Consider the following 288,358-nt stretch of genomic DNA (forward strand, 5'->3'; position numbering starts at 1 on the left):
AGATTAAATGCATGTTACAAATTGTTTTGTCTATAATATATGCATGTTTATGCATGGAGCTACAGTTGTCCAACACACTGTGATCCCTGATATGTATGTCACAGTGAATCACGCTGCCAAATGTTGAGACATAAAATGCATTATTAAAGTGTGCCATATCGTAGACGTTTTCTTCATTTTGTATCTGTGTAAAGCGTACTCCTGCTGTATATATCCCAGAATGCTTTGCAAGAGAGAGGTCTTCTGCCTTGGGCCTGGACTGATTGATTCAAGGCCAAATATTCATCATGAGAATACATGTTTTAAAGCCTCTGCCCTTATGTATGCTAGAGGAAAAAATAGTATATCCACACATGGAGACTTCACAAAGTAGGCTGCATTTTCTAGGGAGTTTTTAAAGACAATCATTCAAGTTAAGAAGGTGTTGCAGCATTGCTTCCCAACACATTTGATTGTGGAATAGATTCCCGTCGACCTTTTAACTTTACAGGCAACTCCTATTATAATAAATCCTCGGGACTGACAGCTTTCCTTTGTGAAATCGAAATTCCGTTATATAGCTAGACAAATTAAGTATACAAATATATATACGTAGTAAATAATTTTGGGACCAGCACTTTTGCTTCATTGTAACTATATTCAATTATAACTGTGTTCACTGTACTTAATTTTTTGTTCAGATGGACAGAAATTTTACTGCCTTTGATATTCCTGAATCATCTCTTGCCATTTGTAGCATGTGTCGAAAAGATGTAATTAATCACATTTGTTACCACTTGAAGAAGCAGTCCATGAATTTGATGTTGGGGGTTTTTATGCCTCTGCCACGAAGTGGTGCTGGAGGCATATTTTTTTTTTTTTTTGGGGGGGGGGGGGAGTGGGGGGGGAAACCCACTTTTCCTTGGCAGCTCACATGGAAGACAAGAGCCAGAATTTTGATTGTCTCTACATTACAAGAAATTATATCAACATAATACATACTCTTGTCATGGCAGAGTGTTATGCAATCTTGAAACTCTTTGTGTTGTAATGGTCATCATTGCCTTAAGCTCGGTTGCATGTGAACATCATTTTTACTCATGGGTGACCGTAACTTTGATTTCAAAAGTGTGCCACTTTCAGTTCTTTTACCACTGAATTCAATTTTGAAAGTACCTCGGCCAAGTAACATAATGAGATTTTGAGGTGTGTACATTAGGTTTTGCTATTAAAGGCATCATTGCGTCTTCATTGTGATGTGTGTAAAAGGAAATGATATTCTTTTACAAGATGCAGCTCTGCTTTGTCATAGTCTTTTTTTTTTTCCACAGACTTGAACAATCATTGATCATGGCAAATTGAGGTGTATGAGTAAAGAGCAACTCAATTTATTTTCTGCCAATGTACTGGGTTTTTTGGGGTTTTTTATACGGCAAAATAAAAATTATGCATATATAATTCAAGATCTTTGCTGTGCTCTCCTCCTTTGCCCAGCTATCATTGTATCCATGTGACATTGTGTGGCATAAAATTGACACATCTGCAACTACTGGTTGTGTGGATGAGTATTATATGCATTGATTTGGTACAGTGTACTCTGTGATTTGGGATCTGAATCAGGGGCCGATCCAGGAAATCCGTAAAGGGAAGGCCCCTTTACAAAATTAAGGGGGCGCATGCCCCCCCCCCCCCCCCCCGTTTTTTTTTTTTGCTGTTTATTTCTTTTGTTTTAACAAAAAGTTAGATGGGGGCCCCTCTGGATCTGCCACTATTATACTAGTAGTCGACCTCGCTTCAGTCAATTCCACAGGGACAGGAGAAAGTCTTTGAACTTACATGAATTTTTAATTGATGAATGATTGATACATGAATTTGTAATTGATGAATTGATTGATTAATTACTTAAGTGATTAATTGATTATTTACTTAATTGAGTAAGTTTAGTAGTTGTGGAATTAACTCATGTTCATATCTATCGGGGGTACACAACATTCTTTGACTTGTGAGGGGTCGACTTGGGCGAGTTTGAGTGTATAATTTGTTTTCATGATTGCATGATTTGGTGAGTGCTGTGTGTCATGTTGATGGTGAATGCTAGTATACTGTTCACATTAATTTATCACACTGAAGTCATTTGAGAAGATATTGATGTGGCTCAGCAGTTAAGACCACTGGCTGTCAATCATAAGGCCCCTGGTTCAAGTCCCCTGGCTACAGCGGTTGTGCCCCAAGGCTATTATGCACCTCACCTTCATTGGCCGAGTCCCACGCCATCCGTCCCATGGTTGCTTGCTTGCTTTAATAGAAACATCCATTCTTCTTCAGCGACCATGTACAGTACAACAATTCTCAATTCAGTTCAAGATTGCCAATGAATCACTGCACATTGTGATGTATCCAGGCTTGAGTAAGATCCGTGAGAATTTGATGCACAATGTAATTTGGAATGATTTGAACCCAGGAGGCAGAGCCGGGCTGTCTTCAAGGCTGTTTCCAAAGGTTATGGTAGGTAGCAACCAAATCCGCCTTCTAGTATTCACAATTTACACCCGTGCATCAGTGTGTTTCATTAAGAAAAAATACAGATTTTTAAAGATGAAACACAAACGTACTAAACGGGTGTAACCCCATTTACCTCTCGTCATGTGTCAAGTCAAATTGAGTTACGCATAAAGTGCAAAATTTTACAGGAAGAAATCAATGGGCTCATTGCCATTGTACAAATTCACTGACTTTTCTTTTGTTTGTGTTTTTTTTAACCAGAAGAATTCTCGGTAGGACTTTTACTGCTGGCTCAATGAATGGATGAATGCAGACATAAATACAGTATTACAGAAGTTGACTTTCATGGCAATCGACCAATAACATGACAGATTTTCAAACCCATTTAATGAAATGACAATGCTATGTTACGTTCATAATTCTGGCTGACGCTCCTGACACTTTTTACACAGTCAAAAGTTCCAAATAAAAAAAAAAAAAAAAGCAACACACACACACACACACACACACACACACACACTCCGCATACAAATTGTCGAAAATGACGTGAATCAAAAAAAAAAAAAAAAAAAGTACATTCCATGAGTTCTGCAACGGTGCTTCAAAGCACCGTTTACCGGGATAACACCGCGAGCTTTAGATCTGCGACGCAAACGCTAAGACAACGCTAATGAGGCCAAAAATGTTGTTCTGCACATGCGCAAGACAGCTGTTTCCATTGTCCAATCCGGGAGGCTCCTTCATCTTAGCGTTCTTGTCGCAGATCTAAAGCCCGCTAATATAGCACACAGACAACAATTCAGACATATTACCCACATCGTCGATAAATGATATTGATTTTTGACCTTTCTACCGTTCCCTCTCATATTTTCTGTTTCGTTGCGTTGTCAATTCCAACTTTTGTACGTAACCAAATAACGTGACCGAAATCGGAGAGAATGCATTGAAGGAAGGAAAAAAAAGAAAAGAAAAAAAGAAGAATGTATAACTTCGGTTCACGCTGTGTAAACAATAACGAAAGAATACACACAAACATACTGGTGAAGATTATTTATCTGCATAGCGGATGATGCAACATGCCCATTCCATTTGTTGGCATTTTATTTGAGTTTACCTGTGTAACAATATTACTTTTCCCGTTTCGAAGTCGTACAGAAGGGAATAAAAGAAAGGATCGCTGGAAAAGCTTCTCCAGTCAAGTCCGATAGGCCTATACATAAAGTTTCTGACACGTAAATTAGGTTATTCGTTTTAATCTGTTGGCAAATCGCCATGTATCAATTGGGATATCGACATGACCGATCTCCAAGTTTGGTATGAAAAGGAAATACTGGAGACGATGATCGAAACCTGTGGTGTTGGTGAAACAATGCCAACAGTGCCGTCAATTCAATAATGTGCCATCGAGCAGGAGTCTGGAGTTTGATTGAAAATGGCCGCTGTCTTCACTCAGAACACGGAACACTCAACGGCTCAGGTTAGTTCTCAAAAATCTTCAGTGGCGCAGAAGTTAGTTCACTTTATCAGGGGCCGCGGAACTTTTTTACAGTGTGTGTGTGTGGGGGGGGGGGGTGGGGGGGCCTGCGGGACCGGAGAAGGTGTCAACAAGGTCAAGACCGAAGAAGTTCATAATGTCCACTTATAACATCAAATTGATGCCGGGCATGTAGAATGTAATTCACTTTGCCCATAGCACCATAGAAATTGAGAGTACTGAAGGAGTATAGGGTCGACAAACGACGTTTCTAGTTATAGAGGAGTGACAGATTCAAAGTCAATACAAAATCAATCCTTCACGGTCCTTGTTTGATTATGATGTTATCAGCAAATAGGCCTATCTACTGCAAAATATCTCATGCGTGGGGAAATAATGTGCGGTCTTTCACGTTCTTCTTCATTTCCGCGCAATCTGCTTGTCACAAGAAGTAACCCCGTCACCTTTTTATGTTTGTTTGTTCTTTGTTCTTTTTTTTTTTTTTACGAAAAGTTGCTGAGAATCGCACAGAGCAAGGAACTGGGTACTCCAAGAGTTTCGGTCCAGAGGAAAGAAAATCGTTCCCGGAATCTTGTTCTCTCCGCCGTGCCGCGTACGACAGTGGCGCTGTCGGGATGGTATATCGGGAACATGGAATCCCGTGGTGTTCCCGCAACGGGATCGTAGCCGCACAAGTCCAATAGGACGACAACGTTGTCCATTTCGTCCAGTGATGCGTCTATTTTGTGAATGAAGAGCATAGAAGATGGCAGAAATGCAGATAAATCGATTTTTCGAAGAGTATTAATTTTATAGGGAGGAGAGCCAGAGGACACACAGAGAGGGAGAGGAGGATCAGGAAGGATAAAAATGAAGGTCAAAGAAATCGTCTTGACATTTCAAATCGTTATTTGAAACATTTTATAGTGGCAGAGTCGATATGACAAGTACAGTATTTCACCGGTCTGCACAACATCTGCAGTAGAAATGAATCTTAACCACAGGTGCACTCCCGTTATAACGAACACTGTTATAACGAAATTCCGGTTACAACGAAGCAATATTGAGGCCGCAACATCATCCGCTCTATGTATTTTTATTGTTTATTAAAATGTTCGGTTATAACGAAATTTTGATATATAACGAAGGGGGACTCTGCCGGTCCCGAAGACTTCGTTTTGGATAACGGGAGTCCACTGCATTTCGTTTCTGTTTTTAAAGCTTAAAATCACTTATCCTCTTCTGCACAATGGGAATGTTACCACTAATACCGATAGTCAGCATTATTTCAGGAGAATATGACGATAGTTACTACTACATTTGTACAAGGAGAATAATGCATGGAGTAATCATGACTTTGTCATTCACCTGTCGGTGTTTGAAGCCAAACAGCGTAGACAGTCAGAAGAATGAATATGCATAGGTTTCGCAAAAGTTTCCAACGTATAGAAGTGGTTGTCGTCAGCGTGCACGCTGGATCCAGTTCACCCTCGTTCGCTTTCACACTGACATTTGTTTTTCCGAATTCCATTTTGTTTCATTTCGCCAATTTAACTGGATTTAAAAACTGACTCCTTCATCGCGATCCTTGTCCAACTTTCAATGAAACAGATTATACAACAATGAAGAGCCGATCTACACGTCGAAGACTTGCGTGTTGTCAAGTTTGTTGTCGGCGCGGAGTTGACATGGAATCAATGCGCGTTTCTTTTTGTGACGACACAATAGCACTCTTCGCGTAGTTCTCTTGCAGTACAGCCTAGTACGTTGTTGTACCTGTCTACTACTAAAAGCACTTTGGTTGTTATGTTGCATACACTTTGGCTTTGACTCGGCTATGAAGTGTTGGGGAAAAAAAAGTTTAGTCGCAGCGTTTTCATGGTGTCGATTTGGGGGTATGGGAAATGGCTACAGCTTCCCTTCCCATTGTCGAAATCATTGAAGACCCTGACATGCAGGGAATATGAAAACAAAACAACAGAGAAACAAATTTCAGCAAGTATAGATAAACTTAGATTTGAAGGGCTGGTTATGGGATTTTAAAGTTTCATTTTTTTTTCATTTTTTAAACGGAGCAGTGATATAGCAACTACATCCAAATGGAAATCAGATTACATGATGATGTCACGGCAGCACCACATAGGCCTATCCTCATTGTTCAATACAAAGTATCTGCAACATGGAATCAAATAAGAATTAAAGGCTTGTATCCTTCACAAAATAAAATCTCTGCGTAATTGCGATTTAAGGCATAGCTAGCAATGTATACTTTTGTGGAGAAGGGCGAAATTTTATGAAAGTGTAACTATACACAGCCAGTCGCTGTAAAAACACGACAGGTTTTACAGCGACTGGGCTGTGTATAATTCATGAAAGTGCAGTCAGTTTGGTTTGTACGCTGTTACAGTTAATTGGATATAGTTGTGTGGAAATTCACCTTGGGAGCTCTTTTTCCACTCAAGATAATGCTCCGAGATTTTATCCACATGCAAAGTAGATAACGATGTCATTATAAATTCGTCCTTTCTAAACCAGTGAAATATTGAAACCATGCAGATTTCTTATTTTCTATAGTAAATGCTATTCTACTCATCCATCAGGGGGGAAAAATCTAAATAGAGAGTGCGTTTCGATTACTTTAGTATAGGTTATAAATTTCTGATACAGTTTCAGCATTCCCTGATTATGACCAGATTGTACAAATAATGTGAATGGTATCATGAGAATCGCTTTTTGACAACATTTTGTGTGTTTGTTGTTGTTCGTTTGGTACACTTTGTACTCTTGAATTTGGGCAACCACTGCATGACCTCATCACGACTCTCAGTCTGAATGACAATTATTTTATTTTTGTCAGGGACAGCTGCTGCACTTGGAGAATGCGGAATGCAGAATTCACATGCTCTGAACAGCAGAGGGCAGCATACTCACAAAAGCAAGTCATATCTGCCCACTATCCACTATTCACGCCCTTAGTTCTGGACTGTAAAATCATGGTAAGTAGAATGTAACCAATATCTATTACAGTTGTAACGCACTCCATGGTAAATATGTTCTCTGTTATTACGTTTAGTGTGTGTGAAAGACTTTCTTTAAATACAAGAAGAGCAACATTACCGATATCATTTTGGGGCAGGACGTTGAAAATCTTTGTGTAGTCCCACCCGTTTCATATCTTGTCAGAAATGATTTTGACTATTGTGACAAGGCCAGCAAAAGGCTTGTGCTTATTGCCTCGAGTTTGAAGAGTCATTCTGTACACCATTCGCACTAGTAATAGTTTTATATCTATTTTACGGGTAACCACCGTTATTAGATAAATAATGCATTTTTCATCTTTTCTTCGAATATAGATCGTCTAGACTCTAGAAATATAGTGGCTGATCGCTGCTAATATGATTCGTATAATTAATTTACGGTATATGAATTAGACCATGACAGACTAGCCATCCTATTCCTAGCATAGCGCGTAGCAAGTAAATTTTATCTAAATGTAAATTGTAGGTTTACCATTTCGCAGTGATCTACCTCTAGATAATTTTCTACTTCTACTCCTACGGGTCTTCTCATCAAAGCCTGTTCATCAACTGGATGATTTTCATATGAACAGGGATCTCGCCAGCGTGTCTTTATTATCTGGCTAGAAAAGAAGCTAGATGTTGAAAGGAGCAGCAGTTTACAAATACAAGCGCAAAAAGTTATCCGCACCGATCACAACAACGCGGCTCAACAGAGCGACATGCTAGCTGATACACACCGCATCACACACTTGCTCACTTACATGCGCTCTGATTTGGGATCCACACACACATGTATACACAAAGGAGGTTCACCTCCACCTCTTTGTTCACCTCCCTAGTTGCACCCAGCCGGCCAGACAGCCGCCTGCATGTACAACAGTACAGTGTATTGTGAGAGGGAGAGAGAGGACGGAAAGAGAGGGTCGGAGGCCGAAGGAGGCTGAGGAAGGCTGACACGTGCTCGCTTGTTGTCACGCTTGTTGTCGGGTTACGCAAAAACAAACGATATGAAATGCATGCCCCCCCTCCGCCAAAGGTTGTATATATATATATTTTTTTTTTTGGCTGCTTTGGTTTGTTTGTTAGTTTGTCTGCCTGTCTGTCTCTCTATTCGCAAAATAAGTCAAAATTTGGGAACAGACTAGGATGAAATTTTCAGGAACAGTTGGTTGGTAAAATGGTGCAAGAAACAGATGATTAAATTTTGATAGAGAGCAGGATTTATAATACCAACGGAATTCACCGTCAGGATCCAGGATTTTTAGACTTTGTTTCGTATATTTGAAAGGATTTGTATCAATTCTTTAGGAAGCTGGCCATCGGCAATGACGCAAAATTAGATGCGTTCAAAGCATTGCCGCAGAGAGAAAATTAACTCGATCTTTCGTTAAAAAAAAAAGAAAAAAGAAAAAAAGAACGTATGATGGAGTAAGCAAATGCAAATTGTTATTTTGGTTTTGGTAGTTTCAGTGGTTTTTTGTTTTTTTGTTTTTTGTTTTTAACTAAAAAGCCATGCGTTCCATTTTATTCTTTTCAATTTCCATGGATTTGTAAACGTCATTCGTGAATATTCCATTTTCCTTTTCCGGGCTGAAATTTATAGTAATTCTGTCATGATGGTCTTTCAAGTTCAACGTACGTAATGCTCCACGTGCTTCTGGCTTGGTTTGTTAAAAGGTGGGTTAGGGGGCCTTCATGGGCAGAAAATAAATGATGATCATTCATCAATGTTCCCAGTTGGTTTACATGCTATGTACACGCTGTTTACGACCACTGAAGCAAGGTGGCAGTACGCGCGGCATTCCTCTATCTGACACCTGGCTTTCGTGGAAATTTCGGGGAAATTTCCACAAGCCATGATATCAAGTTTCCCCACTGCTTGTGGTCGTGTTTTTTTTTTTTCATTCTTCATTACGAACAACAATTTGTTAAACTTGAAAAGTGTAGATAATTTGCGTTGAAGATGTGTTTCTTTTTTTTTTTTCATTGCAACATCGGTAACATTTTGTTTTGTTCATCGTCCGTGCATGGCAGGGGTTCATGGGAGAACAATAGGAATGACTGGGGAGAAAATAAACTGAAAGAAGGAAGCATCTTTCGATCGAGCTGTCTTTGTTTTTCTCTACACCAGCATCAATTATCACCACCAAGGTTCATTTTTTTGTTCGTTACTCCGACAGATTAATGATAAAATGATGCTAGATTCTTTATTCTGAAGGTTCGTTAATCCAAAAATGATTAAGAAAAAATGTCCGTTCATTTCACAACGAAATCAGTTTTGTTATTTCGATTGTTCTGCCAGTGAAATTTCGGAATAAAACGACGGCACAAACAGCATGTTTTCGTTCTCTAAGGGTCTGTTATTCCGACAGAAATAGTAATGATAAAATAATAAATTGTAGATTCTTTATTCTGAAGGTTCGTTAACCGAAAATCAAATAAAGAAATATGTCCGTAAATTTCAAAACGGAATCAGTGCGTCATTTCGAACGTTTTGCCAGTGAAATTTTGGAATAAAACGACTGCCCAAAAACAGTTGCAGTTTTCTTACTCTGAGGGTTCGTTGCTCCGACAGATTAATGATAAAATAATGCTAGATTCCTTATTCTGAAGATTCGTTAATCAAAAAATGATTAAAAAAAAAAATGTCCGTTCATTTCACAACGAAATTAGTTTTGTTATTTCGAAAGTTTATGTCAGTGAAATTTCGGAATAAAACGACGGCACAAAAAAGCGTGTTTTCGTACTCTAAGGGTCTGTTATTCCGACAGAAGTAGCAATGATAAAATGATAAATTGTAGATTCTTTATTCTGAAGGTTCGTTATCCGAAGATTGAATAAAGAAAGATGTCCGTAAATTTCAAAACGAAATCAGTGCGTCATTTCGAACGTTTTGCCAGTGAAATTTGGAATAAAACAATCACTGCCCAAAAACAGTTGCAGTTTTCTTACTCTGAGGGTTCGTTACTCCGACAGATTAATGATAAGATGATCGCTAGATTCCTTATTCTGAAGGTTCGTTAATCCAAAAATGATTAAAAAAAAAATGTCCGTTCATTTCACAACGAAATTAGTTTTGTTATTTCGAAAGTTTATGTCAGTGAAATTCCAGAACAAAACGACGGCCCCAAAACGGTTACAGTTTTCTTTTACTCTGAAGGTTCGTTACTGCGAAAGAATAACGATAAAATACTGAAGATTCTTTATTCTGAACGATCGTTAATCGGAAAACGATAAAGAAGAAATGAAAACGGTTACAGTTTTCTTACCCTGAGGGTTCGTTACTCCGAAAGAATAATGGCAAAATGATACTCTACATTTTGAATGATCGTTAATAGAAAAATGATAAAGGAGAAAATATTCGTTTATATCCAAACGAAATCAATTTTGTTATTTCGAATGTTCTGCCAGTATTATTTCGGAATACAACGGCCCCAAAATGGTGTTTTCTTATTCTGAAGGTTTGTTATTCTGAAACAGTAACGATGATAGATGATAGATTCCTTTCTGAAGGTTCGTTGATCGGAAAATAATAAAGAAAAAATGCTTGTTAATCTTCGAACGAAATCAGTTTTATTTTGAACATTCATCTGTAGTACCAACCTTTGGTGTTGTTGTTGTTTTCGATTACAAACCTTTGAAGTACTCAGTAATGAATCGTATCATTTTATGATATGGGGGTATGGGGAGTCAACTGATCCAGGTAAATAAGCGTCATACTGAATTGAATATACTGTATGATTTTTTTGCTACTGTAATTGTAAAAGTGGAATTTTTTTTTTACTCAATGTATGGCATAGGTATTGCTGTTGATTGAGGTGTCACACTCACCTATTAATATACTTTAATCTCTTCACAGGGTACACCAATGAAAGATGTCACTCTGAAACCAGATGCCCCAAAGGACCTCTTGCTGGACAAACATGTGGAATATATCGCAAAATATGGATCCAAGAAGGATGATTATGTAATCAAAATGGAGTGATTATTACCTGAACTCAATTTTTTCCTATGTAAAATGGCAGGTGTAGATTTTGTTGTTGTTTTGTAATTAGTTCTTCAGGCTTTTGCCTCATGCACTGATTCAGACAAATTAATGAAGCAATGCCATGTGGAAATCTGCAAGATTATGGTGAAGCTGATGTTTTCATTCCTGACTTTGGAATAGATTTGTTGTGTTAAGGAACAATTTTCTTTAATATTGCCTGTTATTCCTTATTGCAGTATGTTGAATCTAATTAACTTTCTTGTAACATTTTAACCCTTTAAAATTCACAGTGTCATTACAAATTTAAAATGATGCATTCACTTTCACTTGTTCCAAGATCTTAACAGCTTAAAGGGGAAGGCTAGTAACTGATCAGTGGGAATCAGTGGAAATGCTGGGAGATGATTGTTCCAATCCTTATGGGATTCATTCAAGAGTTCATTGTATATCTATTGTTATGTAAAAATGATTTGCTTCAGAATGGTCTCATATTCAAGTAATGTGCAGATTAATGCTCCGTCACTGACCAGGGACGCTAACCTGGAAGCATTAAATTGCACATTACTTGAATATGAGACCGTTCTGAAGCAAATCAATTTTACATAACAATAGATATACAATGAACTCTTGAATGAATCCCATAAGGATTGGAACAATCATCTCCCAGCATTTCCACTGATTTCCACTGATCAGTTACTAGCCTTCCCCTTTAACAGGATGTCTTCTTAAGCATTTCATATTCAGCTTATGAATACTGCATATATGCAATGATTTCATATTCAACTCCATTATAAAATATTAATTAAAATTTATTAAAATTATAAAATTCATAGACAATGTGTGTTAGTGCACTGTACCAGTTTATTACATATTGCGAGTGCATGGGGGGGGGGGGGGGGGGCTGGTGTTGGGAATGAGGAGTAGTGCTTTGCATGATGAATGCTGTACTTGCCATCACTGTATTACAGCAGATAATCAATGGGAAAAAAAAGAATGTCACAGAGAACGCCTGCTGGTCCTTGATGTGTCTGACTGTGATCTCTCACCTCTCCATCTTTCAACCCAGGAGTACGTCATGACTGAGTACTTGCGGATGAGCGGCATGTATTGGGGCATCACCGTCATGGACCTCATGGGTCAGCTTGACCACATGGACAGGCAGGAAATCGTGGACTTTGTCGTCGCCTGCCAGCACGACTGCGGCGGCTTTGGGGCCAGTATTGGGCATGACCCCCATCTCCTGTACACCCTGAGTGCTGTCCAGGTATGAAGAGGCGGCCATTAGAGTTTAAGAGGGGAATTTTCTACAGCATATTCAGCATTTTTCAGTATTGCAAGCAAGCAACTGTTATCTTGTGTGTAATTAAACATTGCATCACTCAAAAGTATGAATTGCATTATGATTATCCATGCATAGTGATCTAATGGTGCTTGAGAAATATTACTGTTTTGGGAGGATACATTGTATGTTATTTATTCGTGGTAGTCAGATCAATGCATATTTTTTGTGTGTAAATACCTGTAAAGTTTGCATCTTTTGCATATTCATTAAAAAAAAAAAAAGATTCCATTGCAATGAACTCTGTACTCTGATATCAATCCTTTCTTTATATTTCTGAGAAAAAGCAAAAGTGATAAGATCTTCATGGCAATAAAATAAAAAAGAATATACATGTATAAGAAAACAAACAAAACTATATGAAGGTGCTGTATTAATCCTATGTTGTGTTTTTGTTCACAATGTCACATACTAATGCCCTATCCATAGCGTATGTACATAAAATAATTTCATTGTAACCTTTTCCCCTTGTATCTGTATATTTGTTCTTTTCTCTCATCAGATTCTGGCTATCCATGATGCATTTGATGCTGTGGATACAGCAACGATTGTAGAATATGTGCAAGGACTACAGCAGGAAGATGGCTCATTTGTTGGAGACAAATGGGGTATTCTAGCTCATGTTTACTTCTGACATAATGCATGTGACCCTGCATCACAAGACCATCAAAAAGTCACCAGACATGGATTTTTAGTTTGAAAGAGCAGACTCTTAAGCCTGAAAATGACATATAACTCAACACAAATGGATTTTCCTAACCTATCTTAATAATGAAAAGACAGTTCAACTTCTGGAAAAGTGTTTTCTGAGAAAGGAGGCTTTGATATTTTAGGTCTATTCAAATGCTTAATGCTGAAAATATGAAGGATTATACACTTTTTGTGAGCATGAAAATTTCATGCTATTTTGAGAAATATCCTAATGCCAAAGAGTGCAAGTTTGTATTTTGCACAGTTTTCCAAGGACTGGTCCACCCTATCATGTACAAAGGAATGGTTATATCAGTTCCTGTCATGCATTGTTTGTTTTTTCTTTTCAATATGGAGTGTTAGTGCCCCAGAGTCTCATTGTAGAGTCAGTCACCGAAAAACAAAACAAAACAGAATGTAAAAAATTGGAGATGTACGAGATTTTGGGTCGTCAAATTGTTGGAGCTGTTGCCGGACTGTTTTTTGGTGGCAGGAAACGTGATTTTGCCAAATGATGATTGACTGTGATGCTATTAGGACTATACATGTTTTGATGCAGTAAATGTAAAAGAAAAATCATGATTGGTCTTTTTTTTCTGTGTGTATGTATAGATTTGTAGCATTCACCTGTGAAATCAAGTTATTTTTCTGTACTGCAGGGGGTACAGGGTGGGATTTTATAAAAACAGTGCATTTTTAACCCACTATTGAGGAAGAATTTTGTGTGACAAAGTGCTGCATGTCTGTAAAGTCTCTTTTTTCCCTTCCATTTTGCAGGTGAGATAGACACCAGATTCTCCTTCTGTGCAGTTGCAACACTAGCATTACTTGTGAGTAGTCCACAATCTGGATTTTACATTATTTCAGAGAAATCCTTTGCTACTGGTGTTGTATATGCGGGTAATTTGTCTGGCAGTATTACCTGACTTATGTCGCATCTCTGATAAAGAGAACTTTCCACAAATTTGATTTTATTATTATTTAATAAGCGAAATACTGTAAGTCAGGACTTTGAATCTTTGTTTGTTTGTTTGTTGTTGTTCTTTTTTTTTTTGGAGGCGAAGGGAAATGATGAAAAATAACAGATACTGCATTATATTGTGTTGTACACGGTGCCTGTTGACTTTCTTTCAATAATCAACCAAGATTTGGCATTGTTTATATCAAATCTTACTAGTGAATGGTGTGTGATGTTCTCTTCAATTTGAAATTACTTTACTGTAAAACATGATATATTCGCGGCATTAAATTTTTGCAAATTGGAGCCGATGGCCTTTTTCGTGGCATGAAATTTTCGCGAATTGCCACTGGCAATCAATGCATATAGTGTATACAAGAACTTTCGCATGCATTTTAATTTCGCGAATCTTGGCGCTCGCGAAATTCGCTAAATTAAAATGCACACGAACATTCCTCGTTTTACAGTATATCTCCTATTGGCTAGTGTCAATTCACTTCTCACAGTTGTGATGTTGTCATTTCACTTCCTCTGTGCAAATGAATGAAAATATTCTCTCTATTCTTTTGTGTGATACGCCGACTCCACAGAAGAGACTAGATGCTGTACCGTACATGGACAAAGCTGTAGATTATGTGGTGTCCTGCATGAACTTTGATGGAGGCTTTGGGGTTCGTCCTGGGTCCGAGTCACATTCTGGCCAGGTGAGGGCTGCTTGGCTAGATTTTTTTTTCCCACTGTTCTATGTCTCAAGCAAAGGAAAAAGAATGAGTTCATGCGTTTGGTTGAGACGAATGGTTCAGAGGTGCTTCTTTCATTTTCTGTTTGATAATGCTGCAAGTGTTGGCCTGTGAGATTGTTACAAGAAAACATTTCATGCACAGATCAACAGGTCTGTATTTTTTTTTTTTTTTTTTTTTACTTAAGTCTCCTTTTACTACAAGCAGCCTGTCTGCTTGCAGTTTCAATGGCATATTGACATAGAGTGTCCCTTTATTAAGTGAACTGAAGTTTATGTTTGTGTCTGAAATGTATTGTTTTGTTTTGAAGTCTTATAATGCAACCGAATAAATATAATTCTGTAATGTATTTTCTTTCATTATAGGCAGCATTCTCTTGAGGCATCGACCATTTTTTACCGCGTTTAGTATTTTTGTATTCTTCACGTGCCCTCACGGTTGCAGTCTGTTCCGCTGGAAAGCAGCTCAACACTGTTTCACTCTCGAAAACGCGTGGCTATTTGTCTCTGTGGGCTTCGCCCCTTGGTGTATGCATCAAAATAATTTAGGTTTTTTCTCTCTCTTTCTCTCTCTTCTCCCCATTTTCTGTTCCCTATTTTCACACTTTTGCTTTCTTTTTCTTCTTTCTTTCTTTCTTTTTTTTTTTTCTATTCCCGACTTTCCCAGTTTCCCGCAATCTTTGTAGTTGTAAGTTTTTCACCCCCTTTACTTCCCCTCTTTCCCACTTTTCCCTCAGAGGTGCCCACATGTTACAAGCATAGTCTTTTGAGTGGGTACCTCCACTTTTTTTTTTCACAGAATGTATAAATAGAGTGTATGTTTCTTTTTGTACCAAACATAAGGACATGAGCATGTTGTTATCCCTGTCTGACTATGTATATATGTATGTATATAATCAACGACTCGCATGCCAAATGTATCATATTGTTTTTTTGTACATTCTGTTGGAAAAAGAGTGAAAAATAAAGTTTGAAGTTTGAAGTTGTGTTGCTGCTGCCTCTGCTGCTATTTTTGTTGTTATTGTCATTATCTCTTTTTAAGGCAGCAACTGCAAACTTAGCCAGTGAGAGTTGCTTTGCTTTCCATGGAGGGAAGATAGTGAAACTTGAGCAAATTTAAGAATTATTCTCACTGGGGCGAGGTTGTGGTACAGTAGTCATTTGCATGATTTTCCCTATTTTTTTTCACCAGATTTACTGCTGTGTGGGTTTCCTGTCTGTGACCAACAACCTGCACCACGTCAATGCAGACTTGCTAGGTTGGTGGCTGTGTGAGAGACAGCTGCCCTCTGGAGGACTCAACGGTGAGAACTTGTGCTCTTTCTATTACACCCAGGACCTCCTTTCTAAAGACCTGGTAACTGCATAGGTGGTAGTATTGGGATGCCATGTAGTGGGAAGGCTGGCCCGGCTTAGATATTTTTGAGAATCCCCTTAATGAATTGTGTACAGCTACGTAGTTAGGTACGTAGGAGGAGGTTAAGTGATCATTGGCGCCGGTTTGATTGTTTGAGTACGGATTGAAATGAAGCTTACATAATACGTCGATAGTGACACGAGGAACACCTCATTGAATTTTGGTAGTGGTCCGAGAATTTTTATGGATTTACGAACGATTTTTCATCTTGTGGCATGTAAGGTCAATGAACTTGGGGTTCAAACTGTGCTCTGCTCGAGCGTGCAAGGCGCCATGGAATAACGTAATGCAATAATGTTTCTACAATGTATTTTGGGAAACTGCATGCGTGTAAGGGTGGAAACGAGTTGCTGGCTTGGCGGAGGTTTGTTTGTCACTGATGTCTATGCAAGTATAGACACTGCTACAGAATCTTGACTGGAGTCGACCATTACCAATGAAAGAACGTTCGTATTTGCTGACCCGTGCTATTTGCAGTTTTGTAATGTACAATATGTCCCCCCCCCCCCCCCAAAAAAAAAAAAAAAAAAAAAAAATACATTTATCATGCACAACACTATTAATGTGGGTTTTCACAACAGAGTTGGTGATAAGATATGTTCATATTTTAAGACCCCCATCTAGTGAATGCTTCAGTAAAGTTCAAAGGGTGTGACTGTATTACTGTAAAGTGCACATCTTGAATGTTTTTTTTTTTTTTGGGGGGGGGGGGTGCTGGAGCAAGTGACATTGAACAGAATGAACGCAGTCACCCTGGTATTGGTTGATTAGCAGTTTGAGACATCAAAAGTGATTTAAGACACTATGAAAAGTGTACATTCGATATGAGGCGGTCATAATTTTGTCTATGATGGAAAAACAGCTCAGTTGTGATTTGTGGCACGACGCATTTCCAGGTCGGCCGGAGAAGCTGCCCGACGTGTGCTACTCCTGGTGGGTGCTAGCCTCACTGAAGATCATCAACAGGCTACACTGGATCGACAGCAAGAAGCTGGTGGGATTCATCCTTGCCTGTCAGGACGATGAAACGGGCGGCTTTGCCGACAGACCTGGCGACATGGTAAGGATGTAGAAAGTCCCTCTATGTCCCACTATGTGTCCCTCTATGTCCCTCTCGACCCAGGTGTATGAATGGGTACCTGGCAACGCTGGGGTAATAATAATAGCAGGGCCCTCTGGTAGAGCAGTGGCAACACTGAAGAGGCTACCCTGGGTAAATAAGACCTTATTATTATTATTACATTATTATCAAAGGAAAAACTAAGGGTGGCTAGTTTGAGGGGTTTTGTGTTTGTTTGTTTGGTTGGTTGATTTTGCATTTTGTTTTGTTTGTTTTGCTTTGTTGTTGTTTTTTGTTTTGTCTCACTGTGTAGACATGTCCATTGACTGGATAAGAGTGGATTATTTAATTTGAGGGTCTAGGGCAATTGCCCCCTGGGCAATTACCCCGTACCCTTCCCCTGACCCTAACCCTAATCCTAACCCTAAAATAAACTCTATACCCTTAACCTAACCCTAACCCAAATCTTCACTCTAACCAGTATTTAGCTGGGTGGTAATTGCCCTGATACATAATTTGAATGCATTGAGACCTATACTAACAGGCCCCGGGAAATGGTAGTAGGGATGTAGGAAGGAAAAACTAGAAGTGGTTTTTCTGAGAGGGTGCTTTTTGGGGGGAGGGGGGAGGGATGGGGTGGGGACTTGTGGTAGACTGGGATGTTTTTATCCTTTCTCTTACTGTATAGGCAATCATGCCTCCTGATTCAAATAAAGTGGCTTCTTGAATGCTACTGCTACGGAATCTTTGCTGACAGACCCCAGGACATGGTAGGGATGTAGGAATGAAAATCAAAATGTGGTTTATGTTAGATTTATTTTTGTATTTGTTTTTCTATTGACTGTACTGGGTATTGGCTTCTTTGTTTATTACCTCCGCCAAGGGAGGAGGTTATGTTTTTGTTACCGTTGGTTTGTTTGTTAGTTAGTTAGTTAGTTTGTTTGTTTGTCTGTGTGCAAAATAACTCAAAAAGTTGTGCACGGATTATCTGATCATTAATCCAAAAAAGTCATTTTCACCAAAATTGCAGATACAAGGTCTTATCACCCCAGTGACACTATGGCAAGCAAAATTATTTTAGTGCTTTTATTTTCATGCTAGTTATTTATTGCGCGAAAATGCACGAAAATTTCAACACCGCAAACATTTCCACTTTTACAGTAACACTGTACACACTGTCCAAAGTCACTGGCACAGACAGGGCTTAAAGGTTTTGTTTACCTTCTAGAGCAGAGATTTGAAAGAATATTCAAGATATCACATTTGATGCATATGTGTAGGTCAGTTGCATCGCAAAACATCCTACCATACAAAATTTTGCAGTAAAGCGTAATATCTAAGGAGATATCACTTTTTTGCTTAATAAACCATAACTGTATACAGTTTAGTCTGAAAACATTTTTATTATAACTGTTGTTCTTATTTTGTATATTTAACAATACTTAACATCGATTATACTGGTTCAGATTTTTACACTGGTTATTTCTATTTCTAACTCACATTTTAGAACTATTTTGAAGCACTAATGCTGGGATTTTGTTTCATCTGCAAATGGTAAGTTATGCCTGTAAGTTCTTTTCTTCGTCCCCTAGGTGGACCCCTTCCACACCCTCTTCGGCATCGCTGGTCTCTCACTGATGGGCAGCTTTGAGGGGAAGATCCAGAAGGTGAACCCGGTCTTCTGCATGCCCGAGTACGTGCTGCAGAGAATTGGAGTGCGCCCCCAACTGTTATGACGCAGAGAGGAGCGTGGAACAAAAAGGGATCATACCTGGACAATCAGTTCAAACTGAAGGACTTTTGTTAAGCACCTATGATAATGCAATGCCCTGTCGACACCCATGCACCAAACTTGACTCAGTTGGTCCATGCATACCGGTTGGAGCACAAGTCCTACCATGGTTGCCAGCTCTTTCGTCCTTGAGTGTACCCTAGGTTCGCCCAATTCTCGACCGTGTCAATACACATGGTTTGTGTTATGAAATTAATGCATGTTGTGTGAACAGTGACCATGCATCTATTCCTATGTGCTTAGCCCACGTGAATTGATAGCTGCCTAATGCAATGAAAGAGGACTGGAATATTAGTCTACCCTTTGTATTCCAACCTTGAACTGAGCAGAGAATTACGGGAAATCCGACACTTCATCTCTGTCAGTGAAATGTAAGTGTAAAAATTGGTGAAAATGGTACCAATGAGTACTGGAAAAACTTGCCAGGTAGCAAACCCAGTCCTCATCATTTGATTTGATTTTTTTTTTTTTTTTTTTATCTCATTTGATTTGATTTCCTGGATTCTACAGCATCTTTATTCGTACGTGAGCCAAATACAAATTACATGTACAGATGTACCATGTACATAGGCACAGGGCATGCAACTCTTACATGAACAATGTAAATGCGAGATTAGCTGACTTGATACATCAAGCAAATATAATGGGCTACAGTACAGCAGCTTAAAGGTGCATGGTCCCAGTGTTTTAGTCAAATGTGTACGCGGGCGCACGGCGCAAGTTTCCTATAGAGACGTACGCTATCGACTCCTCTTTAGCGCTTACGCTTTGGCCCACTTCCCCGAGTCCGAAGAAGTCCGATTCACTGTAGTCAGTGGTCGGATCACAGTTCCGCTCATGATTCGGCTGAGGGGGATGACAGCTCTAGCAAACTTTTTTTGTGATGTCATAATAACAAGCACATATGCACGCACCCTGGCATTACTACAGACTGCGCGATGCGCAGAGAAGACAAAGAAGGCAACGTTACTTAGCAACAGCTATGCACTTTACTCTTGATGACAGCTCAACTTCGGTAATCTTCGTATCAATGCTAACGGTGATCGACAGTATCATCAACAGCGCCCTCTACACTTCCGGGATTATGCCCCTTTAAAGCAAAGCTTGGTATGCTTGCAGCCGGGCAAAGATATAAATCTTATAGCATCAAGAGAAGATAGAGGAGGAAGGAAGAAGTATGAAGGGGTACTGCTTTCATAAAATCGGGATAGGATGAAGGGAAAGAGTTTCATCACACCTGCAGTATTCACCCTGGCGTTATACATTTTCTGTCCCTTTTAACAGAGGCACTTCTTGTGGACGAATTCAGCGGCAAGTCAGGACAAGTTTCACTTTGTCATGATGATTGTTAACATTTTGCAAGCTTGATCTTTTGAAAAAAAAAAAAAAGTTTCCTCATTTAAAAGGTTTAATGTTTACATTCCTTTTTTAAAGAGACTATAATACTCCATATTCTTTCTCCACTGATGTTGTCATACATTTCATTGAGAGCTCACATATTGTGCAGAAAAATTCTACTGTTATAATACATGTAATAAGAATATTTTGAATTTATATTGCACAAATCACCTCTGTAAGAATGTTCAAAGTGCATACTTACTACGTTATTATTACCATGGTCTCTGGATACATTATTTCTCGCTAGCACTGACAGTGTTTGCTCTCCACTCCCTGGGGAGCGTTCCAACTAGTCGCCATTTTACGTACACGCACATGCTGATCAACCAACATAAACATTCTCATCCTACCGGGTACCCATTTATACTCTTGGGTGGAGAGCAGCAATGTGGATAAAGTGTGCCTTGCTGAAGGGCAAACGTATTGAGCTTCGTGGGGCTCGAACCCACAGACCCAAACCACGCTCATGTGATTCAGAAACGTGCGCTCTTATTCGCGACACCTCCACACCTGTTGTAGTTTAGTTTTGTGTGTAAATTGTCATAGACTGTGTTTCTACATGTGCCAGTGATGTTTTCTTCATGTCAAAAGAGTGCGATTATCATGGTACAATTGTACAGGGGATAAGGGTCAAGTAGATTTCAAGTTGGAATCCTGCCCAGCGCATTCACCTCGGCTGTGCACAAGAAGTTTTGCCCACAATTTTCCTCTTGGGCTCATATGTAATTGAATGGGAAAATGGCAAGTTAAGGGTAACATAACAATGTCATGGCCCCCTGGACCAGCATTGTCAGCACTGAAGGGGCTAGCCTGGGGAAATTAAACAATATCATTGTTACTATCAGAAATATCATTATTAATTGTTCCTGTGAGGTGAAAAAAAAAGGGTTACGTGTACCATAATAGTCACACTCATATATTCCCATGTGAATGGCCATCATGCGGCTTAGTTACACACATGCATGATATGCTGTGTGTTGTGAACTAGGTTGGAGTTGTTTTTCTTTTTCTTTTTTGATAGAGAAATATTACTATATTATGTAACTTATTGTGATGAGTATGCTTATTGAGAGTATGCTTACTGAGAGTATGTGCTACATCATGTCAGTAAAACTTATTAAAGGGATCGTATAGTTTTGGTTGAGACCTAATTTCAGGTGTCTAACATTTTTTGGTGAGATAATAAGAAACCTCTTATAGAATATGAAAGAGCATGTAATTCCATGAGGAGTTCAACGTTTATTTGATGAAAATTGGTTTTGAAATGGCTGAGATATCCAAAACAGAGTGATTCTTAATAAAGTGTGGGACCCACCTTTTATTACGATCGCTTTGTTTTACTTTTGTTTTTGGATGTTTCAGTCATTCCAGACCCGATTTTCATCGAATAAACTTTGAATTCCTCATGGAATTACATGCTCTTTCATATTTTATATAAAAAATGTTAGATACATGCATGCATACAAACAAAATCATAAGTGTTACCCCTTCTTCGGTAGGACATGATTGCACTCAATGCTATTGTCCCAGTCCTTTAAATTGATACCTTCACGGAGTATGTTACGGTTGAATCCAGCTGGCGGATGACATGTCCGTTGAAATAATAGCGGATGGTTTTCTTTTCGACGACACTGGCAAGAACAGTGGTAGGCGCGGTCAGGGTCAAAGGTGTAGGTTCATCGTCAGTGTCACTGCCGCTTGCCGACTGGCTGGCCATGTTTTACAGGAGGAAAGCCAACGGCTTTCCACTGGGGCGGGATGGAGGCGTAGTCCCAAACTCCTGGTTGGGTGATGGGGCGAGGGAGATTACAGGGCTGGTGGGGGCAGTCCCTTGGGTGGATGGGATCTTCCGTCGTGGTGGTTCGGGAGTACAGGAATTGCGGGGTGTGAATGAGGTGCCTGGTAGAAGCGTAGTGGGGGCTTTGTTGCTAGGGGCCTTGATTTTGGGCAGAGGGGATCCATTCCACGGCGGGGATAGCCTTCCCTCCCTATGGCGAACAGTCCTCCTGTCCTTTCCATTGTGCATGAGCTCTGATTGCTGTTTGAGGTTGTACGACCTGTTAGTCGTGTACTCAAGGTCTCTGCACTTGTAAATATGTCCCCGATAAATGTTATGTTCATCCCACATCAGGTGGGAGCTTAGGTCTACCATGGTCATGAAAGTTTTTCCGCAGCGTCTGCAGGACTTGTCCTGATGGTCAGCCATCGTCAGACCTGGGGGAGCAACATAATAACACCATGTTGTTAAGAACAATAATCTTCAAAGTATTTTTGGCGTCTTCGAGTACGCATTGGGTATCGTGCATTCCTGGCACGTGTGTACCCACCGTTATTCTCACTAACTGGTGTTTCCTTCCCACTTTGTGGGCTAGTTTGTATTTTTGGCTCACTAGTGGATGACTTGTGAGAAACATGCTCATATTGATGAATGTTTTCTTCTGCGCTGATGGCATTATCCACTTGGTCTCCACCCCCCGATTCTTCCGATGACTCATGCTGTACATTGTACAATCGTGTACTTCTATTTCATGGCTTTCGTTAACATCCTCATTTACCCCATCCACCTTGGGATCGGATGGTCTTCTCCATTCCCATTTCTGTTGTGATGCCCCATGGCATGGTTTGAGCCTATCTACATGGACGACCTTGGGTTTAGCATGAGGACTCAGTTGGATGCGCAGTTTTACATCGGAGAGTTTGCTAACTACCAGATATGGGCCTGTCCAGCGTAACTGGAGCTTTGGGGAAACGCCTTTCTTCTTCGCTGGATCATGTAACCACACGAAATCGCCTACTTGAAGCTGGTGATCCTTTGACTTCCGGTCATAGGCTGTTTTCTGCCTGACCGCACTCTTGTCCAAGCATTCATTGGCTCGTTTGTGGGCATCTCTGATCTTGCTCCTTAGTTGTTGGGCGTAGTCGTCAGCAACAACTTCTTTGGTCAGGTCAGTGGGCATCCTCGTTTCTCTCCCAAGCATCATCATATTCGGAGTTTCTCCTGTGGACTCCTGGGGTATTGCCCCATAGGCACTAGTCGCGAAAGCGAGGTTCTCATCCCAGTTTTTCTGTCCTTCAGTTTCGTGGAGCAGCATAGCAACAATGTTCATTAGGGTTCTGTTATAGCGTTCAACCAGACCATCTGATTTGGGGTTGTGGGGAGTGGTTCGGGTTTTATGAATCTTGAGGAGGGTGCAGACTTCGGAGAATATTTGGGATTCAAAGTTTGAGCCTTGGTCCGAGTGAAGTTCCAGAGGAATGCCAAAGCGGCAGATCAACTCATCAACAAGTTTCTTGGCCACTGTAACTGCCTTGGCAGCCGGGAGAGCATAAGCCTCCATCCATTTTGTATGATAGTCACCTACCACCAAAATCCACTGATTCCCTGAATCAGTTTTTGGCAAGGGCCCCATTAAGTCTATTGCAACCCTTTCCATGGGTGCTCCAACACGACTTTGCTGTAACGGTGCTTGCCGTCTCCTCGGAGGTGATTTCCGTATCTGGCACAGAGAACACGTCCTTATGAAGGACCTCCCATCAGCCGTCGATCCGTTCCAGTAAAACCTTGCCTTTACTTTCGCAAGCGTTTTCCGGGAGCCAAGGTGTCCACCTAAGGGATTTCCATGAATCTCTGCAACTACATCTTTGCGGAGTTTCTCAGGTAAGAGTACATACTTGTCTCCTTACCAACTTCCCATCATCCGACTCCCATCGTCGGAAAAGGACACCTTCATGGGTCTCAATTTGATCCCATTGAGCCCAGTATGTTTTTATGGCTGATGATTTTTGAGCTACTGAACACCACTCTGGTCTTGGATCACCATTTTCTTTCCTCCTCATCATCCATCTGAAGTCTTCATCGGATAGTTAGGCGTCTCGTATGTCTGACAGTGCTAAGGCAGATTGTGAAGTAATACCTCTGACGTTTCCATCTAAAATGTCATCTTTTGGAAAAGTGACTTGGAACGTAGTCAAGACTTCAGTATCTACCTCTTCTACCTTTCCTCCACACTGTTTACATTGGATGCGTGAAAGCCCATCTGCATTTGCATGTTTGTGACCTGGTGTGCCATGTGTTCAATATTGATTTGGTATTCGGACAACTGCTCGCGCCATCGTGCCATCTGCCCTTCAGGATTTTTAAAGTGTACCAACCAGCGTATGGACACATGGTCCGTCCGGACCTTGACGTTCCTGCCATACTGGTATTGCCGGAAATGTTTCAGTGATGCTATTACTGCAAGCAGTTCCTGTCGGGTGATGCAGTAATTCCTCTCCGCCTTACTAAGCTTCCTGCTGAAGTAGGCAAACACCCGTTCTTCTCCATCCTGAACCTGCGACAACACAGCTCTAATGGCTTCCGAGCTGGCATCCGTATCCAGCACAAAGTTGTCTTCCTTTGTTGGATACATCAGTATGGGTGCACTCTTCATCCTCTGTTTCAGTTCCAGGAAGGCTGTTTCATAGGCATCGTTCCACTGAAACCTAGCGGATTTTCCTGTCAGTGCATGGAGGGGAGCAGCAATTCCAGCAAATCTTCTTACAAAGCGCCTGTAGTAAGAAGTGAGGCCGAGGAAACTCCTCACGTCCTTCTTGCACTGAGGTCTGGGCCATTCATCTATGGCTTTCACTTTGTCTGGATCTGTCGACACACCTTCAGAAGAGACAACATGTCCAAGATAGACGACAGACGTTTGAAGGAGGTTACACTTGCTTGGCTTTAGCTTGAGGTTTGCATCTCGCAGTCTTGTGAAGCAAATTCGTAGTCGCTGGATTTCCTCTTCCACTGTTCTTCCGAAAACAATTATGTCATCCAAGTAGATCAGGAGGATATCCCATTGAAGTCCCCTCAGCACCTTCTCCATGAGGCGTTCATATGTCGCAGGCGCGTTGGTTAAACCATGTGGCATCACTTTCCATTTGTATAGGCCATTGCGCACTACGAACGTTGACTTCTCTTGTGCCTCCTTGTCAAGCGCCACCAGCCAATATCCTGATGACAAGTCCAAAATTGAAAACCATTTGGCTGACTCTAGAACATCCAATGTCCAATGCGAGGTACCGGTATGTTCTGTACTACGTTGTATTTCATAAGTGTTTTCTTGGTACAAATGTACATCGCAAAAAGTTAAAAGCCCAGTTCTCATCTTCACTAATGCTGTACCATCCCTTTAAATGCAAAGCTTGCTCTTTGTGGAAATATTTATGTACTGTTTACAGTATACATATATAATGTTGAAAAATATACACGTATATACAATGCATACATGTACCCTGGTCCTACGTCTGGCATGTAAGCTGAGTGACTGTGCTATGTGTTATGCCTTTTATGTTTTCCATTGACATTTGCCATCCAGGAATTCAGGATAGTTCACATACAAATGACACCTCTGTCATCAATAATCCAGTTTACTAGTGTACTCACATTTATGGATATCTTTCTGTTCGGACCTGTAGTAACCAGCTTTTTTTTTATCTACTGGACTTGTATACACTCAACAGATCCTGCTTAGTAGTTGTTGTGTTGCTGTTTTTCTTTTTTACACAAAAAGCTGCCATGCTGAAATATAAATGTGTGTGTGTGTGTGTGTCTGTGTGTGACTGTGTCTGTGTGTCTCTGTGTGTGTGCATTCTGGCACACGTTACATGTATAAGACCCCCAATTTGCTGAAAATGTGGGAGCAGTTGCAAAGATATAATGTAGCACATATCCAAGACCATCGTCACAAGAAATGACAGTTCTAATGGTGTTAGTGTGTACTGTGTGTACAGTGTGTTTGGGTTTTACAAGAAGTGCTATTAGAAGAATGTTTTTTTTTTTTTCTGTTTTCCCTCAGACAACATCCCTTTTGGCTATGATAAACCATTCTAGGTAAAAGGAAATGAAAAACAAAAGATTTATAAAGACCTCCAGAGCGTGAAAAATTCAGAATTTGGATAAAAATTCGCATATTTGCATAATTGATTAGAATTGTAAGTACATAACTGTATGAAACTTCAGTACATTTGACTAAGCTTTCATCAAGAATACATGACAAGCTTTAGCATGCCAAATTTGACTGCATTTTCGGCATAAAGGGGGGGGGGGGGCACCCTGAATGAGCATTCTTAAAAAAATACATATTGCATGATTAATTAGACAAATAAGAAATATTATAACACTTATCATAAATTTACCAATATATTCTTTTAAAACACATGAAATAGGCTGGCCTTATCAGAGACCAGAAGAGGAACAGTAATGATGTCCTTCCACATACAACGTACAGGTGTATTTTATTATACTGTATAGTTCAACATTGATATTAGTCTGGCTTCCAGACCACAGAACTCTACTTCTCTGGTCCTGCTTCAGCAAAGGCGGGCGGAGGGCGCATTTTGTAAAAGTAGTCCAGATGGCAAAGGGTCTGGAAACTACATTGATATAAAACTGTGCAACAATGTATACAATATCATTTCCTTCAAGGAAACTCGGGGGAAGTATTTCTTTTGGTTAAAAGAGTTATCTCCTGGAGGTATGCACAGAGTTCTAAAATTGGTCCTTAACCCTAAAAAGACTGGGGGGGGGGGGCTAAAAGCCCCCCCCCCCTTGACATTTTGTGCGATTACTCGGCAACGCGCATTGCTTTCACCGCGACACTCTATGACTTTTTTCTTTTGAGTTTTCCGCACATTTTGACACCAAATTTGCGACGCCCGGGGGTATGGTTCTGATGTTATGTAACTTTTTGTACGTGCACATTGGACTGAAAATGGCTCCAAAATGTGATTTTATGTACAAAGTGAATGCAAATTGATGTTTTTCACATGGTTCATATAAATTTGCTTAATTTTACTCTCAATGGCTGAAATCAATTTGTTTTAGCAGTATTGTTCTTCAAAAACGTCTGACATAAAATTTTGCTGAAAAAAGACAAAAACAAAAGGTAAAAAACAAAGAAATACATAAGAAATTCATAAAACAATAAAATACATAAGAAATTAATTTTGATACCGAATTTTTTTTTTCAAGTACATTTGCTAAGAATGCCACAAAGAGTACACCAAAAATTTGCACTTTTGGAACTTTATTTACTGATTTATAGCAAAAAGTCTGATTTTTGCATAAATTGGCATAATTAATTGATATAAAATAAAAGAAGTCTATTTTGAAAAATCTAATTATGAGATCTTGTAGACTACATCGCACACTGATTGTGCAAATTTTCGCGGTGATCGCGCGATCCATGGCCGAGATCTTAAGGGGGGCCCTTTAGGCCCCCCCCCCCCCAGTCTTTCCAGCTACCAAAATACCCAAGTCTTTTTAGGGTTAACGTCTACATCAGCTAGACTACGCATGTTCATCGATGCAGCACATACACACATACAGATACATACACTCACACACACACGCACACACACACACACACACAAACTAAAACAAAAATCCCCCTAAATTGCCTAATCTTCTATAGGTACACGTAAATAATAATTAAAAAAAAAACTATTTTAATACGTCTGATTGCTCTGCGCACTGACATTAGACTGTGAGTGTTCTCAATGATATAAGCTTACAATAATTATAAAGACAAAAACAAAGAAATGAAGCACACAGTTTACACGGTACACCTTTTTTTTTTTTAAATCCAGGGGGCAGAAAATTTCCAAGGCTTTTATTGATCACAAAATAAAAAATAAAGTTTTCACAAAATTATCCCTTTTTTCCTTTGCATTTCCAAGCTTTGACGAGAACATCCAGAGAGCCTTTCAATTTACATCAGGAACAAAATTTCACCTCATCCTATTGACAAAAAACATCCAAACTTCAGATCCAGTTCTCTTTCACCTTCCCTTAATATATGATAATTACGTGAAGACTGAGGTACACAAATTCGGACTCAAAATGCAATTCCCCAAAGAAAAAAAAAAAAGTCAAGAGAGTAGAAAATATCACACAGAATGGTTATTATTTGAAAGTCTTCAAAAAAAGAATAACGTAAAAAGTTATAACATAATGAATTAATGGGGATTACAGGGGACATTTCTCCGAGGGAAACTCACAAAGTTCCATTCACAAGGATTGCTACCGGTCACACAATGTTGGTTCTAATCTACAAAGCTTTTTTTCTCTCTTTCTATGTCATTGAACTTCGGAGGTAGAGCCTTTGAATAATATTGGCAAGACACTGTTTCACTACACTCAAGTTTAAAAAAAGAAAAATCCGATTGCCTAGGTAGTACTGCAGCTTGGAACGGTTGTGGTAAACGTGAAATACTGATAAGCGCGTGATGGCATGTGTCGAGAGAATTATACCTATGTCCATGAAAATGTATCATCAATCTTTCTGAATATCATCGACGATTTGGTTTGATTTCGCCCCAGTCTCGAGCAAACGCGTTAACACACAGTATAGCAGCAGCGGCGGCATCGAAGCTTTAGACACGGAATGATTTACAGCAGAAAACACGACTTAGTCTTTCAAATGAAGGCTGATATATAAACAAAAAGACGCTATACATCAAATACTGAATATTTGATATTTTATCACTTTTTAAGAAAAAATATAAATGACCTAGAAAACCTACATCAAACAACCGACATTCACCCAGAAAACATGTGTCTACTATGACTGTACAAAACACGATCATTATCTATTCTCCCCAATATTACTCGAAAAAATAATCATCTTACAAGTTTTAAAAATCACTCTATGTCTGTGTGTAGTGAACAACTCTTCTCCATATCTACTCAAATCAACTACTACAAGAAAATGAAAAAAAAAAGAACAATAAAATCTACGAAAAAATTCAAGACACAGTAATTGGCAGCGATAATAATGTACAACGCGAAAGAATTGTGTCATCTACAAATAAGCACAGAGAGAAGTCATCTACAACATAGAGAACTACGAGGAAAGATAATGCCTTTCTAAAATATGTTGTCTACTTCTAACACATCTAAGGTTAAAAGGAACTCTTCAAATTACTACCACAGTCCTACTTAAGTTCTTTTTCCTTCATAGATTTTTTTCTGTAAAAAAAAAAACAACAAAAGACAACTCTGTGTGTTATTAAAAAATATCAAAACTTTTTTTATTCACTTTTTTTTTCATAGTTAAAAAACACATCTGAAATAAAGTATAAAAAACAAACAGATGCAAAATGAAGTTGTATCTGTTTGATAAAGGAAGAAATAAGAAATAGCACCATCAAATACATGGATCTCAATTAGAAAGGCTGGATCCACACAGCTAGACGTCGGAGACAGTCACAGAGAAGGAAACGAGATACATCTATATAAAATAATACAACAAAATTACACACTTCCCCCAATCACGTGGGGCGAAAGGGTTTGCCAAATCGTAATTATCCTGGAGATGCCAGGCGCAGCTGCTGGTTTACCCAGGGGTCGAATGTTTGCAGAAACGTCTTTCTTTGTTTACGTTTTTATTATTCCTGCTCCTGTTCTCCCATCGCGAAACCATTTTTTTTCCCCCAAGGCCTGATTTTTTTCCTCCCTTTCCCTTGTCAAGTTTCACTATTGTCCCCTCCATCTTCATCTTTTTTTGTTTGTTTGTTTTTTGGTACAACTCTGGTTTATTCATCCGTCTTCTCCTCCTCCTCCTCCTCCTTTACCACTTCGTTGGTTCTTTTACACAAAAAGTTTGAACTGTCCCGTCTCGCGATCCTCTCCCTCTCACTAGTAATAATAATAATAATATTAAGGCACACATTGCTCGCTTAGTTGAAGCACACTGGCCCGACGGTGTAGCCGAATTTCTGGGTTCGCTTGCCGTAGTCCAAGGCGGCGAAGTCTGCGATGGGCAGCTGATGCAGCCTTGACGTCGAAACTTCGAGCGTGGTCTCGCCCAGGGAAGGCTTAGTCTGCAGAACGGGACACAAGAGGAGGAGGAAAAAACAGAAGGAAAATGTGAAAGGAAGCAGTCTTACAACTCTGTAGCAGAGCGGTCAAAGTACTACATTTATTTGTAAAACAATATTCAGTATGTTTTCTTCAGAAAAGAAGATGAAATTGTGCATGTTTTTAAAACGTGTTCTTTTCTGAAATTTGATTTTGTATGCTAGATGCACTCTTTTTTTTTTAACCAAAGAAGATTGCTGCTGTCGAATTAATGTGTGTGTGTGTGTGTGTGTGTGTGTGTGTGTGTGTGTGTGTGTGTGTGTGTTCCGACACCCCCCCCCCCCCCTTGTTCGGGTTAAAGAGTTTAGATTCTCCTCCTTATAAAGATTGGTAAGTACTTTCCTCCTGCTTTGAAGCAAGAAGGGTGGTGGCTTTGTTTTTCGTTTGGTTTTATTTCACGAAGACCCTGCGGGAAGTGGTATTGCTTTTATTTAGCTATCGACTGTAAATCTGTATACAGATACATTTTTTTTCTAAGAGGGGTAGCCATAACTGTTGTCCAGAGAGCAATGGACAAGAGGTCAAGTTCGGGACCGACCTTGCACTCGTCCTTGATGACCGTGGGTTCGTAAAGGCCATCTTTTGTGAACTCCTCGTCGTTAGCGGCCAGCAGTCGCAGGGCCTTGGCGTAGTTACCCGCCTCCTCATCGTACCACGCCACGCTGTTTCGGCACTCGTACGTGAAGGTCTGCGAGGCTTTCGAGCTCAGAAGACGTAGGAACGTCAACTGCACAACGCCTCCTTGATAGCCAATCTACGGAGGGCACAAGATTAACATTTAGGAAATAATGAGGGAAGGGAAAATGGAAACAGAGAAAATCTGTCAGAAATATTCATTTCGAGGAAAGAGAGAGACAGAACAGACCAGCTAAGATTTAGGCCTACATATACTTTCAGCAAACCTACCATGACACGAGTATCGATTGCACTGTGTATTCTTTTCATTGTGTATGTCAGGGAGGACGGTTTTAAGTTGTTTCTAACCACAAAAGCAACGAAAAAATTCAAATCATAACTGACTTGGTTCCTCTGGGGAATCATCTGGGCTCACAAATCTTGCATTAGTGTACCGGTATATAGTCTCGCATACCATCAAAACAAAATGTATTATCATTGAGGCACATGACATTAATTCCTGTAGGTCCTACTACCTATTAAACGAAAAACAATTTACATAATCAGAACACCTTAAAAATGGAAAACAATAGATCTCGCAGGGTTCATTACCATTATCATCTTAGAATCTTTTTTTTTTTTTTTTACACGCATTTTCCACGAAAATTGCATCCTGAGTAAGAATGATAAGCCACTTGGGGGAAAGCGAAGTAGCCTCCTTTCAAATCGTACTGTCTCAATGACTCTATAGCGACAAATCTCACAGACTAAATTGGCCACTACATTAATATAACATCTAGCAACTTCACAGGTGGTTTCATAATAATTATTGTCTTCAGACACCATAAACATCATGAACGCACCTCTCGGCCTTGAAAGGTATCTACGAACCAGCTACCCGGTGGCACCTTGCGATATCCCTTGGTCTGCGTCTGAAATATACCAGCAAAGATTTTAAAAAAAGAGAAAATGAAAGAAAAAAGAAGAGAGGTACGGGAAGAGATACAGAATTGCAATAAAGCAACTACACAGGCAGTAGTCCTCATACTGTTGTTGTTGTTTTTTCTAATTGGGGGTTATTCATTTTGTTTGTTTGTATTTTTTATTTTTATTTTTTATTTTTTTTTTTTTGGGGGGGGTCCAGGATTGCATTGATAAACGTTGACAGCAGATGCCGAGGTAAATGTAGATGTCTAAGGGTACACTCCAAACACATGACAAACAAACACGGTTTACAGGTTTATTTCATTTTTTTTTTCTCACGTATGGGGCAATTTTCGTTTTAGACTATGTACAGCTTCTGGTCGAGGGCGCCCCCATGTTGTGAGGACTACTGATGAGGACTACCACCGTTTCAGCATGTGTGAAACATTAAACATGCAGAAGGAGGAAACTTCGTCATGAGTTACCAATGTCCTTGCCGCATGCCGATTCTGAATAAAACGGTGATGATAACAAGAATGAAAATGGTATACGTGTATTAATGCATAAATGGAATGAATCGGCGTTTCAAAAGTTAGCAGACACGTTTTCACATACACAAACACACGAGAGACGAAACGGAACGGCGGGTTATCGAGACCTGAATAAGGTTGCCAGGGCACAGTTTAGTCTTCATCTTACAAACTGGTGACGTCACAATAAGAGGTCAAAAGAGATTTGTCAAAATCGGCGACAATACCGAGAGCATGGAAGTGCTATTATTCAAAAACTCCTGATGTGCTCCGATTTTTATGTTGGCTTCGAAAAAAACCACCAAGTGCATTTCAGTGCACGAAGGCTTTACTCTCTCTGACAATACAGATATTTCGGTGCCATATTTCTTAGAATAATGTTCACATCTGTTGTGACGTCAAGGAAGAACAAAATGCACTGGCCTGTAGTTTTACCAAATCAGATATCTTTTCTTCTTTTTTTTTTTCTTTTATGGTCTATGCATCTTTACTGGTCCAATATGACGATGTGACTTTTTGGGAAACCACCGTAACTTCACCGTAACTACATCTGTTGACATTTTTTTTTTTTTTTTTTTGTCTCTCATTTGACTATCCTGATGTAATTTAACACTCTTCATTTTTTTTGAAGAGTCGCGATAAAATTACGATTCACATGCCGGTATTGGCGAAAACCGACTAACCTGACTAAAGAATCGAAGCCCGACTTCATCAATGGGTCATACCACTTAGTTGTGAAATGCAAAGTTCCATTACACCATATATAATTTTGGCAAAAGTTCAACATTTCAAATAGCAATATAAGGATAAACCTCCCTACAATTGACTGCATGCTACACACTGCCGGCAAATAGCACCACAAAAAATGCATAACATTACCAAATAAAATCATATCATATACGATAAATTACACATATAAAAATACATATCAATTTTTGTACATCTTTGTTCTTGCGTACCTAAGAGGACCAAAACACGGCATGTCTAATTTATAACAAAATTGATCTCCGAGAATACCAGCTAAACTTCACAAAAATGGTAACTCTGACATCATGACTGAAACAAAACCACAACGAACAAGAACATGACCACGGACTGAACATGTTATCACATGACGTTGTGTTCATAATGTGGTGTGACGGGATAATGTTCTGCAAGATTCGCAAAAGGGTATCCGCGACCGTATGACTATCAACACCTTTTTACAGTACCGATAACGCCTGAAAAATCAATGTGCCTATCCGTTATGAGGAGCCTGAACCCATGCGACTCTCCAAGAAAACGACAAATAATAACGTTCTCCACACGCCATTACCAAGTAGCTAGCCATTTTCAAATGCTCATGGTTTGTCAAACATCATACCTTCATCATTACTGTGCTTTTAATGCACCAAATAATTTGCCTGTAAATATGATATATTTTTTCCACTTGATTCTGCCATAGACATTTCAAACTAATTTTTTAGGTATATTTTCTTTGAACGCTATTCCTCAATACAATGTATAGGAGTTGTCAGAAAATTTAATTAGGGTCATACCCTCTTTGCATTTCTCATACTTTGTTTACCCTTTACAAGTGTTTGCACTCTCGCAGATCTTGCAGAACACACCTAAACAAGAAACAACTATGGAAACGAAAGTATTGCACAAAGAACTTCCAACAGCCACCAACACACTTTCGTCAGTACATACGACAGATACCTTTTTTTCTGAAGAAAGGGACAAAAAAAAAAACACACAAAAACAGAACAAAACATTACAAAACACTTGCGCAAAGGTAAATCACAAGTGATAAATGATTACATGGTGAATCATTTCCTTAGAAGAATTCCCAGTTTGAAGTCATGCAAAAAAAAGGTTATAAAGTGAAGGCTATGACACTGGGAAACATTGAATGTTGGTATGAAATTGAACTGCAATGGTTTTATACGTGTGCACATCCACATAAAACAGAAACTCTTAAATAGGAATATAAAAAAAAACAACATTTAGAGTAAAGTCAGACATATTTCAGTCAGTTGGTGGATGTGGCAGTTGTGAAAAGAATATAGGCCTTACAACACATTCTTTTCTCTTTTTTTTTGGGCAACAAAACGAACTCAAGTGCTGCTGCGCACTAGACGCGTGTTTTGTCAATACAAACAGTTGGGTATTACGTAACTTCAAAGACCTCTCAGAGAGCACGGGACAATGGTTGTAAGAGTTACGGCATATCATTTTGAAAATGACATTATGTTTTTTACAATGCCATGAGAAAAATAAAAGAAATGGAGAAAAAAAAAACAACAACCAACGACAACACGAAACATTGATAACAAGGTTTGGAAGTACAAATACCGAATTTTCTTCCGTGTAATTGTAGAGGTGCTGTGGACAAACGAGACAATGCAGGGGGAAAGCAGAAAAATGCAGATATGGTAAGACGAGGTCTCTAACACAAACAAAAAAGTTTGACAACAGGGGTACGTAATAGTATGCAAGGGAACCAGCATTATACTCAAGGTATTATGGTTAGGTGAGTTCAAAAAAATCGAGTACATTAGTGTGCCTCAATACTGCAAAAGATGGATGCTGGGGAGTGACCAATAATCAGACTGGGATTTTAAAAAAGCAAAACAAAACAAACAAAAAATTACACTCAGGCCGTGTGCACAAAAGTATCAAGATATTCAAAGTGCAAAGCCTTATTTAAGCGAAAAACCTTTAGAATGACTATCGAGATGACTGTCGACACATACGCTGACAATTATGGACGAATTTGGGATTCACACATCTTGTGCGCACAGAAATAGTACTATTTAAGTGTTTATTTTTACATATTCAGTGTCATGTCATAGTGAAACCACAACCATGAATGTGACGTCCTCGACTGATGACCAACTCTACGCTCCAAAGATTAATCTGCATGCACACAGCATTTTAGTTTTCGAGTGATAACCTTATTTATAAATATAAACTATAAGACAACTCCGAACACCCATGGATATGACTGAAGACAAGAATTTACATCTCGTACTTTACATATTAGGATCAAGTGAAGAAGTGGAGTTGCATATTTTGTAAACTACCTAGTCATGGGATACAGTTTACTCGAATCGTTACGTGATGGGTGAAGCGTAATGGAGGAGAGCGGGGCAAGCATTTCTACAAGCAAAAATGAAAAAGAGAATAAAATCATACTAAAAACTAATTATAATCTAATGAAGCTGCTTTGGCTATGGATGACTTTTTTTTCCTTTTCTTTTTTTACATTTCGAGTTACATTTCACTTTCGCTCCATCGAGTCTTATTATGCTTTTTTAGGGGGCGTGGCTGGACCAACTAGGTCTGGAATGGAGAGGAGCGGGGGGCAGTAACTCACCTCTCTAGTGGTGTTGTCGGCTGAAATGCATGTCTCTCCGCCGGCTGTCATATTGCAGTAGGCGTAGAAGGCGTCATCGGGACACCCTTCGTTGGGGTCGATCCAGTAATAACCTGTAGGAGAGAGGAGGTGGAACAGAGAACCGATTATCAAACTACTAGTGTCACGTTAACCCTAATCCCACCGGGTTTTTTGAGGGACTTGAAACCACGGGGGGGGGGGGGGGGGGGGGGATCTCGGTCGTGGATCGCGCGATCCTCGCGAAAATTTGCACTAAGGTAGAGGCCAAGGTAATCTACAAGACTGTATAGTTAGATTTTTCAAATTTTAATCTATGTATTTTATATTAATTAATTTATGCTAATTTATGCAAAAATAAATTTTTGCCTATAAATAAAAAAATAAAGCTCCAAGACTTCTAATTTTTGGTGAAAATATTCTTTTCAGTATTCTTTTCAGTATCCTCAACAATAATGTTGAAGCGAAAATTCGGCTTCATAATTATTTCTTATGTATTTTATTGTTTATTGAATTTCTTATCTTTTTCTTTGTTTTTTCACTTTTTGGTTTTGTTTTTTTCATCAAAATTTGTCACAGAGACTTTTTAAAGCATAATCAGGCTAAAATAAATCATTATCAGCCATTGAAAGTAAAAATATGTATCTTTATATGAATTAATTGCAAAAACACAATTTACATTGGATTTGTACACAAAATCATGTTTTTGAGCAATTTTTAGGTCGACGAATTTTTTTCAAAGGGGTGTGGCTTCAAAACGGTATGCCCAGGAGTGACAAATTTGGTCTCAAAAGTTGCGGGATACTTGAAAGAAAAAAGTCATAAAATGTCGCGGTGAGAGCATCACGCGTTGCGGAATAATCACGCGAAACGTCGGGGGGGGGGGGGGGGGGGAATAGGGTTAATGGGGGGGTGGCTTTAACCCGTGCTTACGTCACCCTGGCATAAAGATGCCATTTCATTATCTAGTCTATCTAATTACTAGTTTCAATATCAATGAGGCAAAGAGTTAATTACAACAATGCATCAAGGAGCCAGTGTAAAAAAAGATGGGTGCCCCCCCCCCCACATTTTGAGATGTTGTGGTATAAAAATCGACAAGTTAAATCGTTACAAGAGTTCTTTCGAGTATTTATTACAATCATCAATGACTTTCAAACCCCATTCGGGTTCAACCTAACCCCTGAAAATTTCTGACTGGCGCGGGAAATCTCGGGACCATTTCTGGCTACTGAACATTTACAGTGTACAAACCCCGACCCCATGGTGTAACCCCGACCCGCGGTTTAACCGAACTATTGCACACCGACGGGCTGCCGTCGGTGCTCTCTCCCTGGAGAGTAACCGTGTCGCGGTTTACTGACCATCCTCGGTATTCGGGTGGCACATGTGTAGGTCTTTGCACGTGCGAGCCGGGTTCGCTTTCGTGCCGTTGGGCTTCTTGATGCCTTCCACATCAGTTTGCAGCTTGTCCAGGGACCGGAACAGTTCTTCCATGGCCATCACGTACGGCTGGGGCAGGTTCTCGAAGCCCGGCACGTAGGGCATAGGGATATCCTGGATGCTGGGCAGCCCGTTACCTGCCAGAATCTCTTCCAGGTCTGAGTAGAGGTTGTTATCTTCCGGCTGGACGATGGACCCCAGCGAACGCTTTCGCCGCTTGGTGCCGCCGAACGGGCTGCTACTGCTCTGCTCCGAGTAGCCGGATGTTATTCCCGTGGCCGTGTCAGCGCCGGCGCCGGAATCGGGGTATCCGCCACCGCCGCCGCCACCGCCGAAACCACCAGTGAAGTCGGGGTAGATATCCGGTCTGAGTGTGAGCATGCCGCGATCTAACATGGCTTGCAGGTACTATCAGATACATAGAAAATAATAACACTGATGTATCACTGAAAAGAAAACCATACCTGTATATGGATTTTATGAAATCTCTATCAAAGATAATGGAACGACAATATTCTACCAAGAACACCAACAATAACTGTAACTCATAGTGACACACTGGTGTTTGGTTTGACCGAAAGATCGGTCTGTATCTGGTCGTCGGGGATATGTTCCGCGGAGACCGCGTCTGGCTTCACGGATCCTCTCCTATACACGGAGGAGAGCGATAACGTCCAAAAAAAAAACAAAAACAAGAGACTCGCGGGTCTAGCGCTCACCCGAGTATCGCAAGTTCACCTTTCACGCAGTCACTAATCTAAATTATTCATAGCTCTACCAAAATTTGACCAGGCATTCTCAAGTAGAAGATGATGTACAATAAGGGCCCGAATCTTTTAAGATTCCTTAATTATTGGGGATTGGGGCCCCCTGGGGCCCTCTGGGTGGGGCATGGTGCCCATTTTGATAAATTTAGATCCTGACCCCCTAGGGATGCTACCTGCCAAGTTTGATGAAAATCCATCATGAGGTTTTCAAGAAGAAGATGAAAATGTACAATTCAGGCCCCCATTTGGACCTTCCCAACCACCCCCCACCCCTGCCCCCAAGAGGGGCACCCCTGGATCTCCTATGAACAAACTCAAAACTACAGTAATTAATGTACTCACTCATAGTATTATCTTAGCTCTATAACTTCTGATTCCAGAGAAGACTTTTAAAGATTCCTTCATTTTGGGGGTTTGGGCCCCCCTGGGGGCCCCCTGGGTGGGGCATGGTGCCCATTTTAACAAATTGAGATCCTAACCCCTTAGGGATGCTACCTGCCAAGTTTGGTGAAAATGGGTCATGGGGTTCTAAAGTAAGAAGATAAAAATGTACAATTTAGGCCCCATTAGGACCCGTCCTCACCCCCCTCCCCTAGGTCCCAAGGGGGGCACCCCTGATCCTGCCATGAACAAACTTGAAACTACAGTCATCAATGTACTAACTCATAGTATTAACTTAGCTCCATCACTTCTGGTTCTAGAGAAGAACATTTGTAAAGATTCCTTAAGTTTGGGGGGGGGGGGGGTTTGCCCCCCTGGGGGCCCCCTGAGTGGGGCATGGTGCCCATTTTAACAAACTGAGTTCCTAACCCCCTAGGGATGCTACCTGCCAAGTTTGGTGAAAATGGGTCATGGGGTTCTCAAGAAGAAGATGAAAATGTACAATTTAGGCCCCATTAGAACCCCTCCCCACCCCCTGCCCTGGGTCCCAAGGGGGGCACCCCTGATCCTGCCATGAACAAACTTGAAACTACAGTCTTCAATGTACTAACTCATAGTATTAACTTAGCTCTATCACTACTGGTTGTAGAGAAGAAGATTTTTACAGATTCCTTAATTTTGGGGGGTTGGGGCCCCCTTGGGGGCCCCCTGGGTGGGGCATGGTGCCCATTTTAACAAATGGAGTTCCTAACCCCCTAGGGATGCTACCTGCCAAGTTTGATGAAAATCGGTCCTGGGGTTTTCAAGAAGAAGATGAAAATGTAAAAAGTTTATGCACGACGCACGACGGACGCCGGACGAAGGGCGATCGCAATAGCTCACTTGAGCCTTTGGCTCAGGAGAGCTAAAAAGACTCCCCCGGACAGACGGATCTTTCAGTCTAGTGTTTGGTTTGCCACAACAACCAATGATTTTGAATCATTTTATTATCTCAGCAACAACACTGCGATTTCACTTACTACAGTATGATAATATTCATGAGTAGGAACAGAAACGTGGCTGAGAAAAAAAAATGCGTCTTCTTACCTCAGCCGTGGCCGGAGGACCCTGTGTATGCAAACAAATTGAGAGAAAAACAAATAAATAAAGTACGTGTTGGCTTCTTTCAAGCCCAAAATTGCTCCTTTGTTATTGCTTTACAGAAAATCACACACCACTTTGGATGTAAAGTGTCATTAATGGACTGGGCTTTGTGAGTCAAAGTGATATTCCAAAATGTTAAGTCCCTACTTCTGACATGCTGCTATGTAATGTTTCATTCATAAGAACTTCATTTTCAATGTCTTTTTGTCCCTGTACATTATTTTAGTAAACGAACTTCGTACTCCCGATGAACACACTATTTCATTTTTATGCTGTACCCTACTATACCTTTAAACTTGAGACTGCATCACCTTAGTGTGTAGAATGCATCTTATTTCCTAAGTATAATTTCGCGGGCATTCATCATTTTACCATGGCTTGTATACCGTAATACACTCGGAAGTACGTAACATTTGAAGACACGAATGACTCACCACAGCTATGCGCTGCAAACTGAACAACATACTCACATGATCACATCACAATCACACGTATAGTTTCCCAGAGCAGGATGACCAAACATTACAAACAACAACAACATTGAACAACAACATTACAACATCAACAACAACAGCAAATACAAACACAAATCCCAAAATATAGAAAAACACTGTATGGCTACAAAATTGTTTTAAAAATAAATTTGAAAATGAGCGAAATAAATGTGGTACAAACTTACAGGTGCACCGGCAAGTCCCTGTAAAATGTGAAGAAGAGAGAGAGAGAGAGAAAAGAAAAGAGATATAAAAGTGTATTAGGTGCCATGAAACTGAATTCAAAGCATAATATAACTATTAATTGGAAACTCAATTCTAGATATAGAATACTGAGGTATGCTTTCAACAGCAATTTTGCTCATATTGGACACAATATTATGACAGAATGAACCTACAGAAGAAGAGAAGGTGTTACAGCGAACACTCGGAGTCTACTAAGACACAATATTACGTGGAGCACTGTTGCAGCACAGCGCAGACAGTGTCTGCCTTCACATCCAGGGTTATGCAACTGTGTGGACGACTATGTCAGGATTACATGAAAGGAAGATTATCAAACAGAGAGGTGAAGATAATGGGGGATGAGTTTGTTGTTTCTTTGTCTGTCTCTGTACAGAAGGAAACAAAGTGAAGAAAATTTATGCTCCATATTTCAGGATTCTTGGAATGTCATAATGACCCTTGTTTTTCGTTCATCCTTTCCTTGGATTATCATAATAACCCTTGTTTTTCGTTCACCCTTTCCTTGGATTATCATAATAACCCTTGTTTTTCGTACATCCTTTGCTTGGATTATCATTACAACCCTTGTTTTTCGTTCACCCTTTCCTTGGATTATCATAATAACCCTTGTTTTTCGTTCACCCTTTCCTTGGATTATCATAATAACCCTTGTTTTTCGTTCACCCTTTCCTTGGATTATCATAATAACCCTTGTTTTTCGTTCACCCTTTCCTTGGATTATCATAATAACCCTTGTTTTTCATTCACCCTTTCCTTAGATTATCATAATAACCCTTGTTTTTTGTTCACCCTTTCCTTGGATTATCATAATAACTCTTGTTTTTCGTTCACCCTTTCCCACTTGCGAAACTGCTAGCCAGCTGTGACACAGGCAGGAAAAAAAAAAAGGAAGGAGGACAGAGGTTCGATACTCACCGGCGGTCCTCTTTCTCCCTTTATACCAGAATCTCCTCGCTCACCCGGAGGCCCAGGAAGACCGTCCCGACCCTGTCACACAACACATTGGAATATTCAGAGGCAGAACACAACAACAGAACAGAACAGAACAACAGAACACTTGACACTTACAAGACATACCAATCGGCGTCGCCAGAGGGGCAGGAAGGGGTTTGGAGAAATGCTGGCAAGCAAATTTATGAACTTATGCCTATTAAGCTATTATTGAAAGTAATATCAAAGTAATGCCTCCATCACCCATCGGGGAGCGGCGGAGGCATACAGATATAAACAAGGAAAGGAGCCACAAATTTCGGTTTAGCCTTTTCCATCTCTTTCTGCCAACTGACCCGGAGCCAGCGATATACATGTAATTTGATTCTGACATTGATCAACTGATTGTAAACGCCAAGAGGGGGTTATATTATAAAGACTTCGGAGCATGCTCCCGTGCTTTCGATCCACAGCAACTAGAAATATTCATCGCTTTTACTTCAAAGAAAAGAGTAGATACACGTTCTATAGGTTCTCGTTGGCGTCAAGGCTGTTATGATGGATTTCAACCGACAAGGCACAAAACGACACTAAATGCTCGACTTCTTGTTCATAGATCCAAGTCTTTTTATAATCTCATGGCATGATGGAGGAAGTCAGTAATAGACGAATAGCAGTCTGGTTATTTTTCCTCGTCTTCTCTTCATTTCTATTCTCTCCCAATAGCACCCTCAATTTACCTATGACCATACAGCAGGAAAATCCATTCACAAAATCATGCATTACAAGTCCGTTACAATGACAGCAATTACCACAGCAACGAGACATATAATAACATTGGACGCTTATTGGCAGTTGCCATGGTACTTTACCGGAAGTCCGGGCGGTCCTTCTGGTCCTATTACACCACGGGGGCCCTCTGATCCCTGTAGAGGGGGGATAACAACGCATAGACGTACTCACTTCAACTAATCAATCATAGAACATAGGATACGATGGCTGGATGAATAGTTTTTTGTTTTGTTTTGTTCTTTTTTTTCTAACGAATGAAGTGTTATTTTGAGTTGAGGCAAGCCATTACATTTCTTTTAAACCTGTCATGCCTGTTGTATATTCTTGTCAGACAACTTGACACTTCTCCCTGTAAAGTCCTGGAAATAATGTCTTGGAAGGCGACACTCATAAACCGTCATTGAATATTTTTGGTATATTTTTAGTAGCTATGCGTGACCCCTCATGATTAACTATTATTTGACTTGTCTTAGACAAGTCCTTGTAATGTCACTTACAATAATATTAGCACATAAATTATGTTTTACGTTCGCACGATTTTCTGTTTTAAATGGCTTGCGACGCAAACTTTTTTTTTCATTAACCAGCAGTATTACGATGGTGTTTTCATTTGCCTGCTGCGGTTTTATTATTTTATTCGTACTTGATGTAAGCCACTTCTCTCCTCACTCATTTATTTATGTTACGGGAAAACAATTATAATTTCATGCTTTCATCGTCCGCTTTCTTCTAAGGACGCGCAATCATTCTGTCTGTTCAAGATGTAGCGTTTGCGAGTTATATAAAGTATGCTATGAATATTCACGGATATTTCAAAGCCAAAGAGAGGTGTGATGAGAGAGACTTACCGGGTCTCCCTTGGGGCCTTGTGGACCACTTTCTCCCCTAGATCCCTTATCTCCTTTCTCTCCCGGTGGACCCTCCTCACCAGTTCGGCCGAGTAAACCACGGTCTCCCTAGATCAGGTGGAGAAAGAAGATGGGAGGTCAAGGGTCACAAACTTCAAGATGATTTCGCTTCAAGATAATCTCGCCAGGAAATGGAAATGTACAACATTACATCGCTGCTCAGAATTCGACACCTATACACATCCTACAGCCTTGAGATCCATTCAACCCAAGACTGGCAAGTCCAAGCCATTAAAAGCAAGAACAGGAAGCGCTTCCTCACGTAGATTAGAACAGCGACGAACATATAATAAAGATATTCAGAGACGTCAAACCCAAAAGTTTGACGCACTCACACGACAGAATGGGCACAGCGAATCACATCTACCGACAGTGAATCACTGAGCTCTTACACCCTGCCACGCATTAAATTCAACTGATAGACGGGACATCACTTCAGTTCCTTATGTTAGATTTAAACAGCTTCACACTTGTGTAGACCTAAATTACTGAATTCTATCAATATTGGCACATTTACACAAGAACCGCATGACATTACTTTTTCTAACTTTCATCTGCCGAGGATCAATTGTTGATGTAACATCGACAAGTTTTACATTCACCTAACACAGAACAGTCATTTACATATAGCTATAATGAGTGAACAGTGACAGCTAAACAGCCATACGGTTTATCAAGGACCTCAGACTTCGAGAAAGGAAGACAGAAAAATAGAAATATATGCATTTCTGTGCATTCTCGGTCGTCAAGCAAAGATTAAAGAAGTTTAAAACAAGAGGAGCACCAGACGAGTTATTCCAACCAAACCCCTGTAAACTCTCTTTGGTATCAACCTACCTTTGGTCCAATGGGACCATCATCTCCCTTTGGTCCCGGTGGTCCTGGCAATCCCTAGAATAAATATAAAGAGAGAACAATGATATTTCAATCCGCTGTTCTGTTGATAATCATGATGTTGCTGATGAATGTTGCTGCTGATGATGCGGATCATTGCAACAATATTACTATAAATAATAATTATTAACATCAGAGTAACTTCAAATGTCATTGGTATTGTTGGCAGTCAAATCACAATGTATATGTTAAAAATACAAATGAAAATAACAAAATGTAGAATGATAAGCCTGGCATTCCTGCTTCATAAACAAACAGCTAACAACATCTACTACCATGCATAACTGCTCATTAACAAGGCATGAGAGTGGCAAAAGTCTTTATTGTACCCTACACCGCTCTATCTCTCTCTAGAGAGAGTTCTGAAGATCTAAAGAGTTCTAACACCAGGTCCTCTATACTCACAACTTGACCTTGTCCGCCCGGTGCACCTGGCGGGCCTGGTTCGCCTGGATTACCCTGTTGGGAGATGGAGAGAGGATGAATGGTTATAAAAGCAACTTTTAAGAAAATGTTAACTATTTTGGTATGTAAGTGTTATATTTTTCTGAAATAATTTCCAATGCTTTATCAACTGTTTTTCCTGCGTTACTGCATTAAAATAGCTGAAAGATTACGTTTGGGGTTTTCAATTATACTACTAGGATCTGTCCCATTAACAAGTATCAATACTCCATCGGCATTGAACTATTCCCAAGACTCACTAATTAACTTTCTTTCCCAATTCTATTTTTGCATGTAGATCACATACACCTTTTCATTAAGGTCGAGAAAAGACCCTAAATAATTATTTATATCAACATTCCTTAGCTTGTCGACTATGACTTTGGAAAAGACTTAACCTAGGTAAACAAGGCGGATCCGTGAGCAGGTTAAGAAACCTGGATTTTTCGAAAATAAAATTTCGATATAAAATACAGTAACGCAATGTGCAGCACTATCATGGATGACTTCACATCAAATTGGAGGTTTGCGGCTAGCTAACACGCCCACTGATACTGCAACTTTCCCAATCAAGGTACAGTGGATTTCCATTCAAATAACGAAGTCCTCGTGATCGGCAGTTTTCTTTCTTTATATCGAAATTTCGTTGAAACCGAACAAATAAACAACAAAAATACATAGAGTGGATAACGTTGCGGCCTGAATTTTTACTTCATTGTAACCGGAATTTCATTATAACCGTGTTCGTTAAAATGGGAGTGAACTGTATGCAAAAAAGTATAACTGTGGGATAAAATTAATGCCCTACCTCTGGACCTGGTAGTCCCCTCAACCCTGGTGGTCCTTGTGGTCCATTAGGACCCTGTGAAAAGAGAATACAAAATATGACAAACTTATTAAAAAGTGTACTAACACTGGTACTTAGATAGACAGGTAGATATAGCTAGACATATAGATAGATAGATAAGTAGACAGGTAGATAGATAGACAGACAGACAGACAGACAGACAGAGATATGTACATGGACAAAAAATAGACAGGGAGATATATAAATCGATGTATTGATATATGGAAAGATGTACAAATAAAAATATTTTGATGTGCAGACAGATGAATCACATAAGGGACATAGATACATGATGGGAAGACCGTATCAGGGCAATTACCCTCTAAGTTTTACCCCCGGCTAAACACTGGATAGTGATAATCGGGGTTAGCGTTAGATTTATGGTAGAGCTTTGGGTTAGGATAAGGATTAGTTTCAGGATTATGTTCAGGATTAGGGTTAGGGCTATGTCAGGGGAAGGGTCTGGGGTAATTGCCCTAGAACTGGGAAGACTCACATATGAACAGACAATAAAGAGAGAAGAATATATTACAAAACATGAAGATATGAAGAGAGAGAAAGAAAGAGATAAAGGAGAAACAGAATGACAGACAACCAGAATGAGATAGACAGAGACAGACAGACAGACAGGAAGAAGGGGTATGGATGCTTACCGGTGATCCTGGGGGGCCAGGGTCGCCACGGAGACCAGCTGGACCATCTTCACCTGGGTCTCCCTTGGGCCCTTCGCGTCCGGAGGGTCCTTGAGCTCCAGGTGCTCCCTAGACACACGGGGGAAGCAAGACAGCAATAACAGCTTACAACACCAAGTTAACCTCATGAAATCTCACAAGCTGCATTTCCATGGTTTGTTGATGCATATCTCTATCAAAATTGTTATACTATCATCGTTGTTCATGTTTTCATGAAGTCAAGTAAATCATTGTCTTTCATTTGAGCTCCGGGTTTATACATAATCGTTCGTTTCAATTGCTTAACTTAAAAAAAAAAAAGATTCTGGCTACTGAACAAATGACTGATTCTATAATTGGTCTCTGACTTCAAAAAATGATTGGAGCTCCTGTTTCTCCCTGAATGTGGCAAACTCTTCATCTAACTTCGCACAGCTTAAATCAAATGTAAACAATTTAGTTTTCTTCGATATACGATATGTATACCGTATATTTTCAAAGGTACTATAATCAAAACGTTACGGGGTAAGATGATAATTTCTGCAGCAAAATCACCCCACGACTTGAAGCAAAATGAGTCAAGTGGTAACGAAGACAAGTCAGATCATGATATTAAACCAAGCACACAAGCTACGGAGAAAAAAAACAAGAGACCCATGGGTCTAGCACTCACCTAAGTATCGCAAGTTCACCTTTCATGCAGTCACTAATCTAAATTAGTCACAGCTCTACCAAAATTTGACCAGGCATTCTTATAGAAGATGAAAATGTACAATAAGGGCCCAAATTCTTAAAGGGAAGATAAACCCCAAGAACAATGTGGATTGAGTGAAAGCAGCAACATTAGTAGAACACATCAGTGAAAGTTTGAAGAAAATCGGACAATCGATGCAAAAGTTATGAATTTTTAAAGTTTTGGTGTTGGAACCGCTGGATGAGGAGACTACTAGAGGTTATGACGTATGAGTGGACTACAATATCAAGAAAATATAAAGAAAATACTAGAAAAAATCCATTTTTCATGAAAATTACAAATTCCATCAACTTGATATTGACATATGTTAAGGGTAGCAATTATTCCCCTGCTTTCTGAAAGCGGTTGGTCCACTGCTCTTTCATAATTCTAGAAAAGTGAATTTTTGTTGAATATCCTTTATATTTTCTTTGTATTGTTGTCCACTCATACGTCATATCCTCTAGTAGTCTCCTCATCCAGCGGTTCCAACACCAAAACTTTAAAAATTCATAACTTTTGCATCGATTGTCCGATTTTTCTCAAACTTTCACTGATGTGTTCTACTAATGTTGCTGCTTTCACTCAATCCACATTGCTCTTTGGGTTTACCTTCCCTTTAAAAATTCCTTACACCCCTGATTCCGCCATGAACAAACTTGAAACTACAGTCATCAATGTACTAACTCATAGTATTAACTTAGCTCTATCACTTCTGGTTCTAAAGAAGATTTTTAAAGATTCCTTCATTTTGGGGGGTTTGGGCCTCCTGGGGCCCCCTGGGTGGGGCATGGTGCCCATTTTTGTCAAATTGAGTTCCTAACCCCCTAGGGATGCTACCTGCCAAGTTTGGTGAAAATTGGTCATAGGGTTCTCAAGGAGAAGATGAAAATGTACAATTTAGGCCCCATAAGGACCCCTCCCCACCCCCTCCCCTAGGTCCCAAGGGGGGCACCCCTGATTCCGCCATGAATAAACTGAACAGTCATCAATGTACTAGCTCATAGTATTAGCTCTATCACTTCTGGTTCTAGAGAGGAAGATTTTTTTTTTAATTGCTTCATTTTGGGGGGTTTGGGACCCCTGGGGGCCCCTGGGTGGGGCATGGTGCCCATTTTAACAAACTGAGTTCCTAACCCCCTAGGGATGCTACCTGCCAAGTTTGGTGAAAATCGGTCTTGGGGTTTTTGAGAAGAAGATGAAAATGTAAAAAGTTTACGCACGACGGACGACGCACGACGCAAGACGCACGACGCACAACCACGACGGACGCCGGATGAAGGGCGATCGCAAAAGCTCACTTGAGCCTTCGGCTCAGGTGAGCTAAAAAAACACACATCTTGACATCTATTGACCCGGAAATACTTACTGCCCGCCCTCTTGGACCGGGTCGTCCGGGATCACCTGGTATTCCTTGGAGACCCTGAATAAAACAACGAAAGTACCGTAAATGTTAACGAACAATAAGATACCCTTTTAGCATTTAGAACTGAGAGGGGGAAAAAAATACTTCGCTTACTAACAAAGCACACAGTGCTGTATTTGCCGGGAATCAGAATCTGAAAACACCAAGAAATATCAAGCAATGAAAGTCACTCTACGATTTCATAACCTGTTACGATGGTTACAATTTGCTTCATAATCATATCCTGCTGAAACCTTACACTCCTTCTAGAATGTATCTATCAAAATCACCCATTTGATTGTTCACTCTGGAATATGAAATCGAAAGTTGCTTCCTTTTTTTTTTAAATCCCAAATTTATCGATTAATGTCCAATGTTCTTGGCTTAATATTCCCAGATATCCCATGAAAACCTAAAGCTTAAACGTTCAAAGAGAACCATATGTTGCTAATAAAAACATATCAAACACGATCAATGATATACTGTAAGTAGTGTCGGTGATTAGATACGTTGGACAAACTTTCCACCACGGCAACACCTTGAGTAAAATATTGATGTTATACTTACAATTGGTCCGGGATCTCCATCAGAGCCAGAAGCTCCGGGCTCACCAACTTCACCCTGTGACCGAAAAGAAGACGAATGAACATTGTCTTAGACATCTATGCCCAAGAAGCGGAAGTAAATGCATTTATAAGTGCACATACCGTAGATCTGTCGGGGTTCCTAAGAGCAGTCATGTTTATACTTGCACGTTCAGTTATGCATCTCATAATATCGGTTTAATAATTTTCATATTACGCAGGCTTTTCATAAGATTATTTTCTAATATAGTCAGGATTGATGAGATATTTTCAGGAAGTCTCCGGCGGGGTCAGGAATGCTTGAAAGCTCCGACATTGTCGGTAAAAAATTACCTCAATAATAAATATCACTCATGAAAAACAAATTTTTGTCCCACTGAAAATAACAGACAATAAATACTCGTATCAATATTGTATCACCTTGTACTTTATCCGTGAGATCTTAAGACGTACCACAGATTTTTTCTTATACTTTTTATGTAGACACATAACTACAGCTGCTTTCTATTCGCATGTCAGCGTAGAACAGGTCTAGAGAAATCGAAAGGTTAAGTTTCATGGTCCGTTTCATTTCTCCTTCTTGATTTCATTTAACCCTAAAAAGACTGGGGGGGGGGCCTAAAAGGCCCCCCTCGACATTTCGCGCGATTACTCTGCAACACGCAATGCTCTCGCCGCGATGCTCTATGACTTTTTTCTTTCGACTTTCCCGCACATTTTGACACCAAATTTGTGATGCCCGGGGGTACGGTTCTGAAGTTACATAAGTTTTTGTACATGCACGTGAGGCCGAAAATGGCTCAAAAATGTGATTTTGTGTAAAAAGTCAATGCAAATTGAGTTTTTTCACATGGTTCATATAAATATGCTTATTTTTACTCTCAATGGCTAAAATTAATTTGTTTTAGGAGTATTATGGTTCAAAAAGTGTCTGCCAGAAATTTTGTTACAGAAAACAAAAGGTCGAAAAAACAAAGAAATACATAAGAAATTCATAAAACAATAAAATAAATAAGAAATTGATTTTGATACCGAATTTTTTTCAAGTACATTTGCTAAGAATGCCACAAAGAATAATTAGACCAAAAATGAGCAATTTTGGAGCTTTATTTACTGATTTAGATCAAAGAGTCTGATTTCTCGCATAAATTAGCATAATTAATCAAAATAAAATAAAAGAAGACTATTTTGGAAAATTTAAATATACGATCTTGTATATTACATCGCACACTACCATTGTGCAAATTTCCGCGGCGATCGCGCGATCCACGGCCGAGATCTTAAGGGGGAGGGGGCCCTTTAGGCCCCCCCCCCCCCCCCCCCCCCCCGTCTTTCCAGCTACCAAAATAGCCCAGTCTTTTTAGGGTTAACATGAGCTGCATACGTTGGAAAGATGCAACATTCTGACTCAGAGAGATAACACGGGCAAACAACAACTGTAGGGTCTACATGATACACCTTTGGACAAAAAACTTCAAGGGAAGTCGTGAGCATTCATTTTACATCACAAAGCAACTTACGTTCATGCAACACAAATATTTTGACGCATTTAGTTCAGAAAGTGAATTCTTACCGGTGGTCCTTCTGGACCTGGTAGACCAATTTCTCCAGCGAATCCAATGGGACCCTAAAATGTATGAGAAAGAGAAGAAACAATGACAGAAACAGAAAATACATTGAATTTCAGGAGTTTTTTTGTACTGTAAAGGACGCCAAGACACCCGATACTCTTTTGAACACACAATGTCACAAGAATATGCAGAAGTTCAATGAGGAAGCAACAGTATTGAAAAGATAAAAACACTCCGCACATGTATATAGCTCCTGCATTACGCTCCTTTTCTGTAGTACTGTCGACATTCTTCAAAGATTCATGATCTCATTCTAAATAAAAACTTAACACCCACCGCATAATGTCAAAATCTCTAATTCTCGGACGTTAATTCAAATGAGGAGTTAATCATTTCCGTCTATACCACCTATTGTAATTCTTACGTAACTAGGCCGTAATCAATGAAAGACACGCACTGAGGAAGCCACGGTAAGTCAATTATTAAATCAACCTAAAAAACTATAATCTACAAGGAGCATGTCTTATTTTCCAACCAGCATTATTCATCAATGCCAATATAATCATCAAGAAAACATTCTCATCACAACGAGGCAAAGATAAGGAGGATGCATTGCTGAATTCAGAACGTACGTCCTCGTATGAATACTACAAGAGGGCAACAGCTATATCGACAAAACGAAGGAAAACATTCTCGACTTACCGGGTTTCCCTTGGGCCCCTGAGGTCCCTCTATACCACGTGGTCCAGCGTTGCCAGGGAGACCAGTTGACCCAGGCTCACCCTTCTGACCGGGATCTCCTTTGAAACCCTGCAGACAAAAATATTCCAAAAAAGGTTTAAATCTGTACATATTCGATTTGTAAATATTTGAAGATTATAAGCGCGTTCAGAGGGATAAACTTCATAAAGGATATCAACACCCGACAATGGAAACACGTAAAATGTACCTATCACAAACAGTCCGCCCAGTCCAAGATATGTGTTTACTATCACATTCGACTGATGGATTATACAGCAATGAGAGCTTTAATCGGAACATTGGAGAAATTATATCATAAGCACTAAAAGGAGAGACCGTACGACCTCAAGACCGACGCCAGAATATCGCGTCTATGATGAAATAGTTGAATTTTCATAACGTGATCAAGCACTTGAATATATACTGGCACGAGGAATGAAAAACGGAAGAAGATGGACAGAAACGAAGTGGAATACGCAGATTACACGAGTGGATAGAAAATTCAAAAAGAAATTGGATGATTGATAGATTAAATAGATAGATAGATAGATAGATAGATAGATAGATAGATAGATAGATAGATAGATAGATAGATAGATGGACAGATAGAGAGAGGAAAAAGAATTTCAAAGTCATGTCGTAGTTAATGAAAACTTTGGCACCTTTTCTGAAGAGCCCATGACATCTCAGGAAAACCTTTGGAAGCAAAACTTGGATCAGAAGAGAGAGGGAGAGGGGGAAAAACATCCCGTCAAGGAAAACAGATACATACCCTTGGACCATCGCGACCTGTTCTTCCTCTGGGTCCGGGGTCTCCTTTCTCTCCCTAAAAATGATGGTGAAGGAGGAATTTTAAAAAAAAGAGTTGTATTGCAAAATTTTGGGGGAGAATCGACGGAAAAAAATTAGCCTGAGGGGGACAAGGAGTGGGGTACAATACGAACAAAGAGACAAAGAATGGTTCAATATATAATAGCATGGTGTAATGTACAGTTTTTATGTTTCTCAAATCATCTTCCTTCTCCATTTTTCGTTATTCAAATGGATGTAAATTTCGGTTCGTGTGTACAAGTCATGTATTGAATCTTTACTGCACAAAACAACTTTGTTTATTCACGAAATCATTATTAGTCATTGCCAATCTTCAATGTTAACGAAATTATCGTAATCATCACGAGGTCTTCTGGTCATTGATATCATTCATAGCTCTATCAAGATTGTACCAAATCCAATATAAATAAAGAAATATGATCGCACATACTACTGACCATTGCTCCGGCCAATTATGCTGCAAGAAACTTACCTTCAGACCTGGTGCACCGTTATCTCCTCGGGGGCCAGGTAAACCTTGAGGACCCTAAAGTTGGATGAATGAAAAAGAAAAATCACCCATAAGATCAGATCCTATTCGCCGGAAGTTCACTTCTTTAGACCTTCGTAGAGTTAAGTAAATTATATCCCGTCATGTCAGCCTGTCTCAATACACATCATTTTTCCGAAGCACCATAGCAACCACAAGAATCGGATTATGTGCATATTACTACACTCTTAAAACATCCGAGTCAGAACTGACCCGGAACTGGGTCCGTTGGGGTCATACACCGTTCCGGGTCAGAAATGACAAGGAATGTGGTCAGATATGATCCATTCAGAGTCATGAATCGGGTCAGGATGACCCCATTCTGGGTCTTCATGACCAAATTCCAAGTCATTTCTGACCCGGAACGGTGTATGACCCCAACGGACCCAGTTCCGGGTCAGTTCTGACTCGGGTCTTTTTAGAGTGTATGAAGATTTCACTCTCTGTTATTTCATACCCTTTAAACAGGAAAAACATATGTTCGCCATGTGTTTCAAAAGCATCGAAAATGGATAACAATCAAACGTCTTTGTTGTTCCCTGTTATAGAATGGCAATATACATACACTGCCTATCCATGTTATAATGAAATAGCTATCCGAATTATGAAAAGCATTCTTTCGCAATAAGACATTATGTAGGCCTAATTGATGCATCACGTAAGGGCAACCTACGTACAATATGCAACAATACACACACAGCTTCGAAGAGTCGAATAAGTCATTCTGCTATACTGTAAAAGTCATTTCTCGCACGCAGTATCGCATTTAAACAGAGAGGGAACTCGAGGAGAGGGATAAAATTCTGATGACTTACCTCGGAACCCGGAGCGCCTCGTTTTCCCGGCAGACCACTTGGGCCTGGCGCTCCCTGTGGAGAGAAAGACAAAAAAGGAGGAAGAAAAAGATTAAAACGCAATCACAACTGAAGAAACAAAAAAACACTTCAGAGGCACAGAACGAGATTGTTAGAGAACTGTTCGATGGGAACATTATGGTATCCAGATTTAGCCACATGCCTTCGGGAACGGGGTGGGGGTTCCTGCACACGAATATGTGAGAAATTTTAGAGTCACACTCACAGGTAACTGGTTATGAAAAGCTCTCGAGTAAAACTCTCATCTCACTTTCTAATCGAAGTTATGATTCTATGATTGTATTCCTCAATTCTTTTGGATTTTATTTATTCAGCCGCCAAGTATTGGAGAATACAATACCTTCAATGCGATTCCAGCGAAAGCACGAACAATCAAAGCATAGTGTAAACATATACCTAATAGAATAAGATAAATCACGCAAATAATATCATTCAAGTACTCATCATTTCTTCGTTGAAAGGAAACGATACAACGACTCCGGCGTGGAATCTGCTTGTAAAACTGAGAGTTTCAGTCACTCACCGTTAAACCAGAATCGCCCGGTTCTCCTTTCATCCCTGGGGAGCCAGGCAAACCCTGGTTAATGGAAGAGAGAAAGAAGAGGGGGGGGGGGGGGAGTACAGAAATAGAAATAATATGAAAATAGAGTAAAGAATGCTCTGGATGGTTGTCACAACCACATAATGTATCTGTTGAATATACAATATTTCGTATATATAATTCTGGAGCATTTGTTACTGGATACGATAAACTTGTGGTCGAATCACATAGTGAAGAAAAGAATATTCAGTGTTTAGTTTAATGTACTTTTATAGTACAGTTACTTTAAAAGAGTAGACCTTGCAATAAGCAGCTTAAATATACATGTAGCTATAATGGGAGAACCATTTTCGACTAGCACTTGTGCTAACTTTTGGTTCCCCCTTTAACAACATTATCTTCTGTTTTTCTATTTATTTTCAGAACCTTTGTCTATGCGTATTTCTACATTACATACTTATTCATACTCTTTGCCTTTTCAGTGATAAATGTATCACAACGAAACTAAATCTATTACACCACATGTATTCTAATAAAAGATAAATATAAGTATGTAAAATATATGCTTGCATAGCTGTAAGAACCTTGTACAAAATAATTGTATTCTCATAAAAATTTTCATGTTATTGTATCTTATTGTATCTTACCCTATGGAATTTCATGTTATCATGTTATCATATTCACATGTATGTTGTTAATAAACTCAACTCAACTAAAAAATACAACCAACTTTATTCTACGACTCTGATGTTTTTTTTTTTTTTTTTACCAAGTAGAAAGATATTGATTTTTGGTGACTCTAAGATACTTCAAATGCCACCATAAATGATGTGCGTCCTTTCTAGCCACGTGACATGTATATCACACACACTAACATCTCGAGAGATCTTTACCTTCAAACTTTTGATTACTCGCAAAACCTGACGTGCTGTACAGCAGTAGTGCAAAGATGTGAAAGTGTTTCCACCCTGCCCAAGTGATGTGGGGCAAATTAAGTAAGGGTAATCCGCTTGAAAATTTCGGAATTTCCTTTTTACTGAAGTTAAAAATAAAACTACGGAAGTCATCAAATTTTGGGAATTCTCCAATTATGGAACAGAGTACATAAATCAAAAAATTCTTATTTCAGAAGAATTAAAAAGGAAAAAAAAATGCCCCAATGCGTAGGTGATTAGGGATGGGGCGAAGAAAGGCCATAAGATCCCACATGTGACTTACCTGCAGACCGATGGGTCCGGATGCGCCGGAGTTACCGGGCGCCCCTTCCTCTCCCTTCGGACCACGAGGTCCTGCCTGACCTGGGATACCTGGATCCCCGTTATCACCCTAGACATGGTCGACGGAAACAAAACAGAAAATATACTCGTGATAGAAAGATAGATAGATACAAAAGAATAGATAATTATATCATTCCACTTTTGTTTTAATTATGTTCATGCTATCTCAGGAATTCATCACACCACAATAAAGCCAAGGAAGGAATTTCTGCACTCCTAGACGGGTTCGAAAGGATAGGAGAGAAAGATTTTTGAACAGTGCCAGGGGCCAAACTTACCGATGGACCAGTCTCACCAAGGGGTCCACGCTCTCCGGCAGGACCAGGTGGTCCCTGCAAAGAACAGGAATCAAAATCAAAATATATAAAGATCAAGGTGAAAGGCAAAAATAAAGTTAAGGGCAGGTCAAATCAAAATATCATACCCAATAGTCGGCCGATAGTAAAGAGAAAAAGAAATCCCAAGCTTCTCATACAACATTATATCAGAACTGGGAAAAGTCAAATTTACGATAAGCTTAAAATGCGACTCACTGGCTCCAGCCAGCTACCACTGATATGGTGAATGGATTGAATTCTTGCAAAACACAGATGACTATCAACGCTCACAGACGTTGGTGCCATAAGAATCCAGAACTTTCTAATAATTATAACTCAAATGTTGCTCTTGTGACAATCCTATACATTGTATCTATAATTACAGTTTATTACTATAATCGCTAATATCATCGGCACCTTTCTTCGCTTCATAATTGCACCTCATTATACGTGTCAATGTGACATTATAGCTATCGACAAGATCCATTTCTACTAATTGTTAGCAGCTGTTCTTGACAAATTCATAAACTAATGAACGTAGTTCTACATGTTTAGATGTTTAGATTTTTGAAATATTTAGATGTTTGAGTAACAGAAGATCAGACATGCTTCAATGCGCGCGCAAACCGTGTAAATTGCTGACAGTACATGCGTAATCTAACGTTTGTACCTTAGTGACTGGTCACTGCAGATCATTCTGAGTGATAATTTGCTTTTGTGACAACAAAGAGCCGGTACTACTTACTCCTTCTCCGCGCTCTCCTTTGGTACCCTTGGGCCCAAGCGGGCCAGTGTCTCCCCTGTCTCCCCCAACTCCGGGCGGGCCAGGCTGACCAATAGGTCCCGGAGGTCCCTGCAAGACGAAAAGACACGTCACTGCTACGTCACTATTACCAGTGAACAAGGTTATGACATCACATTCACGTCAATGTCAAGTCATAACTTCGTCTCTGTAAAGGAGCTGTATGTTGTGATAGTTACATGAAATGATATTTAAACACAGCACACACGATCATAATGCCTATCTAAATTGGACTGGGTTGATAAATTGTTAAAATCACTCGGCACGAAGAAAACTTGCGGTAGATGTTCGTTCAACATGACGGCATTCGTATTTGAGGGTCATCGCAGAAATTTGCAGGTAAGTCTTAATACCTGTGGTGGCGAATCCACCAGTATATCAGTAACCAATCGATCATTAAACGACCATCACTTGTGAAGTCTGGGTCTTCCCAAAATGACGAACTTTGATAAAAGACAGGGAAAACACGGAAATAGTCAACGTCTATTCCATGTGCCACTCACCCTGGGTCCCGGCAAACCATCTCGACCAGCCGGTCCCATGGGACCTTCTTCACCCTGAAAAAGATAACAGCAAAAATGACAATAAATTAATCACAACAATCGAAACAGAAATGGAAGTATGAACTATTCCAGTCAAGTATAAAATATTTAATAATTGGAGACAATATCATTATGTTCCTTTATGTTCCCAAATAGTTTTCATTATTTTTCGCAGGAAAGTGTTGAATTCACGCATCCCAGTTCACCTACTTACGACATGATACGTACATATCAGGTTTTTAGGTGTGTATGTGTTTTCTTTTATATTTTTGTGTTTGTGTGTGTCATCCAATGTCGTACAGTATATTGGTGTGTTTTACAACGTTATGCTGTGCTACTTAGAGATAGGACTATAGGCTACAGAGAATGTACTGCATGGGGAGGACACAGTGAACGAATGGACTCGTTGACATTCTCCATGAGGACCTGGTCCAACTTACCGGATCTCCCCGCTCTCCTGACGGACCGATGGGGCCTTGGTCTCCTGGTCTTCCCTGTAATCCAAGGACAAAAGTAACAATAGAATGATTTATATTTTACAGACAGGGATGCAAGTTCGAATGAAGGATGTGACGTGACTATCTATTAGAAGCTGGGTTGTTGGTGCAGGAAAGGACCTGTCATGTGATACTGCCGGGGTTTGAACTCAGTCTTTGCCTGGAAAACTGGTTATCGCTGTACACAAAGTTGCACATTTTCACACGAGATGGGATGATCATTCCATTCAACTATAAGATGCTACTGTGTTTCGTGCGTATCTATTCCACTGCGTTCAGAGTTGTTCGAGAATTCAACAAGTAAAAGCATGAAGTCGTATAGGCCGTTCAGATATTATTCATCACTTTAAGTGAGTACAGATCATATAATCAGTTTTGTCCAGCCTCACATACATATAATAACGATTTCACCAAGTTCGTTATGGCGACTGTGAAATTCTACTCAATGTTATGAATAAACTTTGCTAGTCCAGAAATGGCATTTTCGTTTGTGACGCATACCACACAGTAATCACTTTACCCTCGGTTCCTCGGCCTGTGGACTCGAAAACCGTACCACGAGAACGTCAATTTGAACAGTTAACATTCCAACCGGTCGAGGTTCCCGTTCACTCATTCAAGAAGTCCTCACTAAGCAGGGTGCACTTCCACCCCCTCCTCCCCCCCCCCCCCACACACACACACATTTCCCAATTCTTGATATGTGATGTAGAGTGAGGAGATACTTACGGGGAGACCGGTTCCACCAACTGGACCAGGCGGTCCCAGCTGCCCTTGAACACCCTAAAATAGAAACGGGGGACAAAATACGACTCGTGATCATCATTCAGGGAGCTTTCTTCATCTCAAATTAGCTTGACCTTGTGAAAAGCAAGCATGAAATAGAAACAACCAAGTAAACGTCACGCTAACTTTAAACACATCTCCATAGAGACATTATACAGGCACTGTCGATTAAGCTATACTTATCCTCTGATGGATGGCGATATTTTGGAGTATTTTCCTAGATATTGTACAAAGAAATGTGCTGTATATTTTATCTCTGATCTACAGTGAAGTACTTTCACGGGAAGCAGATGCCTCCCGTTTGGTACCTTTTTTTAAATCCTATCACAATCCAGTCCTATCACTCAACAAAACGGGGAGGTTTCGTGGACCACTCCCAGAGAAGAAGAGAGACCGTTGGTAATTTTTCAGTATTTAGGGCAATAAGTGATATTGAATTAAGTTTGAAGGGGGTCTCCTGCAGAATCTTGGGAGTCTTGGTAACAACAGCACTGTGGGAGAAGTCAGGAAAACACGTAATTCGTTTTTGCAGATAAATCTTGGTCAGACACGCCACTACTGACATTCCTCGCTCACATCTATTCTGCTCTTTTTAAATTAAAATGATAAGGATGCACATTCTTCAGTTTAGCAGGGTACAATACGGGTTGATTGTTGTTTATTTTTGTTGTTTCTGCTTCTACACTTCTGCTGCTACTGATGCCAGTATATCGCTGCTTTGAAAGTCTTGTAATGGAAAAAAAGTGATCAATACAATATAACCGATTTATTTACAATTATTGATATCAAATTCATAATCAATCGCCCGGTCACCATGATACGAGCCTCTGGTTCCCCGTTGGCTGGTGGTACTTACCGCGGCCCCGGGTGGCCCAGGTGGGCCATCATTACCCTTCAAACCCTCGACACCCTGAGAGAAGGAGAGAAAAAGAAGGAAAGTGAAACGAATCAAAGCCACTCTTCATCGTCATCCACTGTACAGGTACAGCGCAATATAATCATACATCTGTGTACATCACTGATTTCAAAACACTCTATGTGAATGATATTAAGCAGTATAACTAGATAAGTTTCTGATATATTGCATCTATTATATAATAGAGACAAGGCACTGATCAGCAGGAAACCTGTTCTAACTTTGATAATAAGTAAGAGAGTAATTTTGGATAAAGCAATGCAGTTGAACTGCTCAATGGTACCGTTCATCCTTGCAGACTTGCAGTTCATAAACTGAAGTGAAATCTTTGTGTAAAGTGGCAAGAAAGAGATTCATGCCGACTGCATGCAGCCGCGGAAACGGCGTTTTTTGTTTTTTAATTTTGTTTTTGTTTTGATTTTGTTTGTTTGTTTGTTTATTTGTTTGTTTGTTTGTTTGTTTGTTTGTTTGTTTGTTTGTTTGTTCTAGTCCCCTCCAAAGGAATAAGCAATGCAGGATGAGGTCCTTTCCTCAGGGCAAAAATGCTGCTGCCATCTACCGGACTTGAACTAAGGACCTCAAGATTTAGCGCCAGTGTTGTTAATGATTATCAATGTTACAAGTCAAGCTTGTTATATAGCGCCACCTCTCGGTGACTGTAGGGTTACTGTCTGCTACACACTGCTGGGTATCTGGTCTGAAGCTGGGTTCCATTAAATGCCTTCAAGGTGACTGTTTACTCGGAAACTCGATTTGTGTCTGCTTCTCATTTACGTGGTGGCAGCTCTGGAAACGTTACCTACTCCTGAGGATTTGTTTTCACCTGCACAAGCAGACGTTAAGCTTGCTGAGCTCCAAATCGGCCAACGATCCAGAGTTGGTGTAAGTTCCTTGTTTTTCTCTTACATTACGGTCCCACCTATAGGCTTTAGTGATGGCCTCAGCTCCAAGAGCACCCAAGCAATGGTGTCTCACCAAACGTGAAACAGTCAATTCATTCGAAAATTGGCGACAAAACTTAGTGTACACTCTCACCCTAGACTCAAATTTTGCGCCGTTCCTAGATGATGATTGCTCATGGGCTCAAAAATCTAAATCTTGCCCACTCCGTGGCTTTGTTGATGACCCAGAAAGCGTCCCGACTGGGTCTCGAAAATCAGCACACCAGAAAGCCAGTATGCTTGAGCTTATGCTCGGACAGATTGCTAATTATTGTCCCATTATCTCACGCAATTCCATAGTCAAGACTTCCACCTCCCTCAACGATATTTGGGGGAAGATCAGGCTTCATTATGGGTTTCAAAGTACCGGCGCTCACTTTCTTGATTTCAGTGACATCAAACTAGAGCCGGATGAGCGTCCTGAGGACCTCTACCAAAGGGTGGTGGCCTTTATCGAAGACAACCTGCTCACATCCGCAGGTGGCATAACTCACCATGGTAAGCGTGTTAGCGAAGATGAGGAGCTTACTCCCACGTTGGAAAACCTTATCGTCCTCACTTGGCTCCAACTCATTCATTCAGATCTTCCTCGCCTGGTCAAGCAGCGCTACGGGACAGAATTGCGCTCTCGTACCCTAGCTTCACTGAAACCCGAAATCTCTCAGGCATTAGATAGTCTTTTGGATGAAATCCACACCACAGAGAGTTCTCGTGCTATGCGCACCCTGACCTCCCCTTCCCCGCGCCCTGTAGGCCTACGCCCCCAGCGTGCTCCAATGCCCCGCAGTCGCCGCAATCTGCAGACTCGCACCCCCCAGCGCAACAGTAAATACTGTCCTCTCTGTCGTGAAGCGCGCCGGCCAGACACTCATTATTTAAGTGAGTGTACGTACTTACCCGAAGCAGACAGGCGATTCATTGCTAAGGCCCGCCAGGTTGCACATATTTTAGAGTCTGATGATGAGATTGATGATTTGTGCCAAGTTGAACAGGTCCACCTGTCTGAGCCTGTCCCTCTGAAGGATGATACGGCTACCAGCGACTCTTCATCGGCCCTCAGAGTCCAGGTCCGTCAGTCTCCATATTTTGATGCGTTTTGCGGGCACCAGGTCGTTCGCATCACTGTCGACAGTGGTGCTACTGGTAACATGATCAGAGCTTCTACTGTCCAGTCCCTCCAGGGTGTCATAAAACCCAGCTCGCAGTCTGCTCATCAAGCCGATGGGTCTTCCCCCCTTGATGTTGTTGGGGAGACCACTCTGTCCTTCACTCGTGACGGCAAGTCATTCGTGTTTGAGGGTTTGGTCATTGATAATCTTGATGTAGAAGTACTCGCAGGTACCCCATTCATGGAGCACAATGATGTGTCGGTTCGTCCTGCTAAACGCCAGGTGTGTGTGGGTGATGACATGATCATTTCATATGGTTCTCGCAGGCCTTCGGACAATGTGACACATGCAGTTCGCCGTGCTCATGTCCTTCGTGCCCCATCTCAGTCTACTGTGCTTTTGCCTGGTGAATTCGTCGAGCTGTCAGTTCCTGATGAGCTACTGTCTCATGACACACTTGCCCTTGAGCCCAGGATTGTCCCTCAGAAAGGTGTTCCCCCAACTGATCCATCTTGGCCTGAACCGTGCATGGTCTCCAGTGTAGCAGGCAAAGTGCGTATCCCTAATCTTACGCCTCAACCCCGCCTGATCCGTAAACATGAACATTTCTGCCAGGTCCGTCCGGTCTACGTTCCTTCAGAGCCTCAGTCTGATGACCTCCCCCGTGTACCCGATAGGCCCGTGCCCAGTGGTGTCTCACGTGATACTGAGCATCGTTTTTCTGACCCAATATTGCTCGATCCTGATTGCATTATCCCCATTGGTACGAAACATGACTTTCAGTCTCTCCATGCGGAGTTCGATGATGTTTTTGACCCTGCCTTCACTGGGTATAATGGTGCTGTTGGCCCGTTTGAGGCCGTTGTCAACATGGGCCCGGTTCAGCCTCCCCAACGCAAGGGTCGCTTGCCACTTTACTCCCGTAACTCTTTGGTTGATCTCCAAGAGAAATTCGATGAACTAGAACAACAGGGTGTCTTTGCTCGCCCAGAAGATGTGGGCATCTCTGTTGAGTACCTGAATCCATCCTTCCTTGTGAAGAAGGCCAACGGCGGCTTCCGCCTTGTTACAGCTTTTGCCGATGTAGGCCGTTATGCCAAGCCTCAGCCCTCCCTTATGCCTGATGTTGATTCCACCCTCAGAAAAATTGGTCAATGGAAACATCTCATTGCCACAGATCTCACCAATGCTTTTTATCAAATTCCCCTGTCCAAGGCCTCGATGAAGTATTGTGGTGTTGCAACCCCCTATCGTGGAGTCCGTGTGTATACACGCTGTGCCATGGGCATGCCAGGCTCAGAAACTGCTCTTGAAGAGCTGATGTGTCGCGTGCTTGGGGATCTACTTGTGGAAGGTATTGTTGTGAAACTTGCAGACGACTTGTTCATTGGTGGTGATACCCCCGAGGAGCTCCTCCAGAATTGGTCACGTGTCCTGCATGCCCTCCGAAAGTCAGGCCTTCATCTTTCAGCCCGTAAGACTGTGATTTGCCCAAAGTCTACCACGGTCCTGGGCTGGATCTGGTCCCAAGGGACCCTACAAGCGAGCCCTCATCGCATTGCGGCGCTTGCCTCATGCCCCCCTCCTACTACTGTGAAAGGAATGCGTTCCTTCATTGGGGCATATAAGATGCTCGCCCGTGTTCTCCCACATTGCGCTATCTTCCTCACACCACTGGACGCCGCAATTGCTGGTGGTCAGTCGAGTGATCGCATTGATTGGTCCGATGACCTGCGTTCATTTTTCAAGACCGCTCAGGAAGCCTTAGCCTCCCCCCGTGCCATTACCCTTCCCCGACCATCCGACCAGCTTTGGATTGTTACTGATGGTGCTGTCAAAGATCATGGTATTGGTGCCACATTGTACATAACACGACAAGGAAAGCCACAGGTAGCTGGTTTCTTTAGCTCCAAACTTCGTGATCGGCAGGTTACTTGGCTCCCATGTGAGATAGAGGCCCTTTCTATTGCAGCATCCTGCAAGTATTTCAGCCCGTACATTGTGCAGTCCAAGCACCGGCCATGCATTCTCACAGATAGCAAGCCCTGTGTACAGGCTTTTGAAAAACTCTGTCGTGGTGAGTTCTCTGCCAGCCCACGTGTGTCAACCTTCCTGTCCACAGTTAGCCGGTTCCAATGTGCCGTGCTCCATCTGGCTGGATCCGCCAATGTTCCGTCAGATTTTGCTAGCAGGAATGCCCCCGAGTGCACTGATTCCTCTTGTCAGGTATGCCTCTTCATTCGTCAGACAGAGGATTCTGTTGTTCACAGAGTGTCCCCTACGGACGTGCTCACAGGGAAGCAGAAGTTACCCTTCACTTCCCGTCCAGCGTGGGTCAGCATACAATCTGAGTGCCCAGACTTGCGACGCACTCATGCTCACCTTCTCCAGGGCACCCGACCTTCTAAGAAACTGACCAATATCAAAGACGTCAAACGCTATCTCCGTGTTGCTACCATAGCTAGAGATGGGCTGTTGGTTGTCCGCCGTGAACAGGCTCTCCTGTCACCTCGCGAGTGCATCATCATCCCCCGTAGCGTTCTTGATGGCCTGCTTACTTCACTCCATCTCCAACTAGATCATCCCACCCACCACCAACTCAAGACTGTTGTCAACCGGCATTTTTTTGCCTTGGACATGGACTCTGCCATCACACGTGTCACCGACACTTGCCATCAGTGTGCATCCCTGCGGAATGCTCCACACACGGTTGTCCCTCAGACCACTGGCGATCCCCCCGCAGCCGTGGGTACATCGTTCGCCGCTGATGTCATCAAGCGCTCGAAACAACTGATTTTACTTCTCCGCGAATGTGTCACTTCCTACACCGCCACTTGTTTCCTTCCAGATGAGCGCAGAGATACTCTTCGCGATACCTTGATCCGTCTCTGTGTGGAACTTCGCCCGCTCGATGGGCCCCCTGCTGTCATCCGCACCGACCCCGCCCCTGGTTTCGCCTCCTTACAAGATGATGCCCTGCTCGCCCAGTTTCACCTTTCCATTGAAGTAGGTCATGCCAAAAATCCCAATAAGAACCCGGTTGCTGAGAAGGCCATTCGTGAACTCGAAGATGAAATCCTGCGGCATGAGCCCTCCGGAGGACCACTGACATCCTTGTCCCTGTCCCTCGCCACTGCCCGACTCAATAGCCGTCTTCGCTCGCGTGGCCTTTCTGCACGTGAAATGTGGACTCAGCGTGACCAATTCACGCACAGCCAAATTCCACTGTCGGATGCAGACCTCATCTCTTCACAACATGAACAGCGCCTTTCGAACCATCCCCACAGCGAGCGTTCCAAGGCTCCCTCCCGCATCCTCCCCAATGATGACCCTCTCGCAGTTGGGGACCTTGTTTATCTCCGGTCAGATCGCAGCAAGTCCTCCGCACGCCCTCGATACCTTGTAACATCAATAGATGGCAAGTGGTGTAACATTCGCAAATTCATTGGCTCTCAGCTCAGAAAATCGTCATATCGTGTAAAGACATCGCAATGCATGAGGGTCCCTGTTCCCCTTGTGGCTCCTCCCCAGCACCAGATGTCCGACGAAGATGAGACAGACTTGCTTTCCCCAGATGACGAGCGAGATTTGCTCCCCCCAGACACCTGCAGAGACATTCCACAGGAACTCTCATTGCCTCCTGGGCCAGATGTCCCGTGTGTCCCCCTGCAGGAGCCCCCTCCTGAAGCCCCCCTTCCCCCTCTGCCCCAGGAACCTGCCCCCACTGTTCCGACTATTAACGGTCCAGGTTGTCCCCCCACCCATGTGACCCCCACTGGGCGCCCTCAGCGCTCCCGACGCCTCCCACCTAGGTTTGATGATTATTTGATGTATTAATCAATGATATACAATGTACATGTATTTTGTTTTCTGTGCGAACTGTTGGCTACCTCAGATTAATGCCCCCCCCCCCCCCTCCTCACTCACTGTGTATCCTTACAATGTACCTCTCTTATAGCCATGTTATCCTGGTGCCACATATGTTATTTCATTTCCCCCATCTGGTTTATTACATTATGTCCCTTAACATAACCTTTTTTCTGAGGTGCCCCAAACGGGCGTTTTTTGTTTTTCTTTTAAGCTGTACTTGTATCATGTTTATTCTTCATTTCTACCAATACGTCTTTGTATGACATCCTTGTTTATCTTTATTGTCTCTCACCTAGCTGTCTTGGTATGTTCTGCGAATAATTTAGTTGTGGATATGTTCTATAGGTGTATTTTTTTTCAGTCACCCCGCTTATGTCTCAGTGATTTGCCCCTTTGTGCTGTGTATAACATATGATGCTTATATCCTTAGTGGGTGCATACGCCTTCTTGTTTCTGAGTGTATGTAATACCAGGTTTATTATCACATACCCTTATCTTCTTAATATTTCCCAGTTACCTTTATATATTTACTTCTCTGGTGTCTGTTTGGTGCCTGTCCCTAATTGCACCCTTACTCGTACATATCAATGTTTTCTGCTACGTGCATATGTAATTCTATTTTCATATACATTGTAGATATGTGTATTTCCTGTGTCCCCACATGAACATTTTGTACATCATTTCATATTTTTGTTTATACTGTGTAAGTCTATGCCTTTATAGGAGCTACTTATTTCATGCCATCCTAGCTTGCCCCATCAGGTCGTACATGATTGTCAAATTTGTTGTTTTTGCTGAACGGTATGTTTCATGTCAATCAGGACTGTATGACTCAGTGTCAGCACGTCTGAGAGAGGTATTGGTATGATGTGATGGTTATATACTTGTAACAATTCATGATTGTTTTTGTTTTCTTTAACGCTGACGAGAAGAATTGATGGTAGAATGCGTATCTGGTGTTATTGTTAAACGTACGGTACCCAATAAGTTTTTGTGATTACGCTCTTGGTGTCTAAGTCAGGTGTTAGTGTAATTGTTATTTTCAGGTGTTAGCTTAGTGTTTTTATAAGCCAGCTTGCCTATTATAGTTCATGGCAGTTTACTCTTGAAAGTATCATAGGTCATGAACAGTGCAACTACTTGTATGTTATAATAGTTTACACCCTTATTCATTTTAAAGGTAATTGTTTGTTAAGCTCAAGTAGAGCTTTTATATTTTCTTTATCATTCAGGTGAAAAATGAAAGAGTAAAAAAGAAAGGCAATCACGCCAGTGTTGTTAATGATTATCAATGTTACAAGTCAAGCTTGTTATATAGCGCCACCTCTCGGTGACTGTAGGGTTACTGTCTGCTACACACTGCTGGGTATCTGGTCTGAAGCTGGGTTCCATTAAATGCCTTCAAGGTGACTGTTTACTCGGAAACTCGATTTGTGTCTGCTTCTCATTTACGTAGAGATCATTGCGTTAACCACTGAGCCTCTCTTGTCTTTGTTGTTGTTGTTGTTGTTGTTGTTGCTGCTGCTGTTGTTCTTTCAGTCTCATTCTCACCTGTTCTCCGCGAAGACCCCGTTCACCGGGAAAACCACGGGGACCCTCCGGACCCTGGATGCCGGGTTGTCCAACTGGTCCGGGAATACCCTGGGTTGCAGGAGAAAATTTAAAAAAAATTGCAAGTGATTATGTGCACAATTATCTGCCTTTGGCAGATAAAGTTCTCGATGTGAAAAGCGTTTCACCACAAGGACTTTATCTGCCAAATGCAGAAAACGCACCTCACAACTAACAGCGGCAAGGTGAAGAGGTATCTTTTCTTACAGAGGTACTTTATCCACATAGGAAAAACAGAAACGAAGTGATTATCAACATATTTTGAAATCGTACATAAAAGAGCAATATACGTACATACTGTGATTTACTTCAATTAGTACTCAGTATATCGTACTGTAAAATATATGTCATATAAAGGTCTGTTCCCTCTAAGCCCAACGCAATCATCGCCCTGCGTACCTGTGGTCCTGTCTGGCCATCTGACCCTGGCAGTCCAGCCTCGCCCGGTGGACCTGGAGGTCCAGGGAATCCCGTTGGTCCCGCTTGACCCGGGTCTCCGGGAGTTCCCTAGTGGGAACGGAATAATGCAGATTCATTGGTTTGTACAACACTGAGTAGCTTCACATAACATGGGATGGCCAGGAATCGAATCTTACATAGTGTATGTCAGTAATGATGCAACAGGAATAAAGAGACAAGTCTATTAAAGATATCATACACACAAAATATTCGACGGATGATTGTTTATTAATCAATTTATTCATTGTTGTTAATCTAGTTCCCGAATGGGGGAGATATTCAACATTCACTTATCCATACATGAATAGATATTGAGGTTTTCAGGCAGCCTCTTAAAGAATCAGGGACTGCAGTTCTGCCGTATTTGAACCTTAGAAGGAAAGAGCATAAAATAAGAATACACCGGCAAAATGGTCTACTTCTCCAGGATGATGTTACTTACCTGAGGTCCAATAACACCAGCTGGTCCGGGTTGTCCAGACTCGCCATCATTACCCTACGGTGGAGATAAATAAAATACTGTAAATATGATTCAAGTCCTCACAGAGGAGAACGCTTTTCTTCTTCTTATTTTGAGGGGCGATTCTTTTTGTGATCTTATTCTATTGGTCCATTATGCAGCAGTTCAATGAGAAAGCGAGAAGAAAGAAGATACAAATTATGTTACACTTGAAAGTTGAGAACTGTTTAATAGAGCGTGTAATGGGAAGGTTGGCCCGATTTAATCGATCTCAATTTGCTACTCACTGGGGTATATTCGACAACCGCGACTAGCGCAGGTTTGCGAGAACGGAATTGCCGGTCAGCGAATATAAGCACCGAAGCGCTGGCTCATTGGTAACGTCCGACTCATGACGAAATTCTCTGACTGCGTGTGCGCTGCGTATAAAAACTGCACACAATCCGTTACGGGGATTTCCGAATACAGTGTATATCCGAGTCGGGCCAACTTTCGCAATACACACTCTTCGCACGATACCGGGTCTGTGAGGGCTCAGCGATAGTTGGAAGCTTCTCATCTTGGATCATGTTGATGGTGTTGGCAATGAAAGTGATGATGGAGGAGATGGTGTTGTTGGTGGTGATGGCGTTTGTAATGGTGTTGACGTCATGGTGATGGGATGGTAATGGTGATGGTAGTGGTGGCGGTGGTGGTAACGGTGATGGTAGTGGTGATGGTGGTGGTGGTGATGGCGTCGGTAATGGTGTTGGCGTAATGGGGATCGGAATGGTAATGGTGATGGTAGTGGTGGCGGTGGTGGTGGTGATGGTGTTGGTAATGGTGTTGACGTAATGGTGATGGGGATGGTAATGGTGATGAAAGTGGTGGTGGTAGTAGTGGTGGTGGTGAAGACATTGACAATTGTGTTGATGTAATGGTGCATGATGTGGATGGCAATGGTGATGGCAGTGGTTGATGATGAAGGGGGTGGTTAACTGATGGTTGCGGTGATGATAGCGGTGGAGATGATAATGGCGATAGTGGTGATGATGATGTTGAACGGAGTGGTAATGGCATTCATTGGATATCATACAGCAATGGTGGAGAATCTGTTCCGGATAACAACCTACCGACTCTCCCCGGGCTCCGGGGAATCCAGGCATGCCGTCCTGCCCGGGTGGGCCCTGAAAGATCAAGCAAAAGGAATCAGACAGTATTTCAGTGCAAGTATAATCCCTCAGCTTTTAGACCTCACTCACAGATAATTCGTAAGCAAGGCCTAAAAACGGCTCACCCAAAATACTCGTATGATAAAGAATTTTTTAAAATCAGCATGTAATTAGATTTTACATTCACACTTCTCTTGAAGATCGTCGAATTTTGTTTAACTTTGGATAACATATATACAAAAATTAAAACAATCTAGAAAAGATATTATACATACATATACCAATTTATATTTTTGAATGTGTATGTATCTCTCTCCCTCGTGGGAAACTGTGAATCGAATGGCCTTAACAAGGACAACCATGAACCAACTTGGAAAAAAAAGAAGACATTATTCTATCTTACAGGGGGTCCTCTTGTTCCGGCGAATCCACGCGGGCCCTGCTGGCCTGGTCCTCCCTAGAAAAGAAAAGAACAAGTAAACAAGAAAGTTGAAGCACAGTAAAGTAAAGTTAACAAGCTTTTAAAACGAAATCGAAGGTAAGATAGGGGGAACATTTGCGTTCAAAAGGAGAGATCGTGTAATGTTCCAGAGGTTATAATGCTAAGTAATGCGTTCATCTGACTGAAACAAATTTAAATAGCAGCGGAGTGCGTAATTCTCACTTTTATTAGCCATGGTCACAGTAACATTCCAAATATGCATATAAGAATGTCCATCTGTCTGTCGGTCTGTGTGCAAGAAAAAAAGTGAATATATATCATAATATTCACTTTTTTTTTCTCACTCAATAACTGAATTGAAGGAAAGTTTTACCATTCATCCTGTTGTTTGCCTCTACATGCATTTCTAAATTAAGTCAAATCTAGCAATTAGAGGCACTGCACTTCCAGCTTTATTGAAAGGTCAAAAAGAGCTCTGATCAATTAATTACGTTTAAAAAGGTTTAAAAAAATCATCAAATCAGATGAGAGAACGGTCTGAATTGTAAAACACACACACACACACACACGCACACACAAACACACACACACACACACACAACACAACAACAACCGAAAAAAATATACATATTAGCATCGGTGAGAGTTGATAATGCATCCCCTTTTCTCACCTGTTCACCGGCTGGTCCGGGTGGCCCACGCTCTCCTTGCTCACCCTGGAAAGGAATAAAAGATAACGCGGAAGAATCAACAGACGACAGGCTCACGACTGGAATGTGTTGGTGGTGGTGATGGTTAGGGTAGAGTGGAACGGATGGTCTACTATCCTATCATGTTTTTCAATGTTTGCCTATTATGATTTCAAGTCTTTAATAATCCCCTTGGCAAACACTTTCACTTTCTCAAAATTTCTCTAGTAAAAGTTGTTTGTAGACACAACAGGAACGAACCTGTTCTACACGATTGATTCACGCTGATTTCACTGTAACTGCGAGTTCACCAGAAGGTGATAACAAAGACATTGGAATTGATATTCTTTCCTGCCAGCAACACTTACCACTTCCCCCGGTATTCCTTGGATACCCTCGGGGCCCCTGACCCCAGGGCCCCCGACTGGACCAGGCTCACCAAGAGGGCCCCTCATGCCCGGTGGACCCTGGGAAGAGAGAAAACAAGAATTATCATTAATTCTTAACGATAATCACATATCAGTCGTTTCTTTGCGGAGCAATTTTACCGTAACACCTCTGTCAGTAACATGGTTTATCTGCATTATCAGTTGGGCTATATTCAGGGCCACAAACTTTCCCACATCAAAATCAGAAAGGTTAAAAAGGTTAAGAAAATCAGGGAGGTGTTTGATGGAGGTGCGAGAAAACGTTCTTTATGTTTTCTGAGATCTGATCCTGTATAGCAGGCCCGTATATTTCCATTGCTACCACCTGCTGATAGAGTTTGCAATTACGTCATGCCATGTAGCCATGGCATCTACTAAGTCATAGTATAAGCCATAGTATCTACTAAGACTAGCAAATTGTGAGCGGAAGTTGCCTTTAATATCATCACACCCGCAAGAGAAAGCTGGTCTTAACTTCAGGTGAGGGAAGACTACGGGACTTCCTTACATTTCTCTTTGCATAGGTTCAACTTAATCTTTTTTGATTGCAGAACCCGAGTAGGCACACAACTGAGAAAACAAGTCCATCGGTGTCTCATCTTCATTGCTGTTTTCTATAGTTGTCCATTCTTGAAACTAAGATTGCATCGCTAACGTGGGTCCAAGCGACGACAATGTAAATCAACTCTTGCGACTTGCATCATCGCACCTTACAAACCTTGAGCGGACAAATACAATCAACTCGATGCAATGGTGAATCGTAGTCTAACTCAAGTTATATCACATCATATGAGTAATGTCAGATCATAATTTATATTATCACATACGAATATCAAATCAAATCAAATCAAACTAAACTCACTCTTGACCCCTTCCTTCCAAGACGACCTCTCTTCCCACGTTTGCCATTCTCTCCCTGGGGAATAAACGCAAATAACAGACATTAACATTAGTTGGGGAAAAAAAAAATGTTGAAAGAGGTTACACTACAACACATTTTTTTTTCTCCCGTGCGCAAATGTCTATATATGAGTACATTACAGAACAGAGAATGATATTGAATTATCTCTTGAACTGAATACATATGTATTTTCCTAAAAGTGGCACTCGAATTCTGTCAAAGTTGGCTAAAAAAAAACCAAATGAGACGTCTTTCAAGGGGCGCAACCATGTTTCTTGTTCTGAACAAATATCACTAAACAGGAATACCTAATCGCTCCGCCTTTCAACTGGAAAACAACACAAGCGCAACCCACGATGATAATACACTTGTGAGAGTGCTCACTGTCATCGACATCGAAATCAATAGAAGATAAATTTACAATTTGTACAAATAGAACCACAACAACAATGAAGAGTGACGACAGAGTTATTGTTCGCTTGTTTGTTTTGTTGTTTCTGTTGTTCTTGTTGTTCTTGTTGTTCTTGTTCTTGTTCTTGTTTTTACCTTTTCTCCGACGTTTCCAGGGTAACCAGGCATACCGGGAGGACCCGGTGGACCCTGTGGAACAGAGAGGTAGAAGAATTATCAAGTTAGGAAATGAATTATCAAGTTAGGAAATACATTGCGACGGAACCAATCAAAACACGAAGTGATACAACACTTCATTAATTTCCTGCTTACACATTCACATTTGCCATAACGAGACACTAAGATTCAGTCAATTGCATGTATACACACTTTAATGCTGTTGTCTTTTCCCCGCACTATAAGATCACACTGACCATCAAGCACCTTCATTACCAGTTATATTTCAAACTACCTTGCTTAAGTTTATGTCAAAAGGGGCAATAACTATGTAGGAATCGAATAATTATTAGACAGACGCTTGTAATGATAATACCTGCTCTCATTTTATGAATGCCACAAATAGGTGTATTTCGTAAAATTCTGGGAGGCTGTGCAAATCAACGAAATTAACCGAATGAGGGACAAATTGTTTCGCGTCGAACAAACACACAAAAAGCTATTGCACATTCCATGATTACAGATTGACCATGTTGAGAGATACATGTAACTCTTGACAACCCCGTCAATCTTACATTACTTGAGTAGTGACGAGGACAAAATTTTAATTTATTGATATTTCTTCTTTGTCTTGTTTTGTTTTTCGGCACTGTATCTCTTAATCATCAGGCTGATTGGCAGATGTATATAGGTGCATAAATACCTAATTTGAAATGTTACGTCTTTTAATATAAATATGATAAAGAAATGTCCCTCCTAACCCACTTCACTTTCTGTAAGTCGAAAAGAAAGTGGACAGAGGCTACCATCATACTTTGTTCAAAGAGAGTAAAAATTTCGAATTGCTACGCTTAAAAACCAAAAATAAGTACGACAGCAAAAAAACAAAACAAAAACAAAAACAAAAACAAAAACGGCAGTCAAATAACACTCACTGGATCACCGTGCTGTCCAATAGGTCCAGATTCTCCGATGTTGCCTTGTTCTCCCTGCATAAAGAAGCACATACAAAGTATCCCATTGGTTACATTGCTTCTTGGCGCACTTTCACCAAAGTTTATCTTTCATGAAGTTTGGGATGCTTTACGGCTTCTCTCAGTCCACGTTTCTTTATTAAAAAAAAAACAAAACAAAAAACAAAACAAAAAACAAAACAAAAACAAAAACAAACTTTTCTGTTCAACTAATGAATATCCTTGATACTCATTTTTATTTATTTAGTTTTTATTAACATAGTGAACAGGTCGTTCATTCATTCATTCTTACATTAACTTGTATCACTTTTATTCCCATATCACTAGACATCTTTTTATTAAAAAGATGAAAAAAGAAAGCAAGCAAGAAACAGACACTCTTTCCTCATTTCAAACTTCAAAACGTTATTGAATTCACCATTTCTGTTGGATTGGTAAATGAAAATTCTGCTGCGAAAGATTTGTATTTCTTCGATAATAAACTCTGCATAGGGCACTGCCTCACTTTGTATCGATACCATAACTCGAGAAAATACGAGACTGAAAGACCATCACTTCAAAGTTTACCTTGGGGCCGACCACACCCTCAACACCACGTGGTCCTGGAACTCCCTGGGGCCCCTGTAAGAAAGAGGAGAGAAAAGAGATAGCTCGAAAGCAAAAGATGAAGTTATGAAGAGAGTTTAAGTTTGATGCACGTCAGTACTTCGTCTCCATCATCTGGTCTATTTCTTATCAACATTCTTCATTGCATCACGGACCTGTGGAATAATTTCCTGTCTTCGTTTAAAGTCCTTTTTTTCCGCAAGTGCATTTTATGCTGCGTTTACACCATGTTGCCGTCAACCACGGCAGCCCCGTTTCAGGTAACCGTGGACAAAACGGGATGGACGTGACACAACGCGGTGAGAAGGGATAGGCAAACATGACAGGCCGTGATTGCCAGAGATGCCGTGTCAGATTTTTAAACTGTCAAAAAAAAAATTGCCACGGCAGTCCTGGTGCTTATGAGGAATCTTGTATGCCATAATCAAACGGGGTGGACGCAACGAAACACGACGGCACCTAATAGGCCGTAACAAAACTTGGAGGGACGCGACTAAAAATATCGATAGTCTAGCCTGATCAGACGCCGTGAGAACAGCGTCTGATAGCTATACGTTCACTGGAGCGAGGACTGGAGCGAACGCGACTAGAATGCAAAGGGGAATTACCCACAGCGCACTACGTTTCGGGCAAGTGGGGCTGCCTGGGCCGCCGGGAACATGGTGTACAAGCAGAATTACTTCACTAACACGATCACCTGAGTATCGCAAGTTCACCTTTCACGCAGTCACTAATCTAAATTATTCACAGCTCTACTAAAATTTGACCAGGCATTCTCAAGTAGAAGATGAAAATGTACAATAAGGGCCCAAATTTTTTAAGATTCCTTAATTTGGGGGGGATTGGGGGGCCCCTGGGGCCCTCTGGGTGGGGCATGGTGCCCATTTTGATAAATTGAGATCCTGACCCCCTAGGGATGCTACCTGCCAAGTTTGACGAAAATCCATCATGAGGTTTTCAGGAAGAAGATGAAAATGTACAATTCAGGCCCCCATTTGGACCTTCCCAACCCCCCCCCCCCCCCTGCCCCCAAGAGGGGCACCCCTGGATTTGCTATGAACAAACTTGAAACTACAGTCATTAATGTACTCACTCATAGTATTATCTTAGCTCTATAACTTCTGATTCTAGAGAAGATTTTTAAAGATTCCTTCATTTTGGGGGGTTTGGCCCCCCCTGGGGCCCCTGGGTGGGGCATGGTGCCCATTTTAACAAATTGAGATCCTAACCCCCTAGGGATGCTACCTGCCAAGTTTGGTGAAAATTGGTCATGGGGTTCTCAAGAAGAAGATGAAAATGTATAATTTAGGCCCCATTAGGACCCCTCCCCACCCCCCTCCCCTGGGTCCCAAGGGAGGCACCCCTGATTCTGCCATGAACAAACTTGAAACTACAATCATCAATGTACTTACTCATAGTATCAACTTAGCTCTGTCACTTCTGGTTCTAGAGAAGAAGATTTTTACAGATTCCTTAATTTTGGGGGGTTTGGACGACGGACGACGCACGACGCACGACGGACGCCGGATGAAGGGCGATCGCAATAGCTCACTTGAGCCTTTGGCTCAGGTGAGCTAAAAATGTGATTATTCACAATTTTGCAGATACTCCCTTGCCATCCCGATGCCCCCGAATCTGTGGAGCTTTTACCCAAAGATACCAAAACGATCAAGTATGTGTGTGTCTATCATTTGTCCAATTGAAGTGAAATATAACGAAAGAAAAAATATAAGGAACTTTGATCTATGCGCTCAGGAGTACAATAGTTCTTCCCTAAGAAATCTCCGCAAACATGGCAAGAAATCCGATAGCCAATCGGCAAGATTTCGCCGGTAACCTAGCAACGGTGACCAGCTTTTGGGATCTAGAATCACTCATAGCTCATTATAATGCTCTTGAATGAAAATCTTCACGAATTCAAAAAGCTCATTCACAATCAATCATTTATAGACAAGTGTCATCAGAGACTCAAGGGTTAAAAGCTGCGCCAAACGTTGGATACGTCGGAGGGGGGGGGGGGGTAAAAGATCTTCATCATACCCTTTCTCCTTTCATCCCCATTTCTCCCTTGAAACCATTCAGTCCAGCATCTCCCTGGGAAGAAGAAGAGACCAAAAGAGTAAAAATAATTTTTGCAGGGATCTCATAACAACAAAAAACACGCAAGAAGCACACACATATACCAAAAATGCAAACACACAAAATAAAAACATTACTTTTAGGGGTATCTCTTTTCAAATAACAGAATGGTTTTGACCACATTGCTTCATGTTGGTTATGCACTTGTTCTTTTTCTCTTCCGCTTTCAAATGTTTGTTTATATATTTGGTAATATAATTTAATTGTTGCACCGGGAATAATTTGTGATATTGGAAATCAAATTTTGACTTGAATCAAAGGGAATTGAACAGAATATACCTTACAAAAGGCAACTCCTTAAGCAAACTTTAGAATTATTAAGTTCGTTCTCTGTATCAGTCTAAATACATTGGACAATATTTGTGAAAGCAAACTGATTCACAGTTCTCACAGCAAATCAAAGAAATGCTAGGAACTCATTGGCTTCATCTCTAGCCACAAGATGATAACGGCAAGTTTGACCTGACACTTGACATAATTATAGCAGTCGAACTCTTCATCTCATCTTTCCATTAAAAACAAAAGAATAATGATGGGATATGACTACGAGGTTTCGACTTTTCTGCGCATAAATCGGTTTAATTGATGGTGAGGATGCCGATGTTGCTCACTAATGGTTTTAAAAAAAAATACTATCTTACCGTGTTCCCCTTCGGCCCCGATGATCCCATTGATCCTCGCGCTCCCTTCACGCCAGGAGGTCCCCGGTACCCGGCAGGTCCCATAGGTCCTGGGCCTCCCTAAATAAAAGAGATTCCAATGAGGGAAGGCGTATAACGCAGATATAAACGTCTGCTGTAAGAAAGTACACTTGAAGGGATTTTTCTTCTTTTTCCTCCTCCTCCTCCCCGACCTACGTTTCTTCCTCATTCTTCTTTCCCATAATCAATATCATTATTAGCACAAATGTCTTTCATCAGGTTACAATTTCTGCTACTTCGTCCTTCATCAGTATCATCGACATTACTGTTATTTCTGTCTTTGCTATACTCTGAATACAACACCACCAGCATCCATACTAACCTTTTGACAAGGTCCTCTAGCTGGCTGGACTCGCTTCGTTCGCCCCCATTCGCTTACCACCAAGCAGAGAGAGGACCTTGACAAAAGGCTATATCCATACATACACGCATGCACAAAAGCTTATAAATATTATATATCTACATGATATGTGTGCATGAATATATCATGTATGTACAGTAAATATTGATATTCACACATAATAACCAGAGTTTTTCACATGACATAAAAGATAATCTTACCATGTTCCCTTTGGGACCGGCTTGTCCATCTTGTCCTGGGTGGCCCTGGAGGAAAAAAAAAAGGGGGGGTTCAAATGTAAAATATTGTGTCCTGATGCTTTGATAGCACTCAGTAATTAATAAATCAGACAGATTTGACTACCAAAGACTAAAATCATGCGGTTCCACTGACTTAAGATTCCATATTCCTACAACTCCGAATTACTTTTTACTTTTCAAATTCAGTGTGTTGAAACTATCTGCTACATTAATTAATTAATTAATTTATTTATCTTATTCTGTTTTATTATTATTATTAATTTTTTTAATTTTTTTTTTTTTTTTTTTTTTTTGGGGGGGGGGGGGGGGGGGGGGCTTCCTTCCGGATTTGCAAAAGTCACTAAACTTTCTGGTGTGGTCACTACACTGGCATTCAAAGATAGCAAGAGTTCCCACAAACAGGTGAAAAATGCCTCCAGAGGAAAAAAAACACACAAAAACAAAACGAAAAACACGTAGACCTAAGTTAACGCAATCCCATCGACACCAAAGAAATCAATAAAATAGTCATTGTACAGAGTCTTCATTTCATGTTCAACCTGGATACTTTGATACATGGTACTACACTTGCTACCAGATAATCAGTTTTGTGTGTGTGTGTGTGTGTGTGTGTGTGTGTGTGTGTGTGTGTGTAGTTTCAGTGCCTTTTTGGACGACGAACACAAAGATAACAATTTAATACTGTTAAGCATATAAACAATTTTTTTTAATCAATATTTAATATTGCATGGTATTGATTATATCAAAATTCATTTAGGCCTTTTGTGCTGTTCACAACTTTAGATTGATGGTCAATAATCTGCCTCCTATAATACATCGCTTCTTTCCCCCGCGAATATCATTAAGGACAATACTACAAGTATAAAAATAATGCCTTCGGCACCCTTCGGGCGGAGGCATTAAGAAGTACTTTCAATGACCAAAACTCCCTCCCATCTTTCTATGTCCAAGATATAAAGAATGGTTAGGAAAAGCAGAGAAAAAATTCATTTCTCATACTTTCACCAACCTAACACTATCACGGAATTAGGGAAACAAGGGACACGATACACGATAGCAGACTATCATAAACCCACTTACCCCCCAGGCAAGTCAACTGAATGGGCACTCTGCCTAAACTTTTTCATAGGTAAGTACAAAATTGCGCTGCGCGGGAAATTCAACTCACCGGTGGTCCATCAGACCCTGGAATTCCCGGAACTCCTGGCTTGCCGATGGGCCCCTGGACACCAGGAGGACCATTTGATCCCTGTGGGCCCATTGCCCCCTGGAGAGAAAAGAAGAAAGAAAGAAAGGTATGGTGTGAACCGAAAGCAAAACATCAATAATTAACATTTGTTATACAGAGTTTATATGTGAGTAATACATGTGAGTCAGTGTTGTTTACAAATTTTACCACTGGCTCTGGATGCGTTTTTGTTTTTGCTTTGTTATTTTGATGCTCTTTCAGATGCTGTTATCTTCATATGTTTCTTAATCGTCATTCATTTTTTGATCATTCCTTCGTATTGACGTAAGGTCAAAACTAAGCACTTTTATTGTACCTTATTTACATAATGTATAGATTATAATTCTCTCAAAAGAACATAAGGAGTACATGTAATTGTCCAGGGAGTCTCTCAAATAACTATCAGGAATGTTTGTAGGGCTGCTAACATTCACAAATTAAAATTGAAGGGATTAAAAAGACCAATATGGTATAGATACTCGTGTCTACGTGCATCTCAATGGGGGGAAAAAGGAAAAAAAGAAAGAAAAAGAATCTGGATCTGGAGACTTATGAATTCTCTTATCCACATACACACGAAGAGTAAATGTTTTCAGAGGGCCTCCTGCAGAATGAGGGACACTCAGTAGACCTGCGATAAAGAATTGCTCCAAATCAGGAAGATTTTTGTATCCTTTCATCATTTACGTGACGAAATGCTTGATATTTCAGGGATCATCCTGCAGAATCAGGAAGACTTAGTAGACCTGGACTTGGTCTAGCTTTGCAAGTCCTGGACTACAGTAGTTTGTGGAGTGAACTCACCGCCGGACCAGACTTGCCAGCTGGACCAGGACCTCCTGGGACACCTGGTAGACCGACAGGTCCCTTAGGACCAGGATTCCCGGGCTCGCCCTCGATTCCCTAGATTGAAAGACAGACGTCATCATTACGTCATAATTACGTCAGCTTCTGCATCAATTATGTGGCCTATTCGTGGGCACACCTAGTATCATCCCGTTTTAACGACTAAAGGTGATGTGAGACTTGTGTGATCACGTATATGTCTAACAGAATAATTCCATCTCATACTAGTATGTTACTAATAATTCTTACGTGTAATTGAAATTCAGTAAATGGAACATTTCCCGTAGACAATGTACACTTATGACGAGGGTCAATTTTTTAAAGTGGAAAAGCAACCCTAATTTCATGTTAGTTTGATGTGAAGTGTAAAACATGCAAATATATAAATTTAAAAAAAAAATGATATTTGAATCGGATAAGGTATGTCACATATTCACATATACAAATTAAAAAAAGTAATACAGAGTTTTTCTCTCAACAAAGTAGCGATCCCCTGATAACACTAAGTCGTTTGTGAAATTGAAGTCTCACTTGTTTTTTTTTTTAGTTTGTTTGTTTGTGTTTTCTTTACGAAACAGCAATACTTAGCCAAGAAAACATGTCCCATTCAAATTCCATCTGGAGGAACTGGTGACATAAGACACACTGATATTTCTGGTCCAAACCAGATCAGTTTGAAAAAGAAACATGCTTGGCAGCTTGCAAAGGCGTGATCCCGACTTCTGAACTTACCGGTATACCCTGAGGTCCTGATGAACCTCTCAGCCCTGGTGATCCCCGTGGACCCGGAGGCCCTGATGGACCGGGATCTCCGTACGGTCCTTCTTCTCCCTGATTGTGGACGGAACAAAAAACAGATATAGCCATCGAAATATCACGTCTGTCAAGATCAACACACTGGTCAAAGCTCAGGGAGGATCCAAGAAGAGTATTGAGGGTGCTACCCGTGTGTGAGATTCATTTCACTGGATGAAATTCATTCCAAAACTAGATGGGTTGGCTCCCATATTCTAATGTTAAGATTAAACGAAGAGATACTTAATTTTGTATTAAATACGTATTTTGCACGTGGTTAAAGTGGGGCGTCAATTAATGTCAACATTTGTCCAATCCGCTTGCTTCAGTGGTTCAAATAAACGAAAGCTAAGTCTTGAATAATACACCTTAGCATGCTTCCTTTTGGTTCTCGATAGGGAAATAAAGGTGGAGAAAAGAAAAATCATGCACAAAACGTATGTACAGTTGTCAATACCTTAATGAAAATTGATAATCACCGTATTCTGGATTCAGCCGAGAGGCTACTAGTGAGAAGGGCGATGTCTTACCTCTCGTCCCTTTGGTCCGGCGTCTCCCTGAAGACCTTGGTCTCCTGGTCTACCCTATAGAGCAACGAGAACAGGTACCAGAAACATGATGAAAGGACTCGTTCAAAAAATTTGGACTAACGTTACGTTATACATCACAGTTATGACGATACATTACACTCGCCCCATCCGCGTAACAACACACTCGACAATGAGAAACAGACCTATAGCTCCAAACGAAGTGTTGCTGCTCTTTAACCCTAACTAGGCCGGGCTATTTAGGTAGATCATAGAGCCGGGGGGGGGGGCCTCCCAGGCCCCCCCTCCAGATCTCGGCCGTCGACCGCGCGATCGCGACGAAAATTGGCACACACGTTGCCTATGATGTAATCTAAAGTACCATGAAGTTGAATTTTAAAGAAATTATCATTTATGCTAAATCATGCTAATTTATGCGTAATGATGCATGAAATCAGACAATTCGGTATAAATCACTAAATAAAGCTCAAAATGGGCACATTTTTTGTGGAAATATTCTTTTCAGTGTCCTGAGCAAATATAAGAGAAAAAATTACGCCATCAGAAAAGAATTTCTGAAGTATTTTATTGTTTTTTGAATTTCTTATGTATTTCCTTGTTTTTTCGACTTTATGTTTTTCATTGTTTTTTCGATGAAACTTGTCCGTGACATTGTTCCGAACAAGAAAATATGTTATTAATTGATTTTAATCCATAAAACTTCAAAATAATCATGCTTTTATGAAATTTGCCTGTAAGCACAGTTTGCATTGAAATTGTACACAAATTCACGTTTTTGAGCAATTTTTGGTCTGACATGCACGTACATATTTATGCGTAACTTCGGAACCGCGCGCCCGGGTAATGCAAATTTGGTGTCAAAAGATGCGGGAGACTCGAAAGAAAAAAGTCACGAAACGTCGCGGCGATAGCTTTTCGCGTTAGCGATACATCGCGCGGAACGTCGAGGGGGGGGGGCCTCGGAGGCCCCCCCCCCCCGGCCTAGTTAGGGTTAATAAAGTGAAATCCTATAAACTGTTTTAAAAAAATGTCAGGCGTGACAACGATCATTATACGCAATGTACTAATTGCAGTGGAGGCAAAACAACTGCAAACCTTTAATTTTGGGACATTGTGTTATTCTCATAGCTGGTGGAAATCATTTCACTCGTTGTAAACTTCAATCAAACGTTCTCCCTACTAATGTGTTCAGATCAACTTTTTACGTGAAACTAAGTGCCTTTCAGTTTCTAATCACTCACGTTAACAAGAGTTGGATGAAGCAGGCATGAAATTCGACTTTCAACAATGATGAAGTTTTTCAAAAAAAAAAGTGGGATAAAGCAACAGAGTGGCATATGCGGCATCTACTCTGCAATTGGACTGATGAGACACTTTTCTTTGAGGGGAATATATTATCATGCAGTTGTGTGCGTAGTCTTCTTTCAAGAGGTCTTTGTTGTTAGCACTGACCATCGTGAACAAAGAGCTGTTGGTTTGATTCATCACACGTAATGACCCTCTGGTCACTCCTTTGGCAATCACTACAAAGGGGGTATGGAGGGTTTTTTAAAAAGTCTATGCGTGTTTCATTACATGATGATCCAGACAACGGGGATATTCGGAGAGTATCTGCCATACCATATATACGTACCAGTGCCCCCTTCGGCCCGGGAAGGCCCGGAAGCCCGTCGAACCCGCGGTCTCCCTTGTCGCCACCGAGACCCCCTGGGCCTCGTAGGCCGTCGCTTCCTGGACGTCCCTGTAGACATACGAAAAACAAAAAATCAGCGGGTCATTGCACTTTCTCATCGGCAATCAATGTTTAGTGACTGAAGTAGTTACCATCATTTCGCGACCACAGGTTATCATAGTAATCATAATGCGATGTTGACAATCAAGTATACAGCCTCTTCTGTGTAAGTCTTCTTTTCCCACCACAAGGTAACTCGATATTATCACCCCAGCACTGCTACTGACCTATTTCTGAAGGTGGGCCATGCAGAAAACAGATGGTTAAATTATCTTGGCCACATCCAGCGGATGAACGCAACAAGCATTCATTCAGAGTCCCGACTTTTATACCCACTCGTGCACTGCCCTTACGTTGGAATGGGGAGGGAAGATGGATAATAACAGCAACTTGGATAGGGCTTTTGACAAGGAGAAATTCGGGCTCTGTTCTTAAACCTTATTCCGCCATGTTTAAGGTTTTACGTCGTACTTCTCCTCTTTCTTAGTAACGGAGGCAATGTTGTTGAAATTCTACGCGGGAGCCGGAACTTCATTAACTCTACCATTCTCGCTGACAATTATTGCACAAAATAGTGTGTCTGTGACGTTCTAAAATTAGAAGTCTTGAGTGAGATGAACCCAATGGTCCGCGACAGACGACAGGAATATTCGGCAATGCATGCCGTAACGATCGTCTCGTAATTTGGCATTCATTCCATGCAATATCTGACTTGCTTGGATATTTTCATATTATGTATAGACATTTATAAAAATATATGCCTTTAAACATTTCATATGTTTGCTTGGATATATTACATTCCAGCTTATCTTTTCTCCAAGATAGGACGTGGTGAATCACTTTGGCGTTCCTCGTGTATGTGCCTAATCCTGACTGTTTAAGCCAGTCTAGAAGTAAACTGGCGAGTATAGAGAGGCGAGGAGACCAATAAGAACACATACGATGTGATGTATTGCAAGTTGTGATTACGAGATATCTGCAACTTAACAGATAATATGGGTGTCGTGTTTGTTAATTTTTTGTTTGTCTGTTTGTTGTAGTTGTTGTCTTTGTTTTTGTTTTTGTTTTGTTTGGGTTTTTTCTTGTGTGTGTGTGTGTTTTTTTTTTTTTTTTTTGGGGGGGGGGGGTGTTGTGCGTGGTGTTTGTTTTAGTAGTGTTGTTGGAAATGATTTTCCCCATTTTTTCATAAACTTACCCGTTTGCCACGGCGTCCGGGTTGACCTGGAGTTCCCGGGGGACCACGGGGACCAAAGTCTCCGGGACTACCGGGATCTCCTTTTGGTCCATCGGGACCGGGTGGACCCTGGACAGGATATCAAAGAAAAAAAATGTTTAAGAAAACTGAGCAATTTCAATATTCAAAAGCCAAGCTCGCGTTCAGCACTCACCTTCGCATGGGAGTCTCATCCCAAGAGCAGTCGTTCAGGGACTGAGCAAACTTTAACAATATTGGGCATACCAAAACGACCAGTTGAGTTTAACTAATAGCAAATTGAAACACCGTTGTCCGTGCAGAAAAAGAAAAAAAAAAAGAAAAAAAGACATCGTTTCAAATCCGGAGAAAACATCAGACATCATCAATTCTTTTTCTATGGTTAGGAAAAAAACAACAGCAACAGGTGTCCCAATAACAGACACAATTCTACATCTGAAATCACAATTTTGTAAGCTCTGCTGCCATAATATAAAATAACAACATAATCTCATCATTGGGAAAAAAAAACCCGTCGACATCACCACTGTCCCCGCTAAATGCCATCCCAGTTGCAACAAGATTATTATGATATTCTTTACTTACCAAGGGACCCATGCTACCCTCACGACCGGGCGGGCCACGTTCCCCTCTCATGGCAATCTAGGAACAATAATAACCAGAGAAAACAAAACACACTTTAAATGAAAAATGAAACAAAATACACAATCGCTGAAAAACGCAAATTGATGGCTATCGTGTAGATTTTTTTAAGTTCCACTGTGAAATTTCACATCAGAGATTTACAAAGTCAGGGTGTATTAGTTTTCAAAAAAAAAGAGAGATAATGACAACGACGGAGAGATCAACAGTTGGAGAGAATGAAACACAGAAATACAAGGAGTACATGACAAAGAGAGATAGATAGATAGATGATAGATAGATAGATAACAAATAGATAGATAGGTATATAGCAGATAGATAGATGGATAGATCGGTTTGTCGCTAAATATGAAGAGAGATAAATAGAAAGGTAGATAGATAGATAGATAGACAGATTGATTGATTGATTGATTGATTGATTGATTGATTGATTGATTGGTACGTAGATAGGTAGAGATATATATAGATAGATAAATAGATAGATAGATAGATAGATAGGTATATAGTAGATAGATAGATAGATAGATAGATAGATAGATAGATAGATTGATTGATTGATTGATTGATTGATTGATTGATTGATTGATTGATTGATTGGTAGATAGGTAGATATAGTAAAATAGATAGATAGATAGATAGATAGATAGATAGATAGATAGATAGATAGATAGATAGATAAATAGATAGTTGATAGATTGATATCTAGGTAGATAAACAGAGACATTCTAGGTATATTCTAGGTAGAGAGACAAGGTGATAAATTCAGATGGAGATGGACGGGCAGAGAGCAACGGGAGAAGGAAGAGAGGGGTAAAAAAAAACTTACCCTTTGCTCCTCCAGCACCTGTCTAATGGCTGCCAAATTGGCCTGACTGCCTGGACCCTTGCTTGAAGACGCAGCATCCGTCATAGCTGACATCACCGCTTGCTGGTGGATCGGGGAGGGGGGTGGGGGGGGGGGGTAGACAAACGCGGAAAGGTTACATAAAATCCGTAGCCTCCCTTCCTCGCATTAGTCAGTTGTCTCTCATCGTCTTCCAAAGTGTGACTATTATGTAACCTGTCCCTCTGACTTCTTCCGTCTGTTTTCTCTTGATTTGGCTGAACCTACAATCTCTTGTTGGCCGACGTTCAAGCACAGTACTGGGCCACCATTTCGACGATTCGGAATATGAACGCTTAAAGACATATCTTCTGGCAGTGTGGAAACTGCTATGCGAGAAACTATGCAAATTCATATTTGTTCTTGTTCATGTGGACGAGCACAAATTTTAATTTCAGAGAAATAACTCGAAATGCCAACACACTACGCATGCCGTCATACGCACTACGATGGATATATGGCACAAACGAGTGTACGTAACATTACTTTGGGTACAAATAAAAAAAAAATCAATCTTGTCGTCAACAAGATTGTTCACATTTTTTTCGCAATATATTTGCCCATACTTTCACAGGCATACTGATTTCCTTGTCTTATATTTCCTCTTCATTCCCTTTCATTCAGTTCAATTAACATAACAACGAAAATACATTTTTAAACCTCGAAGTTCGGACCGAATGTGTCAGCCAAGCTGATTTTATGATCTTGAAAGTACGTCATTTATTCCTCACGTAAAAATATCTTCTTATGTAAAATGAATACATTCTTTATACTAAAAACATCATTTTTAGCTCACATCATTATTGTAAACAATTCTTTTATTCAACAAATAACAGCTTTATTTACCATAATGTTTTTCAGTAGAGTCTGAGCTGCCGATAAATAGTCCAAGCGAGTGCTAAAGTCATAATCGGAGACTGGCATCAATTTGATCATAATAATTATATACCGCTCAAGGCAGGCGACGATCAAAATTCAACAAGATACTCTTCCAAACGGAAAGACATTACATAACCGAGGTCTCGTTGGACACCGCAGAGTTCCTATGAATATTCGTGTCTCGAAATTAATTGATGTGGCAAAAGTCGTACCCAAATTGTGTCCAAGCTCGAAGCCTGCATGCCTTTCAAATACGGTTTAATGTGTAACCTGGGCTTATTCCATTATACTGCCTAGAAGACAAAAGCTACCAGCGACCTACTCATGAATTCACAAAGCTGTTCAAATGATACATTGTTATTTTGTGCTTATAATTCACATGGTTATGCGCAACGTACTGATACTATTACTATGTTGCCCACAAATTTAGGGTGACAAGTTTGTAATTCATATTAGAATCGATGCCCAGTATTTCTGCGTATTATGGAAATCTTGATTGTGTTATATACCACATCGAATCGGTTACAGCTCGTTATTCCGAAGGTTCGTTATTCCGAAGGCTCTTTAGTCCAAAGATTCGTTATACGAAGGTTCGTTGTTCCGAATTTCATTTTCGGATCAACGAATCTTCGGAATAATGAACCTTCGGAATGACGCCACAAATGTTCGGATTAACGAACCCTTTTTCATTTTCGGATTAACGAATCTCTAGGTATAGGGAATTTGCGTGTGTCGGATTAACGAACCTTCGGAATAATGAACCTTCGGAATAACGAACAGCACCCCATCGAATCAATAGTGCATTACAAGATTTGAATGTTATCTATTCTGAGTATATGCAAAATAACGATGATGATATAGAGGACAAATATGTCTGAAATGGACTAAACTGGTGTGTGTTAGATGCAAGGAATACATCGAAAATCTATGATGCCATAATGAAAACTTCTCAATTCCACAAATAACATTCTATTTAACAAAAAAAAAAAATACAAAAAATATTAATAGCAATCCATTCTGAGAGGGCAAAGCAATGATATCAAAGAGGACAATAATGTTTACAAAGAAGAGAAATGTCCCCATATGTTTTTTTTTCTTTTTATCAGCTTATTGTCAGCTATTCTATTGATCAATTGAATATCGATAGATCTATCAATATCGATATTTTACTGTCAGCTATCTAATTGCGTAATTTGTAATGATTTGTGTGGTATCAACATTTGGTGTCATCATTGTTTCGTTTTGCTTGTTACATGTTTATGTTTCTTTTTATTTTTTCTTGACTGATGGAAATAATCAACATTTGGTATCATCATTGGGATTTTTTCCTCCTTTTTACATGTTTATATGTTAATTTGCATTTTTTTTTTTGAATGATGGAAAATAAATGAAATGAAATGAAATGAAATGAGATGAAATGATTCTCACCGGAATGATGAAGCTAGGGCCCGGAGGTCCTCTTAATCCAGCGACACCGTCCGCTCCGTCCCGCCCCGGGCTGCCCTGACATGGGAACCAAGCAAAGCGTCAATTCTATTAATCATTCGAGCGCTATACATTATCTGTTTCAATTTATTCATATTGTACTTTTTATTTACCTTCATGGCATGGCTTGAAATGATCAATACATAAAAAAGTTATATTTCCTAGATCAGGTTTTCAGTTTAAGCGGCTGTGTTTCTATCTAACGTCGCAGCAAAGAGATGTGTTGCTCGTGTGCTCGCTTTGATTGCTCTTTTTACATTTTGAGATTTGACTCATACCAAGGTAAGTCTAGACTTAAAAAAGGGAAAAAAATATACAGACATGATTGCTGCAACTTCTCTTGAATATAAAACTTTTCATCAAATTCTAGGTGTCAAAATATAAAAAATAACTCTTACTTTTAAAGATTGAAATCAGTCCTAACGAATTAATCCTCCCCCTAAAAAAAAAAAGAAAAAAAAAGAAAAAAAAAAAGTTTGAACGAGCGTTCTCAAAACTAGTAATTAACTACGTATTTATGTCCCTATGATACCACCGTGAAGACACTCACCCGTTCTCCCTTCTCCCCCGGTGGTCCCCTGGATCCTTCCGGCCCTTGAGGTCCAGGGTATCCCTGTAAGATAACCACGGAGGAGGAAAAAAAAATTAGGAAGGAAAAAAAAAGCAATTCATGTTCTAGATACAGGTTTAAAGCTTTACACATAAAATCTATGGACAGGGCTGCCAACAAACATCTACACATCAAGCTCAAGGAGATTTCATTGGAGCAAGCAAGGAGATACAAATTATTTAACATGCCTATTGATAGGTTTGGGTAATTCGAAGATCTTGTATATTGTCATGGTATTTTGTCCTATCAAGACACGAACAGTCTACAGATCTTGTGATGGTACATCAGAGGGGTAGTCTCTTTCCACCACCCTGGTAGCATCTTGTTGTAGCAGCTTTGTATACTTGTAGTAAATCATATCTGGCACCTCCCAGGGAGATTGAGACGAAAGGCTCACCTCCCTGCACCGCTGGAACAATAGGTATTCATTCACTCAATTAGTCACAGAGCAGTTATTTGTCATCATATAAATTATCGTTCCCCTTCCCTTCTTTCCATGAGGCCGGGGGATTAATCATTCCCGAAACAAATCACGGGGCAACTCGTCAAGTCCATAAGCAGCATCAAACCCAGCTGAGAGCGAAATCAAACATTTAGTACCAGAAACGTCTCTATTTCGTCGACGATTCAATATGGTAGTGATGAGTTATTCTAACACAATCCACATTGTGTTTCATTTCGCTCAATGAGGTACATTTTCTACCTACAAAGAAAGGGACACGGAAGAGAAAGTCCCATAATACAAAGTGCAATGATGGTATATTGCTTAATTTACCAAGTATAGCATCTACTTCGTTTCTATAGTACCCTGCCGCTGTCATAACCTCGACACTGCCAGGACATGTACTTGCCTAGTAAATAATAGAACTGGTTCATTCAAGTTGACACTGGGTAGGATTCAAACCCATGATTTGTTGGTGAAGCGCCTATATACAGCCTAATGCACTCAACCACACATGCGAAGTGCGCCTAGTAGTAGTATTGTATATCCGTGATAAAAAGCCAAAAAGACTGACAACGTAACACTTACACGTGGTCCGGCAGGTCCAACAGGTCCAGGGTAGTACTCCTAGATTTAGACGGGGATAAAAGAGAACATCGGGGTAAGATTATCACGTATCATTCGTGGAGTTATAATGCAACTGTGATTCATATTTTCATATCGAATGATGCCGAGACATCCTCATCACCACACAGGGTGTCCTCCTCTGACGCACTCTTTTCAGTGGTCCTGTATTATCATGAGGAGGCGTCGGTCCCTGACCATGGATGACACAAAGATGCTAGCTTCAACATTTTAGCAATGGAATGCGAACGTTAATGTTCGGGGAAAGAGCTGCAATGCACTGAAAGACACTGAAACAATCCTTATCACCTAGCGGAATATCCTCCTCTTCTCATACCCTTTGAAAGATCCTCCATAACCAGGAGGAGGCGTTGGTTCCCTCTGACAGCGGATGACCCGAGATGCTATCTTCAAGATAGTAATGGAATGTGGACATTATATTCGGGACGGGAAAAAAAAAGGCACACCAGGGTAGGTACCTGTGGCCTATTTAAGAGGGCGTCTTCCTCACAGCGTTGAGTTTTGCAGACATATTTCTGAGAAGCATTTAAATCAAGTTCGTGCCATGAAGATTAGCACAACTAGCACATTAAAAGTTTACAAAAGACGAGCAACGAATTTATATGATACAAAACAAATATGGGGAAAATAATTGCTGCCCTCTATCGACATGTTAGTAAAGAATATAGCAAATAACCAATGTAACCATGAACAAATATTGCCGTAGATGTCTTACTGATTAAGTCAAATAACTAATGGGATATAACAAATGGGATCTCTATGTGGGACTGACAACATTCACAAATCATAAGCAAGGACATTCCAAAGAGCAACCAGGGAAAAAAAAGACTCTTAATGGAGAGATGTAATTCGTAAGTTAGGACGGTTTCTATAGTCCCTCCTCAGGACACGGGGAGTAGATATCGAACTCTTCGGGGTTCCTTGGAATGCAGAGCCAGAGGGACTTGGTAGTTCTGTTTATGTTCAGGGAAAAGTTAACCATTTCAAAACTTTGTCTGCTATCATTTAAAAACGAGGTAAAAAAAAACAGCACACGAATCCCCAGACATCCATCCAAAGACACGGACACAGACACAGACACAGACACAAAAAGAGACATTAAACGCAACTAACACTCAATGCAGCTGAAAGGTGTACATCCATTACTGCAATCTATATTTTATCGGTACAGGGGGAACAAGCAGACAATCAAACAAACAGACAAAAAAAAAACTTACGACTCGGCTTTCTCCTTTCTCTCCCTTCGATCCCTTCGTTCCTCTCTGTGAGTAAATAAAGAAAAGGACAAATACATCCAAATTCACGGAGGAATGGAAACAAATCAGGTACATAGTCCGATGCCAAGCAAAATGAAGCATTTTGAAATGTTTAACTTGCAAAGGTCAGTGTCGGCTCCCGAACTTAACATGCCGCCGACATTGCTTCTGCATTGAGTGATGATGTTATTATAGTCTTTTATGTACTTAACTTATAATTTATGTGTTACTTCACATTGTCATGGATGCATATTGCAAGTACAACACTGATGTGTGGACAACTTGATAAATGAAATGAAATGAAATGAGAGCATACCTTATCATTGTAATTAAAAGAGCGCTCACGCAGAGACAAACATGGATAAAATCTTACATTCTCATCAGAATTATCTGACAGCTCTAAAACACAACACAAAGCACACAAAAGCAAACTAGGAAAAAGGAGCTTTAGCGCTGCATGTTAGTACCTTCTTGGTGTAACTGGGATTACGTACAATTTTATATACTTGTATGAAACACATCTAAACTGTTAAGAATCACAAAATTCACTTCGACAAAGTTTGGTGTCTCTTGGCGAACCCTCCAGCCCCTCCAACGACCCGACCTAACCCCGCCGAGTGACCCTCGCTCGAGTGAGGCCACCGCAGTAAATATAACTCCACAAACGACAAAACACAAGCATACTGTTACATATGCTGAAGTTTTACGACTAGCTAAAACTAACTATTGTTGCTTGGTTAGTTTTGTCAGCTTGTATGTGTGTGTGTGTGTGTGTGTGTTTTGTGATCGCAAATAATTCGCGTCCCACCTATTATATGCCAAACCTTGTCACAAGGTGCCAAACTGACGATAAATTTGAAAACAGCTTTGCCCGTGACTTCTCCATGCTTCAGTTATACACTGTATAAACCTAAGTGAAGTATCATTTTTTTGATTCTCAGTCACAATTCTATACTCTGGTATCAACACCAATAGTACTGGGGAATTATAGCTATACTAATGCTGCTGTAACAATCAACTGTCCTCAACAATCTATCTAGCCCTGGTATGACTGTATCATAATTGTTATTTTTCTTTATTATTATCAACGTCATAATCATCGTCATTTGTTATTATCATTATCATCAAACATAGGCCCAAGGTTTTCAACGTCAGATATTCCACGAATATATCACAAGTTTGGATAATAAGTGTTAGCACTTTTTTATGCTCCTGAGAAACGGATTCCACATCCCTATTTCACTTTCTTTTCTTTCTTATCAATGCATCCATTCGTGCAGTACTTGTTAGGGTTTTGTGTGCGTGCGTGCGTGCGTGCGCGTTTTCTCTGTACAACTCACTTCACCAACTGCGCTGATTGGTCCGTTTTCACCGGCCACGACCACGTTGAGGGTTGCCGGATCGATGGACGCCTCGTAGCTCCATTCTAATCCGTCTCCCGAGCCGTAATACACGTTCGTCGGTCCGTTGACTTGCTCCCCACGCCTTTCAGGTAACTGAATCAAGCAGAGAAAAGGAATACCTACATTAAGGAAAGATGGAAACAGGAATCGAGTGCATTCGAGTTATCACTTCCTCATCCCCCCCCCCCCGCCCTTCACCACCCAACCCGCCAAAGTGCATGTCACTATTAACCCTAAAAAGACGGGGGGGGGGGGGGGCCTAAAAGGCCCCCCCCCCCCTCGACATTTCGCGCGATTACTCTGCAACACGCAATGCTCTCGCCGCGATGCTCTATGGCTTTTTTCTTTCGAGTTTCCCGCACATTTTGACACCAAATTTGTGATGCCCGGGGGTACGGTTCTGAAGTTACATAACTTTTTGTACATGCACGTGAGGCCGAAAATGGCTCAAAAATGTGATTTTGTGTACAAAGTCAATGCAAATTGAGTTTTTTCACATGGCTCATATAAATATGCTTATTTTTACTCTCAATGGCTAAAATTTATTTGTTTTAGGAGTATTATGCTTCAAAAAGTGTCTGCCACAAATTTTGTTAAAAAAAACAACAAAAACAAAAGGTCGAAAAAACAAAGAAATACATAAGAAATTCATAAAACAATAAAATAGATAAGAAATTAATTTTGATACCGAATTTTTTTTTCAAGTACATTTGCTAAGAATGCCACTAAGAATAATTAGACCAAAAATGAGCACTTTTGGAGCTTTCTTTACTGATTTAGATCAAAGAGTCTGATTTCTCGCATAAATTAGCATAATTAATCAAAATAATATAAAAGAAGACTATTTTGTAAAATTTGAATATACGATCTTGTAGATTACATCGCACACTACCATTGTGCAAAATTTCGCGGCGATCACGCGATCCACGGCCGAGATCTTAAGGGGGGGGGGGGGGCCTAAAGGCCCCCCCCCCCCCAGTCTTTCGAGCTACCAAAATAGCCCAGTCTTTTTAGGGTTAAAAAGGCAAACTACAGTCAAAAGTGCCTCAGATTATACCTACGGTATCGGCCACTGAAATCCCCCCCCCCCCCCCCCGGAAAGACCCTGTGTATAGCGGTCACTTATCTAACTCTGCCAACGGCCACCAATCTTGTCTCCTGCCACAGATTTTAACCTGTGTAGAAAGGCCGCAGACCCATATGGAGTCGCAACAGAGTCGATGATTAAGATGATTTCTACTTTGAGGCCAAACCAATCCTGCATGGCGATCAAGATCAGTTCGTCACTGCTGTTTTCTCCCGTCATTCAGGCATAGAAATTGACTGTGAAAAAAAAAAAAAAAATCTCTCTCATTGCATGCACCATTGAGCCAAAGTTTTGCTGGCTTCTTACAGTGGCCCGTTCTCACCTGTCGTTCTTCGATGAAGGTGTTTGCCGGTCGGCTACATTCTGGGTCGTAAACAAAGCACTGCTCCGCGGCGGCGGAAGGATCGGGGATGATCAATGCTTGCTGGATGAGGCCCTGCGGAGGAATGGACCAAGCAAAACACAATTAATCTTCAGGAAAAAAAAAAAACCCACCTCCAATACCGAGTCATTTCAACTTCCCAAGGAAGGTGCTTTAATCAACTTTATATAATTAATGGTTCAGCAATGTAATACATGAAATACATAACAAACAAATAAACAAACAAACAAACAAACAAACAAGCAGGTGACTATGAAATGTATTCATGATTTCAACTGATCCATTTCTCAACCGTTCGTCTGTTGTCATTCCGTCTTGGGAGCAAGAGACAGACTCTACATTCTAGACCCATCAGGATGCTGGTGTTTTGAGGACCGCTACGATGATTTGAAGTGGCAGGATTACGTCCATCGTGCATTTACTGTCCAAGTGGCCAATTCGTTCTTGCAATTAAATGTCAAATGTAGTCTGGCCATTCAAGCGCAGCATAGATCGTTTCGACTCATGTGCTTTTCGACAGATATACCAGTACTTACAATGTATATTATCATCTGATTTTATTTCAATGTCAGAACGCCGTACCGCAATAGATTGGTAGCTTTGACGAGCGGTTGCTTGAACAGTCGATGAGTTTTCACCTTCGAAGGTGACCTACGCATTTTTATGGTGCACAGGTGCCCCACAAACTGGATCACACTGGCGCCGGCAATTGAGAGTTCCCTTGTGGGCTTGCCATGTAGGCTAATGTCATAGCCATCCCACAGGTATGTTATGACGCTGTTTTGGGGGGAAGCTCGATTCAGCGATTACCGACCCCATTGCAATGTTCAAGGCCATTATCCACATATAGTTCCTCTTTAGTAGTCTGAAAACGCAAGTAGTGTCTTTCTTTAATGCTCAGTAAAACAACGCTGAATTAAAGGGGTACTTCCTTGATTTCTTACAGAGACCCAAAGATAGAAAAATAAAAGCTCTAGAGCAGCAGCTCTGGGGCCCGTTGCATAAAACTTACCGTTGAATTTCAATGGTAACTACCGTCAAAATTAGGCGTCACAGCCAATCAGCATCAAGGATTATAATATTTACCGCTAATTTGAAGACTTACCGCTAGAAAGGAGCGGTAAGTCCAGCGGTAAGGGTTTTATGCAACAGGGCCCTGGTGTGGTGTGCGCGTTTTCGTTTATTTGTAGCTTGTTTCTTTCCTTTTTAGTCCATGGGCCAAGACCCGAAAAATGGGTTGTTGGTACCATCTGAGGTGGCACAACCTTTTTGGTGTCAGTTTGTTTGTCGGGCATAGATATGCTTATCAAGCTATGATAGCATTTCCAAATGAGTCATAATAAATGAATTTTTAACCAATTTGGTCTCGTTTTTATATCCCTATACTTCTGAATCGAAACTAAACCGCTATACAAAGAAGAGCACTGCCTTCTGTATGTCCACAGGTGTTCTGTTGTAATCGCGGTGCGCTTTGTCTTTATTCAAGGCAGCGAAGGGAATATCCAAAGGGTTATGATGTCCACAGCTGTCACGCGGTGCGCTTAGTCTTTATCTAGACCAATATACGGTTATCATATCTAAATTTCCTTATAAAAGGGATTATCTATACTGTTTTTATACTACCCTATCAACAGATACATCAGTTTTAAACAAAAATCACTCTGTTCATTTACAATATCATTCATGGAATGTATCGTAGTGTACCGGTACATTGTTTTTGCATTATCTTATATTGTTGGAGGGACATGAAGCGACATTGGCGTGGTATCAGCGTTTTCACCGTAGCGTTTTCGCCGGAAAATGATAAATAATTGAAAGATACGGTAAAATTCACGAAGAATTGCTTTTATTGTTGTTGTTTTTAGATAAAAGGATATACACTGTATCATAAGCTTTGGATATTCCCTTCGCCGTCTAGAACAAAGACTAAGCGCTGTGGACATCATAACCTTTGGATATTCCCTTCGCTGCCTTGAATAAAGACTAAGCGCACCGCGTTTACAATAGAACACCTGTGAACATACCATAGAGCTGCATTTTACAGCTCTATGGAACATACAGAAGACAGTGCTCTTCTTTGTGTAGCGGTTAGTTTCGATTCAGAAGTATAGGGATATAACAACGAGACCAAATTGGTTAAAAATTAATTTACTATGACTAAGCTACTCATTTGGAAATGCTATCATAGCTTGATAAGCATATCTATGCCCGACAAACAAAATGACACCAAAAAGGTTTTGCCACCTCAGATGGTACCAATATCTGGCCTGGCCCATGGACTAGTGTGATGGCGTGGTATCCAACTTACTTAATTACAGCGAACCACACAAGGTACAGGAAGCCTACAAAACAGCAATATTGCCAAAATATTTTGAAATATAACCACACCACTTCAGCTCGGTTTTTTGTTTGTTGTTTTGTTTGTTTGCGTGTTTTTCTCTTCTTCTTCTTTTTTTTTTTTTGGTAGATTTTCGCGTGCGAATACGTACTATCCATACCAAAGGGGTTGTCAAGAATAGTCAGTCCTGCGAGGTTATAGGGCGATAACCCAACTCATTTGTTTCACGGCCAGTCACCGTGGGAATGTTATACCTGGAAAATAATTTCTCCTTCCCACTCCCATAGTGGTATAGCCTGTCCTTATGTTAGCACACCTAACTACACGTACAACCACCTCCAAACACCCACCTTATATATGCGTTTAAGTTGTTGCATAAGGCTGCGTTCACATAGACGTATACGGTATTCGGTATACGGTATTCGCTATTCGTTATTCGCTATTCGCTATTCGCTATGCGCCGTCAAGTCGACCCAGTACACCATCACCCGCACTATCAACTCCCTACTTCTTTTTCCTACACAATCATCCCAGCAATAACAATTTTTAAACCGCGTCAGAATGTCAGTCTACATGCTTATTTTTGCTAAAGGGCAAATCCAGACCAAAATTTTCTTCATTTCATAAACGAAAGATGGTATACGCTGCTCGAAAATCGAACAAGCGCGATTCCCACTATGCTATACTATTCTATGCTATTCGGCATTTCCGAATAGTGCCCTCTTATGTGAACCGGTGTTAGGAAATCCTACCGTTCGATTCAAGCTATTCGCGTGCCCTCGAAAACGCGCACCGAATACCCGAATAGTAGAGAGCTTTAGAATTTAGACGCGCGGACGTTCAAAGCGGAAAAAACATGGTCTGAGCGTGCGCAGTAGCGCACGTCAAGTTACTGCGCACGCTCAGACCATGTTTTTTTTCCCTTTGAACGTACGCGCGTCTAAAATCTAAAGCTCCCTAGTATACTTCTATGTGAACGCAGCTTAAACGTTGAGAGGTTTGTAATCATTAAATTACCCTTCGTGACATAAGTAGATAACTACTCCGTTTACTGTCATAGAAATCACAGTCTACGTATTTCTGCAAATATTTTATATTCAAGCTGATAATTCACGGTATGTGGAAACGAACACGTCGTCTGTGATGTAATGAGTCTTTGTAAAATCATAAATATGCTAGGTAGTTCATCTTGAAAAAAAAATACTTCCATTATTCTTTTCGTCTTTTTTTTTCTTTTTAAACACCTGAAATAGTGCACCATGTCTGGCATTTCCAACTGATCCATAGGTGTTGCTCTCGACTATATTAACTAATCTGTCCCCCACAACGAAAAAAAAAAAACCCGTACTCATATGAATTTCATCATGAAAATAACGAGCAGGCCCGAGGAAGAAGTAATTGCATCTTTCATCACACAAAATCGCCTTTTTTCTACGTTAAAACGAGATGTTGTTTGCGGAAGTGGGTCGGCGGAAGACGTTGCGAAGTGATATTTTCCTCGATCTTTGATTGACCGCTTTCTTGTTTCTTGTCGCAGTTAATTTTCCTGAAAGTTGTCTTTATATAAATCATTAAACAGTGTAATTTACAGTGGATCCAAATTTGTTACATTCAAGACCACGTCGATGCCCTGTCCCCAAAGTAGACATTTCCTGTGGATTCGGTTGTCTGAGGACCCAGAGGGGGCCAGACCAAAAAGGAAAGGGAAGAGTCGGGGGCTGTATACCATTTTCTTGTATAGTCTCTCCCATCACGGGTCACCTCCTAAGCTCATAATGTGTGTCCCAGGAGCGCTATCAAATGTTCACTAACTGCAAACATTTCAAGAGGCTGAACTTTTTTCGGGTCAACCTAGCCGCCTTGCACTGCTTTTTCCTTTAGCCAGTCTACGAAGGACGCAAGTGCCATCTGGAATTTGTTTCCATGTTGGAGAGACGAGACTAAAATATGAACAACGACAGGGTTACAGTGGGCGAAAATTTAGTTGATCCAAACAGCAAACTTGACAAAATTGTTCCCTTAAAACATTCGTTAATATTCTGTTCAGGAGATAGTGGAGAAGAATGATTTCGCGAAAATTCCACTTACGCCCTTTTACAGTAGATGGAAAGCACCTGTTCGTTCTACGACCGGTAGAAGACCATTTCAACTCCAGGGGGTGGACGATCAACACGTGCGCATCATGTAACATACTTGGCGCGCGAAAATAACTGACACTGCTTTTATTCACATGTTTTAAATAGTGTCTTGTAGCATGGGCATAATATCCATGCTTGTAGATACAAATCGCCAAGTCTGCACTTGGTACTTGCAGAGGTACTTTCCTATTACGTGAATGTGCCTGACAGGTAGCAAGAAAGTCCTTGAACTACTGAGTGTGCTTCTGGCGTTGTCAAGGGCGGAGGTACACAATGATAGACAGACAGACAGACAGATATAAAGACAGAGATATCACGTAAATCCAGTTCTGAGAGACGGCATCCCACTACAGAAATCCGACAGAATCTCGCAAGTTGACTCTCGATCAAGGGTTCGCTGCTTTTCTCATGTTGCGTTTGAGTGAAAAACGTAAAACTACGAACTGACACACATTTTCTTCAAATGAATATTCGTCTTTCCATCATATCAGAGCATCAATGCATATTTTATAAGCCAGCCTATACTCGTATTAAATCAATCCTGTGAACCGACTTTGGGTAGGCAGGGGTCTGCCCTAAATCTCCTCCAATAGCGTCTGGATGCATGCTTCTGCTGTTACATCTGCCTGCATGACTATTTCAGATACGACCAGAGACGTCTGTGCACTCCTTGTTGTTTCTTTCTTCTTCATGTTTTCTTCTTTCTCTACTTTTCCTCCGTCTGTTCCGCACTTTCCTTCGTCTGTTCCGCACGAAACGTATACAGTTACAGTGACCATCTGTTTCTTGGTAGCGGATAAAAACATCGTAACAATGAAAACGATCTTCAATTGTTGTTTCTACTTTATTTCTCACACACACACACACACACACACTCTCTCTCTCTCTCTCTCTCTCACACACACACACACTCTTCTGTCTGTCCTCTTCCTATTAATCTATCTGTCTGTCTCCATCTTCACTCCTCTCTATCCAGGTTATAAACAGTATATTCAGTTGCGTAGTTCGGTCTGTCCAAGTATTCATGATTCTTTCTATTGTTTCTATTTTGCACTACTCTCTACATTCCTCACTTTCCCACTTTATAAATACTAGATATTTTGATGTAACCACATCGCAGTCATGGCATCCCATAATGCCCCACTGCAGACATATTCATGAAAATAAATGCATACGTAAGGACCACTATCACTATCCTTATTTGCAAGAGGATCAAGCGACAGTGACCAGACTAGCACGTACATACACGCCATGGACTGCGGCGTCCACAACGGCAGGGTTTCCATGCCAACCATGGTTTAATCTGCACGCAATCGGCTGGTGATAGCTGGCTGGAGGTAGAGGGGGATACATTTCTCCTCGCAAACTACCTTCGAGATGTGCGGTGCATTTTAAAAATATGCATGGTAACGTCTTTTCCCTACAGATGCAAACGGTGGCACGCTTGTACCACAACTCCCAAATTTGTCCATGGAAGATCCTTGAGGCGCGGTGACCCAGACAAAACCTCTCGCATTTATTTTTTTCTTTTTTTTTTTACGGTGGAGCCACTTGAGACCTTCTGCTGTAGCTTTCCACAGCTTGAAGCCGAGGTCATTGATTGATGTCAGTTGAGCAGGCTGGTATGATCTCTTGACTTCCTCGTGATTCAAGAATGAGAGACCATTATCTCTCCAAACAGAGTGAGTGTAATATCTCTCATGTCTGAATGTGTCTAGTTGACGTCCTTCCACCTACCAGTAAATCTCCACCCGGCCGCGTCTAACTCGGAACTTTGACAACGAAATTCTCCCTATCCCATTGATCAGTTCCTCAGACCTTTGAAAGCCCTGTTATCCAATGATCGCTCTGTTTGTTCGTCTTCTCTATCTTTCTAACATCCTCCTGTTTTCTCTACCTATATTTGTTTCTCTATCTGTATGTCTGCCCAACTGGTCGTTTGTCTGTCTGTCTGTCTCTCATTGCATGTGTGTATGTCTCTCTCTCTCTCTTCTATTCTTCGACGGTGCTGGGAGAACAGGGTATACTTTTTTTTTCGGTGTACCCATTTCTGCAGTAATGATGATTTTCATGGCGGTGAAAAGTTTCTTTAATTAATCCCTATCAAGAGTCCAGTATCTGTCCAAAAGACATGGACAACCAAAGCGTCTTGCAGGCTTTTTCAATAAGCACATTGTTTTTTGTTTTCTTGTTTTTGTTTCGGAGGTACTATGTAAAACTGTCTGGCTAACTTCTGGCGTCAAAGCAAAGGCAGAACAAGAAAGGAGCTTGCGAACAAGCAGGAATCGAACAAAGATCTGAATATGTGACAGTGTTTCACATCGGAAAGAAATATGCTACCAACAAGCACCAACAAAATGAGGACCGATCTCTGTCTTCCTGTCAAAACCTGAAAATGTTAATACAAATAATTTTTTGCTCCATCTTCGACTTCATGAAGAAATTTTTGTTAGTTTTGTGGTGAGACTCCTTCCTGTTCTGAACTACGTATTCATGAAGTGGTAGAAAGAGTAGGTATAAAACGAAAGTTACGGACATTTCCAAACAAACGCCACCACACGCACCCAAACACGCACAATCTAACGCACTTATTAATAGGGCCTACTATCTCATACACAAGCACAGTATCACGCAATGGCACAGATAAACACCCACCCACACACACATACACACTCACACAAGAGTAGCAAATCGGAATGCCCCACTTACTTCAAAGTGTGTTCCGCTGATGCTGTTCCCAAAGATGAGAAGGCCGTCGAGATCGATGTTGGAAGGACCGACCGACCTCTTGATCGTCTGCTTCTGTGGGTTCATGCAGTTGATTGTGAGTGTCACTTGGTCGCCGCTGACCCGAAATGCTACCCGATGCCAACTAAAGGAGACCAAGACATAGACGAAACAGTGAAGTATAGAGAATGAAGTAGTAACAATAACTAATTACAATGGAAATAATGATAATGATAACAATCAATTCTAAGAATAATGAATTGATAATAAAAACAATATCACTATCATCAAAGAAATTAAGAAGTCCACAGCAACATGGATAATTTACTAAACAATGGTCGTACTGTATATTAATCCTCCGAGACAAAATCACAGAGGTGGACACTGCGTTGATTTAACCTAATTCTCAATTATGAAACCTCACAATAGAGAAAGAGAGGATACTTGTACAAATACAAACATGATTACAAATAAACCAAGATGGACTTTGGTGTGTATCTAGAAGGGATAATGTAAATGCCTGGAGCATGAAGATCCATGGGATAAGGTAGGCCTATATTGTGTAGGCTCAGAAACGAGATAGGTGAAATTTCTTCACTAGGAGTAGACGGTAGAGATGTTCCGTTTCAATATTAACCCTTGAGGCCACCTTAAAAAATAAATTAGATATGATGGAACGCCAACGTCCGTGTGCGTTCCACGTGCGTCATGATGAACCCTCTTCCATCCCAAAATAAAACAAACACACACACACATAAAGAAAGTAAGAAAGACCAGGGATTAAGTGATTTTTGCCATGGTTTTCATTTTCGACTACACGAAGAGAGAAAGACAGAGAGACTTGGTAAACGGGAAGAGCATTAAAGAACACTCGGGAAAATCGTCTAACCAGCTGTAAGAGCTTGTATCGGCGAAATACATAAAGAAGACGGATGGCATCGACCACAAACTTCCTGCTACCTCCGACTCGGCAGATGGGTTAGCAAGACATGGTATGCTGGCGAAGCGTGCCATCTGCGCGTGTCATCACAATCAGCGCCCATTTCCAAGGGGCAAGTCAAGGGGAAGAGGTCTCCAACCTGTCCGTTCGATACGCCGACAGAATTTGTAGTCAATTGGACGGAAACAGCCACTAATTGAGTCAAGTAGCCCTACCGCGCCAAGTGGTCTTTCCTTCGAGGGTCATTATCATGCAAAATCCACCTCAACACGGACAAGCACACACACTTTGATATCATCCACTCCACATCTGAACCTTCACCTCAAAATGTCATTGACACTGCGTAATACAAGGTTGTCAATGATTCCACTAATGGGGTCATTCACATTTTGATGTAGGACACAAACGTAACTTGCGAACTTCGTAAGGACGGATTACCGGTGGCGTTATCCTTCGTATCAAGTCTTCTGTTCATGTTGGTTTGTACTGTCGACGAGACATCGCTCTGTAAACCGTTTTCTCATCGGAGAAGGAGGGTGGGACTATATAAGGTGGTAACCCGGGGGTGGTGGATGCGGCTATGGATGAGGGTCTTGAGTTCGAATCCTGACAGATGTGTTCACCTTTTGTTGAGATGTTTTGCCCACCATGTACTACTTGACCCAGGTGAATAAATGAATAGATCCCTGGCAATGCTAGGGTAATGATGATAGCAGGTGACTCTATGGAAGAAGTGTTAAGACCGAAGAGGCTGACTATGTTCGTTAAATAAGACCTTATCATTATCATCATGATAGAAGAAAGAGATTATGCATGTAGAGAAGGATCGATCATAGAGCAATAAACAGGACATGGAAAAAGATGGAGAACAGAGACAGTGCTTTGGAGGTTGATGAGAATAACCCGATGAGGATGAGAAGTTACTGGAAACTGAAGAGGAGAGAACAAGAAGAGGAGGAACATTTTCTTCTTCTATTAACTAATAGGAGGTAAACGGATGGCAGGTTCCAGCACTGTCAAGATTACCCACGTCGCAAAGACTCCCTCCTAAAAGCAAGAGCAGCGAATTTAGGAAACGTCCACTTGCCCGTGCGGGTTTACGCGAGGGAGGAAAACTGAGAAGAGGGCATCATCTTTAATGGGTCACCACTTAACAGCTTCACGCCCCCATTTTGGACGATTGAGTTATAATGACAAGTTGCGGCCTCGGAAGTATCAATGGCTTCGCATTCCTTTCTGACGATGGTATTGTAATATTGACGAGATTCCAACCAATCCCCCAAATTTCTCCTCTCTGATTGTAAACCGTGCATCTGTCGCTGCCATCCCCAGCTGCCGCCTTTAGAATGACGCGGGGTCAAAACCTGGTGAAAGGTCATTCTCTCGGATATCTCCACGTGGATTCTCCTTCATCTCTGCGTTTGGGCTGATTTTTTTTTCCCCAAGATGTGATGTTTTGACTTCATCACGAGAAATCCTCACGTTCCCGTCCTCTTGGGTCTCTTGTGGCTCTCTCTCTCTCTGATATTGCAAGATTCAAAGAAAACTCAGTTCGCATTGCGAGAAGTTATTTTGAAACAGTGCAATTTGCTCCTAGCAACACTCACATCATGTAATTATATTTATGTATCATTCATGGCACCATCGTGGTGGCAAAATGCCAGGAACATCGGTACTGTCAAGCATCAGACGTATCATCATCAATCAATATTCACGTATCAAAATAAAGGAAGGTAGAAAAGAGCAATCAGAAAGATACCCCTATTTCACATGCACTTAATCTAATTACCAAGATTTTACAGATTTAATATTCTCAGTTTTACAGTTCACGGATACCTATCTGCAGAATCAGGTAGAACTGGAAGCTCCGTGTATAAGGTGGGAAGTGGAAGTGGTCTTTGAACTTAGGACCTTAGTGTCATTATTTAAGTTTTTGCGTCTTCAGATCAAGGTGGAGGCAAGCTCATCGATCCATGGAAGCGGTTGCCAAGGCTGAGACCTCCTCCACTGAATTGATGAGTTCATTTCCAACCATCAAAGAGCTTACCTAGATTTGACTCGTTTAACTGCTCAGCATCTTTGCAGTAACCACGTCCTCAAAACTTCAGCCATTTGACCATCAGTAAATGTTATTGCTCTATTTATAGCTCCATTCCTTGCCAGGATTTATACCACTTGGCGATCCATCATTGCAAAGGGTTAAAGAGGGCCTGGGTAAAGAATCCGTGCAGGGGCAGAGGGTCGGAGAGTGATTTCCCACGACAACCAGGTCTCTTCTAGAGGGAATAAATGAATCCATTGGGATCGATAACTACCAAGACGTCAAATTTAACGTCACGAGAAACTTTTTCCCCCTGACGAAAATAAGCTCCCAAATGCTGACCCTGACGTCAGTTTTTTATGAACCGGGACGAAGACCACAATCAAAACCATCCGAATAGGGATGCAACTTGCACGAGTGGCGAAAAGTGCGCGTCCCTCGAGAAAAAGCATTCATGTTACCATCCGTCTCTTTGCTGTGTGATTTATTCATCTGGCCTACACTTGTTCCCCGGTCTGCTACCCCCGACAGATGATGAGTTGAACCCTGGGTCACTCGCTTGCGGCAACGGTAACGATCCCGGGAATAGGATTTTACTTTTCCGTTTCAGGTGACGTTATCAATTTGAAATGAAGAGGGATTTCTATTCTACCTCCAGGCAAAGGAGAAATGTGCAGTCAACATATTTCATAAACTTCCTGCACGGTAACCAGAAGGTCGTCGTTCAGAAGCATTTTTTTTTTTTGGCAGAATGAGTGTGTGCATGGTGAAATCTATCCTCAATGATTTTTCCCATTTGTGAGCTCAATGATGGAACAATTCACACAACACTTTGAAGGGAATAATACAGCAGTCAGCCCCAGATTTTGTCGTTTAAGTTGTAGTCACAAGAATCCCCAGTCGCCAGCAACCCTTTGATGAAATTTCAACTAGGAAACGAGTTATATCGTGAAACTCAACTCTCAAAGATTGACAGACTCAACCCGTTGATCTCAACAAAACTTAGCTTTTGTTTCATACCGTGTATCGTATGCTCTTTTCGCCAGTTATTCGTCATCCATCTCTTCCATACCAACCACATATCCACCTCATTTGGACTAATTCTGTACACCACTTGGACGAGTCGTAACATCACTCCTCCATATGAAAGGCATGTCACATTCATTTGGTTGCGTTTTCAATTTCTAACACTGTTATCATTTCGATTACAACACAAACGGGACAAAGTATATAATACTACACATCACTTCCATTTCATGTCAGAGTTTAAGGGAAACTTCTACCATCTTGAAAGGCTGATTTCATGGTACTCTTTTAACTCATTATGACGAGCCGACTGTGGTATAACATTCATTTCCCATAGACGCCTGCACGAGTGTACTGTGGATAGGTCTTCAACGGGTCAAGCTATCGCGGTGTGGCCCTGGATCGCACGACATGTCTGACACTACATGTACATGCTCAGTCTGCTCATGGAGCTACGAAACCACTTCCCACTCCTTTGACCTGTATGCAATGGTACACCCCTCACGAGCCCTGTCGACACTCGACTTCGTATGATCTTATCACACCCATTCGAAAAGCAACACAAGTAATACATCTGCAGGCAGCCATGCAAGGCGCGCCCGTATAATAAGGTTGGCATCGCAGCATGCTGAGCCAGGCCAAGAAAATTGGGTCGAAACCATCCTTATCCATATATAGAGTGTGTACGATACCAATGAGTGTTGACATCCACCACCCCTCTTATTCCTCCCATCCTATCCTCTCCCACCTCTACCACTCATCCTGACCACCACGCCCACCTGCATGTCGAAATACAGTGTCATCAGGTGATAGCGCGATATGTGCGGGGCTACACGGCTCTGAAAACATGTATTACTACCAGGGAGACCACCTCACCAGAAGTGCACCGATGGAAGAGTGTGTGTCACATTGGAGCAACAACACAGCAGCTCCATGACTTTACGGTACACTCACAGGACTGTACTGAAAAACGAACGTCTCTCTACTGTGACCTGGGAGGAGGGAGAGACCCTCCCACCTCCCTGCCTCGGCGGTGCGCTTACCTTCGAATTTCTTCTTATTATCTACGAAACGTCCCTCCCTCCCCCACTCTTTCCATAAGTAAGCCTATCTATCTATCTTACTATCTATCAATCGATCTATCTATCTATCTATCCAGCTATGTACAACAGATGTTTCACCTTTCATTGATCTGGGTTCACAATAGCTATCATTCGACCTAGGAAAATTCGTTGAATTCTTGACATGGTCAAAAATCTGCCAAGTAAGCATGCAGGAGGCCTTTTCCCTATGAGGGAGAAAAAGAGCTCATGGGCGATGAACCGGAAACGGAAAAGGCGTTATGTTCATGTGTCAAACTACTGCAAAAGCGGATGAGAAGGTTATGTCCGTGTCTAGAGCTGTTCCTCAGTTCGACAACGAAGACCTGACGAAGACGACGAAACGGATAAACGGGCAGCGGGTCAAGGAAAATAACTTTCCTTTCGCCGAGTGTCGGCATCGAGGAGCTAACTTCACAGTGGTTCACTGACCCCAGGGCACACGTCATCAGGACGACAATGTTTTGCTATAAGTCGCACTGGTTGCAGACACCGGAAATTGAACTGCTGAAGCCATTACCATTCGATGTTCTCGAATTTTCCATATAATCTATTTTATATGGCAGTTAATGCTGAGTAATTATGAAAGCGTGTGTATTTTTATGCGGGCGTGTGCATATGTTTGAATATGGGTATGCTGGCGTAGCCTGTAAGCGTTCTCCTTCGGAGTTGAAGGTACATGTAATGTACTACCTCCTTTGGTCGTACCAGAGAGGTGGTCTTCCAATTACAGGTCCAGGCGATATGCGTCCAGTGGTGTCAGGTCTTCCTTTCTGCCCTGATCAAATGTAAGAAACTCAGTTTAACGATTTGACAGAAACATTGATGCATAAATGACACAAATAGAGTAATAGATAATGCATCAATACCACTACCAGCACTCTATCGTTTCTCTATCGCCAGGCAGGGGACTCGCGGCCATCTGGGAAGGAATGCAGAGATAAGAATTCCTCCCATCTGACCCTTGACCCCGCAGAGTTCAACTCCGCAGCCTCACATCTGGCAAATGGCTTTTGCGGAGGAAGGAAGAAATTCAAGAAATCTTGCTTACTGTACGACATGCGAGTGACAAATTAGCGCCAGACCCAGGTGGCAAAATCAAGTTTGGTTTAGGTCAGACAGAGACGACCCCACCCCCAAACTCTTACATTATCTGACAAGACCAGCATTTACGTTCGACTTAGGGGGGTGATGGGAGTTAAACTTCGGAGGAGGGATCGCGGTGGGTGTAAGAATCTGGTCTTTTCATACTTCCCAGTACCCCGCCCAACGCCTTCTCACAAATCCCTTATGCACGTGGTAATCGAACATATGGCGGACGTGACTCTCCAGAGAAGGCGACACAAGGTCAGATGGTTGCAAACACCATTTCTATCATTGCTTCTTTTTTGTGTGTTAAGAGGGCGCCTCTCTCCTCACCTTGGTTTCGGAGGGAGAAGGGTGATACTCTGCATCCAAAAACGCATAATCAATTCTACATTCCCTACACGCTTCCTCAAAAGGTAACGCAATACTACAGCTGTACAAGACCGACAACGGTTTATGATCTCTCGGAGCTAACATTTTTTTTTTCAAAGGAAGGAATTCCTAGAAAACGCAATTATTCAGAGAGGCTAGTGATAATGAACACCTGGAGACCAGATGACAAGCATTTCAAAGTTGTGTGCATACCTAAATAAACACTTTGTCCTGAATGAAAAACACAACTTTTTTTAATGGCATATACCAGAGAGTCGAAATAAAACATGTTCAAACTGGGGAAACTCGAGTATGACAAGTGTGCTTAATGAAAACATAAGATATACACTCCCTACATACTAAAAAAATACAAAACGTCAGCTCTGTCATTTAGACAACATTTATGCATAATGAAAGATAACTACATAATGTAGACTAGTCCTAACGGTTGTACTGTTCAATGTTCAATTGTTCAATGTTTACCAATTTCTACGTATTGTAGGCTGTGGTAAATCTAAACCCCTCTCACTTTTCTTTTTACTCGCTTTGCTAGTTTGGGTGCTTTTAAATCGCTAACAATATTTACGTCTAAATAGATTAAATAATGTCAATCCACAGAGGGCACAGAAACCAAAGTAAACCTATTATTTCTGCCATTTATACACATATTTTCAAGCACCAAGATATTCCACATCACAACGCTTCCTCCCCCTTTTTTTTACCATTTAGAAGTCCTTTGTTGGTACTCCGCTCATTGAACTGAACTTGTAGATAATGATGATTTCGCACGAGTCTCGACATTTGGCCTCTATGACATCAATGTCGTAAAGTGTTAACAGTGACAATGCGTGTCGCCGCATTTACATGATTTCCTTCACTTAAATCTGATGAAATTTCGACTGTATCCCGATTTCTGGTCAATATTTGTGAACACATATACGTGTGCTAAATTTCTTGACATTTGACCCTTTCAACGTCACAGAACTTGACTCAACAATATAAAATCACTCTGTCATAGTTTCCGCTCAAAACAATATTCTGTCATACTCTTGAAAGCACCAAACAGTTCATTGTATTTCCTCCAACACTAATGTTTCCAAACATTGCTTGATACAGTAGTTTAACCAGCGTAGTACTATGCTATGTTGTATCACTAAACCATGCCCGATTAAATACGGTCATACTTCAACCCGCTCTATGCCTCCCCCTCCCCTCCCCCACCCCCCCCCCCCAAAAAAAGAATCATTTTACAAGCACACAAGTTAGCCAAATCTAAAGTGATACGATCAATGACGTCGTAGAGACCAGGTGACCACTGCATTTGACCTTATGACCCAAAGGTTATCGTTTGCTACTTTCTTCCCTGAAAAGTGTTCCTGCAAATACGAAGACTATTTTCGAGCAAATCGCACTTGTCAGGACTTATTAACCTTTGACATCCTGATCTTGACCAACGGTAGCTTCAAATATCAAACCACCTAACATTGACTGATTCATGGGCCACGAGTAACGGCAGTCTGAGTTACGGTGACTCTCCCCGAGTCGCGATGACAAGTTACGAGGCTTGGCATACAGGTTAACACGTCTTAACTCCGGCTTCATTTGCAACTGTGATATCATTAGAATATTACGATGAATCCACTGACCTGACGCAGTCAGGTGAGATACAGCGGAAGCCTGATAATTTTCATATTCATAGACAATTTAAACTGTTTAGACTGTTAGACTGTTTAAAGGGCATCGCATGAAAACAACATCCATCTTACTGCCGTGATGTCATAATAACTGAAAATAAGTCCGCTAGTTACAAATACGAATGTTGTGATGAAGCTGCAAAGAATGATTAAGTCGTCATCCAGTGACATCTTACAATGTCTGAAACGTCCTCTTCGACCATTGTTGCCAATTTTTTTCCTGAAACACAAAATCTCCCTTCCCAAAATAAAATATAGTGTTCGTTGCCGTAAATCCAAAGCTGCGACATTGGGACATGGACTCACACGTCCACTTGCATCATCCCGAAGCATCATCTGAACACCAATGAAAAATCCAAACATCTTCCGCAACATCCGGACCGAGGATGAACATCTATCTTTTCACGTATAATCTCTCACAGGAAAGGCAAACGAAATAAACCACAACACAAAAAAGCAACACAATATCAAGAATAACAGGAAAGGCAAGTAATGGTGACCATTTTTTCTTTCAATCGGATGGCTCTTGTCTCTGATGAATGCAGATGACCACGTTTGTGAAAGAATTGTTACCGTATGCTAAACGCCAATGAAGATGACATTTCTAAGCAATTGAAGAATATTGTTTTTCCTCTTCACGGCGGTCGATACCCTTTTGCACAACCCTGGCGAAAAAAGTCCTTGTGGCTTCACTTACAGGCTAGATTTGCTCTTTGTACAAATGTGCGGATGTTTCCCTCAAGAAATCTTCCCACTCCAGAGCACAGGCAGATTGAAAGTAACCGAAAACGGCCCGCAGTCAATTTAAAAATTCTTCATTTGGCAACGGCATTCAGTTGGTGGGCACTCAGTTTGGAGCACACCACTGGCTGGAGGAGAGGGGGTGGGGGATGGGGTGGTATCTATGCAATAACATGTACTGATCTGTGACATGGCATTATAAAACGCGTAGTGTAATGCATACCATTTTGCTTCCTCTCATAATGTCACAACCAAAGCACAATTATGCAGAGTTTAACACGATTGATAGATCTGGCAGAAAAAAAAATAGAGTTCAACGAAATTTCTCCAGTACATTTAAGTGCAATATGGACAAGAAGAAAATTCATGTACCCTCGCCATTAGAATGACAGTTAGCATGGAGGCAGTTCTTATTTTGTTTTGGTGCTCTTTGTTTGTTTGTTTTTACTTAAAGCCCGTGTACAGTAGTCGATTAGACACCTGAATTGTCGCCAAAAGCCACGAACGCGATTGATTTTCTCAACGAGACATTGTAGAGTATTATATAGCATTCTGACATTGATATACATGGATTTTGAGGGTTGAAATTACTGAAATTACCCGATCACCGAAGTGCTTCAAAATCTAGTTTCGCCAGTTTCGCGGTCAGTTTTTTCTTTCGAATAAGTACGATCGGCCGTTACTTCAACAGCACCACCATGCGGTGTGTTTGTGCCATCCACAAACTTTCCTCCCGATTTTCCGCCCGATCGAGAGCGAGTGAGACACGATGGTGCTACAACTGTACGCATAGCTACAGTAATAAAGCAATCGCTGTCTGTTGTGTGACCGCGCGAAGTCGCGCTGAGCCGTAGCACTCAACTGCCTCTGGCCGACCAGACGCTGTCACTAGTGTGTGTACTACGCTGTGCGAATACACGTACAGCGACTGGGCTGTGTACAGCCAAGGAGGTATCTCATACACACCGCCGTGGGCTACACCTCCAACTGTGCAGTTTGTGACACGTACACGTTCATCCACATCGGTGGGATCAGTCAGTCGGCAAGCCCGAAAATATCCAATGAGCAAAATATCCAAGTCCTCGCAGGCGTGACCTCGTGTTGACCCCGCAGGTCATGGTATGGGAGAGCGCGATTGCAGAGTCGTTTTGAAATGCTCATATCTTGGTCACTGAATTACATTTTCACATGATTTTTCTTTATTTGATAGGTAAGGGTTAAAACTTGGATGTAATCTTGTTCATTTTTCCAAGAACGACATGAAAGACTATCAACTTCGTGGCTAATTAATTGCCGATGTTCCGGAAATAATGGGAACAGATATTCTTCTAAAATCCTCCTAAAAGTCTTCTTTTTCATCGCAGGGCACCAACGAAAGTTATACCATGTAAAAGAATAATTATTCAGCTTTAAGATGATACCTAGAGTGTAATGTGATGATTTGTAGATGGGTCAGCAGCCAGCCGAAATCATGGGGATGTCATTCCTTTTTTTCTCGGCACAAAATCGCGAAAATACAGTATTGTCCCACATATAGAAATTGACGTGTGTCCTCGATGCCTTTGTTCGTGTGTTACGAGCGACCCCATGCAGGCAACGTACTACATGTACTCGACATGGTCAGTTATGAGCGTCTAGCTGTGATATACTGTACTTGTGTCTGTCATTAGATATTAGGTACTTATAGTCTACTGCCTCTTGCTGGGCCTCTCTCCCACTCCCTCTCCCTCTCTTTCTTCGATTACATGGAAAGAGTTCCTTATGTCCCCCCCCCCCCCACTAGTTTGCGCAAAATGGATAGATTGCTATTTTTTTTTTTTCTAATACCAGTAATGGACTAAATAAAGGTTATGCTATTTATGGGAAGACTTCCCATAACCTTTATTTAATTTATTATTAGTGAGGGGGAATGGTGGTTTGTTTATTTTGTTTAAATTGGTGGTGTGGGGGGAGGGGGGACATAAGGAACTCTTTCCGATTGCATGTTTTCCCTTTTCTTGTAAATCATAATACAAAATGTACAAGTATGTTTATTTGGTTTGCTTTTGTCCACCCTTCTGATTTCGTTGATGGGAAGTGCTGTCTGATTCTCAGTTTCATTCTGCCATCAATCATTCAGATCACTCTCTCTCAATTCAAAGCATCATAAGCATTCACTCAAATATACTATAACCACTAGTTATACCCTTCACTCCCGTCAAAGTGAACACAGTTACTTTATATCAAAATTCCACGTACAACATTATCCACTTTTTTTTTTTTAATTTGCTCGGTTATAACAAGTGCTGTTCATTATTCCCAAGGTCACTGTTTAGAAGGTTCGTTATTCCGAAGGGTTGTTACTCCGAAACGAGCAAATTCCCTATATAGTACCTTGGTACCTAGAGGTTCATTAATCCGAAAATGTGTAGCGTTATTCTGAAGGTTCGTTATTCCCGAAGATTGGTCAATCTGAAAATGAAATTTGAAACAATGAACCTTCGCAATAACAAATCTCAGGAATAAAGAGCCTTCGGAATAACGAACCTACGGAATAACGAGCCGTTACCTAACATTTTGATATAACAAAAGAAAACTGCTGATCCTAAAGGACTTCACTACAATGGGAGGCCATTGTGCCTATTCTCTCTATTACTTTAGGAGGCCTACCTAACTAGGCAAAGACCTTTCGATACATTATTGAACATGTCATTTTCATCAATTAGTAAAATACCTTCTTTATTCATTAATAACAGAGAAAGGACCACAATCGACAAGTTCTCTGTCCTTTATAAATGTATATACATCTCCACTTATTTATTACATGTAGGTGTTGAAAGAACTACATTGTAGTTTAGTTTCAAGGTACTGTATCCATCACTCTTCATGGCAATGTATCACACACAAGACAAAAATATGTACGTTACCAAAAGCAAGAGCTGCATAAGCAGTCTACAGTTTTATCTACTTTTTAGCATTATAGTCAAGTGCAGTTTAGATTATTTTATTTATTTATTTATTAATTTATTCATCCATTTACTTATATATGTATATATATATATATATATTTTTTTTTTTTTTTTTTTTTTTTTTTTTTTTTTTTTTGGTGGTGGTGGTGGAATTGGTATCAGTCTCAGGCCAAGTCACATGTAAGAGACCTATGAAAGGTACAACTGTCAGCGGTCTTTTGAGTAGGAACATGAGTAGGAACAGTCTGTCTTGACTGTGATGTACAGTGAACATTTCAAAAATAATTCTTCTGGTGAAGCTCAGTAAAAAGACAAAAGCAAACGCATGTACATGTACCAGGTACATGTAGTTTGAACAATTGCAGAGCTACATTGTATCAAGCAGATCCGTATAAATAATTTGCAGGCAAGTTTTCAAACTGGCAATAAACAAACTATACTGGTACATGTTGTACAAACATGGAAGAGTTGTGAATATTGCTTGAATGTTTTGTAAGTGAATAAATACTAGTAAAGCTAGAATAACACAAATGTTTTTGAGGCAATTGTACTCTGTAAATTACATGCCATCTACACTTTTGGCAAGGTTTCACTCAAATGATACAGAGATAACTTCATTAATAGTCCAAACTGCATGAACGTTTGAGGGTGTACAAATGTCCTTGAGTACTCTGGAGGCAGGTACACAAACATGTATCTACTAGTATTCACATCACCAAGGCTTCACACACATGAATAGAGGGTCACATAAACTCACAGCTGCAAAAGCAATTTGAAGGTGTACATGTATACATAATCATAAAGTGTACTTATTGGAAACAAAATGAAACATGTACAAACTAGAAATGTCGCTATGGCGACTGGTTTGCCTCCACCATAATGCATGGTTCTCCAAATAGGTCTTTACCACAATGTCTTGACAATGTGTGATGACAGTTTCACATAACTACTGGCAAAAATATTAAGAATGACAGGTTAGTCACAAATGCAATGAATGTTCACTTTACTTGAACTAGGTTTATTTGGTTGAATGGCTATCAAGTCTAATAAGAGTGCAGGTATTTGGAGATTTGTACCCAACTTTTGACCCTTTCATAAGTTTAAAGAAGAAATGAAATTTAGCGCTTTCACTTGACCTTTAACCGTTTGGCCTTTGACATTTTGACAAGAAACTTCCAAGAGAATACGTATTGGGTAATACTTGTGTATGCATACACTAAGTTTCAAGAAAAAATCCTGCAGGCATTGCATATGTAGATAAGAGGGAAACAATGACAATTTAATGAGTTGCAGAGACTCCAACTCTCCCGTTTTCGACGGGAGATCTCCTGCCGAAAAACCCACTTTTGCAAAATCTCCCGTTCTCCCGCTTGAGAGCTAATTCCTCCCGCCCTGGCTCTGTGTCTCCCATTGGAAATGATTTCTTACTTATTGCTACCGTATGTTGAAAAAACAAGCCTTGGATAGCACCAGAGAGCATCTAGAACCCTAGGAACTTCGCACTGATGAACTTGGAGTCTCCCGTTTGCTAGGGGTTTCGGGCGGGAGAATCTCCAGATCAGAAGGTGCTTGGGGTTGGGGTCTCTGGGGTTGACCTTAACCTTTGACTCATGACCCCTTAATTCCCTACATGATCACTGTCATTCATTACATAAGTTCCATGAAGATACCTTGAAACATTTATGGAGAATTAAGTAACATTTTCACTTGACCCTTGACCTTCGACCTCGTGACTCAAAACCTCCCTGGGGAATCTTCATTTGGTAGTTATGTACAGTATACACCAAGTTTCAAGAAAATACCTCCAGGCATTGCAGAGGGGGAAATAGTGAAATGTTCAGCATTTGACCTTGACCTTTTGACCTTTGACCTTGAGTATGTGCACTCAAAAGTTGATAGGCACAACTTCACCCACTCATACATATACATGTAAAGTTTCATTTGATACCTGTAACGGTTTTTTAGATACAATGTCCACAAAATTGATTACAGACGGAAGGATGGACGGACAAAAGGACGGACAGACGGACAACCCGAAAACATAATGCCTCCGACGACACTTTGTGGCGGAGGCATAAAAATATAAACTTGATCAACAGTCCAAACAGCAGAGAATGTTTTGAAGGTGTAGATGTACATGCCCTTAATTACAATTGTACATGTACTTTGAAGGCAAGTATCTATTGGTCACACTGCCAATGTTTCAAACTCATAAACTGGCAGCTGCATCAACTTTTAAACAATTCAAAACTGTACGTACATGTACATAATATGAAGTATGCTTATTGGAAACAAAACAGATATAACATTTTGAATACACTTCAAAACATCAATATTACTAGAAATCAAAGCAGACAGATCAGAACTGGCCCTTATAACATCTTGCAAAACATCTATGTGAAGAAATCTTTCATCCCCAACTTTAGCATTGGCTGTACAGTGTATACACATGTACCGTACAATCTTATCTGAAATGTCCAAAGGCAAACTAATCATCCCAACATCTCGTGTCAACTGGATACATATGTATCAGTACATCAGGGCTGCCAACTCTGGAAACTAGTTGAGAGTGAGACTCCCATAGGTCAATGCTAGAATTTAGGAGTCAAAATGTGTGAGATCAATAGAAATGCATGCAAATGAAATAAAGTTTTAGGGTGAGAAAGGACCAAAATATGCGAGTCTCAGGCTCAATGCATGAGAGTTGGCAGCCCTGCAGTACATGTGTACAAGCAGCATCATACACATTTAAAATATCTGTGTGTCACTCTCTTCATGGTTATAAATGAATGAGTGAATGATATTCAACCCCCTTACCAGTAACAATTCACTCGACCACTCTGGTGTGGAGTATTGGCCAACATGACCCCCCCCCCCCCCCAGGTGGTATAAAAATCTGCTCATCTTACCTTTCACAGGGTCCACAATTATTCTTGATAGGTATCTGATAAGAGCATGCTCAGTCATGTGAACATGTACAAATTTCGGCCGATTTGGTGGAAGTGCATGTTGTATCATCATCTATCTAACTGCTGTGTCAGAATCTTCATCTTCCTTATCCCTTCTTGACCATTCAATTCTTTTTGATGACATACCTTGTGTACCTACCTGATCAAACAGAATTCTTAAATCTTTGAAACCTTTTCTGAAATATCACAACCAAAATGTCAACAACAAAACATGTATACTCACTAAACCTCTTATAGTGCGTCAGTGGTGATGTACAAATTAAATTCATACCTTCAGCGGCAATTAAGACATGCCCCCTGTTGAGTAATGGCTGGACATCCAGATACTACTTCATACAAAGTACTTGGTTCCCTAACATTTATCAAGAATATCATGAAGGATAATATCTAATTTAATGAGGGCAGGCAACATTTGAAGTTTCATCCCTCATACTTTTGCCATCTGTACAGACTCCAAAGGAATTTACATGCACTGATTTAACATATTATAGATTATTGCATACATTTGTACATGTAGTTCCATACATTGATTATCTGTATTCATCGAACTTCACATTTACTACAACACCCTTGCTTTTCAAAGGATAAATGTACCTTCGTCTTTACTAAAAATGTTACCGTAAAGATGAATGAAGAATAAAGTTGATATAGAATAATATGTTATATCAACTTCATTCTTCTATTGTGTCATACATGTATCACATTAGCACCTTTCTGAGTTAGGTTATCATGATGACATACTGCTCTAGGTTTTTCAATGAACTGAAAAAGTCTACTAATCAGTTGTTCTCTTGCAACAGCAGTGCTCTCCTTGATAAAATCTGTCAGAGATTGAATGGTGCATCCAGGAAAACAAAACAGAACTGTGCAAACGATAGCTTGTACAGTGTAGATCTCCTCGTTTATGTCATGCAGATTATCCTGGAGGCCACGGAGAAGAGAATCACCAGAAATATGCACGTTCCACCGATGTGATGTCAGGTACTGGGGATACCTACGTGTACAATGTGACACAAGAGAAAGAGATTAGAGAAAGGATTAGAAAATGCATAACAATTTTCCCAGCCATTACTCCAAATTAATAATGGATGATATTCTAAACCATTATTCACATAACATGTCTGAAAACATTATTATGATGGAGTAAACCCCAATTCAAGCAAAGAGAAACTACAGAAATGCACTGTACGTACATGTGCACATACATGTATACACACATTGAGAGAAAAAATAATGTAAGAATCAGTAATAATTCATAACTCACACACCTTGTAAGTAAAACCTTTCTGAGAATAATTCAGACTACATCCTCGTAAAATTTATTGGTAGATGTGGAAGACTCTGCATCTCCACTACACTGTATTTACAGATAATACAGCTGTACACTTGTACAGTAAGTTGGATACCAACTTGAACAATTCAAAAAGCCTGGTACTCTGTTCGTCTTAAACTTGCAGCAGGGTCAACTCTTGATGATTTCCTGAAAATTATGTTTATATCAAATACCAGAATCTCTTTAGACTCTTGTCAATAATGTCTCTCAAGTAGGCACAATAATATTGAATCTATTCTAGGGTTAAGGGTAGGAGTAGGACAGGTTCTCGTTTGAAACCCAATCATAGGTCACTGCAATATCCACAGCCAACACCTTCAAGAAGTTCACTCAGCAAAGCATCTGGGGTCCATCTTGACAAAAAGCCGAATTTCAACACACATATATGGAATATTGATGCCACCGTCAAGAAGGCAAACTCTATTTGTGCCTTCTTCCGTCGTATCTTTCTTCAGACACTGCAATCAGAAGATAAAGCAGGCCACCTATTTCACCTACATTCGTTCAGTTGTGGAGTATGCCGCAACAGCATGGGACCCACACACCAGGAAAAATGTGAACAAGATCGAGATGGTTCAGCGACGAAGTGCATGTTACGTGACTGGCAACTTCAAATGTCACAGCAGTGTCACCGCCATGTTGGACAGGTTACACAATGGCCATCACTTGCTAGCAGGCATCTACAAAGCCATCTTGTAATGCTGTATCGCATAAGTTATGATCTGGTGAACAATGACTTGCAGCAATACCTACAAAAGTCAACATCTTCCACAAGAGGGCATGATTCCCGCTTCAGGACAACATTATGCACCAATCTGGTGTATATACATGTATAGCTCATCCTTCTTCCCCAGAACTGCCAGAGACTGCACGGAACCACCTACCAGCAGACCCAGCTGACTCATCCTCCCTCGAGGCATTCAAGTCCTTCTTGAGGGAGATGTCACTGCAGCTCATGATATGTGTGAAATTATGGATTTTTACTTGCACTCCATACGTATACTGTAAAAGTGGAAATTTTCGCGGTGTTGAAATTTTCGCACAACCAGAAACTAGCGCGAAAATAAAACCACGCGAATATTTTTGCTTGCCAAATGTTCCTGTGTGGGGTGTCTTGATTCCGCGGAATTAAGAACACACAAAACTCTTTTCACCCGGCAAAGCGCGAAAAATTAGTCGCGCGAAAATATCCATTTTTACAGTAATATGTTTTGCAAATATACTAGGCCTACTTGTGGAATTTGACTGGCACTGGCCCTGGTAGACCACACATACGGCTGCACACTCTCACACACTACAACAGTGCGTAATCTTCAAGTTCAAGCAGGAAGCTGCACTTAACAGAAGAAACAGAAGAAGAAGAAGAAGAAGAAGAAGAAGAAAGAGTAGCCTATACAATTGGGCTACTCTTTCAAACGAGAACCTGTCCTACTCCTGCGAGAACCTGTTCCAGAACCTATGTTACTCCTACAGCCACAGGCTGGAATCCTACCCTACCAACTTACTAACTAAACACAGCCCAGTCGCTGTACATAGGTACGTCGCGACGTACCATGTACAGTGACTGGGCTGTGTATAGTTACCACCCTACAAGGTTGTAGTGTATAAGGCCTACCGTGTACTAACACACGTTAGAACATAATTTTCAGGAAATAATTAAGAGATGAAGATAAAGACCGTTTATTATACTAGGCCTATAATCTATAGACAGCATCATCCGATCACTCTTTCTTGAGCTAAAATCCATAGTCCAATATAATAATCCAATATTTGTACACTGTACAATTGTTGTAAATTAGCTCAATAGCTGTAACGTTATGTGCAAACACAACTGCCATCGCCACATACACAACACACGATCACGCGATCACGGAGTTTCACTTGACCGAATGAACGACGCTAATTTCAATGTATGGGACTGACCCCGCGCCTCTGCAGAGATCGTTAACAATGCGTCAACGGTGCATCTGCGGTCCGAAAAAGTCCCCTTCCGCACTAGATGCGATCACGTGACCTTCCGGGGGACTAGAATACATTATTTGGCCTCTAAAAGTACAATCTTCAGGCCTAATTTTTAATAAATTATGCTTTAAATTGTCTTTATTTACGTCCTAACTTAGATAAAATAGCGACCGGCGTCTGGTTCGCATAATCCAACTCTGTGGGCTACTGAGTATGTATGAAATCCCTGTAACCGAACTGCGGCCAGCAGCCCCATAATGGAAGCATAGCGTAAAGGGTGTGCGGCAAAGAGATTTTTCTCCTCCCCACCACTGGGGAAAATCTCTTTGGTGTACCGTGTGCGGCCAGCAGCCCCATGTTTAAATGTACGCATACTCAAGTACGCTATGCGTGTAGCAGTTTGTTTCCCTAACCTAATCATGCTAACAGAACACAACAGTAACAGTAAACACAACGGTTGAGTGAAACGCTAAACGAATAAACTAACGCAGTATAAACGGTAGGCCCTATGTTTACAATTACAACCCTCTAGTAGTCCAGATGGATGTATTCTAGACATAGAACAAACTGGTAACTCGTAACTTGTTGGTAACTTGTTGGAAATGCGGGTCGCATTTACTTACACAGTCAGCAGCAGCCCTGCGAAGTCCCCGCCATTCGAGACGGCACTTGCCTGGCGAACCTCCATCGACGACGTATTAGTGTGTAGTAGTGTGCTATGCTGTATACAATGACTCAATGTACAGTGTACATGTACGTATACTTCTGTACTTCTGCAATACGATGGAGTACGATCGCAGCGCGATGTAAACTTGTAACCGTTTCATTACCATCACCGTTGAGGGAGCTAAACAACTTTTTTTTCAAACCAAATTCGAATAAATTCGGATAAAGTTGGGGCATGTCGTCTTTTTTCCGTTCGTTCGTTTATTCATATTTTGGCCATTTCTGACCCAATTTTCTTCAAACAAACGGCACCTGTGCTTTAGATTCATAATTTCACATCAATATGCATAGCTATTTTGCTTCCAGCTGACGAAGTAGTTAAAATCCCAAACGCCACCTCCCCCACTTCTGTACACGCCCTTTAAATATGCTTATTTTTGGTAGGAAGTGTAATATAGTATCACATTTAGATCCCCATGAGGAATATCTTGACTCACCCGCCATCCGAGAGAATACTCATGTTGAATCTTGGCCTGAGGAATTCGCTAGCTCCCATGATCCCGAAGCGAGGGTTTCCGCCAACGGACACCGTTAACTGCTCGTTGCCCCGTGAGTCGTAGATACCGAATAAGGGTTTGGTTGGACGTCGACCGCCCGTGGGCAGTTTTAATGTCAGTAGGATTGTAAAGTCCCTCGGGAAGTAACCTAGACAGCGACAAAATTAAGAATCACCCATGAGAAAGCATTATTAAACAAAGCTTCATATCAAAATAGTTAACTATAATTTCCATTCATTAAAAAGTTATTTTAATGTCTAAAATAATTGAATTGAATTGAATTGAATTGAACTGCATTGTATCGAACTGAATACATCATTATGCATAACACCCCATACAGTATCGATCGATAAATTCACCGTAATACTTTTTTCTTCGAATTTATAGAGACGTTTGTTGGAAGTAACATATTAGTAAAGAGCCACTGAATATTAATTATTGAGCACTAATCTGGCAGCGTACCAGAAAATCATGTTTTTGGTCACTTCGTCGAGTTATAGCACCCACAGGCCACGAGAGAAAGAGAAGACAAGTATCATGTGATTCCCGCAAAGATGAAGTAAACTCGGTAATGAGATGGAGTACTTCTTTGGCTAAATAATGTAGCATTCAGTAAAAGTCTATAAAAGATCTTTATTGGAAATGGAATGCTTATTGGTGCCTTATGAACTTGATTAACACATAAATCATCTTCCCGGACTGAAAGGAAGCTCTCTTTTCTTCTGCATTTCAAGAAAATTTCATAGTTTGAATGAAACGTTAGCAATCATATAACTGATCCATCCTGTAATACTTACCTCCAAAAATTTCGCTGGCTTGCCTTGTTTCGGACATTCTCCTTATACTATACGCTCTGTCTACTGGGCCCGCGGGCGGTGAACTAGGTCTGGAGGTACATCTCCCTTCTACGTCTAGGACTCCTCGTGGTTTCCCATTTCCAACGTCATCTTCAAAATTTAGCACCTTTAGTAGATCCACGGTACCTTGTGGGAAGAAATGGTGGAAAGATCACATAAAATCAGGTTCTTAGTCAACATAAAACCAGGGACCTCCCTGATAAAACCCTATAAAGGGAGCAAATGTAGACAGAATATAATGCTATTTCATCGATATCGTCACGTTGTAATAAAGACAAATGTCGCAAAGAGATCAAAGATTTGCTTGTTGCAGTCTCAAGCATGAGGAAAGCTTGTAATGCATTTTTTTAATGTCGACACTCGAAATATGGTTCTCATTCAAAGCAATCAAATCTCAGTTACGATCTCAGTAGTAAACGAGGAAGAAAACATAAGACTTCAGTCCGAAATTCATTTGTATATTCAGAAGTGCCAATATTCTCACAATATAATTAGTGAGATGTTCTTAAGTTAAAGTTCTTCGATATCTGTGATTTTTAGTTTAGGTCTTTGAAGGGTGTATTTTCTTTCGACTTTTTGTCTGAGGCCTAGAACTCAAGGGAAGTGTATGCAACGTACATAGTGGCTAAAACTTGAGTTTAGAATGGATGTATACACAATGTGATTCTATATTAAACGTACATCGTAATTCATCACTTTGCTATCCATGTAAGGACTGTCGATATCATTCGAGTCGAGAAATAATCACGAGAGCTGTCATGGCTCGTGGATCTTAAACATGAAGAAATGAGAACCAATGATTTGTTGCTCTTTCGAGGTCCTCTTGGATTCGATTAACCAATGAATAGGCCTACGGTACATTCACAGCATCGTACGCCTATATGATAATAGACAAGAATGTAGCTTCCATCATTATTCCGGTATTAAAAAAGAAAGAAAAAAGAAGAAGAAATGTACGTTCAAATCTCTCTACTCAACCGTGGAATAGCAAGTCATTATTCATGTGACGTAATTATGTGAATACTTCACAGAATACAGCATTGACTATTTCTCTTCTGCCTCGATGAATTCGATTATCAACTTGATACTGGCGTCGGTTTCCCCCTATCTCTCTCCCCTCCTTTTACCAATCGGTAACGCTTGACTAAAAACGCAATATCCTCACTTTTAAAGTAACGCATCAAATACAGTGCAAGTTGAGTGCATTATCTACTAGTGACCTTGAACAATGAAGATACCGGCATTGAAAAACTCGACATGCATGAGATTTGAAAGAAAAGAAAAAAAAAAAAAGGTGATGGTTTGATGCTGCTATCCAGGGGTGGTGACTTGACCTACTAATCCAGACTCGGGAAATAACACGGTAATGGTTTGGATAGAATTCATGAAGGAGATCGTCTGCAGATTTTACAATGCGAGTCACAATCATTCCGCGAATTTCCCATCGGAAGCAGTCGGAGGAACTACCAAGGTAACTGGTGAACCAAACGCCGGAAGAAAAGGGTCTTCTTGATGTTATTTTGGGCTTTGTTGTGCCTGTGCGGGTTTTTTTTTTTTCCCCTTTCTTTCTGGGGGGGGGGGGGGGGCTCGATTTTGGAGCCGTTTTCTTTTTCTCTGCGTTGACGATACATTTTGCACAACAATGACATGTTAAACTGGATTAGTCATATTCTCTGTTTTTACGAGGGATTTTTTTAACGGCTTTAGAATCGAAGATTTCTGGATCGTAAATCCACTGAACGGAATTGATCGTGGTTGAAGGCACACAGGATTTTGCTGTGTTATGATAGAAAAATATGGGATGCCATGATTAATTTTGTCAATTCTCGCGATAAATGAGACACGGAGTGTGCCGGTATGTCTCTAAAAAATATCGTGTGGTTTGACAGCGCTCATCTTTCTCTCTCTCTCTTTCTTCCCTTCCTCGTCCTGCTTTGGTAGCCGTAAGTGCAGGGTAAGCATAACGGATGCAGTAATTTGCAGCGTATGTCTGTATGTCAGACGACTCCCTGAGGGTTCGCTATGGCTGTGTTGTCCTTTTTACCCCGCTCTCGTTCACTGGCGCTGGTTCCACCGCGCGCGGCATCTGCGAGCAATTTCTTACACCAGTTACGACTGTCTGCTCCAACGTGTGCTTTTCAGGAAACGTGACTTTGTGAAATATTAACACTCAAGTGCCATGGTTCCATTTCGATTACAACCGGTAACATCTTCATACGAAATGTCAATCGTGTTTATGTGTGTGGTCTTTAAAGGGTCAAGAAACACCAAGCCCGATGATCGCCCTCAATCTACTTCGTGTCATCAAAGGAAATTCCTGGACATTGTCAAACTATCTATAGGGCCTAGTTAATCAATAAACATTTTCAACTTCTTTTGGTATTTGTTCGTTTCCTTTGTTTTGTTTTGTGGTGGTCTTGTTGTTGTTTTCTTCTCTCTCTCTCTCTCTTTCTCTCTTTCCCCATTTTTTTTCTTTTTATTTGGGGGGGGGGGGGAAGTAAGTGATCATTTGTGAATCACATCACGGTTAAAAGGACAGGGCCGTTCAACCAGCACTTAGTCATTGTGAGATCACGGTAACTCATATTTTCTTTGTGAGAGTAGTGTAGGCTTATATAGATCAAAATCTTCATTGTTGTGGTTATCCTTTCAAGATTGTGCATCTTTCGATGCCATGAAGGCAAACGTGAGCAAACTTTCGAATCAGGTTGCCGGGTAGCCTTTTGTCAAGGCCCTCTCGCTATATGAAGGCTATAGCGGGCGAGCGAAGAGAGCTCAGCCGAGCGTGACAGCGCGCTGTCCTAGTTGATGCCGCTTCGTTCGCCCCCCATTCGCTCACCACCAAAGGGCCTTGGCAAAAAGCTAGTTGCCAGGTGGCCAGACTGTCAGTGTGTATACAACAACAAAAAAAAAAATTATTAAAAGCCCCAAAGCATATAATACACATGCATAGAAGTGTGTAAATAGGCATACATGTGACATATACACGTTAACTTTACATCAAAACTGATTAATCTGAATAATTTTTAAAACAGTCAAACTCAGGAGATTGCAAAATGCAGAGAGAAATCAAGGAGATAACTGCATGTTCTATGTATCTCAACAAGGAACTACTTCTCGAAGTCAGAGAGATTTTCGTATAATCGATTCTCTTTCCAGACAGTGCATGAAGTTGTGATGGCGCGGGTCTTGCAGTATCGGTGAGATTTGCTTAGCAGCTCTGATCTCTTGGTTTGGTTGGTTCTCAGTTGGAAGTCAGGCAGTGTGCATATTTTTTTGAGAAGTTTGTCGAAACCTCGCCACTGAATCCTGTCTGTCTCCCACACATCCCATAAATAAAAAACTGTCTACCCGCTCACAGGTTTCGCATCTGACATTGAAACTTTGAGCATAAATACCTCTCATCACAATTTTGAAAAAGCCCCAACCAGAAAACAACCCGGAAAAAAAAAAATCATTTTAACTCACATAAGCTTTGATATGGGTCCATGGTCATTGAGTTCGCAGCAGCGGTTTTACCACTGTTCAACCTTGTGCGAAGATTCCACTTTGGGAAAGCTCTCATCGTCAACATTGTCTATACTCATCACCAAAACTTTTGTATTTTAATTAACTGCTCTAATATAACAAAGACAAAGAAATGTAAAAACGTAAAAATTTCAGCGCAGATCGGAAATTACTTATATCACGTGAGAAGGGCCTATCTAAAAACTTTGTGAATGATTATTATCAGGTTAATCAGTTCAAAACCTACAGTGTGTATTTATATTATTATCGCAGAAGATCTCCCTGGCATGGTCTCCTCTTACAATAAAGCCTATATAAGAATTTGGACATTGCAGACAGCAATTCATTCTTGAATCAGCAAGGCAGAGACACTTTGTGTATCAAGAAGGCGACAACCACATAGATATTACGAGATACCTACCACGATGTGCATTAAATACAACATGATGATACATGCAACATGAATGTGATCACATAACTTTCAAATGCCGGTCCTATTTCACTATGTCAATGTAAATGATATAGGACCTACATACAGCAGTTTTCATTTCACTCCATTCAGAAAATATTAATAATCCCGGGTCAGTTCTCCTATAAATATGTAATTAAGACAAATAAATATTCCACACTTTATACTCTTCCTCTTAAATAATCAGAGTTTGGTGGAGTCGAAGCTGTGATATCACAGCACAGGTAAAATGCAATTCCTACAACATGTAGGTCAAGCGTGCACACAGTCTGAGAAGCGAAGACTAAGTATCTGTCTGTGTTTACGTGTGACGTCAGAGCGGGGCAGGAAGAGGTTTTTTGGTTTTTTTTTGTGGGTCGTGGGTGTGTGTTGTGTCTGACGAGTGATCTCTTCTCCGCAAGATACACAAGGGGTAAGCCAGCTGCTTCATCGGGACTCAGTAAGTTCCTTTGTATAAACCTTTAATAGAGTCAACGAAATTCTTTAAAACCATTCAGCCAAAATGTAACACAGCCCACGAGCCTAGCCTATATTCTCTTTCCCTACACCCCTGCCCCTAACCCTGAATTGGCACACTTCAAGGCACGTTCATCAAAAAGAGGAGACACAGAACAGATAACTTGGCACAACACGTAGAACGAAGTACGACAGAGGTAGGACACAACGGAACGGTGTTTCTTGGCAAAAGGGATACAGTGACAACAGGCGTGTCTATTGTCTAACGGAAATCGCTGTGATCCCTGCATGCCCAAAATATTGAGAAAGATAAACAATAACGCAAAATTCGTGGATGAAAGAAATATGCAGACATCAACATTCTCCTCTCTCTCTCTCTCTCTATCTATCTGTCTATTTATCTGTCTATCTGTATTTTTACATCTGCACTTTTCAGGTTGACGGAAGAATGAAACATAGCCGGAGTCATTGAGAAAGCTAAAAATAATAATTAAAAAAAAAAAAGGTTGTGCAGTAACTTTGACATCTACAGGCCTAATTGGAGATTACAAGTCATTACCAGCCAGCATCAACGGATGAATAAGCTTGCCTATTTACAAAAAGTTGAGTTAATTACAGGCCTAAATATAGGTATTAGCAGTGTCATAAGTTAGAGTTAAAAGTACCATAAGGGGCATTCCACTCACGTATCCAGTCATGAGATCACTGCGACAGAATGATCATAATTCAAAAAAATTACAACTAACGAGGGTCAACTTTTGAATCCCAAATGTATATCATTTGTTCTTGACCCAGGTCAGTAAGGAAATTATAAATACGCCACAACCCTGCGTAGAAATTTAACTAGCTTCATATAAAAACCTAAGAAAAACTGCTAGTTAGCTGTTGAGAGACAAATACACTTCGTTATTATGCAGTTCACTTAAATTCATTCTACGAGAGTAACTTCGATGGCGTTACCGGATTACCCCCCCCCCCCCTTTCCCCAAAGTTGTGTGAAAGAGGCGCCTTCTCCCATTAGGAAGAGCGCACGTTTCCCGCTCATTAGCTGCTTCATCACCTCAGGAAATATTTGACAGGTCAGTTCCTTGAGCCCCTAGTTATTACGTGGGGATCGATTCATCCTCTGCTGCATCGAAATGTTGAGCTATCAGCCATAAATCCAGCAGTCAACATCTACATAAACTCTATCAAGGACAACGTGTCACTATATCTCAAGTGTGTTATACAAGACAATACGATTTTGCCAGGACATAGTATATGCAAACAAACAAATACACAAACTCCAGACTTGCAGAAACATTTTGTCGATGAGTATAATTATGCACACACACCCATCAACCCATCAGTATGCTTGCTCCTTCCATTTGATTCTTTGCCATGACGCACATTTATTCTTTTTACTGCTAAGTTTGGGAATTGAATTGATTGATTGAAAGAAGGCGTGTCTTTGCATCATTTTTAACAGTAGAACACCTCTAATTCCACCACAATACATGACCACGGAGTCGTTATAATGGTATCCGAAAGGCTTAACATAATACCACTACCACTAGTACTACGGCTAATACTCCCTCTTCTTCTATTACTCATAATAATCATCATTACAATGACAGCAACAATAACAATAGTTTGATATTTAAACTACCACATAGAATAATTTTAAGACCATGCACTTGGAAGTACTACAGGTGGCTCGTCTGGTATAGTTCGACTTATGATTGTGAAAGGATAAAGCTATTATTAGTCTGTGATGATTCATGGTCGTCTAATATTCAGCTTTTACACGTGAAGCAGTGGTCTTGACTTTGGTTCAGTGACATTTCTTTTAACACAAATATGTCAGTCTTTCCACTTTTTTACAGAAAATTTTCAAAAAAAAAAAAAAAAAACATAAACCGGAATGAAGAGCATTAAGTTTGGATGACGGCCAACATGTCGTGTCTGGCGTTTCTGCTTTTTGAGTGCAGCTAAAAATATACACAGGTCGACGGTACCAGTGTTGCCTCTCAAAATAGGAAGAGCCCCGAGTCGGGTTTTTGTGGAGGCGACTTCGAGATGTTATTGATAGGAAGAGTAGAAAGTGAGACTTTAGTGTACCCCACAGGCTAATAACGAATCCAGCGGTGAGTCGACCTCTCTCGTGTCGAAGTTTACTCAGATAGCTCTCCTTATACCCTCCTCCTTTTTTTTTTCTCATAGTCCTCATCCCCCTCCAAGCCCCCCCCCCATCATGTTTTTCCTTCCTATTCTCCCATTCTCGCCGATCATCAAATGATGCCATGATAGAATGTCATGAATATGATGACATTGATGACATATAGTCAGCTCACTCTGACGCCTCCGTTTGTTCATAAAACACGTAAACAAATAAAAAAGGATCTTTCAAAATATTATTACATTATTTGTCTAGTTGATAAAAGTTGCGATCACGCATGCATTGTTGACTATAAGCGTAATGTTCTCGATACCCCTCTGCTATTGTGATATTCTTTGCCACAAATGAACAATTATTTCTGAAAGAGTAGGTAAGGACTCGGTAGCCCAAACATGCCTTCCCACCACTGAAATAATCTACTGGCAAGAGCAATACTACCTTCTCAGTAGTAGCTATACATTGGCAGAAAGAAAGTGTTACTTATAGAAAACAGATCGAACGTAGACAGTATCACAACAGGAGGAATTAGACAACGTAACCCACTCTAAACACACATTATTTAGACGCAGACGCACTAATCCCGCAACAAGCCCTACGGTTTAAATCCGCGACCAAGACTACTGCCTAAAAGGCAAGTTCTCATCAGTAATATATCGTTTCCCCCTTTCCCTCTCTATGAGTTTCACACAGCATCTACGAAGTGAATATTCAACAAGCCAGTGTTGGTAATCATACATGGCATCTCAACACTGTCACCTAAACTCCTCATATTTATAGTTTGGTGTATACGCACGAACCTGGTCAAACGCAGTATGACTCAGAGAAAACCACATATCCGTTTTGATTTTGCTCCAATTTCCCTTCTAATTTTTTGTTTGTGGACAGCACTTTGTGCCATACAGTCTAAATATAATGTGTCAAAAGCGTTACAGGTCTGCCTCATATCACAACTGCCTGATCTGAATATGACATATTAACAATTTAAAGGAATCTACCTTGTACAAGAGTCCATGTCACCCTAGGAGCGAAGACGTCTATGTATACAGAGGGGGACAATTTATTTTTCCTCTTTCCTTGAGAGCTCTACAACACGTTTTACAAATCGGAGTAATATAATAAAAAAAAAATAAAAAAAACTCAGTGTGACTTTATCATTCTGAAGTGAAATTCCGTAAAGATTCTGATTACCCATTACCAACAATGACTGTGCTTTTGACCCCACCTTTTCGAGATATAGGGTGTGATTTACTAAAAGACGACAATGGCATAAATTCCACCTTGCAGACTCTCTTCCACGCGTGCGTTCTGTCATCAGGGAGATTTTTCACCTCCCTGTGATCATCTTACTAAATGTCAAAACTCAAAAGAGCCTAATTCACTGGGTACTATCATAACTTGTCACGTATATGCCTCGAGTTACAATCGTCAGTAAACACATTCTTGTCCACATAACAAAGAAGAGTAGGCAAGGTGTGGGAAGATTTTGTTTTGGTTTTGGCTTGCTTTGTTTTGGTTGTTTTTTTTTTTGTCAGTAACATTTGAAAATCACTTCCCTTCTTTATGAGAGTTATTTCCTTTCTCTGTTAAACCGTATACAGTCTATCTACAACGTGATCCACGCTAAACAGAAGGTAAGATATCACAGAATTTCTTACTTTGAGGGGCGGGGGGGGGGGGGCACCGCAGTCATCGTTAAATAAATACTTACAAAGAGGAATCAGGAGGGTGTTTTTTTTTTTTCTATTGTTGTAGAATTGGACTGATGGAAAATTCAAATATGCATTGTCTATTTCTAAACATAATAATGTTTGCAGATCAATGGTTCGAGTACTCGCAGGCATTGATGCAACTAGTACGTCTACATCTACCGTAGATGCATAACGATCACATCATGGAGAAGACCTCACTGATTCTACGAATCATCTTGTTGCTGCTGCCGGTGCTCTTTGAAGTTTTTGGAGGCAAAGTCTCTTTTCATTGAACGTGTTACAAATTCACCTTCGCAGAAACCATGTCTTCTTGAACGGTGGTCAACATAGCCCCTTTCTCCAACTATAATCGTAATGGTATAATAAGTGGTGAAATTGTAGAAATGAGCCAGTTTATGGTTTGTTCGTGGTCTGTTTTGTCTTGTTTTACGACTTCTTTTCTCGTTCAAAAAAAGAAAAAAAAATACGCAATTTACTGATATTAATAGCATTTGTAGGACTCCTCTGCCGGCTCAGGTTCACTACCCTGACTCCACCGTAAAATGCCCGTCAGTTTGCTGTCATATGAACGACGACAAAAGGGAAGGTCATTAACAGCAAGAAAAACGACCAGCATTTCACAGAGAATAGACCTGTTGTTAAATTAAACATCGGTTACTAATAACATAGTATAATTTTGTTCATAAACGGTGATGAAAGGTGGACAAAGAGGTTTTCTTCATACGCTAGTATCTTTCATGGCGTAGAGCTTTGGTATTTCTCTTCGGTCATGTGGTTTGGGTAGCACTTCGTACCCGAATGCCTTGGCTGCTGCGGTTATGGCCTGCTCTGCTTTCTAATTGCTGACGCGCCACTTGTCAGTATTGTATGTGGTTTGGTCTGTTCTGATCCATGAACGGTGGCTGTAATTCAGCCTCATCAGATATCGAAGAAGGAAATATGTACTCGCTTATTCCTAATGGTTTTAAGTAGGCCTAGTTCTTGATCCCGTTCTGTAAAACAGAGTCAATCGGAAGAGGTTTCTGTCACTTTGAAATATCATTCAGGTGATGTTTGTGACTGTTAAAAAGTGGTATATTTTGAAGGAAATTTATAATGAAATCATTAACTTTTTTTCCTCAGCATTCTGCGTGGTGCGGTATGATCTTATCCAACAAGAGTTGTTGGGGTGACTCGCCCTTATAAGCTCACCGGATATACGGTGTGGTCCGATCTGATCGCTACTGATAGAGTGTGAGTAATGAACGGCATTAACCCCAACTAAAGGGTGAATAGTACTATCGTGGATTGTCCCTGCAAGAGGTCAAGGCACGACTAGACAACTGCTTGTCCAATAAAGTGTGATTAACAGTCTGGTGATATTGATTATAGCCGCTCTTCCAGAGGGCTGGAGAGTCACTATAGGGTCACGGAAAAAGGACAACAGATCACATCGGCTAAACTTCGAACGTGCGTCCGATTCGATTTGATATCTATGACCACAGTCGACTCCATTAGTGATGTACAAGGCTGACAACATTTACACGTCACAAAATCGGGCGGACCTAAACAAGCAATAAGGACAAAGGTGTATACCTATTTGATTTGATTTGACTCATTTCGACTTGATTTGATTTGATTTGATTTGATTTGATTTGATTCGATTTGATTTGATTTGATTTGATTTGATTTGATTCAAATCGATTTGAATCTATTTGTTTTACGCGACTGCCAAGGACGTCTACAATTGCTTGAAAATAGGAAACTACCGGACCGACGACTTTGATCCCCTCCAAATGGTTGAACATATAAGAGGATAAAATGCCTTGTTTCGGGGACTCGAACCAGGGGACTAGTGATTGCTAGTCTCAAAGTCTCATCCCCTGACCCGCAGCGGATCCTCATGTCGCATGCACCACCAAGATTTCCAATTACAATTTCCAATTACAATTTACAATTCTCTTGTAGGTGTGTATATATAGAGAGAGATATCCAGGTTTGACTTGGCAGATTTGAATATACAGTTCATCTTCTCCACATTATTTCCCATACTTCAGGAGTACCTTGAAAGAATGATCCTCCGAACTTTTCATTCTCACATGATCAGGTCGTACCTGTCTCTTGCCATCAAGTTCTTGCTCTATGAACCCTGTCCCCCTATCATTCCTCCTCCTCTTCCATTCACGACCCCAGCCTTCTTTAAATCCTTTTATTAGGTAAATAACATTCACAAATCCTCAATGATGTTAAAAAAAGTTCTTTTCATAACATATTCGGAACACAGGTGTTTTTTGTTCTTCTTTTTTCGCCTTGTCGATCACGTTGTACACACAACTCGGAATACCTCTCGTGCATTTGCGTCATACGTGCTGTTGCTTCCATTGCAAATCCGTAACAGATTTAAAATAAAATCCCTGATATCCTGTATTGACGGAGCGATATCCGGATTGAGGATATATAGGTCCTACAGTCCAGTAATGTCGCGGAAGAGAACCGCTTCCCTATCAAGATGTACGCATAGATATATAGGCCTACGCAATTCTGCATATCACAAACGCAAGTATTCAAGGCAATTTTGAGTTACGTTTGCTGGAAAACACGGCTGTCTTGTACTATGAAGGCTTTCTCGTAGAATATATAGACGAGGTAGAGATGAAAAGAATCAAGGGTTACTTGCGAACAAACATTGTTTCTTGTCAGGTTACTTATGGACATCGTTAAGAGGATCTGCCTTGTTTGCAAGGTTGATTTTTATCATCATTATTTTGTTGCTGATGTCAGTCCTATTTTCTGTTAATACCCACTTCTGCAATCCATCTCAGGACGCTATTCATTTCCAGTCGTACACCTCGAAAACTGTTTTCAAGTCCCATCACTCTTCGAGATCCAGAGATAGTTTCAAAAATGTCGCTGACATGTTTTCTTTCTTTTTTCTTGACATTTGCAAATAATAGTAATTTCCTGAAAAGAATAGACTGTCTGTTGCCATGGCAAACGAGGTAAATACTGGGGAACAATGCCATCCGCTCTGCAGTAGCGGTGCCTCTCAAGGGAATGAGCGTGTCTGTCTGACTGCTACCTCAAGGCCTCCCGCAATCCTGTTGAAAGCGCGTCAGCACTCGCGCGCACTCAGCTGCGAATACGCAGCGACCCATGAAGTCCACTGGAAATCTTGCCTCAGAAATTATCACCGTGTCATCCTCACATTCGCACCTCTAAACTTTGAATTTCACTGCATATGCAATATTGACTAAAGTTTAGCTGGAACAGGTTGAAATGAATGCATTAGCCCCACAAAATCAGGGGATATCTTTATTCTGTGCTAGTTTGGGATAAACAAAAACAACAACTCTTTATCTGAATCTCCTACTTTACGTTGAAAACTTTCTGGATCAGTTATGAACTTGCCGATTTATAAGAGGAGTTTTGGCAACTTTACGATTGACATGACAAATAGTAGGTGATTCAAGGAGAGTTCTCACATGATCTTGAAATTATCATCATATCTTAAGACACGGCAACATCGTATAGTACAAACACACAAAAAAAATAGATAATAGAAAATAATAGATAATGATAAAAAAAAGGACTTGATGAATTCACCCTTTCAGAATCTAGAATCTAATTCTAAAAGCCGTTGTCCAAGTCAAGCGTTTTGTTTATTGATAACGGTCTCCTCCACCTGTACACTTAAGATCTGTAATGATATTTATGTATTATTTCACATGATTATATATTTGTAATGCGAAATTTTGTTTATATTTTCATGACTTGTGAATATTTATGTTCGATATTGTTACACTTATTTTCTGTTATGTACATGTGGAGAAATAAAACTTACTGAAACTGAAAAAAATATGAAAATGATATATATATGTATATGGTATGTACCCGTAAAGTAGTTATGACAGAGTTAATTGGGCAAGAAAAGTATTTAGAATTCCTATAAGGTTGGCGCGCCAAACCTGCCTAACATTTCGTCGTCTGCTAAAAGCCATGCGAATCTTGTGTCATACTGCCTCAAGACGTTTACAAATCTATCAGCATTTCTCCTTCGATCTGACTTGGACAATATCCAAACTTCCATAACGATAAACGAGTTTTGTGTTTGGTTTTTCCCATCTTGATGCAGCAGTTTATCTTCCATGTACTGTCAACAGACAATTCATCGTACTCTTCTGACATTTCTCTGAAGGTTAGTAAAATAAACAGACACACACCCACACACACACACACAAACGCACAAGACAAAAAACCCTTCTAGTTAATAAAATATAAACGTCCCGAAATCCAACAAATTTCTTTTTATACAATTTTTTTTTTTGGTTGGTTTGTTCTCCATCCACTCTCTTCCCATCATCCTTCCCTCGGTTCGAGGAAGTGGTAATGGACTGCTGATCTTTAACTTGCGGTTTGCTTTCACATGGCTCAGGAAAAGGTGGTCGTTATTTGATACAAGACGCAGCTTAACTCTCTAAACTCTTTTCGGGACGAACCTGCGGGAATGTAACGGATGCTACTCAAAAGGTGATTACACAGCAGCCTTCTTTGACATATTCGCTCCCAATAAACCCATAAATACCTCCCAGTTTCCCCGGACACAACTGCTTGCTGAACATAAAATTATTCCAACTCTTGCGGATCAGCTCTTAGATTGTAGAACTTTGCTAGCTACGTTGTAAAAATGTTCAAATGAAATTATGAAACACTCAAATTTTAACTATCATTCTGTCATTATCAGAGTATCTACGAACAGTTATCAATAAATAAATTAATCAATCGATTAAAACGTGAATTCTTCTACCATCAGTGTTGTTTGTGACTCCGATCACTAGGATTGTTCAATTTTATCACGTGTTTACCAATATATCAAAAGTATTTCACAGCTTCGTTTTAACACAATAGTGATACAGGTATAGCCTATCACAGATGCGTACAGCATATAGGTACATCCAGGTCAGGTATTGTGGGTGTTTCCCTCCTTTTCAAAACAGAGAAACATTGTTCATTAAGCAGAAATGCTCAGAACATTGGAGATGGGTGTCTTTCTCCCACCTCCCTGCCGATGGTAGATCGATTCACAGCAGTGACAGTATCCATGGTAACCAGCCAGACACATTCCCACGGGATTGGGACGATCTGCGAAAAACATTCTATCAATAGTCCATCCATTCCGAATCACGTTCCCACTGGCGGTGAACCGCAAGCAGTGCCTAGGACATAATATCCGTGTGTACTCCATTCGCTTCTATCAATATAAATAGTCGGTATCGGTTATCATCCAGCACGAACCTGTTCAAATGCCAGGACCCTAGAGTCGCATCTTTGATACCTTCGCTCTCTATCACCCTCTCTTCCTCCCTGCCTCTCTTTCTCTGTCTTTCTGCGTGTCTCTCCTCCACCTGACGGATAGAACGGTAACTGGCAGGGTCAGTCACGTAATCAAGAAGTTCAAGGGTGGCAATCGTTTATAGCTTTGGCGTCTATGGATTCGCCCATCTGGTGTCACCTCCAGTCTCTCACTGTGTACATTACCTTCTAGTTCTACGGGTTGCACTTTTTATCGCTCTTCTCTGTCTTTCGGTCCTCTCGCCCACGCTCTCTGGGATATATCGTACCAGCAGGCATGTTTTACGGTTGTTTCATTATCCATATTTTCCGGTGCAGGGGCAATGATAAAAGGCTTTAGCTTTGATACTTCTCGCGGAAGCGCCACCAGTATTCCTTTTCCTTTTCTTCTTTTTTTTTTTTTTTTTGGGGGGGGGGGGGGGCGGTCCGCCTTCACATCCAAAACAGTACAGTATGATGAACGAACGAACAATCAGTATGATTCGATCGGTTACCGAACTTAGTTCAGGGAGAATGAGTTGTCACCGGCTACCGAGGTGGAACAACCTTTATTCATCTTCAAGCCCAACAGGATCCATTCTTACTGTCACTACCGGCGAAACATTAAAATGGTTTTGTGGTTGAATGTAGACTTAAAATGCTTGTTCTTCACGTCCGTACCGCCCCGTAACACGCTATACACATTCCTTGACATGGCAAATATGAGTGTCATATCGAGAAAAGAAATCCTGCACAGCCTGCTACGCTAGAGAATTTCCATGATGCTATATTGCCGTTTCGACAGCCGCTGTTGTAACGTAACGAACGTATAATATTGGAAATATATAACGAAATATAATATATATGCAGTCATGAAAGGTATCTTACAGTAATCCTGGAGGAATCATTGTCCTTTTACGTTAACACGAACAAAAAAGTAGTCCCTACCTATTAAATTATTGACTGGGTGGATATTTTCTCCAACAACACTCTCTCCTTGCGCTTGTCAATGGAATCGGTTGGTTGAAAGAGACGCCCTTGACCCCCATGTTAATGCTTACCACATTAGATTTATTATTTCGTTCAGTCCTGTAATTGTCGGCAATGGACAATGCCGTATCCGTATACTCTTTGACCTTTATTTCTTTTTGCTTGAGCGCCCCCACTCTCTACCCTCTCACTGACCCATCTTCTACTGGCACAACCAGAGGAATGTCTCAATCAAATTACCTCCAATTGTGAGTGCGGTCACTAGGTAATCTCCACTAGAACTCGCAGAAGGGTGTGACTGCCATATCATCAGAACGATAGGTGGTGCATTTAGGTTTGTTTTCATTGTATCAAAATTTCGAAATTTGGGTTGCGATCAAGGTTTGTTCTCACTGTGATGAAAAAAGAAAAACAAAATGGTTCGATCATTTGCGAAAAGCTGACCTGCGAATGCACATGAATTTGGTATCCTCACTACGTACAAGGACTTCAGTAATATCCAATACTATGTACCACAGTAAAACACCAAGTAGGCACCTAATAGTGACACGCGCGGTGCATTGTGGGGTATAAAATTTCGATTTTTTTTTTTTTTTAAAAAATCTCATTTATGTCGTCACTGTTCACGCAATACAACTTCGCGTCTTTTTGGAAAAAAAAAATCACATCACGCGAAATTACGCGTTATTTTGGGTTCACATTGAAAAGTTGAAATTTGGGTCACGATCCTGATCGCTACTCGAATAATGATGCTTCATTGTAGGGCGGGCCCGGGGTGAATCGGCAAAGGTGCCAACTTGCTTGATGCTACACACCTCCTGCGAAATTCACGCCCTCTTCGACACAGAAAAATGACGCGAAACACGGCATGTAGCACACAATCATCTACTCCACAGAGAAAATGTCGTCTGGTGAGAGGAAAACGGGGGCAATAACTGAGAGTTCAATGGGAACTAGTGAAGTCACACGTACTTTGTTTCCCCAGTACACTCTTCAGTTGCATTGTCCAACTTTTAAACTTCCCCAACAAAAGGTTACCTTCCATTACACTCTGTGAGAGATAAAGGTGGTCATCCTTAAAGCGGGAGAAGGAACATCGTAACTTTGTCGTGGATAAAAACAGAAAAGATCAGGAATAATACTCTTGACCAACCTAAGTATTTAAGGTAAGCCCTCACAAAAAATCTAATATAAACACCATGTGTATATCCAACACAGAATTCACCATGACAAATCAGAATGCAACACACGCTCGCCAAGAGAAGTTTTTAAGTAAAGGTAAATAAGACAACATTTTTAGGGTAAAGGTTTCCACTCGTTTCAGGAAGTAACATTAATAAGCGATGTACCACTAGGTTTCAAGTTGTCTGTGATAAATAAATAAATGAATGAATAAATTAACAAATCAATAAATCAATAAATAAATGAATGAATAAATAAATAAGCAGGTTCAATAGCAAATGGAAAATCAAAAGTTCACGGAACATTTTGCATGATTACTGCTATTGTATATAAACGATGGCATAAACAAGGAAGCACCGACATTACTTTTTGGAGCAAATGTCCAGACTTCAGACTCTCGACGGCTATTCAGCTGGAAACGATACCACTCCACTTCCCGAGTTAGACTACCAGGGGTTAATTGACTGGGGCTACCCGGCAATTACTGAAATGGCTAACAGACCTAGCGTGACATATCTGAACCAGTTACTGCACTCGCAAATATATTTCCCCGATGGGACGGGTTCATTCGACCCTTGTACATCAAGAGGTCACGTCAACAATCCTCGATTCTGTGTAGTCCACAGACACGCAACTGTCACATCAAAATTCGTTAAGATCAATTATTTTTACTCGATTGTTTCTCATGCTGCATTGTCTTTCTCCGATTTGGATAGGTTGGGAGATGACAAGATGCACGAAGGAAGGTTTCTTCGTCGCAGAGTTGCGAAACACACAAAGTGCACGTGTGCATTGTGGTACGTGCACTTTCACACAACCAATCTTTATACATTTTCGTTTCTGTCACATTCATGGATAAATAGCGATAAGTCAGCATGGATAGGTGTACGTGGAAGTTGGGTTTCTTTTTCTTTTTTTAATACGGGATTTCACGACTATTTGGGGTAAAAATAAACTAAACTAAAATAACTGATCATCCACAGGTACTGAAGAGAGAAAATATGTTACATCAGACTTTGTGTTTTGTTTGGTTACAGCTTGTTATTCCGAAAGTTCGTTATTCCGAAGGCTCTTCAGTCCGAAGATTCCTTATTCCGAAGGTTCGTTTTTCCGAATTTCATTTTCGGATGAACAAATCTTTGGAATAATGAACTTTCGGAATAACGCCACAAATGTTCGGATTAACGAACCCTTTTTCATTTTCGGATTAACGAACCTCAAGGTATAGGGAATTTGCGTGTTTCGGATTAACGAACCTTCGGAATTCAGCACCCGTTTTGTTTATTCCCTGTTGTTGTTGTCTTTTATGGGGGGGGGGGGGGTGTTTCTCCTGTACATCATTTTCAGTGCAGCGCTCCTGCTGTTTGTGATTGATTATGTGTAGTGAAGGCCTACTGTTACCAAACTAATCTCACAAGTTATCAGATTCTGTTTCTTTTACTCGAACAGCTCGCTGTAATGGCTTGTTAAGAACCGCTTATAAAGATTTGGAATTAAGGTTATCTGTCTGTGATTTCACCTAAATTCATGAACCTTTTAGGGCATTATTTACCATTTGCAGATGAATAGGAAACCCAGCCTAGCGCTTCAAAACAGTGTTCCAAAAGGTGAGTTAGGAAAGAAACAACTAATGTAAAATCATTAATCAATGTGAAGTATGGTTAAATATACAAAATGGGAACAATACTTATAATAATATTGTTTCTAGAACAAACTGTCTGCAGTTATGGTTTATTGAGAAAAACAGTGATATCTCCTTATATTTTAGGCTTTAGGCCTATTACGATGTTTTGTGATACAACTGGCTGACCTACATATATATATATATGCATCAATTGTGATAACTCGAACATTTTTTAATCACTGCTCCCAATGGTAAACAATACCTTTAAGTATATTTCGTTCTGGCAGGATGAATGAGAGCCTCGTGACCAAACTGGACGACACCTCAGGCAGCCTGAAGCGTCCTCCCGTGAAGTACCCACTACAACGATAAGAATGTCATAGCATAGAATTGATGACATCATAATAAGGACCGTTGCCATGAAGATCAGACACCATAATACACACCTCGTTTTTATACTCTGTCGGTGACACTTAAACCCCACCCCCATGAGATGGGTTGTAGTGGTGTCGAAAGTCTATTATCACCCTCACCGGGGGAATAACGCAGTCAGTCACGCACGACCAACGAGTTCGGAAGTTGCGGCCTGGAAATCTAAACGAGACAGGTCGGCATTCAATGAAAAATGCAACTGGGAAGTTTATGTATCCGCTTCTTTCTATTTCCTTAGTTATCATCTATTAATTCCACGGCGCTGTTTTGTTACCGATTTTGTAGGGTTGGAAACACTTCTCGACATGTGTTATTGTTTTGCAAATTGTGACCATACAGAGAGGGCCATACTTACGTGATAAAAAAGAAAATGTTATCTTCTACGTATTAACAGTTTCAAAGGCAATGCTCATGCATGTTATCATTGGGTAGAAAATCCGAACAAAGAGACTGGTCATGCCCTATCGTCGATAATTAACTGTGTGACCTTGCAACATGTTGAATGTATTTGGAAAATATGAAAAGACCTTGACAGGTAAAACGACGAGTCCGTTCGTGATATCTCTGTTCAGGAGAGCTTGAGTGCGCGCCAAAAAACAAACAAACAAACAAACAAACAAAAAACACACACACACAAAACAAAACAAAACAAACAAACAAACAACAAACTGAACCCCCCTCCCCCCCCCCAAAAAAAAAAAACACTGCTCTGAATGTCTACACGTTTTGCACATTCCTCGAGTCAGTAAATCAAAGCGTCTAACAATACACGCCTCCAAGCCAGCACGTCATCTGATCCTTTAACGTTCCTATAAATGTACCCCGTCTGCTGGAGTAATAGCCGACATCCTCATATTTCGTTCAAAATGAATGTGGAAGAAATGCAGTGTTTGGACATTGAAAGTAGATCGCGTGATGAGAAGATTTGTTGGAGGGAAGGTGACACACACATACATGGGTACCAACAAAGAATAGTTGTCCAGAAACTACGCGGTTACTAAGGAAACGCAGTGCGGTAGAAGTTAATAACGCTTGTCAAAATGTATTATTTCGTGACATGATAGCGGAAGAGAAACACGTGTATATGGCGACTGTGGGGAATATATGGGGTGGGACAAAGAGGATGAGGGGGGGGGGGGGTAATAAGAAAGAGACGGAGGAGGGGGAGGGTGGAGCAGGAGATGTTCACGTGCCGAGCTAAACGCCGTATAAAACCACTTCGGTTATGAATCCAAACTTATCACTTTCCTTGTCACTGCGGAAGTGAGTAAAAGGCGAATACATACTCAGAAATCCACATTAGCTGTGAGAAAAGGAAAAAAAAAAGAACTCTATTATTACATTATTTATTTGTGCAGAAGTCTAGAAACTTGGTTTGGTATTAATGCTGAGATGAAATAAAATCGTTGACACATCGAACAGATATCGAAATTAATATTCATATAGGCCTATAGGTCTACATATAATATTACAGTATATCACAGAGATGGACAGTAACAGCTAGAGAGGAAGAAGCAGTTGGAGGGGTGTCTATTCCTCTGTATCTTCCTCTGCGTGTCTTCCTTAAAGGGGATGGCTAGTAACAGTGTAGTGTCATTATCATTACCCTATAGCATTTCCAGGTAACCATTATTTATACACTTGGGTCAAGAGGAACATTGCGTGACAAGAGATTTTGTCCAAAGATAAAGAGCATACGGCAGGAGTAGAATCCCAAATTCTGTTTACAGATCCAGAGCCTCATAACCACCGTGCTCCTTGGGTTTCATACACACTAAAAAATAAAGGTTAAAATTTGCACCCTATTTGTCCCTATACCAGCACCCTGGGGTGCACATTTGTACCTTTTATTATGCAAGTAGAAAATTAAATCTCTTAATATTTATATTCGTATACCTACAGAGATGCGGACATTTCCATTAGAGTGTAAGTTTGATCTTACGAGAAAACCTTCGTACTCGTGGTCCAAATGTTTAATTGACAATGTATTAATGTTTATGGTGCATGTTTGCACCCTTGATTAGCACAAAACTGAGGGTGCAAAATAATGCGCACCCCTGCAGGTTCAAAAATCAGCATATTACACTTCTAAGGGTGCAAATTGCTTATTGGGTTGCAAAGTTGCACCCCTTAGGGTGGTTGTATAGGGATAATTTTGGGGTTAAAATGTGAACCCGTATTTCTTAGTGTGTATATATATGAACGTCGTATAGAAAGCATATAAACTCCCCGGATCTACGATTTGGTCACTTATGTCACATCTAACTAACAAAGATCATCATGCCTTCGAAATTATATCACCAACAATCATCTTCAATTTCAGAGTCATTCTCATTTTCTATAAATACCACTATCATTATCATTATCACTATTATTATCATTATTACACTTTTCTTACAACACCCTTCCATAACAAATGAAGATACTGTTACCATAAATAAAATATTTAAAGACTTAGAAATAATAATTTTTGCTTGTGCCTCGTCCACATCAAGCTCTGCTTATGATGACGTTCCCCATATTTATTTCTTCTTTGTTCACATACGAAAACAATAATCATGCCTTATGTTGCTGTAATTAATGATCTAGAGATGATTTGTAACGAAATTGACAATAATACTCTTGCAATGCATGGATTTGTACATTTTTACTCTCCTTTTTTGCTTACTTCATGTCATTTTGTTTTGATTTGTTATTGTACTTGGAGTAAGAGAGTGCAGCAATAAAACCAAACCAAACCAAACCTGATTATACCTCGCTTTTTAATGTCATGGATGAATAGATAAGTATACTAAAACATTGTATAAAATCTTCTTCGCCATCAGACCACGTACATCCTAATTTTTTTTTTTTCAAATCAACCATCATGACCATGCTTTTATTCCGAGAAAAAGCCATAAATTTTTAGCATTTGGTGCACATTTTCACGGCTTGTTTACGTCTTTTCAGCATTATAAAAAAAAAGAAGAAAAGGAATGGGGGAAAGAAAGGAAAAATGTATCGCGAATGTATGAATCCTCTTTATCATATATCTAACCACAAGTGACGAGAACAAAAACAAATATATCGACGATGATAAATGGGTGTGAGTTTCACAAATCCCCCTCCCCCCCCCCCCCACACACACACACAAGCACACGTTTTCTCAGAGACTGTCGGTGTTTGCTACATGGATCTTCTGTCACACTGTAACTCCTCGCGATTCAGAACTTGGTGTCTGGGAAGAGGGCTTTGGTACACGAACGTTTCTTCCATCTGGTCTACCTATGTAATAACATCTATTAAGCATCTACAGTCTTCCCGTCAGTCGACGAATGAGTCGGCTTTACCGTTTCGGTCATGGTTTTTTCCTTCTTCTCCTGCCGTATACTGTTATATGTAATATGGTGAACCACATTACGCTCTTCTTTGGAAGACAACGACGAAATAAAACCATAAAACGACACACTTATTCGCTGGGCCGGGAACATTGCTACAAATCACATTCGCCTGTGCAGATAGACTTACGCGCACGCCCTGCCCTCCGGGTCAGGAGGTCAGCGAAAAGTCGCATACTAACTTACTCAGCACATTCGCGTGCATGGTATGGTATGTGAGGTGACTCTTCGATGTACTCACAGACATAAGCGCGTGCTCGCATTCACACACAAGCAAATGAACGCACAAACTAATACTTGTAGATGGACAACACATTTTCTCCTTCGCCCTCTGGTAAAACTGATAATAATTCTTAAAGTAACCCACATGTTACGATCTCATCACCTACAGGCTCTGCGCTGTGCATAACATAGGTCCTATACAGTCATTCCGACTTGGCAAGATAATATCGGCACCTTGCGCGGATGATGGTCACGGAAAGCCACACCATAGATCAGTTTGTCCATTTGTTTTTGTTTTGTTTGTTTGTTTGTTTTTGGTGGTTTTTTTTTTTTTTTTTTTTTTTTTTGGGGGGGGGGGGGGGCCTCCAGACTGATTTTCAAGTTGAAGATATCGTTCAGCTTTCACGAACTACACGTGTATTTGATGAATTACATAATTAATCTTTATGTGTTTCTTGCTTCAAACAATTGATTTATATTTTTGTTCTAGACGAGGATCTTGACAGAGGAGAAACTGCAACAGGTAGAGAGAGAAAAAAAAAATGACTTTACAAACCAGCCAACTGATGAATGATAAACTAAGGAGATGACAGTGTGGATGCCAATACGTTCCGTGAGTCAGAATGCTGAAAACTTCATTAGTAGTTCCTAAAGGGCAAGAGCGCAAGGTAGCCTAAATGTCTCTTACCTTTCGTTTCTACGAACGAATTAATATCTGTAGGTCAGGAAAATTCCTTCTAGAACATAATATTATCCGTGATGTTATCTTAGGCAGGCTCGTTGAATAAAGAAAAAGTGTCTATGAAAAGAGTGAAATAAATAGTGACACTTCAAATCGTTCATGTTTTTCTCTTCTTATCATTGTCATTTTTCATTATCACTGTCATTGCTATTATCATTCTCGTCAATATTTTCATAGTAATAGTAATTACAGACGCGACTCATAAAAATATCTTTATCACGAGTTTCTTTTATATGACTGCGTACATGAGATTTGGATGGTTTCATGCCAGAAGCCCAGACGGGGCGTCGTTGGGTTTTGTGTGTAGTGTCTGCCATGACAATAACCCCAGTTTTGGTTCAAGTCATCCGAAATTGGCATTGAGTGACTGTACGTATATAATCATAGTTATTCGTCCTACACACCGGAACAACTCGCGCCGCTTTTATCACGACTCCCGCCTCTCCCTATATCTCATTCCAAACCCTCCCCTCCCCCTTCTGCATACCAACATACCAGTAATCATGCGGGTATGCCGATGAATGGGAATGTCAACTTTCTGAAATCGAGAGGTCGTAAAGAAAACGTTCGAAAACATTTTAGAGAATGAACATGAACATGAACATGAACATGTGAGAGGAACGCAGAAGTATTTTTTGGGAATGCAGCCAAAACAGCTCCCCTAAGCAACATGTGTTTATTTACGGGGGCCCCCGGAACGAGTTCTCCATACATATTCCTTCTCGAACATCCTCTTTCACACACTGTACACACATGCATGTGATAGGTATTTATAAGACGCTTCAAACCGGCATCATTCAAAACTCCTTACCCTCACTCTTACCTCTTCCTCTCTTGAACAAAATGTTGGCGTGTGGTTGTAATATTCTGTATATACACACACATACAAACAGACCACAAAGATGTACAAACACTACCACCTCCCTGCTCCACCAAAGCATAAGTATCGCATCGCACCTCCATCAACTTTTCCGTCACTATAATTTTCATTTCGAGAAGGTTGCACAATAACAAGACATTTCGGCAAAGATCTCTTTTTTTTTTCTACGTTTTCCCTTCGTTTCCTGAAATGGAAAGTATTTTTCTTTGCATAAGAGAGCGCATTCGATTTCGTCAATATTCCAAGCACTCATCAAATTACCTCCGAGCAGTCAAAAGTTTGTGTGAAAAGAAAAAGGACAGCAGAGAAATTGGATCAAATTCGGTTAGAAATTAGGGCAATCATGAAATTGCGAAGTTTGGCTAATTGATGAATATGGAAATAATGAGCTGATAATGTCATCCCCTCACAACCTGCCCCATAGTTTGTGCATAAAATTTTGTTTGTTTTGTTCAAACGCAATTACGCCCCAGTCTCACATCCTTATTGATCTCACTGACTGATTATTATTACTATTTTCGAAGTTATTCAGCTGGGAATAATATTATGTCTAAACACTTATGGAGCACAATTTTTAATTTTCGTCTCATTTTGTAAACGATCAATAGAAAATTGTAAGGTGATGACATAGGCATCAGCTGACTCATTTGCATTTAAATCCATATCCACTGCAGAACGTTGAAAGTTTCATTAACTTAAAACAAGACAGAACAATGAAAGTTTCATTAAATTAATTTAGACAAAACGATAAAAAGACGGAAGGACGAATGTTTCATTAAATTAAACAAGACGGAAAAATGAAAGTTTCATTGAATTAAACAAGACAGAACTATATGAAAGTATGATTAAATCAGAACAACAAAAGACTCTCATGGGAGTACAAAATGTATAATAAAGATTTATACCTTTCCATACACACGAGAAAAAGGTCTTCAATACCAAAACGTGCAAAGCTTGACAAACAGTAATCGCTACACAATAATTATTCTGCAAATTGCTGGTTTCTCATATAATTTTCTTGTTTCAAAAAGATGGTAAATCTAAAAACAGAAAGCAGGCATCAAGCTATTTTGAGAGTTGAAATGGTTTCATAGTGACATTCTTAACGCGGAGTTAATAAATTGCTTGGTTGTTTGTATTTATATTTGAATACCTGATTGTAAGAACGGCCAAAGTCCAAATTTGATAATCAACTTTGGAGGCCCCTTGCAAAGTAATGTAAATTATAGATAGATATTACTCTAATGGCAGTTTTACATATCAAAATTTTCCTAACTTTCACAAAACTAAAAATGAATAGGATGCTACTTTCATATTCTCAATTTTCTCAAAATTTTCTCTAATAGACTTGGGTCTTTGTATAGTTGCTTTATATGCTTTGAAGATCCCTTCACAACCATTAATATAGAATTTTAGCACTAATAATGCCTCTGGCACCCTTCGGGCGGAGGCATAAGAATTTCTTCTGTAATACTGCAACACAAGTGAGCTGCAAACTCTGTTCTGTTGTTGTTCTTTCCAAACGACTTTCTCTGTGTATCGTATGGGTGGTGATGAAGGTGTGTGTGTGTGTGTGTGTGTGTGTGTGTGTGTGTGTGTGTGTGTGTGTGTTAGTGTGTTTACGACATGAAAGCTGCCGAGTTTCATTGAAATTCCTAAAATTTGCCTCATGTTTCCTCTCTTTCGTGAATCTAACGTACAAGACTCTTGTGGCTACAATCGCGTTAATAGTCGCAGCGACAATAACAATAACAACCAAAACGCCGAACAGGTGAAGAAGTTGTCGGGGTAGTAGGATAATGCATGAGACAGGTTTCAGTACTTTTCCCTCATCAATGATTTAACGGTCATCAAACAAGACGTTAATTGCCCATTTAAACATCATTACCAGTAGCATGATGGGAGTGGAGCCGTCCTTTAGAAATATCCTGTTTTTCAACGAGGTAATTACTCTGTCCTTTGTGGCCCACTGAAAGATTGTAGCGGTCAATCTAATTAAAACCTAGCTTACTGTCCCCTTATTTTTTTTTTTCGAAAATGGAAAAATGTAATCGAAATAAACAACAAATTAGCTATTGTATGTCATTAATTTTGAAAAGAGAGAGCTAATTTTTTTAGAGGCACAACCTTGAAAATTTGATAAAAATCGGAGAAACATTCCTTCATTTCAATGCATTTTTGATTACTTTTTTTTTAATGCGATTTGGATAAAAAAAATTTCACAGTTGTGTTGTTCACTTTTACTCTTCCCTCTCAGGCTAACTCTCAGCTAAGTTCGGAATTTCCCTTGAAGCAATTGTATAATTTCGGTTGAGATTGGGATTCAGGGTTTTAACTTTTTGCGAGATATAATTAGAAACCACTTAAATATGAAATATCAAACAGAATATTTTACAAGTCTAAGAGGTATTCAAAGTTTATTTGATGAAAATCGGCTTTGAAATGGCTAAGATATTCAAAAACATTGTAAAACAAAGTGGTCCTAATAAAAGGACGATCCCATCTTTTATTAGGACGTCTTTGTTTCTAGATATCTCAGCTACTTCGAACGCGATTTTCATCACATAAACTTTGAATTCCTCCTAGAATTGTATGCCCTAAGAGTATTGTAGTTTGTATTGAGAGAAACTCTGAAAATGGGCATCTTCGACACTGGCGCCATATCTTGCCTCCTCCAAAAGTTATATCGAGGGCATGGAGGGGTGGCTTGCGGCCGTCGTCAATTCTGAACAATTGATGTGTGTGAGCCCTCACGTTCGCATAGCCCTGGCTGAGCCATGTATGACAAGTACGAATTACGCACACGTAAATCGTATTAGCCTACTGCTCTTTGTGTCCAAATATATCTCTAGATTTTCTTTCCCCGTCTCAAACGCGAACTTTTGTCCACGATTTGTTCATGATCCATCCATGGAGCTACCCATGATCCCTCTATGCGATTATCCGCCAATGCGTCTTCCAGTTTATCTCTCCCACCCTCTCTCTCACACACACATAACTGATCTCTCATCCACTTTTCTCGTGTTCATATAGAGATTCCAGTACATGGTGCCTTCAGCACTTTGACAACCGATGTCATTACTGAACTATAATCGTACACAGACCAGGACGTCGAAATAGCATGTTTTATAGTAGAGCCCTGGAGGTGTTACATGGTATAAAATCATTTTTCGAAGAAACATGAAAACCTGTTTCTTGGGATTTGACAAAGGAGGGGAAATTAAAAGAAAACCCACTAACAGGAACAGAATGATGAGAATGAGGCAACGACGAGGGGGAAATGGAAAAGCCGAAAAGAACATCTTGGCCACGTTGGCGAATTTAGCCTTGACTGGCTGACTGCCGGTCGCGTCAATGTATACAGTACTGATGACCAAGCAATTTACATAGCAAGGCCAAGACGTCGTGCCAGCAACAGTGGCGTGTACATGTATTTCTTTCTTTCTCTCCCTCTCTCTCTCTCTCTCTCAACGTGAACTGTATATCCTGCGCTTCAAAACTTCACCATGAGGTACTCAACATCACTGTCCAAAATTATTCTGCTTTGCAGAGGACAGCGAGTGTGGGAGGACAGACACAGGGAAGAAGACAGAAGACATAGAGAAACAGAATGAGAACAGGGTAAAAGGTCATAGAAAGGCGAGGAATCGGAATGGCGCATGAATGAGTATTATTTTCTTATTTTCTCTTAATCTATGGCTCCGGTGTTTTTATTTGGAAGTTGCGGTAAGTTAATGATCTTCAAGGACCCGCTGGATGGAGCGAAAAGAATCACTGTCGACGGTAATAGCCAATAATTGCTCTGAAAGATCAACAAAAATTAGCTTGAACTGCAAACAATGCTGCACATAGTACAGAAAGTACAATCGATGGCGATGCATGTGCAAATCGATCGCGTGGCATGTGACGAGTGTGCAATCTGACCGATGTTGCCATAGCATTATGGGGCTCCTCCATTTTTGTTTGCAATATATATATATATATATATATATATATATATATGCCTGTGTGTGTGTGTGTGTGTGTGTGTGTGTGTGTGTTTGTGTGTGTTTGTGTGAGACCCAATTTCGATCATTGGGTTTATTCCGTTAAAAAAAGAGAAAACAAATAAAATCTTGATCATATCCTAGCATCGATCTGTCCTCGTAAAATAAGGGCGTGGACATGGAAGCCATGTCTTCGAACAAACAGCATCGTATCAACACATCTTTAGGGTTCATTCACCACCCTGCTTAAAGAATTCGAAGATTGCAGTTAGTATGTACTGCAAATTGACCAATGTCCATGAAGGCAGCTACACCTTTAGGGAAGTTGCTAGTGATGATCATGAAAATGTTGTCTTCATTTTTTTGCATTTATCCATTTGAATGTCTTTACATTCGATAAGGAACCGATTTGCCCCCAATGCAGAGGAACAACTATCTGGTTCGGACTGATAGCCAAACTCATGAAGAGAATTACAGAATTCAGTGGGGCCATGAGCCAACTATTCGACGAGAGAGCTTTCAGCAACACTACACATATATAGTCTAATTGATAAATCTGTTCTTCGCGCTATGATCCTCTTTTTGGCCATGTAAGCAAAATGCAATTACAAAACGAATTCAAGGACTGTGCCACGCAGGCCCCAGCGTGTATTAATGGTATGACGCCATAAATACCCACACGCCGACCTTTACATGGGAATACTGTACCGTAGACCAGACAGTAGGCCTATATCATTCAATAGAATTAGAATAGAAACAGCGAAACAATCCTCCGCCAAACCAACGTTAACAGTAGATATTGAAACCTGTGTCAACGAATCTTCCCAAAATCACGGCTTTTTTGTTTTTGCATGCTGACGGGGGCAAAAATTTTCCCCTTGCCTAAAGCCATTTTGTTGGTATCTCCGGGATGCATTTATGTACATGTTAACTCTAATAATAATTCGCTCCAAAAAGGGCGTAAGCCTATATGCAGGGCATTGTACGTGGGTTTCGAGTACTGTCGTAGAAGACAGTTACTGAAGTTTATGATTATCAAGGGGATCTTCGTATTTTGAAACAGGACAAAGTCAACGAATGGATAAAGACAAGAAAGAATGGCCATCATCACAAAACGTTTGGTGTGCGTCAATTGTCGTCACAAAATTTAGACGGCATTCCCTGCCATTGTGTACTTGAACCTACACCAAAATGAGGAACCGTCCTAGGATTGTCCCTTTCCGAATCTTTTATCTTCAGAAGAAGAAACGAGACATTTTCACACTGCGTGTGACTTGGTCAGTTCACATTTAATTTCACAGGGAATGTGATTTTGATGGTGGGTGTGCATGGGGCTCCATGGTGTGTGCCTCCATGCCCTTGGCCACTTCAGAGCGCAGTTCCCATTCGCGGTGTCCTTCCGGGTAATCTCCTGCATTGTTTAGTTGGTTGTACCTTGGAGCTACTCCATGGTTGCAGCATGGACATACAGTGTAGCTCAATGGTTGCAGCGAGGATGTATGGCTGCAGCAGGGAGGTTCTCTCTTCCACCACACTGGTTGCAGTCCACTGGTGTGGTTTCCATTAGATTGAAATACTGGTGCCTAGTGTAGTCCAAACTACCGGACCTAGATCTCATGGCAAAATGATGAGGCCACCGTATTTCGGACGGTCCAGTTTGGAAAAGCTGTCGTCGTTGAACTTGAGAGGATCTTCTTGCGTTATGCCTTCCAAGCGTGTATCTTTATCAGTTCATAAATAATAATGATCTTGGAGAAGGTGAAATTAGAATAGAATGCATTGATTTTTTGAGTTTTTACCCCCGTCCCTGGAGCCCCATGGCTGCCCCATGGCTCCCCATGGTACTCGTATACACAGAAGTCCACGTATTAATGCTCTCTCTATCAGGCATCACCATTTGTTTCATCTTCGGTCATAATAAGAGCCCGAATAGAAATTTCTTCTGCTTCGTCCCATTTGCTTCACTACGTTCACAACACATCTGCAAGGACTATTGTTCGTTTCGCGGACTTGTTTTTGAATCAACACGGAGAAACTGCTCCGGGTAGAGTATCATTATTCGGAACTTCGGACTAATCTCCGCAATGTCACGCTTTTTATACCCGAATAAGGAGCCTCGCTGTTGGCAATAGGCGGCGATTACAGCAGTCACAGATAAGTAGTAGAAAAGAATAGGCCGATAGATGGAATGCCTATATTTCTAGACTAAATCTGATTCCGTGTTTTGACACAAGTGCAGAGTGTATGAACACCATCTTCGGCGCATGGTGATGGGACAGTCAATGGATCGCACACAAGAGCTTCAACTATACATGAAAGTCAAAACTGTAGACGCGGCCTAGCTTGCCTGAACGAGCCCGACGAATCACGTTGCCCGAAAACTGGAGAGTGTCAGGAGAGGACATCTACCTTTAAAAGTACAGAGCAAAAGACAGCGGGAGACAGGCACAGGTGTGAAGTGATGTAAGCAGTGCATCCATCTTTCTGGGCCGAGTTCCAACAAAGTAACATGCCTTTTTCGTGACCTCCACCGCTGCGAGTCTTGCAGGAAGATTCGACAACCATTTCGAATACAGTCACGGGGGCCCTCCACTACTTCTTCCTCTTTCCTTCTTATTCTTCTCAACATTATTTTCCTTCTCTTTCTCTTCTCTTCTTGTTAGTGTTACTCGTTATTTTCTCTGCTGCTTCTGCTTCAGCTTCGTGTTGAACTTCCAGTTTCAAAAGATTATTGCAGACAGTCGCATTATGTGTACCCTGACAGTTTGCTCTGCCTCAGTGGTACTGTACCACGGAGGTGTTCATCCTCTTTCCACTTCTTTGACGCCACACAACTTACTCGACATACACATACTTTCTTTCAGAACTCGTGTAGCTCATGCCCTCCTTTCCTCAATGAATGGCTTTGAATTGACTGAAAAAAAGCCAAAGACAACACTTGATTTACGAGTCGGTTATTGAATCAATAAGAGGAATTATCTCGTTTTGGTACTCGTCAAATGAAATCTACTGTTATGGACTGACGCCCAAATCGCCCTGCCTCCTTGTCGTGACCTACATACTGGGCGCGAACGCCGTGTCCACACTTTTATGTAGTGAAATCAAAGCGCTCACACATAGGCCTACATGAAGACATTATCAGCGCCGCAGCGAATCACACACTTCGTAATGAAATCACGTCTTCTATGCACAGCAAGTTCAAAACTTCATCTTCAACGGTACAATGTGTTGTGGATGGTGGTGAGAACTCCTTGAGTCATCAGACTGAGGAAGACGAATATGCCATATTGATAGTAAATCTGTTCAACATTGCGTGTATAGGGCTATACAAGTCAGCCAAACCTGGCTCATGAGAATCATTCATTGCGTTAAATGCAGAAACTTTTCCTTTATATAGCCGACGTCACCCAGGAAATTGAATGATGCTGTCACAGTAACCTGAACGACTACAGATACTCTCAGCATTCCACCCTTGCAAACCTCCCAAAGACGAGGTTAGCACACGGTTTGACGTCCAATAACGGGAGGTTTCGGGTTCTCCTCTGCAGATGAGATTAACTTCGCGACCTTTTCGGGTTACGAGGGGGGAAAACTAAATCATCTCCATAATTTGCAGCTGTACTGTCTCAACCTGAACGGAATAAACAATGTTGTTTGGGGATACGCGGCGCTTGAGTATGGACTCAAAGTGCATAAGCTTATCAGGTACATGACACGATTTTTTGGCAAATCCTGCAGAGAACGCCCGTTTCAAGAAAGCCGTATAGAAATAGGTTAGGTGTTCGTCAATCGGCAGGAAATGTAACCACCTCTTCCCTTCTCGAGAAGAACTAGAAAAGAACAACAGAGCTGAGCTTATTCAATCTGGGTGAAGCTAGACCAAGGAAGTTCATTACTACATGCATAGAGTTGGAAGCAACATATCACAGTTTGGGCTTTTTCTGTGATGGCGGGCACGATAGGTGATTTACAGAGACGAATGATATTGACACTACTGTTTGTCCAATTTGTAAGCTTTATCAATACAAACAAACATTTGGAGCTCTCTGAAACACGTTCCAAAGAAGATGTGACCTGGAATGGGCAAATACGGTAAAATGGAAAGCTCAAATTTTGCGCCAAGTGATGAGCAATAATAAGTTAAGGCTACATCTTGTGTAGTGAAATGCTTTAATTACACTACCACTAATACCGATCAATGGTCTAATATCGATGTCTTCGAACTCCTAGTATACGATAGGCCCTACTTTCTGAAGCGAGTCGAGCGGATAACCGTCATGAAATTTAACATGAACATAGGCTAATGATTATCGGAAAAGCACACAAGCTTTACCATTGCTCGAGAGTTAGTTAGTGTTTGGCATCCATGAATACCCATGACATGGGTACACAGACAGGTGTCCCAATTACAAGTACCCTGTCTGATGAGTGTCTGATGCGTCATGTTTCATTAGTGAATTCTTCCCTACCTTTCTTGTTCTAGACCTCGCCAGGTAAATAATTAACGTTGAAAGATACTATGAAAGAAGGGAAAGTAAGCCTACATACAGAGTGTATCAAAATGAATATGAATACGAATGTATATCTATAATCCTCTGTGGTGAGTAATCCATGCGCTTTGCCCATGTGACCAGCTGATATCGCATCCGAGTTCGAAGGGTGGGTATTCATTTGTGGGTTTGTTTGTTTTCTGTTTGTTTGGTTGTTTGTTTGTTTGTTTGTTTGTTTTGAGGGGGGAGGGAAGGGATGCGATTTTTCTCGCAGTCCCAAGTCCTGTGGGGGATCATTTAGTGCGAACTACAAAATCAAACTAGACTTGGAATTTGTCAAGACTGACAAATTAGGTGATCCGATTATTTTTTTAATCAATGATTCGAGTCCTGATCGCAATAGGCATGACCTTATAGGTTTCATCTGTGTTTAGAGATATTGGCCGTGTGATATTTGGGATTCTCATTTAGAAAAGAGAGTCAGGTCTGCCATCTTTGGTACCAAATTCGGTATACACTATAACGAAGATACAGAATGAAGTATATTTGACCATTGACCCAACTTTGCACAGCCAAGATGGCATCTGAGCAAAAAGTGGTTATTTTGTGAAATGATTCTTGTAACATGGTCTTTGCGTGTGCAAAATATGGAAAAGATAGGACATGTATTCACCAAGATACAGGTTGAAACATTTATGACCTTTGACCCTAATTCACATACCCAAGATGGTGTCTGATCAAGTAGTTGTTATTTTGTGAAATAATGTACGTGACATGAACTAAACATGTGCAAAATATGGTGGTGATAGAGTATGTTTTTCTTGAGTTATTGCAAAGAAAGTTGCAGAGAGAAAGAAATATCTCAATACATCGAAGATAAGTTTGATTTCAACCAAGTTTTTTGACGTGATCTCGGCGTCGTATGAAAAAATGAAGAAACATTGACGATAGCCCAAAGTCTCAGCTACAACATGTTAAAATCTGGGAGAAATTCACAGAAGAGTAAGTGAGCTAGTGCTCGATAAAGACCGTCATGTCAATTTTCATTTCCAGAAAAATTCCCTCCCATAGAGATAACACGTAAACTGATTAAATTTGACAAGGTTACATTATATCCATTCTCACGAGGTGAAGACATCATCCGATTAAAACTTTGATTTTTACAAAACTTAAAGAGTATTAAATTGGCTACAACATACGAAAATCTGGAAGAAATTCACCGAAGGGTAAGTGAGCTAGTCGTCGATAAAGACAATCATGTCAATTTTCACATCTAAAAAAATTCCCTCCCATAGAGATAACACGTCATAACGAAGATACAGGAAGAAGTACATATGACCTTTGACCCCACTTTGCACAAACAAGATGGCCTCTGAGCCAAAAATGGTTATTTTGTGAAATGATCCTTGTAACATGGTCTTTACGTGTGCAAAATATGGGAAAGATAGGACATGTATTCACCAAGATACAGGATAAAATATTTATGACCTTTGACCCTAACTTACATACCCAAGATGGTGTCTGATCAAGTAGTTGTTATTTTGTGAAATAATGTACGTGACATGAACTAAACATGTGCAAAATATGGTGGTGATAGGGTATGTTTTTCTTGAGTTATTGCAAAGAAAGTTGCAGAAAGGAAGAAATATTTCTATACATCGAAGATAAGCTTTAATTTCAACCAAGTTTTTGGACGTGATGCCGACTCCGTATGAAAAAACGAAGGGCACAATTACGATAGCCCAAAGTCTCAGCTACAACATACTAAAATATGGGAGAAATTCACCGAAGCATAAGTGAGCTAGTGCTCAATAAAGATAGTCATGTCAGTTTTCATTTCCAGAAAAACTGCACTCCCATAGAGATAACACGTAAACTGGTCAAATTTGACAATGTTACTTTTAATCCCTTTTTAAGAGGTGATGCCGTCATCCAATCAAAATGTTGTTATTATGTGACTGAAAGACCATTAAATAAGCTACAACATATTGAAATTTGGACGAAAATCAACAAAAGAATAAGTGAGATACGCTTGAGTGAACTTAAAATTTGATGACGTCATTTTGAAAATTTACTTTTTTTACTTTATTAAGAAATTTGATATCTTTTCATCATTTGTCCAGCATTGCCAACCCATGAAATGACATATACAACTCATCAGCTTTCAGAATATGTAAAGAAAAATGGGGGTCACCGTCCATCCTGACGAGTAAAATCGGATTCAAAATTGGCGGTTTTTTTGCATTGTTGCACTGTATATCGCCATTGACGCGCGCGCGGAATTTCAACTTTGACGGGCCCGTGTGACGTCATATTGAGTCGGATTAACTTGAAACTTGGTAGAAATATTCCTTGACATTTCAGGCATCCGATAAATGTGAAAAAACGGGAAATTTCTATTGCGTATGTGCTGTGCGTGCGTATATGTGCGCGCGCGTACGCGTCCGTCCAATTTTTTTAATTTCTCAAAAAATGCTCCAATTGGTCTGAAACGTGTGCAAAAAAAAATTGAGCTCGATTTGAGCATACAAATATTTCAACGCGCGCGTACGCGCACGTTTTAAGAGAAAATATGAATTTTGATTATATGAGTAGAATGCGCTTGACTTGAAATATATGTGACGTAAATTTCATTGAAAATTTTCATTCCATTAAAGAGATATGATTGAGAATGTGTATTCATATAATGACGTCATAGTGACGTCACGGTCGACTGATCACTTTGATTTTAGTTCGACTGCCGTCTTTGGGAGATGATACATGTATGGTATAATTTTGACATTGATAGGAAGAGCACTTTCTGAGCTAACCTGTCCACAACTTTTGAGGAGAAAGAAGAAGAAGAAGAAGAAGAAGAAAGAATCCGTACAGATACAGAAGGTGATCCGAGAGGATACTCGGATCACCTAATTCAAATCTTGGCAAAAGACCTGGCCATCTTCTATGAGACAAATTACATTGGCACCGCAGGCTGACCACATATTAGGGTCGACCTGGTCCTATAGGCCTACGTTCCTGATCAAGTGCGTTGATTTAAAAAAGAAATGCTTCCACCTTTGCAGGTGAGATCTACTTCTGTGAAGACTCGTGTGTGATATAGGATTGCAATGTTTGGTTTTTGTTTTTGTTTTTTGTTTTGTTTTTTGTCAAAGATCCTCGACTTATTACAGCAGTTGCTTTCTGTTGTAACATTAGTCAATAAACATTATTAAAAAAAAAATTGCATTTACTCGTGACCAGATGATTACCGACAGACTTTGGTACTACAGGTATTTTGTTATTTTAGGCCATTTTTGGTTGTTTGTTTCGTTTCATATCGGTATGGCGACCACTAAAAAAAAACTTATGGGCAATTCCACGATAACACCGTGACACTTTTGAGTATAATTTCACTGATCAAATGTAAATAATAATCAAAATGTAACACTTGAGAAAAAATCTTTATTGTGTATCTATGCATATCGTCATAAGCAATTTTGAAAACAAAAGAAAGGAAGAAAAACTGCTGTGGTAAATGAGTTATGCACGATTAATTACCACTGTAACACCGTGACGCAAAATGGACATGGGTTTTTGTGCACTTTGTTTACTGACAAAACTCTGTGAAGTTAATGAACATTTTGATAAGTGGATGTGTTCATTGGATGTACTAGAGACTCAATGATAATAATGAAGTAAAATTTTATTAAAGAATCAATTGACAGGAAAACTATGACATAGATTTTAAATAAGTGCACCGTAACACCGTGACTGTAACACCGTGACCTCTGAAATGTGTGTAGAAAACCTATGGAGAATCCTGTTGTCTTACTTTCAGCTCATAGTGTTTCTCCATTAGGTAGAATGAAATGATTATTCATGATGAATATTTGACATCACAGTATAACACTTCCAGATAAAACAGAAAATTATTGAAATCATAACAGATTAACAAAAACAACAAAGTAAAGAAAAACTTTGCACTGTAACGCCGTGACATGTCATATACGTTTGTACACGTTACAGTCAGGAACACTGCTCTTTCAGTAAAATATACTTTATGTTTTGAGACATAATTCACTCTATCATCATTGAAAGCTTGTTAAATATTTCTGAGTGAACTTTTGGGTTTACAACTACTCTTTAAAAGTCCAATTTGTATATCTAAAGATGACATACAAATTTGAAACTTTGATTTTAATACCATTTTAATACCAGGTGAACCCACTTAGCAATTTCAGTAGCAATAAAAAGAATCATTCAAGCAATTTGTGTGGTACAAAATGTACCATAATTATTCTTCTTTTTCAAAGATGTACTGGAAAATGAACATGTACATAAAAATGATTACAATGCAAATTTCATTCATACTCATAAATCCGAGTGAGTGTGGCTCTTTTAATGGTGAAACTTGTAAGATTGTGCACAGCACCATGCACAGGAAAGTAGTATTCCAGTGAGATTAACTTTTGGTGGACTCACCAATCTAGCTTCAGTATGCCCTAAGTAATTCTTTAGGATACCAGGGAAGCTGCAGCAAGATTTCAGACTGTTTATCATGTTAGGAACACACATTTGAATCTACAAAAGAAGAGTCAAACCATGTGATAAAATGGTCAATTGTGATAAAAATATCAAACAAAGGGTATCAACTCAACTGAAACTGTTGCCTTTACCGTAATCAAAAGTTCAAAACCTTCCGAAATGTTTGCTCTGGATAGAACATGAATCTGGAATCTGGTAGGTGGCACACTGTGAGTGGATTGCTTCCATTTCAATCCACCATGTGCTCTGAGTGTTGATTGGCATATCAAACCCCACTGCACTGTAAACACAGTTCTCGATTTTTGGCACAGAAAGGGTTAAAATTGCATGATGCTGGCAACAAGTACAAGGGATAATCTTTGTGGATATAGCTTGACCCATCTGTTAGGAACAATCCTTGAAAAACCTCTATCCTTTGAGTAAATGTGACAGAGAAATCAGATGGTCACTTCAACAGTTAATTATCATGTGTAATCCGGTATGTGTCCTGTGTTATTGCAATGCAAGTCATGGTGTTATAGTCACGGTGTTACAGTTACTGTAACACCGTGACACATTTTAATCAGCTTTAATTAGTTAACAAAATGAGTTACCATCATTTTAGTACTTGTATATGGTAGCTACATGTGGTCATGATTTGGGCTATCAAAATAAACCCTTTTGTGTTTGTAATTTTCAAACAATACTAAAAACATCAGTTTTTACCGTAACACCGTGACATTATTGATGATCGTATTTGCGATGTTCGCTGAAGCTTAACACATAGAAAATCTTGCACTTTGATGATTTGGTAATGATGTTCAACCCTTAAACTCTGAAAACAAAGGCAAAGTTTTCACCTCCTTTTTTTCATTTTCTCATGCTACATTCATTTAACTTCATTATATTTTTCAGATAATTATGTCAAATTTAATCATGCTGATTTTATGCACATATTTAGCAAAGTAAATGATGTAATTTTTTAACAAGATGGTGAAATATGAAAAATTCAGTCCTTAAGCTTTCATTTGATACCAAAATGAATGAGATTTGACTATTTTGAAAATTTGATGGTCATGTCCACTTTATCGTGGAATTGCCCTTATGCCTTCCAATCATTAATGTTTAGGCCCTACATAAACTGACGATAATTACATTATAACTTATAAAAAATCCACGTGCAATTCAGTCCTTGAATTCCACTCGTAACAACGATGTAAAGGGAAAAAGGTAGGCCTAGTATCATAATATATTTTAAAGTTCATGGAGAAAAGGTTCTGATTGAATGCTTCAGGAATGCCTTATCATCTTTAGCGTCATTTTTCATTGTTCTTTGAGTGTAATTGATTTCCGATAATTTTCCCGAACCTTACAATAAAGTCTACAATATTGTACTAGTATCCTCTAGTGCACAAACGGTGAGGGCGTGTTGCCATGAAAACTTTCATTCGTGTAGTTTCGGAGTTTGGAATAACTCGTTTTTTGAAACAGATGGGGATCAATTAGAGATACCCCAGTAACTCCGAAGTGGTCTTATGTTACTGATTCAGTCGTTGACTGACGATTCGATAAGAAAGAGATCAAAATCTGCACATAAATCGAGACTAGAAGTCTACGGTGCTTCTTGGTTTCCGACAACATGAATGCTGGGAAAGCCAGCAAGTGTTCCAAACTGTTGTGATATCTTTGACCCAGTTTCTCTGATGCTGGGGAAAAACTAGTCCAGCTCACAGAACAACACTAAATTTCGCTTAAAGGGGAATATACGGACCAGTTTAAATTTCGTCTGATAAGAGTAAAATATTGATGCATGACAGAGAAATTCATATTGGATAACAACGAATGAACGTATGAAATTGTGAAGTTTCGCAAATTCTCGCAAAATAGCTCTTGAACAGTCAATATGAATATGAAACTGAGTGAGTTAATGATTTCATTGCCTCATAACTTGCCATATAGCTTGTACAAAAAAAAAAAAAAATCTTGCCACTTCCTATTTGTTTATTTCAATCGCAGTTATGCCACAGTCTCAACTCCTAATAAGTCAAACTGATCATTATTTTTTAAGTTATTCCGTCAGGAAAAACATTATTTTTGTCCACTTTTGAAATAGAAAGAATTAACTTTCATTCTTTTTTTTTTACACAATCAATGGAAAATCGTGAGACCGTAACATAATAAGTTCAGTCATTTTATTTTGCGTAACTATTCATATCATTTATAATAGAAAAAGAACTAGCGAAACCTCACAATCTCATAACTTCCCCAATTTCTATCCGATGTTGACCAAAGTTTCGTTGTTGTGCTCTCAATCTGTTGAGTCGAAGAAAAATTCTACCCACCCCGGATGGATATTATAAACAAATGTTATTCACACACAAATTCACATATAACTGGAAGAACTTTCTCCGGTCCCTTTGAGATTCGACTAATGCGAGGTTGACTGTATGATAAAGGGGCCTTTCTGGAGTGTTTGGCTCCGATAAATTATTTTGGGAGCTTGCCCACTGTTGGTGTCCCTCACTCAAGAGGACGGATGAGTGATGAAAGGGAAAAACTTAAAAGAAAACATAAATACAAACAAACCATAATGGCCCGACAAAAGTTAGTGTTTTAAAACCGATTTATTCTATAAAGAAGGGCCATGGTGCCATATAGGACTTACTAATAAACGAAGGTAATCTTCTGATGTATACTTCGCTAGATGGGATTTAGGGGGAGTATTTCAATGAAAATTAACAGGAAATACAAAGCTGATTTTGCGCTGATTTGTTTCGTTTATTTAAACAAGTCATTAATGATATGCTGATCTATACTGTAAATGAAGTTAAGAAATCACGGTTTATAGTAGATGAAATATACACATATCGGAGAAACGACTGGAGGAGAGAATAATCCCGAGTATATTGGAGACATGGTTGCAAATCTAGATTAGTTCATGCATTTTAAGGAATAGTATACAAAGACAAAAACAAACAAATAAAGTACACATCCGCAACAGAGGTTATAGGGCCTAGATTGATGAGAAAGAAATTTCTATTGTACCTTGAAATCAGATATTGCATGGATAAACACATTGGTTAAAGAGGCAACTCAACAGTTTGACAATTTGAAACAATTCGGCACTTTGCTGACTGAGCTAAAAGGCGTACAGTTAATAAATCAAAATAAAAAAAAGTAAAGCATACGGAAGTTTTGAAGGCTAGGCTGACACTACCAAATTATTTATAGAAGATGCAATATCATGCAGCCCTCCATAATCCAACACCACTGTCTGCTGTGGGGGAAATCGAGTGCGGTAAACATTCATTACAGGCATCCTATTTTTTTAAGTATATAACCATGGAGCTATATGTATATAAAGGTCCATGTAATAACAATCATTTTTAACTTTCAATTATCGTAGTTTCAGTGTGTGAGGATATTGCTTTCAACAATACCAGGGACACTGGTAGCAAAATGACCCGTAGAACTGTGCAGCTCATGTTTTAATTGCAAAATATACCACTTCCTCATTTTACACAAGATGGAAACCTATCGTGAAAGAAAAGGAACTGACGCAGATATCATTTAGAGTCAGAAGACGCCATGCTATGATTTCTTATGTCCATGTTTCAAACAACTCTGTACGAAGCTCCAGTACACGGTGTGTAGTCATACGTTGCATCCAACCTGAGCGTCATATTAATGTGACTAACAAAAGACATGGCGAGGGAACATGCAATTTATGCTGAGTCGAGGGGACGGTGCATTCCATTGTCTTTTGTTAAACATTTCAGTACTTTAGCAATGATTGACAGATGAGGTCATCTCAAGAATATTAATATTGATTGGTTTGGAAGGATTTTTTTGTGGGCGTTCCCAAGAAAACTAGAAGAAAAATCGTGAAAAATATATGGCATGTTTCTAGATATTCGTTTCACCGCAAAAGTGATGTTGAGGGTATCATAAATCAACACAAATCAACGTGCATGTGGATTTCAGGGCCCCTTTAAAGGGAACTAATGTTCTTGCTTTCACTCAATCCACATTGCTCTGTGAGTTTGGGTTCCCTTTAACAAACGGCGATCAACCATGTGGCCTATTTTTAACTACGGTTTGCACTTCATCTTTAGGAAAACAAAATGGTTAATGTTATACTTTTCATGCTGTTTGATTTCGTCAAAATTTCATTAGATAATAATCGTTATCAACACAGAGATTTGCTGAGTATACAAATAATCAATGTATGATTTCGAAATGCTGACATTCCATGAAACTCCATGCCCACAAACGTTTCGTAAAAGACAAGAAAACGCCAAACCAGATAACGCTCGTAATAGCGTTATAAAGGCCTAAAAAGAAACTATGCCAATGAAAATCCGCAAATCTAGCAAAATGACAAGCATTAACCAAGCAAAGGCACACATATCACATTGAGACAGAGAGAGAGAGAGAGAGAGTGCACTCTCAGCCATAGTTGTATATGAGTTTGTATAGGGAGGTGAGAAATTGGTTTGTATCACCCAATTCTGTGACCGGCGAAACAGCATGGTAAAAACAATGGTAAAAAAAGAATTACAAGACAGGAAAATAAGCAAAGTTATTCTGTCCTGCTGGTGTGGTGGTAAAAAAAAAAAAAAAAATGACAACATCCTCAACTCAACCATCATGACAATCGAAAGCTACCCATATTGATACAAAAAAAAAAAAGGAAAGTTCAAAACTGACCCCTCTAACCTCTTCCCCATTCTAACCCCTCCCTCCCCCTTTACCCTTGTCGGATCCCATTATTCCTGAAAAGGCACTCCAATTAGAGGTAAGTAACTGCACTTGTATTTCACGGAAATGGTCAGCGTCAGTCGCAAGGACCTGCACGAACGACTTGGGTACTGAACGTTTTGTTCTGATTCTGAAGAGGATACATTCAATTTTGCCGCGGCATGACAATTTAAGAGCAAAAACCCAGTCTTATTTACTAGGTGTTTAGTACCAGTATCGTATCAGTAGGCCTGCACTTTATGGTACTTGCATATACCAGTGTGTATTGTGGACCGCTATTTACATGATTCATTCCACTGAAAACAAACATATTTTGAAATCATAATAAATCATGATAGTACCTCGAAAGTACAACTTTCGAGGAGTTTCTTTGCGTAATAGCTAGCATTGCAGAAATTCCTCAGCAGGCCTCCAGAACTGAATATTTCGTTCCGATTTTACGTCCTCGGTTACGTCAGACTTTCCGTGACGAGTAATCAGGACCCCCTTTTGAAAAGTATGGGATGCATTCAACTTCAAATGTCTATCATCATTCTATTGATGCCGTCTCCCTTAAGTCAGCCAGTCATCAGAAAATGCACCTGCACAGTAGCATCAGCTACTTGCTCCATGACAGCATCAAGCACCTGTAAATAATCAGCACACGCACACAGTCTGCATTGGGACAGCACTGGCTGCCTCTCCAGGACAGTAACCGATGGCGCTTTTTATTTCATCGAGATTCAAGAACTTAATGCAAATGAAACGAGAAAAAATTCAGAAAGACCTCCAACTAATACAACGGTCTGATTTAATTTTCTGGCCTTAGCAGCAACTGCAGTGATTGTTGCCACCTGTGATAGCTGCTACCTTTGAGGGACCCCTATATCAATGCTAAAACCCCTGCATTGCCTTTACCAGTTGGCCTAATTTTATGAACTTAGGTCCAGAGGGGGCCACTGTGGGTGAAACAACTTGTTCAATGACGTAAGTGTATATTAGGCGCATGCTGTTGGTGCCATGAATGCTTCGGGCACGGTTTGAGAGTACCTGGTTTCATCGGGGTTTCCGCTTCTTAGACATCAGTTCGGTGTGAAAAGAATCTAGATGTCTGCATTAGTTTACTCGCGTGCATTATCACAGTGTCATTCGTTTCTGGCATGCATCAGCCGAAGAAAGTGGTTACATCTGCAAAATCAGACATCAGATGACGTAAAGGTCACTTCCGGTCGGCGAAGACAACTGAGACTAGTGAGAGTGGACCATACTCCTGCTAGCACTCCACATCTGCACAATAGCCACATAAGAGTCTCTTCCCACCTCCCTGTTCTATCTGCGTATTGTCGTGCTTGCCTAACTTCCCGAAACACCATCCGCTCCACGAACGACCCCCTTGGTTATAAACCAGAAACAGGGAGGTGGGCCCATCTCCCTGATAGAAACAACCTTTCCAGCATGTTACCATTTTTGGAATTAAGGCGAGAAGGGAGTTCAAAATCGACACACAAGGTTCGTTATTTTCTTGATTTAAATTCAGTACCATCCTTTCAAGATTGTACTCTGCTAGCTGGCCAACCTCTCCGTTTTTAACTCAATGATTCCATTCAGTAAGACATGCGAATTTATCACTCGCCGGTTGATATCAGACCTGTCGACATTCACACAATACAATCTGGAAGGTTACAAAGAGCTATCAAGGAGATACTATTTTACATGTTGCATGAATCTCACTGGGTAATAACATTACCTAATGAGGAAAGCTTTTAAGCTAATTTACTAGGGGGCCTCTAGGGGGATCCGAGGCTTAGCAGTTCCAGACGGATGACAAACTTATCTACATGGTGGCCCCAGCTACCAGTTGGTACAAGCTCAGTGGTCCGCCTAAAACACATCCCATATTAATGTTCTATTTCTAATGATTTTTTTTTCCACATAGGCCCTATGGTTAAGTGTAGCAGTATCTAAAATTGGTGCAGTGCTTCGATAGTACCCTACAGGAATCAAAATTTGGGTTTACAAGCGCATATTTTCTATTGATATAAAAATGCAGAAAAAGATTTAGGTCAGCCCCGCTTTCCCGCCTCGTAACTGATCGCGACAACCCTGACAAACCTCGATGTCATATTCAACATCGTCTCGGTGCGATACGATGATTCTTGACAGCTGACTATTCTCTGGAATTTCATCTCCGTTCTAAGCCTCCGCCAACTGCGAGTCAAATCTGCATCACCATTTCAGGTCGCACTCGATCATCGATATTTATTGGCCTGTCTAGGTTTGGCCTATTAAAGTCTATTCCGTGGGAAAATGCATTGGACAGTGTAGACCCCGACTATACACGGCCCTGTCGCTGTACACCTGGTCGGGATAAGGACAGGTAAAGTGCAGTGTATACATAATATAGGCCAACGTCTGTTCGTAAACTCGTTCTTGTAGTTGTATCGTGGAAAAAACACAAGCTAATCCTTTCTTTCTCCCTCCTGCCACTGGGACGGGATGTACTACGAGAAAAACGGTGATGTCCGACGACAATCACTGTCAATATTGAAATCTGTGTTTTCTAGCCCACCCACCCCCCCCCCCACACACACACACACACACACATACATTTGCATGTTTGACGACCCTAATGTTCGGCCATGCACGTTTGGATGATCATGTATCGGTGCCGATAGGATCAGAAGCTGTCTGGCCATACACAAGAACAGATCGTCCGTTGGGATCACGAATGTAGCATAGCAGGTATACTGGAATCGTCATGTCTGTTAGATGATAGTGTGTCACTGTCATGCTTAATTTTCCTCCTTCTCCCTTGGAACAATTTAATTCTGCGCCCATGATCACAACGCGTAAATTCTTTCCACATACAACTTACAAGGTCTGACTGGCGCAGAGGAGGTTACAGAGGTTTCCCAGCGGGTCTTCCCCCTTAGTGCCCGGGAAGGTCGGGCTGCACTCGCCAGGTGACTCTTGCTCCCCCCAGCCCCCGCGCAGTCTCCCGAGCCCGGAGTTTAGTCTGCGATGCGGCATGCAAACGCACGGTATAACTCGCGGAGGTTTACCAGTCCATCCGCGTTTTTCATTTCAAATCTGTGCAACCACTCGAAGGAGCCAACTCTTTTGCTATCACGTACGCTTGACAGGTAAAAGGAGGTAGCATGAGAAATCCCTGATGTACAATGCATCTTCACATTGACTGAAATTAATATGACGCTAACATGACTGAATTCAAGTACAACGTCTGCGCAAAGCAGACTAAGTTACAGCGCCAACTGGGAAAATTGAAAAGAGACTGACAGACAGACAGACAGAGAGAGAGGGAGAGAGAGAGATGGGATAGGAAGGTGAATCCTCAGTCACATTTTCTGCTTTGTTGCGAATTTTACGACTCTGCGTGTGATGACTTTCGTAGCTCATGTATTTCTTTGTTGTTGTTGTTGGAGATTTTGTTCGTTTGGCTTCTTCATTCGTTTGCTCTTTTTTCTTTCTTCTTCTATTCACAGACTGCTGTAAGTACCGGTATCCGTGCCTTCATTTCGAGGTCTGTCTAGACAACCGACATTCCTTCCTACCCTGTCGGTCTTGGTAAGCAATCACGAGTCCGTCTCTCTACTTCAGCCATAAGAAGAAAAAAAAACATTTCGTATGTTCACCTTTTAATAATGTGGGTAAAGAATGAGTGCAGAAAGCTACACATTCACAAAGTCCATCGACCAGCCCACCTCCCTCTCTGGTCGTACCCACAGGACTTAGGAAAGAACTGATAACCAAAAACAACTTCTGACCGACTGCTCAAACCCATGTCGGTATATTAAAAATCGATGGCATTAAAAGCCCGCCTCGTCACGTGGCTTTGACGTCACGTGCGTGTTGTTCATGAAATCTTGGTCATTTTCTTACACAGATTCTCTTGCAAGACAAATTGCGTTTCATAATCTTCATGAAGCTGCATCTGGGGTATCAGTACACATAGTCAAGAAAATATTAGAGAGACGATTCGTCCCTTTAAGCTTGCACGATGATTGAAATAAATGATTCCCAGGCGACCCTACATGGACATGTACAACCTCGTATAAACCAAAAAGATCATCACGAAATTGTCCCAGGACGTCATATATCTAGCTGTCATTTCAACTGTATCCTCATAACTGTTAACTTTTCTCTCATATTTCGCAGTGTTTTCACATTTCACTACTGCTTTCAAACGACGCAAGATTTAGCTAAATCAAAAGAAAAACAAACTCTCCTCGAATGCTTATCCGTAGTTTATACACTACTTATAAGATTCAGCTAATTCAACAGAAAAAAAAAAATCCTCGAATACTTATCCGTAGTTCTTACACTACTGTTAAATGTGCAGGCCTATAATTTTTCAATGTATAATTATTTTCGGAATATTTCTCTGTAATGTTTTATTCATTTTGTTTGATATGCAGAAATCAAATCATATCAAATTAAATTTCTCTGAATACAGTCTACATTTGCCTTCTTTGATGGTATCTCTAGGTATAGTAGGTTTTCAGTATATTTTATGATAAAGAGTATGAGAAATAGATATCATTTCCAAGAATTTTGAAGGTCCTGAAAGTACGCTAGGTTGACACATGCATACTTTGTACACTGAACGTTCTTGTCAGTTCGCGTCCAGGACCCCTCTCTTCGCATATCAAAACACTGACGGATAGAGTGTGACAAAATAACCACGCTAGCTGTTCCTCGGAATACATGTAGTCCCTTAAACTGCTTTTTGAGTAGCCAAACATTAGCTGTCAACAAGTCCTTCGAACTGCGTTTTTGAATAGCCAAGCATTACCTGTAAACAAGTCCCTAATCATCTATAAAGTCAGCGGAGTGAAGAAGAGCTGCCACGTTTATCCCTTATCAAACAGTTGGTTCGAGACATGTACGGTATCGAGTCCAAGGTTGACGAATTACTCACTGACAAGAAACAGTCCGATAAAAAATTCATGTCGTCCTGATAGATTATCATCGATCTTCATCAAATTTCCCATGTCACTTCCACACTCTCGTCACATTACGTAATCACCCACTAGTCGCGCGTTTGGGGGCAAAAACGCTGACTACCGTAATCATTTGTGCCTTCAGGTTTATGTTCAGTCCGTCACTGTTTTTCTCTCTTTTTATTCTCACCAAGTGCATGCCTGCTGCGGGAAGCACACATCTTTGCTGTTGAAATTGGGTCGTTAACATACCTCACTAAATTTAGCGAGGCACAACAAGGTCACCCCACGGTCATTTCTTTTTTCTTCTTCTTCTCGTGGTGGCGTTCTGACCGGAAGCTGTGCGTTTGTTACTTGGTCGTATGTTCCCTCGTATGTATACCTTTCGTTCCTGCCTTTTTCTTCTTTTTTATAGCCACACAAAAGTTAAAAGGTCCCTTTTAGGTCACGACCCTTATCAAAGGTAACTGCTCAAGAGAATTATCTTTACATGGATATGTAATAGTTTTGATAATGATTGGATTAGTAAGCTATCCTTTCGGATTCTATTTCTACAAACGAATTCTACATTTCAAAATGATACGAAATTTGACATGATCAAGTTCTGTTACATCATTCTGAGACATTAATTTAACTTTATTACTGATCTTTAGGCAGAGTTTGAACTCGAGAAACATTTCTGACACAGCGCGCGCAAGGAGCTGGAGGGAACGGCGTTGGTTGTGCTAAGTGCTGGATTACACGCAACGAACGAAAAGGAGGAAGGTATCTTATAGCAGGGTGAAGCTTACTTCTCCCAGTTCTCCTTCCTCGTGTCCCATAAGTAATTCCCCGATAAATTGAACAGGACAGAGTGCAAGGATTGCATCTTTCTGCACGGAGCCTTCCACTGCGGAGAGTATTCTAATCTTCGGGGCTGTTATCCTCTAGCGGACACGCGGCCTTTTTTCCCCACTCCATCCCAAACTCGTACAGGCTGCATGGCGCAGCCCCTAGAATGGGAACTGTCTCTTTAACATGACAGAGCGCCCAAAAACTCTCAATTACGAGTCATGCTGCGAGAGACTGCGGATGCAAGCCGGTGCAACAGTTGAGCACATGCAAGAAAAAAGAGACAGGGGCAACATTCTTCAGCAATGCACGGGTGGCCAATCAGCGACCAGGACAATCCGGAGACGCCCGACAACGTGGCAAGACATAATCGCAAGAAGCTCCCCGCAATCTCGCCATCTTTGGTAGTAATGACCGTCGCAAACTTGATGAATGATTTATGGAAGGTATGGATCACAGCTGGCATTAGGTTGTATACACAACGCTAAAATGGCGACATCAAAAACTTTTGGCGCTGACAGAGCAAACATAAATAAGAACGACAGTCCCCCCCCCCCCCATAAAAAAAAGGACTTTTGAGGTCATTAGCTCCCTCAGCCCCCTTACAATTTTATATAACCAGATGGTTGGTGATCACGAATACTTGAGTGGGTAAGCCTTTGTGAAAGTAGAAATGAACAATATAATTATCTCTCTTCACTCAAAGAGCATGAAATTGAGGTATATATGAAAGCTCATAATCTAAAATCGTCATTAAGAACAGGTATATAACTAAATGCTTACAGTAGAGAGTTGCAAAATGCAAAAGGCTCACCATTGACAGTATTATGCGAAGAAAAAAGATGAAGTAAAATAACTGCATAACACACTTTCATTGCGCCAACGACGACTGATATTGCATTTTTGAATAGTTATCCTCAACGCGTTTTGGTGAAAATTTGTGCTTCGACAAAGTGCTACCTATGAAAAAAAAAAAAGATCTCGCAAAGGAAGACTGATACCAGTTGTGGCTCCATAGTGTCGTGGAATCGCGTTTATAACTTCCGGTCATTGGCAAGAGTAATTAGTTAGCCACGTTTGCGGCTGCAAAGTCTCAGTAGAATCATGGACCTACAACGATGTAGGTCCATGGTAGAATCACAAAAGCAGCTCTACAAATTTTATATCAATGATAACCAATCATTTCAAGCGACACAATCGGGAGAGCTTCGTTAGAAGGTTAGGAAACGGAAAAGTGCACACTGGTTCGAAAGAGAGATGTCGTGGGCAGTCGGAAGTAATCACTGTCCGATAAAACGGTTAAAATACTTTCTCTTCTTAGATCATGCATCACGCCTCCTTCATGACAAACCCATCCATCAACCCCAGTCTTTTCGCTCAAATGCTTGAGTGTAAACGTTCAACATGAATGACAGGATGATTGGTTAAATGGATTGTACAATTTTGGTTGAGATTGGGGATTCAGCTTTTAAATTTTTGCGAGATAACCAGAAACCACTCATTAAACATTAAAGAGTAAACAATACCAAGAAGAATTCAAAGTTTATTTGAAGAAAATTGGTTTTGAAATGGCTGAGGTAAAACAAAACAAAATAAAATTAAGCGATCCTGATAAAAGGTGAGTCCCACCTTTTATTAGGATTGCTTTGTTTTGGATATCTCAGCCATTTCAAAACCGATGTTCTTCAAATAAACTTTCAATTCCTCTTCATAATATGCTCTGTTATATTTCGTGCGGTTTCTCATTATCTCATACACTCATCATAAAAAAAAAAACGTTGGAAACCAAAAAAAAAAAAAACCCAAAAAACCCTCTCTCAACTGGAATTGTGTCATCCCTTTAACTGGGCTTCTCAATGGTTCGGATGCGGCGCAGATTCATACAACATAGTAATTCATGGGACATACGTTGTACGTTGTACAGCATCGCAAAGCCTGACTCTTTTCGGAAAAGTGTAGATTTTGTCGGTCGGTCTCTGATTCTATAGAAATTTCGGCAAATTGGTTTTGTGGACAACATTGAAAATTAAACTAATGATGAAAATACTTGAATCAAAATATGGTAATGAAACTTTGAAAGTGTCCTCTCCAAAGCTATAACAGGAAGTCATGTTAAGTTGAGGAATGACAACAAACAAGTCTTGTATATTCATTTAATACGATAGATAACATTATCGGTGTCGAAATTGGTCTGAGCATATTATGGCATGACATCCTCCAGAAGTTTCTCTCTCCAAACATAAGAGTGTGTGTGTGTGTGTGTGTGTGTGTGTGTGTGTGTGTGTGTGTTTGTTTGCCTTCTAGGCCTGGGGGTATCAATATTTCTCAAACTCCTTCAAGCACGCCGACAAACACGGGGAATTATAAGGGTAATAGATAATTGCAAAAGTATCCCCTTTTAATAGCTTGGAGGTTACCTATTCTCAAGCTCTTTGAAAAAAAAGTTAATATTCAGGCTTTAAAGTTTGATAACAACTATAAACCGCTCTAACTGGTCCATGGATTCCTGATATCATAGGGTACATGATATACCAATGAAATATCTCTTCTTTATTATGTCACTCTTTAATGCTATTAATGGTATGGATATTGATGCAAATCGAAGATAGAGCTTGTCCGATTCAAGTAAGACAGAGTGCCATTTTCGTGACCTGGAAGACTGCTGTTCGTGTGTATTTCACCTCCCTTTATCCTTAGGGAGCAAAACAAGTTGAGAGATCGAGATGGGTTAATTTCTTGGAAAACTACAGAGAGTGATGGTGAAAAGATGTCCGACACTGGTTCTAACTTAAACTTCATTCATGAGTGACGACTTTCCCACCAGATTATGAACCCAGAACTAATTTCGGAACATCTTCGAAATAAGAGGGGTGGGGGACGATGCGGCCCTTCTGTTTTGTTGTTGTTTCTGTCAGCATCCTCGCTGTCTCTCTTTCCCTTCTACATGATGCAGCACCCTGGTATTGCGTCGACATATGTTTCTGATAAGCGTTTCACCAACCCACCTTCCAGTCCACTCACTCGCTAGCTGCCATCCCACATTTCATCAGAAAGCATGTTTACAAAGGGCGTCGGCTGTTTGCGACTACTGGACCCTCGGTGCTGATGCCTGTGTAGATGGACAGACAGCGGTAACAAGACACAAACGGACGGCAAAAGCTTTCTGTGATTGTGTGCCGTCCACTCTAATAACAAAACCAAAAAGGATCCGCGTCCTCACAAACTTCTCTCTCTGACCTAAATTTTCCACACGCTCACACTCACTTCAGGCAAATTTCTAAATTGACTGACTTTTGAACTTATGAAGAATGGAATTGAACGGTTGAGACAAAATTTTGAGTGTCATTATCACTTAGGCAGCCTATCACTTATCATCCACTCCTCTAACACAAGCGATCACAACAACCTACATTCGGGAACAAACTAAACGGCCAAAAGGAACTAGCGCGCAGAGTTCCGTGTGTATTGTCAAAAGAGCATTACAGCAGCATTTGTCTCGACACCAATACGCGCATCCTTTTCGGGTTTCCCCACTTTTCCCTTCGAATGAAGATGTTTTTATCACAAAGTTACCATCATCGTTTGACTTCACGCGAGGTACCCCTGACCCTTACCAGACCCTGCCTAGACATGTAAGCCTGCAGTGTGCACGGCTTCGCCTGCTGATTTAGCTGGTGAGCGTACGCATGAAAAAACTGATGACGCGGCGAACAAATAGACCGATGACTTCCCGCTTGCGTTATTAGGGTTATCACCTCAGGACGTTTATATCCACCCAGATTATTCCACGCCTATACCATTGACTGCTGATTTACAACAGCAACCTCGATGGGAAATAAAATGATGTTATGAATGTGAAGTTAATCAAGCTTACCTGCAGGTAATGTGACTTGTCTACATAATGCTATCGTCGATAGGAATAGGACGATAGCTACTCGAATGTTCAATTCCTTCAATAAATGTAGGCTGAAGCCTATAGTCCGATCCATGGCTGGCGTCTTGGCGGCGGTCCAAACTATGATCAAGCTACGACATGAGGAGAGAGTTGGAATTAGGCCCCTAATTGACCCAAGAGTTCAATGGCCACTTGGAAAGGCACCGACGAAGAGCATGTATCGGGATAGTTCCAATTAATCTATGGGTAATCTCTCCGAACAAGTCAGATGACAGTTTCTGAAACGAGAGATGGTCCGGGCGAAATGCCTCCGAAATAAAACTGCACACAACCCGTGCGTGATTGTGGCAAGGTTTCGGACTGCAATGCCCCGAAGTTTTCTGCCGACGGGAGGGCCCACGCCAAGAGAAAAATCTGCCGCTGAATTTATACACACTCGTACACATACACAGATTTCTCTAGTCGTCGGGGGCAGTTGTTGGCGAAGTTGGGAGAGGGGCTGGCCTGATCGTACCACCACACCTGCGCGCGGAGATTACGAGCTAACCTGGTTCCGTTGGGATGAACATCCAGCACTCGACCCGGTCCTGTCTCTCGTCAGCGTAAGCTGTCGAACAGAGAGCGTTCGCAAGGGTATGCCACCAACTTTTTCGCACAACTCCGATCAACCTTGCGCTTTGGCGCTGGGACAGCTCAGCGATTCATGAAACAGGATGTGAAAAAGCGCGGACTAGTCGAACTCTTGACAGGGGGAATTTCACTTCACAACTGGAGGGACCGGAGTGAAAGTGAAATATACCTTCACCCTAGAACAATTCTACATTTCCATTCAAATCTGAATTTTGTCTCTCTCTAGCACATGATTTAGCAAGCTTTATCATGTTGATTCTTAGCATTTGACTGGAAGTTACCTTGTGATAATGCGTGTTTTTATCCCTATGGTATAAATCGAACCTTCTAGAAATGTTCGGGTTATTACTGAAACTATTTCCCGTGGGTCTCCGCCGTTGTTTCTACCTCTCCAGTAATGACATCTGCTCACGTCTGTTCGTGGTTCGTGCAGTAGCCTTACAATCCAGTCTCTTGTGTTTAATCCATGGGTCAATCTCGTGGGTGATATCTTATTTTGCTGACCTAAAGCCTGGTAAAATCCCGTCACTTTTGTTCGAGTGATGCTGACTTGGCAGACTAATTATGCCCCAAGCAGCGAGCTTATCATGACCGGGTGAGTGCGTCCTGTCTCCAACCCTCTCGCATCATCTATCATAGCCTTGATTCAAGACATTCATATCATTACATACTACTTGAGTTTACTTCCAACATGTTTTGTTTCTTTCCAACCCGAATGTTCGCAAGGCACTGGTGGAAAACATCAGATGGTATATCTGATACACATTAGGCGAATAAGCCACGAGAATTCTTGGTCAAAGCAAGTTCAACCACACACTCACTCATTCTGAGACTGATGTAAGAGACACCTGAAGGTCAAAAGGTAAAACCAAGTTCTATCTTGACAAAAGTGCTATGTAATGTTCTTACAAATTGTATAGAGCAACACTTCTCGCATTGAGCCAGGACTAAAGGCATGCTGTTGTTGTTTTATACTGAATTATCTTTATTTGAATAAGCTTATATATTCCTAGTTGAAACAGAAATTCGTTTATATCCCACGTGAGGTAAAGATAAGTCATTCCCCAACCCAAAAAGAATCCAGAGTTTATATGGCTCTACGACTACACAACAACATCCACGCCACGCAAAGCCGTCACGTGTCCTATTCAAAATGACATTGAACAAGATAATATAACTGTATGTGCATACACATATATGTACGGGCCTATATTACATGATGCATGTCTACATACTCGTCGGTGATTGGCCATAATGCAATCATGTGACTACTGCGGCGAGGATCGAAAGCGGTACACTGCGACTGACGTCACGTCAGGTAACATAATTCAAGAATTTGACTGACTGCCCACGGGGCTGGAGTGAAGTAATATTTAATATGTCACGCTTATCTTTGTGATAATGATGTCATTCGACAGTCCCTTGAGAGTTATATCGTCCCTCGAGACCATACCCTCAGCGCTGCGCGCTTGGGAAACATTCCACCTCTTGGGGGAAATATTAAGCTCATGGAGATGTCAAGTGTTATACTGCACCTCTAAAAATGCAATATCTGTTATAAGACTGTGCATACATAATTATGTATGTAAATGTGTGTATACTTTTAATTGTGGAAATGAATGAGTGAGTTTATATAAAGTCAATTTTGTTAAAAAAGGGAATTTCACCCCTAAGCCAAGCCTAGGTATATGGAAATACTGTGGATGTAAGATTTATCAACAGAACACATCAGTTAAACTTGAAGAAAATCAAACATTCAGTTCGAAAGTCGCGAATTTTTGGGTACGTTTGACCAAACTCAAGAATAAGAGTAAGAATAAGAAGGCTGCACTAGAAGAACGATATAAAGAAAATGAAGAGAGATTTCTACGAAACTGAATTTGTAATAAAACAATCAAATTCCCTCGACTTTTGCTTACATTATGTTAAGGGTAATACTCTCCCTGCATTCTGAATGTAGTAGAGCAATTAGTCCTCCCCCATTACGTTCGAAAAACAAAACGAAAAACAAATGGCCTTTAATTTTCTTTATATCGTTCAACTACCTTGGTTTCGCGAACTATTCTAGCCTTCTTATCAAGTGATGACAGCATCAAAACTTTGAAAAATCGTAACTTTTTAAAAGATTATCTGATTTTCCTCAAACTTCACTAACGTGTTCTTCTAACGTTGTTGCATTCAATGAATTTCACACACATTATGCAATATATATGTATTTGGAGTAAATCTACCTTCAGTGAATCATGCATTACGGATGAAAATAATTATAAACAAATTACAAGATGTAAAGGGAAGGGGAATCAATATGATTTATAGTGTATTACTGAGAAAGAATTCTGAAGGCAAATTTGGAGGTTTCTATTTCGCAAATTATCCTCATGGGAAAGAAAGTTGGATTGGCTTAATAATCATAAAACAGTGCGTACTGCAAACATTACATCACTCAAAGAATGATTCTCTTTATATTTTTTTAATACATTGTATTATTTTCCACACATGACGCCATAACCTCAAGTAGACTCATCCTCAAGCGGTTCCAACATTGTCCAACACCAAAACTTTAAAAATTCAAAACTTATGCATCGATTGCCCGATTTTCCTCCAACTTTCGCTAATGTTTTCTACTAATGTGTCTACTTTCACTCAGTCCACTATTTTCTCTTTGGGTTTCCACGAGTTCGACATTACAACACGGGGCTCAATGTGTCGGTCTCTTGGGCATCATTTGTTTATTGTCGAACTCCTGGGCTATATGACTCGAGGGCTGTACAACTCGTGGGCTGCATGACTCATGGGCTGTATGACTCGTGGGCTATGTGACTCGTGGGCTTCGAACTCGTGACGTGCACCTGTTACTGATGCAGGAGCGGAATTGAACTCCCCGAGATAGCTGCACTGCACGCACGTCAATTCTCACGATTGACTTGGCTTATATGGAACTACACTATCTGAATGAAATCACCGAGGTTTTTTTCCCGATAACACTAACCCCGTCCCAGTTCTAAAAAGTAACCCATAACTGCACGGGGTTTTGATGACTTTTTAACGAGGAACTTGTGAATTTGATGAGAAGTTCACTCTGATCCGTTTTTCCAATTCCACGCCCAACAGATAATTGACATAAATGAGATCCCAACTGTCTCTTCAACTACTTCCGTTGTTTGAGGGAACTCCCGAGAAGTATGTCGCCAGGATCCTTTTCTGTTACTTCCTCTATCGTCTATGCGTGTGTGTGTGTGTGTATGTGTGTGTACATGTGTTATGAGATTTGTGTGTGTATGTCTGTCTGTGCGTGTGTTTCCTTTCTACATACTTGTCTGTTTTTTCTGTTTTATTTTGGGATATACGATCTTTTAGTTCTAATCATAAAATACCGTAATTATGTGTAATGATGGTAAATTGTATAAATGATTAGAAAGTTGTCATTCATAATTCATTGTTTTCTCTTTTTAATCATTAGAATTCTTTTCTCTTTCTGATTTAACCCATGCACCCATATGTCCTTATGAGGACAAATAGTGTCTCTCAGACTTTACGACAATATTCTTGTCAATACAAACACGAATATTGACTCTTTGACTCATCTGCATAGTTCTCAGTATAGCTGCCTCAAATTGAATATAACATCTCTATTTATCTATTCATCTCTCTGTCTGTCTCTTTCCCTCGCTAGTACAAATATACACACATCTACACCCTCTCTGTCATTCTTCACTACATTTTTTATTCCGTAACTTCTTAAAAGCATTTGAATATGGAGCTAAAGCTCCATGATTTGACTATAATACATTGATTTGACTATGTATAATTTGAAATCCTTCTCATGAAGAACGATAAGGATTTTTTTATTTAAAAAATGGATTCTACGGTGTTTTTTTTTTTCTTTTGGAACTTTTAATCATCAACACTATTTTCTTGGAATATCATATGATAAACGAACAACAGACAGTTTGTGCAGGAACATTGTTCTCCACTCAAGGCTTTAATGAGGAGGAAATAATGTATAGCTTTATACGAGAACGAATAGGAAACGTCTTGTAATCTCTCACCGAATATGTATCAACACTCGCCGGGTTGTACAAAACTTGAAGGTGCTACATTTTTTTTTTTCATTTGAGAGAATGGGTCTAGGCAGGGTGAGAAAGAACATAGTATAGTGATCCACAGTTAGTAAAATTTGCCATGTTACTGTAGAAAGACTGCTGGAATTCGGAAAATTCTTGAAGATTGTGTGCGAGTTACCCAACTCAACATCGTCTACCCAGGGTTCGATCTACCCCATCCGTGTGCGACTAATTGCTTGCTAAATTCAAGACATGTGTTCACCACATCCATCTTTTTCTTCGCATGTCAGGGGTTGAAAATGTGTCCACGGTGCATTCAAACAGTTCACAATCAATTTCGAGGAAATGATACACCCATGTTACATTGCTCAGTATTAAACCAGGCCTTAAAACGTTGATTTGAAGGTAAGTTCCTGGCAAGTAAAAATATAATCTGAAAAGAAGGAGCACAATCGTATGAACACAACAGTGAAAATTTGATCCAAATCGGATAGGAAATAAGGAAGTTACGAACTTGTGAAGTTGATCGCTTTTTTCACGAAACACTTCTACACGTATAACAGTCAATATAAACATGCAAATAAGTGAGTTGATGTCATCACCTCACAACTTGCATATAACTTATACACAAAATCTTGATATTTTCGTTTGTTTGTGTGTGCGTGTTGCTGGTTTTTTAACCGTAGCTACATGCCCCAATCTCAATCCTGATAATTTCTGATTGATCATTATATTTTTTTAGCTATTAGTCAAGAATAACATTATATTTCACACTTTTATGAAAGATAATTTACTTTATATGTCTTTTTTTTTACATGATCGATAGAATATTGTGGCGTGACGACATCACCAGCTCACCCTTTTGCACATTCATATGAACTGTTAGAGAACTGTTTTGCAAAAAAAAAAAATAAAAAAATAGAAAAACTTCACAATGTTGTAACTTCGCTAACTCTTATCCGATTTCCATTAAATTTTTACTGTTGTGCTTATAGAATTTTACTCTTTCTTTTCAGACTTCAGTTTCAGTTCAGTTCAGTTTTTATTTCTGCATTTCAAAATCAATACAAATCCACAAATCAACAAAATACTTACATAGTCATTTACACAGCTAATATTCGTAACGTTTGGATCTTACATACATTTTTTTTTTTCAAGAACGAATATCATATATGAAAGGAAGCAATAGGAAATGATAAAAATGAAATGCAGGGGACCATCATCATAAGCTAAGCTTGACGAGGAAGATGGCCCCAGGTAAAGAGATACATAAAGACAATCTTGCCACTCACTGAGTGGGGGGTAATTGTGCAAAGGGCACAACGAAGAGATACATAAAGAAAATCTTGCCACTCACTGAGTGGGAAGTAATTGTGCGAAGGGCGTGCGGTGCAGTGCCGTGTGCATTGTGTTGGGATGAATCTTGGTTTGTACGTTGAGTGTTAAGGCCCGGTCCCACTGGCCGACGGACACAAAGCGTATGCAGAAAGGACACAGCGGACGAGCAAAATTTCGGGGATGGCTTCATCCGCTTTCATCCGCTCCAGAAATTGACAAAATTGGCGAAAATTGGCGGTAACAGAACGGAAATAGAACGGAAGTGGGTAGTATGTAGCGGGGATGTTAAACGGATGTTCATCGGAAGCCTAGCGGATGAAAGCGGATGGAAGGGGATGACAGCTCCGAAGGGGTTACCGGAGATAATTGCGAAACGGACGCATAGCAGAAAAAGCGGATGCAGAGTGGATGCAGAGTGGATGCAGAGCGGATGTAGAGGGGATGCTTTCGAAAAGCTTTATATACGAGATGCATACGCTTACATCCTTTCTATTAACGTGCTATTAACGATGTAAAGACGTTCCACGTACCATATCTTTCCTCCCTCTTTCCGTTTTTAGCTGCAGCGGATGTGAGTTGCGAGGATGCCCAGAGGATGCAGAGAGGATGCAGCGGAAGTTTAAGGGATGCCGCACGGACATACAACGTTTGCTGCTCGTATGTCGCGGATTTACATCGTACACAGCGGAAAGTTCATCCGTTCTAAAAGTTTTAAGCAGCCTAAAACTTTTTGCGCGGATGAAATCACAGTGGACGGATGCTCGATGGATAGAGCGGATGAAACACGTATGCGATGGGTACACAGCGGATTCGTAGCGTTTTCCAACGGATGGCAAGATTTTTTGTACGCTTTACATCCTCTTTGCATCCGTAAGTGCAGTGGGACCGGGCCTTATTTTGTGTATCAGTGTGATGAGGTGAATATTACTTCAGTTATGGCCGTGAACTCATTGTTTAGGGTGTTTGTTGACCAGGTGGTATGAATATTTTTATGTGTCAGAAGTATACTGGATTATGAGGGTGTTTTTTAGTTCTCGTTTAAAAATGTTCAACGACGTACGTTGTTTTAAATTAGGGGGTAAAGAATTCCAAATATCTGGTCCATTGTGCTTTAAAGATTTTTGAGCTAAAATGATTCTGGGGTTTTCGAGATGGTAATCGGACGACTGACGTGTTGGATATGAATGAACGGTGAAATTTGGAGTGAAGAAGCCATCAAAAATTTTTGGAAGACAATTAAATGTATATTTATACATAAAAACAGCAGTTTGAAAGGTGTGAAGATCCTCAATTTTCAATGTTTTTAGTTGATGAAATAGGGGATTGGATGGGGATAAGTAACGGGAATTGGTAATCAAACGTACAGCACGTTTTTGGAGAGTAAGAATTGGATTAATTTTAGTTGAGCCACAGTTTCCCCAAACGATATTGCAGTATGTGATATGTGGTAAGATCAATGCATTGTATAGAATAGTCAGGGAATTTTGAGAAATGAAGTTTTTCAGTCGATATAAAATTCCTACAGTTCTTGAGACAGACGTGTGGATATTATGAATGTGATTGTTCCAAGTTAAACTCGAGTCAATTGTGATTCCTAAAAATTTAGTAGATCTTACTTCAGTTAAAGATAATCCATCAATATTGATATTATAACTGCTGTTAATGTTCTGTGAAGCAGTAGGTTTGAAACGTATAAGATTTGTTTTAGAGACATTAAGGGATAATTTATTACATATAAACCATCGGGAGACTTTGTCTATTTCCGTGTTCAGAGTATTAAACAGTGTTTCGAGGTTCTCATGGGAGTAAAAAATATTAGTATCATCCGCAAAAAGTATAAATTTAAGAGTTTTTGATGTATTTATTATATCATTAATATATACAAGGAACAGTAGGGGGCCAAGAATTGATCCCTGGGGAACACCACATACAATATTAGAATTCGGAGATTTAGATGACTTAAATAGTACATATTGCTTTCTGTTGGATAAATAATCAATAATCCAAGAAAGTGCTAAACCACGAATACCATATCTTTTTAATTTGTAAATTAATATATCATGATCTATGGTATCAAAAGCCTTTGATAAATCCATGAAAATTCCTATAAAATGTTTTTATTTGCAAAAGATTCAGTAATCTTATCCAACAATTGAATTATAGCTAAATCGGTGGAATGGCCCTTTCTAAATCCAAACTGATTAGGTATAAGTAGGTCATTTACATGAAGAAAAATGTACAGGCGTTTATGAATAATTTTTTCCAGAATTTTAGAAATACTAGGTAATAACGATATTGGTCTATAATTTGTTAAAAGAGAAGGGTCGTCTTTTCTTTTGAAAATTGGAACTACTTTCGCAATTTTTAATGAGTTCGGGCATATTCCAGAAGACAGTGAAAGATTGAAAATGTAAGATAAAGGTGTGGTTATTTGTTTGATGATTTTCTTTAGTATATAAGCACTTATTTCATCATGGCCACTAGATCTACTTGGCTTTAATCTGTTAACAATCTCCAGTATTTCTTCCTCATCTGTTGGGGTAAAGAAAAGGGATTTGTCGCAGTTTGGTGGAAGAAATTCAGTAAAGTTTGAATGAACATGTTTGTTTTTTTATTTTTGAAGCTAATTGGGGGCCAATATTTACGAAGTATGAGTTAAAAGCATCAGATATTTCATCAGGGTTTATGAGTTCTTTGTTGTCATTATAAAAAACGGACGATGTTTCCTTATTATTTTTACCTGTTATTTCATATATAGTTTCCCATAAACCATTTACGTTATCCTTTTGATTATCAAACTTATCGGAATAATACATTTTACGAGAAATACGAATCAAATTACTGAGTATATTTCTATACTTTTTGTAATCTGTAAAATGTTTTGTATTGTGGGTAGTAATCGCCAGTTTATACAATTTATTACGGGTTTTTATTGAATTGATGATTCCCTTTGTAATCCAGGGATGTTTGTTCTTTCTGCGTGTTTTTTTCTTAACTAAAGGAATGTTTTTTCGATAATAATATAAAAGTTTATCTAAGAAAATATCATAAGCTTTATCGGCGTTATTTTGAAGATACACTTCTTGCCATTCTTCCTTCACTAAATCAAGATTAAGTAATTCAATATTCTCGTCTGATTCTTTTCTGTACATTATCGGCCTGGGTTTTGAAATACTTTTGACGTTTTCAGAATAACGAAGAATAATGAATATCGGTAAATGATCAGATATATCATAATATAAGATACCATTAATGAATTTATTTACAGAAAAGTTATTAGAAAAAATATTATCCAACAAGGTTTTAGATGTTTGGGATATTCTTGTTGGGTTATCAATATGGGAATGGAAAGCATATGAAAAAAGAATAGTTTTTAATTTTACCGTTAAAGTATCTATTTTCGTCATGTCAATATTATAGTCGCCCATAATATAAATTTCCTTATTTTCTTGTGAAATCGTGTTGAGGCATTCATCAAAATTTTCTAAAATTTTAACTTTTAGAACTTACTTTTAACTTTTAACTTACTTTTAACTGGTCCGGAATTTTCCTTTCAGGTCCAGGTTAGCCTTTTTTTTTCAAAGGCCCTCTTGCAAATAGCACTGAAAATCATGAGCAGAGGGAGAATGAGCGTCAACTCTCGCTGGCTGCTCGACTGTGTGTCTCGCTTGACGATCTTCTGGCCGCTTCTCTTGCAATTCCACCAGCGATAGAGCCTTTAACAAAGGCTAAGTCCGGGTTGACTTCGCTGTGTAAAATGTTTTTGGTGATGCTATTGTCTTTCTTTTTCTGATTTTTTTTTTCAAAGAATGGTTTTCCGATTGCGAGCATCCATACTCTCCTCAAGATCAGTTTTTCAAGGTGTTTGAAATACGGAAATGTGTACTTCCACATTTATAGCCACCACAGAACACACCTGAAAAAACAAGAAAAAATAAGTTTTTGGTTTTAATTACAGTTGCACCTCATTTCTATCTCGTAGTTCTCTGCACCCTTGTATATAATAGCGACGAGAAAGAACAATTATTTTTGAAATATATGATCTCTTACACAGCTGACAGTCAAAATGTCAATGCATAGTCAATATACATATACATGTAATGTTGGATAACGCTATTGCCTTGAAGGCCTGTATGCAGTTCCGCGCAGTAGCCTTGTCTAAATGGCTGAAGGAGATTGCTGCTGCTGTTGCACAGTAGATAAGTTGATATCCAGGTATAATATAATAATTTGTACTAGTGCACAGTATAGGCCTACTGTGTACTATGTAACTGTACACAGTACTAGTTTACTATATAATTGCCTCTCGTCGCCGCATCGTATAATACCTTCTCCAGTTTTCAGTGTGCCGTTCCACTTGATTGAAGATGTATAGTATATGAATGATAATATCATGAAGTGATTAGATATGATTAGTTTTATGTCTGTTGTTGTCTCTGTTATATTTATCTCACAATGCTATTTATTTGGTTTGATAAGAAGTCGTCGGTAACCCTTCTTTGTATTTGGTTTAAAAAAAAAGGGGGCGGGGGGCGCTGTCATGCTCCTAAGCTCAAGTCTTACGAATGGTCTTCCTGAAGACATCTTCCTGATGATATCTTACGGAGGCCATGGTTATGTTTTTGACATGCCTGAAATACTGATGCGATACTAGGGCGCTCCAATCAAGTCGATTCTTCTTCTATCTTCCTCTTCTTCTTCTTCCTCTCTTTTATTATTATAGTCAGATTCTGTCTTGATCTTCTTCCTTCTTCATCTTCCTCTTTTCATCTCTTCTTTTGATCACCATCTTCATGTTTTTGTTCTTCTTCAGCATCATTATATTGTTTTTCTTTCTCTTATTTAATCATCATCTTCATCTTCCTCATCTTCTTCCTCTTCTTCCTCTATTCTTCTTCTTCTTCTTCTTCTTCTTCTTCTTCTTCTTCTTCCTCCTCCTCCTCCTCCTCCTCCTCCACCACCTCCTCCTCTCCTCTTTTCCCCGTCTTTCTTTCAATGTCTGAGCTTGTCCGGACCACCGGAACGGGTAAAACGTAGAGGAAGCTAGCCATCGCTGCGCCCTTCACTTTCGGGACAACTTTTTGAGTAGGTCACCGAGCTAACCGGTCAGGTATTTAGCCGTTTGGTTATGTTTTTATCTTTACTCCACATGAAGCTATTTGAACACCCACATAAAAACCACCGTCTCGTACTGAACAGGTGGTCAAATAGGGTACAAAAAAGTTGCAAACCTTCACACAAAATAGTTCTCCATCGAACACCTGATAAGAAGTGACCTTTAAAGGTTGTTGCTAGGAAGGAGAAGAAGAATACAAAGCAGGGTATGTCCATCAAAACTTAGTCTGGCTCTCCAAGAACCATTTCTTTCTGTTTTATCAAAAATCTACATTGTTATAGCACAACGGTTGTACCTCCATGGTTATAGGGAAGTCTGATCGCTTTTGATCGGGGATGGGGGAGGGGTGTATAGCAAGTCTTTGAGTGGTCCAAGAGGCAGACGTGGTCCAGACGATTTTCATAATTTCACATCATGTGCATGGTACATAAATCGACAGCTCCATGTATAGATTTGTGGATCTTATTGTGGTCCTTGAGCAGAGGAACCTGTACTCTGAACAAAAAAAAAAAATCTTGAAAAAATTACACTGAACAGTGTTGATGACATAGGAGCGTCACATATTTCACAAATGTTGCAGTGTAATTCCATTATAATACTGCTTGCTTAACAAGTTCACCTGTGTAGAATCTATTCATGCCTTCTTCTTTTGTTCTGCTTCCTTGAGCCCCAGCTCTTGAATTCTTATGGTAAGGCTGCCATGTCAACATCCTTCTTCATTGCAATTTGTTATAAATTTTGAAAACATTCTTATTCCTCATCCCAATCACTTAATTCTGAAGCGCTGTGCTCGGTATATTAAACTAATTTATAGTTGTTCAAATGTAAAAGTTTAACAATCATCTGGCCGCATGGGACTGGCTGGATTGTGAAACGATTCCGGTTGGTCTCCCCACACCCCTAATCCCTCCTCCATATTGTACACCATGCCTTTCCCCTTCAATTTACACAAGGATAGATTGACTTCCTGGGACATAGACTACTCGCAGTGGATTCATCAGTACGATCATGATGTGGAGCTTGTGATCTACAGTCGCCTCCTTTTACTCAGGACAACTCGGATCATAATCGTCCCGACATGGCTAAGAAAGCAATAAAGATAAACAATCATAAAGATGTGGTAGCTGTTTAATATTTTTTTCCTTTTAATACTATTTTATTCCTATTTTGGCCAGCAACTATACACAAACCGCATATAGACCTACATTCGGATAATAATTTCACGAACCGCTCACTTCCCCCCCCCCCACCCACTCCTTCACTCTCCCGTACTGACTCTCCACTCCTCCAAGATGTATCACATCAAAAAGAAAAAAAAATCATCTGTTGAGATATGTGTACACTCTTGCCACTGTCTCTGGTCACATGGTCAGTTGTGCTCGGTCAAGTCCCCAAACCAGTCTGTGTCATAGGCCTTCTCTAGTTACCACAGGAGCAGGCCGATGGCTGTCACGCTTGGCTGATTCAAGCCACCAGCGAGGGAAAGTAGTTTGCAGGTAAAAACCCTTGTTGGTCGTAAAGGAGTCTTTGCCAAGACTACTAAATACACCACTGGCACTACAGCCGGAGAAGCTACAGTACAGGATCTATGGGGCAGTGCTAGTGGTGCACGTAGTAGTCTTGGCGCAGACTCCTGTACGACCAACAAGGGTTTGTGCCTGCAAACTAAGGCGAAACCCCAAGCGATTGTCTTTGCTATAGGAACACCTCCAGGACCTTTAGAATGTAGTTTCCATGTAGTTTCCAAAAGTATTTATTTATGGTGTGGAACTGTGGTAATAGTTATCCGAGTCCCGAATAAACAGTAACGACTGTATTCCAGAGTAGATGGGCATGATCTGAAAAGGTGGGGGGGGGGGGGTGGGGGGGTGGGGGTGGGGGGCGTACGCGTCCTCATTACAACAGATCGAGTCTGGATCTCTTTTTCTTGCTTATCACGCTCCTTGGCATGTTCGGGCTATTTTTGGAATATCATAATACAGTCAAACCTGTCTATAGCGGCCACCCAAGGGATACGGGAAAAGTGGCCGTTATAGACAGGTGGCCGCTATAGACAGGTAACATGTATCATCGTTGTATACATCTATATATACTTACATGTACATGTACATGTATGTGTGTACGTATGCACTTGTGTGTATCATGCATAGAACAGTGCCGGTGTTTATGAAATTGTTGCACAGTACATGATGTAGCATGTGCAGTCACTAGTGCCTTATTGTGACTGAAAGTGATGAATGCAACGGTGGCGATCACTGAACGTTGCCCAGGAATGACTGGCACGGCTAACAAGCAGAAAAACACGCTGAATTATCGGCTCGGCTACGGCTCCATCGGGTTTTTGGCCGCTATAGACAGGTTAAAATCTACCGCGGGAAACAAAATTTGTGGCCGCTGGCCGCGTTAGACAGGTGGCCGCTATACACAGGGTCTTTAACATTGCTTTTCTCTCGGGGGGATTTTTCAGTGGCCGCTATAGACAGGTGGCCGCTATAGAGAGGTGGCCGCTAAGGCAGGTTTGACTGTAATTGCTATTTGCCAGTTTCGTAAATGACATAGGACAGACACTATACAGTCAGGTTGTGCATTTCCCTATATACCGGTATTCGTAAGTAATGTAATATGTCCGATATTCATGGGTTATAACACCACTGTTCTTTTGTGGCTAACAATAGTCTTACAAGATATCACCTGATTGATATCACCTGATTTGTACAAAATGATGTTCAGTTTTCTCGGACAAAGGATGAACACTAATTATCCTACCTCCTCCAGAAAAGGCATAAAGAATAATCTTTACATCTCCGTAACGCATGGTAAGCATTAAAAAAAAATAAATAAATAAAGTGAGGGGGAGCAGTTTATATTTCTGGTGCCACTTGCGTGTTTAATCAGCTGACAAGCAACAAAAAAAAAAAGGAGGGTTGGGGCTTATATAGGCCCTATTTGCTTACTTTTCTGGTGCCACAAGTGGTAACTAAGCCCGCTGTATTCAATGTATTCTGAAAAAAAAAAAGCGGGGGGGGGGGCGGTTGCGCCGGCCATGATCATGTCAACTGAAAGGATATTATTAGGCCTACATTTTGGTTTTAAAGAAATGAAGATGTGTATCGTTTTAGTATTGTAGCATCACAACTTGTTGTGCATGAGTGTCCGTCTAGAGAAAAAGGGCACAAATAAATAAACCAAAACTTTAAAAATCCTCTCTTTTAACAGATTTTCCCATTTTCCTCGAGATTTCATATGTTTCGATAATCACTTGAATTTGAATCTTCTTGAATATCTAGCAGAAACTTTCCCTTTAAGATATACATTAATTCCAATAAGGCTTTGCAAACTATAATAATAGGAAAATCATGAGCGATTTGCAAATGAAATATTACGCCTCTACATGTTCATAAAGCGATTAATCAAGTTTTCATTCCAACACAATGATTGATGCTTCATCAACATTGAATGTACTGTAAGAGAAACTCTGAAAATTTGAATTTTCAAATGTTATCGCACCACCTCAATACCTACCTATTTTACTTTGATTTAACAGGACAGACAAGACACCCAGTGTAAGAAAGAACGATGCCTGCTAATTTTCTTTACAAAACTTCTTCTCGAGTTTTGCAATAAAACTGAAAACATCACCGCAGGCAATATCGTTTTTACCACAGAGTGTGGTAAAACACCTTATGAAGTCAATTGCAAATTGCATGTCACACCCTGTCAATAATGAAAACTTACAATTTCGTCATGATGAGGAGCTGAAAGCACAACCTTTTCTGTTTATCTTTTTTTTTTTCTGTCTGTGGTCACATACCTCGACATCATCTCATATACCTTTTGTAGCTCGCTTGTCATCTCTCTCTATACAAAAGTAATAGATATATTATTGTGATTTCTACGGGGTATAATTTTAAGTGCTTGCCGCAGGGATATGCCGGTAAAAGAGGGGATGTAAAAACACCGAAACTCTTCGCAAATTGAATTGACCCTTTGCGCACCCCCTACAGAGTTTCACAGAGTTCCGTCGCTTGAGAGTTTTTGACCAAGTGTGTTTTAAAGGAACACTATCACGAAGAATGAAAATTATGTAAGGACCGCAGCTATAGAAAATTGGATTGATTCACTGCAGATTATCTGTATGGTGAGTGCGCTTTATGTAGGTTACTGAGAATGTAATGATTATGTTTTTAAAAGATCCATTTAAATTTATTATTGCCTGTAACGCTCATTCCTTAAGTACATCTTAGAATGATTATGTTAAAAAAAAAAAGAGATGTGCTTAACTTAGTTGCATAAAACACATAGTCTGATGAAATAGGTTTGATTTTGATCGTCTGAAACGTTTGAAACTTCTGAGTTGTGCGTCAAATCACTATTTCAAAATACATTTAGCGTCATTCGAGCTCCATAACAGGATTCGACGATTGCCTGATTTTATATATCAAGTCGCACCTTTTCTTATTTTGTTCCATGCTGATAAATCAATTGTGTATAATATATGATAAACGTTTTTTGATTAGTTTTTTTTTTTTTTTTTTTTTGCTTTTAAAATTGATTTTGTACATGTTGTTGATGGATTTGACAATATGCAATAGATAATGTTTAAAAGTATGAGATAATGTGATATTTCATAATGTCCCGGCATTATCAATTGACAATTTTAGCTCATACTTCTTAAGATATCCACCAGTCCTTTTTGGTCTCCAAAGATTGAATAAAGAGAGAGAGAGAGAGAGAAAAAAAAAAAAAGATCAATCGCGAAATTATTAGTGTCAATATATTCTGAAAAATGAAAAAAAAATAATATGTAACGTTGAAGTTGATGAGTTTGTTTGTAAGAGAGGGAAGTTGCCCTCTGATATTGTTGTTTGTCTCCAATGTGAATTTTCAACCACTAATTTAAAGAACAATCTTCAACCCTGTCTGTATAATCATTTCAATAACGTGGCAAAGGCATTATTATGTTCAATACATTCAATGAAAGAAGAAAAAAGCATGAAAAAATAACATGAATTCTTTATTTCAAATCATGAAATTATGCAAATAAAACGAAAATTCTGAAGTTTCACATGCTTTCACTGACCAATAATCACAATCACAAGTAATAATGTAATTTGATAAGATGCTGCCAACAACTTACAACTCTTCCATTCATTGTTACGCGATAATATCTTTAAAATATGTTATTTTGGGTTCAGCTTAGCTTTTACGATTCCTAACCAACTAGAAACGAGCATCACTAAGTGTAGAACGAGTTGAGTTGATTTGTTTTAAGGTTTCGTGAGCTGATCAGTATGAGATTTGTGATGTGATGACATCACCACCATATTAATTTTGTATAATGTATATAGCTACTGTTACAGTTCGTTATCTGAAGTTTCGTCAATTCGGAAATGAGTTAGGGTTCGTAATTCCGAGGATTCGTTAAGTGCACACCTTCTTTTTATTTTCCGATTAACAAACCGTACTTTAATTTCGAATTTACGAACCCTCGGAATAACCATGTGTGATAACAAACTCTATTTCATTTTCGCGTTCGGGATAAACGAACTTTCTGGAAAAATGAACCTCCGGAAAACCCCAACAAAGTTTTGGATTAACGAACCCTGTTTCATTTACCGATTACCGAATGTCTACAGGTATAGACAATCTGTGTGTTTCGGTAATAATGAACCTTCGCGATTAACGAACCTGATGTAATGTTTGGATTAACGCAACTTCGGAATAACGAACATCACCCGTAGCTGCGACGTATGTATTGCTTCGTACAATAATGCAAACCTTTAAAATTTCATTGCTTTCTACTGCAATTCTGTCTTCTTTTTTTTCCCAGTTTTCTCTATCAAAGCCAACTTGAGCAAAGGCTGGAACTGTACCTCGATGTAATGTCTCTGGTACGAATTTAAGGGAATTCTAAGCAGTTGTGGAGCTAGGTGATGTGACATTAAGGTACTTTGATGTCAAGAAGTTAGTCATGAATAATAAATGGTGGCGCCATCCTCGCAAGACTCCATTGACTTGAACTTTGCCGAGTCCGAAAAAATAACAAAACATCTCGTTAGAAATCAAAATCCTCCCAATCATACAATGACTTTTAACATGATAACTAAACTAGGAAATCCATCAGGACTGACAAATTAGGTGATCTGTCATAACATGACCGTTTATTCATGTTCCGAATGTTTGCAAAGTCTGAGAGCAATAGACCGACAGAATGATGCTTCGAGTCACTCTGTTTAGATATAGAACGATAAGACTGTGACATGTCAGTATTACGTGGTTAAAAAATGAAAAAATTTTTAAAGAAATTATGAAAGACCTGATGATATTGGAACTAACCTGCTGACGTCTTCGTTAAAGTCACAGAGTAAAAGTTAAGATTTGTCTGATCATGATGAATATCTTTTTTTCTAGCGTCTCTGACCAAAATTGCCGATTTCATTGATACGTTTTGGAAGGGGCGAAACCTTCCTCAAAATAAGAAGACTAAAGGGGAAAATTAGAGGAAGGAATGAATACGTTTTCTTCATTAGATCCAAAGCACATCGTTTTCCAAAGTCGCAAATAGTATAAGATGGATGTCATTGTCATTGAACTGGACGAGTTTGAATAGATGTGAGGGTGATAAACTATATAAATTACTATCGATCTAACGACTATCAATGCATCTGAATCAAAACCTTCTCAGATTGTGCAATTTATCGCCTACATCCCCCATTGAAAAAAACAACAACTTATTAATTTGAATAGAAATCGTTTTAAATGGGATCTTACAGGATATGTTCTTAAAGCTTGGTGAAATTTTGAATAGTTTCAATTCAAATATGATAAGATATGACATACGACAAGAATCGATTCAGAATTTGATCAGATTGTGAATATAAACCTTGTAAGTCCCATCTGAAATAATTCCTGTTCAAAATTGATTAGTTTGTTTTGATAATTTGTCCTCATCAAATAATTTTTACAATTGTAAATTTAACGCATTTATTACTTTTGACAGTTAAACTTCATTCATTATAGGTTTAAGATTTGGTGCGTTTTCTATGGATACTGTTCACGTACAAGCAAGATTTGTGGTGGGGGAAAACGCATTTCTACTTCCAGTCCATTTTTCTACTGATTACAGTTAAAGAGGACAAAACTTTTTTTCTTTTCTTTTTTTTTTTTCGCCTAGCCTGAAAACTGTCATTGTTACACATTTTCAGCCCTTCTTTTTAAAACGTTCGCGCTTCCCTTTAAGAATGTGTATCGTATTGATTTAGCAAAAACATTGCTTTTCAGGTTAAGGCGGGGAGGGGGAGGGGTGGGGTGAGGGGGACGGTAGAAGGATTGTTGAATGAAATTGGATTTGATCGTTGCACATAATGGGGATGAACTTGCTGAACCGGGCGGAAGTTTTTTGAACCTTCAAGCGGGGAAGATCCCACGTATAAGAGTCGAAAACGCTGGTACTCTGCCAACGCTGCACATGACCTCTTTTTGGCATCAACTTAATATAGAACAAGTGATGGTGTAAGGGAGATGCAACCATATATGCTTAACACTTTGGCATATTTGTGAAATGTATTAGCGACGTTTTTGCTCATGAATTCGTTGTTCATGACGAATAAGGCATTGAAATACATGAATTAGACAAAAAATTATAGGTGATCATGAGTTTTCTGACGGCCACAAGTGTCATAACCCTTTTCCGTTGCTTCCTTTCGGACAAAATGCTCACGCAAGGGTATCATCAGTATTTCATACCACGCATTTACACACACACATGTATACATACATATTTCGATAACAGAGTAATACATATCGTGGATCTATAAATGATAACACGTAAGGTTTGAGCAATATACTGTTGTACAATTTTGTAATTGAAACATTCGGTACAACCTCAGGTTATAGTTAATCTTCTAAGTATTCACCATTTCCCCTCAGACTATCCGGTATAGAATGAAGTGTTTAATTAATCAAATTAACCTCACACCTTCCAAGCTCTGAAATCTTATAGTTTGCATGCCTTTGTTTTTGAGGGCTTTTGGCAAGCTGTCTATCAGGAACAACTTTTGTTATGAAGACATTCGAAAAAAAGAAAGAAAAAGAAAATGAGCTTATTCATTTTCACAGGTCCGTATACAAGACTACTTTTGAGGTGCCCTATAGACGCCACGTAAAATAAACTTTAATAATTTTATGGAAATGTCTTCACTGCGAAGAACTCCTCTAATCTTTTATTAAATCTTTTTATTTAATGGCATTATTTACCATTTGCAGATGAAAGAGAAACCCAGCTTAAGTACCTTAAAATGTGAACAATAACTGTATATGATAAAATGATTATTATTGTTTCTAGACTAAATCGTCGACAGTTATGTTTTAGTAAGAAAAATAATGACATCCCTCTATATTTTAGCCTTTATTGCGAAATCTTTATATGGTATATGTTTTGTGATACAACTTACCTTCACATATGCATCAAATGTGATAACTCGAACCCCTTAGCCATCTTGAACAACGAACGCAGTTTCACCTATATTTTCCGATATTTGAGGGTTTTTTTTTTTGGTTTTTTTTTTTGGGTGCTATTCGTTATTCCGAAGGTTCGATATTCCGAAGGTCCGTTATTCCGAAGATTTGTTAATCCGAAAATGAAATTCGGAAAAACGAACTTTCGGAATAACGAATCTTCGGACTGAGGAGCCTTCGGAATAGTGAACCTTTGGAATAACGAGCTGTGACCGGTTTTTTTTTTTTTTTTTAGGAAGGAAAAAGTCATACTACGAATAATCTAGGTACTAGAGGTTCATACATAAATAAACCAGAATAAACATTGCTGCTAACATACCCAAATTGTATATGCATACCATTCACGTAAGTTTATTCGTGACAACCAAAAAGCTTGCAAGAGACGTGCATACCTGGTATACCAACAACCAGTCCATGTAAATTAGATTCCAAGTTCTGTGTTTAATAATGACATCAAGTTAGCTGAATAACTGGGAACTATGTGTTCCCAGCAATGAATTTTGTATCACTGCATTATACTGTTCTATGGCGTAGATATGGAGAATAATCATATTTAAGGCTCGGAAGAAAATTTATCCAGAAATATGAATCCAGTAGAAAACCATCTCAAAGTAGGCAATGTGTCCGCATAATAGACTAGCCATAGTGATGTTTAGCTGGAGTACGATTGTGATGGGCGGCCCAGGACCAAACTCGAGTTATGTCTGGAATCGGAGTATGCTCGGAATTAGGGATCACGCAGCGCGAAAGCTTGAGAGCTGTGTGTGTTTTCCTTGGGCTCAATTTCGCGAATGAAAACTGAAGCGTAGTTTCTGGTACGTGCGTGTGGAGTGGGTGTACAGATCATGGTGGGTGAGAAAGAGAGAATGTGCGTGTGTTTATGAGTCTCTGTGTGTGTACTTTGGGTAAAATATCTTCACGAGCTTGCCTTTTACCCAGGTGGGTAACAATGTTTGTACACAGCACATACTTCTTGAGGTGTCAAGGCTGCTCCCGTCTTGTTTATCACATGTAACTGAATGCTCGCACGCGCTGCAGTCCTGTCATCACTATCTCTGTCTGAAAAGTAGGAATGGATGCGATGTATGTCACCTGTGTGTGTCTCTGTGCTGTACCTGTGTGAATTGCGTGTAATGTGTGTGTCGTGTGTGTGCTAAAGCGCTTGACCTCTTGTATTCTGCCAAGATTGGCTGAGTAGGCTCAACTGATAGTATTTACAGAACTCATGAACACACTCGCATACATGATACAGATTGTATGCATGGTTGCGAAAACCCCATCTGGAATACTAATTTATTAAAAACAACGACAATTTCACTTTACCAGTAAAAGTTAGTCCGAAAAGAGAGAGAGTATAATATTAGAAGCACAGCAGCAAAAATTTCATCAGAATATATCAAAATATGGAAGTTAAAATAAATTGTGAAGGTTTAACAAAACTAATTTCCACAAAACAATTTTCACAAAGTAGTTCTTGAACAATCGCTAATATTCACCAACAAAAAAAAAAGTTCTTGAACAATCGCAAATTTTCACAAAACAGTTCTTGAACAGCCAATAGAAATATGAAAATGAGTTACCTGATTCCATCATTAAAGGCCTCCTAACCTAACAATTTTTCCATGGATTCTGCACAAAAACTGACAAAAATTCAATTCCTGCTATAAAGATTTGAAACATAATGTTGTTCCCTGGGAAATTATTTCAAAATATAAGATTATCAAGATGTTAGACCAATAGAGCATAATCAGATAATTGCGTTTGAACAAAAACCGGAAATGTATTGATTTTATGTGCAAACCATATAACAAGAAGTAAAGCGATATCATCATCAATTCACTCATTTTCATATTCACACTGGCCATTCACGAACTGTTTTTTTAAATTCAAACTTGACAATTTCACATCATATATAATTTTTATCCGCTTCCAGTTCGGAATTCCCCTTCAAATTAGATGACTATCTTTTGGAATTCCACTTAAATGTCGTGATTAAGTATATGTAGTGAACGTTGCATGATGTGCTATTCTTGCCAAGAAGAGGAAATGTGTATGACTTCTCCAAGTCACATTGTTCATTAGATGTTACGCTCTTATCCGGTGAATTTTCACATACGTACCCAGGTGTAGATAGATAGAGTTTTGTGATTCATTGCAGAAAGGCCGCCTGTCTGATTAATAAGAGGGAGTAATCATAAAGAAATATTTACATAAAAGTGCATTTTGCATACCGGTAAATTTTCGTCCTTTGGCAGAAACGATGTCAATTCTTAGACATGATGATAATGGCTCACCAGAAACGAGTCACATTTATCCTGCGTCTAATGGAACTTCTTTTTAACCACGCATGTATATTAGTTTGTACACCATTCCTGCAGAACATGACAAATGCATCATTACATATTTCATCAGGGCACTTGTTGGATACACCTTTGTTGATTACTGTGGTGCGTGGAACGAAATTTTTGATAGTCTACTAAAAGACTATCCCAGATATGCTGCAATACGTAGTATCTATCTATTAGTTTAGGATACAATAGTTTTCATTTTCATGATAGTGAAAACGGAATACGGTGTAGAGTTGCGTGTGGATCAATGGGAACTCGTGAAAAATGACATTGTCACTGCATTGGCCACCTTCATCGTGTGATTTTAACCAATTTTAAGCCAACTTCGGACTGGACTGCCTTTTTACTTAGATGAGGAATTCATAAAGCCTAATTCATTAATCAATCTGATCAAAATGCCATCGTATATTTTTTTCCCTACACACCTAGTCGGCAATTGTCATTCCATTTTTCAAATGGTGAACCAACCCACAGTACCTCAGGAGACGTGAAAGTGACTTGACCCGGCCTTGGGTCCGATCCATATGGGTTCATTTAGTGAAAGCAGAACATCGGTAGAGCACTCAAGTGCGAATATCAGAATATGAAATAAAAGCTCGTTAATAAAAGAAACAATTTTACCATTCCGAAGGTTCGTCTGCACTCCACTTTTTTGTTTCATTTTCGGATTAACGAACCTTTAGAATAACGGACTTTATTTCATATTCGGATAAACGAATCTCCAGAATACGGACCCCTATTTCAATCTCGGTTTGACCAACCTTCGGAATAACAAAAGTAATTCCATTTTCAGAATAGCGAACCTTCAAAATAACGAACCTTCGAAATAACACCACAAATGTTCGGATAAACCATGGACCTATAAACGAACCCTATTTCATTTTCGGACCAAGGAACATCTATAGGTATACGGACTCAGTGTGTTTTGGAGTAACGAACCTTCGGAATAATGAACCTTTTTAATATTTGGATTAATGAACTTTCGGAATATCGAACATCACTCAATGACTCCACTCTGAAGACTTATAGGAGATGATACCAAGATGTTTCTTATGATAAACGCAGCTGAACTTACAGCGGAGAAGTCATGTGATCAGAGATATTGATCAAAGTCATCTTGGAGTAAAAAGATTAAAAAAAAATCAAAATTGTAGATATATAATCCTTCACAGGGCGAAGGTATGAATGTTTCCGAATGCGAAGGTATGAATGTTTCCGAATGCGATGATTTCTTGTTCGAATGTGACTGGAAGGCTTAGGGGTGATGTTCATTTGTCCGAAGGTTCGTTATACCGAAACAAATTCCGTACGGACCTTATCTATAGCTATTCGTTAGTACCAAATGAAATAGGGTTCGTTAATGTATTTTTTTTTTGTGTGTGGTGTCATTTCGAATTTTCGTTAGTCCGAAAATGAATTAAAGTCCGTTATTCCGAAGTTTCCGGAAAAGTGAACCTTCCGAATAAAACGAATCTTCGGAGTAACGAACCTCTGCAAAAATGAACCGTAACCAGACTTGGACTTGCATATTCAACAAGAGCTTATTTTCAGGAAACCCATCTCTGAGTGAGAAACAACCATACACACACCAGACTGCAAGATTATTGAAATTCTATTCTAGTTTTTCTCTGTTTTTCTAGATACGTCTCAGAGATTTAAAGAGAGTCATGAAGGCCTTTATGTGTCTCATTATAGTTTCATGCATGTCATGTCTAAATTATTTGAGGTAATTTGATTTCATCCTTTTGCCTTATATTAAAGTTGCTTTTGGGATATTTTGGTTCCCTCCTTTTAAACTTTTAATGGTCTGCTGCACCATCCTCAGTTACCCAAATTTGATTCGGAGCGATAGCCGAGGCACATAACGTGATTAGCAATGTACAAATTTAGAGAAAGACAAAAATAAAACTACAGTCTGTGACCAGACTTTGAATAGCTGTACAACACCACCACCAACAACAATTAACAGCAACAACAATAACAAAGTATCAGAGCTCAACATAATATCATGAGTATTGATGTGGCCACTCAGTAGGCCTATAGGCATGTCAGTTATGGGAGTGACCACAAATTCCTTCCAGATCCGGACTGAAATGTATGACGAAATAATATGAAAAAAATGAGTAAATGGAGAGCACCTCTTCAAAACAAGTTGATTTCTCTCAAGAATTCAGAGTGGCTTTCTGAGTCCCTGAGATGTCACAACGGATCTGGCTGGTAAATAAGTCACGGTAAACAAATTTCCATACAACCTCGTTACACAGTTTATTCTGCATATCGGTTCCACAATAATGAGGGGACCGAGGCAGAGCCGGGAAGGGAACATCTCAAATTAACCCAGTTAAACCTGGCCGCCTGATTTTTTCCGCTGCCATCCGATTCAGTTTGCCCTGCCCGAGCTCTATTGGCCCATTTGGGGTGGACAGACGACAGAAGGAACCACAGTCATGGTACTCACCATTCATAGAGATTATCAGTCAAATTTTTATAATGTTTTCATGATGAGAACTATTCCCATTTTTGAAAGTTATTCGAGGCTAAAATACAACAACAGCATAATATATATACATATACATACATATATATATATATATATATATATATATATATATATATACATATATATTTATATACTCTTTATCTTCTCGGACTCTCTCTCTCTCTATACATTATTATTATTATTTATTATTGTTTTTTATTATTACTATTATTATTCTTTTGTATATATGTATATGTATATATATATATGTATATGTATATATATATATAATATGTATATATATATATATATATATATATATATATATACGTGTATATGTATATTGTGTGGGTTATGGCGTTTTTGTTGTTTTATTTTTTTGTATTCATATATTCTATCTATTTATTCATTTATTTATTTTTAGAGATTCTGTAAAGTCGACAGCTGAAGGGGAAAACCTAAACAACAACACTGGATATTTCTAGATATTATATTATCTGGAAACTTCATGGAAAAGTGAGTGGGGTGATTATTATAAGGTTAGAGGCTTATCTTGTCACTCACATTTCTTATAAGTTATTATTAAAAGTAATGGTAAATGTCAAACAAAGCTTCCATATATTTCTGTGTACATTTGAAATTTATCATAATCTAACATTTCAAACGGGGGGAGGTTACAGATTAGCTTTTTGGTTTGTGTGCTTGTGTGTATGTGTGCTTGTGAGGGTGTGTGTCTTTCTGTCTTTCTGTCTGCCTGTTTACATAAACATTGTAGCTCGTTTGCTTATACGTGAATTTTGTATCTTTACTGCTCCATACATTTTGATAATCAGATGTACATTAATGACTACTCAGTATCACTTTCTCGTTAAATCCTCTTTTCCACAATTGAAGTAGGCCTAATACGTGATTACCTTAACCCATATTGTATTAAATCACAATGGATATTTATCTGTGAGCATGGTGGAAAATGGAAGCATTCCCTTTGTATGAAATCTGCTATGATTTTATCATTGCTTTGATAAGAAGACTGAATGGAAAGAAACTGAATTGCGCAGATTGACAGACTTCAACACACAGACATTTTTGTTACCTCTCTTGTGTACATCGTTACTGAAATTTACTAATTTGCATCCATTTGCTTATATATAATGTTTTGTTAATATATCATACAATATTCTGTTTGTAGAACAGTGGCAACAAACAAATTATTAAGTGACATCTATACCTGGTAAATAGTTGCTAAAAAGAGCCGGAAAATACATGTAGAGAGGTAGTCAGAGAGAGATTGGGTACTCTACAAACTTGAATCGTGTTGAACCGTTAATTTAATTTGTGCACTCGTAGCATTTAATTGTTATCTGTGACGATGGCTCTTATTAATGAACTACGTTCGAAAGTTCGCCTGCCGGCTTCCCATCCGAACCCGTTTCCTGCACTTCCTAGATGGGCAATTAAACCTTTTTTGAAGCAAGGCTGAGGTTTGTTTGTCGGTTTGGGACGTGGAGTTTGATGAAGTCTTAACGAGTGGTTGATTGGTGTGAGTTCAGCTTAGAGCTTACCTCAGCAATTGGTGGTGGCTAATGGAAATACAATTACAGGACCCTGATTCTATCAATAATTTTGCACTTTACAGCCAGCCATTTTTACACTAAAAGCTAACAAACCAAACCGAGCCAAACTCGGTATTGAAACTACTGTATTTCCGATTTTTCTCATAGCACATCGTAGCCATTTTAGGTTTTTGGTATACAGAATGTCCATTTCGTTCTTTCCTCGCAGCAAATCAACCTGCAAAAGGTACATGAATAGTGTCTAATCTATTTCAGATGTGTTTTCCACTTTCCCAAAACAACCCGCTTTCCAAAACAATCCACGTGCTAAAGAGCTTACTCAATTGTATCGGAATATTGGCGGTTAGGTTTGTCAGCTCCTTATCTGCCTATGCTTATCCCATAACTTGGACCAGCAGTATAACAGTCGTGCGAATTTTCATTGCCACGTCATTAAAAAAAAATTGTAGAAGATAAAAAAAAAAAACCCTAGTGTTTCTCAAGTTCCTCTGTATTTACCTTTCCTACATAGCCAAGGTCAAATGTTCAAATATCATGCGTGCAACGAAGTAATGTCTGCGGCCACGCCACAACACCTGGACCCATTGCACACAGCAGTTTCCCGCCAAATTTCCACAAAAAAATCCCGAAACCCAGCGGGTGCACTGACAGGACGTTAATTTCCTTCACATTGAAAGCATCAGATTTTCACACATTATAGGCCAGACATTTTGCCAGCTTCTCATTCTTGGTTGTTGGCAATTAGAGTAAAAGGAAAGAGAAAGAAGAATTGAAAGCTAGAGAGAAACTGGAGGTGCACTACAGTCAAAGTCATCTATACAAATAGTAAAGTCATACATGTTTTGTTGTTGTTGTTGTTGTTGTTGTTGATGATGACTGTGTGGAGAGTTGGAGAGTGGAGTATCGTCAAATGGTGTCACTAATGAGAATAGACATTGCATAACATCGAGACACATCCTTGTCTGCATTGATACGTGCTCGTTGTTATCAGATTATATTGTGATTACAAGAGCGAGCTTTTGAGCTGCGAGGACTAAAGGGAGTGTTTCAGCCGGCCCGAGCTCCACCGTCCATTCCCATTCGATGGGGCTATCAAAGCTTGGAGTTGGTCACCTGGGTTACAGAAACAGTGGCTATAGAGTTTAATCCGTTAAAAAAAGGGGGGGGGGGTCCTCGGATTTTTATTTGGCAGCTTCTTCAGTTGTGCTCTGAGCTTAGACTTGGTCACAAATGCCTTTGCGAACTGCTACAAACGCCGTAGGAACGATCTTTAGAACATTTCGTAAGATCTTCTTAAGAAAGCAGCGTTTGTAGACCTTTCTTAAACCGTTCATAAGTTCGCAGCCTGGTCGATGGTCTTGTCCAAGATTTCTTTCCGCAACGTACGAAACCCTCTTTTCGTAAGTAGACCAAAATTTATTTGTACTTTGGCTAGATTAAAAATTACCCATTGTACAACTATCTTTATGCTCGATTATTGTTAGATGAGATGCACTTCTCTCAGATTTTAGATGGATAAGGTTAGATGACTGAAAGAAGCATTGAATATGACAATGAAATGTAGAAAAAAAGTACCCCCTGTACTTACTGCGCTTCCCTCAAAATCGGGAAGCGCAGTGCTCAGATTTCCTTTTACATTTTGCTGCCAAGTCTTGCGCTATCTACTGAGAGCTGGTGTTTGGTCACACCTCGAAGAGCTTACAAAAGAAGATTAATGGTACCCTTAAAGCCAACTGAAAGAGGTGTAATGATGAGATACATTGAGATAAGGTGAGCTATCACAGTTTCCTTGAGGGGGAAAAACACACGTTTATCCGATTTTGATTTGAGTATAGTTTAATTTGGAAGGAGCACCGTGGTCCTTAGCTTGGGGCTGTGGCTTCCCAGAGGAATCCAGGAAGGTTGAAGGGAGGAAAGCTCTCGCGGCACAGGACCATCAGGGATCGAGATCAGGTTAAGTAAACTCGTTAAGTGATCAAAATGCAATGTTTCTCTCTTCAATTTCTGTCTCTCCCTCTCCATCTCTACACGTGAAACAGGTGAATAAATACCATGGCCAGTCGAAGAAGCACTAAAAAGTGAACATTGCAAGTAGAGTATGTCCCAAAGAAAATTACAATCAGATTTTCGCATTGATAACACCCAAATATGATTAAATTGCCTAAATGCTACTTCAGGGTGTTAAAATATAACATTTTATCTCTATGCTAAATGTGGATTGTTGTAACGCAGGTCCTGAGTCTGATTCTTCCAAGTTTAGCACTTCGATGATCTTGTGTGTGAATACAATAGACAGAACTTGGAGGGAAGAGATTCCCGACATCCTCTACAAAATTCCTCATTTCTCTTTGACCACTGAAGCAAATCGAATGGGGTTTTTTGTAAGATGTGGGTAATGAGTTATAGTTTCATACCCTGAATTTGTATTTAGAGTGATTCAACATTTTTAAAGATATCATTGCGGAGGGTCCCACTGTATTTTTTTTTTTTTTTTTGGGGGGGGGGGGACATGCGGTACAGGACTTCTAGTCCGTTCCCGATTCCATCATTTAGAAATTATGTCGTTTTGATATAAGTCGCTGTGATGATGGTACATGTACTATGGAAATGTCAGCCGTAGCATCAAGAATACGTTATTGTTATTAACAATCAAATTAACATCTATTTGCGTTTTGCTTGTTGTTTCGTTATTGTTGTCGTTGTTGCTTCGTTTGTTGTTGTTGGGTTTGTTTTCTTTTGTTTTCTTTTGTCTTTTTACTTTTCAGATTGGATCGTGAAAAATGTTGACCAGTAAGTTCCAGACCTGTCATGCCTTGCCATGTTCATGCAGTGCCTGTCTTCACATCAGTTTCCACAGGCAGGACTTTCAGATACACAACTGTTACGTGTTTGGAACGGTTACAGCTCGTTATTCCGAAGGTTCGTTATTCCGAAGGTTCGTTATTCCGAAGGCTCTTCAGTCCGAAGATTCCTTATTCCGAAGGTTCGTTTTTCCGAATTTCATTTTCGGATGAACAAATCTTCGCAATAACGAACCTTCGGAATAACGCCACAAATGTTCGGATTAACGAACCCTTTTTCATTTTCGGATTAACGATCCACCTCTAGGTATAGGGAATTTGCGTGTTTCGGATTAACGAACCTTCGGAATAACGAACCTTCGCAATATCGAACCTTCGCAATAACGAACAATACCCGTTTAGAACAGCTTGTCAGACTAATATAATGTTGTAGGTGACATCACTGAAAATGGTGTTACATCCTTCATGTGCTGAGTGCATAGGCACCTATTGCCATAATGTCTGATGCTGTGCCCTGGGCCTGCACTCCAGTAATTCTTGTTGTTTGTTATATGAACAACTGATTAGGCCGTGGGGTTATCTATATCATAGTACATTGCTGCCTATGCTAGCTAGCTCTTGTCTGTGTCTTTTCATTCCTCATGGGATATTGTTCACTTATCCATTTTATTTTTTTTTTAAGAATTCTGTATCATAGAAGTAGAAAGCAGTCCAATGAACCAGTCATAGATGTCGTTGTCGAGAGACATTTCAGTGAGAAGTAAAAATTGAAAGTAAAAGTAAAACGCGCCTTTTATTTGACAGAATTGGAGAAAAGCTATTACAAATTTCTCTTTCATTGTATAAGTATTTGTCCATGAAACAGTAATCAGTAAAAATTGATGGCAAAAGTAATGTCCATGCAATATTTCACAGGGCTTTAGAAAAGCAACTACAATTCTTTTTCATTAAAAAAAAAAAATCTTAAAGAAACATATTCAGGTTTGTTGGTTTACGATTGTTCTTTCTTACAATGACAGCAAATGACCAAAAAAAAAGAAAAAATCGGGAACGCCTTTTCTGAACACTTTTTGGTATGCTAACTGCAGTCTTTGCCTTGACTAAAACCACAAGACAAGGGACAAAGAGCTACTGAAGAGTGAGCATGAAAAACATGGAAAAACAATCAAATTCCATAAACTTCTGACGTAAGGTCTAATTTTAATAAAACTGTATGATGCCATCGTGAGTGCACTCTATTCTTTAGCCAGCTGGATGATGTGGAGTCGATTCGGTTACTGGACCATTGTGTTTACTAGTAGTCATGACAGTTAGTAGGCCATCGTTTTATCGGTTTAAGTTCGTTATTCTATACAGGGAGGTGGGAACCTCCCTGTTCTAAAGATTCGTTGTTCCGAAGATTCGTCATTCCAAAGTTTGTTAATCCGAAGGTTCGTTGATCCAAAAACAAAAAAAGGGGTGCGTACTTATGAACTTTCGGAATTACGAATCTCATTTCGTTGTCGGATTAATAAGAACCTTCGGAATAACGAACTTTTTTTTTCATTTTCGGATTAACGAACTTCGGAATAACGAACCTTCGGAATAAAGCCAATAATGTTCTGAGTAACGAACAGCATTTCATTTTTGGATTAACAAACACCTAGGTATAAGGAATTTGTGTGTTTCGGAATAACGAACCTTCGGAATAAAGCCAATAATGTTCTGAGTAACGAACAGCATTTCATTTTTGGATTAACAAACACCTAGGTATAAGGAATTTGTGTGTTTCGGAATATTGAACCTTCGGAAGAGCGAACCTTCTTTCATTTTCGAATTGGCGAACCTTCGGGATAACGATCATCACCCTTTTGGTCTGGACAAGACAAAAAAAAAATGCAAATAACAAGGCCGAGACATTAGCACATGGAAATCAGTTGTAATGCTGACAAATCCAACAATGCATAAAGTCAAACAAAACACGGCAAAAACTGAAAGGCTGTCCAATGATGTAGCACCGCGTCCAACGTCGATTCTTCCGCCACTGCAATTATTATAAAATGACTGCCATGTATCGCTATTTCGAGTAGTTGACCTTGGCGCTCGCGTCAAACAATGTCAAAGTTATCGGGACTTAAAAAGTTGTGCAGTCACCAAGATACCTGCGCTCCTGGTACATGGAGGATACATTCTGGGGAAAAGGCACTGAAGCCTTAGTAGCTAAAGCTTACGGTTCTCCTGTAAATAGAATTAACGCATCAACCTGTTGCTGCGAATTTACTCAGGGCTCATGTGCCGAACATATGTTGATCAAATTATCGCCTTGTTGCTTCAGCGCAGCGGCAATCTTTTCTTGTTTTCCGCTAGAGGCGGTAACTTTTTAGCGACTTCAGTGTTTCCTGTTTGCCCTATACGTGTCAAAGTTTTACACCTTCTTGTGCAGATTTAAGTTTTCATTCAATTTATTTATTTTTTTTTTAATGGTAGAAAGAGGAGGAGGTTGTTATATTGGGTAGGATTGCTTGTTGTCATTTCAATTCGTTGTCGTGACTGTCAAATCAGCAATTCCACAATCTTGACACCAATTATGCCGACTTGATTATAATGTTCATATAAGTTTAGCATCATTACTTTGTACTTGAGGTCGGCCGACTTCTGTAAACTTTTGAATAATCATAAAACAGTATCAACTTTTTTCCTCCTCTGTATAATAGGTACGTTTGTAAGCTTACGTACTCTGTGAGTATCAATTTTATAAGGATGTATGTATTTTTTTTAAACTTATATTACTCTCTCAGTTCTTCTCTTCAACTTATTTCGATTCCTCTTTATTCCTTCCTGTCCCCTCTCTTTCTTTCTCTATCACCATCCGTCTCTCTTCACCCCCTTTTTTCTCTCTCTCTTTCTGTCTGAAATATGACTCCTTCTTACAATCCAACCATTTCGATACATACTTGGAGCAGATGGGTGTATTCGAGGCCGGAAGTGCGCTATAGGCCGCTCTTCCGGTGGAGACAGTCACGCAACGTGAAGTGAACTGTTCAGTGTTTGGCCCTTATTTTTGAGCTCGTGTGTGTGTGCGTGTGTGTGTGTGTGTGTGTGTGTGTGTGTGTGCTCTTCATTTGATACCAAAGTGCAATGTGAAGTTCTGAGGGTATTTCACGGTCAATTCGTCTGTCACTTTACGCCCCAATTGATTGGCGCATGGATTATCACCTTCAGGCTCTCATTGCTGTAACCCCTGGGTTCGAGAAGGATAGCACGTCTATCTGTCTTGCTCTTCCGAGCAAGTAAGAATCATTCGCCTTTGCAAAGATATTTGATCTGTTTTGATTTTGATTTTATATATCTCACGTTATAGTCGTAAACTTCGATATTTCAGTTTCTTTTCAATAATTCAATGATCTGTTTGATTGTAAACTTCGATATTTCAGTTTCTTTTCAAAAATCTAATGATCTGACATTGCTTACATTTTATCAAAGCTACTATAATATGTTCTCTCCAAAAGCATTTGCTAAGCCTTTCAAATGTTAACGATTTGAAATCAAAGGCCATGCATCCGTTTTTCAGTGTCATTTCATTGAAGATGTTATTCAAAAAATCATGCTTCTTTATTTTCACAGAAAAATCGCCGTTTCATTTATTTTGATATAAATATCACCAAAGTTAACAGCGCCATGAGTGTGTCGTTACTGTAGTAAATTTCATGAATTTAAGAAAAGAGAGATGCTTTCTTTCTTCTTTAATTTTTACAGACGCTTTTCTCGGATTGTTGTCCACATTGCAGAATTATTCATGAAACTGATAAATGATGAAACGATTGCGGCGAGAAAGAGAACAATCTTACAATTCTTTCAGGGGTTTCTATATGTAAATGCAAATTTCTGCTTCCATGGCATAAAATAAGATTATGTCATTCTTCAGTGCCTCATAATTTGCTTGTCATTTTGTCATAAACCCTTATCTCGACTTGCTTATATTCATGCATTTCTTAACACAGAGGTAATGCTGTAATGCTCGGATCTCGAAAATGGTACCCTTTGGGTTAGAATCCTCTCACACCATTCATGTTTTTTCTCAATGCAGGTGTAAAATTTCATTGTAAGAATAATGGAGCAATATTTCCTATAACTGGCAAGGCCTTCCTAAGATAAGTGTCAACACTGAAGAGGTTATTAATCTGCATAGATGAAACTACAATTAACAAAACTTTTATTCCAATTTGTTATAAATACGAGTTTCATCGTAATTGTTCTGTTTTTCCAATGAAATGCATATTGATGAGTTTGCATTTTTTAGCAAGGGAAATTGAAATAGCTCTTCGTTTGTTGTTGTTGTTGTTGTTGTTGTTGTTGTTGTTGTTGTTGTTGTTGTTGTTGTTGTTGTTTTGTAATGCCGATGTAAGTCTTCGGAACTAAATTTTTACCACCGCATCAAGAGGAATATCAACAGTGTCCAAGGATGGTATACAGTATCTAGCGGGATATGAACCCTGGAGCTATCATTTTCGAAACCCAAACCTCACACCACTGTGTTCACACTTGTGAGGATATAAAAAAGCAGAGCAAAGGTTCTTGACAAAACAGATTTGCAGTCAAATGTGAAACATAACAAGAGTATCTGAATTTCTTGCCATCTATAGTAAATAAAAGAAGCGACACTGTGCAGAGTTATATGATTATCTTGCTGACTTAGGAATTACATGCATGCTCAGAGAGTTTAAACCAGTAACATTCTATCTAATGCTTCAGTTAGCTTTGACAAATTTGCAATGAAAAACGTAAACAGGAAAATGTGGGCATTATGATGGATTCTACGGCGCAGGAAAAGCATGTTTCTCGATATGAAAGGTTGTTTAAAAATACATAATTACATATACGTGTATAATGATATCGCTATATAGTGTTTGTGTGTGTATACTGAAAAGTAATGTGTGGGTGTCTGTATTATTTGTTTGTTTGGGTGTGCGCCAATTTGTGCCTTTCTGGCAGAGATGTGAGTACAATATTATACAGATAATGCTTTACTGACCAGAACTGCTGCTGTTGACAATTAGGACGCAGGAACACACTCTCTTAAACATTCGAGTAGTCTTCCACGGGCTACGGAAGCCTCAGTGAGTGCCAGGAGGGGAGAGAGAGAGAGCTTGAAATATAAAGAGAAGAATAGTAGTCACATCCCCTGTCAAAGACGTGGTCGGAAGTCGGGTGCCCATCGATAGTTTTAGAAACGTCCCCCTGCCTTGTCACCTCCGGAACTGTCCCAAATTAGGTAGAGCGACGAGTAGGGGCTAGGGTATATGGCATAGCTGAAGAAGGCTTGTTGTTACCAACCCCTATACCCTATATCCCTCCTCCTCTCGTGCCCCTTCTTTCTACCTTATCCTCCCCTTCCATTCTCTGCTGACCATACGATACGCAACGTTTATAGTAGTAAATTGATGAATAACTCTCCGGAGATGTTCACATTATGGCATGAGGTTTGAGGGGATGACATACCGATAACAGAAAGAATATCGCGAAATAATGATAAATAAGTATGTACTTCTCTACCCAACATCTTACTCTCTGGCACGGGACTATTGCTCTTGATGATACATTGTAATACTGTCGATCATAACCAAACGTTGATATAGAAAAAAAAAATAAAAGTGAACGAGTCTATTGACTGTGAAGTACATGCATGCTCTAAAAGTTGTCATTAATTAGCCCCCATGTCCATCCTATGGAAAGGTTGTCATTGTTACACTAATTTGTGCCAGTCAGCACCAACGTATCAGTCTGACATAGGGGGTCCTATATACTCTTGCATTGTACACAATATCTGGGCACATACAAGTCATCATAGGCATTTTAGGTACAAAGAGACTTGCCGCTGCTTTATTTTGTAAGTTTGAATTGTCATATAACACATATTATGTACATACACACATGCACATTCACACACACACATACACACACAAAGACATACATACACACATACATACACACATTGCTCTGATTGAGACAAAGCATGGTTTATATAGTTCTCATTCTATATCCATAAAAACGCATATTTTCTTCTGTGCTTGAAGGGCAAGTCTGGACCAGTTAAAGGTTAGTCTGAAAAGAAAAAGTAAAATTATAATCAGAATAATCAGAAGAGTGAAAACAATGAAAATCGAATAGAAATTAAGAAAGCTATGAAATTGTGAGGTTTCGCGAATTGTCGCTATGAATATGCAAATGAGTGAGTTGATGATGTCATCGCCGCAAATATTTCCATATTGTATAGTACACAAACTCTTGGAATTTTAGATTTGATTTAGATTTAAATGTTTAAGTGCAATTATGCCCCAATCTCAATTCCTGATTATGTGACCGATCATTTTTTTTTCTTTTGAAGTTTTTCAGCCAGAAATGACGCCATCTTTTAGCAGAAAGATTAAGAGAGTTTTTCGTACAGAATCGATTTAAAATTGTGAGGTGATATGACATTGTCAGGTCATTCATTTGCATATTCATCAGTGTTACTGTTCGAAAACTGTTCGGCAAAAATTAGCGAAACTTCACAATTTCATAACTTCCCTATATCAAATCAGGTTTCGTGCTTGCAAAGTACTCCCTCTTTCTTCTCCATAAACTATTAGCTGGTCAAAATTGGCCTTTAAATAATGCAAAACATGCAACACCACAAATCTGATGTGCAGGAAGGATATATACAACTGCTCTTCATTTATATTTGTCTGCCGACACTAGTTCTAAATTCCTCTATATATGATATGATGACTTTGAAAAGACTTTAATACAATCCTATATGTATATATTTAAACTGTCTAAACTACTATAGCAAAAGCAACAAAAGGAACGAAAAAAGCAAGAAAGAAATATCGATAAGCTTGATATATACTTCACGATCAATGGTTGCGTAGATATTTTTATCACTGATCTGAATGAACAGATTTGGGGGAGTATTATTATAGTCGTTCACATTATTGTTACTTGCTGAACTAAGCTGAATCGGCCACAGGTCGTTTGGTTTCCGCATTTCCTATGATTGCCTTGATACTTCTGGTTGATCGATCCTTTGGCTGACATCCAATAGACTGATTATTGTTTTAGATGTCTCATTCTCTGATGGTACAATTTTACTGATAACAAAATGTCTGATTATATACAAATTGGCAGGTGCTGTCTGTCGGTCTGTTTTGTGGTTTAGTTCTAGGGTCTTTGTTGTTGTTTTTTTCTGTTGTTTTGTTTTTTGTTTTTTGTTTTCTTTTTTTGGTGGTGGTGGTGGTGTGGTTCAAAATACAAACACCAGGGAGGTTCCACCTCCCTGCAAACACACACACATACGCACACACACACAACGACACATAACGACGTAACAACCAATAGTAGATGAGAAAATGTGTACATTATAATTTCATACCGAATGGAAATTTCAAAAAAAAAAGATAATGTAAATTAGCTATACCATTATAATGATGTGATTACTATTAATCATGTAACGCCAGTGCATGTATTTACACGTGATTCAAAATACAAACACACACACACACACATACGCACATACACACAACGTAAGGACGTAACAACCAATAGTAGATGAGAAAATGCGTACATTATAATTACATACCGAGTGGAAATTTATTAAAAAAAATAATATAAATTAGCTATACCATTATAATACTGTGACTATTATTAATCATGTAACGTCAATGCATATATTTACACATGCATATGAATTATGTATACATAATTATATAATGTATATATTGGTGTGTGTGTGTGTATGTGTGTTTCTATATACATAAAAACTGCATAAGTTTTATGTATAGGTCTGTTTTTTTTTATTAATATGTATAGTAACATATCAATAGTATTGTATTACTCGCTATCGCTCGGCAGGAAAACTTAAATTTGCCTGCAGTTAGTTCGGAGGGAGCAGTGACCTATAGTGTATCACGTTCTCATGTGCACTATCGATCTATTGTATACCATGAAGCAAAGGTTTCGTAGTACATGACTCACTTACCTTTGCGACTCATTCTTCTTTAATCCTTTCACCTCGATCTTGAGCATTAGACATGTGGTTCGCACCAATCACGGAATAATGTTTGTTTTATTTTTTTTTTCTCTCTCTCTCTTTCTCTGTGGTTGTTGTTGATTTTGTCGCTAGACTTTGTTCTTTATTGTTTCTTGCTTTAGTTTTGCCCATTGTTTAAAGTTGTCACGTGGTATACTGTGTTCGTATCATGTTTTATGAGAGAGGGTCTTGATATCAAGAGATCGGAAACTCGAAACTTCCATGTAAGCAAAGCCCTTTTTTTTTAGAGAAGCTCTAAAACTAAAAGCTGAGAGCCAGAATGCCGCTATCGCGCTCTAAGATTTGCGGAGCGTAAATAAAAACAAAGGCAATCAATTTTCATGAAATGAAAGGTTTACGAAATCAAATGTGGATATAGATCTAAAAGCATTTGTTCCAAATATAGGGTAAAATAGCGCCCTTGTGGTGTTGATTTTTTAAAATTTCACTGAAATTTCAAAATCGACATCATTGTAAAGGAGCTCGAGCTCTGCAACATGATACCAATAACTTAACACCGCCCAAAATTGCAATAAAGCCCTTCTGGTTCTCAGAAGGCGATGATCGTGACCGATTTTCATGCAGAATGGAAAGCATGTAAAACTTGTAAAATTCCAACAGTTCTTCTTCTGCTTTGTGTCATTTCTTCAAATCAAACTATCAGTGTTATAATTTTAGGATTGTATTGTTTTTCTTTTCGTCTCCGTAGAATGAAAAATGCTCCGTATTCACTTTGAGTTCATAACAAACGAAATGAGAAGAAGTTCAATCAAAATCGGATTTGACATTAAAAACCTGGTGCAATTTTGAAGTTTGATCTATTTTTACGGAGCAACAATGGAAAATATTTTAAGTGTTGACGTCATACTCTAGAATTTCCCACCTATAGTGGGTAAAATAAAGTCTTACAACATGTTACTAAAATCTTAATATGAAATCACATTTCTTTTCCCCAAAATAGAAATTCATGGAATGGACAAGTGCTGATCTACCGATATTGAAACTTCTGCTCCTTTAATAATTTTAAGACACCGCAAAATTCTCAAACAGCTTTCTTGTCAAAAATGAATGATATAAAACGCATTGGGGAGGATATTTTTTTCGGTTTTGTTTCTTATTTTCTTCACAAAACCTGTCGTGATCTCTCTTGCAAATGCCAGACTTGGCATATGATAGAGATGCATTGTTATGAAACTATATAGGCAAGGCTTGAAAAACAAAGATGGCTGTAAAGTTTGATATGATGTAGTCACTTATCTTTCTTTCTTTATTCATCATAATATATTTATCTCAGTCTCGTCACTCCCAGGGCACGACAACACAATACTGGCGCCTCCTTGGGGGCATCGATGATTATGATTATTCGCAGTGGCGGAAGTGGTCTGTCTGACTTAACTCCTCCAAACTCAACAAAATCACTGATTCCATAATCTCACTCCTTTTGTCAACAAGTCATATACGTTGCAAGGTCAGGCAAGCCGGGGGAGAAACTCAGTTCAGCTATATACTGTATACAATTACTAATAGAATGAACAAAATATGAGTACATGTATAAGGAAAAACAAGAAATATATTGATATGTATCATTTACATGGTTATGTACTGAGAACTCCTGTTTTAGATTGTCCATGAGTTGCAAATATATGTTTGATATTGTCATAATTATTTTTGTTCTATAAAAGTGGAGAAATAAAACTGAAACTGAAAATTGATGCATTCGTTTTTGTTTTTGTTTTTGTTTTTGCTTTGCTTTGCTTTGCTTTGTTTTGCTTTGTTTTGCTTTGTTTTGTTTCTTTTTGTTGTCGTTGTTGTTTTTTCTAAAATCTACTTATGAAATCAGAAACAATTTCTCTCAACCACCTCTTCCCTCTGCCACTTTGGAAATTCCTGTTTGTTTTTAACGATCAGGGGCAAATTATGGTCTGACCCGCATATAATGTCAAACATTGTTCATTCATTCATTCATTTATTTTTTCATCTCCAACAGGACTTGTAAATACATTTTTCTCACATAAAACATAAGTACATATCTGTGTCAACATTACAAAATATTAAAAATGATATTTAAGGATAAACAAATGATAGGGTGGAAAAAAAGCACAAAACATTTTGAAGTTTAGAGAAAGCAGGAGATGGGGAGGAATAATGAAGAAGCAATGCTTGTAGGGTGCATTCTCCCCAAACATAGTGAAACAAAATATACATAAGATATCATTTATCTTTTACTTTTGTACACGAAATTGTACAGAAGTAAGAATCAAATTTGTACACGAAATTGTGCATCATAAAAATCGTCAGGAAAGTCATCGACTGCCAGACCGTATTTGCAGAATTTGCAGGCAAGGTTTCGGCAAAAATGTCGAATACTACTTTTTTTCTTCTTCCATTTATTTCTAAACACGCATAAAGCTCTGATGAATATAAATCTACACGTAAAGCCTTTGTATCCATTTATCCCTAACTACAAGTATTTGCAAATTCCATGCAGTCCCCCCCCCCCCCCCCGGTGAAATCGTCTAATAAGTGTTCAAGAGTTTGCCTCGCTTGTGGTCAGTCCAACATACATGTACATTTCCGGGCCCGAGGCTACTTTATTATCAACGAGATTCGGAGTATACTTATCTGCATTTACATAGTGATATTGTGAACGGGTTTTAACCTATAAAGTACTGTACTTCTAATTTCGTCCACTTTGCCAGCCCGCTTACATTCATTCTCTGTAAAATTGATAAGCTGAAGAGAGGGTTTTTATCATGTGACCCTGGTCATTGCACATGCAATGAACTGTAACTGAGTCGGCCACTTGGTCTGTCGGCTGATAAGCTGACATTGTTCCCGGAAGTGTCTGAGTGAGTGAGGTGAATTAGACACAGAAAATAAAAAGGTCACATACCATGGGAACTGATCGTTATGTTAATTGTGACTGAGTTCATGTACATCAACGAGAGATTGGCTCACGGATAATTTCCTGTTACACAAATATAGAGGGCGTTCGTCTACGCTGTGTTGGTGTTTGTCCATTCGCTTGTTTGTTTGTTTGTTTGTATGTGTGCTTAGGTGTAAGTTTGATATTATGCATAATTGTATATGCATGTTGAGAAACTGAATTATGAATTGAGATGAAGCGAAATTACATGACTTTATTCTCCTGATAAGTCTTGTTATGATCATAATTTATTCGCTTACAGTTAGCCCAATTTTATTTCTCTCGGCTTTAGCGATGCTAAAACATTACACGCTATGTTTGCATTATTGCAATGAATGGACAAGTGTCCATTTGTTGTATTATCATGACTAAAATTAAAGAAGGAAAGAGATGTTTCTGACCCAATCTTACCCCACAAAAAGGAGATCCTTAATATGTATCTAAGGTAGGCCTATGCGAAACTGACCACCCCACCTACCTGCTTAAGGAGGGTTAGACGGAAGCTGTTCCAGTTAGGATTGTCGGAATTGTAATAAATCTGCCCTAGGTTGCAAGGAAGCTGTCTAACTATCTCTACTGTTCTACTATCGTTTCTCAGCATGGCGCAACTCAGTCCATCTATTCATAACGGCGGCGGCGGCATGATTTCTCGTCCAAGCCCACTCCGTCCCAATCCATGCACTCACACAGTCTATTCACTGTTCTCTCAGTGGGACTGCATGTCTTACGTTTAAAGGGAGACTATTCCCCTCCACAATGATTTATATATATATATATATATATATATATATATATATATATATATATATATATATATATAAAGAAAGTTTGAATGAAGGAAGAAAGAAAATATTACTGGGAAGACGAGGATTTCTTGAAATTAAAAGAAGGAATGGAGGGTATGGTGATTTTTGAGGCTTTGGGGAAAATTAATCCAATGAATGATCATGAAATATATGTACACGTATATGTATATATATATATATATATATATATATGATATATATATATATATATATATATATATACATATATATGTATATATATATATATATATATATATATATATATATATATCTCAACAGGTACAGCAAAATCAAACAAACGAAAACAAAGAAGAAGATCAATAAGAATATTTAGATCAGAATTCTAAAGTTTTATGCCGTTTTCTCAGAAGAGCAATATGGTAAGTATGAATATTATGTAATTTGATGACGCCAAGTCTACCCATTTACTCTTTTCTAACGTATTCAGTTAGACTTTTGTAACGTATTCAGTTAGACTTTCTATCTTGCATATGTTGTGGTAGAGGTACTGCCTAGTTACCACTAAAATGAGTTACTATCATTTTAGCAGTGACGTTCTTTATCTAATCTAATACTTCTAGTTTTGTATCTACAATAATTATACTTCTTCGCAAACTTATTGGGGAATTGCAGCTGTGAGTATCACGGAAATAATTATTTTGTAAGCACACAAAATATACAGGAATTACAAAACTGTTATATTGTTAGCCCCATCGTCTTTATATTTTCGCTGCTCTGCATTTCTCTTTGTCTTCTCTGTATTCAATTTTGTTTTTGTTTTGTTTTTGTTGTTTTTTTTTATAATGTTCTCTTTCCAATTTCCCATTGTCTCCTTTGGACAAAAGCTGAAGCTAATTTTCTTCACCTCTCACTACCGAGGAAGGCGGATGAATCTGGCAGTGAGATAGTCTATCTATCTGTTAGCAAGTCCCCTGGTTCGAGACAGTCTCATGTGGTAGCTAAGACTATAGGTCTTTTCGCCAGGCAACGGAAGCCATCGCAACCCAATGCTACCGGCAGCCTCGACAAAACTACATCAGTTTGCGATTACTGTTTACATTCAAGTCAGTCATTACCATCTGCAACTTCACTGCGTGATATGTCAATGGCATTTGAAACTGGCAGTCCAGAGAAGGTTAACATTGTAACTTCATCATCATCATCATTATCGTCTTCTTGCAACGTTGCGCCTCGTCGGAGACGTAGACATAACAGTATGGTCGAAGCGACGAGCGACGCGAGATCGTGGGCGTTTCTTCTCAGAAAGGACGGACAAGACAGTCTGCACGGAGGCAGCAACGCGGGAACATTCCATATTCCCCCACATCCAGCGAGCGCGGCAGGGAGCGGAGGCCTAAAAATATAAAGACACTCGCGTTTCCTGAGGCCTGGTCACGCTGTAAAGAGCAAGTGGACCGTTGGCAAAACAGTTTATTTGTGCTCCAAAATTATTCATGCTACAGGAAATCTGATTATCAAGATCTGCAAATATAATGCGCTAAAAACAGTCCACATACTTTGCTTAAAGGACACCATAACCCAAAGAGAAATGTGCATTGAGTGAAAGGAACCACATTAGTAAAATACATCAGTGAAAGTTTGAGGAAAATCGGACAATCGATGCAAAAGTTGTAAATTTTTCAAGTTTTGGAGTTGGAACCGTTGGATGAGGAGACTACTTGAGTATATGACGTTGCCTCCACCAAAACTTTACAAATTCGTAACTTTTGCATCCATCGGTCGTCCGATTTTCCTCAAACTTTCACTGATGTGTTCTACTAATGTTGCTGCTTTCACTCAATCCACATTGCTCTTTGGGTTTTGTTTTTCCTTTTAAAAAAACACAAAAAACTAAAATATCGCCCCCTTCATAACAAGCACAACGATATCAAATCTGGACAAGTGGCGTAATTGCAATCTCTAATGTCGATAACGATAATGAAGACCCACTGATTCATGCTCCGGTAATCCTTACTTAGAATAATTGAGTCACAGGTGAGATGTTTGAATATATGCTAAATTCATATTTGATATAATGCAGCACTTGAAAAAAACTGCAAGTTGCAATTATACTCCAAAACATTTTCATTCAAATACTGTCACAAGCGAAATATTGTGAGACAATCCATATCTGCTATGTCCAACCACAACCGGCATCCTTATAGACCACACAATATTGAGACAAACCAACAAAGTCTTCACTCATATCGCTGTCGAGATTGACTGGTAGATGAGGGAGTCTTGAGATCTTCCGGTCTCAAGTTTCGTCACCTTGGTGTACTCCTCTCTTCAAGCCTGATACTGCTCGCTTGAGGCGATAATAATGTTTGAGAGAGTTCCTCCTTCATTGTGTCAAACGTCGATCACCACTAAACTCCTCATGGAAGTGAGGATAAAAATGAAATATAGAAAAAAAAAACACAAACAAACAGAGAAACCGGAGAGTGTTCTTACATCAGACCTTTGGTATTGTTCTTCATGTTCTTCGGATTTTTACATCTCACAAAATGCTGCCTTTATTATTTATAACGTGAGGTCCATTACGTAGGAAACATCTAAATAATTTCCGTCCATTGACGTAAGCCGCAGTCACACTGGCAAAATTTCCAAAAGTTTGAGTTGTCAAGTTGTCAAAGTTTCGTCAGTATGAGAGCAGCTATTGTTTTCTTTTGTCATGAGTTTTGTTTCTCTATTCTTCCCCCACAATAGGCCACCTTCCCCTTAGCGATATCCTATCAGTGAACAACTGTTAACGGCCGTGAACGTCGTCCTCTTAATTTTGATTTTGATTTTTTTTTTTTAGAGCATAACGTATCGAATCATTCGTCATCGTTAACTGAAAATACAGTATATGTTTTGAAATGAATTTGAAAACTGTTCATGATTATTAAACAATATCTATCACCAACATTTTGCAATCATATTCTATAATTGGTGTGTGTATAGAGACTACGTGTGGGTGCAAAATTAATGCACATTCATCATATCGATCGGCTCATTCAGTCACCCCTGGCATTAAGAAGAAATCGAGGCTTCATTTAATTCTGACTCCAAAGCTCACAAACACGTCATCCAAAAATGGCCCTCACTCTTTGGCATCGAGTCACGAAATCAGTTTATACGCATTCAAACTTGCGTGATGCATTTCTCACCTCTTGATGAAGAATAGGGTGATAATGAACACCTCTCAGCCACGTGATCTGCATGCTGACGAGTTGACAATCTAACCCACTGCTGACTGAATCTTGGTATATCACGTATTGTCATTGACTCCGTGGAGAATTTCACCAAGTTGATAATATTTGTGGGTTGTTGTTTTGTTGTTGTTTTTTTTTTTCTTCTTTTTTATTCGCGGCCATCAGAGAGGTCTGTGTTATCTTTCTCATTATGTCATTTGGTTCTCATACCAATCCACTGTCGAATGACCCCCAAAATGGTCTAGCATGTGTTTCAACTTCAGATGTACGATGTTATCTAGATCATTGTATGTTGGAAACTAACTGAATGATAATGATACACGTGATGTATTTGAATTTGTACATGTGCAGCTTGAATTTGGTAGTAGTGTGTATAGTGCAATTCAGTGCATTTATCATTTGTCAACATCATATTTACCAATCTCTCTTTCGCCACAGCGAAATGATTCTTTAAATGAAACATTGATTCATCATGTAATACCAATAGAGAAAAAATAAATACGATGTTATCACAAAAACGTAATAGTCGTCATTGATTTTACAGACCTTTTAGAAATCAATATCCTGAGAATGAAAGTAAGTATTCCATAAAAACTGTTTATAACAAGTACATTGAAAATCAATATTAACTCAGTGTGTCTTTTGTTTTCACATTGTGATTTAGGCTCTGACATCTTTTTATCATCAGCTGTACCTTAAATTAATTTGCATCATTTCATCATTACTAGGCTTTCGAAGTAATCTATGTGAGTTTGATTTAATTTACATGTTTACTCTTAGCTATGTTTTTATACATGTACTACACTCATGTTCTCTCCATTGCATGTCTTTTTATGTAAAGGAATTAGAATGCTGAAAATCATCGCTTGCTAAAGGAGCTTCCGACCCAAAGGAGAATATAGATTATATCCTTTCAGTTCTATTCTATTTCATTTCATTCTATTCTAATCTTATCCTATCTAATCTAATTTAATTTAATCTAATCTAATCTATTCTTTTCTATTTTTCTATTCTATTCTATTAAATTCTAATCATAGCCGAAGATTCCTTCTTTTTCATTCATTCTTTCTTTCACATCATCGTTTTGTCAGAACTGTTTTTTATTAGTCCATTTTCATCCATTTGTTGCGTTTGTCTTGTTTCGTGTGTTGTCACATTACACACCCATTCTTTCCTTTTCTTATTTATATTGAAAAATCGTGTTGTGCCTTTAAGCACTCTCTATTTTCAATTCATCACTTTTTAGTGGTGAGAAAAATGATCCAATGTTAATCAAAACACGGTCCTTGCATGACTATTGACGATATTGTCCTTCCGACTTTAATTTGATAAGATTATGAGCTTATGCTTATTTCCTGCATCATGGGTAGAGTGGAGTCAATCATGCGGTATCTGAGAATATAGTCCCATTGCATGACTGCATACTCTAGTTTGCATGACAATTCGCAGTAATGCCTTGTTTCCACAAGTATCTACCTAAAGTGTGCATTATTTGTTTTATATAATTATTTCGTTAAAACGAGTGATTTTCATATAGAAGACAACAAGAATACTCTGTCTCACTCTTTACAGAATGTATGTGTGAGTGAGGGTATGTTATGATATCTTCATGTACTTGTATGCATAGAGACATTGATCCCCCCCCCCTTCCCCCTTAGACAACATTTCGACACCTCTGTGATGATTATATGACACAACTTAGAAATCCCTCTCTTGGCAGGTATATGATCAGATCCCTCGAATATGTTTCTCACCCATAAAAAGAGGATGACAGGGACAAGGTGAAGACTTAATCACGCAGTCACGTTCAGGTGTGGTAGATTACCAGATGGGGAAAGAGAAAGAGAGAGAGACACACACACACAGGCAGACACCTTACTCAATAAACTTAGAAGTTATGGATTGAGCGGGACATAGAAAAAAAAGACGAAACGGGAAATAGCAAATTGATATTCCGCTCACCGCAAGTCAGCCGAGGTTGAACGAGTCCGTTTAAAGGGTGTGTACAGTTCTGGTCGAGGTGAGGATTTAGCTTTTAACGTTTTGCGAGATATTCAGAAACCACTCTATGAGATGTCAAAGAGCATGCAGTTCTAAGGGGTATCAAAAGTTTATTCGATGAAAATCGGTTTTGAAATGGCCAAGATATAAAAAAAAACAAGGTGAAACAAAGAGATGTTAATAAAGTTGTGGCATGTCGCCTTTTATTATTAGCACTTTTTTGGATATCTCAGCCATTTGAAAACCAAATTTCATCAAATAAACGTTGAATCCTTCTTAAAATTACATGCTTTTTTTATATTTCATAAGAGGCTTTTCATTATCTCACTTAGGAATGTTCAAAACATGAATCCCCACCTCAACCAGTACTGTACAGTCCCTTTAAAGCCAACCCTCGGCATTGCTCGGATCACCCTGCGCCAATAAAAATTTTCCTACACAGGTGACCCAAAAATTGTGTCAGTTTTCTAACCACAAACACACACACACACACACACACACACGCACACACGCACACGCACACACACACACACACACATACACACAAACAAGAGAATTTGTTCCAAACATGATTAAGTAGTCATGTAAACAGTGCATTGCACATGATGTGTAATCACTGATATTCCTTCATGTATTTCACGGGAAATGATAGAGTCACCTTCGTTACTGTCATTGAAGTATGTCGGTAAAGTAACTGTCCATTTGATATAAGATCATTCTGGCTCCGCTTAATCTTTAGAAAGAGAAGCGAATGCTTAACTTCAATTGAACATAAAAAAGCCATCGAGTATTAAAGTTACTTTTTTTTTGCAAAGTCACCACTACGTATTATGAGCAAGGGTGACGATGTCATTTCTAATACGTTTCTCCCCTTAGCTTGCATATAAATCTTCACTGATATCATTTTTTTCTGTGTTCATAAAAATCCATGTTCAAAACTTCAAAAAAGAAATTTAGTAATCCCTTCAAGTCACTGACCTTTTCAGTCACTGAAGTTAATGAACTTACCAATTATGAAGTCTGAAGCGTGGAAGGTTATAGTTGTAAAGCCATTGAAAGAACAATATTTTCATGAGAACAATTTAAGAAGGCTTTCATAACCAGGCGAGGCGATGACATCAACGAATCACGTGATTTGTGAATTATTATTGTGATTACTAATTTTCCTGATTAGAAAAAAAAAATGCATGGCAGCGATGTTCAAACAGTGCGATATAGCACCTTTCATGACTGACGCCCCCTAACGAGCTTTCAGACAGAGTCCTGCTATTATGTAGCAAGCTCGCTCCAAGAGTTGATTGAATGGTGCTCCTCTTAATTCACGCTGAACGATATTGTGGAGACGAAGTTCTAGCATAAAGATCAGTATCGCGATACACAGCCATACCAAAGTACGCACTCCGATGTTCTTTCCTGCGCATACTGGCTTAGGAGCATAGCATGTTGGTTCAGGATACGCCAACCAAAAAAAAGATACCCTCCAAAATACGAAATCAAACAGATGGAGCAAGATTTGACTCAACCAGAAATTGCGTTGTGATTGACGATGGGATAACACAATCGAATCGAATTTTTGGAATTTTTCTTTCTGTTGTTTTGTTTTGTTTTATGTTTTGTTTTTGTACTGTCACATAACAGCGCTAGGTGACCAGCACGTCTGTCGGTACTTTGGACGATGACAAAATAAGAGTGACAAATTATTGCAAATGTCAACTGGGTTCGCTGCACTCACCGATAGTGGTTTTTTTTTTTTTGTGTGTGTGTGTGTGTGTGTTTTGGTCAGCGAAACTGGTCTGAACACCACAGATTCCCCTCCCTCCCCCCTTTCTCTCTATTTCTTTCTTTTTCTCCTCCATCTCTCCCTCCCTTCTTCCTCTTTATTTACCTATCTCACTCGCCTCTCTCCCTCCAGTCTCACTCTCCCTCACTCTCTCTTTTATTTCTATCTCTCTTTTATTTCTATCTCTTTATATACAATATCTATCTCTCCCCTCTCTCACTCTCTATCTTTCTATCTATTTGTTTATCTATCTCTCTCTCCATCTTTCTGTCTATTTTTATATCTATTTCTCTATATATATTTCTGTCTATTTGTTTATCTATCTCTCCCCCTCTTCCTCTCTCCTTGTCGCATTCGTCACAAGAGTTGATCCTGCCCTTTCAAATAGTACGTTGATGAGGGTAAGACAACTCTGCAATGTGCTAGACTGGCTAACTCTTGCTTTACACGTCTAGGTTTTTTTCTTCTAGAGTCTTGATGACGGCATTCCGTCCACCGACTCGCACTGTCATGATTTAATGCTAATGTTGCTACTGGTATTTACCACTTCCGCAAATAAGTATGGTGGTTTCTGCCATCCGTACTGAGTCATTATGATGTTCATATATAGTTCCTTGAATATCAATCTCTTGATATATTTCAAACAATCCCCAAAAAGCAATATTCCGATGTTCCGTCGTAAGTAACTCTGTACAACTATTCTTATATAGGAAACCAGACCAATGATGCCTATACACCATTAATGTAGCATTAACGTACTTGTGAGGGTCCACCGATTTTACATCTGATACTAAAGGTTTAATGACAGCAATTATAATGAATGCAGTTTGTTTATAGCATAATGCTGTTTGTTTATAGCATACCCCTATATAATGGAATATTAAAGTCCCTATGATATCTAAATCAGAAACCACATCTATGCCATTCCATCATGGGTTGCACATACAGCATTTACTTCTTTTCTTATGCATCATTGGACTCAGATGATTAATTTATGATAAATTGACAAAAAGATAAGGTAATAAGTACTTGTACAATGTTTTCGGTCACTTTAGATCATTCTAGTTGGGTATAGGCCTTCATAATGATAGATACAAGAGAATGTTAATCGCCATAGACACAAAAAAAAAATAAATAAATAAACGAAAAATGAACGCTTATATGGTTTATTTAATACATTCATCCATGACTCATATACGCTTCCCGCGGAACTGATGAAAGTGTCCACTCTCCATACGATCATTATCTCGATGAACAGTCAATTCTAATTTCTCGTTCCCAGGCGCGAGATTCCGCTAAATTTAATGGGCAAAATTGGGAGCGCAGCTTGAATGTCCTCTATTCAGGGGTTTCATCCACACAAGAAGACAGGAACGAACGGCCCGTCTCTAGACGTAAAACGAAATGAGGAAATGCAAAATCACAAAACAAAGCCATAGAGGTGAGTCATGTGGAGCGGAGACGAGTCATAACAGAGAATCAAGCACTGTCCGCAATTCTAGGTCGATTCTCTGGTTGGGGGGGGGGGGGTGGTGACGCGCCCCAAGGGGGGCCGGACTCTCCTCCTTCCATTGTTTCTCAGACAAAGCGAGGTATATAGCAAACCATCACACAGTCCATAATAATACAAAATTAAAAACAACAACAACAACAAACAAACGACTGTCTAACTGTCTATATGATATCTCCCCCATGGTGGTTCATTACCATGGCAACAAGCCTGGGACGCTGGTCTAAAATGTCTCCATATTATGAAGTCATCTTGAAGTGCTCCCGGTTGTCTGTTTTCTTCTGTCATCCCGTTCTCTCAAATACGTTTTGTATTATTTAGAGCAGCGCGGGTCTGGAGAAAAATGATGACTTTGAAGCAGGGAGCCGGAAAGAGACTGTCTCTATCCAACTACAATTGTACCTCCCTACTGCTTGAGATAGTTTGATGGGCCAAAGCAAGCGGTTGGCTGCCCCCTCCCTCGTTACCATTCCCTATTACATTATGCTACAGTCGGCGTACAGACAAGCCTGATTCCTGTTACCCCTGGCATGGGAGAAGATTGAGGAGTGGGGACATTTGTGGACATGCTCCAACCATAGATCTACAAACGAAGGAGTTCCATGCCCAAACCATAGAGCTACACAAACCGTAGACCTGCAACCCTGCGAATGGCCTCTGACACAACCCCAGATCTGCTAGCTGGAATCATTCACAGACAACTATATTTTTTTTTTCTTGGGGGGGGGGGGGGTGGAGGAGGTAGGGATGGGGGATGCGGTGTGTATGACGCGACATTATGATATGACACTGATGGGTGATAACAGCTTCTTTTCTATACAGAATAGACACAGACACTGACACAGACATGTCATACTGCATGTCGAGAAAAGTCTGGGAAAAAAAAACCGACAGAGTGTTAAAGGACCCATCGTGGATCGATGGTAATAAGGGACAAAAGCAGCTGTGCTTGAATTCATCATATTAAATGACTTATGTGCTTTTGCGTTTGCGTGTGTTTGCAGTGGCGGATCCAGAGGGGGCTCACCGGGCGCGCGCCCCCTCTTTATTTTTTTATTTTTTTATTAAAACAAAAGAAATAAAAATAAAAAATGAGGGGGGGGGGCTCGTTCGTCCCCCCTTCCCCCTTTAATTTTGTAAAGGCGCCTTCCCTTTACGGAATTTTCTTGATCCGCCCCTGGTCTGTGTGTATTCGTTTGTGTGTACAGTACGTGTGTTCATGTAACGGATGTAGCAAATCGTGATATTAATGGAACATTCACAAGAATGCTTCTTAACATCTTGTGATATTTGGGACAGATTGAGATGAGGTGACAGACGATGCTATTCTGGGCTTCAGGTGAAACTTCTTTAATAGAGAATGCAGTCTTTAATAGGCATCACCGTAGTGTCACCAGAAGTGTGAGACTGTTTTTAGACATGGGCTTTCGCCCAACCCCAGTGTGCATATGGAAATCATTTGGATCAACGCAAAGGCAAACAAACACACAGCGAAAGAGTTACGCTGGTCCCAATACCTAACTTCATCTTGCTTCCTCTTGCATTTCTCTCCTTTCTTTTTTTTTTTGGGGGGGGGGATTGGGGTCGATATCCATGTAATCTATGAGTTAGGACAAGTTCAAAGTTCTATCAACGCATTGTCTACACGGCGGATTACTTGCAAGAAGTCCGTTCTGTCTTCGTGATCGCGGAGGACAGGATATTCATACATAGGAGCCTATAGGTAATATTGTCTGTCCTTGTCTGGTAAACAAGTACTCTCTGCTCAAAGTTTCAAAGAAACTCGTTTGATCTCATTAATTTCCATAGCTCAAGACGGCAATCAAGATAGATTGAGGGATTGTTCAATAGTCCATTGTAGATTGTTACAGTTATTAGGCATTTACTTTATTTGTAGATTATGTGCATCTTTTATTCTGCATGTACAACATGCATGTTTGTTTGTTTTTTTGATATGTCAAATTATTTCTGATTTGAACAAAAGCAAAAAAAAAAAACACCTATGCATACATCAGAGCAAAAACTACAAACATTAATGACAATAGAATTAGTTAACCTGAGAAATTCAAACTCTGAGTACTTGAATTAGCAAACAAACAAAACACTATGCAGTGAGTTCATAAAATGGCAGACTCTCACCCAGATCACTGAGAACGCAATACAGAGCGGTTGCAAAAACGAGTGACTGTTTTTGCTTCGCTTTGATTTGTTTTAACAGGAAATTAGTATAGCGTGTTCTCTATTGCGTTGTTAAGCAAGGTGCGGAAGTCCATTTGCTACTGATTGGGAGATAATGTTATTCCGATCGTGTACTTTTGTGTGTTTTCATGTCCTACTTTAACCTCCAGTCAAATGGTCATTCCTTTATTGTGTTTTGCAGAGCATTTTCATCGGATTCAACTCAGTTTTTAATAACTGACTACTCTTCTTTGAGTGCTATCATATACAAAACATCTTTCTCCTCTTCAAGTACAACAGTGCCGCAGTCGGCAGCTGCAGTCCTCAGAAGAGAAGTTGACAACTTTTTCTGCTGCCCTCTACTGTTCAAGTTTGTCAGTCTCGTCGAAAGACGGGCGGCGCAGAAATGGACAGGCAGGTGTCGATTTCACAGCTAAGGAAGCTTTTGTATAAATTTGTCTCTGTGATTAGAAATTGGAAAAAAATAGTCATTACCCACAAATAATGTTGTCAGCTTTGTAACAACCGATATGCGTTCTGATAACCCAAATACAGAGATTGAATTATTGTTGAATGATTATCGCAAACGGTAAAATGAAATATGAAAATGTAATGAAAAATGTATGATTGTGAAATATCATAATATAACATTATATTCAACTACATGGCATTGGCAAACTGCATTTTGAGTGAACTGGAGATTTGAAGTAAGCATATTATAATACATGTTACAGTTTGTACTTCCATTTTTTTTTTTTTTTTGCATCCATGGCCAACTAAGAGATATCAGTTGAACTTGCTAATGTTTTATTCTCTCTCCTCTTTTTTTTTTTCTTCCAACTTTGGAGTGAAAGTAATTGGTATATCATAACCTCTAGCAATACCATTACATCATCGCACTATTCTTATCCAATAAAGTAAACTTGGAACTTTCCAATCTCAACGTTATACGGCGATTTATGCAGTGTGGCGAGGTATCAACAGGGCTCGATGTATAGACTGACAAGCAGTGTGCGTTTATCGGACAAAATTTCTTCTCGGAGAGCCAACCCAAAAGGTAGCACTGAGACCTTAAAACATTTAACCTCCTCGTCTGGAGGAAGAGACGGGGCAAAGAATAAAATCGACTTGACCTTTTGCACCACTTAGTGTAAGAGACTAGTAGAGCGTCGTGACGAGAAAGTACTAGTAAACGGAAGAGGAGGAGGAAAGGAGAGAGAGCAGAGGGGGGAGAAAAAAGTGACAAGCAGTCCATGTGGTAGCCAGGTGAGCGGGTAACCCAGCCAGCCCTGCACGGCACACGTTGCTCCTGTGGACCCCAGTGTCATCGGTCAAGCTGACGTGGAGGCTCGAGGGGCACTGCGAATGCGAATTATGCATTTTTTTCCTCTGTCAGTTTTTCAGACGTCGTTTTGGTCACATTCTTCAGGTGCTGATGTAAGTGTGTGCACATAAAATCAATGAGGATGAAGGTATCATTAAAATACAGAAAGATCAGAATATTAATCATCACGTGTCATTAACAGGTGGCACTTTACAATTTTAATAAAGAACATAATCATCTTAAAGATATGAAACCGTGATGGTTGCATCCGACTGACTGAACACGGATGATATTCTTGACTTCATATGACGCTCTCATGCAATACGCAGTTTGCCATATCTATGTAGAGGATGAAACCCGAACCAACTCCTACTTTATAACTGTTAAAGGGATCGCATAGTTTTGGCTGAGACCTATAAATTTCTGGTTTCTAACATTTTTGGTGAGATAATGAGAAACCTCTTATGAAACATGAAAGAGCATGTACATGTAATGCTATGAGGAATTCAACATTTATTTGATGAAAATTGGTTTTGAGATGGCTGAGATATCCAAAAAAAAAAAAAAAAAGAGCGATACCAATAAAATGTGGGACCCACACTTTATTACGAGCGCTTTGCTTTACTTTGTTTTTGGATGTTTCAGTCATTCCAAACCCGATTTTCATCAAATAAACTTTGAATTTCTCTTGAAATGGTATGCTCTGTACTATATCATAAGTGTTTTCTTGGTATCTCGCAAAAAGTTAAAAGCCCAATTCTCATCTCACCCAATACTGTACCCATCCCTTTAAGCCAATCATACATGTATACCGACGAAAGGACGTATGTAGCGATAGTGATATCAAAAGCTTTGCTTGCAAGCAAAGTTTCTGTCTGATTATCATCCTTCCTCATTATTACTGGTACAATGTGTGCAGATGTCGACGTCAAATTCCTAGAAAATCAGAAGAGGCACCAGCAATGGGACGGAAATATTCTTAGATATAGTAATCTCTCTTTTCACCTCCCAGTCCTGTTCAAGGGCGACCTCTGTCTCGTCGGACACTCGTGAATGTCACGTGATCGGCCCCGATACCACCAAGGAGGTACGAGAGGAGCTCCTTGCTACTACACGTTGGAGTCGGGATGGCCTACAACCGCGGACCACGCCCAGTTTCTCATTGTCTGTCCAAGCAGGTCACCTCTCATTTCCAGCGATTATTGTGTGAGAGAGAAAAAATCTCAGCAGTCTGAAAACCAATAGAAAATACTTCTTTTTTTAACATTTAGGTGGATATCATTACAAACTAGCATTCAGTGAGTGTCATAATAAGGAGAGACTGTAGGCCTATACCATTGTTTCCTTTGTTTCCTGTAATCATGCCCGCGTTCCTAATTTATGTAACCAAGGCAATAATCTTTAGTCTATGGACACAGCGTTATGCTCATTTCATTCATGTTCAATAAAATTGAAATTGGATTAAATTCATTCAAAAGAGCTTTAATTTTGTATCGTGATTTACAGGGTCAAGTTGCGTGTTCGTCGATCTGGATACGTTACATCTGGCAGGCTGAACGCGGTAGACCATTCTCAATACCAGATATGCACCATTCTAGGGTCCCTTTGTAGATGAAGCACTCCCTCCACGACGAAAATGATATAGACTGCCTACACCCATTTCAAGATCGTCTAGCCAGCGCTTTATGGATGAGCTCGATGAACGAAAAAGCAATATCAAATCAATCTATACACAGCTGTTTCTCTGATCATTTTGGATTCTCAAAAGTGGGCTAAATGTAATCCTTCAAAGACTTGCCCAGGAATGACACCTTTTCTCAAACTTTTGTGTCATACTTCAATAGATCATAATGATATAGCATTATTTGATAGTCATGTATGATATATTTTGATCAGCAATAATTGACACCAAGAGACGTACCGCTAACGGATTCGATTCTTTACATTGAGAATGTCACAAGAACACAGCGACATGTTTTACGTGGTTTTAGATACTGGAACATATTTTATAAACGTATTCTATAGTGTTGGAAGGCGAGGACAGCAGACTCAACGATAGTAAAAGGAAGAAGCGGGGTGGGAATCTTTTGATTTAACGTCCTTCTAGCGTTCGTGGAATACTGGGTCACGGCGAAACGAATCGAGCCCAGCAGTGGCCGCCAACTCGCCCCGAACTCGCCCCGCTCAAGTTCACGGCGCGGGCAGGTGGCTAGCCGCGGGTTACCAACTTCATGAAGTCGACACATATGCATTGCATTAAAAGCAAACTATACACGCTTGAGAACGTTTCCAAAACACAATATTCCAGGTTCTCACTCCGTTGCACGCCCGATTCACAATTGCTAATACGGAAGTCGTGCCGTTTCCGCATTCTGCGTTGATCCCCGCAATCAAGAATAAAAATTCACATAAATATACCACACGATGTCATCTGTTGCCACCTTGGCCTGCCTTGCCTGCACTCCAAACGTGTATCATTGATTGACTTGTCTACTTCTGACTGCAAGCTAACCAATCACATCAGAGTATAGCTCTGTGCTTCTGCTGCCACTCCCCCCCCCCCTTCCACCCCGTGAAATTCTGTAGCCGTCTCCATGTGATGAATATAAGATTCGGATAATCGGGTTCTTTGGAAGATGAACTGCTTTCTTTACCAGCATCTCATTTCCACCCCGAGCGAGAGATACACATTGTAGTCCTCTTGCGCATGGCTATTGGGGTGAAAATTGCCGCCACGCTATACCTAAACTGGCGCGCAGATTATGGAGAATGTCTATTATCAATAATGCATTCTGACAACGTCTTGACCCCCTGTCTACCGCGAGAAAAGTACGATCTCCTCGAACATAATAGTAAAGACAATAGGTCAGTGTAACGGTGCACTTTGTAGCACCACGGATGCATCATGTGGAAGTAAGAGCTGACACTTGTGACCTAATTTCTTGTCGCTCCCCCCCCCCCCTGCCTCTCTCTCCCTCTCTCGCTGTTATATTACAGAGCATATTTTGTACATATCTATATATATTCATGCATATCCCTCTTTCTCTCCCTCCCTCCATTGGCTTTATGAAAAGATTGTGTACAATAAGACAATTATTTACTGATGGACAGTTACCTGCAATTATTTCAAAAGATCCAGGTATAGACGCCGGTGAGAGACGTAAATATAGTGTCTTGGTATAGTACTTAATGCAACGGAATGCTATTCCTTGTGGAGTTGACAAAGGTCTTTTCAGCAGTTCCTTCGTAAAATTTGAAGAACGTCACATAGGAAATGATACATTTCATCGCAAAGGTACCCTGCCTATACCTCTGATTACAAGCAATCTTAAAATGGACACTTGTAAATATTCAAAACTGCACTGACCACAGCATGCTCAACATGCAAATTGTCTTTGTTGTGATTATCGTTTTGCTTTCTCCCTCTTCAGTTCACACCATTATCGGTTTCCGATTGGCAAGGTCAGCGGTCCACCTCGACACAGATTCGCCAGCCGCAGGGAAAGGTGATCGCTAGGTATGCGACCGTGACCTTGTTTGGAGCCCAATACAGTCGTGGTGACGCAATACTTTTTTGTGAGTTATATTGTCCGATTTTTATTTTCTGTTTTTGATTTATAACAAGATTGCAATCGATTTAATTTTATTTTCATAAATAATGGAAAAAAAACGAATAAAAAACATCTTATCGAGTTGGACACATCTGTGATTCGATTCTCTGCATGTGCCTTTTAGTACACAAAGCGCGAATATTTGCCAAAGATCTTGGTGACGTAATACTTTATACATTATCCACTTTTTTCCTTTTTTTTCTGTTTCCGACTACCATAACTATCATTGCATTCAATTTTGATTTTTTTTTTTAGACATGTATGAATAAAAGATCATTCTATTGATTTTGACAAATCTTGGATTCTATACGTCTTCCTAAAACACACACACACACACACAAATATATATTTGCGGAAGATAGTAAATTATCAAATGTCGCAACATTGATAATAATGGTAACTTAAGTATGTGGGACATCATTGTAAGGGGGCGTTGTCTTTCCTTTATTACGAAACAATATCTTGTAGTAATCTGATCAGTGACTGATACATGTACTGCTCTAACCGAACTCCGTTGACGGGACTTTTGATTTGAACATGTGTCATTATTTGTGACCTTAGGCTGAAACTTGAAATAGACAATGAGTCCTTGATTTATTTCGTGGTTTGGTTTCCCACGTCTAAAAATGAGACGTCTACTTCCCCGCATGGTGTGAAGTCTAGTCGTGATGGTGGGACGATTACTCTCGTTACCCATGCCTCGTATTGCGTTTCGACACCCCCGTATGTGGTACCCAACTACCGCTGTTTGTCGAAGTCACCCTTTCGTAACTTCTCACATTAAAAGAAAAAAAAATGATATAAAAACAACAACAAGGGAACAAAGAGAGATAGATAGAATAGGATAGGAAATGTGTGGGAAAATGTTTGTGAATAAAGTTGAACGAACATCAAAACAAGGACCAAGATCCCTACAACACCAATTTCACACCCCGGCGAGAATTTGGATTGGTGACACGACATTCGCTACTGCGACAATTGCTCCGGTCTTACTTTCTCCAAGGATTTAGGACTAGGCTAGTGATAGGATTTAGGATTAGTTTGATGTGAGGATTAGGATTAAGGTTAAAGTTATGTTTGTGGGTAGAAGTTATGCTTGGTTCAGTGTGCAGGTATTTCACGAGAGCCATTACTGTATTGTCGCAGGAACAGGTTTGTCAAGGAGCCGTTTCAATGGAGTAAATTCATAAACGGGAAAACATCGCTACTCGTGGCGAAAACAACGTACGCAGTATATGATACTTATAGATTTCACTCACTTCCTTAAAGATGCTTACAATGTAACTTTCAGCATTATGCTCATTTCTCTATCTCTACTTATCTCCTATTCATCAGAGTTATCTTGAACAAGAGGCTGAGAGTGCGCTGGAAATGGACACAGCAATCTTTCCTTGCATGGAAGGATGTACGAATATACATATAGTTGCATTGGGCTTTGAAGATAAAGGAGATTGAACGAGCCACACTGTAGCAGAATCCATGAAATGGAAACTGAGACACAAACAGACAGACAAGCAGACAAACAAACAAAACCATTATTGCAGACACAAAAAAATAAAACATTGTTTCCAAACCTTCTTTTTTTCTTTCTTCTTTTATTCAAACATTTTGTAAACACCTTGTTTTAAGAAAATATCACAGCATGCAAAAATATATCGGTACAAAAACTACAGAGTACAACTCCACTTACTTTGATTACAGCTCAATGAGAGCACATGATTTGACTAACAGCTTCCCAACAGAACTCGGTTACTGCTTTGTGCCAACTTGCGTTGAGCAGTGGCATTTGTATGCTAGCTTGGATATGTCTACTATACAAATGAAGACGGCAAAAAGAGCCTTTCCCAAGAGTATTATATTTGTGACGTCTTTCATGAAGCATGATTTCATTTTGCAATACTGGGTGGTGGAGGTGGGGGTGGGTTGGAAGGACTGTGATGTGGTAAATGCTATACAAATAATGCACTTCACATAGGGCGTTAGTAAGAATTATCCACCTGAGAGTAACTCTGGAACAGTCGGAAACAGACAAGGCAAAGCCAAAATGTGTTTTGGACTGATGTAATTGCTGCTCCTCATGAAGATGGGATATTATGCTCGATATTTGCTGTAAAGATTCATCCTTGGCAGTATCATAAAATGCTTTTGACAAGCAGCAAAAATTACTGTGAAGTAGGGCTGCCAACTTTCACACACATAGAATCAAGGTCTATTTCAAGGGAGATACTTGTGTGGGTTACACTTAAAAAAACTCCCAAATCAGGAAGGATGTTGACTCCTCTGGACAATATGAGAAGAGACAGTCAATATTTCAGAGAGCCTCCTGCAAGATCGTTTCAGGGCGACTTGGCAGCTCTGCTGTACACACTGAAATCCACGCAAATTTGAAGCTTGAATCGGCACTGGGATGAAATTTCAAGGTGCATAATACATGTATTCCAATATGGGAGCATACCTAACTCCTAACTATCCAGACATCTTCATGTCTTCTTTAAATATGTTGTTTTTTCCCCCGTTTTCACTTCCTCCCGCATCCCAGCAATGATGGATGGATGATGAAATAAATAAAAGAGGATGATGCAATGAAAATGGAAGGCTTTCACGTCGCGTCATATCTACACTGAAAGAGCGGGGAGAGAAAGGAGAGAATGAACGAAGAAACCTGAGAGAGAGAGAGAGGAAAGAGTGAAGGAAGAAACCTGAGAGGAGGGAAGGGGGCTCATCAAGGTGAGATTCACTGGAGAGTACTGGATAAAATGAAAGGAAAATATCTCTCTTACTCCCGACAATGAAAGAGAGAATAAAAGGGAGGATATTGGGTACATGGAGTAACATAATTTTGCTATCACCATCAGACAAACGCATCTGGTGACCTCACGCATGGCTCTCTAGTAACAACGCCAAAACCTCTCTAGCTAATGTCGTGCAGATTCAAATGCCATCACGGAAGAGCCACAGCATTCACATGCACATTTTCGCTGATTCATGTTTGAAAGACAGTGTCGCTTATTCACATGCAACTTACAGAAGACCAAGCTAGTTCCTCGACAGTCAATTAAACAAGAAAAAAAAAAGGTAAATGAATATCAACTAGACACTGAACATGCATTGTTAGTTCTAACTAAACTGAATTGATATTTACATGTACTTGGGAACTACCCATGTCCAATGCACTGCAGCCCCGTATTAGTGTGTCTACACACAGGTCACTACAATACAATCTGATTAAATTCACGTCAGTCAAGAGGTGAAAAAAACAAAAAAATATGGGTCAAAACTACTCTCTGTGTAAAAGCAGTATGGCCATTGCATTAACACTGAACAAATTCTCTCTTGGATGGCTGTTTAATCACTTCTAAACACTAATCTTCTACCATGAACAGCTTTTCTTTTCATTTATATCAAGCAAACATTTTTCCATGCCTGTACAATTTCAAAAGCAAACTCACCAACAAACTGAATAAGACTAACTTATCATGTGTCATGGCACTATTTTGCATCCATTCACATGTGATGGATTTTTTTTAATGCAATTTTGTACAATTGAAGGGGTCGGTGCAATATAGTGCTAACCCACACTTTTGTCAAAATTGAGTTACATGCATTTTCATGATCCTTATCCTTCACTCTAACCTCCGTGAAAATATCATATTTGAATTCAAGCAATGAGATGGTAAAAAGTGCATGCATTCATGTTTATTAATGTACAATGTATGGACTTTCCAAACATTCAACAGCGATTATCTCAAAATGACCATTGTGTGGGTTAGCACTATATTGCACCGACCCCTTCAATTCCAAATCGCAAAGATTAACACAAAATTCAGATCAGTGCATTTTTCCAGCGAAACTCAACATAACAAACTCAGTCTAATGTGAACAATTCTGGCTACCTAAATCATATGTTAATGCAGAAATCAAACCATGGGAAGCTGTATGATCTACAACCATGAACAAAAACTATTTCATTCCACACTTAAAATGGTGAAGCTATAATACAATTATTCAGTAGGTTAAGAATTTCTTGCTTCTGGGAATCCTGCTTGATCATCACACCATGATTAATTGCAGTGAATAGGAATGTCTCGATTGGTTGGCAGCAAAATTGTTTTAGTGAATGTATGATGGTACAAGAAAACAGACTTACAGCATACTGTAACTGGCACAATTTCACCTTAAAAAGCTACTATCTCACAAAACTTTAAAGACACTGTTGAAGTTTTGTAGTCACTACTGACATTGCAGCCATTGCATATTGATGTGTCATATAGCACATCAAAAAACATATAAATTGATAATGCCAAGTAGCTGAATATGAGATTTCAGCATTTGACACACATCTTAATACATTTCTCAACTTTGACCATTAACTCAGCTACATAACACTACCCTGTATCAATTCAGTCCCCATGCCAATAAATAAAATCCTACGAACCCTACTCAAAGCATTGGTCTAACTTCAATTTCCCAATTCACTTGGGCTTGTGAAATGTCTGTTGTGTATACTGCTTTGTCGAAGGTGCTACTTTCTTGCACTATACTATCTCTGCATGATTAGAACAGAACAAAAAACTGGCCGAATTGTATCAGCACTTACATGATACGTCTACTGCTTCATATCAACCCATATACAAATGCCACCATCAGCAGCTTGTATTTCAGGTAATGCTCTTTAGGGCTCCCTAATTTACGCTCTGGCGCAAGGAAATCACTCAAATCTTTCCACGCCAAACTTTGAGGTCACTGCAAATTTTTGAACTTTCTCAATAGGAGAGTTTTGAGATTTGTAATAAAGAGACGGATTTGGGACAAATGACTAAAACTGGCCACAGTGGCTGAGACACTGCTCACTGACGGCAAGGTACAGAGCCTGTACAGTAAGGGGCCTATATTCTAAGGCAGTTCACTATGCTTGCAACTTGTGTTAATTGCAGTTAACATGACAACTACAGGTACTAAATTGCTCACAGCCAATTGCTTGTCGCCTGGCCCTCACCATGGGGATTGTAATTAATCATTGCATGTAGAAATTGCTTATACACTGTACATGCTTCATGCAACACGACCCTGGTCTTCTCAATGGAAACATTGTTTTGAAAAAAATCATAATGAATGAATAAAAACAAGAAGTGAGAGCTTCTGATATGTAGTCATCAAAATATTCAGGTCAGCTGCCTACACTCACATTCATGGAAGGGAAAAAGTGCAATGTACACACTCTTGACAGTTAGAAGGGAAGGAAAATATCACTTTTCAATTAACATGAGAGCTCCTTGCAAACCCTTGCTCATTACTCATTGAGCCACCGCCGAACCAGGCACCCGAGAGCTCACTTGCTCTTGTAGCGGTCAGTCTCGTGCGGGGCGAAGTAGCCGAGCAGCGCGTTGAGCACGATCAGGCCCTCTCCGATGAAGAAGGGTAGGAGGTTTTGGCCCCAGCCCTCGTAGTTGGCAGAAGCGTATACAGCGGCAAGGACGGTCATCCCAATTGCCTGGGGACAGAGGAAAATCAAGAGTAGTTGTTGAGACGCAAATGAAGATGTCGCCACAAAAGGAATTACTGTATAAGCTCTTATTTTCACGTACAGATATTTTTGCGAATGGGGGGGGGGGGGGGACACAGACATTTTCGCGAGATGTTGCTTTCGCGAATTGATGCCGACGCTAATGTTAATGCATTATTATCCTAGCACATGGAGACATTTTCACGTGTTGGTTACATTCGCAATCCAACTGTGATACACAAAATTCACGAAAATTAAATCATCGCAAAATAACAGCTATTATACAGTACAAGATTGTATTTCTGGTGCTGGAAAACACGACTGCATTGTGAAAGACATGCAGGAGTTCGAGTGGACCATTTGTGCAATGCTGAAAACCTCACTCATGAAAAATATTACAAATCCTTCAGTAAATTGTTTACAAGGTCAGAGATAACTACACATCAAAACAGAAATACAAAGAATGATACGTATACAATAACTGTAGCAAAACATTTCAACAAACTAAAAGCTCATTGTTATGAATTTTGTACAGGCCTTTCACAAGAATACCCTCAAAGATGGGGGACTGCATGGTAAGTACGGAGACCATCACGACACACTGAAGTAAATATGGCCCTCAAAGGCACAATGGATAAACTTTTCACACATTTTAAATTTTCAAGAGGTGAATGCTGACATCTTTCAACTGCAAACTATTACAGAGCATGCTAACCTTGGTACAATATAGTAGTGGAAGAGATTATACAGTGCACTTCCGTTAAAATGAGTTCACAGGACCATCGGTTTCTTTAGTTATAAAATCTAAATTTTGTTCCAGCAGAAAAGTAAAGTACAGCTTTATATAAAGATATATTAGATGATAATTTTGGAACCTAAATTTCTACTTCAAATTTTGTTATTTTGTTACCATGTCGTCGTAATGACCGCACACTGTAGTGAGGGTCTAGAGTTTAGGCAACACTAACTGCCAACATGCTTGAGCGAAAGAGTTGAATACTTAAATATTCAGAAAATGGGTGTGCCAAAGGGCCCCAAATACTCACCACAACACGCCCCACAAGCAGCGCCCTCTTGTCCTCCTCGAAGAGGAAGCCTGGAGCAAAGAAGCTGAGGAGGGCAGATCCTATCTCCAGGGCACCAGCAGACCGGATCATGTGGATATGGGCGCTGTCGACAGCTGGAATGTCGTTCTGTCAGCAAAAGTCATGTGAGATGAATTGACGGGTGAGAAATACATTAAAGGCATCAATGCGGAGAGGCTACACATTTTTTCAGGACATTTTGAAATTTTTCTTGAGCTGAGCATAAATTTCTTTATATCCTTTTTATGCTTGTCTTTTCTTTTCCAAGCATATTCAAGTGGAATGGAAACCATTAGATAAACAGTACTATCAGAGCTGACAGGTGGTAGTACTGATGATACTGTATTCACAGATTTCAGCATCTCTATGAACTCACAACTATCCGGCATCTCAATTAGGTGCTTGTTTATATTATATTTTCAGCAAGTGCTCACATTTTCTATTGCATGCCTGGTTTCGTTTGATATGATGACGCAAAGTCACACAAAGAATTGGCAATCATCTCAAACTTGCCACACATTCTTGAACAAAATCCATTCTGAACTTCTACTTATGCTAAGAAAACTTTTGAATGGATACCTTGGTGCCGACACATGTGTATGAAAGCGAATCAATATGCACTGAAATAAGCACACAAATACTCAAAGAACAACATTCACACCACAGCTGGTGCGCAGTCATATGAAAATCACAACAAAAAAACACATGATTTGATAACATTTACATTTTTCACATATACATTTGTATATTTCACTGGCACATCCATCAGCATTTTATGACTGAAACAGCCCAATACAGGGGAAACCTGTTGTGACGAAGTCCCCAGGACCGGCATTTTCTTTCGTTTTCATTGTATTTACATGTTGGAATAGTCAAAAAAAAAGAGAAAAATACAAAGACACATATAAAGATACCAGGACCTGAATTTCTACCTTGTATCAGAATTTTGTTAAAACCATTTTTGTTATAACAGGAGCCCACTGTATCAACTTACGAAGATCCTGATGCTCATGTCGGGGAATCCATAGGCCGCGCACCCCAAGAGCAGCATCACGAAGCCATCGGCGCGGAGATGGAAGTTCAGCTGGCTCTCCAGCTGGGCGTGGCCGCCGGAGAAGCGGGACTGGAAGTAGTAGACAGCGCTACCCATCATCCACACCAGGTTGCCCATCATGCCGAAGAAGATGTGCTGAGGGAGGGATTAAATGCAGGATTGAGAAGTCTCAGTAAAGCTGAAATGTCAATTTGTCATAATCTCGTTCGCTTTCATGTATCACGAGAGTCATTGTAATGTATCATCAATCTTCCAATTAATTATCCAATGTATTACACAAAATGTACATATAATACTCTACATGCTCATCTCGCAAAACAATGACAAATGAATAAAGAATGTAAATGAATAAATGATTCAATAAATGAATAAATTAAATAAACATATGAATGAACGAATGAATGGATACGACAAAATAAACAAGAGACCCGCGGGTCAAGCGCTCACCTGAGTATCGCAAGTTCACCTTTCACGCAGTCACTAATCTAAATTATTCACAGCTCTACTAGAATTTGACCAGGCATTCTCAAGTAGAAGATGAAAATGTACAATAAGGGCCCAATTTTTTTTTAAGATTCCTTAATTTGGGGGGATTGGGGCCCCCTGGGGCCCTCTGGGTGGGGCATGGTGTCCATTTTGATAAATTGAGATCCTGACCCCCTAGGGATGCTACCTGCCAAGTTTGACAAAAATCCATCATGAGGTTTTCAGGAAGAAGATGAAAATGTACAATTCAGGTCCCCATTTGGACTTTCCCAACCCCCCCCCCCCCCCCCCCCCCCGGGTGGGGCATGGTGCCCATTTTAACAAATTGAGATCTTAACCCCCTAGGGATGCTACCTGCCAAGTTTGGTGAAAATTGGTCATGGGGTTCTCAAGAAGAAGATGAAAATGTACAATTTAGGCGCCATTAGGACCCCTCCCCACCCCCCTCCCCTGGGTCCCAAGGGGGGCACCCCTGATTCTGCCATGAACAAACTTGAAACTACAGTCATCAATGTACTAACTCATAGTATTAACTTAGCTCTATCACTTCTGGTTCTAGAGAAGAAGATTTTTACAGATTCCTTAATTTTGGCTTAGGTGAGCTAAAAAGCACTGGGTTACAATTCCATTAAAATACGTGCACATGATTTTCCAAAGTTTGTATGTTGTTTGCTAATAATATACATGTAGGTCATCTCCTCACCAAAGTATCACAGCAGAAGACACTTTAAAGTGTCATGAAGTGCACACATGAACTGCAGGCCAAGCAATCTTCTTCTTAGGGTTGTTTGGTTTGAATTTGAAATAATGATAGGGCCATTCAGACAAGCAATATGAAGTGTCAATTTTTCCTCAATACATGAAGGGCAGGGGCGGGTCACCCCGCTCTATGACATCTTCAAATCATTCTAGCCTATTAGATTTGCACCAACTTTACAAAAATGGACTTTCATTCTTACCATTTCATTCCACTCGCCCCCTGTGTACTGGATGATGACCATGGCAACAAGGAGCACGGAACAGCCCTGTATGACACAAAATGGAAAGCAAGATGGGTAAGATATTTGAATTCCAGATCACCAATACACAACATCAGTTATTATTTGACAACACTCTAGTTGCCTATAAATTTCAAGAAGCCTTAGCATATTTGCAACAAATTAATACATTGTATAAAAACAGTGTCATAACTAACTGGCAAATCTTCAGCATAGACCAATATTGCTATTCTGAGTTATTCACCTTTGCAACATGATTTACATCATGCGTGTTTTCAAACTAATATAACCCCACCACAAAAGCATGATTTGTTCAAATCAATATCATACTTTTATTCAGGTAGATGCATCTTTGACTGAGCCATTTAAAACAACTTACATGTACAAAATTCATTTGAAAAATATACACACAATTAACAGGTTTGAAAATCACTCATAAAAGTACAACATTACAATCTGTCATGTGCACATAGTAACATTTCAACTAAGGTCATTATTTGGACAAAAAAAGAACACAGAAGAATAACTCAGAACAGAAAGACATTTTGTCACTGCATAAATTGTCCACATAACAACCCGTAGACATAACATTTTCTTTTACCTAAAATTATTTTGCTTACAATTATGCGTGAGAGGAGAAGAAACACTTGGGTAGAGTTATCCCTGGAGGACCTGATGAAGTAGCGGCTCACAGCATCACCAATCATGCATGCACCAAAGGCTCTTGTGTAGGTCAGATGGGTCCCATCCGGAACTTTGTTGATCTACGGTGAAAAAAGAAACCAAGGGGCAAGGCATGTTCATCATCATTAAATTACCACTACAATTACATGTACAGGGAATGAATGCAAATTCTGTATATATATTAATATTATTCCATTGACACCTCTACACCAATACTTACTTTGGATGGCTCTACAGGTTGTCTACACCCTATGTACATGATAAGTGTAGGGTTACAGGCACTTTAAAAGCATCAGGCTGGGCTTTTTTGGCTATGCTATATCTGGGGGGGGGGGGGCGGATTCTGCCCCCCCCCCCCTTCAGATCTCGCCTATGGAACCGAAAATCGGCACACGCGACGCCCGCGACATATTCTATCAAAATGTATGGTTGCTTTCTCTGAAAAATTTTTCTTATATTTTATATTAATTAATTATTGTAATTTATGCATAAAATCAGTTTTGGGCTCTAAATTACTTATTGATGCTCCAATTAAGCTAATTTCTTCTTTAAAATGTTTCTTGTATCATTCTTCTGAGACATAGGATAAAAAAAAAATATGTATCGAAATTAATTTTTTATGAATTTTATTGTTTTTTGAATTTCTTATGTATTTCTTTGTTTTTTTACCTTTTGTTTTTGTTTGTTTTTTGGCCAAAATTTGTCACAGACATTTTTCGAAGCATTATTATGCTAAAATAAATTAATTTCGGCCATTCTAAGTGAAGATATGAATTTTTATGTGAATTAATTGAAAAAACACAATTTGCATTGAATTTGTACACAAAATCATGTTTTGGAACAATTTTGGGGTTGACAAATTTTTTTCGAACGGGCGTCGCGTCAAAACGGTATGCGCGGGTGCAACAATTTGGGTCTCAAAAGTTGCGCGATACTTGAAAGAAAAAAGTCATGAATCATCGCGGCGGGAGTTTATCGCGTTGCGAAGATATTGTGTGAAACGTCGAGGGGGGCGGATTCTGCCCCCCTCCCCCCCCCCCCCCCCCAGCCTGATTAGGGTTAAAGATAGATAGCTCATGCATCACATTTGATGAGAAGTACCTGTATGGCTACATACTGCAATGATGTCCTGACTGTGTGGCAACAGATTGCAAGGATGCATGTAGTGAAATTGGACTGATGTCATCCTTTGGTTTCATTTACTTGGGTCCCGCCTTATAGGAAAAATATTAAATTCCTTCTCTTGCTCAAAAGCTTATCCAAAATAGAAGAAGTTATATCACAAGGACCACGAACGCTTACTCTTTTGCATTGACTATTAAAGGGACTGTACAGTACTGGTTAAGGTGGGGATTCAGGTTTATAACATTCCTAAGTGAGATAATGAGAAACCCCTTATGAATATGACATATGAAAGAGCATATAACTTTAAGAAGGATTCAACGTTTATTTGATGAAAATTGGTTTTCAAATGGCTGAGATATCAAAAAAAAAAAAGGTGATAATAATAAAAGGCGACAGGCCACGCTTTTTATTAGGATCTCTTCGTTTCACCTGTTTTTGGATATCTCAGCCATTTCAAAACCGATTTTCATCAAACAAACTTTTGATACCCCTTAGAATTGCACGCTCTTTGATATCCAAAAACAATCCTTGTTTTTGGATATCTCAGCCATTTCAAAACCGATTTTCACCAAACAAACTTTTGATACCCCTTAGAATTGACATCACATAGAGTGGTTTCTGAATATCTCGCAAAATGTTAAAAGCTAAATCCTCACCTCAACCAGAACTGTACACAACCTATAAATGATATGATGTACCGGTGCATAAACTACATAACATATATTTGAGCTTAAGTGGTACGGTATCCTATGTCCTAAAGCACATATCCTGGCACATACAGCTGTATCTCCCCCCAAGTACCAAACATTGGTTACAACATCTATTTTTTTTGTTTGTTTTTTTAACTCTCTTTATGAGTTTCTCCTTTCACAATATTTCACAGATATATGCAAGATTCATAATAAATACACTATTACACATCACAAAAATGAAATGTAAATTTAATGGTTACTGTACATAGCACTTCATTTCCCTGTCACACGTGGGAGAAAATGAAGTCCAGTAGCAACACAGCAATGAGTGGTTATTACCTGAAACCCAAGCAAGACCTGGGGTAGGAAGAACCAGCCCAAACCAAACGCCGTCGTAGCCAGAAAGTCAGCTAGAAGCCAGAACTGTCGCCCTCTCGAGCACGCGATCAGGAAGGCAGCAACAAAGAAGCAGGAGCTCACCACCTTGGGGGAAGTCAGGACAGCGAGATCCATGGTGAGTTTTGTAGCTGAGACGTCCTGCATGAGAAAAAAAAAGAATATATTACATTCAGCCATTCATTCACAAACTGTTCAGTTTTAAAATGTGTGTAGGTTATACTTAATGTCTACATGTTCTTCACATCAGGGTTCCTGGTTCATGTTTGTGTCTTTTTTACCCCCCCCCCCCCCCCCCCCCGATCTCTTTCTATTTTAAAGGACAAGTTCACCTTCATAAACATGGGGATTGAGAGAATGCAACAATATTAGTAGAACACATCAGTGAGAGTTTGAGGAAAATTGGACAATCGATGCAAAAGTTATGAATTTTTAAAATTTTTGTGTTGGAACCGCTGGATGAGGAGACTACTACAGCTTGTGAGTCATATGTGTACAACAGTATAAAGAAAATGTAAAGAAAATTCAACATATTTTCACTTTTTTCGCATAATAAAAGAGCACTTGACTTGCCTCTTTCTAAAGGCAGGGGGAATAATATTACCCATAACATTTGTCGGTAACGAGTCGGGGGAATGTGTACTTTTTTCAAAAGATGAAATTTTGTGAAATTCTCTTTATATTTTCCTTATATTGTTGTACGCATGTGACATCTAAAATATTCACACACTGCAGTAGTCTTCTCATCCAGCGGTTACTGCACAAAAACGTCAAAAATTCATAACTTTTGAACGGATTGTCCGATTTTCCTCAAACTTTCAATGATGTGTTCTACTAATATTGCTACATTCTCTCAATCCTTATGTTTATGAAGGTGAACTCGTCCTTTAATAAGGCCAAGCAAGTTGACCTACAGTTGAAGTTCCTGAGTTAATAGAGTGTATGTTATAGACCGCTTGGTCTAAATCTTATGTAGGCCTAGGGACATTGCTGTACTCCTGATCCAACGTTTCATCTGACCCAAAGCCTGCACCTGTAATACATTGTAGTTACGTCTGGCTTCACCTACATCTTCATGGAGTCCCCTCCTGCCTGTCTACGAGGAGAGCCGTTGGCCCTAAAACTAGAAACGTTAAATGATAAAAAAAAAAAACCTCCTACAGTCCTAGGGACAGGCAGATTTTTCTGTCTGATACAACAACACTAGTATAGTAGTAATCTAGCTAGGGCAAACACATGGATACAATCTAAACTGTTTATACGGAACAAGATTTATACATTCTGCAAGGTTAAAGAGACTGTAGGCCTACCCGTACAGTTCTGGTTGAGGTGAGGATTTAGCTTTTAACGTTAATGTTTTGCGAGATATTCAGAAACCAGTCTAACGTTAGGCCCTAACTTAGATCTAAGCCTAAGACCACGTCAAACTCAAAGAGCATGCAATTGTAAGGGGTATCAAAAGTTTATTTGATGAAAATTGGTTTTGAAATTGCCGAGATAGAGCTATCCAAAAAAAAGGTTAAACAAATACATCCTAATTTAAAGCATGTAGAAAAGTCGTGGCCTGTAATGTAGGCACCAACTCATACAGTCATAGCCTTTCAACAAATCACTTTTTTGGATCCATATTCTCACAACATATCTCAGCCATTTGCAATGATTTGAAAGCCAATTTTCATGATTTTGGTCAAATAAACGTTGAATCCTACTTAAAATCACATGCTCTTTCATATTTCATGAGAGGTTACTCATTATCTCACTTAGGAATTTTATAAACCTGAATCCCCACCTCGACCAGTACTGTAGAGTCCCTTTAAACTGTGTTTAATAGGGGAATTCACCGCATCATAACATACTGCTGCACGATGTAGTGGACCCCAGTTGCTCTGTCGGGATAGGGGCGCGAGCGACCTCGATCTACCGCACAAGCCAGGCAACCCTCCTTCTCCACGCATCAACTTCAGTCACTTAACGCTAGATTCTACATTTGATAATATTAGTTGACAATACACTACACATTCTTGCACTTACCGTTCGGAAGGGAGTTTCTTAACGGTGTACTAGATAGGTCGTCACAAAGCACGCCTTTTAACGGGAATATTTCGACAGGTACAAATCTTTTGTAACAGTACGTTAGATAATCAATTTCGAAAAGCGTCCCCACGCTACCGCGACGTACCCACCCACTACGAGTGAGTGCTAGTCTTTTGTCAAGTCGTATCCAAATCGGTAAGTGCGCTGCTTTGCCCGCTCCGTATTGATGACTGACGATGACAGTTATAGTACACGGGTATACAATCATATTTATATCTTGTGTGAAAAAATGAACAGAGGTGAAACTGACCATTATGTGGACATGTAATATCGTTACATTTCAGTGCAATGTCATAACGTTCTTACGCAATATGATTACAGGCTCTTACTGTCTTTTATGCAATTTGTAAGGGCGTTGGAGCCATTCGAAATTGTATGTAAATATTGCATGGCTATACAAACACACGTCCATGGACAAGATCTGTCCATAAAGGTCACGTGTCTCTCTAAATCAACTTGGGCTTTGCTGTCACAACGAAAGACTATATGATTACGACGTTGTATAAAACGACTGCTTGCGACGACTTTATTACAGGATGATAGTTGCGAGCTGTGATTTATGACTCTGGAACTGTTCCTCATGGTCACGAGAAATGGCGATAAAATAAATCTTTCACAAATGGTCGCCATATAATTCCCTTCAAAGACATACACATAAATAATATATGTTATTAATTACGGTGGAAAGGAGCAAGCATATACCCGCCGCCCCCACCCCCCCCCCCAAACTTAAATTTTCAGAAAAACATAATACAGGCATAGACCCAAACCAGGGAGGTGGAAAGAGGCTCTTTACCTCCCTGACCCAAACTGAATGGCAACTAAAGTAAGCGTTGCATTCAGGTATTGAAACTTACCAAATGCTTGATAATTTTTCAAATATTTTCATGTTATTTCATTTATTTTTCATTCTGAACAAAAGTGCCAGTTTACAAAATATAACATTTAAAAAAGACGTGCATAGAGTGCGCCAGAGACACTTTATTTCAATTCTGGAAATGCAAAGGCTCGCAATGGGACGCCCTGTCTCATACGCCTAATAACACCTCCGTACATTATGCATAATAGGCATTACAAATCACTTTGAACAAAGTGAACACTCATGCATTTTTTTAGTCAAGCCCCTATAGGCCTATACAGTTCTGAATATTCCAGTACACTCTCCTTGTAAGATCCCAATATCAGAGCTACCAAGTCCCACGCATTTAGGGTCCGTCTCACGATTTCAGCATGGCACCCATTTTTCTCACGCATCAGGACATATAAATAGCTCAAAGGATTATGTGATAGTTGCAATTGCACAGGTATATTTCCCCTCTGTCTTTCACAATAAGTAAGAAATAGTCACTAAGTATGCACCAGATCGCACCATTACGAGCTAAAAATTGAAAAAGCTCCCTACCGTGGCAGGGGGGACACCCCCTTCCCACACCCTCCCCCGCTCGCTCGCTTTGCTCCCTCGCTCGCGCACATGCGCGTGCGCCGAGACGCCAAGCCATGAAAATCTCACTCATATTTTTTTTTTAAACTATAGCCATTCACAATTTTCTCGAATATTTATTTCAAGGAAACCAGTGAAATCAGCAACATATATAGCATAGCACATCAGTGAAAGTTTGATGAAAATCGGACAATCGATGCAAAAGTTATGAATTTTAAAAGTTTGGTGTTGGAACCACTGGATATAGAGAGACTATACTTGAGTTTATGACATCATTGTGTGAACAACAATATAAAGAAAATGCATAAGCAAAGAAATACATGGATAAAGAAAATTCAACATGCTTTCGCTTTTCTAGCGTATACTCTTGACTTACCCTTAATATAGGTCCTGTTTACCTTTAATTGGGAGCAGTTGATTCAAAAAAAATGTTTAAGATATCACATTACCGATGCATATTTTATGACTTGTGTAGGTCTGTTGTATCACAAAACATCCTATACCAAATAAAATTTTCACAATAAAGGCAAATATAAGGAGATATGCAGCATTAGACGGTTTACTCTGGAAACAGTTTTATTATAACTCTTGTTCACATTTTGCGTGATGTATACTATCTGACAATACTTAACATTGATTATACCGTCCGGATTCATGTTTTGTTTTGTTTTGTTTTGTTTTGTTTTTTACAGTGGCTGTTTGGCTATCCCTTACTCACAATTTAGAATAACACGTGCATGTATTTTAAGGCACTAATGCTGGGTTTTTGCTTCATCTGCAACTGGTAAAGTATGCCTTTAACAATAGGCCCCACATCAGTATCAAGTTGACGGAATGTGTAATTTTCATGAAGAAATTAATTTTTGTAGAATTCTCTTTATATTTTCTTTATATTTCTGTCCACACATGACGTCATGAACAGCTTATCAGCCTCCTTATCCAGTCATATTCAGCATCAAAACTTTAAATATCAATAATTTTGTCATCGATTGTCCGATTTTCCTCAAACTCTCCCTGATGCAGAATTGTATATTGTATAATGTTGCTGATTTCACTCAATCTTTGGGTTTTCCTCATATTATAATAATATTATAATACGGCAACTAATGGTAAAGTCCATCTAGTTATACTATACAAAACTGCAACACACTATGTCTTATACTCAAATTTCAAGAAAAAAGTATAGGCCTACTCGTAGTGTTATTACCAGGTGACTATCACCTATATCGTTGTACGAGAAAAAAAACCCTCAAAATTCAGAATTGTCGTGAATAAGAAGCAGTAATTGAAGTTTATATTGACAAGATGATAAACATATTCAGCAAAATGTTCAAGAATTGAAATAAAAGGATATTATGCAGGACTTTTAAATTCGAACTGGAAATGCATAGCAGTCCCATCATTATACTAATAAGAACCAGAAATTTCCACTGAGATGTATAATTCCTCAGCACACTCCTCGCTTGATGCACAGTCACATCCAAGGCAACAAATTATATAGCTTGTGCTACGAAATCTCTAATGTTTGTCTTATTGACATTTTTATTTTGAATTTTGCAACTGTTTTTTGTTTGATAGCTTTGTGATGTATAAGGGCCTACAATGGCGTTGTTCATGTTGATAGAAGTAAATTCCCAGGTCCTTCATAAAAAAAGAAGTCATCCATGTCGTCATTACTATGCCCCTCCCCGCCCCCCCCCCCCACACACACACCAAAAGCAACGACAAACAAACACATGTAAACATAATCATTCCGGTATTGTAATACAATCAAGAGTATACACGTTTACATTAATAGGCCTTATATTTAAACTCTAACATTTTACAAATGCCAGCTATTAAATAGCAAAGCCCAGCATGCTTCCTTTTTCACAATCATATAATAGGAAAGAATCGAATGAGCAACCGCTAGCCTACATCAAGACACACTCGGTTACTATCCTATATGAAAAGTATTAATGCACTCGAGTTCTGCCCTTTCTGCGAAAGCTTACACCCCCCTGCTACTCGGTGCGACAGACTATAGTGCGGCAACCGCGAGCGCATTGATCGAAGGCTATACCTCATCACGCATTTTATAACACTGTACTGTAAGTGCACGCATGACAATTGCACTTTTTTTGTACCCCTCCATAAAAGGCTTAGACCTTCGTGGTAAATATTGACCAATATAGGTCTTTGGCACACAGAACTCGCCAAAACATGCTTACAAAAGAAGCTTCAGGCCATTTGAGCCTTACGTAAAGCATTGCTTTTATAATCAAGATTTATATAATATTGGCCTGTAGACGAACGATATGTTACACTTCCCATACCTATTAGGGTATATGGCCTATTGGCAAGGCCCTCATCCTGGGAGATGGACAAAGGACTAAATTTACGTTTTAGGCCCTAAATGAGCAAAGAAAGAACTTAATGATGCTCAATGCAGTTAAGCTGCCACACTGGGCTCTCGAAACGTCTTTTTAACCTTATCGTGTAATCTGGTTCTGGCCACACGTGTTTTTCACAGCAGCGCCTGGATACTTTAACTCTACTCCCATCCATATCAAAGGAACCCAAAACAGAGACTCCAACCCCAAGCACCTTCTGATTTGGAGATTCTCCCTCCTGTAACCCCTAGCAAACGGGAGACTCCAACTTGATGTGCGCAAAGCGCACATCACGAGCGCGAAGGGTGCGATGTTCCTTGCGGCTGGGGTCCAGGGCCCGCCTAAAGGGCCCTCTAGGGTTCTAGATGCTCTCTCGTGCTATCTAAGGCTTATTTTTCCACATACGATGACACTAAGGAAGAAATCATTTCAAGCGGGAGACACAGAGCCAGGGCGGGAGAAATTAACTCTCAAGCGGGAGAACGGGAGATTTTGCAAAAATGGTTGTTCGGTGCGGGCCCATCTCCCGTCGAAAGCGAGAGAGTTGTCAGTCTCTGCCAAAACCCAGAAGAGCAATGTGAAATGAGTGAAAGCAGCAACATTTATTTGAACACATCAGTGAAAGTTTGAGGAAAATCGGACAAGCGATGCAAAAATTATAATTTTTTTAAAGTTTTTCGGTTACTGTGGTGACTGGATAAGGAGACTACTTCTGTTTATGACAATGATGTGGACAGCAACATAAAGAAGATATACTAGTAAAGGAAATTCAACCCAATTCAACATACTTTAACTTGTCTAGCTTAATCAAAGAGCACTTGACTAAAGGCCTCTTTCTGGTTGAAGCAGGGGGACTGATATAACCCTTAACATATCATTATATGTCAATTTTTGTGGAATTCTTCCTTTATTTTCTTATTGCTGTCCATATATGACGTCATAAACTCGATTAGTCTCCTATATCCAGTCATTACAACACCAACATTTTAAAAATTCATAACTTCTGCGTTGATTGTGCGATTTCCTCAAACTTTCACTGATGCGTTCTACTAATGTTGCTGCTTTCACTCAATCCAAATTGCTTTTTGGGTTTTGTTGGTTTCCTATATAAAGTTTTGTGTCCTCGGTTGAGGGAATAAATCTAAAAGCAAGAGCAAAGGGACGGAATTCCAAGCCGGGTTATGACCACTTGAACGTCCATTATCATCTAGCGTGGCAACGTATCGCGCTCCATGAAACACACACACACACACACACACACGCGCGCGCGCACACACACACACTTTTTTCCAGTGATCTTTTTATCAATTCCATTTCCTTTGAAAATATAAGTTTCAAAAAAAAATACATATCATAATAATATGCATAACATTTTGTCATATAATGTTCATGTATGTACGAAACATATTCCATGAAAACAGGAATAATCATTCAAAGCATTTTAAGGCAGAAATCAAGCAGGAAAAAAATAAGATGAATTAACCGGTCAATTTCTTTTTAACTAAAGAAAAAAAAAAGTACATGTGCAATTATAGGCATATTAGCAAAGCACTAAAAAGAAAGACAGAAAATGGAATCTCTATTATATCAAAAGAACAACAGCAACAAACACATAAACAAACAAAAAACCCCACCCTCGTTCCCACCTCCCCACCATACCCAACCCCTCAACCGCCCAAACCTTACCCTCCCCCCCCCCCCCCCAAAAAAAGGGAACCGTCCCTCTCATCTCCAACCCCCTCCCCGACCTCTACACCACATCCACATCCTTACCCAATCCTTTCCACCTTTCTCCCATTCCTCATATTGACATAGCTGCGTAACTGGAGCAACGCCGCGGCAAAGGCAATTTTGGTATAATATGCGTTAATAAAAATTAATGCCCACCTCCGTTGATGACTCTGTCAGGCTTAGAGAAACAAGGCAACTTCCATGGGCACTCTTTAACTTTCCATCACTTATTAGAGGCAACAGAATATCATGTTCCTTTCATAATTATGTTTAAATGAATACACTTCCTCTGATCTTTGATGATGATGTTACACATTCAGTGACTCATATTATTATCCGAGCGTGGAAATCACACCGAGATAATAAGAACGCAAAGTGTTGCAGCGCTAGAAAATAACAAAGGGAATTAATGGTGTTTCATGATTATACCATTACAGATCTTCACTGACACGACTAAATGACATCTCAACAGTCATGACCTCTTCTCCTTCCCGAACCTTCCTTTCTTCTTCTTTTTCTTCTCCCTCGACCTATAATGAGCCCTATATCCATTTGAAAAAAAAAAAACAAACTTATAGAACGATTGACAGATTCCACATTCTTTCCTCTCTTTTTTTTTCTTTTTTCTTCTTCTTATATAGCGGGAATGTGATGTGGAATCGGGAGAGGGGGAAGGGGTGGTCTGTGGAGGGGCCGGTGGTATGCCGAATGTTCCAAAGACAGATTTCCTGAAGGGGCTTCATAACATAATAAGCTATACTCTACTCGGGAGCCTTTCAAACTCTTAATGAAACGTACGTACATAACTCTTAATGAAACATAACTAATCACTAACCCCAACATGTCATCATGCATCTGCTACATCTCACTGTTTGCATTTAGACCTATTTATATTAGTTCTTATTTTGTTTTTCTTCTTAATTGATCCCGGTTTCGTCTTGCTGTTTGAACTTCGTATTGCATCTGAAAAAAAAACACACACACACCTCCTATATTTCACTCTCAAAAGAGCTAAAAGGTTATAATTATTCTGATGTGTTCCCAGTGGAGTATTTTACCCAATCCTTAATAGGATGACAAGATGCTCATTCAAGACGATTTATTGCTGAAGTCGCCATGAATGATTGAATGTTCATGACACAGTTAGGAATACACTGTACCGAAGGGTGCCTGTAATAGTCATTCACATAATATACAGTGCCAGTCCTGCAGTAAGCATTCTGCTGGCGTGTTTTTATCCTTTCAAATAATTTAGGAATATTATATTTTACATATAACTATATTCGTCACGACCCTGCCTCTGCATTTTTCTAGCCACGGGAAACCACAGCTGGTACTTAGACGATAAAGGTCAATGGAACATCTCACTTGTTTATTGTTTTATCAAGAACATTTTCAGAAAATCTTAATAGGCCCTATGTCGAGAATGAATAAACGTTTCACGTTTGCAGTGGGAAGTGATATAAAGGAGATACGTTTAATTGGTTAATATCTTTTTTACGAATTCAGTTAATTTTTCAGGTTCAGTGAATTTAACGCTCGAATTTAGATTTGTCTATTTGTTTATTTGAGTGCTTTGTTTTTCCTTCTTCTTAATCACAAAGAAGTTTAATACATGTAAAACAGTCGAGAGAAAAATCGACTGGGGTCTGTTGTATACAAAGTAATAGTCAAGGCTAGAAGGCACCTAACCTTGTTTCTTGATATATACAATGTTTTTTGATGGTTTCTTGTCAATCCAAGGGTGCTGATTCCAAATCTGATTGATGCCACTCGCGTAACCTTGAGCGTTTTCGGCAAAATGCAAAAATCCAAAATGGCCGCCAGATATGCTAATTTGACAGTGATAATTACAATAATGTGCATTCTATGACCGATGATTCCACCAAACTTTGTACATTTCTGTTCTTAGAGTTACTCCATCTGCATTATCAAGAGAATTTTCATTTCATATAGGTTCATTTAGTATTTAAAGCTCATTTTCAATTCAAAATGGCCGCCATTCCTTTGGTCATGTACAATATGAATGGCAAAAAAATATGCAGGAAATATAGATCAAATTTACTGTATTTCCAGTCCCATACCTACGCTGTTATAAAGTGTTGCATGTGCAATACAAATATGTTAGGTGTCACTTACAATATAGAGGACCTACATGTATTTTTATTCTTCTAAATACAAAAATTCAACATGGTCGCCACTCTTATTCTCCTGTACAATATGAATGACAAAAATATATATGGGAACAGAAAACGGATTTGCTGGGGTTTTTTTTTTTCTGACATGCAGCTACATTGTTTACTAATAGTGCTGATCATATATCTGAAGGATGTTCTTAACAAAAAGTTATTCTTTTGTGATGCAAAAGTCCCAATTTACCACATAAATTAGGATTTTTGCTAGGAATTGTGAATGGAGTTTTGAGCCTTAGTTATAAGCCTTACGTTATTTGTTTAACACAATTTCATACACCATCATATTCTACATGCAGGTCGTTGAATATAAAAATGTAATACTAACACAATATATTAAGAAGCCTAGATGCATGGCATTAAATTTTGTCAAATAATGTTGAAAATGGAGGGGAAGCTAGAAAGCAAAGCTTCTAATATGTATTCCCCTACACCGTTATTATCCTTTCACACTGCAGAGATACATGGTTGCGGACAAAAACACATCTGACATTAATGACCAAACTAAAAACCCTTTACAATGTAATAGCTTTTTTTTTTCAGCGGCAAGGAGTTGGGGGGGGGGGGGGGGTCCTGAAGCGAGTTTGAAATGGATCATAACCTCCATCACTTTGATATAATTTAGGAGTATATACCGCCTTGATATCATCGCGCAAACTTGATTTTCTTCTTGAAAACAACAAAAACTGGTGAAGGCATAAACAAAATTGTCCAAACGCAATACCGTACAACCAAGGAGCAATGTGAGGTACCTCTTTCAGTTGTTTCACAGTTCCCAGGTGTTGATAATAATCTACACTTTGATATCATGAGGTCATTCAGTCTTGTCGTGAAACTGTCATTTTTATTGTCTTCAAAGATCTCTTTAATTGGATATTTGGCAGCAGGCGACATCAGCCCCAAAATTGCAGGATTCTCGGGCTAAAGATGCATGCAGTCCTGCCATTGCCTTAATTGCAACCACCCTTTTTGATGATGTTCGGCACTACCTCGGGTGGGGTAAGAGGGTGGTTATTTGCCATAGAAACAGGATGAAGAAATGAAGACTTGCTTCACCACAGGTTGAAGCCCTTTCGCTTTGTTGCCAGGCCAGAGACAGTGTTGTAGGTAACTTGAGTGGTGTCACAGATGGCATCATGCAGACCAGCATTTGCACCACCCAGTTTTGGGGTCAAAGCTTTCAAAATGACGGGAGGAAAATCTAAGTTGGCTTGTGGGATTTCAGACACATTGATGGCAGGTTGTTCAGAGGGTCATTAAAGTTTCATGAAGCGTTTTGTCAGATTTTTTTTAAACTGTTATATAAGCTGATTGGCTGAGAGCAAATTTGTCAGACAAATTTAAGTCAGACAAAACGCTTCATGGAATGCCCCCAGGTTATCTTGATTGGAAGGTCAGGGTATGCGTTGACGTCACTGGTGACACTTGCCATCCTTTCCTTCCAGCGTAAGGAGGGAGACTGATCGAGTGCCAGTGAAGGAGGGTGGATTTCCTTAGCCTATGCAGGGAGGTGGAAGTCTTCCACCTCCCTGGCCTATGCTTGGAAGGCTTGCCACAGAAGGCTACCTTGAACCAGGGAGGTGGAATTCTTCCACCTCCCTGCTTGAACATAGCGTTGGCAAGATGGTTAAGGCATAGGCCTGATGGTTATCTTGTAACGGTTGGGGAAAAGTCTCCAGAAGGTGAAGTACTCCTCTGTTGTCTCGAGATGGGTCAGTCTATATACTCGGCTGATGTCATCCAAGGACCTTCTATGAGACGTAAGGGCAAAATCATCTGCACGAGCAAACTTCTTACATGACGTGATTGTCATGTCACCATGTATATACTATGTTAAAAAGGAGTGGAGTAACCTAGTTTACAGCCGCCCTAGAGGAGGCAATCATTCAGAGTCCTTACACAGCTGGTCTGCGCAATCCTGAATCTGCAAGTGCTGCAGAGTAAAGACAAGCAGTGTGAAGTTGTTATAGCACTGCTACTTAGTATAACAATATGCTATTCTTATAACATGTATAATATATGTGTCTTTCAGCATCATATGCGTCTACTCCATTACACAGTGATTGCATTCCTAGACAAAATATAAAATCATTGTTGGATGTTACAAAATAAGACTACTGTGTTGTGATGACTTTCTGTTTACCATAAATATAAAAAATATGGTTGATACTACTATCAATACTTTACCAAATTCTTAATAATTCTCCAAACACAAGTCCATGCTGTTACATTTTGAAATAATGCTACCAGCCTTGAGCAAATAGGTGAAATCACGCAATCACAGAACCAGCGGTAAATCTGATCTATGATATACAAATAAGACAGAAGGTCATTTGTCATTTGTATTTTCAAGCAAATCATATTCTGGGTTAACATGACAAATTTGAGGCATTTTTTTATTTCAGAGATTTGACGAGAGGAAGTGAGGTGGTCCCTTTTTTCCACTTTCCCCTGCCTCATGTTCTTTCGCGGATGAGGGGATTGTAAAGTTTGTATGATATTGCTTTTAGATAATGTAGAAGATGAGAGCTATTTGGAAATTTCATTTGTGTCATCATCTAAGATTCAGCTTCAGTAAAACAGAGTGAATATTATGATGTTGAACATCTCAAGGCAAGTAAGTATTGAATATTATTATCTAATAATTCCTAATAAACGATCTTGATGTTGGCGTCGATTCCAAGTTTTTGTTGTGATTTTCCCAATTCCTAGAGAAAAATCCAGATTGAGGCAGCAAATTTAGATGTTTTTCTTTTTTAGCTTTTTGTCAGTAGCAACCTGAATTCTAATCAGCACCCAAATTGATAAACGGTGTGTAGCTGCATGACAGAAAAAAGGAACATTTTGTTTACTTCAATGTCCATTTTGCCGTTCATATTGTACAGGGGTATATGAGTGGCATCCATTTTGAAGTTTTGTATTAAGAACATATAAGTCTACAAACAAATTATTTTTCTGTTTGTTTGTTTGCTTGCTTGTTTTGCTAGTGGCACTCATCAGATTTGCATTGCACATGCACACTGATAATACCGTAGGTATGTGACGGGAAATACAGCAAATTCGTATTCTATTTCTATGCATATATATATATATATATATTTTTTTTTTTTTTGCCATTCATATAGTACATGAGTATAAGAGTGGCGGCCATTTTGAATTGAAAATAAGCTTAAAATGCTAAATGTACCTACTTCAATTGAAAATTATCTCTCATGTGCATTAAGAAACACTCAAGGAACAAAAATTAAAAAGTTTGATGGAATAATCGGTCATAAAGTTGACATAACTTAAACTGGGATAACTTGATCATGGCCAAATTTACTTAATTAGCATATCTGGCGGCCATTTTGGATTTTTGCATTTTGCAGACAACGCTCAAGGTTACGCGAGTGGTTTGGAATCAGCACCCTCGAACCGATAAGAAATCATCAAAAAACATTGTACATGTACAAACTGTATATCAAAAAACAAGGTTACGTGCACTTTCTATGGAGCCTAGCCTTGGACTGTAATCTTACTGCAGTGTGTGCGCGGATGGTGACATTCCTGTGCAACGGGGATCTTTTGAAGCAGCGCCATCTGCGTCAGTAATGAATCATTGCTCTATCGATCGGCTCGCCTCGAAGCTGTACTGTAGCTGTACGAGCTAGCAGTGACTGGCGAAAATAGAACGAGAGGATCACGAACACCGACTGTGTGACAACATTGTATGGCATGCACATTACCGATTGAATGCTTGGTTTTACATAGTTTATTCGGCCGTTTATTTGTCATTTTGTTCTCCTAAAACCTACCTTTACTCAAAATGCAGAGCATACCTCACGGCTACCAAGAGGTTCCGAGTTACCATCCAGTGGAACATCAACGCTTCAATCCATATTCTTTCAATGGAGGGTAAGACGGCGGGTGTTCTCGGTCATGTTAGACTTTTCATGCTTAAGTTAAACGTTAATTGTTAACTGTTAGGCCTTTTAAGGTCCTATATCCTACATTTGTTATCTTGCACCCCAGTATTTGAAGTAACTGTTAATACTTTGTAAACTAACACATTAGATTGTAATGTTTGATATCGCACTGCACTACACGCACCACATTGAGCCCGACAATCGGTAAAAATTTGATAAATTTTAGTACACTCTGTACTGTCCGACTGTAAACATGATGTCTTGATGATGATGGGGGGTTGTGTGTACCCGGACACTTAAGAAGTTGAGATTTAGATGAATTTTTCACATTGCCATTCTCAATAAAAATATTCCAATACACAATGATGAGGTTCTGAAAATGATACTTAAGAGTTCTTCCAAAGCAAAGCGAACAAAATCAATTTTTGTCGTAATTAGAGAACTTAACTAAACATGAAACCCTTGCAAATATATTTTGAATGTTGTAGCCAGCCTCCGTGTATTGTTTATGGGAATGGATTAACACTGAAGTTTGTTGTTTCTGACTTGCTGTTAACACGCGCACAAGTTTCACATCGCGCGCATGAAAGAATATTGCGCGCTTCTGGTTGACAAATTGTGAAACAAATCGCCGAATTCTGCTTTAACGTTAGAGCTAGAGAAGTTACCTCAAAAATTGGTATAAAATTGATCTATTTATTCAAAAGCCATTGTTTGTATTTTATGCTTATTTCATGGGATTTTATTGTGTTTATGGAAGAAAATTTTTAGTCCGGTCCCACAACCTGTCCGGTCCCACAACGCTTGGTGATACAGTACTAACGTTAGAGGTCTACTACTAGTTACTGACTACTAGGCCCGAATTCACGAAGGTGGTACAAAGTAAACCATGGTTTAAACCATGGACAAAAACCATGGAGCGCCAAGTGTTGCACGGAATATTTCGTTACAAGATTGGTCATTTTCGTCGACAAAATGACTGTTTCGATAATGAAATTATCATTTCGTGGACGAAATGTTCATTTAGTTACAAAATGTTGTCATTTCGTTACAAAATAATCATTTCACCGACGAAATGACTGATTTTGTAACAAAATTTTCCATGCGACACTTGGCGCTCCACGGTTTTTGTCCATGGTTTAGACCATGGTTTCATTTGTACCACCTTCGTGAATTCGGGCCTATGAGGTTGTCTAGTCATGGTACTGTATCGGTCTAGTAACGTAACTGCGACCAGCAGCCCCATACGCATAGCGTAATGCGTAATGGGGCTCCGCACTGTAGCATTCAGGATCATGATACACGTAGGGTAGTATCGTGGATAAATATCAACTTAAAATCGAAAAATGTCTTCAATTTGAAGACTTACCTGTAAAGTTGAAGTATTGACAACAGGCTTCGGGCTAGGTTTGGTTCTGCCGATAATCCCTTTCTGTTCGAATTGATGACTTAACGTGACTCGGGTCGAGAGGAACCTGGGAGAGCTATACTGAACTGACGGCCGGCGCATGTGCACACTGACATCTATCCAGTCTATGGATTTGAAATTTGTGCGCATGTGATGTTAGACTACAGAAATGTTTAGCGTGTTTTAGCTTGGGTCTAACAGAGTAAATTATCATATGTGACCGTGCATCACAAAACGAACAAAAAGTCGCATGCACTAATTTTGTGTGAGAGCTGAAAATAGGTGAAATAGGTCAACCTAGCCAATCTTGACTTTTTCATATTTTCTGAAAGAGCGAGTCTTCTTCTACATCATACTAAAGTTTGGGATCATAAAACGAAGTGGAAATGGGTTATTAGCAGTTTTTCTGGAACACTTTTTAGTGGAATAGTGTGATTAGGTGTTTCTCAAAGAATCCTCTTTTCATTTCTTAAAAACCCTGTTCATGCTCATCACTTTAAACTCTGGGACAATAACTTTAGAAGGGATAAAGCTACTGCTTTGAAAGTTGGCATTGATCATCAACAGAATGTTTTAATAAAGCATGCGCAATTTCATCTTAATCTGTTAATCCCTTCATTGTTGTTGCTCTGGTGGTCATCATCTTGTTATTCCATTTATCGCACAGCGAGCGCGGCTTGGTAAAGATTAAACGCTTGAATAGACCATGTGCTTCAGAGCCTCTTTTCTCAGTTCTCACTTATGTACTTTCTTTCCAATATTTAGATAGGTTAGGAAAGTCCATTTGTATTGAGCTATATATCATTTTAAAGCTTAGAGTCTGCTCTTTCAGAATCTGACCTTAACTAAAAATGCATGTCTGGCGACTTTTTGTTCGTTTTGTGGTGCAGGGTCACATATTGTTTGTGACAGGGAACAGGATGCTTATTTTTGGCAGGGGCAGTTTCATTTGTTGATTAAACTAGACTAACAGATGTCTACAATAGTATAGGCCTAGATATATATTAAAAGTAACTATTGCCACACAAATTGCCCACCCTGTGCAGGCTGACTGGTGATGCAAAACTTTATCTGGAAATGAATTTAAATCAAGTGATGGTTTTGTTTCTCCTCATTTGCAATATCCCACCTGCGTTGCTGCAGCTGACAATTCGTCTTAGTTTTTTACCTCGGCCAAGGAGGTTACAATGATTTTGCCGCATTTGTCTGTCTGTCTGTTTGCAAGATAGACTTCTACAACTCAAAAAGTTAAGGTACATTTGGATGAAACTCACAAGAAGAATTGATACACTTGTAATGACACAAGGAGCAAATGATTAATGGTGATAAAAATCACTGTCTTGATACAGCAATTGAAAAAAAAAAATTAAAGGATTGTCTATCATTGACAAATTGGCCATACAGCAAACGAGGGAGTTCAAGCTGTGTGTACTTGAGTGCACGCTAAAGGCACAGTAAAAAGCTGTTCACAGTGGATGCTGAGACATTAGTAGAAAGGCTTATCATTGAAAAGAAAAAGGGTGATTTTCAGTGTGTGTGAATGGGACAAAATTAGCTACTTGGCAGAGGTCTGTGCATCCCAAGTGCTTTCCTAGGGGTGATAGATTTTTACTTCTGCCAGTTTGATTCATTAATTATACTTGTGCCATCTTTAATGTAGCATCTAGGCATGGTCACACTATAGGAAACTAGGAGTAGTTTCACTACCTGGTATTTTTCTTCACATAGTTTGGGCAGTGTGACCTCAAACTTCTGGAGAACTTACCAGCGAAACTCCCTGCGTGCACTTGGAAGGTTTCTGTCTTCTCATAAAACTGCATAATTTTGTGTAGTATGACTGCACATGGATAAACTTCTAAAAAAAAAAAAAAAAAAAAAAAAAAAATAACAGCTAAAAACTGGCCAAAGTTCACTATGAATTTGGCATACCTTTTTGGGGTCTTTTTCATCACTGAAAATATAAAACTTTGGCATGGGATGCAAACAAGGAAATCTTGACAGTGGTTGCCAAGCCTGATGTACCCTTCATGTAAGTAAACTGACCAAAGCATCCAGCTTCCAGTGCTGGACAGTAAATTCGGTGGCTCAATGCTCTCCAAGTACAGCTGTAAATGTAGAGCAATTGCAACTAACCCTTCAATCCTGAGCAATATTTGAGTAAACCAAAAAACACATGCTTTCTTTTGTATTCAGGTGATGTCTACCTATTAGTCAGGTTTAATAGATGTACAAACCCTGTGTAGTCTTAGAGTGTACCTCACAGATTTTAAAGTACATTGTACATGTACATGTACATTTTCTGAAGACCACAACCTGCACATAATACTATGATAATAATATTAATATTAATAATTTCAGTTTTTACCATGATTACTACAGATTTTACTAGAGAGTGTTATGAGTTTAGATGTTTAATTTTTTTGAGCAAAATATGCAGTTCTCATTTTCTCATTTTCATTTCTCATAAACATTAATTCTCTATATGAGGATGTGCCGCAATAGCTTGTAGCCTACATGGCTTGATCAAACTTCATGGAAATATTGTCACTGTACACATAACAAAGTGTATGGCTGAGTGAAGACTAAGCAGTTATTAATATATTGAATTTATTATTCTTTATCATCCTCCAGGACTCTTTTAGCCATGGCTGGAGAAGACTATGCCATCATAGCATCCGACACCAGACTTAGTGAAGGCTTTGCAATACACACACGAGACAGCCCAAAGACGTACCAACTGTAAGTTTCGAGATTTCGAAGCCTCAGTATTCCTTCTGATCTTGTCATTGTAATGGTCTTCATGACTTCAAAAAAGAAAGAAAAAACAAAGAGACAAGCTGTTTTCTCGGGGATATCAACCATTCACACCGACTGACAAAGGAAATGGGATTTGTAACTTTCAAGGGAAAATTTGAAAATGTGAAATTCATGAAAAACCAATGTATGAATATCAAACTGATACAATTTTAGTTGGTGGTGAATATGATATATGCCCAAGGAAGAGGAATGCTCGGACATGCTTTGGTTAGAAAACTCTGCATTTGAATTGAAAGAGTGTCTTTTTCCTGAAAATATGATTTGAGACTACATATGTGTAGTTGTTGAGTTGCAGAGATGTATGGAGTGATGACATATTGCATAACTACTGCTCAAAATTTCTATGTCAGTGTGAAGTAGGAAGCAGGCTTTGAAATGTAGAAAAAACAAGAGTCTGCTGTAGAGACTACAGGTTTGTTTTTTTTTTTTGTTTCTCGATGGATTGAGTGTATGGTCATTTCAGTGGACGTACAAGTTACACTCATCAAGGTAAGTGATATTGAGATATTTTAAGTAGTGACGTGAAATGTATTTTTCTTACTGCAGAACTGATGCGACAGTGCTTGGCAGTGCAGGTTTTCATGGAGATGTTCTGACATTGACAAAAGTCCTTGGTGCAAGGCTGAAGGTAAATGGACGATACTTCTGTTTTGTTTGTTTGTTTGTTTGTTCAATCAGAATTGAAGAAATTGATGTTCAGTACAGAAGAGAATTAATTGTTTCTAAGTTCTGTAAGACGTGATTTTTCAGTAAAATGGCAAATAGTTTTTGTATTATGCAAATTGTGTGCCCCTTGTATGCTGGTAAAACGATTGTCTTTTGTTTTGAACATTAATGAATACAGTTGCACGACTGGAATACACAGAATATCAGAATTTTGTAAATATTAGCCTACAAAATTTGAGCATACACAAGTAGGTAAATTGGCTACACCCGCAAAAGATGAGCATGTAAAGTGAAAACAAAGAATGAATGAACTGTGTCAACAGTCAAATAAAGAAGAACATGAGTTTTCATAAAGTGTGTGCACTCACAGTGTTTAGTAACGCTGGTTTGGAATGTGAACCACATACTTCTGCAATATGATCTTGCCTTCTTTTTCTTTTGTATCTGTCTCATCTTTTTTTCCCCTCCTTTTCTTTTTGTGGTCTTCTTTTCCAAGATGTACGAACACGAGCACCACAAGCAGATGAAGACGTCTGCCATTGCAGCCATGCTATCCACAATCCTCTACTACAGGAGGTTCTTCCCCTATTACACCTACAATATCCTGGCTGGCCTGGATGATGATGGTAAGATTCATGTCATCAGTGTTATCTTGTGGAGAGAAATCTTCCTTGATCTGGTGATCTTTTCACACTTCTTGTGTGGAAAACCCCCAGAGTTTGTAATGTAACATGAGAAAGGAGAGGGCAGTATACTGTATAAGCTTGGATTTTTTTTTAAAATTTATTTATTTATTTAATTTTTTTTTTTGGCGAGAATTTTGCGAAACACTGTTGGACTGCAAATTTAACAACACATGATAATGTCACCATGTGCTAGGGTAATACAAAATAGTGCACTCACGATAGCATTAGTGTCAATTCGCAAAACAGCATCTCTCAAAGACATCCTTGATCTCCTCAGTCATGAAAATAAGAGCTTATACAGTAAATGTATTTTATCAACCCTGTCCCTCCCAACACAAATCTTAGTGAGGAGTTATATTGACTGATTGTGCTTTATATTGCAATATCACCTATGCATTGCTTATCACAGCTATCATTCTTGCACATTATTGATTGTTGCAACATTGTCAAAACCTTTCCATCATCAATTAAAATGCAACTTTACCGTATGGTTAAATTGCCTTGCAGTAAAATCAAATTTAGACAAAAATCAAATTAATGGTTTTATAACTAATATGACTGCTAGCTGAAACCCACAAAAAAACAAGAAAAAAAAATGCAGAATGTGATTCTATGTAATGGACCAAAACATGTACTGGGTTGAACGCCTCAAATTTGTAAAGTTTGTCTTACAACAGTAGGAGAGTAATCCTTTTGTTACCTACTGCCAAAATTTGATGGTTTAGAACAAAACTAAAGTAGAGATATTAGCAGTTTTTCAGGACCATATTTTTTGGGGACAGGTGCTGCTTCACTGGGAAATTGATACTTGTGCAAAGCACACTTCAGTGACTCTGATCTTTAAATCCTCTTTTCTCCCTTATCTGTGAAACTGTCCATCCGCATGTCAGTCACTTTTTGAATGGGTTTGGATGGTCCAATTTTAACTAGCCATATATGATTTTAGAGTTTAGAGCTTACTCTTTTAAACTATATAGAAAAGTAGGCATTCATTTTGGCTACTTTTGTTTTTGTTTTTTGTTTTTTTAGCTGGGCTGTCACATATGCTTTCACCAAATGGTGATTTAGTTGCAGCCACACATGCATACTAGCAGAACTTATGATGTCATCAACTTGCAACTCAAACTGTCTTATCAGTTTGTGCACAAAAGTGTCATACTTTTACTTGAGTGAGTTTCATATCAAGTGACACAAAGCTCCACAAAGCTTCAAAGGCGGCAGTTCTGTTTGCAGATTAGTTGATAAGTAATGCTTGAAATTGTTCATTGTCCCCTGCTTTTTATACCTCCGCTACAAATTGTCGCCGGAGGCATTATTTCACTGTAAAATCACAATGATTGTTGGTTTTGATCCTCCAGGCAAGGGGTGTGTGTACAGCTTTGATCCTGTGGGGTCGTATGAGAGGGAGACATACCGAGCTGCAGGGTCATCCAGTGCCCTTCTACAGCCTCTCTTGGATAATCAGGTCAGTGATCAGAAAATCACTCTTTAGTTCATGCTTTGTGCATCTTAACTTTTTGGTTTTTTTTGTTCGGTTACAGTGCACTCCTGTTATAAAAAAACATGGCTATAATGAAATTCCAGTTACAACAAAGCAAAAATTCAGGCCACAACATTATCCACTATGTATTTTTATTGTTTATTTGTTTGGTTTTAACAAAATTTCATTATAACAAAAGAAATCTGCCGGTTCCAAGGATTTCGTTATAATGGGAGTCCACTGTAATATAAGCATTAGTCATTCTTCCCAGCTATAGTCTCAGCTCTACATGTATGGGCTTATTGCCGGTTTGTAAGCTGCTGTTAATTCTGCACCTGAATTGATAGAGGAAAGTTATGAGTGTGCAAATCTGTATGTCGGTGATAAAATATCTGTTTTCAGTTTCATGTTAATTCATCTCATCTTCAATTTTGTCAGATTGAACATTTTAGAAAAAAGTGAAACAGGGTGACTTGTTTTAAAGTTTTAAATGCACCATATTTGTTTTTCTGATGTGCCTACTGTAAAAGTAGAAAATTTCCCCCAAGTAATTTTTCATGCTCTGCCAGGAAATATGAATTTTGTATGTGTACAGTCCATGGTGCAAAATTCCTCTCAGTTATAAAGAAATATTATTATAATGGAAAAAACAAACGTACAAAGTGTAGGTCCAGAAGACTTATTTGTAACAGGAGTCACTTGCGTACAACACATCCTGATGTTTTTGGATTTGTCCCCCTCTCTCCCCCTCCCCTCAGATTGGAGGCAAGAACCAGGAAGGGTGGGTGAAGGAACCCATCTCACTGGACAAGGCCGTAGCCCTGGTCAAGGACGTCTTCATCTCGGCGGCGGAGCGCGACATCTACACCGGAGACGGGATCGTCCTCCACATCATGACAAAGGACGGGGTCAAGGAGGAGCGGTTCCCACTCAGACGAGATTAAATCGTGCAACATGTCTCGGAGTAGTGTAGATATCAGTGTTGTATTGTCAGTGTCTCATATCATTACATAGTCTGTGTTATGTTTGAATGTGATGTCCACAAAAGTGACATCTCAGTCAAGAAGAATTGAGCGCTACAAGATGGTGGTCCAAGACCACAGGGTAGAGATGATCATTTCCTGTGCTTATGGATGACTTTGGTTTTATCTGTGACTGAACTCGAGTCTTAAAAATGTTCTCTAGCATTGCTTCATCAATGATGTAACTTAAGAGAGAGTGAAAAGAAAGTGCTCACAGTGTCATGAGAAATAGGTGTTATTGCCACATATGACATCATGTGGGAATATGTGAGTAAAAGCAGAAACAACATGAGTTTGTTCTTCATGAGTGATTTTATTTCTTGAAATGCAGATTTGGGGGAATCAGGTGATGTCTGATACAAGAAGAATCCTACAAAAAGTTTTATAAGCCTGGTCCCATATCCAGTGCATAGCAGTCAGTGGAAATGTGATACGTGTACGGAGCTGTAATTGGAAATGTCGAGTATGGCCTGCATTTCATGCAGGCAAGTTCTGAAAGAAACAAAAAAATAATGCTGATGTATTCATGCACACATTGACTTTAGGGCCTTGTGGGTTAGTTGTCCTGTGTAAGCCAGGATTCTCATGGAGGTTAGCAAACCAAGAAATTTACAGTAATGATGGAGATATTTTTGTCAGGTAAGTAAAAATTGTCAACCATAGAATGTGCAGATATTCAGCTTTGTACAGTAGTAATTTTTGTGCCAGATTTAGTGATTCCTTGGCCAGCTTTGACATTGAAAAATTACCTCCCAACTCAAAAGTACCAGTTAGTTCCAACACCTAAGAAAAAGAAATCAGATCTCATCCACAACATTCAAGTTTACTCATTTGAATTACATTCTCAATCTTTGAGTTTATTTAAAACAAACTAAAAAAGGTATCGGAGGGAGAGGGAGGATGAAAATATGTACAGGCTCTTTTAATGTTACTGAACTCATGGGCCTAAATTCACTGAGGTGCGAGGTTTAAATTCAGACCATGGTTTAAATTTAGTCCATGGACTAAAATAAGCATGAAATAGGGAAATGTTAAGACATGCATGCATCAGTACATGTTTATTGCTGGATGTCTGTCAACATACTCAGTAGATCACATATATTTCTGCAGAAGTAATTTGCATAAACCATGGTCTAAATGGTCTAAACCACCTTTGTGAATTCAGGCCAATGGAGACTGTCAAATGGTCTTGTGTTATCTCTAGTACATTTAGCTGTCATCATGTACATACAGTATCTTGTACAACACACCCTGTCCATACTATGACATTGATGAAAATAAATCAGTTTTGTAAATGATATCAAGTAGAAATGTCTCTTTAGCATGTGTATGCATTGGTTACATTTGTGGGCGCTAGTGTACTTTCACACCTGTTTGTCAAATGATCTCCAAACAGAATGTACAAACTCACCCTAAATGGTCCACAACATCAAATAACTTGCATCTGGGTCTCAATTAGCGTTTTGAAGGTGGACATTCACCGTTTGCACACTTTTAGTCAAGAAATTGCACATTTGAACACAAGCAATCGGTGTGGTCATACATACACATGTCAGCCAGCAGCCCAGCTTAGTGCAGCAGGCTGTTTGAGCTGAATGTAGCTATCACATCCATACTGATCACAGCGATATTTCTATGGTATCTGTAAAGAGATAATTTTTTTTTTCTTTCCCTCAGCATGAATCGCATCTTGCGTCAAAGTGATTTCCGGAGTTCTTACTCAATATTCTGTGTGTACGTGTGTGTGTGTGTGTGTGTGTGTGTGTGTGTGTGTGTGTAATGTGAATTATGTTTTACGAATGACTCAAGAATGGGAGGGATATAGGAGAGAGAATAGCAGCAAGGGGGGGGGGGGGGTTAAGGAAAAGGAAGGTGGAGATAGAGAAGAAAACATGTGGATACAATAACGTGGCATGTAGAATATTTATACGAGAAATAAAACAATTTTTTTACAAGGTAGAATGTAGCCTAAATGTCAATTATGGCTTTCTGTTTCCTTCAAATTGGAGAGAGAGGGGGGGGGGGGGAGGATAGATACAAAAGAAGAGAGACAAAAAGGGGAGAATAAGGGAAAGGGAAATTAAAATGTGCAAATTATAGAATTATAGATTAATTATTATTATAATTATAGAAGAGGAGAAAAAGGGAAAAGGGAAGGGAGAATGAGAAAATTCTTGAATACAAAATAACGTAGCCCTAAAAAGATTACAAAAACAATAATAACAATATTTACAAGGTAGGGAGAATCTACATTTTTAAGGAAAGAGAGGTAGAGGAGCTAGAAAAGAAAGGAGGACAATTGAAATATAAAGAATAAAGATTGACTGGAAATGACAGGAAAAGAAATAATGAACTTAGAAAGACAAAGGGATGGAAACTTAAAGAGATGAATCAAAACGAAGGAAAGAAGGAAACATACACAAGAAGGTAATTAGGAAAGCACGAAAGATTTGAAGGAAACAGAACTACAGATAAACTGAAATTGAAATAAAAAGAAAGTTTGAATAAAGGAAAGAAAGAAAATATTACTGGGAAGACAAGAGGATTTCTTGAAATTAAAAGAAGGAATGGAGGGTATGGTTAAATGGGTAAATATCTAATGAATGATCATGATGAATATGTTTATGTATGTATATATATATATATATATATATATATATATATATATATATATATATATAGTATTGGTTGAGACCTAACTTCAGGTTTGTAACATTTTTTTGGTGAGATAATGAGAAATCTGTAATAAAATATGAAAGAGTGTGTAATTCCATGAGGAATTCAATGTTTATTTGATGAAAATTGGTTTGAAATGGCTGAGATATCCAAAACAGTGCGATTCTAATAAGTGTGGGACCCACACTTTATTACGATCACTTTGTTTTACTTTGTTTTTGGATGTTTCAGTCATTCCAAACCCGATTTTCATCAAATAAACTTTGAATTCCTCTTAAAATGGTATGCTCTGTACTATTCATAAGTGTTTTCTTGGTATCTCGCAAAAAGTTAAAAGCCCTATTCTCATCTCCACCAATACTGTACAATCCCTTTAAGATTTCATGTATTGGCTCCACGAAGAATGAAGAAACAAACTGATAATGCATTTTTTGGCCAATAACGCATGAGTTTATTCGACTCAAATTTTCGGCGTCCTATCCTTCTTCAGGAGTCTTGACAATGGCGGTATCAAAACAAACCAAAACAAAAATTGAACACGTAGAGCACGCACTCCTAGACAGACTTAGTTGGTATTAGACACGGCTGGGGGTGCGCACCCTTTACAGTGCTGTTGTCCTGTAGACGTGCTGTTGTCATGTAGACGCAATGTAGTCATGGCATGCATAATGAGGAGAACATTGACAGTTTTATTACGTAACAATGACATTCAATTAAATTGTCATATCACTTTGTATTATCACATGCTATGATGAGATACCGAATAATTGCACTTATCAACATATCATAAGTTACAAAAATAATAGACAAATTCAGGAACAGGTTAAAGAGCGCTCCAACAATTGAGATGTTTCATGACTTACACTGATGGAGACTGTATACTATATAATAATCATCAATACGATAAGTCGGTTTAAGAATTTCTTTTGAGAAACAGATGCAATCATCAATTAGAAAAGCCACAATTCATTGAATCACTGTAACCTAATCAGATTTAAACATGCAAATATGAAATTGATTGTATAGTACCCATGAGTAATAGGATGGCAGTGTGAATCCATCTAAATAAAATAAAGCAAAATATATAGATGGATCCACTGAATTGTGAGCGTCTGCCAATCAGCATGAAAATTAGTGACATAAATACACCTGTAGATATAAAATGACATTAGAAATAACATCGATAAAATACGTAGGAACAACAAACAGGATCTACCAGAAATGCAAGGTTGAAAAATACTTAGGCCTACATTCAGTTATGACCCCCCCCCCCCCTCTATCTGCAATAATCTCATTGATGGTTATTTTCAAATATGCTGAAGTCCCTATCATATTGAGATTGAGAAAGATTGAGAATACAATGTACTACTGTAAAAGTGGATATTTTCGCGTGACTAATTTTTTGCGCTTGAGCGGGTAACAAGAGTTTTGCATGTTTTTAATGCTGCGGAATCAAGACATCACGCAAAGGAACATATGGCAAGCAAAAATATTCGTCTGCTTTATTTCCGCGCTACCTTCTGGTTGCACAAAATGTGCGAAAATTTCAACATCGTGAACATTTTCTCGTTTACAGTAGTATGATTGCTTGTTAATGAACATTCTTCAGGACACAACAAGGGGGTCTGAACTTGAAGAGGAAGACATGACAATATTTCCCTTGAAGCAAAAGTCACAGCATGGCCGCTTGGTGAACAATATACAAATGATGCACAGGACAGAGTGGATCAGTGAGAATTGGATGCGAGAGTTTAACTTTGGAACTATTTAAACCAACGTGTGCAGCAAGTGGGTTTTTAGACTGTTCCAAAGTTAAACGAGAGCATCTTAGAATTTTATGCTTTGCTCAAAGTCGAGCCGTGAAACAAGAAATGTAATTGTTTATTGTACAGCTCACACAGAAAAGCATTGATTTCTTTAATCATTGGTAGTCAGTGTTCGCACTTATTTTCATCGTCATACCTTGCACTCTTCCCTTTATCATAACAAACCTCAGTCTATCACACTTTCCTTTCCACAAGTGATGGCTTCTGTCGAGTCATAAATCACTAGTCCTTTCATTTCAGGTCACTAAACCTGATCCTAGTCTCTGATCATGAAGCGGGGGGTCTGCCCTCTGTTCAGACATAATAGTAATGTTTCTATTCATTGTCAGCTTTCTTTCCCCATCCTAAATCATCTAGTCTTGTCTCAATTTCTTCCATCCACTTTGTATCTTATCCAGCCCCGACCCCATCCTTTTCCCAACTGTGCATATATTCAAAGGAAAAATAAAGACATTAGATACTTCGTAGATGGAGTATCCATTAACCACTGAGTGACAGGATTCTGTCATCAGCTCTACCAGTGTCCGGCCTGTGTTCTCACTTTTGTCATTCTCACGCCAGCGCTAATTCCACTGTCTTCTCACAGCTGCTTTACCCACATGAACTCACAGTACCATAATAATAAAGGACCCCCTTTCCAGTGGAATTAACAGCAAATAACATCTCGCCTCCTCAATGTCATACGATCAAATTAATATGTCACTGTTTCTATGTAATATATCAACATGATTCATGAATAAAGACACCTGTATTGTCTCTCTAAAGCTGTTTCTCATTTTCGAGATATCAAAACATCAAACAAAAAGAAAGCAGGATGCTTTTGATAGCAGCAAAGATTTAATCATCAAGGAAATCTCAGAGTATTATACACTGTAGAATCCCCCTCCCTCATTTTCGTATAAAACTCTTTAAAAAACCCAGTGTCAGATCAGGGGGTGGTGAAACATCCTAGGCTTCTTTTCAAACGAGAGAGTTATCATTTTCATCTTGTAAGATGGCTGCTGCTCAGCCTTTGGGCAGGAATATGCCGAACCAGGCAGAGTTTGGAGGAATATCTCTAACCAAGATTGGCCATCGATTCAAATATGACGTCGATGCCATAGTTCGTTGGTTTTGGAACCATGGACTACTTGCCACACACATGGACTGTCCTGCCTGTGGCCAACCATGTCAGAAAAGATCCTACAACAGGACTATTGATGGTGTCACGTGGCGTTGCTCATCCCAAGCCTGTCGGAAGACAGTGAACATTCGTAAGGGAACTTTTTTCAAGAAAAGCCACCTGCAACTCTGGCAGGTTTTTGCACTGTCATATATTTGGTCATTGAACTGTGGTTTGGTGAGAGGGCTACCTCAGGACGTCAAAATGAAGGAGATCGGAGTGTCCAACAGGACGACAGTTGACTAGATGCAGATTTCTTTTGTGACCTCTGTGTGCAGTATTTTCAAAATCATCAACATCATATCGGAGGTCCAGGCGTCATGGTAGAGATCGATAAATCGCATTTCGCAAGACGAAAGAATAATGGGTTCTGGGCAGATATAAACCTGCCCGCAAGGTAGGTTTTCTGGTCAAAGTCCAGCTGCGGAAACGCGGCAACCTTGTTTCACCACATCCAACAATGGGTGGCCCCGGGCAGCATCATCTGGACAGACATGCGGCGAGCGTACAATAATTTGCCGAACCTGCCCAGGCAGTATCGACACGAAGTGGTAAATCACAGCATAGACCCGAAACACTGGAGTAACCACGAACAGAGTGGAATCAATGCGGCAGAGGGTGAAGTTCAAAGCGCAGCAAGGACAGACCAACCGGGAGATGATTGGGGATTACCTGGCAGAGTTTATGTGGTCCCAGCGCTTCTCAGAGAGTCCACTATTTCCTCTGTGGACACAAATTGCCACGGACCTGTACCCCTTCAAATAGTGTCGGAACCATGGACTACTTCCCACACACATGGACTCTCCTGCATGTGGCCATGTCAGAAAAGACCCTATAACAGGACAATTGATGGTGTCATGTGGCGTTGCCCATCCTAAGCCTGTCGAAAGACAGTGAACATTTGTAAGGGAACTTTTTTCAAGAAAAGCCACCTGCAACTCTGTCAGGTTATTGCACTGTCATCTACTGTATTTGGTCAACAAACTGTGGTCAGACAAGAGGGCTACCTCAGGACGTCATAATGAAGGAGATCGGAGTGTCCAACAGGACGACAGCTGACTGAATGCAGTTCCTTCACGATGTCTGCGTGCAATTCGGAGGTCCCGGTGTCCTGGTAAAGATCGATGGATCGCTTTTGGTAAGACGAAAGAATAACGTCGGACACATCATACCACAAAAATGGGTTCTGGGCAGATAAAAACCCGCCTGAAAGGTTTTCTGGTCAAAGTAAAGCTGCAGGACACGGCAACCTTGTTACGCCCCGGGCAGTGTCGAAACCATGGACTACTTCCCACACACATGGACTGTCCTGCATGTGGCCATGTCAGAAAAGACCCTACAACAGGACAATTGACGGTGTCACATGGCATTGCTCATCCAAAGCCTGTCGGAAGACAGTGAACATTTGTAAGGGAACTTTTATTGAGAAAAGCCACCTACAACTCTTGGCAGGTTTTTGCACTGTCATATATTTGGTCAACGAACTGTGGTCGGGCAAGAGGGCTACCTCAGGACGTCATAATGAAGGAGATCGGAGTGTCCCACAGAACGGCAGCTGACTGGATGCAGTTCCTTCGCAATGTCTGCGTGCAATACTTTCAAAATCATCAACATCAAATCAGAGGTCCCAGTGTCGTGGTAGAGATCGATAGATTGCTTTTTGCAAGACGAAAGAATATCGTCAGACACGCCACACCAGCAAAATGGGTTCTGGGCGGATAACAACCCATTACCATTATCATTATCATTTGCATTATCTTTCATTGTTGGAAGGAAATAAAGCGACATTGGCGTGGTATTAGCGTTTTCACCGTAGCGTTTTCACTGGAAAATTATGAATAATTGAAAAATACGGCAAAATCCACGAGGAATTGCTTTTTGTTTTTGTTTTTGTTTTAGATAAAGGGATATACACTGTATCATAAGCTTTGGATATTCCCTTCACCGTCTTGAATAAAGACTAAGCGCTGTGGACATCATTATTGTTTCACAAACAGGCAAAAAAGAGGAATCCAAATTGGTCAGAAAGAGAAGTACTGACTCTCTGTCAGTTTGTGGCAGACAACTATCATGACCTTTTTGGCTATTCTGATCACTGCACCCAAACAGTAAGTATTATTCTTGTACCCATACAGCTCAGTTATGCTTATTCTGAAGATTTACATTTTCCATTCCTCACATCAAACATTATGTTAATCAAGATTGAAATGAAACTTTCTCTAAATTGCTAAAAAAGAAAAGAAAAAAACAAAACAATATACCGTTATCATATCTAAAGTTCCTAATAAAAGGGATTATCTATACTGTTTTTATACTACCCTCTCAACAAATACATCAGTTTTAAACAAAAATCACTCTGTTCATTTACAATATTATTTATTATAATGTATTGTAGTGTACTGGTACATTGTTTTTGCATTATCTTTCATTGTTGGAAGGAAATAAAGCGACATTGGCATGGTATTAGCGTTTTCACTGTAGCGTTTTCACCGGAAAATGATGAATAATTGAAAAATACGGCAAAATCCATGAGGAATTGCTTTTTGGTTTTTTTGGTTTTTAGATAAAGGGATATACACTGTATCATAAGCTTTGGATATTCCCTTCACCATCTTGAATAAAGACTAAGCGCTGTGGACATCATAACCTTTGGATATTCCCTTCACTGCCTTGAATAAAGATTAAGCGCACCGCATTTACAACAGAAAACCTGTGGTCATACCACCGTCTGTGTTTCTAGTTCGGTGGGACATAAAGAAGACAGTGCTCTTCTTTGTATAGCGGTTAGTCTCGATTCAGAAGTATAGGGATATAACAACGATACCAAATTGGTTAAAAATTCATTTATTATGACTCAGCTACTCATTTGGAAATGCTATCATAGCTTGATAAGCATATCTATGCCCGACAAATAAACTGACACCAAAAAGGTTTTGCCACCTCAGGTGGTACCAATAACCCATTTTTTTGGTCTTGGCCCATGGACTACCAGTGTAAGTCTAAAAAGCATACAGACTTCATAATCCCATCAGACCACAGATGCATGTGTTTAGCTCCATTACCACTCAATATCTTTGACACGTTGTCGCTCCGCTCCACTCTAATTTTCCTACGCAAGAACAAACTCCGATGCAACCATATCGAAATGACTACTAGTACCACGACCACCCTTAGACAAACTTATTTTCTGCCATCAAAATTTACCGGAGACCGACTTGACCAAGACAGGTGCACAGCGCACATGCTTTCTTTTGAGGACAATCTACATGCACACGACATTGACCCCACTAAGAATGAGACCTTACCGACCATGCTTAGAGTATTTAAGCGGACATTAGCTGGACAGGCGCAACTATGGATTGACAACATTACCCCTACGATGTACAATGACCTAAGACCACTGTCATACGTTGATTTAGTCCTGCTAAGTCATCATACGCTAGAGTGACGGACTTCAATACCATGACAATGACTGACGGGGAAAGTGTAGAAACTTTCTTGCAAAGACTTCGACAAGCTGCAATCCATAATGACCATGGGGAGACTCAAATTAAAGGGACTGGGGAGGAGTGTTGGAACCCAAAATGCAAAAGTACTATTTCATGAAGTGAAACAGGCAAAAACAAGGGTCAATGCCTATGAAAGGACTAAGCAATGAAAAAGAATCGATGAAAAATACGGCAGTATGAAGATATCTATGATTTTGTGAAGAGCGTTACATGTAACGCTTGTCAAAATCACAGGGGGTCGGCTTAGAGGCTCTCCGTTCAAGTGTTGTTTTTGCCTCCCTCTTTTGTCCGATTTTGGCACAGCGTTGATTTGTTGCCTTCTCCTCGGCGAAAAGCAAGCCCAAGATAGAGTGTACAGCTGTACATCGACGCGCCGCGATCGCGAGGCGAAACCCGGGTGCCTGTTCACTGGCTAGCGAGCGTTATCGGTGCATTTCCCGGCATCAGCCCGGCAGCTAGCTAGCACGGGTCAGCTCGAACTCTGCTGGCTGCGTATATAGGCCTACTTACCGTACCACCACTCCATCCACACAACAATGGAGCCGCAGGAGGAGAGCGAGAGATCTGTCTCCAAGAAGAGGAAGACCATGAAAACCAGTGACAGAGTATGGAGATGGCGACAGAAAAATAAAATGAAGTCAATCCCAATTCCCCTCAAGACACTAGGGGCTGAACGACAGAGATGTCATTTCACTTCTGCTGGATCGGTAATGAATTTGTGAAACTCGGAAGACTTCATTCAGTTCAGTGTGAGTAACAGTCAACTTCAGTTAGGACCTACAATGTAATAGTGTATATTGCTGATAGAGATGTCACTTAGAGGATCTACACACACTATACTATTGTTATGAGTAGGCCTAGAATCTAGATTAGTAGTTTTGTTAGGTGTCCTATGCCCCACCCGGAAAGAGTTCCTTATGTCCCCCCCCCCCCCTACCAACTTGCACAAAACAAACAAACTAGGCCTAGCATTCCTTTTTACCGATAATAAACCAAATAAAGGTTATGCCATTTATGGGAAGACTTCCCATATTATTAAACCTTTATTTAGTCCACCATTAGCAAAAAAAACAAACAAACAAACAAAACAAAACAAAAAAAACAACAACAACAACAGCAACCTATCGAACCATTATTTGTGCAAACTAGTGGGGGGGGGGGGGGACATAAGGAACTCTTTCCCCACACCCTAACTTGTTTCTATTATGGTAAACTAAAAGATATATCACAATTTGCCTGAGATTTTACTCACATTTGAAGAAAGGCCACATGCAGATTCACAAAGCCAAAGGTGTACCGGAATTCAGAATGCGATTGAGGTAGTATGGTAGGTATCCTAGACCAATGTTCTACCATTCCTAGTCCGAGGCCCTTTTTCTCTGCCAATGTATTAGATAACTGGAATTTTTTTTTTTTTCTGCGTAATGACATATCCCAAATTTGGCTCAACAGTTCTCCTTTTTGAAATGTGCTTCTGGCAATTGCACAAAATCGCTGTTCACATTAAGAAATGGCACGCTAAAGTGTTTTGCATGTAAATACGCGAATTCCTATTTTACCATATTCTGGATTATGTTGCCCTATTCTACCTTCATGTCAAATTATGGGTCTCAAAATTTCGAAATAAGAAAGTTACGACACTCATCAGAACTGCCGTTTGTTACAAATCGGCGATAGGCGAGAAATCCAATTTTACGAAACGACACTGAATGAGTGAAAGTGTCAGCGAAGAGCTGCGTAGAGTGATCATCTGGTCACTCTCGCTTTTTACAAATAGTTTGTGGAGAGTCAACCGTGTATATGTTGTCACGGCAGCTATGATCGCGGACCAAAAACGTGAATTCACATGTTTGGTAAGGTACCTAATTATTGTCTCCGGTTATGGCATTGCAAAAATGTTGATTGAAGTGTATCTATTGTGCGTATACATAAGTGGCTAATGGCGTATATGCATTGCAGCGCAGTTCACTCAGTCCCTAGTGTAGTGGCTAATGGTGTATGCTTTGTAACACAGTAGGTGCTAGTTGTTGAGAAAGGTCTGTCAGATATTATTGTGGCAAATGTGGGTATCTTTTGTAGGGCAACAGCCAGCATCACATTCAAGGACCATCCTGACTAGGCAGCTCAGTGAAGCCAGTGACATCCCCTCTCGTCAGTTGAGACCAGCCCTCCCAGCTACCGAGCTTGATGTCAGAAGCCAGTGAAATTCCCTCTCGTCAGTTTCGACCAGCTACCCAGCTCGGTGAAGCCAGTGACATCTCCTTTCATCAGTTGAAACCAGCCCTCCTAGACCTAGCTAACCAGCTTGATGAAGCCAGTGACATTCCCTCTCGTCAGTTTCGACCAGCTATACCCAGCTTGGTGAAGCCAGTGATGTCCCCTCTCATCAGTCGAGACCAGCCCTCCCAGCTACCCAGCTTGATGAAGCCAGTGACATCCCCTCTTGCCCATTGAAACCAGCCCTTGCACTGGTACAAAAGGTTTGTACAAACTGTCTTTAATTACCTGGTACATTTTGTTTTAAGACACCTAGATCCAACAACTGTTTTGAACCTGCAAATGAAAATTAATGTTGATATTTAGTAAACAAAACATCAATAAATTGTTCGATTTAACTCTGTGTTCTCAAACGATGCTGTTATTATTCTTGCTGTAATAATTGATAACATTTTTTTTTTTGAACCCATAGCTGTGGTAGTGGTTAATAAGATTATGGTTGTCTTGATCATTACTTTTAGGGTTACAAGTTAGATAGTTTGTACATTGCAGCCACATATAGGCCTCCTATATGATTGTATGTGGAATTACAGACCCCCAAATCCCATGTATGTGGCTGGATTTAAAGACATAGGCCCTATATGAGCTTGTATACATAGGGCCTACTTTGTAGATGCACAATGAGAGGCTGAGGTCATCCCGACGTCATGTGCAGTGTCAACTCATCAAAAATTTGGCTGGGGTCTGTAGGTCTTATTTTCCTTTTTGCTATTTAACTTCTACAGTAGACAGTCTATTTCTAACATATTTCATGGAGTTTTCTCTGTTGCATATATGTGAGCACTACAAGATAAAGCTACCTGGTAGACTCTACACTGAAATAAAAGGGATAGCAAGTTCTGTGACTAAATTTACAGAGTGGTGAAGAACTAATGCAACTATCCTAATTGTAAGTCAGTGTTAATGCCTTTCATTGTGTCTGATATACAGATGAACTCCTGTCCAGATGCCCCTGTGAAATGGAAAAGTTCGTGAATGCCGTTGCCTTCTCCAATTAGTTGTGGAGGAAAATGCTACTCTGAGGAAAGGACTTGGGTCAGATTGAAGTGGATCAAAACCTGGTGAGAGTGCTGACAGATATTGATTTTATCAGAGCCTGGGCAGATGTTAGAAGATAACAGGTTAGATGATGAAGACGTCCCTTTGGCATGCATATTTAGGAATTTTTATGTAAATATCATAAATAAAGTGGGCTACTAAGTATTTTCATTGGACTTTCAGCATCTAACATAAATACTTTCATCGGTACTAAACTTGTCATTGCTTGAATGTTAGTCATTAAAGAGAATATTTACTATGTGTAATACTGAATAGTTAATTGAGTCTATATGAGTAGTAAAATAATTTTTCATTGTAAATGTGTAGTAGTTACTATATCACCAACATTCAGTCATTAGATGAGAGATCAATAGAATGTGCTTGTTGGCCTCTATTGCAGTGGAACAGCTAGCATCACATCCAAGTGCCATCCCAGATATCCAGGTTGTTGAAGCCAGTGACACCCCCTCTCGCTAAATAAGACTGCCTCTTCTAGGCTACGCAGCTCAGCAAGACCTGTGACATCCATCTCGCCAGTGGAGACCAGCCCTCTCTACCACCAAACTCAGTGAAACCAGTGACATCCCCTCTCATTAATCAGAACCAGCCCTCCCAGCTACTTACATGTAGCTCCATGAAGCCAGTGACATCCCCTCTCATGTTCTTCTTTGTGGCTGGCAAATGTTTGAAAACTGAACTTGGATGACGTCAATATCATAATTATGTTGAGTGCATCCGAGTGATGGCAATGATAATAGCTCTGACACCAGCTCTTCCTATAGGCCTACTGTCAATTTATGCCTTCATTGTGTATAATAGCAAAAGACATGTTAGTAATGAAAAAGCTGCACCTTTGTACCAGGATTGTTGGGGATTCTGATAAATGCACATTGAACATGAATAACATCAATTCAAATCATAGACCTACATTCATGTGATGGCAATACTAACTGATATGACACTACATTCGTATTTCTGAACTCTCTATTTCTGTCTTTTCTGTGAGGTAACAACAAACATGTTAGTACTCAAATGTGTGAATCAGAATGAAACATTGAATTGATTGCATAGAAAATTTGTTCTTGCCCCATGTGGCAAGTAAGGAATATAAATCCTGTAAACTCCTAAACTGCATGTGCTTAAATTGTTACTGGAAACTGAAAGGGCTGCAATAACCAGGCACAAAGTGTTTTGTCCTTTTATTTTTTCATTTGGTCTTTTTCCCCCCTGTGTTTCCCAGGTGTTTCAGTGGTGAAAAGCTACAATTACTCCGTTACAATAAAATATTGCATCAGTGTTTTAAAGTGAACTTAAGCAGGGCTGTCATGCACAGCAGTGTACATCACTGAAAGGGCCTTTCACAAATTTCATTATTGCTCTAATTGTTATTATTATTATTACTACAACTACTATTGTTGTTATTGCTAATGTTTTTATTACTATCATCATCTTCATAATGATTATTATCCTCATCATCATATATGTGATCACTGATATCATGCCATGTGTTACATTCAAGTGGCACAGCAGGTCCTACACAGTAGCATTGTCCATCAGCATTTTGGAAGACACTTTTCAGCACATAATTTTGTGATAACTCTATCAAATCACATTATTATGAGGACAATATTTTTGTGGTAAATGGAGTTTGTGCCCTTGTAATATTCATTGCATCTATATTTTATAGCCAAAAATAGGTATGAATTTTGATAAACAAATGTGTTGGAAGTACTTCAAACAAGATGTTCAGTTTTCATTCACATAGATATAAAAATACACATTGTACATTGTAATATACATTTGGTAGGTCCCTACATGATGTTCTACTGATATAATTGTATACGCTAAAACCCTAAACTGAATGTGTTTTGACAATGCAATATGTAGAAGGTCTCCACACTGAAATAGTATAGTGTTCTTTGTACTTGAAGTCATTAAACCATGTGACATTGATTCTTGGACCTTCACTTAATTTTTTTTTTTCCCCTGCAAATGTGCAAGTTATTTGAAAGTGGTTGCATTTGTTAGGTTTTTTTAATTTACATGTTCTATCATTGTTATCATAATTGTTCAATATGATAGGAGTATAATGTGTAGATGCCAAAATTGACTAATGACAGAATGCTGAGCAGTGTTTTTTTTTTTTTTTTTTTTTTTCAAATTACTACCTTACCTGTGTAAATTGGCAATCTTTGCCATACAACTATTTCTATTATGACATTTCATATTTAAAAGATATAGGCCTACATGCAAGGCGTCAGCACAGATTTGTTATCTCTACATTGTATATCACATCACATTACTGTGAGAGCAGTTTCTACATGTAGCACATTTGCAATTAGAACCTGTGCTCATGATGCAACACCAAATGCAAATATTCATGCAAAGATAAAAGAAAATGTAAGGTCAGTGTACCCTGGTACACACAACTTCTAATGTAGGTCCCATGTACACATGCAATTCATATGTACACATGAAATTTGTATATGTATGCATGGTAGTATAATGTACAGTGTAAGTGTAGGGATTTACTTTGAACCATTTATTATAAGTGTATCCCCCTTCTGTTATAACAGGTACCACCCCTCTACACATAAATACGTCAACCCACACATACAGTAGTATTCACATTTACATTCATCCACGCATCCCACCTATCACAGACACACCACCATTATCACATGACATTTTCCACTCTTTCACTTCTCACCCATTGTTCCCTGTAATACTGAAATCATGCCTAAATCACCCACGCCTACACACCATTTACATATTATGAATATTTAGTTTTAACCTTTGTTTCCTTATTTGCATGTTTTGTTATGTTGATTTTGTGTATGAATATTTGTTACAACCCACATTTACATGTAAACCCATGCCAAATTATGTGTAGAATAAACTGGCTACAAGTTAGTTAGCCAAGGCACTCCTAAGTAACACGTGTGCTGCCCTAGTTTGCTTTAAGTGTGACGAGTGCTAGAGAGCTAAGCGAACCCGAGCCCTTACATAAGAAATGTGTTAGATTTTTATTCACTGAAATATCAGAACAAGATATTTATACCTGTGTAGGTCTAATTGTTAAGCATCAATTTACCACTGAGAAAAAAATGTGTTCTGATGATAAAAACCTAATCAGGGTTCTAGATAAAACTGAGTGAATGTTGTTGGCCTATGTGGAAATAATTGACTTGAACAGATTATTTCTTGTGTCTTTTCGCCTTGTAGGTGAACGAGACATATTGCATCATGCGTGGTTGCATTGCATGATGAATGAGAAAATGTGTAAGGTAGCCTCAGAAATTGCTGGATTAGTTATTAGACTATTACAGGTGTCACATTATTCAGTCTAGAAGACTGAAAATGATCTGATTCCCAACATTTTTGTGTGTATCTGTGAAATAATTCCAATTAACCCTATTCGTACAGAAAAAAAGGTAGGCCTAAGCCATACCAATGACCAATTTTCTAACCTATTCAGTGCATGTGTCAGTTGTGAAGAAAATCATCCACAATAAATGTTACAACTAAGTCACATTTGAAATTACGAATACATGACAAGTTGTACTGGTAATAAAAATGAACTATTGGTTAGATCCAATGCAAGTTTAGATATAACATGGTACCTGGTACTTCTCTAGCCTACTTGTGTTTCAAATCTTTGAAGAACTAAAAAATAAAAAAATAAAAAAATAAAAAAATGGGTTTGCCATGAAGATTGCATTTCTTGGCAATGTGCATGAAAAGTTTAAGATATGTATTGAATTACATGTACATGTAATAACACAACCCGTTTGTGTTTCGTGTAATTGTAATCAATAATTGAGATTTCGTTGATTTTTTTTTTTTTTTTTTTTTTTTTTTTCTACGTAGCCCGACCAGGTCACCAGACGCCGTGCGAAGCACGGTAGCTACAACTGTAACTGCGTACTGGGCTGTGTCCTTACCCGGAAAAGTTTCTACGTACAGCTACAGGCACAGCCCAGTCGATCGCTGTATAAATAGCCCGGCGTCTGGTCGGGCTACGTAGTACCGCGTTCACCTATCCCGCTTTCGGTACTCGTACTTCTCAATGAAGAATCTTGTAATGGAGTTTGATGGCTTTTAGGATACGTAGCCTACCGAGTCTTCCGACGATAGAACTATCTCTCATAGTATCTTGGAAGAAGGACATGTGTATCAGAATCGGAGGATCTAGGAGTCCTTTGATTTTAGGTTAGCGCTCTCATCAAATGAAAACACAACGCGAACTCATACACTCGTACACAGCATGCAAGATCGTACAGCTAGCTAGCTCTCGAGCTTGCACTGCTGCGAGTTATGGCAAGTGATGCGGCCAGCGCTCGCCGCCGCGCCCATAGGCACAGCCAGCCGTCAGAGCTAGCTTGCTCTAACTAACGTGCTCTAACTACTAGTACAGCTGTAGTTCCGCAGCTCACTCGGCATGTTGGCTTGATTTCGCTGTAAGTTGGCTTGATGTCCGCAGTCAACAAGCAGTATTCCGCAATTCAAATACGTATCGCCATCGTATCGAAGGAACTTTTTCCAGAAAAGTATGTTTTGTTTTTCGCTTTTTAAAACATTTGAGAAGATTTCGATATCCAAGATATTTTGACACATGTTAAGTTAAATATCTACCTTTCATTTTATACCCAAAACACCTTCTCTTTCGCATGTTTTGCACAACCGAACACTCCTCCCCAGGCCCTTTAAGGATAGACTACTCAACTCACTGACCCCCGACTGCAGTGCTGCCGTTCTCATGTTGGCACAGACCACGACTCAGTCTTCCCACCAAATAGCTGCAAAAGCGCAGTAGCGACACAACAATGACCACACACAAAGAAGTCACATTTGCAACACAAGGTGACTTAAACAGACTGACTGAGGAAATATCCTCATTAAAAATGACAAGCCATGACAACAAAGTCAACCCTGACAATAGCCGACATTCTTGTCATCCAACACCCAACTGCAGCACTAGACGTACCCGTCGTATGTTTGGGCATCAAGACTTCAAAGCAAGCACTGGCTGGTTACAATGTTTTAAAGAGTGGCATGGCATCCAGCAGCTATGCCTCTGTGGCGAGAGCACTGGAGTGGATGAACAGATTGTTGGGAGATGGAAGGGTGAAACCCTCCACAGCCTCATCAGCCAATATGTATCGTGAGACATTTTTAATGCCAATGAAACTGGGCTTTTTTCTTAGATGACGCCCAACAAAACATTGGCCTCCAAAGCCCAAGAATGTCATGGCGCAAAGCTAAACAAGGATAGAGTGACAGTAATGCTACGCGCAAATACGGATGGCAGTGAAAAAAATGAAGCCCTTGTCAACGGGATATCTAAAAATCTGCGCTTCGCTGAAGTACGCGAGGTCTCTCCCAGTGGATTACAGATCCAACAACAAAAAGGCCTGGATGGTTTCTGACGAATTCACAGCTTGGGTGAGGGAGTTCAATAGCAAGTTCACAACTCAATCAATCAATTTACAAATGTGAGTGCAGATATTCCATGTCACGAGTTGAAGACAGGATCCAAAGATTTGGGTATCAACAATAAAAATTACATTTTACCATTGAACACCAATCTGAAATCAGAGAGAAAAATATCTAGCGAAGCACGCAAAATGGCTTACAAAGAAGATAAAATTAAAGCCTTCAATCTGGATATCTTTGTATGAATAAATCTGGTAACTTTGCTCTCCCATGGTAAACAATGGCCTGAAGGTGGAATGAACCTAACACAGCTCATAAAGTATCGACGATTATTGGTCACAATGGGTCTTATCATCAAAAAGAGGTTGGATACCTATGGTATTGGATGACAAAGCCACGTCAAGCTACAAAATTCTTCCATAGCGTGATGCAGCGCAGGCTGTTTGTTTTCATTGCCTCTGTGCTGCATTTTAGAGGCAAAAACGAGGAAAAAGGACAGGAACAAGAAAGGGATATGGCCCATGGCAGAAGGTGAGGCCTGTGCTCCACAGGCTAAGTCAGGCCTTCAAGAGGCATGGCCTGCCTCTTGAGCATGTCAGCGTAGACGGAAGCATGATTGCAGTTACAGAAAATTGAGTGGTCGACATACAGTATATACCAAACAAATGCCATACAAGGTTTGGTTTCAGAAGAATATCAAAAAGTTTGAACTCTGTAATGACAAGGCTACGTGATTCATGTTGAGCTGTACGCAGGGTAGGATTTTGACATCAGGCATGACCCTTGATGCCCCCCCCCCCCACAACTCCAACTTGACCTGATGAAAGAGAAAAAGAATCTGCTACTAATAGCCAAGAAGATGGAGGGGATGCTTGTCCTCCTCCTCCACACCAGCCACACTTGCATCGTCATCAGGACCAACATCCCAGCAATCAACAAGGACAGGAGAAAGAAGACGAAGACCAAGATTCAATGACCACCAGGAGCAGGAAGTAACTGACTGATACAGAAAAAACAAGCTCCACTACTATGCCAAACTGAAAGATTACAAGAACAGTACTGAGCAGAAACAGAACCCAAGAATTGTAAAAGGCAGATGTCACATGCATCACTGTGCTCCAGCTATTAACCTGCACGAAATCTTAGTTGCTGCCCATGCTAGAAGATGTGTAAGCCCATGCAATATATCCACGGTGGGTCGCATTCTGGAAGCAGACCAAAACTAGAATGCTGGTACATGATGGTCCTCCCAGCAAGATTGGCTGTCTTCATTATGTAAATCATGACGACCTGTAAAGGACTATCAACCAGAGACTCTCATGTTCTTGCCTACACAGTTTGGATAGCTTTAATAGTCGGTTTAATTTCACAGTTCCTCATAAAATATGGTCAAGGCAATTTGCAAGTAATCTTTCACTGATGGATATTAACATCTGCGCCATAAAAGGTGTCTTGTAAAAAAATTCATCCGAGATAGAAATCTTTTTTTATATTAGTGTTGTGGGCAACTCATACCTCATATATATGCAATGTGATCAAAGCAATTTTCAGAGACTGAACACTTACGTGCTTGTGGAAATCAACAATGTAAACGTTGGATGGCGCCCTTTACCTTGTTTGCGAAAAACAAGGCTTTGCAGTTAAATCCAAATCTTAACTATAGAGAAGTTTAAGTTCAAGGATTCAGTGAGTAGTATTGTCAAAAATTACTTGTAGAACATTCTGATTTAAATCATGACTACAAAACGACCACTTGATACCCCTGAAAAGGATAAATCAACTCCCCCAAAGTGGCACCACTGAGTATTACACTTTTATTGAAAAAAAAAATATAGAAAATGTGGAATACACAAGGAACCTTTTGCATATTCATATTAAATACAACTGAAAGTATGTTGCAAACAAATTTTTGATGGAATTTGGCAACCTGTCAATCCTCCCAGACTTCATGTGTACTAATCATATGAAGGGAAACCAAGCGGGGAAACAGTCAATGAAAGAAGATATATTCCCTCCCACCCGACAGAAGTTTTGCATATTTCTTTTAACTGAAATGAACTGTGCTATGCTCCTCGCCCTCACAGGATCCATGCCCCTGCATCAGATGTACGATTGTGCACAGTGCATCACTGCATATTTAGGAAACACCTGGTCCCGAGAGCCTCACTTTATATGGCATTTGTTAAAGGGATGGATCAGTATTGCTGGAGATAAGGATTAGGCTTTCAACTTTCTGCGAGATAACAAGAAACCACTTACGAAATAATACAGAGCATATATTATTCTATGAGGAAATCAAAGACTATAAGATGATAATTGGTTTTGGAATGCCTGAGACATCCAAAAATGAAGTAAAACAAAGTGATCTTAATAAAAGGTGGGTACCACCTTTTATTAGGATTGCTCTGTTTTGGATATCTCAGCCATTTCAAAACCAATTTAACATCAAATAAAGGTTAAATCCCTCTTAATATGACATGCCCTTCCACATTTCATACGAGGTTTCTCACTATCTCACAAAAAAAGTTATAAACTTGAAGATAGGTCTTAACCAAAATCATGAAATCGAACAAAATATTGTACCATTCATCGTTCATGACCTCCAAGCTTGACTCCTGCAATGCTCTGCTTGGGAACCTACCGGAAACGGAGATCAAGAGACTGCAACAGGTGCAGAATATAGCTGCCAGGATAGTAACCAAGGTCCACAAGAAGCAGCACAGCACACCTCTGCTTTCAACTCTCCACTGGCTGCCAATTCACCTTCGCATTCAGTTTAAGATTCTCCTCCTGGTTTTCAAGTCTCTAAATGGTAGCACACCTTCATACATTTTTGAACTCAACAAAGATTATGCCCCAACCAGAAACCTTCGGTCAACTCGCCTGCACCTTTTCCAAACACCCAGGGTTAATACCAAGTGCTATGGGCAGCGTGCTTTCAGCACCTTAGCACCAACACTCTGGAATTCTCTTCCTCCCCAACTCCCAGATGCATCAACTGTCAACAGCTTTAAGAACTCATAAAAAAAGTTAACTATTTTCGCACTGCAATACTCTGTAATTTTCTGTAGATTAAGTTTTGTTTGTTTACTTTTTATGTTTATGCATGTTATTACATGTACTGTGAAGCGCTAGAGACTTATGCTTGTATTAAGCTCTTATAAAAGATATTATCATCATTATTAGTATTATTATTATTCCTTTTTCTTATACATTGTCTTATACTTTAAGAAATTCCCAAAAAAATCATCTCATTTGAATAGCACACTGGTAAAACGGACTCAATGTTGCGCGGCGAAATCAATTTGGCATAAGATATAAAAACTAATGTTACATGCAACTAAAACAGTGAACCACTAAAAAAAGGATGACAGTAAAGTGCGAGTCTAATTTTAGAAGCTACAAATCCAGAATCATCTTCTACAATAATACCTGCCTACAGCAACAACTCTGGAACCAAACTCTAGGAAAAACTTCTTAAATTAGACATGCATCAAAAGGTATTTTTCATCTATCTAATAAGGACAAAAAAAAACTTCGTCTTACAGATAACTCAATTTAGTAGATAAAGTTTTGTTTGTTTATTTTGTATCTTTGTTTACTTTTTCTGTTTATGCATAATGTTATGAATGTGAAGCGCACAGAAACTTATGCTTGTATTATGCCCTATGTATGATATTATTATTATTATTACTATTATTATTATTATCATTATTATTATTATTACTACTACTATTATTATCATTATTATTATTATTATTATTATCATTTGTTTTTTCTTAAATACATTGTCTTATCCTTCAAGAAATTCCAAAAAAAAAGGTCAGCTCATTTGAATATAGCGCATTTGTAGAACGGACTCATAATAACGCATGGTAATTAGTATACATACATATATTACAGATGTTGCACGGCAAAATCAATTTGGCATAGTAAGATATAAAGATCATGTTACATTCGAAAATGCCTTAATATATGCAAAGTGGTAACAGCAAAACTTTATATTCTAGAGACGTTCCAATTGAGAAGCACTAAAGAAGGACGACGGTACAGTGCGGGTATGATTTTGGACGCTATGCTTGCATCCGGAATCATATACAATAATATCTGCCTACAATGATAACTCAGGGACCACACTAGAGGAAAAACTGCACAAACTAGACATCCATCAAAGGGTGATTTTTGCCTCTGTGATTAAGCTCATGTTACATTCAAAATTACCTCACTACATGCAAAATGGCAACTGCGAAAGTTTACGTTCTTGAGAGGTTCGAACAGAGAACCACTGAAGAAGGACGATGGTATAATGCGGGCATGATTTTGGATGCTACAAATCCGAAATCATCTTCTACAATGATACCTGCCTACAGCAACAACTCTGGAACCAAGCTCCAGGAAAAACTGAAGAAACTCCAGGTCAACCAACGAGTCATTTTCACCTCAGTGATTAAGCTCATGTTACATTCAAAATTACCTTACTACATGCAAAATGGCAACTGCGAAAGTTTACGTTCTTGAGAGGTTCAAACAGAGAACCACGAAAGAAGGATGACGGTACAGTACGGGCATGATTTTGGATGCTATGAATCCGGAATCATCTTCTACAATTCTGCCAGCATACTACAACAATACAGGAACAAAACTAGAAGAAAAACTTCATCAAGTAGACATCCAGCAAATGGTGACTTTCAGTGCGGGCATTATTTTGGATACTATCAATCCAGAATCATCTTCCACAATAATACCTGCCTACAGCAACAACTCCAGAACCAAATTCCAGGAAAAATTCCATAAATTAGACATCTATTAAAGCTACATTTTCACTTCGGTGATAAAGACAGAGAGTTTTGTTTGTTTGATATGTTGTATTTTTTTTTACTTTTTTCTGTTTATGCATAATGTTATGAATGTGAAACACATAGAAACTTATGCTTGTATTATGCGCTATATAAGATATCATTAATATTATCATTATCATTATTACTCATTTTTTCTTAATACATTGTCTTATACTTCCTTAAAAAGAAAAGTCCCCCAAAAAGATAATCTCATTTGAATATCGCGCATTCTAAAAACGGACTCGTAATAATGCATACTATACGTATATTACAAATGTTGTGCGGCGGAATCAATTTGGCATTTATCAAGATATAAAAGCTCATGTTACATTAGAAATTACCTTATTATGTGCAAAATTGCAACTGCTATTACAAAGTTTATGTTCTTGAAAGGTTATTATCATTATTTATTTGGCATTTGCAAAACAATACAAGTGATAACAGAGAGACACAATAAACAGGTTTTAACAGAGAACCACAAAAGAAAGACAACAATACAGTGCAGGTATGACTTTGGATGACCGAAATCATCTTCTACAATTCTACCGGCCTATTGCACCAACCCACAAACAAAACTAGAAGAAAAACTTCATCAAGTAGACATCCATCAAATGGTGACTTTCAGTGCTGGCATTATTTTGGATACTACCAATCTGGAATCATCTTCCACAATAATACCTGCCTACAGCAACGACTCTGAAACCAAACTCCAGGAAAAACTCCATGAATTAGACATCCATCAAAGAGTGATTTTCACCTCTTTGATTAGGACGGAGAGGAATCTTTGTCTTACAGACAACTCAAAGGTATGTACATATCAGCTATTCTCAGCATGTTCTTATTAAAAATGAATCACAAATTATAAATCATCATGTCAGAAATTAGACAGAACAAGTCTGTAACAAATGTCACATGCTTTAGTATTATCAAAATACTAGACTAGGCCTTTCCCACATTCATGAAAATTACATTGTGCGATATACAATTAATTTTTTTCGATAAAAATCGGCAATAGCGAACATTTTTATTATTTTCAGCTTATTTAAACATAAATTGAACGTCCTAAAACTCATCCTCTCTCACTTCAATGCCTACACTTGTTTGAATGTAACTCATACATGTTGTTAGCACTGACAGCGCACTAACAGCACTGATAGCAATGATTTGACCTTACAGAAGCGTGCTGTTAGTCGAAATCACTAACAGGGCTGTTAGCCTAACATTGCTATGCCGCCCAGAAATAACAGTAGTGGTGATGTCTTAATTAAGTAACAGTGCCAGGGGCATCGATTGTGAAAATGTTAGGGAATATATTTTTTTTTTTGCGTGCGCTGTAACTTAAGTTGTCTCCTTTTTTACACCATGTAGACAAACTTCAAAATAGATTTACCTAGACCTAATTAAGAATGAAGGGGGTTGTGGGCGAGATAGATTTTGCTAATGATGACACGAGGAGACCAAGATATGATCCTTTTCAAGAAGAAAGTGGAAGTGATCCCCCCCCCCGGAAATATCTGTTTTCCAAAGGTGTGCTCTTTTGACATTGTAACAGTTATGAAAGAACACTACATATCGTACCCTAAATGCAATCAATGCAACTTAAAGGACAGGACCAGCTTCTGATAGACATGCGAGCAGGGTGAATGAAGCAAGAGAATACATCATAAAAGTTTGAGGAAAATCGAACAATCCGTTCATAAGTTATGAATTTTTGAAGTTTCTGCTTAGTCACTGCTGGAGAGAAGACTACTACAGGTTGTGATGTCACATGTGTAGAACAATATAAAGAAAATAATATTTTTACATGTTGAATTTTCACACTTAATTCAGAAAGCTTACCTAAAAAGGTAAGTGAAGCAGATGAAATCTGAGAGAAAGAAGATTCTGGGACAGGTTGGTGACCTAGAAAATCGAAGTTGGCGGTGCTACTTTTCGTTTAATGGTGTTCAAGAATCTCCATGTGAAAACTGCAATGATACTGTCAACAAAATCCTTTGTGATTTCATCAGTCTTCCTCTGGACGTGTTTCACATCGCAAGATGCTGCAGAAACCCTCCATCAGTACACCAAAGAAATGATCAGCAAAATCAGAACAATCCAAGAGTCATACATGTGGCGTTTGCTACATTTTCAGAAAAGGAAAGAGCTCACCACACTAGCATCACTAAGTTCAAGGAGGGTGAATTTAAAGGTCACAAGGTTTTGTCAGCGAGGATCTTTCAAGGAGGGTACTTGATATGAGAAAGGGCAGTGTGAGATGTTGAAGCATTTGAAGGAGCATAAGAGGCCCTTCTTTTCGAATTGCCCCAAGATTCTGGGGACAAGAGCCCCGAAGTTAGGGGAACCTCGTCACTCACCAGTACTGCTCGGCAGACCCAAGAAAGCCATTCTCATCCAAATTCTGCTTCTGCTACCACCAAAAATGACAGGCATCTTTGTTTTACCACAATGCACCTTCATGCCAAATATCTATTTTGAAGTGACAATGTTTTAAATCATGATAAAAAGGGAAAAACTAGATGCGATTACTGCATATACACTCTGCCTGTGCTTGTTATACAGTCACTCTGCACTGCCATCAAGTATAACATGCACTGGAATCACTTGTTAAGGCAATGCATCAATTACGTGGAGTACCCAATAGAGCAGTAACTCATTATGCAGAGATTACTGTACAACACAAATTTGTTTGTACATGAAACTGCATAATACCAAACCTCTGACATAGCATTATCTATAAGCCAGTTCGGGGTTCCACTTTGAGCATGAACAGAAAAAGGTCATCTGTACCGGCAGAGCATGTTGGCTTTTTATTCACTGAGATAAGCATCTGTGATGTACTGATTATTCAAGTGATCATTATGAGTGGTGCTTGCCAGCACATCCACCTGACAGCAAAAGTGATATTTGACAATATCAATAGAAAAAGATTATTTATACATTCAATGCAAAATAATGAAATGGATGCTTTCCAAAGTGCTAACTGCTGGATCATTCCCGTCACCTGGTCTACGCAAGTTCATCCTTTGTTTCAACTGAAATACCTTCTCTCGCTTGAAAACGCGTGGAGTGCCTAATCAACTGAGAAAGAAGAAAGGTCATTTGTACCGATGTGCCCATGAGCCAACCCTGAACTGGCTTATTGCCTACAAGGTTGTAGGAGATGACATCAATAGAGGATATAAATGCAGTCTTCAAAGAAGTAAAACTTTCTAGAAATCAGTGCTCAGTTTCCTCAGTTGCAACGGATTCCACCTCATTGGCCCCGACAGTACTCACTCTCCTTGCAGGTATTCCTGAATGACGTTTTGAGTAATTACACTCTTTCACGACAGCGTTCCTCTCAAGATTTAAAGGTAGTCACTCACTCCAGTGATGCAGGGTCAAAGGTCATGCTTTCCTCAGTGGGTAAACCCTCATGTGTTCCCTCAGCTCCCCAATGGGGGTCTCCCAGTGCCGCTCAAAGTAGACGTTCAGGAGCAGCTTCGACCTCGGCGCCATCTGTAGGACAGCCGGCACGTAGTGCGTGAGCAGCTCCCGCCTCTCGCTGCAAGGGTAATCACAGAGATGTTCCAGCAGATTAATAATCGTAACAAGAAAATCACTATGAGAGCGCAAACCTCAACAAAATAGTTCATTTTCGGACATACACGCATACAATTTACATATGCTAAAAATTGCTCTATTTCCCATAAGATAAAGAATCCTTTGTAGTGTCTCCACCGCTTGATGTGTGTGTCTTATTGAGCACACATTCGATGATTGCATGAGCATCTCAAAACACGCACAGGTTGAATTTCTTCATTTGTTGGCCCTTTTTACAAATGATAAAGAATCCTTCAAAAAATTTGAAACAATTTCTGCATCCAGACAGTGATTAGGATCACTACCACATTTAATCATCTGTTTTTTGTGTCATTATCAAGTTTTTCCTGTAAACTTCATCCAAATATGTTCACAACTTTTTAATTGTTTTGCAAACAAACAGACAGATAAACAAGCAAACAAACTAACACCAGCAAAAGTTAGCATGACCTCCTTAGCTGAGGTAATAACTAAGACTGTGAATGAGAAGAGTTCATACAGCTCCCTTACTCAGTCCAAAACAATTCACATTCAGGAACGGCTTACCAGTACAACAATGTAAAAGACACACATAAAACAAAATTCATATCGCTGCAGCAAGGCTTACCTTCCCGACAGATTGATGGGGCCCAAAATGGCTCCCAAGGCACACATGGGCAATCTGGTTTGGACTGCTTCAAACCACTTCACGACCACCTCTCCCATGATGTTGATGGGCATGTCTAGGAGGGTGTGGTAGAAGTCGTGGACCTCCCGGTAACGCTGGAGAACATACGCTAGGTCTGGATCGTCAACGAAGCGCACGGGTGCTCTGGTATCAGCTGAGATGTTCTATGCAGAAATGATAACATACGTATTCCGACTTGCAAATGATCCAATTTTCATCAGCTTAGAATATCTTTTCCCCCTTTCAAAATATCTTGGCCATACACTAAGTGCATTGATACTCAAATGCCATCAAAGATGTTTTACGGGATATTTGTTACCATGTAGTGTATTTTATACTCCTTGTTTTTTCAACAGTATGATACATTCAACTTCTTGCAAATGAGTTTCTCTTTTTAACTTACATACACACACAAATGATACCATCAATTTGAACTGAGTTTATCAAATACAAACTACTACATTGAGACTGTCTGATATCAAGTCACAATTTTTTTTTTGTTCAAGAATTTCAGTTGGGGTTTTCTATTTAACCCTGAAAGGGTCGAGGGGGGCGGAATCCGCCCCCCCCTCGACGTTTCGCGCTATAATTCTGTAACGCGAGAAGGCCTCGTCGTGAGGTTTCTTGACTTTGTTTGTTCAAGTCTTGCGCAACTTTTGAGACCAAATTTGCAACGTCCGCACATACTTTTGTGAAGCCACGCCCATTTTTGTAATGGAATGTCGCCCCAAACCGGGCACAATTTTGTGATTTTGTGTACATTTCCTATGGAAAACGGTGCTCTGTCACGAAAGTCATAAAAACCTCATTATTTTTACAATTAATCACTTTCATTGATTAATTTTGTGCTAATCATGGTAGAAAAGTGGTCAGTGACAATTTCCAATGAAAAAACAAAGAAAAAACAATCCATCCCCCCCCCCCCCCCCCCCCCCCCCCGGTCTGAGCATAGCCAAAAAAGCCCGGCCCTT

At 39.6% G+C, this 288,358-nt stretch overlaps 7 protein-coding genes and 2 long non-coding RNA genes across 11 annotated transcripts in view; 5 read left to right on the forward strand and 4 right to left on the reverse strand.

Annotated features, from left to right (window-relative positions):
- Positions 1-860, forward strand: part of LOC140240364 (4-trimethylaminobutyraldehyde dehydrogenase-like) — a 14,757-nt gene extending 13,897 nt beyond the window's left edge. For both annotated transcript variants that reach the window (XM_072320133.1, XM_072320134.1), the window contains exon 10: positions 1-860. This exon is cut by the window's left edge and continues 1,121 nt beyond it. The gene's annotated coding sequence lies outside the window, so the exon portion shown is untranslated.
- A 2,668-nt stretch (positions 861-3,528) lies between these two features.
- LOC140241020 (uncharacterized) lies at positions 3,529-5,582 on the reverse strand. Its single transcript, XR_011902053.1, has 2 exons — positions 5,324-5,582; positions 3,529-4,694 (listed from the first exon to the last, which is right to left on the reverse strand). It is a non-coding gene; the product is annotated as an uncharacterized lncRNA (long non-coding RNA).
- A 1,337-nt stretch (positions 5,583-6,919) lies between these two features.
- LOC140240688 (geranylgeranyl transferase type-2 subunit beta-like) lies at positions 6,920-21,095 on the forward strand. The gene is made up of 9 exons (XM_072320443.1): positions 6,920-6,951; positions 10,835-10,942; positions 12,030-12,227; positions 12,805-12,910; positions 13,770-13,822; positions 14,541-14,654; positions 15,882-15,993; positions 17,003-17,166; positions 18,759-21,095. Exons 1-9 carry the CDS (start codon positions 6,949-6,951, stop codon positions 18,900-18,902), a joined length of 1,002 nt encoding a protein of 333 aa, XP_072176544.1. The 5' UTR covers positions 6,920-6,948; the 3' UTR covers positions 18,903-21,095.
- Positions 21,096-27,973: 6,878 nt separating this feature from the next.
- LOC140240977 (uncharacterized) lies at positions 27,974-170,875 on the reverse strand. Of its 2 annotated transcripts, XM_072320751.1 has the most exons (62): positions 170,269-170,875; positions 119,769-119,954; positions 118,912-119,119; positions 99,519-99,681; positions 92,274-92,387; positions 90,802-90,957; positions 89,423-89,467; positions 88,149-88,187; positions 87,059-87,121; positions 86,452-86,526; positions 84,088-84,189; positions 83,205-83,261; positions 82,602-82,709; positions 81,308-81,415; positions 79,657-79,710; positions 79,064-79,162; positions 78,290-78,388; positions 77,426-77,524; positions 76,219-76,263; positions 75,598-75,696; positions 74,858-74,911; positions 72,779-72,832; positions 72,173-72,226; positions 71,217-71,270; positions 70,632-70,685; positions 69,710-69,808; positions 69,324-69,368; positions 68,614-68,667; positions 68,172-68,225; positions 67,042-67,095; positions 66,540-66,647; positions 66,081-66,170; positions 58,550-58,603; positions 57,637-57,690; positions 56,851-56,904; positions 56,372-56,425; positions 55,812-55,919; positions 55,028-55,081; positions 54,691-54,798; positions 53,455-53,508; positions 52,872-52,925; positions 52,000-52,053; positions 51,469-51,522; positions 50,658-50,765; positions 49,958-50,011; positions 48,368-48,421; positions 47,765-47,818; positions 45,645-45,752; positions 44,953-45,006; positions 44,106-44,159; positions 43,644-43,697; positions 42,747-42,854; positions 41,979-42,032; positions 41,092-41,163; positions 40,116-40,133; positions 39,380-39,400; positions 37,067-37,553; positions 35,685-35,797; positions 34,661-34,690; positions 31,733-31,801; positions 30,793-31,008; positions 27,974-30,217 (listed from the first exon to the last, which is right to left on the reverse strand). In XM_072320751.1, the coding sequence occupies exons 1-62, from the start codon at positions 170,381-170,383 to the stop codon at positions 30,074-30,076; spliced, it is 5,382 nt and encodes a 1,793-aa protein (XP_072176852.1). In that variant the 5' UTR covers positions 170,384-170,875; the 3' UTR covers positions 27,974-30,073. The 2 variants fall into 2 exon arrangements, with proteins under 2 accessions (XP_072176852.1, XP_072176853.1); XM_072320752.1 differs by lacking the exon at positions 34,661-34,690.
- Positions 170,876-231,712: 60,837 nt separating this feature from the next.
- Positions 231,713-238,695, reverse strand: LOC140241060 (uncharacterized). The gene is made up of 6 exons (XM_072320831.1): positions 238,503-238,695; positions 236,283-236,426; positions 235,624-235,689; positions 234,119-234,313; positions 233,086-233,232; positions 231,713-232,027 (listed from the first exon to the last, which is right to left on the reverse strand). Exons 1-6 carry the CDS (start codon positions 238,674-238,676, stop codon positions 231,866-231,868), a joined length of 888 nt encoding a protein of 295 aa, XP_072176932.1. The 5' UTR covers positions 238,677-238,695; the 3' UTR covers positions 231,713-231,865.
- A 13,331-nt stretch (positions 238,696-252,026) lies between these two features.
- LOC140240398 (proteasome subunit beta type-1-B-like) lies at positions 252,027-261,684 on the forward strand. Its single transcript, XM_072320168.1, has 6 exons — positions 252,027-252,283; positions 256,334-256,441; positions 257,066-257,147; positions 257,682-257,811; positions 259,230-259,336; positions 260,110-261,684. The coding sequence occupies exons 1-6, from the start codon at positions 252,195-252,197 to the stop codon at positions 260,293-260,295; spliced, it is 702 nt and encodes a 233-aa protein (XP_072176269.1). The 5' UTR covers positions 252,027-252,194; the 3' UTR covers positions 260,296-261,684.
- An 8,403-nt stretch (positions 261,685-270,087) lies between these two features.
- LOC140240697 (uncharacterized) lies at positions 270,088-272,789 on the forward strand. Its single transcript, XR_011902038.1, has 3 exons — positions 270,088-270,295; positions 271,626-272,026; positions 272,754-272,789. It is a non-coding gene; the product is annotated as an uncharacterized lncRNA (long non-coding RNA).
- An 8,103-nt stretch (positions 272,790-280,892) lies between these two features.
- On the forward strand, positions 280,893-281,321 carry LOC140240576 (uncharacterized). Its single transcript, XM_072320337.1, has one exon. The coding sequence runs from the start codon at positions 280,893-280,895 to the stop codon at positions 281,319-281,321; it is 429 nt and encodes a 142-aa protein (XP_072176438.1).
- A 5,086-nt stretch (positions 281,322-286,407) lies between these two features.
- Positions 286,408-288,358, reverse strand: part of LOC140240868 (ubiquinone biosynthesis protein COQ4 homolog, mitochondrial-like) — a 10,983-nt gene continuing 9,032 nt past the window's right edge. The window contains exons 5-6 of the mRNA XM_072320642.1: positions 287,328-287,551; positions 286,408-286,682 (exon numbers count right to left, since the gene is read on the reverse strand). Coding sequence (XP_072176743.1) covers positions 286,526-286,682; positions 287,328-287,551 — 381 coding nt within the window. The 3' untranslated portion in view covers positions 286,408-286,525. The remainder of the gene's footprint in view (positions 286,683-287,327; positions 287,552-288,358) is intronic.

This window comes from Diadema setosum, chromosome 17 (genome assembly GCF_964275005.1).
Source record: "Diadema setosum chromosome 17, eeDiaSeto1, whole genome shotgun sequence".
Lineage (NCBI taxonomy): Eukaryota > Metazoa > Echinodermata > Echinoidea > Diadematoida > Diadematidae > Diadema > Diadema setosum.

Coding starts and splice junctions, on each gene's coding strand:
- LOC140240398 (XM_072320168.1), top strand. CDS start 252,195: ATGCAGAGCATACCTCACGGCTACCAAGAGGTTCCGAGTTACCATCCA. Junction 257,148..257,681: donor TCCTTGGTGCAAGGCTGAAG/GTAAATGGACGA, acceptor TTCTTTTCCAAG/ATGTACGAACACGAGCACCA. Junction 257,812..259,229: donor GGCTGGCCTGGATGATGATG/GTAAGATTCATG, acceptor TTGATCCTCCAG/GCAAGGGGTGTGTGTACAGC.
- LOC140240688 (XM_072320443.1), top strand. Junction 12,911..13,769: donor ATTTGTTGGAGACAAATGGG/GTATTCTAGCTC, acceptor TCCATTTTGCAG/GTGAGATAGACACCAGATTC. Junction 13,823..14,540: donor TTGCAACACTAGCATTACTT/GTGAGTAGTCCA, acceptor CCGACTCCACAG/AAGAGACTAGATGCTGTACC.
- LOC140240576 (XM_072320337.1), top strand. CDS start 280,893: ATGACCTCCAAGCTTGACTCCTGCAATGCTCTGCTTGGGAACCTACCG.
- LOC140240977 (XM_072320751.1), bottom strand. CDS start 170,383: ATGGATCGGACTATAGGCTTCAGCCTACATTTATTGAAGGAATTGAAC. Junction 69,809..70,631: donor TTGGAAGGAAGGGGTCAAGA/GTGAGTTTAGTT, acceptor CTCTCTTCCCAG/GGTCCACCGGGCATGAGGGG. Junction 30,218..30,792: donor TCATCAAGGACGAGTGCAAG/GTCGGTCCCGAA, acceptor CCCGTTCTGCAG/ACTAAGCCTTCCCTGGGCGA.
- LOC140241060 (XM_072320831.1), bottom strand. CDS start 238,676: ATGGATCTCGCTGTCCTGACTTCCCCCAAGGTGGTGAGCTCCTGCTTC. Junction 236,427..238,502: donor AGGTCTTGCTTGGGTTTCAG/GTAATAACCACT, acceptor TTTTCACCGTAG/ATCAACAAAGTTCCGGATGG. Junction 234,314..235,623: donor GGGGCGAGTGGAATGAAATG/GTAAGAATGAAA, acceptor TCCCTCCCTCAG/CACATCTTCTTCGGCATGAT.